Consider the following 270,701-nt stretch of genomic DNA (forward strand, 5'->3'; position numbering starts at 1 on the left):
TAGACTAAAGTTGATTGTAATTAGACATATACAACTATAATAAAAGTCTGAAGAAGTTCCAATGCGAATCCCTGCAGGTAAGGGTAAAGTCCCGTATAATAAGGCACTTGTGTAAATGGAATATGGTTATACCAGTGGTTGAAAGCAACGTGGCCCCGAAGGGTGTCAGAACAACTCAGGACCTGCCACAGAGGAGACTCCTGTCTATGGCCCTGATTCAGAGCCGAACGCTCTGACAGAGCGCTCGCTCTGAATCAGGGCCGTCCTTCTTAATTTTTAGAGCGGCCCCCATGGCCGCTCGTATAGCTGTGGGTGACCACCCACAGCTATAGCGAGCGGCCAGGATGATGGTCAAGACCATCGCGACTGACAAGAAGTCCACCCACTGACATCACTTGTGATGTCAGTGAGGCCGGCCCCCGACGGTAGGCGTTCCCATGGGAACGCCTTCGTCTGGGCAGCCACGCCCCCGGCCCGCCCACCAAAGGGGGCGTGCTGTCACTCAACATCGACAGCATGCCCCCTTTGTAGCGAGACCCGGAGCGACGGCTTGCCCGTCGCTATCATGGTCTCGCGCTTGCGCACGACGGAGCCGCCTCCGTCGTGCGCATGTGCACTGGGCCAACATCGACCCGCTTGCGAGCACTCAGCTCTCGCGAGCCGTTCTGAATCAGGCCCTCTGCTCAAACCAAATGCCGGGGACAATCAAGCCAATTGCTGGAGACAGTCAGGCACTTAGGCTGCATACATCGGCGGCTCCGTAGGAGAATTGGACTTCGTCTGGGATGTGATGGACGAAGTTGCTAAAGGAAGTAAAACGGCAGGTGGCCGGCAGTTCCCGTCTCACTGATAAGCGGGGCAGAAGGACATGTAGCGGCAGGCAGCCGGCGACTCCCGTCTCACCAATTTGCGAATCAGAAAGCACAATTAGGTGATGACTAGTAGCGGGACAGCTGCATGTAATGAATCCACAGTCAACGCCTGCCTCCGTCCCAGTCTTAGCCTCTCCAACGGAATCTCATGCCAGTGTAGCAGTCAATAGATGCTCATACCATGCAGGGAAGGAATCCAGGAAATCCTTTAAGGAAGAGCAGCAGCAGCAACGCGTTAAGGCTACACTGTAGCCTTTTTCAGCCTTATTAAGCCTTCTGCTGTTAGTGAGGTTGACAATCACCTCTTTTCACTGCTGCATTGATAATAGTTTTTTTTAGCTTATTAGCGCTAGGTTTTTTTGTGTGGGTCTATTTTCTAAGCCTTGGATGGAGATAAAGTACCAACCAATCAGCTCCTAACTGCCATGTCACAGGCTATGTTTGAAAAATGACAGTTAGGAGCTGGTTGGCTGGTACTTTATCTCTGTTCACTTTATCTCCATCCAAGACTTAGTATATAGACCCCTGTGTTTGAAAAATTAGTAAGGAGCTGATTGTTGGGTACTTTATCTCTGTCCACTTTATCTATATCCAAGGCTTAGTACATCTACCCCATAGTCTCTAAAGTACCAGCCAAGCAGCTTCTGTCATGTTACAGGTGCGTTGGTACTTTATCTCTCTCCACTTTTCGAAGATATGCCTATTATTCCCAAATCATATTTCCTTGCCACTGTGATCTGTCAGGGCTTTTGCTCACAGCCCAGTATCAGGCTCCTAAAGGCACATATTGTGTATTAAGGGGCGTAGGGAGGGCGGTTCCAGTGGAGCGCAAGCCGCTGTGTACCCGTCAGCTGTCTAAGCTGCTGACAGACTGACGGGCAGAGGCGGACTCTGCCGTGGGGCAGGGTGCCATGTGCCCCCCGGGCCGCAGCGCCATGCGGATCACGGGCAGTCTGTGTCTCTGTGACACAGCTGCACCGCACGTGTAGTGCTGACCGGACAGTGGGCCTGATTCAGATTCAGCTGTGCGCTCGCAACCGGGTCGATGGTAGGCCGGCTCCATCGTGCGCATGCGCGAGACCATGATAGCGATGGGCACTCTGTAGCTCCGGGTCTCGTACCAAAGGGGGCGTGCTGTCGATGTTGAGTGACAGCACGCCCCCTTTGGAGGGCAGGCGGGAGGCGTGGCTGCCCAGACGGAGGCGTTCCCATGGGAACGCCTACCATCTGGGGCCAGCCCCACTGACATCACAAGTGATGTCAGTAGGAGAGCTTTCGGCTCTGCGGCTTGCGGAAACGAGACCCTACCACAAGGGTCTCGTTGCAAGCCCGATGGTCGCGATGGTCTTGACCATCGCGACCATGATCATGGCCGCTCGCCATATCTAACCAGAACCTTAACTAGACTTTTTGGTGTCCTGTGCAAGAGAGCATTGCCCCCCCCCATTTTTTAAATAGGGACATGATAGTGCATCTGAAAAAGGACCATGGCTTCAAGGGGAAGGGCCAGGAAAGAGATAGGGGTACTCTTGGGGTAGCCAGGAGATGCTGGGGATAAAAGAAGAGGAAGCTCAGGGCTGGATTATAGGCGGGGTGCACGGGGAGGTCGTCCAGGGGCCACCACACATTGGGGGCCCCCACATTGCCGCATTCTCTGGCCAGCTCGCAGCAACAAACAGAAGCAGTCACTGTGACAGTGCAGACAGCACATGAACACAGTCACTGATGAATCGTGGCTGCTGGTTGACGATGGAAGTCCCGCTCCCTCACTGACAATCTGGCGCGATTCGCAGGTGTATGGATAGGGGGCGGGGCCTAATGCCGTGAATTGCCTGCCCCCATCAGAAGCCTGCATGAGTGCATGATAAGGATGGACATCCCTACTGCATGATGCTTCAAGACTGAAACAGGTTAGTGTGTGTGTGTGTGTCCTCTCTCTCTCTCTCTGGCCCGGGACCATGATAGCGACGGGCACTCTGTAGCTCCGGGTCTCGTACCAAAGGGGGCGTGCTGTCGATGTTGAGTGACAGCACGCCCCCTTTGGCGGGCAGGCGGGAGGCGTGGCTGCCCAGACGGAGGCGTTCCCATGGGAACGCCTACCATCTGGGGCCGGCCCCACTGACATCACAAGTGATGTCAGTAGGAGAGCTTTCGGCTCTGCGGCTTGCGGAAACGAGACCCTACCACAAGGGTCTCGTTGCAAGCCCGATGGTCGCGATGGTCTTGACCATCGCGACCATGATCATGGCCACTCGCCATATCTAACCAGAACCTTAACTAGACTTTTTGGTGTCCTGTGCAAGAGAGCATTGCCCCCCCCCCATTTTTTAAATAGGGACATGATAGTGCATCTGAAAAAGGACCATGGCTTCAAGGGGAAGGGCCAGGAAAGAGATAGGGGTACTCTTGGGGTAGCCAGGAGATGCTGGGGATAAAAGAAGAGGAAGCTCAGGGCTGGATTATAGGCGGGGTGCACGGGGAGGTCGTCCAGGGGCCACCACACATTGGGGGCCCCCACATTGCCGCATTCTCTGGCCAGCTCGCAGCAACAAACAGAAGCAGTCACTGTGACAGTGCAGACAGCACATGAACACAGTCACTGATGAATCGTGGCTGCTGGTTGACGATGGAAGTCCCGCTCCCTCACTGACAATCTGGCGCGATTCGCAGGTGTATGGATAGGGGGCGGGGCCTAATGCCGTGAATTACCTGCCCCCATCAGAAGCCTGCATGAGTGCATGATAAGGATGGACATCCCTACTGCATGATGCTTCAAGACTGAAACAGGTTAGTGTGTGTGTGTGTGTCCTCTCTCTCTCTCTCTCTCTGGCCCGGGATGTAATAAACGGAAAAAGCGGTAAAAACCCTGTTTTAAGGGCTTTACCATATTTTCCGTATGTACCATCACCTGGCCGCCGGCTCTCCGATGCGGAGGGAAACGCCAGCGAAGCACATGGGCTTCTACCGCATCATGCTGGTATGAGGGATCTGATCGGATCCCTCCCAGCATGCCCCATGGCTGCCGCGTCAGTCTGCGCATGCGCAGATGGACTCCCGGGTCATAAACCCAGAAGTCCGCGGAGAAGAGCGGCTCGCAAAGGACAGCTCTTATCGGAAGAGCTGTTCTTTGCGGTACTGATCGCATATGTTAGTACATATGCGATCAGTAGGGATGCGGTGACTGGCTGTAAGTAGCACCACTGTTAGTACATCCCGCCCTCTCTCTCCCTCTCCCTCTTCCTTCCCATCCTCTCTCCCTCCCTTCTTCTCACTCTCCCTTTCTCTCTTTCCTCCTATCCTTTCTCCCCCTGCCTTTCTCATCCCCTGTCTCTCTCTCTCTCCTTCATGACCTCTCTATCTCCCTTTCTCTGTTCCCTCTTTCTCTCCCCCTCCCTCTCTTGTTTTCTTTCTTTCTCTCCCTCTATTTTGCTGTCCTCCCTTCCTCTGTATGGGGCCCATTTATCATTATATATTTGAGGTTTGTCGAAGCTGGATAATTGGCTGAGATCAGACCTTTAAAAATATCTGAAGACGCCATGTTTGTGTTGTCTGCACGACACCATCTGCCATAGTCAGTATAATATCATTGTGCACAGCGCTATTTTAGCGTTGTGTACATCTGCCGTGTTACTGCACACTGTTAAAGTCTTTACATAATAAATGTACACGAATACACATATATATTTAAAGACTTTATATATTCTGTGCTGACAGACAAGTCTTGTGGACATATCTGGGACTAGTAATTGGAATACACAAAGATACTGTGAGGTGCAGACGAGTGTTTTAACTGAACCATTGTCTTTAAGTCTGACTATCATTGTATGCCTAAACGAACTTGCATTTACATTTCCAAGTAGGCTGGAGAGGCCTTTGATTACATTGTGATTCCATCAAGTGTCTGCTGGCCATCTCTGATAACTTAGGCCCTCATTCAGAGCCGTTCGCTATTTGCGGTCGTTCGTTTAAAAACAAGGGGTGGCTATTCAAATGATCCGTACGCACATTGCAGTCTGTTCACACCTCTAAGTCTGAACGAACGAGCAAAACATACGCTCGTTTATTTGTTAAAAATGCCCCCTGGCCGCTCGCACCATACGTCATGTCCGCTATTTATTAGATTAATCGAGTACATCGAACAGGATAAGAACTGCTCGCTATTCTTGTGGTTGGTGTTTGCTACCACAAATTTGCGAGCAGTTCTGGCTATAAAATAACCCAGTGACGTGGACAATGACGCTGCTGTTTTAAATATACACACCCATAAAACGCCCGTTTTGACCTTTAAGCACGCCTGCGTTCGGATCTCCACTCCCCAATTTCAAGCACCTTCCCCTGTTACCACCCACATACGCCTCATTCTGTCACTCAAAATAGCAGGCACTCGCAATATAGCGTACAAACTATTTTCGGCCGCACTGACTGGTTCGCGCATGCGTACTAAAAACCGTACGCATGCGCAGATGTGCAAACATCGCTCGGAACGAGCGTACTGCCGCTAACGAGCGGCTCTGAATGAGGGCCTTAGTTCAAACAGAAGTAATAATAAAACCAGTTACTGTTTAAAGCTATATATATATATATATATATATATATATATGTATATTAATAAATATATATATATATATATATATATATATATATACTTAAACGATCGCATGTGTATCCACAATGCATGTACACATATACACAGTTGCTATTGTAAATAGAAACACACACACCGCGCATGTTTTGCGCTGTACACAACCCCTGCATACAGCACACCTTTTACGCTGCATGAAGACACACAACGCATACTTACATATAATTATAAATATACACGCACTCATAAAAGGTTCCTGCACATTATGGTTTATATTAAAGTTATTAATTATGATGTAAAATGTATGTATTTGATATCTAAGGTTTAGTACATGATAAGCAGACCATATTTGGTACCATTGTAAACCACTGTCTATTTGCAGATCTCCGGTTCCATCGGCAAGGAGATCGTAAAATGCGTCTGCAAGTTATGGATTATAGAGAATTAGTTGTTAGAATGTACTTTGCATATAGTGTCTATTGATTAGTTAAAACTAGGGGTGTGCACCGGTCACTTTTCGTGTTTTGTGTTTTGGTTTTGGATATGGATCTTTCTTCGTGTTTTGGATCTGGATTGGTTTTGCCAAAACCACCCTTCCGTGTTTTATGTTCTGGGTTTTGTGTTTTGGATCTGTATTTTTTTTTTTCTTTAAAAAGCATAAAAACAGCTAAAATCACAGAATTTGTGGGGTTTTTGGCTCCTATGCTATTATTAACCTCAATAACCTTAATTTCCACACATTTCCAGTCTATTCTGAACACCTCACACCTCACAATAGTGTTTTTATGTCCAAAAGGTTGCACCGAGGTAGCTGGATGACTATGCTAAGCGATACGAGTGGGCGGCACAAACACGTGGCCCATCTAGGAGTGGCACTGCAGTGGTAGATAGGATGGCAGTTTGAAAAACTAGGCCCCAAACTGTACATAATGCAAATGCAAAGATAAAAAAGAGGTGCAAGATGGAATTGTCTTTGGGCCCTCCCTCCCACCCTTATGTTGTATAAACAGGACATGCACACTTTATCAAACCAATCATTTCAGCGCCAGGGTCTGCCACACGACTGTGGCTGAAATGATTGGTTCGTTTGGGCCCCCACTAAACAAGCTGGCAATTAATCTGTCCCTGCACAAACTGGCTCTACGGAGGCAAGATGTCGTCCTCATCCTCCTCATCCACCGATTCCTCACCCTCTTCAGTGTTGTGTACATCCTCATCCTCACAGAGTATTAACTCGTCCCCGCTGGAATCCACCACCACAGGTCTCTCTGTACGTTCTGGAGGCTGGTCTCCCTGGAAGAGTTATTAATTCATTTTTATGAACATCATCTTCTTCACATTTTGTGGAAGCAACCTCCTATGCCTTTCGCTGACAAGGTTCCCGGCTGCACTAAACACTCTTTCGGAGTACACACTGGAGGGGGGGGCAACTCCGGTAAAATAGAGCCAGTTTGTACAGGGGCCTCCAAATTGCCTCTTTTTCCTGCCAGTACAGGTACGGACTGTCTGACATGCCTACTTGGATGCTGTCACCGATGTAATCCTCCACCATTCTGTCAATGGTGACTATCATATGCAGTGACAGTAGACATGTCAGAAATTGATGCCAGGACCTTCAGTCCGGACCAGATGTCCAAATTTGGTCCTGCCTGCCCTGCATCACCGCCAGCGGGTTGCTTAGGATACCTAAGTTTTTTCCTGGCAGCCCCAGTTGCGGGAGAAAATGAAGAAGGAGCTGTTGACGTGTCACGTTCCGCTTCAGCTGACAGTGTTTTCACCAGCAGGTCTTTGCACCTCTGCAGGCTTGTGTCGGCTGGAAAGAGAGACACCACATAGGCTTTAAACCTAGGATCGAGCACGGTGGCCAAAATGTAGTGGTCTGATTTCAACAGATTGACCACCCTGGAATCCTGGCAAAGCGAATGAAGGGCTTCATCCACAAGTCCCACATGCCGAGCGGAATCGCTCCATCTTAGTTCCTCCTTCACTTTCTCCAGCTGCTTCTGCAAAAGCCTGATGAGGGGAATGACCTGACTCAAGCTGGCAGTGTCTGAACTGACTTCACGTGTGGCAAGTTCGAAGGGCTGGAGAACCTTGCACAACACGGAAATCATTCTCCACTGCGCTTGAGTCAGGTGCATACCCCCTCCTTTGCCTATGTCATAGGTGGATGTATAGGCTTGAATGGCCTTTTGCTGCTCCTCCATCCTCTGAAGCATATAGAGGATTGAGTTCCACCGTGTCACAACCTCTTGCTTCAGGTGATGGCGGGGCAGGTTCAAGAGTGTTTGCTGGTGCTCCAGTCTTCGGCACACAGTCGCTGAATGGCGAAAGTGGCCAGAAATTTTTTGGGCCACCCAAAGCGTCTCCTGCACGCCCCTGTCACTTTTCAGAAAATTCTGCACCACCAAGTGTATTGTGTGAGCAAAACATGAGACGTGCTGGAATTTGCCCAGATGTAATGCCCGCACAATATTGGTGGCGTTGTCAGATATCACAAATCCCCAGGAGAGTCTAAGTGGGGTAAGCCACTGGGAGATGATTTCCCTCAGTTTCTCTAAGAGGTTGTCAGCGGTGTGCCTCTTACTGAAACCGGTGATACACAGTGTAGCCTGCCTTGGAACGAGCTGGCGTTTCTGAGATACTGCTACTGGTGACGCTGCTGCTGTTGCTGCGTAAGGTGATACATCTACCCAGTGGGCTGTCACAGTCATATAGTCCTTAGTCTGCCCTGTTCCACTTGTCCACATGTCCGTGGTTAAGTGGACATTGGGTACAACGGCATTTTTCAGGACACTGAGGACACTTTTTTGACGTTTCTGTACAGTCTCGGTATCGCCTGCCTAGTGAAGTGGAATCTAGACGGGATTTGGAACCGGGGACACACTACCTCCATCAATTGTCTAAATCCTACTGCACTAATGGCGGATACCGGACGCACGTCTATCACCAACATAGCAGTCAAGGCCTCAGTTATACGTTTTGCTTCAGGATGACTGCTGTCGTACTTCATCCTTCTCGCTAAGGACTGTTGGAGGGTCAATTGTTTAGTAAAAGTAGTGGTGTTCCTACTTCCTCTCTGGGATGATGAACGACTCCCAGCAGCAGCAACAGCAGCAGCGGCAGCAGGAGGCGTAGCAATGCAGGATCCTCCGGAGGAATCCCGGATAGGAGAGTCAGTCATGCCAGTGACATGGCCTGCAGGACTACTTCTGATCCTGACTAAGGAGGAAATTGACGTGGAGGGAGTTGACGGTGTGGTTTGAAGGTGCTTGGATACAACAGGACAACGGGATTAAGGTGTCCCTGGACTGCTTACGGTCTTAGCCAAAGTTTCTGAACTTGACAGTAACTTTTTATGAACGCGCTGCAGGTGCCGTATAAGGGAGGATGTTCCTAGGTGGTTAACGTCCCTACCCCTACTTATTTCACCTTTACATATGGTACATATGGCAAGACAGTTGTTGTCCGGATTTGGATAGAAATATTGCCAGACCAAAGAGGTGGAATGTTTGGTCTTCTGCCCAGGCATGACCGTGATGGGTTTTTTCATCCCACGGACAACAACTGTCTCCCCCGGAGCCTGATTTAAACAAACCACATCACCATCAGAATCCTCCTCACCAACTTCCTCCTCAGCGCCAGCTACACCAGTATCCTCATCCTGTTGTACTTCAACAGTGACATCTTCAATCAGCAAGTGGACTGTGGGTGCTCCTTTCAGCACTTGCAGGGGGCGTGCAAATGGTGGAAAGAGCCACCTCTTCCCGTCCAGTGCTGGGAAGGTCAGGCATCGCAACCACCACCACACTTGGACTCTCCTTGGGGATTTGTGATATCTTCTTAGAACGCACAGTTCTTCGCTGTGCTTTTGCCAGCTTAACTCGTTTGATTTTTTTAGTGGGAGGAGGGCTTCCATCGTCATGTGAAGCTGAACCACTAGTCATGAACATAGGGAAAGACCTTAGCCATTCCTTGCCACTCCGTGTCGTAAATGGCATATTGGCAAGTTTACGTTTCTCTTCAGATGATTTAAATGTTTCTTTCAAGGTCATTTTCCTGAACTTTGTCATTTGGGATTGTATGTGCCCTCTACTATGACATTGGGCATCGGCCTTGGCAGACGACATTGATGGCATGTTATCATCTATGTCATGACTAGTGGCAGCAGCTTCAGCACTAGGAGGAAGTGGTTCTTGATCTTTCCCTATTTTATTTTTATCGGAGAAAGTTTGGTCCTCCATTTACGTTATATTGATATATACGTGCGGCTAAGGCACACACAAACACAGAAAATATTTTTTTATTTTTGTTGGAGACTAGTGCACTTTGTGGGTTACACCACCCTTTAAGAAATGAGCCAGCCGGCCCTTTATTTATGGGACACAGGCGCACGCTTGGCGCTGCTCCTTTGTTGATGCACGTGCAGCTACAGCCCACACAATTCACAAACACAGAAAAAATTTTTTTATTTTGTTTGGAGTGCCCTTTGGGGGTTACAGCACCCTTTAGCGGTCAATCCAGCCGGCCCTTTATTTATGGGACACAGGTGCACGCTTGGCACTACTTTGTTGATGCACGTGCGGCTACTGCGCACACAATTCACAAACACAAAAAAATATATTTATTTATTTTGTTTGGAGTGCCCTTTGGGGGTTACAGCACCCTTTAGCGGTCAATACAGCCGGCCCTTTATTTATGGGACACAGGCGCATGCTTGGCACTACTTTGTTGATGCACGTGCGGCTACTGCGCACACAATTCACAAACACAAAAAAATATTTTTTTTTATTTTGTTTGGAGTGCCCTTTGGGGGTTACAGCACCCTTTAGCGGTCAATCCAGCCGGCCTTTACTTTAGGGGACACAGGCGCACGCTTGGCGCTGCTCCTTTGTTGATGCACGTGCAGCTACAGCCCACACAATTCACAAACACAAAAAAAAAAAATTATTTTGTTTGGAGTGCCCTTTGGGGGTTACAGCACCCATTAGCGGTCAATCCAGCCGGCCCTTTATTTATGGGACACAGGTGCACGCTTGGCACTACTTTGTTGATGCACGTGCGGCTACTGCGCACACAATTCACAAACACAAAAAAATATATTTATTTATTTTGTTTGGAGTGCCCTTTGGGAGTTACAGCACCCTTTAGCTGTCAATCCAGCCGGCCCTTTATTTATGGGACACAGGTGCACGCTTGGCACTACTATGTTGATGCACGTGCGGCTACTGCGCACACAATTCACAAACACAAAAAAATATTTTTTTAATTTTGTTTGGAGTGCCCTTTGGGGGTTACAGCACCCTTTAACGGACAAGCCAGCCGGCCTTTTACTTATGGGACACAGGCGCACGCTTGGCGCTGCTCCTTTGTTGATGCACGTGCAGCCACAGTGCACACAATTCACAAACACAGAAAAAAATTTGTTATTTTGTTTGGAGTGCCCTTTGGGGGTTACAGCACCCTTTAGCGGTCAATCCAGCCGGCCCTTTATTTATGGGACACAGGTGCACGCTTGGCACTACTTTGTTGATGCACGTGCGGCTACTGCGCACACAATTCACAAACACAAAAAAATATATTTTTTTATTTTGTTTGGAGTGCCCTTTGGGGGTTACAGCACCCTTTAGCGGTCAATCCAGCCGGCCTTTACTTTAGGGGACACAGGCGCACGCTTGGCGCTGCTCCTTTGTTGATGCACGTGCAGCCACAGTGCACACAATTCACAAACACAGAAAAAAAAAATTATTTTGTTTGGAGTGCCCTTTGGGGGTTACAGCACCCATTTGCGGTCAATTCAGCTGGCCCTTTATTTATGGGACACAGGCGCACGCTTGGCACTACTTTGTTGATGCACGTGCAGCTACTGCACACACAATTCACAAACACAAAAAAATATATTTTTTTATTTTGTTTGGAGTGCCCTTTGGGGGTTACAGCACCCTTTAACGGACAAGCCAGCCGGCCTTTTACTTATGGGACACAGGCGCACGCTTGGCGCTGCTCCTTTGTTGATGCACGTGCAGCCACAGTGCACACAATTCACAAACACAGAAAAAAAAAATTATTTTGTTTGGAGTGCCCTTTGGGGGTTACAGCACCCTTTAGCGGTCAATCCAGCCGGCCCTTTATTTATGGGACACAGGCGCACGCTTGGCACTACTTTGTTGATGCACGTGCGGCTACTGCGCACACAATTCACAAACACAAAAAAATATTTTTTATTTTGTTTGGAGTGCCCTTTGGGGGTTACAGCACCCTTTAACAGACAAGCCAGCCGGCCTTTTACTTAAGGGACACAGGCGCACGCTTGGCACTGCTCCTTTGTTGATGCACGTGCAGCCACAGTGCACACAATTCACAAACATAGAAAAAATATTTATTTTTTTTTGCACTTGTGGGGAGCATCCTTGATGGACAGAGCACCCCCTGGACAACACTACAGCACCCCTTTAGGACTGGGACACTGCACAGGACTTTGGAGTGGACACAGCCCCTATGGACAACTGACTGCACAACACAGTCCAGCCAGCCCCTATGGACTTTGAAGTAGTGGACACAGCCCCTATGGACAACAGCAGCACAGCGCAGCACAGCACAGCATAACACTACACTGCACTACACTACACTACACTACACAGCCCAGCCAACCCTAACTCCCACCCTCCCTCTTCACTGTCCACAGCCGAGTGAGAAAATGGCGCCGACGCGGGTACCTTATATAGGATCCAAAACCCGCGAGACCCAGAAGGCGGGATGATGATGTTTTGCCTCAATTTCAGATCCGAGTCATGTGGGAAAAGTCGAGCCTGACTCGGATTGGCCTCGGATCGGGGGGGCTCGGGGGGGTTCGGATTTCAGAAATCCGAATCCGCTCACCCCTAGTTAAAACACACACAAAGTGCTGTTGGAGGGCTGAACTACCACTGTATAAACTGACCTATGAACTGTATCGTAACAGAAGAACCAAGAGCAAGAACCAATGGGATTATGCCAACTCATTTCTATTGTACTGTTCACTCTCTGTTGGGTATATATTCAAGTGCTCTATGGGGGTCATTCAGACCTGCTCGCGAGCGGCAGTACGCTCGCAAGCGGGTTGATGTTCCCCACTGCGCATGCGCACGACGGAGGGAGCTCCGTCATGCGCATGTGCGAGACCCGGGGAGCGACGGGCTTTCCATCGCTCCGGGTCTTGCACCAAAGGGGGCGTGCTGTCGATGTTGATTGACAGCATGCCCCCTTTGGTGGGCGTGCCTGCCAGACGGAGGCGTTCCCATGGGAACGCCTACCGTCTGAAGCCGGCCCCACTGACATCACTAGTGCTTGCGTATGTATCGACTGTACCTTTGAATGTATAATCTTTTGCACTAAATTGTATTTAGATCAAGGAATGTAACTTTTAATGTGAATAATAACTTTTTTGTGCTTTGGAACCACACAAAGTCTGGAAAGCAATTATTTCTTATACAACTTGTATCGCTAAACAGCGACATTTAGGGTATATAGATTATAGGTATTAATAGGTTTAATCCCCGAAAACACTAGTTTTCGGGGGTTATCCACAAATATTAATTTTCCCCCAGATGTATTAAGGAGGGAACACAGCAGGTGTCTCCGATACCTCCTGTGATTCCTCCATTCCCGCAGGCAGCTGCATAGGTCTCTATGGGGGATGCGATGCTGACAAATTTACCAACATTATTGGCCCCTGTCTATAAGCTACACTACGCATAAATAGCCTGCGGAGGGTTCCTTCGGAACCCTCATCAGCAATGGCGGCTGTGCGTGTGCAGTCAGCATGACTGCACATGCGCAGCAGTCCCGTAGCTCTCCGGGCACATCGCAGGGATGCATGTGCTGGATAATACATCCGGGCGCTATGATTGCATATTGTAATGCGATCATGGGCGGTAATGTCATGCCCGGATCACATTGCAATCATTAATAAATGGGGGCCTATATCTCACTACCTCCCTCTCTCTCTTTCTCCCTCCCTTTCTCACCCTCTCTATCTTTCTATCCTCTTCATCTCTCCCTCCCTCCTACTCTCTTTCACACCCCACTCAAAATCCTGCATTTGCCCCTTGCAGTGTACTAGATCATGTCCGCTATGTTGCCGGCAGTCGGTTCCCAGCTGTGTTGCGGACATGAAGTAGTATGCTGCGACCTTGTCAGTCAGTGGAGAGTCCGGAGACAAGGTAAGGGGCATAGTAGTCGAAGCGTGATGCCGTGGTAATATTATTGATGGGGCCCCCACAACTGTGTTGCCCCGGGGCCCCACAAGCCTTAATCCGAGGAAGCTACAAGTGAGAATGATAATAAACAGGAAAATTGACAGGACCAAATAGCCATGGCACTGTTCGCACTACCCTAGTTACGGACCTGTATCTAAATATGTAGCTAATATATGCAAAGCATACGCATTTTATATACAGTATGTATACAGAACAGAGTGGATGTATGCACGGAAATGCTTTAGGTGAGAGTCTATGGAACATTAATTTCCCTACAAAAATATGTTTATTGCAGTGACTGTATCTGCAGATGTTACATCTTCTAGTCTATGGAAAGATTATTTTGATCTATGTTATGTAGTATTGTAGTTTGCAAGCTGAGATCACCTGACCAAACAAGTGCCAGTTGCTTGGGCCTACAGTTCAGGTGTGACTTCTGAGTCTTGTCTTTCCAACACTGAAGTGATGGCAGATGGCAGTGGGATTACATAGGTAATTATTTAATGATGAGCCAAAAACAGCAGCTAAGTCTGGCTCCTAATCTTTTCTCTAACCCTCCCACTGAACAGAGCTGTTGGACACTGGGCAAACCATATGGAGAGGGGAAGACCAGCCATAATCCTGCTACCACTCTGAGCAGAGAAGCTTTTTACTATCCCAACCACAGCTTTCTTCACAACATTACACTCAACAAATAATGTTGCATTATGGGTGAAGTGCAAAAGGTATGTGTACATTTGTCAATTGGCTCTGGGAAGTGATGTATATAAGCAGTATAAGAATAGATACCTGGTTATTGTAATGGTTATATCACATAATCATTCTGTTTGTTTTTTGTATATGGCATATTTATTCACAGAGTATTATGTTATCGTAACTAGACTCATGTCATGTAGGCGACAGAGATAACATTGCTAGGTTGTTAGTGCATATATTATTGTGCCACAATCTTTGTGCATTATTTAGCTAGACCATTGGACATTGCAATATAAAGAGTGTAAATGCATTTATATATATATATATATATATATATATATATATATATATATATATTAGGGGTGTGCACCGGCCACTTTTCGTGTTTTGTGTTTTGGTTTTGGATCTGGATCTTTCTTCGTGTTTTGGATCTGGATTGGTTTTGCCAAAACCACCCTTCCGTGTTTTGGGTTCTGGGTTTTGTGTTTTGGATCTGTATTTATTTTTAAAAAAGCATAAAAACAGCTAAAATCACAGAATTTGTAGGTTTTTCTGCTCCTATGCTATTATTAACCTCAATAACCTTAATTTCCACTCATTTCCAGTCTATTCTGAACACCTCACACCTCACAATAGTGTTTTTATGTCCAAAAGGTTGCACCGAGGTAGCTGGATGACTATGCTAAGCGACACGAGTGGGCGGCACAAACACGTGACCCATCTAGGCGTGAAACTGCAGTGGCAGACAGGATGGCAGTTTGAAAAACTAGGCCCCAAACTGTACATAATGCAAAGAAAAAAAAGAGGTGCAAGATGGAATTGTCCTTGGGCCCTCCCACCCACCCTTATGTTGTATAAACAGGACATGCACACTTTAACAAACCAATCATTTCAGCGCCAGGGTCTGCCACACAACTGTGGCTGAAATGATTGGTTCGTTTGGGCCCCCACAAAACAAGCTGGCAATTAATGTGTCCCTGCACAAACTGGCTCTACGGAGGCAAGATGTCATCCTCATCCTCCTCATCCACCGATTCCTCACCCTCTTCAGTGTGTACATCCTCATCCTCACAAAGTATTAACTCGTCCCCACTTGAATCCACCACCACAGGTCCCTCTGTACCTTCTGGAGGCTGGTCTCCCTGGAAGAGCTGATAATTCATTTTGATGAACATCATCTTCTCCACATTCTGTGGAAGCAACCTCCTATGCCTTTCGCTGACAAGGTTCCCGGCTGCACTAAACACTCTTTCGGAGTACACACTGGAGGGGGGGCAACTCAGGTAAAATAGAGCCAGTTTGTACAGGGGCCTCCAAATTGCCTCTTTTTCCTGCCAGTACAGGTATGGACTGTCTGCCATGCCTACTTGGATGCTGTCACCGATGTAATCCTCCACCATTCTGTCAATGGTGACAGTATCATATGCAGTGACAGTAGACATGTCAGAAATTGTTGCCAGGTCCTTCAGTCCGGACCAGATGTCCAAACTTGGTCCTGCCTGCCCTGCATCACCGCCAGCGGGTTGCTTAGGATACCTAAGTTTTTTCCTGGCAGCCCCAGTTGCAGGAGAAAATGAAGAAGGAGCCGTTGACGTGTCACGTTCCGCTTCAGCTGACAGTGTGTTCACCAGCAGGTCTTTGCACCTCTGCAGGCTTGTGTCGGCCGGAAAGAGAGACACCACATAGGCTTTAAACCTAGGATCGAGCACGGTGGCCAAAACGTAGTGGTCTGATTTCAACAGATTGACCACCCTGGAATCCTGGCAAAGCGAATGAAGGGCTTCATCCACAAGTCCCACATGCCGAGCGGAATCGCTCCGTCTTAGCTCCTCCTTCACTTTCTCCAGCTGCTTCTGCAAAAGCCTGATGAGGGGAATGACCTGACTCAAGCTGGCAGTGTCTGAACTGACTTCACGTGTGGCAAGTTCGAAGGGCTGGAGAACCTTGCACAACACGGAAATCATTCTCCACTGCGCTTGAGTCAGGTGCATACCCCCTCCTTTGCCTATGTCATAGGTGGATGTATAGGCTTGTATGGCCTTTTGCTGCTCCTCCATCCTCTGAAGCATATAGAGGGTTGAATTCCACCGCGTCACAACCTCTTGCTTCAGGTGATGGCGGGGCAGGTTCAAGAGTGTTTGCTGGCGCTCCAGTCTTCGGCACGCAGTCGCTGAATGGCGAAAGTGGCCAGAAATTTTTCGGGCCACCCAAAGCGTCTCCTGCACGCCCCTGTCGCTTTTCAGAAAATTCTGCACCACCAAGTTTATTGTGTGAGCAAAACATGGGACGTGCTGGAATTTGCCCAGATGTAATGCCCGCACAATATTGGTGGCGTTGTCAGATATCACAAATCCCCAGGAGAGTCTAAGTGGGGTAAGCCACTGGGCGATGATTTCCCTCAGTTTCTCTAAGAGGTTGTCGGCGGTGTGCCTCTTACTGAAACCGGTGATACACAGCGTAGCCTGCCTTGTAACGAGCTGGCGTTTCTGAGATGCTGCTACTGGTGACGCTGCTGCTGTTGCTGCGTAAGGTGATACATCTACCCAGTGGGCTGTCACAGTCATATAGTCCTTAGTCTGCCCTGTTCCACTTGTCCACATGTCCGTGGTTAAGTGGACATTGTGTACAACGGCATTTTTCAGGACACTGAGGACACTTTTTCTGACGTTTCTGTACAGTCTCGGTATCGCCTGCCTAGTGAAGTGGAATCTAGACGGGATTTGGAACCGGGGACACACTACCTCCATCAATTGTCTAAATCCCACTGCACTAATGGCGGATACCGGACGCACGTCTAACACCAACATAGCAGTCAAGGCCTCAGTTATACGTTTTGCTTCAGGATGACTGCTGTCGTACTTCATCCTCCTCGCTAAGGACTGTTGGAGGGTCAATTGTTTAGTAAAAGTAGTGGTGTTCCTACTTCCTCTCTGGGATGATGAACGACTCCCAGCAGCAGCAGCAACAGCAGCAGCGGCAGCAGTAGGCGTAGCAATGCAGGATCCTCCGGAGGAATCCCGGATAGGAGAGTCAGTCATGCCAGTGATATGGCCTGCAGGACTACTTCCGATCCTGACTAAGGAGGAAATTGACGAGGAGGGAGTTGACGGTGTGGTTTGCAGGCGCTTGGATACAACAGGACAACGGGATTTAGGTGTCCCTGGACTGCTTACGGTCTGAGCCAAAGTTTCTGAACTTGACAGTAACTTTTTATGAACGCGCTGCAGGTGCCGTATAAGGGAGGATGTTCCTAGGTGGTTGACGTCCCTACCCCTACTTATTTCACCTTTACATATGGTACATATGGCAAGACAGTTGTTGTCCGGATTTGGATAGAAATATTGCCAGACCAAAGAGGTGGAATGTTTGGTCTTCTGCCCAGGCATGACCGTGATGGGCTTTTTCATCCCACGGACAACAACTGTCTCCCCCGGAGCCTGATTTAAACAAACCACATCACCATCAGAATCCTCCTCGCCAACTTCCTCCTCAGCGCCAGCTACACCAGTATCCTCATCCTGTTGTACTTCAACAGTGACATCTTCAATTTGCATATCAGCAAGTGGACTGTGGGTGCTCCTTTCAGCACTTGCAGGGGGCGTGCAAATGGTGGAAAGAGCCACCTCTTCCCGTCCAGTGCTGGGAAGGTCAGGCATCGCAACCACCACCACACTTGGACTCTCTTTGGGGATTTGTGATATCTTCTTAGAAAGCACAGTTCTTCGCTGTGCTTTTGCCAGCTTAACTCTTTTGATTTTTTTAGTGGGAGGAGTGCTTCCATCGTCATGTGAAGCTGAACCACTAGTCATGAACATACTAGGGATCGACCTTAGCCGTTCCTTGCCACTCCGTGTCGTAAATGGCATATTGGCAAGTTTACGTTTCTCTTCAGCTGATTTAAATGTCTTTTTCAAGGTCATTTTCCTGAACTTTGCCATTTGGGATTGTATGTGCCCTCTACTATGACATTGGGCATCGGCCTTGGCAGACGACGTTGATGGCATGTTATCGTCTATGTCATGACTAGTGGCAGCAGCTTCAGCACTAGGAGGAAGTGGTTCTTGATCTTTCTCTATTTTATTTTTATCGGAGAAAGTTTGGTCCTCCATTTATGTTATATCGATTTGATATATACGTGCGGCTAAACACAGAAAATAAATTTTTTTTTGGTTCGGACTGGAGTGTACTTTGTGGGTTACAGCACCCTTTAACGGTCAAGCCAGCCGGCCCTTTACTTATGACACAGGCGCACTCTTGGCACTACTTTGTTGATGCACGTGCGGCTACTGCGCACACAATTCACAAACACAGAAAATAATTTTTTTTTGGTTTGGACTGGAGTGTACTTTGGGGGTTACAGCACCCTTTAACGGTCAAGCCAGCCGGCCCTTTACTTATGACACAGGCGCACGCTTGGCACTACTTTGTTGATGCACGTGCGGCTACTGCGCACACAATTCACAAACACAGAAAATAATTTTTTTTTGGTTTGGACTGGAGTGTACTTTTGGGGGTTACAGCACCCTTTAACGGTCAAGCCAGCCGGCCCTTTACTTATGACACAGGCGCACGCTTGGCACTACTTTGTTGATGCACGTGCGGCTACTGCGCACACAATTCACAAACACAGAAAATAATTTTTTTTTAGGTTTGGACTGGAGTGTACTTTCGGGGGTTACAGCACCCTTAACGGTCAAGCCAGCCGGCCCTTTACTTATGACACAGGCGCACGCTTGGCACTACTTTGTTGATGCACGTGCGGCTACTGCGCACACAATTCACAAACACAGAAAATAATTTTTTTTTTGGTTTGGACTGGAGTGTACTTTCGGGGGTTACAGCACCCTTAACGGTCAAGCCAGCCGGCCCTTTACTTATGACACAGGCGCACGCTTGGCACTACTTTGTTGATGCACGTGCGGCTACTGCGCACACAATTCACAAACACAGAAAATAATTTTTTTTTGGTTTGGACTGGAGTGTACTTTCGGGGGTTACAGCACCCTTTAACGGTCAAGCCAGCCGGCCCTTTACTTATGACACAGGCGCACGCTTGGCACTACTTTGTTGATGCACGTGTGGCTACTGCGCACACAATTCACAAACACAGAAAATAATTTTTTTTTAGGTTTGGACTGGAGTGTACTTTCGGGGGTTACAGCACCCTTAATGGTCAAGCCAGCCGGCCCTTTACTTATGACACAGGCGCACGCTTGGCACTACTTTGTTGATGCACGTGCGGCTACTGCGCACACAATTCACAAACACAGAAAATAATTTTTTTTTTGGTTTGGACTGGAGTGTACTTTCGGGGGTTACAGCACCCTTAACGGTCAAGCCAGCCGGCCCTTTACTTATGACACAGGCGCACGCTTGGCACTACTTTGTTGATGCACGTGCGGCTACTGCGCACACAATTCACAAACACAGAAAATAATTTTTTTTTTGGTTTGGACTGGAGTGTACTTTCGGGAGTTACAGCACCCTTAACGGTCAAGCCAGCCGGCCCTTTACTTATGACACAGGCGCACGCTTGGCACTACTTTGTTGATGCACGTGCGGCTACTGCGCACACAATTCACAAACACAGAAAATAATTTTTTTTTTGGTTTGGACTGGGGTGTACTTTCGGGGGTTACAGCACCCTTAACGGTCAAGCCAGCCGGCCCTTTACTTATGACACAGGCGCACGCTTGGCACTACTTTGTTGATGCACGTGCGGCTACTGCGCACACAATTCACAAACACAGAAAATAATTTTTTTTTGGTTTGGACTGGAGTGTACTTTCGGGGGTTACAGCACCCTTTAACGGTCAAGCCAGCCGGCCCTTTACTTATGACACAGGCGCACGCTTGGCACTACTTTGTTGATGCACGTGCGGCTACTGCGCACACAATTCACAAACACAGAAAATAATTTTTTTTTGGTTTGGACTGGAGTGTACTTTCGGGGGTTACAGCACCCTTTAACGGTCAAGCCAGCCGGCCCTTTACTTATGACACAGGCGCACTCTTGGCACTACTTTGTTGATGCACGTGCGGCTACTGCGCACACAATTCACAAACACAGAAAATAATTTTTTTTTGGTTTGGACTGGAGTGTACTTTCGGGGGTTACAGCACCCTTTAACGGTCAAGCCAGCCGGCCCTTTACTTATGACACAGGCGCACGCTTGGCACTACTTTGTTGATGCACGTGCGGCTACTGCGCACACAATTCACAAACACAGAAAATAATTTTTTTTTAGGTTTGGACTGGAGTGTACTTTCGGGGGTTACAGCACCCTTAACGGTCAAGCCAGCCGGCCCTTTACTTATGACACAGGCGCACGCTTGGCACTACTTTGTTGATGCACGTGCGGCTACTGCGCACACAATTCACAAACACAGAAAATAATTTTTTTTTTGGTTTGGACTGGAGTGTACTTTCGGGGGTTACAGCACCCTTAACGGTCAAGCCAGCCGGCCCTTTACTTATGACACAGGCGCACGCTTGGCACTACTTTGTTGATGCACGTGCGGCTACTGCGCACACAATTCACAAACACAGAAAATAATTTTTTTTTTGGTTTGGACTGGAGTGTACTTTCGGGGGTTACAGCACCCTTAACGGTCAAGCCAGCCGGCCCTTTACTTATGACACAGGCGAACGCTTGACACTACTTTGTTGATGCACGTGCGGCTACTGCGCACACAATTCACAAACACAGAAAATATATTATTTTTTTAGCACTTGGGGGGAGCACCCCTGATGGACAGAGCACCCCCTGGACAACACTACAGCACCCCTTTAGGACTGGGACACTGCACAGGACTTTGGAACTGACTGCACAACACAGTCCAGCCAGCCCCTATGGACTTTGAAGTAGTGGACACAGCCCCTATTAACAACAGCAGCACAGCACAACACAGCCAGCCCCTATGGACTTTGAAGTAGTGGACAACAGCAGCACTACACTACACTACACTACACAGCACTAACTCCCACCCTCCCTCTTCACTGTCCACAGCCGAGTGAGAAAATGGCGCCGACGCGGGTACCTTATATAGGATCCAAAACCCGCGAGACTCAGAAGGCGGGATGATGACGTTTTGCCTCGATGTCAGATCCGAGTCAGGCGGGAAAAGTCGAACCTGACTCGGATCGGACTCGGATCGGGGGGGCTCGGGGGGGTTCGGATTTCAGAAATCCGAACCCGCTCACCCCTAATATATATATATATATATATACAGTAGGGATGTCCAGGCTCGGATAGGTTCGAGTTTGCACGTTGAGTTCGGATTTTTCCCTCCAAAAAAACGGAACTCAGAAAGAGGCTAAACGTCATCTTACATGGACGAACATCATCATTCCTGGACAAAAGTCCAGGAATGATGATGTTCGTCCATGTAAGCTGACGTTTAGCCTCTTTCTGAGTTCCGTTTTTTTGGAGGGAAAAATCCGAACTCAACGTGCAAACTCGAACCTATCCGAGCCTGCACATCCCTAATATACAGCGAATTACAGCTCTCCGAGCATCAAATCAGAGTTATGCTAGGATACTTCCACGTCCCAACTCTATAAATCTGCTCCAATGCATTACACCATGGTTTGCTAGTGTACACTGCTGTACTTTCTTGCTGGATTTATTCCTAACTCAAATTAGTTCTTTGTGTCTTCCTATGAAAAACACTCCAGCCATTAGGGGTCTATTCATTATCAATTAATTTCTACAAAAGCAGGTGAAAATAGACCCCCAATGCACATTTTCACCTGCTTTTGTAGAAATTAAGTTTTGGGACCAGTCATCAAAAAGTTAACACATGAGATATCACAGATATCTAAGGTAAATCAGGAGATATTACAGATATCTAAGGTAAATCGGGTTATTCAGGAGATATCACAGATATCTAAGGTAAATCAGGAGATATCACAGATATCTAAGGTAAATCAGGAGATATCACAGATATCTCCTGCTTACCTTTCTCTCACGATCTGGCCCGCTGTCCTCATACACTAGTATGGGGACCTAAATTCATTAAGCCAGTGGTTCCCAAACTGAGTGCCGTGGTACCCTGGAGTGCCTCGGGCTGGTGTTCCAGTACCAAGTAAAAAAAAATTTATTCAGTGTGATAGGCAAAACCAGTGCTAATGACTGCCAATCAAAACATATGTGGACAAAAAGAAGCGCAGCCACCACATAACTGGTCCAAAGGTTGGATGACATATAATCACAATTTACTTAATTTAATTTTTTCTGAATTTCTCAGTAAGAAACTTTTGACCAAGGGGTGCTTTGGAAAAAATGCTGATACTCTAAGGCGCCATGATTCTAAAAAGTTTGGGAACCACTCCATTAAGCTCTGAAAATACAATATTTTTGGAGCTTTACTTTGGCAGCATTTGCCATCTTCAAATGGCGTTTGCTCCCGCAGCCCCGCTCCTTCCCTATGGAAAGGAGTCCCAGGCAGTGACGTAGCTAGGGTATTTGGAGGCCAGGGCAAATTTGAAAAGGGAGCCGCCCACATGATATGTGTGCGCACCGAAGGCGCGCGCGGGAAAAAAATGGGGCGTGTCAACATGACACACCCCTTTATTTTCACGCTGAACATTTCTATCCATATGTACCTTAACCCCAGTAGTGCCCCTTATACAGTACCCCCAGTATGTAGTTGTGGTCCCTCTTATGCAGGCCTATAGTGGTGCCCCTTATACAGTATCCCCAGTAGTGGTCCCCCTTACACAGCCCCCAATTAGTTCCCCTTATTCAGTGCCCCCAGTAGTGGTCCCCCCAAATGCAGTGCCCCACATAGTGTTCCCCCTTATGCAGTGCCCCCAGTAGCAGTCCCCACAATGCAGTGCGCCCAGTAGTGGCATCCCCTTATGCAGTGCCTTTTATATAGTGCCCCCAGCAGTAGTCCCCCCCATGCAGTTGTCCCAGTAGTGGTCCCCCTTATGCAGGCACCCAGTAGTGATCCCCCCTTATCTAGTGCCCCCTGTAGTGGTCCCCCCAGTGCAGTGCCCCTAGCAGTAAGCCCCTTACATAATGCCCCCAGCAGTAGTCTCCCCGCCCCCCCTGCAGTGCCCCTAGTAGTGGTCCCCCTGATGCAGGCCCCCAGTAGTGATCCCCCCTATCCAGTGCCCCCTGTAATGGTCCTTCCTATTATTGCCCCCAGTAGTGGTCCCCCCAGTGCAGTGCCCCTAGTAGTAGGCCCCTTTTATAATGCCCCAAGTAGTAGTTCCCCCCCAAGTAGTAGTCCCCAGTAGAGGTTCCCCTTCCCCATTAAGTGCCCCCAATAGTAGCCCCCCCAAGTAGAGGTTCTCCCAGTAATGGTGCCCCCAGTAGTAGCCACCCCCAGTAGAGGTCCCCCCAGTAGTAGCCACCCCCCTCCCCCATTGTGCCCCCAGTAGTGCAGACAGGTTTAAAAAAAATATATATATACAAATATACTTACATGAATCCACGCTGCTGCTCCGGACCGCGACACCACTCCCGCCGCCGCCCACCAGTCCTCCTGGGCTGGCGCGTTCAGCATTATGGGAGAGACGTCATGATGTCATGACGTCTGTCCCATTACCCATTGCAGGAGCCAGACGGAAGCCCCCCCAGTACCGTGGCCGGCGGCGCCCCCCCGCGCCACTGGTCCCACGGCGCTTTGGGCACGCACCCTGGGCACGCACCCTGCTCGCCCTGCCCTAGTTACGCCACTGGTCCCAGGTTGAGATGAGGGATCCTTTCGAATCCCTCCGCTCCTGTCCAGCTCCTTTCGCTGGATGCCACGGCTTTGTGCGCCGGCATGAACTTTAGTTCACACAGGCGCACTAGCACTGTCAAGTCAGACTCAACAGTGCTGAGTTTCACTGCTCTGAAAGGGCAGTGAAAGCCTTTGGAGACACAGCTGATTTTCCGTTCAGCTGTCTCCGCGCCACAGCACTGAGGAATTGCTCCGGCCAGTGGCAAACGCAGGATTTCTAGAGGGGGGTTTCCAAATGCGTGATTTTAGAGTGAGTATGGCCTGTCCATGAAGAGGGCATAATTACCACTTATCCAGCTATAATATGCGTCATACAAAGTGTATGGTGTCATAATTCCAGCACAGTATGCAATTAAATGGTCCATCCTGCCTGAGCTGAATGTTCTTATTTTAGATGTGAGCACCATTCCAGGGTATGGGAGCAAGTCCAGGAGTCTGGGGGAGCAGCAGAAGAACCTAGCACTGCCCTGGACATATATGTAAATATTGAGCTCTATAGCAGTGCATCCCTAACAGTGCATGTTTTCCAAATCCCCTAATTGGTGCACAGGTGTATTTATTACTGGCTGATACATGTTAAAAGATCAACATTTTCCATTATATTACTATTTCTATTGTGGTCACGGTGTGGGCTGGGTATGGGGGTTTCCGGGCAGACGGAAACCCCCCTGCGTTTGCCTATGCCGGCGCTTGCTGCGAGTAGGAATGTTAATTATGGGGGTTCGCTGGGGACATGTCGCAGAATTGGGGGCAGGGCGAGGGAGTAACCATGCAATCGCGCCATTGTGGCCCTGCTACACAATGCAGAGATTACTGGCGAATCACCTCATCAAACCCCCCGATGCCGGTTTGTGTGCAGGGGGGCCCAGGGGTATAAGACCAACCGGGAGATTTGCCCACTTTTCTGGGCAGTCGGGAGCCTCCCAGCAGCTCCGAGAGGCAGATATGCATATATGATGCAGTTCTAGTGTTCTTTGACGTTGTTCCATTTATACTTAACTTAAAAAATTCAGAAACTGCTAATTCCGCATTGTTTTGGAGGCTGAATGCAGGATTTTTATGGGGCGGTTTCCATGTATATAATATATAAAATATATCATACTTGCCTACTCTCCCGATTCAGGCGGGAGCCTCCTGAAAATCATGGGACGCTCCCTCCCTCCCGGAAAAGCAGTCAAGCCTCCCGGTCAGCCGCCGACCCCTCCAGACCCCCCACAAATAACACACAAACCCTTGCAGCGAGGGGAGTGGGCAATGACGCGATTCGCGCTGAATCACGTCATTTTAGCCCTGCCCCCTGCTTCACAATGGCAAAAATTGTGTAGCGGGGAGGGGCCAAAATTCCGCAAATCCATGGCCACACCTCCTCCATCCCCATTACCATGTAGTATTCCCGGCAACGCCCCCCTCTATCGCATCATGCCCCCCTTGCTTGTCTGACCTGGCTGTCCCCTCCCGGAGGGGGCTGCCAGAATGTCGGCAAGCATGATATATATGTATGTGTGTGTATACACATACATACGTATATACATACACATGCATATACGGAATACCAATATTTACACAGATCGAGCGATTGTTTGCCATTGCGCATGCATGCAAGCCGCACAGCGATTGTATTGCGACTACGCTCACACAGAGGATTCCATTGCAAAGTGAGTGACAGGTAGCGTTTGGGGGAGGTGACAGTGGTGGCTAGGCAAATGTAGGCATTTCTGACCATTTAGGCATCGTGTCATGGGCATACATAAATTAGCTATTGCGATCTCCTTCACAGCATGAGAGATTTCTGCGTGTAAGGGGGCTTCAGTGTATGAGACAGATCAGACTTGCCGCTTATATTGCATGACTGCCCGATCTGTGTCGATGTTACCGATGTTTACGCTGGTGCGTGATATTGACAGATATGAGAAGGCAGCAGTGGGTGTCCCTATGCTCGGGTAAGCTTTGGAAACTGCATATTTTTGCAACTGTGTACTGTGCGAAATCGCAGCTGCGATTGAATTAGTGTACATCTTGGAATCAGGCCCTAAGTAATCATACTTTTGAAGGGACCCATAGCACATTTATAGGCAGGGTCGGCTCGAGGCACATTCGACCAGTACGGATCAACAGCAACACCACCCCATAGAGGGCGCACCCCTCCCAACCATCCCGATTTCAGCGGGACAGTCCTGTTTTCCGGGCACTGCCCCACTCTTCCACCCGCGGGCCGAAGTGTCCCGCCGGTGGTTGAAAGGTCGGGCACCAGCTACTGAAGGAGTGCTGGGCTTGCCCCCAAACTGACGTTAAATGGTAGACGTGCCATTCGGGGGGTGGCTTATGGTAATTGGGCTATGCCACCTTTTCGGATGCGGAGTCCCTGTCTGCACAGGGCATGGCTCGGTTTATAGGTGCACTCAAAAGTTCTCATACACAACACACTGTGTAATAAAAATAACTAAATAATTAAAAAACAGAGAGTGCTGAAATACTCAGAAAATTCCCAACCTGCCTCGGTATAATACTCCGCTGATCTCCACATACAGGGGGTGAAGCAGAGATGTGTGCAAGTCCATTGTGTGGACAGAGCGTGCGTAGGTAATTATCAGTAACTACAGGTGATGCAGAGTCATACACAACTTAGAGGCATCTTAAATTGCAGCTCAAGGGCAACAATGGGGCCAGGATGAGTAGATAGAATTGCATGCCATGCAGAGTGGCCCATGCACAGCTATCAATCTGATTTTGGATGATTCTCTTGCACCAGGTATAGGGCTAGTACAAGTATGTGCTGATTGTGATGGCAGCTACTTCCACAAGCGAATGGATAGGAGCAGTACTACCACATAACTCTAAATATGGGTGATTTTCCGCATTTAGGGCCCGATACAGACCCGGTCGCAAGCGCTGAGCGTTCGCAACCGGGTCAATGGTGGCCCAGAGCGCATGCGCACGACGGAGCCGGCTCCGTCGTGCGCATGCGCGAGACCCGGCTAGTGACGGGCACTCCATCGCTCCGGGTCTCGCACCAAAGGGGGCGTACTGTCGATATTGAGTGACAGCACACCCCCTTTGGTGGGTGGGCCGGGGAGTGGCTGCGCAGACGGAGGTGTTACCATGAAAACGCCTACCGTCTGGGGGCGGCCCCACTGACAGCACAAGCTTTCTGTTTGAGCCGAAAGCTCTCTGGGGCTTGCGGCCACGAGACCCTACCACAAGGGTCTCGTCGCAAGCCCGATGGTCGCGATGGTCTTGACCATCGCGACCATCATCATGGCCGCTCGCATTAGCTGTGGGTGGCAACCCACAGCAATGCGAGCGGCCAGGAGGCCACTCCATAAAAAAAAAAAAAAAACGCCCTGATTCAGAGCGAGCGCTCTGTCAGAGCGTCCGGCTCTGAATCAGGGCCTTAGTTCAGTGCACTCTGTGCAAGTGCATATACGAATGGCTTGCATGCAGGTCTGAATCACCCCAAAACTCTACATACAGTATGCTGCAAGTATTTTGATGATTGATTCTGCTGGGATACATATAATAGCCATCTACCATAAATAACATTTTCAACTTTGTTCTGTATCTCTAGGGTTTGTTGTCACTTGTAGAAGGGTTAAAAAAGGTAGATCATCTGGATGAAAATGGGATAAGAATTGTGCTATTAGGCTTGGACAATGCTGGAAAGACAACCATCTTGACTAGACTTGCCTTGGAAGAGGTCAGCAATATAACCCCAACACAGGTACGTATATGGAAATACTTGAAAACAATAACATATCCTCAATATTGGCCTGATTGTGACTTGGCAGCAAAGCAAAACAGAGCAAGTAATTGTGCACCTGGACAAACCATGTTGCAATGCAATGCAAATACACAGGATACAATGTTTGCATGCAGCCCACATATGCTGGATTTATTATTACACTGTAATTTAGATGTCAGTTTGGACACGTCCCTCCCAAATCTAAATCTCTATGCACATTTTACATCCTCCCACCTGCATTGCAGCATGGTGTTACCAAGGTGCACAGTTTGCTTTATCCCAACTCAGAATCAGGCCTGTGTGTCTGACTGCGTGTTCTTCCAGTTCATGATTCCTACACTTTGGACATTTATAAATGTTTTAAGTATGATAACAATAAGATGAGACTTCAAAGTGAGCAGAAAGGTTGAGCGAATTAGGTAGACACCAATTAGTTTTTGATGCTAAAAAGGGGTTATGACATTTTCACTTCCCAAAGCTTAGTACATCTGCCTCAGAAAGAGAGAGACCTTGCTCATTAGAGCTTACATCTCTATTGACAGTTAAAATAACATCATTTTCTCTAGCATGTCCTAACTCTACCTCTTTACTGCAGGGTTTCAATATCAAAAGTGTCCAGTCTCAAGGTTTGAAACTGACAGTCTGGGACATCGGTGGTCAAAGGACAATTCGCTCACACTGGAAGAAATATCTTGGAAGCACAGACTTACTGGTAAGATATCTATCTACAAGAGGTCTATATAATGTAAATGTAATGAGTATTACATTTATTACGCATAACTTATTGTAAAGGAATACAGCACAAAAGATAAAGCAATTTTATTTAAAAATCCATACATATGCATCCATGTATCTTGTCAATTATCTTCGGCAGAATGGACAATTTTGGGTATTGATCAGCCATCTATTTCGGGTAGAGGGGAATGTAAAATATTATTATTGGTTATATCAGTAGTGGCCCGTAAATGTATACTATAGATGTGGACTCATGCAAATCCACCCTCGGTTTCTTTATTCCAGGCTAAACAATTTTTTGCCTTCCGAATGGATTGGCTAGAGACTAACTTGCATAAAGAGACTAAAACAGCTTTACCTTGGCCCTAAAACGCCAAATACATTTGTGCTTTCATAGTACTTTTTGGTATGAAACCTGGATTTTATTGGCTGACACAGCCATTTCCTTGTCTTCTACAGGCTGAGGTGGGTTTTACTTATTTTTGGGACCTTTTATCTTTTTGTTTGAGGGGATGTGCCTACCATGTTTAGATTGATTTGAATACGATGTGCCATTTTTTGCTATTGACTTTGATGAAAATGTTTTTCTGGCAATTACACTGTTACTTTATGTACTGTATATGCCTTTTAATATGCCTTAGTTTTCTATGTTATTTATTTTACCTTTTAATACATGATGCGTAATGTATTATTGTTCTGACAAATAAAAGAAATAGAGAAAAAATTCTAAAATAAAATATATTGATTGTTCCTAAGAGAGACATACAGTTTCTGGATTAAAATACCACCTACAACCATTTTGGATTCCCTGACAAATGTCCTCATTTTGTTTCCTAGTTTTATTCCCAAATTCTTGTCCCTTCTTCAAGACTCTTGTCCCTCATCACTCTTCATAGTCTGTAGATCACACCTGTACATTTATGACAAGCCTAGTCCTCCAAAAGTATAAGTCATTTCTTAATGGGCACAATCTTGGATCATGTATAGAGATCTCAATATCTGGGAGATGTACTAAGCCTTGGAGAGTGATAAAGTGGAGCGAGATAAAGTACCAACCAATCGGCTCCTAACTGTCATTTTACAGGCTGTGTTTGAAAAATGGCAGTTAGGAGCTGATTGGTTGTTACTTTATCACTCTCCACTTTATCTATCTCAAAAGCTTAGTACATCTCCCCCATATTTATTAATGATATAATAAATAAATTAAATAACTACATACTTAATATTTTCCAACAATGTCATTGCGTATAAGTTTTACTGGGCTTTTAATGGCTGAGTTGAGTTTATTTATATTAATTTAGAGTGCTGAGAATATAAGCACTTGAATGTATATAACACATTTCTTTTTTTGTATATTTTTTTTTATTAAAGTTTAAAAATAGATACAAACAATAAGAAAAAACAAATTACACTTACAACAAAGTGCAAACATATTCAGAAAACAAATCAATAGCATCTATAACATAAATTAAGCAATCTGATACAGAAATATTGAAGTGAAAAATAAACAACAAAAAAGGAACGAAGACTGGGCACTACAGGTGCAAAAAAAAAAAAAGGAAAGGGGAAAACAAAAGGGTAGAATAGGAGGATAGGGGGAAAGGGGGGGGCGATCATCAGGCTGCATTACATATAGGACTAAAAAAAATCTAGATATACTAGCAAGAACGCATATGGGTTTTTTTTTAAATCCCTGAGGATTTATACTCCAACCAGGGTGACCAGGTACTGTCGAAATCAGATGACTTGTCTACTGAGGAGGTTTAAAATATCTTCCATGGACATAAAAAAGTCAATCTTATGGAACCAATCTTTGCGAGTGGGAGGTTTATTGGAGTTCTATAGAACCGGAATAACAGAGCATGCTGCATTACTAAGATGACGAAGAAGAGATTTCTTGTATTCGGCCAATGGGATGTGAGCGTGATTGAGTAACCAAAATGCAGGACTGGTAGGAACACCCAAAATTTGTTGCGATACAGGGGCAATACCACCAAATATGTCTCAAAGACCCTGGGGCAGAGAGACCTCTCCAACATGTATGGAGTGTATACAATCGCATTAAAATCTTATACTGAGTTTCTTTAATTGTGGTGCAAATAGAGCTCAAGTGAGCCTTTAGAAAAATAGTTTGCCATTCTGAGTCAGATAGGGAAAGCCCTAAGGAAATATTCCAAGTGGAAGATTTGGAGACGTTAATCTTAAAATTAGACAGTCTCCCAAATGAGGCAGTGACGTCACTGGGTGAGAAACAATGGCTAACAAATCGTCAGCAAATAATGCAAGTTTGTAGTCTACAGCTCCAACTTGAATGCCAGAGATATGTGGTTAGTGCTAATGGACCTCGCCGGGGCTTCCATACAAAATACAAAAATTAAAGGAGACAGTGACAATCCTGACGAGTACCATTGCTAATAGAAAAGGACTCCAACAAAGTGCCATTAACCCTCACCTTAGCCGACGGAAATGCATAAAGGGCTAGAATCCTATGTAAAGCAAGAGGACCCAATCCCATGTGTCCAAGCACAGACCGCATAAATGCCCAACTTATCCTGTCAAGCGCATTTTCAGCGTCAGTAGACAAGGGTATAGTGGGTATATTTGCCTGCAACGCTAGATGTATCAGATTAAGGACCTTAGTTGTATAATCGCTGGCTTCTCGGCCCCGGGGAAAGCCTACTTGATCATTGTGGATCAGTTGAGCTAGAAGGGAATGTAGCCTATTAGCTATAATTTTACCATATACAGTGCATCCGTAAAGTATTCACAACGCTTCACCTTTACCACATTTTGTTATGTTACAGCCTTATTCCAAAATGGAATTAATTATTTTTTACCCTCAAAATTCTACACACAATACCCCATAATGACAATGTGTAAAAAATTTTTAGCAATTTTTGCAAATTTAATAAAAAAAAAAAAACTAAGAAATCACATGCACATAAGTATTCACAGCCTTTGCTCAATACTTTGTTGATGCACCTTTGGCAGCATTTACAGCCTCAAGTCTTTCTGAATATGATGCCACAAGCTTGGCACACCTATCTTTGGGCAGTTTCGCTCATTCCTCTTTGCAGCACCTCTCAAGCTCCATCAGGTTGGATGGGAAGCGTCGGTGCACAGCCATTTTCAGATCTCTCCAGAGATGTTCAATATAATCAAGTCTGGGCTCTGGCTGGGCCACTCAAGGACATTCACAGAGTTGTCCTGAAGCCACTCCTTTGATATCTTGGCTGTGTGCTTAGGGTCGTTGTCCTGCTGAAAGATGAACTGTCGCCTCAGTCTGAGGTCAAGAGCGCTCTGGAGCAGGTTTTTAATCCAGGATGTCTCTGTACATTGCTGCATTCATCTTTCCCTCTATCCTGACTAGTCTCCCAGTTCCTGCCACTGAAAAACATCCCCACAGCATGATGCTTCCACCACCTTGCTTCACTGTAGGGATGGTATTGGCCTGGTGATGAGCGGTGCCTGGTTTCTTCCAAACATAACGCCTGGCATTCACACCAAAGACTTCAATCTTTGTCTCATTATGGTCTGATCATGTCTCATCAGGTGTATTTTGGCAAACTCAAGGCGGGCTGCCATGTGCTTTTTACTATGTAGTGGCTTCCGTCTGGCCACTCTACCATACAGGCCTGATTGGTAGATTGCTGCAGAGATGGTTGTCCTTCGGGAAGGTTCTACTCTCTCCACAGAGGAATGCTGTAGCTCTGACAGAGTGACTATCGGGTTCTTGGTCACCTCCCTGACTAGGGCCCTTCTCCTCAGATCACTCAGTTTAGACAGCCGGCCAACTCTAGGAAGAGTCCTGGGGGTTCCGAACGTCTTCCATTTATGGATGATGGAGGCCACTGTGCTCATTGGGACCTTCAAAGCAGCAGATATTTTTCTGTACCCTTCCCGAGATTTGTGCCTCGAGACAATCCTGTCTCGGAGGTCTACAGAGAATTCCTTGGACTTCATGCTTGGTTTGTGCTCTGACATGCACTGTCAAGTGTGGGACCTTATATAGACACGTGTATGCCTTTCAAAATCATGTCCAACCAACTGATTTTACCACAGGTGGACTCCAATTAAGCTGTTGGAACATCTCAAGGATGATCAGTGGAAACAGGATGCACCTGAGCTCAATTTTGAGCTCCATAGCAAAGGCCGTAAATACTTATGTACATGTGATCTCTTAGTGTTTTTTTTTTTTTATTAAATTTGCAAAAATCTCAAAAAAACTTTTTACACGTTGTCATTATGGAGTATTGTGTGTAGAATTTTGAGGACAAAAATGAATTTATTCCATTTTGGAATAAGGCTGTAACATAACAAAATGTGGAAAAAGTGAAGCGTTGTGAATACTTTCCAGATGCACTGTAGTTTAAGATCAACGTTGAGCAGTGAAATGGGTCTGCAGCTCGGACACAGGAATAGGTCCTTACCTAGTTTGGGTATAACCGAAATATGAGCCTCCAAAGACTGCTTAGAAATATGAGTCTGCAGTAATGGCAATAAAGGCCTGAAGTAACATAGGAGCCAGTTTATCTTTAAAGGCTTTATAATAGGCTATAGTAAAGCCATCAGGGCTAGGACGTTTACCTGATGTAGAGGAAGATATAGCCAGTTCCAAAGTGTCTATATCCACTGGGGAAATAGTAGGGAAGGATACAGAGGACAGATAGTCAAGCACATTTTGCGAGGAAGGAGGAGGAATGGACCCAGCTGAAAACAAGAGGCAATTTTGGAAGTTTGTGAATGAACACAACTTGAGCTATCCTTGATTGAGCTTATAAACTCAGATGCTCGCTGAGCTCTCAGGGCTCGGGCTAGAAGTTTCCCTGGTTTGTTGCCCCATTGGTAGAAGCGACTTTTACACTTCCTCAGTGATAGTTTTATATTATCAGAAAGAAGTTTGTTGAGTGTAGCACATGTCTCTGTCAGTTTTAAGTCCTACCAGACATGGACGATTTATGTGACGTCTCAAGAAGTTTAATCTGTTGAAGTAGAGCAGAAATGTGTGCAGACCTTTGCTTTTTAATGTAGGATCCCAATTGAATAAATTTGCCGCAAAGTTCACACTTATGTACTTCCCAGACAGTAATCTGGGACAAACCTGGGGTGTTATTATAGGCCAAATAATCTGTGAAAGCTGCATCAATCTCAGCCTTGCAATAAGCGTCTTGGAGAAGAGACTCATTTAGCCACCAAGTCCACTTTCTGGGAGAAAGGTGTGGGAGGACCAATGTCAGAAAAATAGGAGCATGGTCCGACCAAGTAACTGGTCCTATAGTGGCTTCAGTGAGCATGTGCAGATGCCTATGGCTCAGAAAAAGATAATATAAGCGGGAGTAAGTTTTGTGGGGGAGGGAGTAGAATGTATAATAGCGGGTTGACGGGTGTAAGGTTCTTCAAGAGTCGGCCAACTGGTGTTCAGGAAATGCCTGTAGAACCTGACGATATTTGGCTGCTGAAAAATTAGGAGAGTTAGTGGAAATATCAAGTAGAGGGTCTAAAGTCCAGTTGAGATCTCCTAAAACTGTAATACCCTGTACTAGGGGTTCAATATGATCTAATGCAGATTTAAGGAAAGTGAGTTGGGCGGGTTAGGAGCATACAGTACATATTAATGAACGTAAAGGACTGGTTGAATAGCTGACAGGAAATCAGGAGGAGTCTACCCGGAATCAAGACTTTAATATCAGAGACAGGAAGTACGTGAAAAAAGGATCGCCACCCCTTTGGATTTACCCTCTGGATTATTATAATAAAAAACAGTAGGGAAACACCTATCACGAAGGGATGGAGTTTGTGGACCAGATTTAAAGTTTCTTGGATCATAGCTACGTCCACCCTACTAGCCCACAAGGAGCGTAGCATTATATATGTTTTTTCAGGGACATTTAAGCCATGGCCATTAATAGAGGAGATAATGTTTAGTGAGTGGAGTCATCAGATATAATAGAAAAATAATATTTGACGAACCCTAAAACAATGGAGAAAGGGAAAAAAAGAGGAGAAAAGGAAAAAAAAAAAAGAAAACATCTATTTTTAAAAAACATTATGGAAAGGAAATACAACAATGAAAATCCCGCGACTAAGACCATGGAGCATGAATCATGATCCAACATCTCATTGGATAGAAATGTACAATACAGGTTGGGGGACATGGGAGGTCGGTGTCAGACAAAGCCTAAATAGTGAAAGAAATAACATCTATACGATGACATCCTAGTTCCAAAGTATAAAACTAATGAAATATGTGGAACAATAAACAAAACAGCGAATAAAGCCTTGTATAAGAATATATAAAAAAAACATTTGAACACAGAATAATCATGTAAATAACTCATGTCCTCAGAAACAGAAACGATCATCAAAGTAGAAAAACCAGCAGAGAAAGAGTTTGTGTGGGTGATGGCAGTAGACAAAAACCCAGATTTCAAGTGTCATCCAACTCCAGAAGGTCAGGAGAACTTCTTGGTCGCCGCCTTGAGCGATGGATTGTTTGCCACGAAGTAGGCTTTCCTGAAGCAGCGGGTAGATCTAACTGAGCCTTTCAATCAGGTGTTTCAAAAGAGGGGAGTCCCAAAGAAGAGCAGAAGGAAGAGAGGTCAGTCGGAGAGTGAAAGGAATATGTTTTGCCAGAAAAAGTCACTTGTAGGTGGAACGGGAAGCCACAACGTTATTTCAATTGGCGTTTACGTAACTCCTCTGTCAGTGGTCATAAGGCTCTATGCAATTGCAATGTATGCCAAGACAGATCCTGGTAGATATGGATAGTATCGCCGTTGAAGTCCACACCATCTAATTACCTAACTTTCCGCATTATCTCTTCTTTTTGAGAAAAGTAGTGGAGTCTACAAATGACGTCCCTCAGTCTGTCGGAGGAGGGACCACAATGGCGCAGAGCCCTGTGAGCCCCATCAAAGATTATTACCAAGAATTTTGTTGAAGATCTTCGTCAGAGCATCAATTAGATTAGAATGTTAGATCTCCTCAGGTAGGCCTTGTTACGACCAGGGTTTCTCGGCATGGTGGTCGGCTGGTGTTACCTGTGCGGATGTTATGCCGGGAGGCGTCTGGTGGTGGTGCTGGTTCCTGGTGGGGAGCATTGGCTGTGCGTGGTCCTGTGTGGGCATATTGTCATAAGACAGAGGGCAGATTTTGCAAAGGGGCAAAAACTAGAAAAAGACAGTAGTATGAATAAGGTTAAAATTAGACTTTTATTAATTACCTTAGCTAAAATAAAATTCCAATCCACAAAAAGAAAGAAAAAAGATAAAGATTGGAATTTTATTTTAGCTAAGGTAATTAATAAAAGTCTAATTTTAACCTTATTCATACTACTCTAATCACATGATCTAGAATCGTTTCAAGAGTGCCCCAAAAAGACTTATTTGTCTTTTTCTAGTTTTTGCCCCTTTGTAAAATCTGCCCTCTGTCTTATGTGTATAGCACAAATTTTTTTGGGTGCACCACCAATAATAAGTCATCGATAAAAGGTGTTTTCAAACACATTATAATTTATATACAACAATAAAATTTGCGATAGACTTGAATTTTGGTTTTCTAATTAATTTATAATCAAAACTGATTTACTATAACACACTTGTGCGGACTCTATTCCTTTTCTTTTACTGGGCATATTGTCACTCTGTGCTGGGTAGGCCTGGCGGTGTTTCCATTCTGCTCCGGCATGGGCGCCACCATTTTGCTTTTGGCCATGTGACCTAGTTCCCCAATCCTGGTGTGTCACATGCTCATTCTCTGACCACTCACGACTGGGCACTGGGTATAAAAGGGAGTTCAGAGCTCCCTTGCATTGCCAGTGCAACGTGTTTCTCAGCGCAAGCTGAGAGAGAGTTCCTGAGCTTGTCCGTCTGCCAATTGGATCTCTGCCTAAGCCTGCTTCGCCTAACCTGCTCCTTACCCTGCTGGACTTCCACTGCCTTCTCCCGGTGCCTCCTCCTTTTGCCTTCCCCATTGCCTTAGTATCTGTGTCAGCTGTTACCCTGCACCTTGCCTCCACTTGCACCTTCCTCTGGACATTATTTCTTCAGCCACAAATCATTTCAGCCTCACAAGACCTGGATTACTGGACTGCCTTCTGTTTCTCTACCTGGACTTTTTCCCATTGCCTCACTACAGTTCCCAAGTGCACTTTAGTGCTATACCCGGACTTTCTGTTTTACCACATTCATGTCTGTTAAGCCACTCATTAAAAACTCCACGTTTATTTTTAAATCTGCTTCAGTGTCTGCTCCTGTTACCACCCCGGGCCCACAACAAAACAAGAACCTCACAGGCCTCTGATGCAGACATTTTTCCATCTCCCTTGGTTGTCAAGGTCATCTATTCTGGCTTTCAGAGATTACAATTCGGTAGACTGGAGATATTTAATGTTTGTTAGTTTAGACAAAGTTGCAGTCTGCTACAGTCATAAGGTGTTCTGAGAGTAGGGAGAGAACGTGTTTAACAGTCGCCATCTCTTGTCTAATAGTATTTTGAAGATCTTGTTTGGTTGGAAAAGTTTTGATATAGGTTAGAATTTCTTTAATCTAACTACATAGTTTGGAAGATGATTGTAAGGACAGGTCTTCCATTGAAGAAGGGCTTGGGGGATTGGATGGAGCAGGAGAAGAATCAGATGTGTCGAGGGTGGAGACTTGATTGGAAGGAGTAGGTAGGAGAAAGGCCTCAAATCTGTTTGTGATGTTTCGCTTCTGGGACGAGGATTGTCTTTTTTGTGTGCAGACTTCTCGGATTTGCCCATGTCATAAAGAATCTGATCAATAAGCGTGATATGAGGGTGTCGAAGGAGTATATTGTTATCAAGATGTCATATAGAGGGACTGCAAATGAGCACCGACCCCCGGAGGCCAATTATTAGGCAACCATGGCAGACGCAACGGTCACATATACATCATTGAGATGAGGGTCACCACATCCCTGGAATTACCAGTTACTTTCTTAGTTTTTGTGATGCAGTTTCAGGCAATAGACACAAGATGGTGCTCCAATACAGGACAGAAACAAAGTACAATATTTTCAGTGGATTAAACACGTGAATTTTTTTTGTATTATCTAGATGAAAAGAGATATTGAAGCAGAGCACTCCTGCATAGAAGGGGTCACATCATCAGTTCTGCACAGGAGGGGAGTAAACAGTATTTCTCAGCTATATCTTTAGAAGCATAATTGAAGTCCCAAAGAAGGAACTAATAACTTTCACAAAAGTGTCCAAAAAAAATGGTAGATGGTGCTCTATATAGTTGGAAAATCCTTTTACGCAAAATCACACTTGAGAAGGCTAAGGGATGGATGTTGTAGTACTGCCCTTTGTGAGGCTGCAGAAGATTAAAGATGGCTGCCAGCGCTTACCCAGCACCAGGCCTCCATAGGAAGAGGCTTTCACAGTTCTCCCCAGCAGGTCACAAGCAAGAGGAGCAGCAGAAACGAGGTCCCCGGGAGAAAACACTGCGGCTCCAAGCCGAGAACCAGGTTGCGTGAGCCGTTCGGGAGCGCCGCGATCCAGTGGACAGAACCCTGGTAGCTTCAGGGTCTGTAAGGCTCCCAAGAGAACCGGCAGACAGTAGGACAGGTCCCTAAGACAGGTTCAATAAGGGATGTGATATAAGAGATAGACAAAAATTAGTTAGACAATGTCTAGATCTACCCCAGTTGTTAGACAGTCAATAGATCGACAGGTACAAAAGGTCGACACACTAAAGGTCGACATGTAAGAAGGTCGACAGGTACAAATGGTCGACATGGTCAAAAGGTCGACATGGAAAAGGTCGACACAAAAATGGTTGCCACATTTTTTTTATGTTTTTTTGCGGAAATACCATTCGGCCCCTTGCGGGCACGCTTCGCTCGCCACGCTGCGGGCACGGTGGCTCGCTTCGCTCGCCACATGGATTTACTCCCCCTCCATGCCCACTTGGATGGTAGGGAATGATGTTGGACACTGGCTCATCTTAAGTGCCTAACCCTAAACCTAAAAAAACTATAAAAAATGTTGATCATTTTTGGTCGACCATTTTCATGTCGACCTTTTGACCCTGTCGACCATTTGTACCTGTCGATCTTCTTACATGTCGACATTTAGTGTGTCGACCTTTTGTACCTGTCGATCTATTAACTGTCTAACAACTGGGGTCGATCTAGACATTGTCTAACTAATTACTGTCTATCTACAGTCCGGCACCCTCATTAAGGGCCTGGATGAGGGAGCGCAAAGGGACACGTCTGCTCCCGATTGCCACTAGGCCATGCCCCGAGAAACGTCTTTGTATATAACACATTTTGGTTTATAAGCAAAGTAATGTGCAGCTTGTGAAAGGGTGAGCTCTTTTTTATTTTTCTTACTTTTGCTCCGATCCTAAATTTTTTATGGAAAAGAATGTGAGAAAAGTAGAGGAAATTAAGTAAACAGTAGAGAAAAGGTGATGCAGTGTAACTGTGTATGAGGAAATGCAGGATATAGGGGCTGTGTAGTAAGAGATGGGAACAATTAATAAAGAGACAACTAAAGGAGTGGAGACGAGATAAAGGAAAATGAAGGGACTAAGGGGAAAATGAAATAAGCAGTAATAAGCCACTGGAATGGCTTGTGGCGGTTACGTGGGATATGTCTACAGGCTGTGGAGATGCGAGCAGTAATTAGCAGTTAGAAGCTAATTGACTATCACCCTAAGATTAAAACTAGTAACCATGCAATAACCATTAAATTATAAGGAACAGCTAGCAATATGAACCTACAGTAGTATTGAGGATTAATTTTATTTCACGATATACTAATCAGAAAATGCATGTTCTTCACATTCTGCATGCTGTCGTCAGCGACTTCATCCCACCTGATGTGCAGCACATAGACAGCGACGCACGTGAATGCAGAATTGAGTGTACACACTGAGCGTTATATCCAATATATTGCCTGATTTGTACCCTGCCTAAGTCTTGCCTGCCAAACCTGCTGGAAATCAAAGATCATTGCCATATACAGGTCCGGCGCTAGGTGTCTCGGCACCCTGCGTCGTCCCGTGTTCCCCCCGCCCCTTCCCACACTGCGCCCTCCCCCTGTGCTTACATTTTACACTACTACTGTCAGGGAGGAGGGCGGGGCTATCCTACTGCCGGACACCGGCGCACCTGCGCGACCACACAGCCCCGAACATACCTGGAGCTGGCCCTGGCTATATATTTAAATTGTATTCTGTTTCTAGTAAATTCCTATTTTATGAAGATAAACCTACCCAGACCTCCCGTTTTTTTCCATACCTCTAATCATACCTTGGTCCCTGCTTCGGAAGCAAAAAACAAATCACAGATCCTGACATCATCATTTCATTACTATAAGAACAGTGAGCAATATTGGGATGATTTTGCAGTCGGTTCAACCAGGGTTCGATTAAGGAACACACAGTATTGATCAAGGGCCTATGGTGAAAAGTGGAGGAGCTGTGACCAGTGCTGTGCAGGTGTGGCCAGTGCCATGTGGGAGAGTACAACCCCTTCACTATCAGCCCCAATGATTCCCTAAATACGTAACAATAGAAAAATTGCATCATTTTGTAAGGAAAATAGAAATAAAATTTTAATACTTATTTAAGGCCCACCATGTGGCCAGCTGGGCGGCTGGTCATTATCATGCTGTCGTGATGATCGGAATATTTTTATGTGGAGGCCTGGAGCTGTAGTGCCATCTGCTCCATTGTTAATCTGGCCCTAGGATCAGTTTTTGTAAACTGATGCCTCAACATATGTTTATTTCTTTTGTTGCAGATCTATGTAGTGGACAGCTCAGACCGTAAACGATTTGAAGAAACCGGGCAGGTATGACTGAACTACATTCACAAATGCAAAAACGCTTGTTGGATTCTGTAAAGTAATAAATTGTGTGCAGTCTGACATTAACAATTCTTTCAACAATCATGATCATACCGGTACTTGCAATTTGTCAGCTAATCTATGATTCTCGGAGAAAAAAAATAAAAGCCTATTTTTTCTCCCCAAAACCTGACTGGACAGGTTGGAGCAAACTCAAATCTGCCAAGCTGTCATGTATTTACTATACAGTTTAAATGACCACAGGAGATTCAGTATAGAAATACTGACAACTGACCAAGGGAACATTTGTGTATTTTCTCATGTATCCATAATTTGGGAATCATACAAGATTGTACAAATTCTGCCAAAGAATGCTGTTCTTACTGCAGACTCCAGCACATAAAACTCTGTGATCACTTCTATCTACAGATTATGTGAAGTAATGTTCCAGGGTGCAGTGTTTGGCTAGACTGCAGTTCAATATTTTATGAAATTGGCTTGCGACATCCGAATACATTTTTAATAACCTCAGGTCCATCATTAGAATATTTCTATGATTCATTGTTGCTCTGATAGTTGACTTACTCTTCGTCATATCAGCAATATATTTCAGTAAACAGCATAAAAATACGCCCTTTTAAAGGACAATTACATCAATTTAAATTTTGATCAATGAATAATGAAAGTAAAGTACATTGTTCAGTCTTAGACCTGACTGTCAATGCCCTTTTGTTAAAGTACAATTTAAATTAGTACTTTATTCCCAATCCATCACTAAAAAGTGTAATTGAACTGTTGCAGTTTACAGTAACTATGATGAAAGACAAAAAGCTTAATGCTGCCCATCCACTAGACGATTAAGTTGAACAATATCGATCATTCAATCGTCTGCAAATCGTTTGCAAAAATTTCTAAAACGACCAGCGATGCGCGTGCCCACTGGTCGTTTAGACATCTATCATCGTGCAAACATGCTGGTCAACATGACGATAATGTCAGGTTCAGCATGTTGCCAGATGATTGATGAGCCTGCACTGAAAGACTGCTCGCTCAGTGTAGGCTTATCACAGACATAGAAACGACTGCACGTTTACAATGTCGTAATCGGTACAAAAAAATATCACCACAACAGCCTGCGCTCCTGGACTGCAGCCCTAGTCCACTCTGAGGCGCACTACACCTTGATACATATAAACAACACAAATGAATGGTCCACAGGGCGCTGTCTCTCTCTTTTGGTTCCCGACGTACTATGGAATCTTCCTCTCAATAAAAAGAAGAGAAACAAAAACACAGTCTGTGTATAAATCCCATGTATTATAGGTATGATCGAGATGAGCTAGTGAGTAACTCACCTATCCTAAGTGAGATGCATTCATCAAAAGGTATCTTTCATATTTCCTCCTCAATCTAAATTTAAGGGTATTACGTGTGGGTATCACCCTTTAGGGAATAAACTCAACTGAATTCAGGTTTAGATGTTCCACAAAAGGTATCTTTATATATCCCAGTGGGTCGTCTCAGCGGGTTTATCCCTCTGGGTATTCAATCAGCAATACCATACCAACATATTCCAATAAACATCAAGTTCATATAGCATCACTCCATAAAGTGCAGATGTTCAAAATTCTTGGTTAAAAATATTTTTATTCTCCAAACAAAGCAGCATAAAAATCAACATAAAAAAATGGTCCAATATAAACAGATGGGCCTTCCAAAAAAGTGTGGTTACATAAAAAAATGTAATCCCACTCACCCGGAATGAATGAAACACCAACAATCAAAAATCTTATGGCCCACCGAATGGAGAATCCCTTACCACCAACGCGTTTCGAACCCCTCAGGTCCTTCCTCAAGGTGTATAGGGATCATCCATGTGTGGGATTTTATACCTACCCTAACCATTTTCAATCAATATTAGGCGGAGCCTATCGAAAATTGTTGCAAAACCCGGATCAAACAGTTAGCTCCTATTCATGTATAATCCCCAAATATATATATCAGAGATGTCAATACTGATCTCACAACGATGGAATCCCCACAGTAAACATACTACCACCATTAAAATACAATTTAATAACATAGGATTTTAAAGTCCATAATCGATTCCGGCCCGCATTTCTGCGTTAGCCAGAATGGGATACCATAATGATGTCATCGGCGAGACATGTACTCCCACGTGTCCCACCGGAAATGACCTGTTGTACATGCATAACGTTTCCCCTTTCGCTACAAATGAAAGTTCCCCAACACAGTCGGAAGTTCCTAGTCCTTCAATTACCACGTGCGACAAGTTAGAAGACTCCCGGAAGTGGTCATCATCAGCGTATACGGAGGTTCTTAATGCCCGGATGACCGGATGTAACGAACTTTAGACTTCCGGAAATGGTCACATGTAACTGGAGACCAGGACTTGGATAGTTGTTCCGGTGGCCATTTTGGGTTAGACCAAATCCTGGACTTTCGCAATTTTTCGTAAATAAAGGATTCCGTTCAGCAATCCATTTCTCCATTTAAAATATGTTGTGGTATACATGCAAAAAAATAAAATATATCAATAACATAAATAATACTAGTAATATTTAAAAACATAAAAATAAATATTAATTTCATCATCCAAAATTACACATATAAAACTCCATATATCAAACTACAGAAACCATTTGGTCTCAAAATCTACATTCAAACCTGTAGATGCCAACGATTTGAGGGAATAGATCATTTCCATCTCAGTTTTGGCTAATCTAATCTCTCTGTCATTAACCCTCCAATTGGCTTTAATCGTTTTAATCCCACAAAAAGAGACTAAGTGATTTATATCACATTGATGAATCAGCTTAAAGTGGGCAGAAACATTATGTGTTAGGAGGCCTTTTTTGATATTTCTAGCATGTTCAGCAAGTCGCTCCTTCAACATACGTGTGGTCTTCCCAACATACTGGTAGCCACAGGAACATTCCAACACATAAATACAATATTTACTGCCACACGTAATAAACTGATCAATTTTAAAAGTTCTGCCTGTGTGAGTAGATTTAAAATGAGTAAATTTGGTTTCTTTACTTTTACACAGTTTACATAAACTGCAACTACCGCATCTAAAAAACCCTTTAGACAATACATTACCACCTATTTCTGGGGTATTGATAACACTCCTAACTATATTGTTTTTAAGATTACGTGCTTTGCGATAAACAAATTCAGGGTGAATATCTATATGGTCCTGTAGTAACGGATCATGAGTGAGTACTCCCCAATGCTTTTTAATAACCTTCTCCAATAGTTTGAAGTCACTATGGAACTGCGTAACAAATGGGATTTTCCTTTTTTTTCCCAAATTTGTTACCTCATTCGTTTTAGATAGTGCTTTTAATCTATCCATTTTAGTTCCCTTCTCTTTAGCTTCTTCTACCAACTCCATATTGTATCCTTTTTGTTGAAGTTGGTTTTTCAGGAGTGTAGCTTGTTCCTCGTATACAGTATCTTCAGTACAGTTCCATCTGATCCTTTGGAACTGACTATTGGGGATACTCTTAAGCCAGTTAAAATGGTGGTTACTGTTGTATTCAATAAAAGAATTACAATCAGTTGATTAAATAAAATTCTTTGTCTTGATACAGCATTCCTCTACATAAACGGTTAGATATAAAAAATCCACTGTGTTGAAACTGATTTTAAAAGTCAGAACTATATTGTACACATTGCAATTCAAGTGTTGACAAAAATAGTCCAGAGAAGTTTGGTCTCCACTCCAAATAAAAATAATGTCGTCAATATAACGACGCCAGAGCACCAGACTGGATCCGAATTGATGTCCACTCCAAACAAAAAATTCCTCCCACAATGCCATAAATAAATTGGCATAACTCGGAGCCAGTCTGGTGCCCATAGCTGTACCTGTCATTTGCAAATAAAATGAGTCCTCAAACCAAAAAAAAATATTTTTTAGAATCATCATGATTCCTTCTAGAACAAATTTTTTATAATTCTCGGATACGTCCTTTTTATCTAGAAAAAATTTAATTGCTTCCAATCCTAACTGATGGTTAATAATTGTATATAAAGACGTGACGTCCGCCATCACTAATTGATAGCCTTCCTTCCATTCAACTTCTGCTGATGTTTTGATTATGGAAATAGTGTCTTTAAGGTAGGATGTAGTTTCGTGAACTAGAGGTTGTAGCAATGAATCTAAATAATGGGAGTTTAGATAATACTGAATTAGTGCCCGCTACTATGGGCCGGCCGGGAGGTTTTTCTCTATTTTTATGTATTTTTGGCAATACGTAAATAACTGGGATAGAAGGATGTTCTACTTGTATATAATCTTTAATCACCTCTGTAATAATTGATTTAGAAGTATATAATGCCAAAAAAGTATTCAATTTAGTTGAAATGGCCTCCGTAGGGTTCCCTCTCAATTTCTTATATGTAGTCACATCTGATAGTTGGTGAATAATCTCAGCATTATAATCCTCTATATTTAGAATCACCACACTCCCCCCCTTATCAGCAGGTTTTATAACAATTTGCTTGTTCTCCTTTAAAGTTCTAATAGCCATTCTTTCCTCTTTTGATAGATTATTCTTTATTGGTTTAAGATTTATTCTTTCTAAATCGTCTCTCACCAGCCGTTCAAAAGTGTCAATAAAACAACCCTTTTTGTGAGTAGGATAAAAGGTAGATTTTCTCTTAAAAACTGAGTATGTATCCCCATCACTATCTGGCATCGGATTTTCACTAAAGAACCTTTTCAGAGTCAGTCTTCTAATAAATTTTTGTAAATCCACAAAGACCGTAAAGTCATTCATGCGACTGGAAGGGGCAAATTTAAGACCTCTTTCTAATATGGACTGTTCATATTCATTTAATTCATAACTACTTAAGTTATAAATACTAGTCTTTTGAGTAGTTTCCTTTGCTGTGGTGATTTCCCCTACTGGGACATCTAATGGTTTATCTTGAGAATTTTTTTGTCTTAACCTCTGTCTGTAGTTCGTTTTAGATCTAGTACCCGCCCTTTTACCTCTTGATCTTTTTTTCACACCGGGAAGTGGAGTGGTCGGTCCTGTCCTAAAAAATGCTCCTCCCTTTCCAAAACATTATATCTATTTCCTCCTCTCCAATTATTCCTCTCCCAGTTGTAATCAGTTTTTCTTCCAATAGGTCCCCTACTGTTTAAGGGAGGATTTTTCCTTGAATAATTTGTTGAAATTCCTTCTCTGTGTGTGTCCCTAATTGCTACTCTCGATGTTCTAGGGAGATATGTTTCTCTCTTGGGCATATTTATTCTTGGAGTTGGGGTTCGTCTCCGAAACCCAAAGTCTTCAGATTCTCTATACTCTGGTGCATATCTTGGTTCGGGAGTGACCACCCCATATGCGTTATTACTATTTCTATGTTTCCTATGTTCAATTGCTGATTCTCTTATTTTTTCTGTTACTCGTTTTTCTTTTTTAGTAATCATATGTTCTTTTCCTAATTTGTAATCATTTTTATCCCTTAAATATTTTCGCTTCTTTTTAGCTTTTAACTCTTTCTCATTTCTTTCTATTCTCCGTATGCTAATTTCCTCTAAATCTTTATAATTTTGTGATTTAGTATAGGGATTGACCAGAGTTTTGTATATTTCTATGTCTTCCTCTAGCTTTATTAGTTCTTTCTTTTTATGATTAATGATCAGCTCCATGAGTTTAAGAGAACAAGAATCCAAAATTCTAAACCAGGCAGATATAAATTCTTCTGATTCATTATCAAAGGATGGCACTTTGTCAATCCTTAACCCCCTAGGTATCAATTTCTCCATACAATACTTCTCTAATGTAGTTAATTCCCACCAGATATTGCTTTCTTTTAACAATGCTTTTTCCAATTTATACATAGCACTTTCAAGATCCTCATCTATTACATTATTATGGTTATCATCTTTAAAAACTTCATTATTACAGGACATCCTCTGTCCTCTGTGCGAGAACATTTTGGAGCAGCTGGCAGTAGGTAATTAGTGCAAATTACATAAATGGTACAAAAAAATATCACCACAACAGCCTGCGCTCCTGGACTGCAGCCCTAGTCCACTCTGAGGCGCACTACACCTTGATACATATAAACAACACAAATGAATGGTCCACAGGGCGCTGTCTCTCTCTTTTGGTTCCCGACGTACTATGGAATCTTCCTCTCAATAAAAAGAAGAGAAACAAAAACACAGTCTGTGTATAAATCCCATGTATTATAGGTATGATCGAGATGAGCTAGTGAGTAACTCACCTATCCTAGGTGAGATGCATTCATCAAAAGGTATCTTTCATATTTCCTCCTCAATCTAAATTTAAGGGTATTACGTGTGGGTATCACCCTTTAGGGAATAAACTCACCTGAATTCAGGTTTAGATGTTCCACAAAAGGTATCTTTATATATCCCAGTGGGTCGTCTCAGCGGGTTTATCCTTCTGGGTATTCAATCAGCAATACCATACCAACATATTCCAATAAACATCAAGTTCATATAGCATCACTCCATAAAGTGCAGATGTTCAAAATTCTTGGTTAAAAATATTTTTATTCTCCAAACAAAGCAGCATAAAAATCAACATAAAAAAATGGTCCAATATAAACAGATGGGCCTTCCAAAAAAGGGTGGTTACATAAAAAATTGTAATCCCACTCACCCGGAATGAGTGAAACACTAACAATCAAAAATCTTATGGCCCACCGAATGGAGAATCCCTTACCACCAACGCGTTTCGAACCCCTCAGGTCCTTCCTCAAGGTGTATAGGGATCATCCATGTGTGGGATTTTATACCTACCCTAACCATTTTCAATCAATATTAGGCGTAATCGTGCTGTCGTTTCTATGGTCTGCTAGTGGATGGGCAGCATAACTGTAAATCAAGGCATGTTAGATACCGTATGACTGCTGCAACATCACTGGTAATGCCTTTGTATGAAACCATTATCTTGCTATTGGCAGATGATTTGTGTTAGCTAGGAGAGAGCAAGCTAATACAAATGCTGGTTTTCCCAAACAGAGTGATAGAGTATAGAGAAGCACCACCTAACTGCTGTCATTAAAGGATACAACTGTACAGGGTCAGACTGGGGCATAAAGGGCTTACCAAGGGAATGCAGTGATAGAGGCCCATGCTTATGGGGTGTGGTCAACCACTAGAGGGGGAGTGACCAGCCACAACAGTTGCTTGCCTAATCATTAGGCAAATCTTGGTGTGGTTTAAATAGATGCAAACCAAGTACCGATGTATATCAGTGGTTCTGCTCCAGCAGGTAACTGACCCTCTAATATTGTAACAATGTACAATTCAGTGCACAGTCTAGAACATGACACCTAGAGGAGGGAGTAGGGCCCAACGGGGATTTCCTCTGTGGGCCATTCCAACCCTGGACCTATAATCCACAAGATTTAATATACAATCACATAAAAAAAAAGTACACCACCTTTGAAATCTGTCATTTGCCACACGCAGTAAACTTTGCCAATGTGTGCCAGTCACCATCATTAATGTACATATGAAGTGGTAAGGTCATTAAACTTTTTGTTTTTTCGTGTTAAATGTTGGATCATGATTGGTTGACTATTCCTTAACTTCAAGGAGAAAAAAGTTTTGATATTCAGTAACTGAAACAGTGTAACCTGCTCTATAGAGGACTATTGCAATAAGGCAATGGGTAGTTTATATGTTTAAAGATTTTATTTTAAAATGTAAATTTGACTAAGAGAATAAAATACCTGCAGCACACTTATCACAAGCAGAGAACAGCTGTATTTTTGCAATTTGCTCTGGTTTGCAGTTCACCCTATGTTAATTTTACACTATTTAACATACTTTTGTACTGAAACACTGATGACCTGTGTCTATCAGCACTTCACTATGCAAGACTCAAGGATGATGCACAAAAAGTCTATGTAACTGCTCTATGTCCACATTGCAAAGCAGTAGCCTGATGATTCCCCTGGTCTGCATATAGTGATCACATAACAAGAGAAATAATCACAACTTCATGCTTTCATAATTTTCATCTGGAATAATTTCACCATGCATGGGCCATTACCATTGATTAGTTCTGGGAACATTTTAATAAGAATGTTGGCCTTGATTATGACCAGATCTTGTTTTCAGGAGCTGGCAGAGCTGATAGAAGAGGACGGTCTACTTGGTGTCCCTCTGCTGGTGTTTGCCAATAAGCAAGACTTGCTCACTGCCGCCCCTGCTTCAGACATTGCTACTGGGCTGAACCTGCACACTTACCGAGACCGCACGTGGCAGATACAAGCCTGCTCTGCACTCTCAGGAGAAGGGATCCAGGTAATGCAATATTACTGAGGCCCCAAACTATCAGCTTTTGCACATATATATATATATATATATATATATATATATATATATGCTGTTTTAGCGGGGCGTCGTGCCCGGACCAATTTTAAAGGGGCATGTCCCCTGACTTTTTAGCTGCGTCCCGCTAAAGCAGCCTGCCCTATGCCATCCCCACCCAAGGGCCTCAGTGTCCTGCGGAAGCTTCCGGGTGAATCTGTCTATTCCTAGTGAGGGGAGAGCTTGGGGGAAGCCCAACACCTCCGTAAGGGCTTGGCCCCCAAGAGTGACGAATTGGGGATGTGTCACAAAGCCAAGCCCCATCCCGGTAGGCCACGGCCCCTTTTTGGGATCATACACACCTTCAGCGCACGCAGTAAGTCCCTACCTGCACCTCAGCACCCTGCCCCACCCCAGGTCTGGCGGGATAATTATATAATAATATATATACATACTCAGGTATAACATACAAGGAAAGTGCTGCTACTGGTGAAAGATACAGACCTTTTATTAGGGTTTTCTTGTTTTTCATACCTGAGTGCCGCCAACCTTGGAGTTTGTTATTACCAGGATCAGGTTAATGTATTCAAGTAAATAAATGAAAAAATAGAAAAAACACCTTGTTAGAGACATCTATTCATATACGCAGAGTATTATAAATGAAGTACAGTATATGTTGTAAATGATGTGCTAAACTAAAGGTGAATACACACGTAACGATTTTGTAACCAACGATTATCTGGTAGATTTTCCCTTGAAAAAGTGAACGAATTTTTGAAGTGTAATTAACAATTTTTACAATGATTAACGAAAAATGTTCCTTCCCTTTATGAAAATCGTTATGTTGGACAGTCTGAAATGGACGATGAACTATAAACTACAAACGGGAGCGTGCTTGAACGATTATCGTTCATCGTTATAACTCAGAAACTGAACGATTTTTTGAATGATAACGACAAATCGTTCAAAAAATCGTTACGTGTGTATGCACCTTTAAACATTTGCTGTTTTAAGCTGGTGGAGGTATAAAAGACTATTTATTAGTGGCTTGCTGTGTGAGACTGATACATGGCAATCATCAGCAAACAACTATAGAATGATTTTTAGACAGCTGTTATATTTATTACTATAGAAAAGTATATTTTGGGATCCGGCACAGGAAATTGGTATTGTTAATTATTAAAAGGCAACATATTACAGTCTTTCTTTCTCTGCAGCATATCCAAATATTGCTTTTCTCAGTAAAGCATATAAAATAAAGTGAGCACAGCTATGGCTAACACTATAAGGGGACTACACATTGCTGTCTTTCCTTCATGATAGCTGTCTCTTACTCAGCCAATATTATTACTGTGCGCGTCATTACAAATTCAGTACTAGCAGCAGTAACTGATTAGAAAGCATTGTATTCTAAAACATACCGAATATGAATGTGCACAATGTTCATTTATCAGGGCCTTGGCCTTCACTTGCTGGTATGTTGAAATGCTGCATATTCTGTATGTTACCAGCCAGAAAACTTCAACCCACCCAGTGGTAAACGCAGGATTTCTAGAGGGTTTCCAAATGCTTGATTTTAGAGCGAGTGTGGCCAGTCCATGAAGAGGGCAGAATTAGTACTTATCCAGCTTTAATATGTTACATACAAAGTATATTGTGTTGCATAATTCCAGCATATACAGGACCAGCGATCACAGTGAGCCATTAGATGCGGCAGTAGGTCCATCCTGTCTGAGCTGAATGTTTTTCTTCAGATGTGGGCACCATTCCAGAGCATTGGAGCAAGTCCGGGAGTCTGGGGGTGCAGCAGAAGAACCTAGCACTGCCCTGGACATATATGTACATATTGGACTCCTTATGTACTGGATAGTGTATTATTATACAATATTAATAATTAACCCTATTGATGGTCTATAGCAGTGCACCCCTAAGAGTGCATGTTTTCTACATGTCCTAGTTGGTGCACAGGTATATTTATTACTAGTAGACACATTTTAAAAGATCCACAAATGGTGCTAATCATTTCATTTGTGATGCCGAGAAGAACATGCAGGGCTAGTAACACTCTATTATATTACTATTTCAATTATGGTCATGGTGTGTGCTGGGGAGGAGGGTTTCCAGGCAGACGGAAGCCCCCCCCCCCCCCCTGCGTTTGCTTATGTCACCCAGGCATCACACCTTGGAATTTTCCAGAATGATTGTCATGTTGCTGTTGTGGTTACAGGCAATGCCGTGTGGTGTGGGCTACATCCTTCTGCTCTGCATTTTATGATTCTATGCTGGCCCCAGTTGGTCTAGCGAGTTTTAAATCACAGTATGCAGGGTATCTAGTGTTCTTTTCCTGAGGCCAAATGTGCATACATGGATGAAGAAGAGTCCCTAGTTATTATTAATACAAATCCTTATGGGGTCTTTTAATTCCTTATTACATTATCCTCATCCCTGGATCAGAACACTGCATTGCTAGTCACTGGGTTTTTCTAAGTACCACTATTTACACCGCTGGATTTAAACTCACTGGGGTTCATTAAATTAGGTATGTTTTTCTTTTCTTTCCTATTTGGCATGCGCAGCATCAGCTACTGCACAAGCCCGTGTCACACACAGGGACTGCACGGACACGGCACGTCCTGCACAGAGGATATTCCCGGCTATAACACGGCGACCGTGCTGTGCCATGTGAAAGGACCCACCTGCTTCCCTGTTATCTATTTTTCACACCCAGTAAAAAACCGGGCATCTTTTTGCCGCCCGGTCAAAACCGGTAAGTGTGAAACTGGCCTTAGGGTAGGGGGAGGGTTAGAATACTGACCGACAAGTGTCGGTATTCTAACCGTCTGGATGCTGGCGTTGGGAATCTGATCGCCGGCATCCCGAGCGCCGGCATCCTGTACCAACCCAGCAGAACCATTTGAAGGCTGTTAGTGGCCATAACAAAACTACTGGAGGCTCTTAAATGGTGTCAAATGGCTGGGTTTTTTTTAACTTCCTAATAATGGTTGAAAACTGATAGCCAGCAAGTGTTTTAACTAAGTCAAAGAGGGGAATTCAATATGAAACGTAAACTTCGCTGTCGAAGTTTACGTTTCATATCGGAGCTTTTACCTAGGATAAAGTATCATTCGCGTGCCCGCTTATCCCCGTATTCAATATGAAACTAACGAAGACGGGAGCCTGCGAAGTGGGATTTGCGTAAAGTTACAAAATTTTCCTTAAAAAAATTGTAGGACCCCCCTAAAGTTGTAAAAACATGGGGTTCACTATGGGTACCCCCGTTTTAGCCTTTAAATGAAAGTCGGGGATTTAAATAGCCGCAGCAGGTGTTTTTTCCAGACATTGAAGAAGTGTTGCAGAAGAGCACTTAGGTTATTTTTTTCGTTTTTTTAAGTGGTCCCATCAAACTTGGGGTACATGAAAATGGGTACTACCAAATTATGATGTCCCTAAAGTAAGTTTTTAAAAATTCTGCAATTGTGCACCTGCCGCTATAAATCTATTCTAGAAAACACCTGCCGCATACTTGCAGAATAGCCCTGAACCTATTTCCCTATTGTTAAACAATTTTTTCCCATTTTTTTTTTCACCCCAATTTTTAAATTAATTTTTTGGGTTGTCCCTATTTTTTAAAAAAAACTTTTTTTGACACAGTTCTTTTTTAAAACCCCAATTCTGCACTTTTTTTCGACACCTATTCAATGGTGAAAAGTTATCCCCGTTTTTTATCAAAGACTTTTCGAACCTGCGAAAAGTCTTTGAAATTGAATACGGTGTAAAACTAAAACCTGCGATAATGACGTCATAGGTGGGATATTAATGCAAAAACTGAGTTTTCACTCCCATATTGAATACCCCTGAAAGTCTTTCCAGCATTTTGGGTTACAGGAAAATGCTTGTATTGTGATTTTTCTGTGTTTTTATATGTTTGTAAAAAGTCAGAATAAACACTTTTAGCTGCCATCAGCAAGTTCAAAAACCCTTCTCCCATCATTATACCTCCTCGTACCTGTCCTACATCATTTACACCTCCTCATACCTGTTCCACATCATTTACACCTCCACATACCTGTCCCACATCATTTACACCTCCTCGTACCTGTCCCACATCATTTACACCTCCACATACCTGTCCCACATCATTTACACCTCCACATAACTGTTCCACATCATTTACACCTCCTCATACCTGTTCCACATCATTTACACCTCCTCTTACCTGTTCCACATCATTTACACCTTCTTGTACCTGTTCCACATCATTTACACCTCCTCATACCTGTTCCACATCATTTACACCTCCACATACCTGTCCCACATCATTTACACCTCCTCATACCTGTCCCACATCATTTACACCTCATCGTACCTGTTCCACATCATTTACAGCTCCACATACCTGTCCCACATCATTTACACCTCCTCGTACCTGTTCCACATCATTTACACCTCCTCTTACCTGTTGCACATCATTTACACCGTCTCGTAGCAGTTCCACATCATTTACACCTCCTCATACCTGTTCCACATCATTTACACCTCCACATACCTGTCCCACATCATTTACACCTCCTCATACCTGTTCCACATTATTTACACCTTCTCATACCTGTTTCACATCATTTACACGTCCTCATACCTGTTCCACATCATTCACACCTCCACATACCTGTCCCACATCATTTACACCTCCACATACCTGTTGCACATCATTTACACCTCCTCATTCCTGTTCCACATCATTTACACCTCCTCATACCTGTTCCACATCATTTACACCTCCTCATACCTGTTCCACATCATTTACACCTCCTCATACCTGTTCCACATCATTTACACCTCCACATAACTCTTTTACATCATTTACACCCCCTCGTACCTGTTCCACATCATTTACACCTCCTCGTACCTGTCCCACATCATTTACACCTCCTCGTACCTGTTCCACATCATTTACACCTCATCGTACCTGTTCCACATCATTTACACCTCCTCGTACCTGTCCCACATCATTTACACCTCCTCGTACCTGTCCCACATCATTTACACCTCCTCGTACCTGTTCCACATTAGTTACACCTCCTCGTACCTGTTCCACATCATTTACACCTCCTCGTACCTGTTCCACATCATTTACACCTCCACATACCTGTCCCCCATAATTTACACCTCCTCATACCTGTTGCATATCATTATACCTCCACATACCTGTCCCACATCATTTACACCTCCTACCTTTTTCACATCATTTACACCTTCTCATACCTGTCCACATCATTTACACCTCCTCATACCTGTTCCACATAATTTACACCTCCTCATACCTGTTACATATCATACCTCCACATACCTGTCCCACATCATTTACACCTCCTCATACCTGTTCCACATCATTTACACCTTCTCATACCTGTTCCACATCATTTACACCTCCTCATACCTGTTCCACATCATTTACACCTCCTCATACCTGTCCCACATCATTTACACCTCCTCATACCTGTTCCACATCATTTACACCTCCTCGTACCTGTTCCACATCATTTACACCTACTCGTACCTGTTGCACATCATTTGCACCACCTCTTACCTGTTCCACATCATTTACACCTCCTCGTACCTGTTCCACATCATTTACACCTACTCGTGCCTGTTGCACATCATTTGCACCACCTCTTACCTGTTCCACATCATTTACACCTCCTCGTACCTGTTCCACATCATTTACACCTCCTCGTACCTGTTCCACATCATTTACACCTCCACATACCTGTCCCACATCATTTACACCTCATACCTGTTCCACATCATTTACACCTTCTCATACCTGTTCCACATCATTTACACCTCCTCATACCTGTTCCACATCATTTACACCTCCTCATACCTGTTCCACATCATTTAACCAATTATTGAGCTTTTTGAGAAATTCACCTGAAAACCGACATCTTTCTTGGCCAAATTATGCTATTTCACCCCTCCAAGGTCATAATTCATAATTTTCAACTGCTCAGGGAGCTACCCGCAAAGTATTGCACATTTCCTCTAAAAAGCAATACAGGTTGAGGTCCTGAATCAGAGCCGGACGCTCTGACAGAGCGTTCGCTCTGAATCAGGGCCGTCCCTGCTCCTTTTTGGAGAGGCCTCCTGGTCACTGGCCAGGGCCGGATTAACAATGGGGCTGATGGAGCTACAGCTCCAGGCCCCCCATCAAAATAGGCCCACCAACAGCTGAGCTCCTGCTGTTGACAGGAAAACAATTTTTCCTGCTACAGCAGCCTGCGGCTTTGCCAGTGGCCATCCGAGGTCCCGCCCCCAACAGATGCGACCCGCTCCCCCCTCCTGGCCGTGTCATCAGGCGGATCACTAGCCCTCCCTACGCCGCATATGCAGTGACGCGACTGATCTTTTGCACCACGTGACATCGTGATGTCACAAAGATGCCGCCATGCCACCACCACCGCACAGCGCGCTCTGAAGGAACAGAAGCTGCAGTCTACGGCAGCTCCGTGAAGGCGGCCCTACAGGGTGACTGATCCTGACTCCTGAGGTGAGGCATCGGTGATCGGTCCTGCTGGCTGCCAGCCTGCCTGCTAAGTGATAACATGTTGTGAATAATGCACTGCAGGCTGAGGCACTGATATATATATATATATATATTATATATATATTTTTTTTTCATATTGTGTATGTAATTATATATATATATATTTTCATATTGTATATATATATATATATATATAATCATATTGTGTGTGCATGTATGTATATATATATATATATTCATATTGTGTGTGTATGTATATATATATAATTTTCATATTCTGTGTATATGTATAGATATATATATATATATATATATACATATTGTGTGTATATATATATATCTATACATATACACAGAATCAAGACATGACCATGCGGTAGGGTCTTGCTGCCGCAAGCCCAGGAGTGCTTTTGGCTCTATCAGAGCCAAAAGCACTCCCACTGTCATCACTAGCCATGGGAATGCCTCGGTCTGGGCAGCAATGACCCCGGCACGCCCACCAAAGGGGGCGTGCTGTCAATCAACATCGACAGCACACCCACTTTGGTGCGAGACCCATAGCGACGGCATGGCCGTCGCTATACAGGTCTCGCGCATGCGCACGACGGAGCTCCCTCCGTCGTGCGCATGTGCACTAGGGTACCATCGACCCGCTTGCGAGTGCTCAGCGCTCGAGAGCGGGTCAGAATCAGGCCCTGAGTCTCCCTTATCCAAAATGCTTGGGACCAGGGGTATTTTGGATATCGGAATATTCCGTATTTTGGAATATTTGTATACCATAATGAAATGTCTTGGGATTGGGACCCAAATCTTAACACAGAATGCATTTATGTTCTATATACACCTTATACAGACAGCCTGCAGGTAATCTTATACAATATTTTCAATAATTTTGTGCATCAAAAACAGTTTGTGTACATACATGAAATTCATTTATGTTTCATATACACCCTATACACACAGCCTGAAGGTTATTGTATACTGTATTTTAATAATTTTGTGCTTTAAAGTTTAAACAAAGTTTGTGTACATTGAACCATCAGAAAGCAAAGGTTTCACTTTCTCAGTCATGCTAAAAATATTCTAGTAATTCGGAATATTCCGCATTTCGGAATATTTGGATATGGGAGACTCAACCTGTAGTAATTTGGAATTGGATTGCAACTTAAATTTGTGGTGTGAGTCATACCTCATTTACATTGTAATGCCGGCTCACACCCAGAATTTTGTTCACGTGGCCATCCCGGGTGTGACCTGGCTGAGACCCCTTGCAGACTGGCAGCCCAACTTGGCTTATTGCTGGGTCAATGACGTCACCACCATCACTTGCTGTGCCAGTGCCTGGAGCACTGGCTCTTCCTATGCTTGTGAACGGGACCCGGGTTGCATCGATGCATAGTGCGTCCGACCGGCATCATTTCAGTGACATTTTGAAGAATGATGATCAGTTTTTCAGCAGGCACACGACTGTTCGTATTCTGAGATCGTATGTACATCGTGTGTCCAAAGTGCAGTTGGGACTGCCAGGGAGCTGCCGGGAGTTCAAGGGAAATCGTAAGATGAATCTAATCTTATGCTGGCCGTACTAGTGTATGGCAGCATTACTAACTGCTTTGGGCTCATTTACATTTGGATGTAAGTCAATTTTATGACACGCGCCTCAGATGTAGCAGTACACGTCCACTTTACCACTGCGCTCATAAGTGTTGCTTTCACAATCTCCCTGATATGCTTTCTGAAATGTAGGCAAGTATGGTCTGAGGCACAATGTGGTGTGATACGCTATAACCAGAGATGTGTGAAGTCAATTCTGGATACAGCTTTAAAATAAGAGAACATTTTTTAAATGCAATAACCCTGGCTCTATAAACTAATGGATCACAAAGACATACTCACACGCCCCAAACTACACTGCCCCACATTTAGCTTTACCCTGGCTTAACATACAGATGTGGATGATTTAAGCGCAGCCCCCTCCCTACTCACTTAAACTATCCACAGAGGAACATGATTATCCCCTACTAAATTGCATTCCCTCCCTAAAGGAACTATATTAATGCTGGGCATACACTAATCAATTACCCGTCAGATATCTGTCCAATCTGGCTGGTTGGAATGAAAACCTGGTAATATATGGGAGCAAAGGACAGTCGATTATATGGTTTTAAAGTTAAACACTGAAAAACTGACAAAAACAATTGTTAAAATTGGTTAAATTCGTGTGTTTTAATCTGAATGACCATTTTTGTCTGTTTTCCAGTGTTTGTGAGCAAATTGTTGATTGTCATTTGCTCCCATACATTACCAGGTTTTAATTTCAATCAGCCAGATTGGACAGATATCTGACGGGTAATTGATTAGTGTATGCTCAGCATTAGTCGGAGAAGACAAGACACACTTATGCTGGGTACACACTGAACACATATATCTGCTGATCGAGTGATGTGCAGATATATGTGTAGATGATTGTTGTTCATACACACTGAACGGCCATCATCTTCCAGGCAGCTGTGGGTCCTGCTTGCCGGGGGCGGGGGCGCGACCGCCCCCCTCCCCGCAGCTGCATGTGTAAGGGGGCGGTCAGAAGACCGCCCGTACACACTTGCCGATGGACAGATATGTCTGCAGATATATCTAACCATCGGCTGTGCAGCACAACCAATGCAATATGTCTGTGAACGACGTCGTTGACAGACATTTCACTCGTACACACTGGCTGATGGGCACCAGATATATTGGCCAGTGTGTACCCAGCTTAAGATATAATTATTGCATTACTTGAATTATATTGGAACACAATGGATAGACTGGAGTATAACAATGATTAGTTGAAGCACACCTGATCGGGTTAGGAAAACAGGCCCAACTTAACTTATCGTAATAGTTGCAAAAGATTGGTCAGGCTATGGGAAGGGCGTAGCCTACTAGTAACAGTATTGTTGTCCTGCAGGAAGTACAAAACAGATAATTACACATCTCCCACCATACTGCTTCCGGTACAGTTACTTCTGTATAGTAATAACTCATCCGGTTACATCTCATGCAGGTGCTGCAATTTGTTTTGTATAACCCCTTATTGGGATTCATCCATCCACCGCAATGGATTAATACAGCTCAAATAATATTATTGCAAGTAATACACTAGATTACAGGTTCTAAAACTTAGACGTCATTTCCCCAAACAGTGCATGTTTTCCAGGTCTCCTCACAGAATCACAAGTGTAAATAATTATCTCCACCTGTGGATCTTTTAAAATGTGTCAGTGAGTAATGACTACACCTGTGCACCTTGTGGGTGACCTGGATAACGTAAACTGTGTGGGGCCTTGAGGACAGAGTTTGAGAACTACTGACCTAAACACTGACAGTGAAGTGTTCCGTTGTGTAATCTGCTTTTACACTAAACACAGAGCATTTTTGTATATTTCCCGTGCACTCAGGATGGAATGAACTGGATATGTCAAAACATCACCACAAAGAAAAAGTGAAAAACCTATTTAACAAAAGAAAGAAACATGGAAGAGGAATTGCCTAATGTATTATTCCTGAACTGTGTATTGCATGTAATTGTTACTACGGGATTGGTAAAGATGTGATTAGTGCTATGTTGGAATGCAATAAAAAAACACTTGTACCTTACATAGCATTTTCTGTCAATATGTTACTCCACAAGTGAATGCAGCTTATCCAGGTTCATGTTTCATGAGTCTATTCTTTCTCACATTTCACTATTACTAGAAGAAAGTTTGTATTGAAATCTTAAAGAATGTTTTTGTGCAAGTTAAAAATAAAAATACAAGCCACTAAGTATATCATCATATTAATATTAAGCCCTAACACACAGGCTTTCCAGCCCCTCTAATGAAGCTCCATTCACAATATGATGGACTTTACAGGATGAAGTCTGAATGTATGAAAAATAGTTCAAGTGATGTTTGTGCCTCGCCCAGGGTTTCTTGTGAAGTCACTGAACATGAAGGGCCTGATTCCGTTGTGGTCTGTGCGTGGATCTGAGCCACACTGCACATGTACTGCGATGGTCTTGTGAAGGTGGAGGTAATGTGGATTAGGACGCAGGGTGACAGCGACAGTTTGGGGGAGGTAATGTTGGAGTGGTGACAAAGACCCAGGCATGTAACGACCATTTCGGGGGCGTGTTGCAGCCAGCCTTCAGACGCATTGTCAGCCATAGGGTTGTTGATAGGTCTAATGGTGAGACCGATATTTCAAATGTTTGTTCGATACTGCGTCTTCGGACACAAGCAGCGCACTTGGGAAACCAGCGGTGGGAGTCTCTTTACAAAAGAAAGTTGCTACGACTTTTGCAGAACTTCTCAGATCCGCTGGGTAAGAAGACCCAGCACCGATGGCCTTTGTGCCCACATCTGAATCGGGCACTGAGTTCTCCCTAGTGATTTGTGATTCCTAATAAAAAAGCAGGGTGGATGCAGTACACACATGCATAATAGGCCTTGAACAAAGCTGCGTTACTAATACAATTGTTTCATGTTCAACGTGGTATACAGTATATATATTGGTAAGTTGTTGATGTTATTTTAAAAAATATTTACAAATATGTGAACACAAAATCTCAAATTCATTATGGAAACAATTTTTTGTTTCTAATTTTTAAATAATAACAATAATGCAATGCTGGTATAAATTCTCTAAGAATTTTTTTTTTAAATGTTGTTTGTTTCTAGACTTTGATAGATGCATAACACCTATCCATTACTTACCAGTCTACCCACGCTGGCACTTCCCTGTACAGGATAATGTGCCACTGTCAGAGCACATGGCAATCAGTCATGGCTGACTTCTATTGGGATGCACTTTGTACCTTACACTTGCACTATGGAAGAGAATTCTATAAAATAGCAGAAATCTAATGAAATGGGAGGTTCCATATTTGAAGGAGTTTGGACTTCATGTGATGTTTCTACTTTTGCCTCTTCAGATTTATAGTTCCGATCACAAACCTATGCCCACTTATAATCTGCAGAAGCATTCCCCAAGGTTGGAGGACTGACATGTATCTTGATGTGCACTGAATGGACCTTAGTGCAAAACTAAACATTTTTACAATGTGCAGACACAGGTTATTACACATCAGAATGTAGGGGGCTAATTTAGAGTTGGGTTAATATGCAGGGCATTACAGTACACAGGGAAAAGACATGCAAAAAAAAAAAAAGAGTATTTAATTACATATATTGAACAGAATGCATCTTATGCATTTGCATCAAACATCGGTTATGCATATCAGGTAACGATACTGGATCAGAACCTCTACATACCCCTGCCTGTACCTTCTAAAATCCTTCCTATAAACCTCTAAGGATGATGCTAATTTGCGTACGCAGTCATACAGTAAATAAAGACTTAGACCTGGAATCTGTGGTTCCAAAGCACAAGTGTTATTCAAGTAAAAGTTCAGACAGTTACACGCAATTGATCCAGACACAATTTAGGCGCAAAAGGAATTATACAGACCTAAGTACAGTATACATACGCAGCGCTTCCGGACCCGAAGATAGGCATCAGCAAGAGACCCCTCGTCATTCAGCATAGACTAAGAACCCAGCGTTTGAGCACACATTTTTATACCCCCCCAGAATAAACAGGACAATAGAGAAGTTTGTTGCTGTCATTGGTTCCCAGGGGAGAAGCATCTGTTACAGAGCATTTAACAGGCTGGTTCAAATAGACTCTCCCTGCCTCTAACAGCTGGGGATCTTTCCCTTCCCGCCCCCTGCAACATCCTAACAGTTGTTCATGAATTATACATTTTGTTGCTTGTAGGCTCTGCGATCCATAACTCGAGAATGCATGATGCGATCTCCCCACTGATAACACCGTAATACTGTAAAAAGAGTACGCATCAGTACGAAACCAAAAACGACTTGTTTAGCATGTATAAAACCTTAGTTATCAAATATCTTTATTTCTCAGCATTTAAACTAACTGAACCAACTTAAATCATATACTTTAAAGCTTATTAAACCTTATGTGTGAATATGTAATGTGTGAGTATTCGGGGTTTGATATAAGGACGCTAGTTAACTTGGGGCAGATGCGTGCGCATAAAGCTAATAAAACAGCGGTTTCATACAAAGTCCTATGCATTCGCTAATATGCGACTAGTTAACAGCGCAATTGTGTGTATTAATGTGTGAATGAGAAATGGTGTAAGATGCAATCGCATGGTGCTAATAGTATTATCGCCACATGTACTAAAATGTGAGTTTATTTAAAATGGCGCTTAGGAAGCCATTTGCAAAATGGCGTCTTGCGATCTCATTTTCAAGATGGCATCTTGCTGCCAGTCGCAAGATGGCGTCGTCGTGATTACATTTTAAACTGAACTTGTCTCAGCCAATTATTCAGCTTCGACACAGGTGTGTATGCTTACGCCAACAATAAAGTAGGGATAGCATTGACATTTGGCCTGGCAATGTTATTAGTAAGTGCTAAAGTTGCATTGCCCATATAAAATGTAATTAAATACAAATAAAATTTACTGCAAATAGCATTCCCGCTAGGCTGTTCTAGCGGGGCGCGGCGCCCTGCCCAACTTCTGGAAGGCAAAAAGCGCCCTGCCCTCCAGAAGGAGGGCAAAACGCGCCCTGCCCTAACAGCCTGCGGGAGCCGTCTTCAACCGTGGGTCGCAGTGTCCCGCGGGTGAAGAACTGTGTGGTGACCCGGTCACCGCCGGAGAATAAACGCCGGGCATCTATTCTCCCTGTCTGCAGGGCTTGGGGGCTGCCCAGCGTGTCCGTAAGTGCCAGGCACGCCCCCAAGAGTGACGAAAAGGGGACATATCTTATAGACATGCCCCCTTTTTGATGACCACGCCCCCTTCTCGGTCGCAGGCGCCTTCGGCGCGCGCACGAATGTGCCCTCTCTAGCTCCGGCGCCCTGCCTCACGCCGGAGCTAGAGTGAACACTATGCAAACATCTGTTTTCTACTTCAAAGTCAAATGGATCGAATCAATCTTCTTTCCAATGTACCATATAGAAATGACAAACAGGTAATTTATTTGTTTATTAACATCTATTTACATAGCATTCTACGATCAGGAACAAAACGGTAATATAATGAGACTGTAATAACAGACAGACAGAGAGGTAAGAGGGTCCTGCTCACAGGCTTACAATCTAAAGGGTGATACAAATAGACACCCGAAAACTTGATCTAATATAGCACCCTCACTAATAAATTAGGTAATATCAGCTGGAAGTTATATTTGGAGCAGCTATCCAGCACGCTAATGGGATACTCCCCTATAAAGATTACCCACAGATGCATCCAAGCCAGTGTTGTACATGAGATGCATCCAAGCCAGTGTTGTACATGAGATGCATCCAAGCCAGTGTTGTACATGAAAACACTTTGGGCTGATTCTGAGATTAATGGTAATGCAATCACAACTGCATTCGCTCACGGATCGCTGAAACTTGGTAATAACTTCCAAAGCACAGCCAAGCATAGGGACGCCCACTACAGTCTATTCACATCCATCGGAGGACGACGTAAACATTGGTACAGTCACGCAGCATGTAAGGCAAGTCTGACCAAACATTGCAGCTCGCCTGACACACAGAGAGCTCTTATGCTGCGCAGGAGAACGCAATGGCTAATTTATGCACGCCCATGAAACGTTTAAACAGTCTGAAGCGCCTGCGTTTTTCTAACCACCTCCCGTTACCTCCCCCAAACGCTGACTACCTTTCACTCACTTTAATAGTTGTTCTTCTGTGCGATCATAATTGCGTTGCAATTGCTGTGCGTGCACAGTGCTGCGTTCGAGCATGTGCAATAGCATACAATTGCTCGTTCTGTGAATATATCAGCATTGCATTCATCTCTGAATCAGGCCCTCTGACTGTACTCTGCCTGATTCCACCTCAATAATCTTAAGGAGAGGAAGTCAATGATATGCAAAAACGTATATACTGGCGTATGCATTTTGGTGTGCTTGACAGTACGGAATTACATACCTTACACAAAATAAACAGGACTACATCCAAATCTAAATAATTCTTATAACGTTGTCCCTGAATGCAATTTGCCTGTATTTTATATATATGCCTGGCAATACCGTCTCCCTTGCCTATGTTCCTCAAATCAGATCATGCACCCTGCACCCACAGTATACTTACCTTGCTCCAGCAAGCGGGACCCTTCTCTTCCGTGGCGCCATCTTCAAGTTGGCGCTGCGCAGTGAAAGCAAAGACTCTGGTGCTGTGCCATCTGCCCAAATATCACTGGGAAAATGGTGCAGTGGAGAAGGAGGGTCCTGCTTCACTTGCTGGAGCAAGGTAAGATGTGGAGATGGAGGGGCCCGCTGCTCAGAAGAGGGCGCAGGCTCCACACGGGCTCTCTCGGGTGTTAATACGCCCCTGCCCTCAGAATCAATTGAAGCTACACTCCCTCACCTACAAAGCTCTGAATCGCACCTCTCCTCCCTATATCTCCTGCCTAATTTCCTTATACACTCTCCCTCTTCACTCTACTAATGACAGTTCTCACCTCCTCCCTAATTACCTCTTAACCACTCTCAGGATTTCTCATGGATTGAACCCACGGTCTGTCAGACGTTCACCCTGCATATATACATCTAGAATTCAGAACACAGACATACAGTAATACAGTATACCTGGTCATCTTTACAAATAGAGGCAACTATATTAACCACTTACATTTTATTTGGGAAAAGCTCCTGAATGAGTGCCCACCAGTATAAATGAAAAATACCAACATGTATGTTTAGTGGCAGTTACACATTTTACATTTTCAACTATTTAAACAAAACTGACAGCATTCTAGTTAGTTCTTTGGGGGCCTATTTATCCAGCTTATCTACCTGTTAAATCAGACGAAAGCAGCAGTTTGCACATAATTTAAGTATACCTGAAGTTACCAAAGGTAAATCAAATATATTTTAACAAATTACTATTGATGGAAACATTAAACCACAATACTGTATTGTAATTTAAAAATATATCTTGATCAAAAGATAGTAAATACATCATCATTTAAAAGATAGTAAAATATGAGATATGGTAAGAACTTACCTGTGTTATCTCTATTTCTACGAAGTCCATAGGGTTCCACAGGATACCTTGGGGTATAGGTGATGACGTCAGGCATCAGGCACCATAGAGTTAAGTTTTCAGCCTCCCAGGATGCACTCCTATACCCCGCCCCCGAGCCAAGGCATCTCAGTTACGTACCAAGCCATAGGCCGGAGGAGGAGAAGGAAGAGAGAGAAAAAAGATCTGGACACACACAAGAATCACATTCTCACCAGAGGGAGACGGAAAAAACGGTGACCAGAGTAAAGCACATCTGCAGCACAGGTGCGACAGGGCGGGAGTCCTATGGAACCCTATGGACCGTAGAAATAGAGATAACAAAGGTAAGTTCTTACCATATCTCATATTTTCTACTTCAGGGTCCATAGGGTATCCACAGGATACCTTGGGGATGTCCCAAAGTAGTATCCTTCAAGGGTGGGGACGCTCCTGTGCTGAAAGGAGAATCCGCCACCCGAAGGAAGCATCCTGAGAGGCAAAGGTGTCAAATGCGTAATACCTCACAAAGGTATGGACCGAGGACCACGTGGCAGCCTTGCAGATCTGGACTGCAGAGGCACCACGAAGGACCCACAGACCTAGTGGAATGAGCCCTCACAGATGATGGAACCAGCAGGCCTTCATGAAGATAAGCTTCTGAAATGGCCATACGGATCCAAGCTGCCAAAGTTTGCTTTGAAGCAGGCCAACCCTTTTTACGGAAGCCATAGAGGACAAACGAGGCGTCCGACTTCCTAAACGAAGAAGTGCGGTCAACATAAATCATTAAGGCCCGCACAACGTCCAAAGTGGCCTCACCCACCGACAGGTCAGGTGAGTTAAAAGCCGGCACAACAATTTCCTTGTTGATATGAAAACGGGAAACAACTTTGGGAAGAAACTCAGGACAAGTGCGCAGCACCGCCCTGTTCCCATGAAAAATCAAGAAAGGGGGTCTACAAGAGAGTGCCCCTAGATCAGAAACACGTCTGGCTGAAGCGATGGCCAGAAGGAAAATTGTTTTAGCTGTCAGCCATTTAAGATCCACTGAGCCCAGTGGTTCAAACGGCGATCCCTGGAGAGCCCTCAGGACCACAGCTAAATCCCAAAGCGCCACCGGTGGAACAAATGGCGGCTGAATTCTAAGAACACCTTGCATAAAGGTGCGCACATCAGGGATTGTAGCAATCCTACGATGGAACCAGACAGACAGGGCAGACACCTGCACCTTCAAAGAAGTAAGGCGAAGCCCATGGTCTAGCCCCGCCTGTGGGAAGGCTAGCACTCTAGACAGACGGAACTCCCGAGGTGCATAACCTCTCGGTCGACACCATTGGAAGAATGTATGCCACACACGATGGTATATTCTTGCAGAAGACTGTTTCCGAGCTCTCAGCATAGTGCGTACTACAGAGCTGGAAAACCCCCTGGACCTTAACATGGCAGTCTCAACAGCCACGCCATCAAAGACAGCCGAGTCAGGTCCGGGTGAAGACAAGGACCCTGTGACAGTAGGTCCGGTCGTAGTGGCAACCGCAGAGGGATGTCTACGGACAGACCCTGAAGGTCTGAGAACCAGTGCCGTCTGGGCCACGCGGGAGCTATCAACAGGAGCGTCCCTCCTTCCTGTTTGAATTTCCGGATTACCCGTGGAAGAAGGGAAAAAGGAGGAAAGAGACAGGCAAACCGGAACGTCCACTGGACGGACAGAGCATCCACCAGAGACGCCTTTTCGTCTCTTGTGCGAGACCCGTACACCGGCAACTTGTTGTTGTGCCGTGATGCCATTAGGTCGATCTCTGGAAGACCCCACCTGTCCACCAGAAGTTGAAAGACGTCCTGGTGCAGAAACCATTCCCCTGCGGCTGAACGTCCTGGCGACTGAGAAAGTCGGCCTCCTAGTTGAGGACTCCCGGGATGAAAGCCGCTGATATGGCCGGGAGATTGCACTCCGCCCAGATCAGGATGCGGGACACTGCTACGAGTGCCGCCCGACTTCGGGTTCCTCCTTGCCGATTTATGTAGGACACGGTGGTGGCGTTGTCCGACTGGACCTGCACGGAATGACCGTGGAGAACCCGATGGGCCTGCTGGAGAGCAATGAAAACATCGCGGAGTTCCAAGATGTTTATCGGAAGCTCCTTTTCCGCCTGAGTCCATCTGCCCTGGAACAAGTGTGGACCCGAGACAGCTCCCCAGCCCCGAAGACTGGCGTCCGTCATCAATAGGACCCAGTTCTCCACCCAAAACGGACGACCCTTGTTGAGATGGGTCGTCTGCAACCACCAGGCTAGTGACAGGCGAACCTCCGGAGTGAGCACCATTGTCTGGGACCTTAGACTCTGAGGCAGTCCATTCCATTTAGACAGGATCAATTGCTGCAGAGGTCTGGAGTGAAACTGGACATATTCCACCATGTCGAATACGGACACCATGGAGCCTAGTAACCTCATCGCCGAATGCAGAGACACCCGGCGACTCTGCAGACAACTGGGCACCCTCAACTGTAAGGCAGAGATCTTTTCCCCCGTCACAAAGATCCTTTGCTGTCCGGAGTCCAATAAGGTTCTGAGGTGCAGAATCCTCTGAGACGGGATCAGGGTGGACTTCTGCCAGTTTATTAACCAACCGTGTCGTTGGAGTACCGCAATCGTCAGGTCCAAGTGGCGTAGAAGGAGCTCTGGAGATCCTGCTACCAACAGAAGGTCGTCCAGGTACGGCAAAATGCGGACTCCCTGCAGCCGCAGGGAAGCCGCCATGACCGCCATCACCTTGGTGAACACACGTGGTGCTGTCGCCAGCCCAAAAGGTAACGCCCGGAACTGGAAGTGATCGTTGCGGATTGCAAACCCGAGGAACTGTTGATGGCGTAAAAGAATAGGGACATGCAGGTAAGCGTCCAACAACACCATGTAATTCCCAGGTTCCAGCGCTAGAATGATGGACCGTAGGGTCTCCATCCGAAACCTCGGCACCCCAAAGGACTTGTTGAGTGCTTTGAGGTTGAGGATCGGACGGTACGACCCATTGAGTTTCTGCACCAAAAACAGATTGGAATAGAAACCCTAACCCCTCTGGGAGAATGGCCAGGGCACTATAACTCCAGCCTGGAGCATAGTGTGCAAAACCTTCCGCAGTTCCATGGCTTTGTTCCAGTCTGATGGAAGACCCTTGGTGAAGAATTGGAACGGAGGCCTGTGCCGGAAGGAGAGGGCATACCCGTGAGAAACCACCACGTGAACCCAAGTGTCTGTCGTGGTAACCGACCAACACTGGGCGAACTGCAGCAGGCGGCCTCCCACTCTGGGATCCTCCAAAGGGAGGCCCGGACCGTCAGGCCACAGGTTTGTCATCGGACTTAAGGGCCGGACGTCTGGTACTCCAGGCCTGCTTCCGGGGCTTGGACGATTTTTTGGGGCCAGCCTGACGGGTAAAGGACTGTGCTTTAGGCCTACCCTGGGCCCTGTAAGGCCGACGTACCTGAACTGGAAGGAACTGCAGCAGACGGGAGACATGCCGATTTGGCTGCCGCCATCGTGGCTACAATTTTGTCCAGATCCGGACCAAATAGGACTTCTCCATTAAAAGGCAAAGCTTCCAAACCCTTTTTGGAACCGGCGTCTGCCTTCCAAGATCGCAACCATAAGGTGCGACGAGCCGCCACAGCTGCCAAAGAAACCCGGGAAGTCAGGGTACTGATATCTAAAGCCACTTCGTTAATGTAAGTGGCCGAATCCCGGAGATTGCCTATCAACTCGGTCTGTTCAGCCGAACAGTCGGAATCGAAAGACGCCTCCAAACTATCAGCCCAGCGCTCCATAGCTCTGGCTACCCAACAAATGGCCATAGCCGGCCTGGTTGCCCCCCCCCCCCCCCCGCGAGGGAATAAACAGACTTCAGGCAGATTTCCACCTTACAGTCCGTGGCATCCTTTAAGGAGGGCATGGGCAACGTGGCACTTCGGACCAGGCGTGTCACATGAGAATCCACCTGTGGTGGGGATTCCCACTTAGCAAAATAATTGTCCGCAAACGGATAAGCCACTGCTAAACGTTTTTGAGGCTGATACCTGTAAGTGGTCCACCAATTGACCCGAAAGAGGAAACACTGTGGCGTCACCCTTAACATCTTTGAAAAAGGCATATTTGGATTTTGATACCGGAGGTTCATCATCCTCAATAACTAAAGCTGTGCGGACTGCACGAATAAGGCCAGGTATATAAACCTTAGACTTAGCGTCCGACTCTTTAGTACGAAGAGGTTCTTGGTCCGACAGATCCAGAATCTCCCCATCATCGGTCGTCCCCTCGTCATCCTCATAAGGAGTGGACAGAGGGCATGATTCAGAGCCGGACGCTATTTGCGCTCGCTCAGTCAGAAAAAGGGGCCGGCTATTTAAATTGAGCGCTCGCTCTTTGCGGTCTGTTGACGCCTCTATGTCCGAGCGAGCTAACGAAACATGCGCTCGCTATTTTGTAAAGACGCCCCCTGGCCGCTCGCATCCTACGTCATCTCCGCTATTTATTAGATTAATCAAGTACATCGAAAGGCATCTGAACTGCTCGCAGTGCTTGCGGTTGGATTTTCCTACCGCAATCATGCGAACAGTTCAGGCTAAGAAACAACCAAGTGACGTGGTCGATGACACTGCTTTGTTAATTATGCACACCCTTAAAACGCCCGTTTTGACCGTTTGGCACGCCTGCGTTCGGATCACCACTCCCCGTTTTCAAGCACCTTCCCCCGTTACAACCCACAAACACCTCATCCTGTGACTCAAATTAGCAGGCACTCACTATTTTGCGAGCGCTCGATTTCCGACCGCAATGACTGGTTGGCGCATGCGCATTACAACCCATACGCATGCGCATATGTGCGAACATCGCTCGGAGCGAACGAGCGGCCGCTTACGAGCGGCTCTGAATCAGGCCCAGAGACGCCACCGCCCGCTTGTGAGGCCGCAACACGGACTCCCCTTGTAACACGTCTGACAAATGCTGCACAGAACTTGTCAGAGAATTAACCCACGCAGGCTCCAGAGAGACCTGAGGAGGGGAAATAGGGAGACTGTGGGGTACCATCAGTTGTCTCGGGAACCCCTGCATGGGTGACGACACCACTGACTGCTGGGACAATCCCATTTGAGGGAACGCAGGTTGCGGAGCTAACTGGCCCACTAGGGTTCTAAGTGCTTTAGCGAAACAAGCCCAGGGCGGTTCCTGGACCGGAGCCGTGACAGTAATTGGCCGCGTCAATAAAAAACACGGCCGACATAGCCCCTCCGCGCTACCCTCCACCTCTGCTATAGGTACCTTACATGTCGTACACAGAAGCTGGAGAGGAAAATCACTTTCAGACATGATGGCAAGTATGTGACCCCTCTCACTGATACACGTTAGTATAGTGAGAGAACCGCCCTGCAATCACCGCACCGCAAGGGCTTTAGCAGAAGAAGAGCAGGGACAGTGAAAAAGCTGACAGTAGAAAGTGAAAGTACAGGCAGCAGACGCTAGCAGCAGTCACATACAATGCAAAGAAATCAATCCCTGCACTATCAGCACTGATCCTCAACTACGCAGACACAGGGCCTGGTAGGACTCAGCGCTGCATACACAGACCTATTCCAACGGAGGAGAGGTATCTTGGGGGACCCAGACCACGATGCCACCGATCAGCAGCTTCCAGCAGCGTTCACCATGCTTCCATAAAGATGGCCACCGAGGAGCAGAGAGGAGGCCGGCCTGGGGGAGGAGCGCTGCCACAGGACCAATCGGCAGGTGCAGAGAGGGCTGTGTGCAGCGGGGGAGGCGCCGGCTGTGTACAGGGAAGGCGCGCTCCCCTGGCATGCCTTTAACCCCTGGGACGCCGCAGCGCTACCGCTCAGTTGGGGTTGTGGCAGCGCAGGTCCGAAACCTGGCTCCACGCTGCAGCCAGTCCCCAGGGAGCCCCCTGCCTGGGGACTCCAGACCATGTTCCAGCGGGGACCCACCGCGGGACCCCGCTGCTTACCTGCTGTCCCCCTTAAATCCGGCCATGGTCCCAAACATCTGGGGTCACCGCTAGCTGTGACCCAGATGCCTACCAGCATCCCCGGATCAGTACCGGCATTCTGATACCGGCGGGGGTGTAGGGAAGACAGCATGGACGTCAAGAATGACTTCAGGGGCTATCCTTAGCCCCCCTCTAAACAGGTGCATCCGACTCCGAGCCGGGCACCAACGAAACTGAGATGCCTTGGCTCGGGGGCGGGGTATAGGAGGGGGACCCTAGTGCATCCTGGGAGGCTGAAAACTTAACTCTATGGTGCCCGATGCCTGACGTCATCACCTATACCCCATGGTATCCTGTGGATACCCTATGGACCCTGAAGTAGAAATACAACAACAAAGATGAGTCAAACAATAATATGTTACAATATAGAAACAGTGTTTAATACAATCTTGAAACCGACCTTTTGAAGACTAAAGGTACATACACACACAACGATTTTTTGACGATTATCGTTAATGATATCGTTTAATCGTTGAAAAATCATTCACTTTCTAAGTTAAAACGATGAATGATTATCGTTCATGCGCGTTCACATTTGTAGTTCAGTCAGACTGACCAACTCAACTATTTTCATTAAGGGAATATGGTAAAATCGTGTGTAGATCAAAAAAATCGTTCATTACATTTAGTAAATGAACGATTTTAGTAAACGATTTTCGTTCATTTTTTCAAGGGAAAAATTAACGAAAATCGTTTATTAAAATCGTTCATTTACAAAATCGTTGTGTATGTATGCAGCTTAAAGGTGCATACACACGGTCAGATTTGTCAGATGTGTCAGATGAACGATCTGAACGATTTGATGAACAATTTGACCAACGATTTGAACGACTTGAACTACGAACGATTTTTGACTGCATTAAAATGAATGGAATCGTTCAAATCTGACTGCAAACACATCAGATGTCAGATATCTATATCTGACCATCGGGAACGCGCATCGTTCATCGTTCAGACATGTCAGATTTTCCTTCAGATATGAACGATTTTTTAAATCGTTATCGTTCAGATCTGAAGAAAAATCTGACCGTGTGTATGCACCATAAGCAGTACACTCCTCTGATGGAATCACAGTAGGTTGTAAAGAATCGTGTCAGGATTCTTATTTAGTCTTAGATGGTCAGCTTGCTAAAAATGTTCTGTTTCATCTAATACTGGACACCCCTCTATTCATCTGTCTAAACTTTGGAGGAGTGATGGGTAGATGACTACAGCCGAGGATTCCTCATTACCGAGGACACTGTGATGTGATGGAGCTCAGATTTCCACCTCTAAGGGGCATGTTTGCAAACACTATCTTACCCTGAAAACTTGCAAAAATTAAGTGCTCCAGAATGTAAGAAAGGGGACTGCTGCAAATATCAGATCTCCCTCGTATCTAGTGCGTCCTCAGTTTTTTTGTTCACAAAATCAGCCCCCATGGATTTCTATGGAAGCTGCTGTAATATGAAGTGTACCAGCTCCGGAAAGCTTGGCCTCAATTGCTAAAGCCATTTTTAGATGCTACTAGCCAGATCCAGCATGTGCAGCTGCTGTTAAAGGTCTGAGCCAGGAAAGTGATCACTTTACTTCTCTTACTGATCACCAGGATGGGATCTTATTGGAGGCCATATCCTGGAGACTGTAACTTTATACGTTCCTCTGAAAACCTGGCAATAAGGAATCTTAGTTTTATTGGGTAGACCGCATTTTATAATAAATGTGTCCCTATGGGGTCTATTTACTAAGGTGTGTTAGGAGATAAAATGAAAGGTGATACGGGACCAGCCAATCAGCTCCTAACTGCCTGTGACATGGCAGTTAGGAGCTGATTGGCTGGTACCTTATCACCGTTCACTTTATCTCCTAACACAGCTTAGTAAATAGTCCCCTAAGAGTCTAGCATTTCAGTGATATTATCCAGAAGGAAGTTTTAAAGGTGGAAAACCACCTATACAGATTTGCTGTCCTGTCATGACTGCAATCATAAATTGATATAACAGATGTTCATAGGGCAATATTGGGGATCTTAATCAATAGGCCCATAGTGCACCATCCCAGCTCCGGCATTAGAAGAGCACACCGTGACTACTCTGTTACATGACTGATGATGAACCTGCACCATCTTCAAGGAGAGGGTAGATATTTCTTTTTTTAAATCATGTACATTTTTATTCAGATTTTTTTTTTAATTAGACACATAATAGGAAAGAAAATATACATATAAAAATACAGAAAACATGTAAACGTTGCTGACAGAAAAAAAAAACATTGTAAAATAACAAAGTAAACAGTCGAATAAAAGTATACAGTCAGAGAATAGCATAAATAAGCCAAGCCTGAGATCAGTACTGGAACATACATCCATCCAGCGCATGGAGGTAAAAAAAAATATTTTTTTTTTAAATATATATTTTAGAGGGAATGTTAAAAGGAAGCATAAGAAAGAAAAATATTATTTACAAAGAAACATATTACAGATTACATGGGGGGGGGGTCACCAACAGGCCTATGAAGGTCCAGGAGAGAAAGAGTCCAGCGGTCCTATAATTTACGATATTTACGAAGAGCCATACGGCTAGTGTAAATATATCTTTCACGGTCAATGTATCATTAACCAGCACTCGATATCTGTGTATATCTGGAGGGTCCGGGGCACACCAGGAATGAGCAATAATTACTTTAGCGGAGCGCACGGAGCCAGCACCGCCAGGTCTTATTCTCCTGCCTATGAGCTATTTCACACATGCTGGTTCTTGTCGGCCAGGCAAGAACCGGGCGGTAGCGGGACGGCTTTCGCCGTGCCTTTTTCATAAGCAGCGGCTTTGAGACGCTTTTTATGTCAGGTTTTTATTTTCTTATTGGGCATGCGCAGCAGTAGCTGCTGCTGCACATGCCCGGCCGGCAGAAGCCAGTGTGTGTGAAAGGAAACATTGTTTCCTTCACACTACTGGCGTGCAGGGACGGCACGGCCACGGCACGGCACCGTCCTGCATAGTAGTTTTTTCCGGCTATATCACGGCGACCGTGCCGTGACTGTGCCGTTTGAAAGGAGCCTGTCCTTTCCCTGCAGTACTATATTTCACAGCCGGTTAAATACCGGGCGGCTTTTTGCCGCCCGGTCAAAACCGACATGTGTGAAATAGCTCTATGGCTGCCGTTTCCTCCCCTGTCAACTGTGCTCAGAGCCTGGGATGGGCCGGCACCTGCTGGAGGAGGGCGGGGCAGCGCTCATCTGTCACAGGTACAGCCCGGAGACTGCTGCCCTGTTCCCGCAGTCAGAGCTACGCCGTGTCCCAGAGGCCATGGGGGAAAGCGCTTTTCCAAACTGCTGCAGAATGTGCGCTGACGGTTAGGTGTAGACTATACCAGGCTGATGGAACTGTGACGTCACACCCACGTGACTCGGCCTGAAAGGGGGAGGGGCGGGTATGCTAACGGGGGACCAAAAGTGTGTGCTCGCCACAAATATTTATTCCCCCTCTATGCCCTAGTGGATGGTAACGCAGGAGCGGGTCCAGCCTCCTGCAGCGGTCACGTGGTGGATACGTCACAGAGGTCCTTTAGCCACATAGGAAATAGCAGCAACGGTGCGCTGACTGCCCCACTGGTACCTCCTGCTGAGGGGTGGTGAGCTGAAGGCAGAGGTCAGTGGCTGCTGCTCCTTAAACTGTATACCCAGTGATGACTGAAGGCGGCGCAAACCAATCAGCAGCTGGCACCGCTGACAGAGCCTGTCAGTCATCAAAAAGTGAGGGGGCTGTAGCATGTGGCTGCTGATTGGTTGTCGCTACCATCATTCAGGCCAGCTGAAAGGGAGGGTGGGAGGAGCGGATATTGGCCCACGGAACTGTTAAGCTGGCCACACACTAGACCAACTTACATCCAACCAGCCAACTAGTTGATTGGCTGGAATGAAAATCTGGTAACGTATGGGAGTAAATGATGATCAGCAATTTGCTCCTAAATGCCAGAAAACAGATGAAAATGGTCGTCAGACAAGTTTGTTAAATGTTTGATCTAAACAATTTGTTCAAACAACAGTTTTTGTCCATTTTCCGGCATTTGGGAGCAAATTGCTGATTGCCATTTGCTTTCATACCTTACCAGATTTTCATTCCAGCCAATCAACTAGTTGGCTGGTTGGATGTAAGTTGGTCTAGTGTGTGGCCAGCTTTACTCAAGAGGTTGGACTGGGGCATCCAAGCCGTTGGCAGGTCCAGCAGGAACTATCCAAGTGGCCTACTATGTGAACTACTCCCTGGCCGTGTTTGGAACCGCCGAGCATTGCCTCCCCCCCTCCCTCGACCGATGCCCCATGGCGAGTGCCAATCTGCCCCTGAAAGCACAGTCTATGAAATGACAGTTGGAAGCATACTTGCTGATATTCACATTCTCTTCTCCAGGAGTTGACCGGAGACATGCTGGTGGGTGGCGGTGGGGCCAGATGATCCGCTTCATTAAGCCATGCCACCTCGTGATAAATTGCCGCAAATCTTGCATATCTGATTGGGGTCCGGGCTAATTCTCATTCTCGCATCATTAGGCCGATCTGTGAGAAAATTCTCCCCATTTTGCCTACTTTCCCGGGGGTGTAGGGGGTTGCCCAAAAAATCGGGAGCCTCCCGTAGGTCCCGGGAGGGTAGGCAAGCTGAATAGTTATGGGTGACTGCTCCACTTTATTTCTTTCAAAGGTTAGATATATCTCTGCCTTATCGTGATTGGAACGTATAAGTATCAGCACTTACCAATGAGGAGCTGGCAGCCTGCACCGCTAGCTTACCTGACAAAGCGAATTCTCTCTCCCTTCCCCCCATATACAGTAACAGGAGGCAGATTATACATACATCACTGCTATCGGCTACAGGTAGAACAAACGAACTACACCTCCCAGAATCCCCCTCCAGTCCATGACGTCATTCATATGCGACCAGCGCTCTAACAGATCATCTCATTCGGGGTAGAGAAGAAAAGGCAAAGCCGGAGCCGCGTGTTAGATAGCAGCAGCACTAGGAGTAATAGTAGCAGCACTAGGAGAGGACGCATTAGCGCTAGTAATGGGGAAGGTGAGGAAGAAGAGCAAGAATACGTTCAACTACAACGTCAACAGGAAGAAGCTGAAGCGCCGGGCGCAGAAGAAAGCGGCTCCGCGGATCACCTGGTGAGGACACACACACGGGCCAGCACTGCACTCTACATAGGCGGTAGAGTGCGCTGGGATTAGTAGTGTCCCAAGTCATTCTGTGTGCGACATAGCGGTCATCACTCGGTGTAACGCACAGCTGCCCGGGGCTCCCCATGGCTGTATCACACCCCTGGGTGAGCGTGTAGCCTGACATGCCAGCTCCTAGTGTACGGGGCTGGGGGAAGCAGGATACGAGTGGAGGAGAAAGCGGAGCACCCTCAATAACACAGAGGAAAGGGGGGAGGTATCCGCAAGCTTCCAGAGATGGGAGACTACCAGCCCGGGAGGGCAGTGACGAGCCCCCGATAAGTCCTGTGTCGGCAGAAGCTGGCCGCCTGGGAGTCTCACGAAGAAATCCTGGTCAGTCCAGAGGAAAGCACCCTGGAAGATGAGGCCTCCCGCAATACACAGGAGCAGCACAGTGGTTATAGATGGGGCAGCGACAGCAGCCCCATCAGTACAGTGTGTATAGGGGCAATAAAGATACAAAACTAGAAGGGGCATTTGGGGCAGCTGGACAAGTAGAAGGGTCAGCCAGTGGGATCAGGACAGAGTTTATATACAAGTAGAGGTTTACTTTATCTTCTATATAGGGCAACAGTAGATTCCATACCTTTATTGCCAAGTGAGTGGTGACTGCTGTAGCATTGGAGAAATTACCCTTACCACTGGTGAGGTAGGAGGGCGAGCAATCTCCTGCCAGGGGTAGATCGAATGGGGGGCATGTTACAAGGTGTAGTGTACTGTGTGTGGCTACAAAACAGAACGTACACTGTAAGTATACCAGATATGACCGAAGGTGATGCGTTAACAAAGTCTGTAAGAACCGTTAATACAATAGGATAAAGTTACAGGAATGGTATTGCAGGGAAACTGATGTGTGTGTGTGTGTGTGTGTGTGTGTGTATGTATGTATGTATGTATATATATATATATATATATATATGTGTGTGTTTGTTATGGTAATGCATTTGAGGCTGCTGAGCAATTATAGAGATTGACCACTAGATGGCCATGTCAGCCTGCCACACGTTACAATGAAAGAATAGAAAGGTACTGTTCCAATAAAGCAGCAGTGGTACAATTGAGGTACTGGAAAGTGAAGGGTCTAATATCGTAAACTTGCGCATCCGAGAAATGCAAGCTCCTATTGGAAATGGCAATTCACTGTACTCGCAGGCGAGGTTGTGTGACTTTTCTGCATAAAAGCTACCTGGGAGAAGTGCATGAAAAAGTGGGGAAGCCATCCTGGACCCCAAAGAAATGACAACTGAGAGGCTGTTAGTGGCCATATAAATAGTACTGGAGTGTCTTACAAAGGTGTCAAATTGCTGATTTTTGTACTTTTTATTAATGGTGGAAAACTTATAGCCAGCAAATTAGTCTTTCCAGCATTTTGGCGTACAGAAAAATGTATAGTAATTCTTCAGTGTTTTTATACAAGTTTGTAAATGTTGGAATAAAACTCTTTTCCTTGATCTCCAAGTTTAGCGAGAACAGAAAAGTAGCTGGCACAGGTCAGATAGGATTTTTCAAGGCAATTTTGCTGCAAGGAGTGAAGTGGGTTTGGTACAATAGTGCACCCTGTGGGCCTGCAGTTAAGGCCAGACTCCGAATATGAAGAATGGGGCTCCGTAATCCACTGCTAGACAGACAGCGGGGGTCCTCCGGTCACGTCGACTATCGGCTTCTTGGAGATGGTAGACGCCTGGAGTAGAGGTTGTGTTATACGGAGCCATTGTAAAATGTAGCCATATGTGATGCCCCTGCCCACTGTATGTCTTAAGTGCAAGTTTTAAAGTAGGAGTGTAGTTTGGAGAATGGCAGGATAGTGTTAATGGAGGAAGAAGAAAAATACTAACTTTAAAAAGCCAATGTAATGTGTATATGTGTTAATAGGCATACAATTGGTTTCATTTGATTTAAACTAGTGTGTTATAAGATATGATTTCTTTTTAGAACATGCTTTATCACCTGAAGTTAGTGAATAGCCCTCGGGTGGTCAGTTGGCACGCAGTCATTTCTCCCTAAATGTTTCTTGACTTACATGGTAATTTGTCTCCCTGGTGATCCATTATTATCCTCAAAATGTATAGTATGGCTAAGTTATACCATATGTTATACACTACACTGATGTGTCCCAGACTGTAATAGGCTTCCAAAACCCTTTTTAACTTGATAATTAAACCATGTGTAAATTCCATTATTTATTCAGTATAACTTTCATAGTTCCTAATGGACTCGTTCATACCTACCTTCTTCTATAGTGCTTTTCACACGTAATAAACACATTACCAGTACAAGCTTTCTCCATTGCATTTTACAGCATGCACTTCTCTCTACCATGTTATATAATACCAGGAAATTATATTATAATCACATGACTATGTACATCCGTACATGTGTGCGTGAGAACAAGCCCTTCATATTTATCTAGTTTAATATATATTTGGATTAAGACATTTCTCTGTAGTAAATACAAAGTGTCCAAGCTAGTAAATCCTTTATTTCTGTTGGTAAATACTGATGTTCTCATGTTTTGATTACAGTGATGAGATCAGAAATGCTTGGAATGACTCAAAGTCTGTGGCTGGAAACCTGGCTGATATGGGACTGGCTGCTGACCCCAATAAAGCTCTACCAATCCATTCAAACACGGTAAGTATTGATTTTATCTGATATATGTATTTGACCTGACAAGATTACATCATGCTGAAAATGTATTTTGGTATAACAATGTAGAACTTTTTCAAATAAATAACTTGACCTCTATACGACCAACTTAGTGACCTTTGCATCCACAGTGGCCGGGTGTTACTGCTAGCTGACTTAATTTAATATTATCTGGTTAGCAGCTATAACCCCATAATCACAAACTGCCTGTCAATGAGAGCTTTAGGATTACTTCAATGATATGTAGAATTCAAACAGCTGCTGCTATAGGAAAACGAATAAGTGTAGTCCACTCCAGATATGTCCAAATACACAGATACCTGCAGTGTCATAGTGATGTATTTTGATCCTTTTTCTCAAAGTGTGTACCGTCCATTATAGATACTCCTTCTTTTTACCCAATAAAATTGCATCCAAATATCGCGTGTTCCACTTCGCTTTCTAAAGATGTAACTTCCAATACCTGTTTTGTATGAGGTTCTATAATGGCAGGAACACGCATTGAGAAAGATAAGAGGATTACAAAGAACGCTTTTCTCTTCATGTGCCTGAGACACTTGTAAGGATGTTATGCACCTGCCTTACTGTAATGCACATATTTTGTTTGCATTTCCTGAGGAGGTTTTTATTCTGTGTCATACATTTTTATTTTATTTGTAAGTATGATCCGAAAATAAATTTATACTATCGTAGTAAAACGGTTTCACACTATTGTTTGCTCCTATGATTTTTCCTCGTGTTCCATTTTTAATCTAGGGAGGGAAGCATGAGTTAAATGTTTGGGGGATAGATATACGAGAATCTTTTATGCAAGTATGCTACAATAGGGTTTTTTTAGTTACCTATCTGCTGTAATTTTATCTGGAAGCGTAATGCACTTTTTTGTTTTCCTACACAAGCCGGTGTTTTAAATCTCAGTATCAGACTGATTGTTTTTCTTTTTCTGAATTTACTTCTGGAGCATTTTAAATTTGATGTATACCTGAACAAGAGTGACAACAATTGTGTATATTATAGCTGCACAGGTTTTGTGCGCTATCCCTCTCGTGCCGCCAAAACAGCTTTGACCCATCGAGGCATGGACTCAAGACCTCTGAAGGTGTCCTGTGATATCTGGCACCAAGCCGTTAGCAGCAGATCCTTTAAGTTAAGTTGCGAGGTGGGGCCTCCATGGCTGAGACTTGTTTTGCCAGCACACCCCACAGATTCTCGATCAATTTGAGATCTGGGGAAGGTCAACACCTTGTCATGCTCCTCAAACCATTCCTGAACAATGTTTGCATTCTGGCAGGACACATTGCCCTGATGAAGCAGGCTACTGCTATCAGGGAATACTGTTGCTATGAAGGGGTGAACTTGGTCTGAAACAATTTTTAGGTAGGTGGCACTTGTTAAAATAACATTCACATGAATGCCAAGACCCAAGTTTCCCAGCAGAACATTGCTCAGAGCAACACACAGCCTCTGCCAGCTTGCCTTCTTCCCATAGTGCATCCTGGTGCCATCTCCACTCCAGGTAAATGACACATTTGCACCCGGCCGTGCACATGATGTAAAAGAAACTTGACTCATAAGACAAGGCCACCTTGTTCCACTGCGCCATGGTCCAGTTCTAACGCTCACATGCCCATTGTAGGCACTTTTGACAGTGGTCAGCATGGGCACTCTGACTGGTCTGCAGCTACATAGCCCCATACTTAGAAAGCTGCGATGCACGGTGTGTGCTGACACCTTTCTATTAATAGCCAGCATCAACCTTTTCAGCAATTTATCCTACAGTAGCTCTTCTGTGGGATAGGACAGGGTGAGATAGCATCCCTCCCCACGTGCATCAATGAGCCTTGGGCGCCCTTGAACCTGTCGTCGGTTTACTAGTTGTCCTTCCTTGGACCACTTTTAGTAGGTACTAACCACTGCATACCAGGAACACGCCACAAGATCTGCAGTTTTGGAGATGCTCTGACCCAGTTGTGTAGCCATCACAATTTTGGCTCTTGTCAAAGTCGCTCAGATCCTTATGGGTGCCTTTTCTTTTTTTTTTTTTTTTTCTGTTTCCAACAACAACTTCAAGAACTGAGTGTTCCCCTGCTGTCTAATATATCCTATCCCTTAACATTTGTCATTGTAATGAGACAATCAATGTTATTCACTTCACCAGTCAGTGGCTTTAATGTTATGGCTGATCGGTGTATGTATAAATATTTTTTTTTTTTTGTGTGTTCAGAAAATTTAAAATAAAATATTTTTTTCATAGCATGGTTCATTGTAACTAATGTTTGTGTGTTTGTTTTTTTTTTTTTTTCTTGCAGACGAAAAACAGAAATGCGGGGCAAAGCCAAGTTCGAAAGCCATATGTCATAGAAAGTAAGATGTTGGTCTGTTATAGTAAAGATCCAGTAGTGTGTTTTAAACAGACAGATGTTTTCATTATTGATACAGAGGTGTCCTCATTCACTGGGCGTCTTTACGCCAATACGGCACAAGGCGCCCGATGCAATGAAGACTAATAATGTACCATATTTTTAATAAAATATTGTGTCTTGGTCGCATCACAGATGCAGCAAAAAAGCGTCTCACAGTGTACCAGAGACACAAAGCTACGACTTTAACAGCACAGGAATTGGTTTTACATAAATACAAAGATGCAGATGAAGCACAGCAGGACTTGGCAATAGGAAAAGCTGTTTGCATTGGAGCCATTTATACACAATTTGGCATACAGATGTACAAAGGACGTAAGCCCCAGTGGGCTGGGTGTTTGCTAGCAATGCAGTTTTGTTTCTTCCAGTTTTCTTTATGTGAAAAAGACTATTGGTGCAGCAGAGTCACCTGGGACCTGGAGCAAGGAGAGAAGCTATTTGGCGTGACTGAAGCTATAGTATAGGAACATCTGTACATAGAGGATGAACAGCAATGCCACACACTGTATAAAGTAGTTTATATCTTACTGTGTAGCCGTGTATTTCCTGCACTGTTTTGCTTAATATACACAACTCATTTTCCCAACATTTGGAACTCCATAGTGCTATATTTTCCAGATCCTATGCAAGTGGATCATTTTGTAGTGCAGCATTTGACAACCTGTTGCTCTCCAGGTGTTGTGGTACTGCATGTCCTTACCATCTATCTGGCAATGCATTCTGGGACTCGTAGTGTAACAACACCTAGAAAGCTACAGGTTGTCCGGGTCTGTTTTAGTACTCTTAGTTGCTGCATATATTGTTTTAAAATTTTACTTTTGCTGTTGTTGTCAACATAAATGTAATGAACAGGAATTCCTGTATGCACGTCTAAGGAAAACTTAAGATACACTTAGACGCAGCTGCTGTGTGAAAATATCCTAATGCTGTAATAGATACCTTCTGCGTGCTCATGTCATCCACTGCTGCCAAAGACACTACCAATGGCTGTGGCTTTCACTCTACAAAAGGTAGTAAATCTGCGTAGAAAGATGCGGACACTGGCCTCAGCACTCCCACAAAACGACATTTTGGGAAACCATTTGCTTAATCGCCCCCTCCCTGCCTCCAAAGGTGCTCCGGGTGCACTGTGACTGACGAGGCATGACCTGTTCTGCTCATGAGCAGAACATGCATACACTATACAGAAAACAGATGTTCCTAAACAATCAGTTGGTATTGGGTTTATGAAAGCACTGCTTATTTATATTATTCACACATGCAGATATTTTTTTACTTTTTCCTGACTCTGGAGATCTTTTTTCAATTCTAAAAAAAACATTGCTTTCAGATTTAATAAATGTGACATAGCATAATGTTCCCAAATCCCGACTGGGAATATTGGGGGGAGAAAAAAAAAAAAAAAGTAACTTTGTTTTACAAATTCAAGATTGTTGTCCTTCAAACAGAACTGAGTGACATTTCACACGATCTAAGTACTTGCAACAAATGCTTAAGTGGCTGCAAACGTCCATGTATAGTGAGGTACACTGAAGTGCCAAAAGTCATGGTATAGATGCCTAGTATTGTGTAGCCTGGCGAATTGCAGCAACTTGACATGGCATCGATTCCACAAGTGGACAGAAGACCTCTAGAAAGGTGTTGACCTATGCTTGCAGATATTTGTAGGTGCAGGATCTTAGGTGCGAATGGACCTCTCCACCATGTCCCATAAATGCTCTATTGGATTCATGTCTGGCAAACATGGTGGCCACACCATTCATCGGAACTCTCCACAATGCTCCTCGAGCCAATTCTGGACAACTTGGTACCAATGACGTGTTTAGGCGGACCCAACCCATGCTACGGGAACACACCACACACAATTATGGAACCACCATCAGCCTGCACTGTGCCTTGTTGACAGCTGGAGTCCATGGGCTCTGCACCACACCCGAACTCTGCAATTAGCCCGAAACAACTGGAACCATGACTCATCGGATCACACCACATGTTGCCAGTTCTCCAGGGTCCATTAAGTGATGTCACAAAACCAGATGAGGTGCTGTGTCTGGTGGCGTAGTGTTAATGGGCACCGTAGTGGGTCTTCTGCTTCCATATACCATGGAAATGAAAGAACACTGCACTGGCCTAATGCATATGCCTCTAATACCTCCTGCATTGGATGTGATTTGAGCCAGTGTCACGTGTCTGTTACCACAGACAATTTTGGTCCAATTCTGCTGGCCACGGTCATTGGTGGTTGGCCACTGCGTTGTCCATGGTGGGTGATAATGCCTCCCATGAGGTATTACCCGTACACAAGACACCATAGTTTGAGGAATATGGAATGTCCCATTTGTCGGGTACACACTATCGTGTCCCGGTTGAACTCAGATAGATCATGTATAGGTAGAGAGATTCTACTGTAACCTAGGTACAATCTCCGAGAAATAGATTTTTATTTCTTTGTTGTTTTTTACCTATTCTTCAGCATGTTATATTTTTAAATTTCAGAATTAAAAGCTTTAGCCAGCCTGCCATCCAAGAAGACTATGGGCATCTCTTCTGACATGATCCTTTATGTTCGTCACATGGTGGAAAACTATGGAGAAGATTACAAGGTATGCCTGTTTGTGTATATAGAAGTATTAAGGGTCTGATTCAGAGTTGGGAATAGAGTAAGTAACTGCGCACCTGGACAAACCATGTTACAATACAAAGGGTGCAAATACATACCTTGTTTTTTCATGCAGGGTAAATACTGGCTGCTTTTGCATGTAGCCCACAAATGCTGGACAGCTTTGTTTATAGATTATCTGGCGCTTCTGTTAATTTCCTTTAAGTGCACATTTAAATGAAGTGTAAACAAAAGGGAAAAAGCAGCATACAGAGGTGAACTCTGACCGCTGAGAGTATATTTTTTCAGACCAAGCAAAACATTTCCAATAGTCAAATATCAAACCAAGACATAAAACACTGTTATCCATTTATCTTGTTTTACGTATACTTTTCCTTTAGTTTATGAAGTTTTAGTTAAACACGTGTTGGGATGGCATACTAATAAGTTCGCCCTATTAGAAATGTTACCCACAATTGGAATTATTCTGCAAGTATCTAAGCCAGGCAAAGCATTGTAGCCAGTATCATACCGTACTATAAAGCATTTTATCTTCTTTGCTTAAAGAGGTTTTAAACCATTAAAAAAAAAAAAAAAAAAATGCATTTTCCAAAAACACTCCACCAGTTACCCAAGAGTGTCAATACACACAAACTGTTCACTTTCGCTGGCTACTCCCAGATGTAAAGCAGAACTCTATTGTAAGCCACTTGCTTTTCTGTACAGAGGGTCATGTTTTGAGAAAAAGCTGTCTTAAAGTGGTGCATTCACATGTGCTAATTCTCACCTCTGCAGGCGATGGCACGAGATGATCAAAACTACTATCAGGACACACCTAAGCAGATACAAGGCAAGATCAACCTGTACAAACGACACCACCCTGATGAATACCAAGCTCTGATTGCATCAAGAACAATACAATGACATGTTATGCCTACATCGTGATGGTTGCAGAAATTCAAAGACTGTGCTTGGAGTGAGAGATGATGAGAGAGTACATTACACCTCCATCATTCTATAGGCCGAGCTCTATTTGTACTAAAGCAGTGAATACATGCACTCATTAAAGGGGTGTGCGAGGACAGACTTGTAAAACCAAGTGGGTTTGGACAAGGCATGTTTTGTCTGTGTACTGTTGTTGTAATTAAATACAAGTCATGCCTACAAGTTTTGTATTCGTTTTTGTATCATTAAATAACCACAACTCCAAAGTAACAATTTTATTCTTGCAAAAAAGAATCTGTTGGTCCTTCTATAAAATAAATTATGTTCAAGGAGTGAACAATGTTCCAAAAATCCAAGGTTGAAGGTGGGTCCAGCCCTCCCTTCCTGTGCCCTCTGTGACTGCATCCCTTAATAAAGATTTGGCATCTGTTTGAGTTCTCTGGTGCTGGCTAAGTCCTTCCAGGTCCACCAGGAAGACTGAGAGCCGCCTCAGACAGCATTAGGCACTCTTCTCTCTTTCCAGAGATGTCGGACAGTGGGTGTTTTGCTGATAGACTATTTGTTGTGGTTCTTTTACATTGTGTAACCTCTCCTCAAGCAGGGATCTCACAGTTTGTAAAGTGGTGCTGTGTCCATACCCATCGCAGACAGCGCTAGTCCCCAGCAGGGTCACCTCTCTCAGGCCTTTGATTCTGTGCAGCGATAGCTCAGTGTAAATGTCAGAGATGCCAAGTGAGGATTTACAATCCTGAAAAGATAGGCATACATTAAAGCACTTATATGTGTGTGTGTGTATATTGATCTCTATTAAATCAATACATTGCTTAAAAGTAAGATCATAATAAATAATGTGATTAGATGGACATTGGGAGTAAACAATACAGAAACATTGGATGAAAACATTAATGTAATTTCATTTTTGCTCTTCCAACATCATCTGCATGTGTATTAGCAAAACCTTTCATGCCTTGTCTACAAATACTTCTGAGCGATGTGTACCCAACATATCTGATCCTGGGATCACATCAGAAGGCGGTAATGAAAGATGCCTCATTCCGTCCTTCATCCAGTAACTGGGCCATTTGCGATATCATCCGGTTGGATGTGCAGCATGGCCGACCAGACGACATTGCAAGCAGGAGCTCGCATATTGGCTGAACACACTGAGCGATGCAGCCAGATACATATCGTGCAGACAGTCTCAGTGTGTACCCAGATGAAGGAGCTGATTGGTTGGTGCTTTATCTCTCACAATTTTATCTCTATCCAAGCTTTATTAAGTCTCCCCCTAAGGGTTTACATCTTGTCAAAATCAGGTATGATTTTTGAAGACCCAATCAGTGGGATTTATCTTGAAAAGTTGGAAAACCTGAGTCATCTTTATCACCTCCAACATAGAAATTTGCAAAAAATTAAAACTTTGTTAAATCGCTCAAGAATCAGGCACATTAATGTTGGAAACGACAAGCGATACACGCTCCCGCTGGTCATTTCCGGCATCAATCATCAGCCGAAAATGCTGAACAACCTGACGATAACGTCAGGTTGAGCATGTTAGGGGATGATTGATGTGCCTACACTGAACGACTGAACCTTCAGTGTAGGCACATCACAGACTGACAAACGACTGCACGAATACAATGTCGTAATCGTGCAATCGTTTTGAGGTCTGCTAGTGGATGTGTGCATTTAGTCGCAATATGTTGGGACTAGATGCACCAGCAGACTGCTGATTAATTTGATATGTCACACTTGTAAATCTGTGAGCGACTGAGTCTATACGAAGCGCAACCTCGGATGCAAAGTCAGATTCGGTTGTGATACAAGTGTCGCATATCAAATTAATCAGTGCAGTCTCCTGGTGGGTCCTAGTCACATCATATTGCAACTGATACACGTTTTCGGTCGAAAAAGATGCTCGGCGTCAGCAGAGTCGTCTGGGACCTGGTGCACCAGAGCGGCAGTTTGTCGTGACTGCATCAATAGTGTATAAGGACACGTCTGTATGTCACTGCAAAACCATGCCTTATAAATGTATGCAGAAAATGCATCCGATATTAAAATATATTACAACTGTAAATATACTACTGTATTAATCACTAGGCATTACCCTACAGGAAAGATGTGGAGCAATCCTATATACATGGGGAAACTAAAGTAATGCTTCTTTTAATACCTAGAACTGGACTCCCCATATCTGTAATATCAGTCCCCCATAGACTGAACAGCCTCCTCCTACAGTAATTGTAGTGGTAGGACTGGTACTCAGACCCTGGCTGTAATCCACATACAATGGATTTTGGTAGAATATAATTTAGTTTTAACAATCTAAAGGCTTTTACATGTTTTTTTATTAATAAACATCTTACCCTAGTAAAAATATGTATGACACTAGCAGTCTATGTTCAGATGTCCTTATTAGCACTGTTACTAGTGTTAGGGTAGCAGCCCCATTTCAGAACACACTGCACTCTTACAAAGATAACTTTTCTCCAAGTATACTGTATGTACACTTTCGGTTCACTAAAGCCATATGCAAGTAACCCATACTAACAGAGCAACTTATCGCACCAGTACTAGTGATTTCATAGTCTTATGAGAGGCATGAATACATTTTACCAGCCAGTACCAATATAGACACCACAGCTGCTTATTCTTTGTGGGTTTGAGGCTTGGCTTTAAAAAGGGATGATACTAATAGTACACGCAAAACAAGCCTTTTAGGCGTGTATCACTATTGCCCTTTTAAATTAAGCCAGTGAAGCTGTGTTTTGGCAAATCTATTCCCAAATACTTGAGTATTTGAGTTCCTCTCATAACTCCCTACTTATGCTCAGAATTTACCTGCTTATTTGCCAGGACCATCAGTGGCAGTCGTGGCGCTTCTTCCAACAACCGGTGCAGCTCATGTCTAGCTAGCTGCAAGCGTTTGTCATCTGTAGAATCTACGACAAACACCATAATGTGAGCATTTTTCAGATATTGGTTCCAGTATGTCCGAAGATTCTGGCTGCCTCCAACTAGACGAGAGAAATTGACCATCAATATATAACTGGTGATCTATTTTTAACTGCAGCATCTCTTGAATGCAAAAACTCCCAGTAATGGAAATCCATATATTACGACAAAAATAAGGTACATACAGGGAAGATGATCCAAATGAGCTTTATCTCCATGGTACATTTATAAACATATCTATCGTTTTAGTGCCAAACTGCACAGCACTAAAAGTGCCAGCAGAATAAAACAATGTCACCTGGTACACTTTAAGTGGAATAATCTTAGTATCCCCTTTCAGTCAAGGTTCCACCAGAATTATGTAAAGCAGTGGCTGGGTTATTATTATTAACATAGTGCCGGTGTACTCCGAAGTGTTTTACACATTTCTTGGCATCAAAGCAAGGCTGGTACAATAACTCACCTTCTAACAGTTCAATTCGCAGTCCCTGCCTGAGAATTTGGGCAGTATTAAATCCATGAGTTGGTGCAGAGCTGGATCTAATGGTGTTAGTGCTCAATGCATGAATTATGCTGCTTTTACCGGCTCCATCCAAACCCAGCACTAGAATTTGCCGATCCAAATATTTGACCTGTATAGATATAAAACAGACACGGGTTACAATGAGCAATTAACAGAGTAATGTAGAAATTGCATTGATGTAATTATCAGTTGTTGCAATTGACTAATGTCAGTAGCCCGTTTAAAGTGACCATGAGCTATTCAATTATTTTGGACGTCCGGCCCAGAAGATGCACTTACTGCGGATTTGTGTTCGTACCCCTCTATCTCAAAAAAAGATTTAAAAAATTGCTCAATCAGGAGTTGTCCTGCACTTGAGACAATGTGATGACTTTTGTATCATCCTAACAGCTTTTGCTCAAATATACATGTAATATAAATATAAAACACATAAAAGAGACATCATGTAATCATGGAGTGCAGAGCACATTTTATTAGGGTGTGCACTCCAGGAAACCTATACAGGAATACTCTGCACTGAGTGGCTTGCTAAACACTAGTCTCATGTCATCAATCCCCCAAATCAGTCACCTCACTTACCTATGATCACATTATGGCACACAGTAGTGCCTCCAATTCATATTATGTCAATTAGAACTGGACAGTATATTTTATTTACGGTAGTTCATGTACATCTTATTGTACTGCTCTGTCCTCAGCTCCAATGGGAGCGGGATAATTAGGGCACAAATTGCACTGCTACATCTTGTAAGTCACTTAGTAACGCCATCACTGACATGGCCCATTCATAATAATGTCTGCAGTACCAGTAATCTTAGTGATCAGCATGAGACGTGTCCTACAGTAGTTATTTTTTTCCCTCTTCCCATCATTTATTTATTTATTACCAGCTATTTATATAGCGCACACATATTCTTCAGCGCTTTACATAGAATAGTAGTCCATTAACATCAGTCACTGCCCCAGTGGAGCTTACAATCTATACTCCCTACCACATGCTCACACACATACACACTAAGGTTATTTTTGTGTTGGGAGCCAATTAAGCTACCAATATATTTTTGGAGTGTGGGAGGAAACCGGAGAACCCGGAGGAAACCCACTAAAGCACAGGGAGAATATACAAACTCCACACAGTTAGGGCCGTAGTGGGAATCGAACCCACAACCTAATGCTAACCATTACACTGTCTGTACAGTCACCATATTAAGCAGTACTCAACAGAGACACTTAATCATTCACATCAATGGAGTTTACAGGTCAGTACCAAACAAACATACACTATGGTCAATTTCACCAGAAGCCAATTATCCCACCAGTATATTATTGTACTGTGAGAGAATATCTGAAAATAAACATGCATCGCACAGATAATGCCCTGGTTGGAATGGAATGCATAGCCCCAGCACTGTGAGGTTGTAATATGCTAATCATTGTGCACTGTGACATCCTACCATGCATATTTGCAGCCAATCCCATTTCCCAAATGTAGATTGTGGACATCTAACGAGTGTGCGGAAATGAAAAGTGTCCTTTTTTGTACAGATGAAAAACCTTGCAAAAAAAATATTTTTGCACTTTCAGAACTAAGGGCCTGATTCAGAGCCAGACGCTCTTTCAGAGCACTCACTCTGAATCAGTGCCCTCCCTCTCTTTTTTTTTTAGAGCGGATAGTGAGCGGCCAAAAAGATGGTCAACCATCAGGCTGGATAGGCTCTGATAGAGCCGCAAACCCTGGAGTGCAACACGCCCCCTTTGTAGCGAGACCCATAGCGACGGCTTGCCCATCACTACGTGGGTCTCGCGCATGCGCACGACGGAGCCGGCTCCCTCGTGCGCATGCGCACTTGGCCAACATCGACCCGCTTGCGAGCGGGTCTGAATCAGGCCCTAAATTAGAATGACATCATGTCATGACCAAAGAGAACATTCAATATTTACACTTCGAATTGATAAGCAAATCTGCCTAATGCTAGGTGTACACTTTGTAATAATCGGGTCAATCAGCAAGTGTCAAGACCAGTGCAGTCGAACAGGGGCGCCAACCCATAGAGGGCGCACCCCTCCCAACCATCTGATTTTCTGCGGGTCAGTCCTGTTTTTCATGGTCGGGAGGTTGGGCACCCCATCGCCGCAACTGTGCGGTGGTGCTGGCCCCGGAGTAGAGGGATGGTGTGCGCAGCATACATTCAGTGCAGGGAAAGGGCTGGGGGCAGCCCAACTACTGAAGGAGTGCTGGGCTCGCCCCCAGCCTGACGTTAAATGGGAGGTGTGCCATACGGGCACGCGAAAATTAGTGCCATTTAGGGGTGTGGCCTATGGTAATTAGACCACAAACCTTTTTTGGACGTGCTCTGCTTCATCGTGTGCAGGGTAAAGGGGCACCGGAGTCCCTCTCTGCGCAGGGCGCAGCACCTCCTCAAGCCGGCCCTGAATCAGCCAATTATCGGCAGGTCGACCAGATTAACGCACAGCGTGTAGACTACGATTCATGAACCTGGCAGATCGGCTCCCGACATCAGGAGCACTGCGCGACATGTGTGTTAAGGTGCGTACACACTAAGCGATATTTTGGACGATATATTTGTCCAACGCGGATCATAACGATATATGTCGCCCACATTGCATAGTGTATATCGGTGATTGCGTGCTCCCGTGCCTCGTTTAGCGCATCTTCTGATCTGCAGTGCATGCCCAGCAGATCAGAAGATCCGGCGGCTGACACCATCTTCTGGATGCAGTGGAGGAACAATATTTATCATGCGTTTGTACACCAGATCATGCTGTGTGTACGGACTGCCCGATATATTGTGCCATCGCAGGGTACACACATCGTTTAGCTTGTACCCAACATTAGTCCCGACGAGCAGATGGTGTGCAGCAAATGTAATGTGCCCAGATATCGCCTGACAGGCTGCATGTAACAAACATCAACACAACGATCTTATAGGAACAATATATGTGTAGAGTATATACGGGAAATCGGATGTTCTCTATCGTTTCAGCTGTCAGAAAAGTAAGTGGCTTATTCCTCTGATCTGTCAGATGTGTACCTAGTTTTATTCTTCATTCGCTCAAACATTTGTTCATTCTGCAGAACACGTGGCAAATAGATTGAAACTCTCACCAGTCAGGACAGAGCTTTGAGATTATAATAATGTTTAGCTAGCACTTCTCAGAGTCACACTGTACTGCAAGCAGCTTCTAACAGCTGCAATGATGTAATACGGTCTGATACACCTCTATTGGACAGGGTATATTTGTTCCGCCATCTCATCTTTTCCTAATGAAAACTTTTCACTGCTTAATGTAGCTCACTCCAATATCAGTTGCATACGATATGTAGTGGTAATACATTTATTTTCAATCATGGCAACATATTTCTTGAGAAATAAAACAAGAGCAAACCTGGACACTGAGATGGGCAGAAACACTTTGTACTTTGGTAGATCTACATGAGGCACTATAAGAGGTTTCATAAGCCTACATACAGTGTTCTTCAGATGGATTTTCCTAGGCCCAAAGCTTGATAAACAAAGAAATGTTACTCATTGGCCCGTGATCTGTACACAAACTGATAGCATTGTTCATTAACTACAGGGAGACTTCATATATCCTTGCTACAGTGCAACATCACTTATACATGGCCAAAATAAATACTGAAGCCATTACTACCTTGATAATAGGTGTAATATATATGGCATTTATGGTTTGTGTTGCTACACATTAACCAATATTGGTTTTGCTAGTTGAGCCTTATGCTTAAGCTATGTTGCTAGATATACAGGACATAAGTATTGGAGACTACATCTGTATTCACTTAAATTGTTGCCTAGGAGGGTGGGGAGGTGGAAAGCCTTTACCATCCTATGGGGAGATATAACAGTGCTGCTGCTGCTAGGTCTCTGTGTTGATCAGTGATCACCAGGAGTAGTTACAGCGATACACACATCACACAGCTCTGCTAGTTATATTCATGGCATCCTATGTGCGGTGGAAGTTCCTGCCCACAGTTCTGCTGTGGTGACCCTAAGTAACCTCAGCTCGGAGGATACAGCTCTTAGTTTACACTATACCGGCGAGGTAGCCAGGGACACTGCATATCTCTCACAGACTGACCTGCACGTTATAGAAGTCTATAAACTAATATACATACATATACACATGCACAGCAAGTGCAGACCTGTGCCCCTCCGTGCAGCCGTGCACTAAGCAATGACATAGCACCGACTGTGTGGTTGCGTTTTGTGTACACAGGGCAGGGTCTGTTTGCACATGCATCCGCCTCACCTGATCACCCGGCGGGATGTGCTGCTGCTGATGGCCCGTCCACCTCAGTCTTCTCCTGCCGGGCACGTAGCGGCTCCAGGCGATGAACAGCACAGAGCCCAGCGCCGCCACAGCCGCTCCGATGATCATTGACAGGTTCCTAAGAGCGGCCATCAACCCAGCGCCTCTACCGGGACCCAGCCCAGCACTGACGTCATCGCATCGTCACGCCCACAAATACGATTTAAAGAGCTCTTAAAGGGAGCGCAGTCGTAAAAGTAAGCGGAATTATTAGCACAGAAGCGCGCATGTCTGTCAAGTCGAGTGTTGAAATACCAGTCAGTTCGCTTACAGTACACGTACATCACCACACATAGGGCCTGATTAAGAGCCGCTCGTAAGCGGCCGCTCGTTCGCTCTGAACGATGTTCGCACAACTGCGCATGCGTATGGGTCGTAATGCGCATGCGTAAACCAGTCATTGCGGTCGTAAATCGTGCGCTCGTAAAACAGCGAGGGGCTGCTAATTTGATTGACAGAATGTACCGTTTGTGGGTGGTAACGGGAAGGTGCTTGAAAACGGGGGAGTGGAGATCCGAACGCAGGCGTGCCTAACGGTCAAAAGGGCGTTTAATGGGAGTGCATAATTAGTAAAGGAGCGTCATCGACCACGTCACTTGGTTGTCTTTTAGCCTGAACTGCTCGCAGTGATAGCGAGAAGAAAATCCTACCACAACCACTGCGAGCAGTTTTAATGCCTTTCGATGTTCCCGATTAATCTAATAAATACCGGAGATGACGTGTGATGAGAACGGCAAAGGGGTGTCTTTACAAAATAGCGAGCGCATTTTTCGAACGCTCGCTCAGACATAGAAGCGTCAACACACCGCAAACAGCGAGCGCTCAATTTAAATATCCGGCCTGTTTTGTAGAACGACCGTCCGCAAATAGCGTCCGGCTCTGAATCATGCCCCTAGCTCATTAGCATAGCAGTATGTCATTTTGTTAAATTTTATTGATATAGCACCAGCCTCAGACCTCTCTCTGATTTTGACGCCTGTCATTAGTACCTTGCCAGGATTAGACAGTCGGGAAACCGGCGGTCGGGATTTCGTCCGTCAGCTTCCCGACTGCTTCCCGTTCACATGCCCCTCTGGCCACCCCTCAGAGACCAGACCACATGCTCCCAGTTCTCCCCACAACCACCTAACATGCTCGTCTAGAATACCGAGTGTATTCCCCAGATTTCCTTATATGCTCATTAGACCTCCTAGCATACCCCTTACACCTGTCCACATGGGAATCAGTATGATTTACAGCCGGCCACAAGGTTCTAATCCCGACAGCGGAAGCCCGGCAGAGGTGAAAATCCCGATCGTTCTTTCTGGTAAGTATCGCTAACCTAATTCCCTACCTTAACCCTAAACCTCCTTTAGGGGTGCCTAACCCTAACCTCCCCCCCGAGTGCCTAACCCTAACCCCCCTTTCCTCGCAGCCAGTAGCGGCTCCAGGCACGGGCAAGCCAGTCCGTTGCCCGGAGCACTACTGTTTCCGGAGGGCGCAGGAAACGCCCACCTCCCTCCCAGCGCTATAGGAGATATTTAAGCTCAGGGGGAGGGAGCGGAGGAGGGAAGGGGCGGCAACACAAGACGGCGCTGGGCGCAGCACAGCCTAGAGCCGACCCTGCCCGCAGCCTAACCCTAAGTCTCCCTGGGGGGTGCCTAACCCTAATCCAGGGATGGGGAACCTTTTTTCTACCGAGGGCCATTTTGATATATATAACATTTTTTGAGGACCTGGTGCAGACCACGCCCCCTCCGTGTGACATCACATGGGACGGGGCCTCAAACGCCGGTGATTACAGCAATGTCCGGAGCATCCTGAGGATGCTCCGGGGAGCTGTAAGGGCAGCGGTGCGCCCATCTGAAACATCATAAAGGCGGCACTGCTGCATAGATTCTGGCTGCAGGGTACCAGATGAGGCTAGCAGAAAGAAGCTCAGAGGGCCAGACCAAATGATTCCGGGGGACTGATACGGCCCCCGGGCCTGAGGTTCCCCATCCCTGCCCTAACCCCTCCTTCCCCTAGCCCAGTGGTGTCAAACTTGGGCCCTTCAGCTGCAGTGGAACTACACATCCCAGCATGCACTGTCAGCTGGAGGGCCTGAGTTTGACGCCACTGCCCTAGCCTAACCCTCCCGGGGGGTGCCTAACCCTAAGTCCCCCCCAGGAGGCCCTAACCTAACCCTCCCTTACCTCCGATTGGTATGCTGGGTGTTGGGTTTCCGGTGTAGGTCTAATGACAGGCGTCGGGATTTCGTCCGTCAACTTCCCGTTCACATGCCCCTCTGGCCGCCCCTCAGAGACCAAACCACATGCTCCCAGTTCTCCCCACAAACACCTAACATGCTCATCAGACTGCACAGGGCCGTTTCTAGGGGCGGGGGTTCCCAGCACGAACAGACAAAATGCACCTCCCTCCTCAAACAAGCATAAGATAGTAAGTTTACAGAAGGATGAACATTGTAAGCCGATGGTTAGCAACATAGATGTTTCCGATACGATGTAAGTAGTTTTTCCCACCGAGTACCGGAAATTCCATGGTTGCCAGCCATCATATACAGGTTTCCGATGCCCATCACCTGGCTGGCTGTAGAGAGGGAGCACACACCGCTGCTCTGCATAGCAGCAGGTGTGGAGCAGGAGAATAGATGTTGGGCGAGGCATCTATTGTCTGTATAGGGGGAGCATGGGGACAACCCCACAGTGACGTGGACAGGGGTGTTGCGAGGCTCTGCGATGGTTATAGTATCAAATTGTTGCAATGTGATGGTTATTTGCCATCACATTGCATGATTGGATGTCAGAAGCTTCCGATGTCCATCCCTACTGTGCGCGCCTGTTTAATTTTTACCACTGTCTGCGGAATGGGCAGTTCTAGGAATTACGCCCTCATCGACCAAACTGTTGCATGGCAGTTTACATCAATCATGCCTATTATAGTAATCTCTTGAACATGTTTTCAACATTCTTTAAATTACATACAGTCAGGTGCATAAATATTGGGACATTGACAGAATTTTCATATTTTGGCCTCTATTCACCACCACAATGGCTTTGAAATTAAACAAACAAGATGTGCTTTAACTGCAGACTTTCGGATTTAATTTGAGGGTAATTACATCCAAATCAGGTGAACGGTGTAGGAATTACAACGGTTTCTATATGTGCCTCCCACTTTTTAAGGGGCCAAAAGTAATGGGACAAACTAAACAATCCTATATCTAACTTTCACTTTTTAATATTTTGTTGCAAATCCTTTGCAGGCAATTACAGCCTGAAGTCTGGAACGCATAGACATCACCAGACGCTGGGTTTCATCCCTGGTGATGCTCTGCCAGGCCTCTACTGCAAATGTCTTCAGTTCCTGCTTGTTCTTGGGGCATTTTCCCTTCAGTTTTGTCTTCATCAAGTGAAATACATGCTCAATCGGATTCAGGTCAGGGGATTGACTTGGCCATTGCGTAACATTCCACTTTTTAGCCTTAAAAAGCTCTTTGGTTGCTTTTGCAGTATGCTTCGGGTCATTGTCCATCTGCACTGTGAAGCGCCGTCCAATGAGTTCTGAAGCATTTGACTGAATATGAGCATATAATATTGCCCAAAACACTTCAGAATTCATTCTGCAGCTTTTGTCAGCAGTCACATCATCAATAAATACAAGGGAACCAGTTCCATTGGCAGCCATACATGCCCATGCCATTACACTACCACCACCATGCTTCACTGATGAGGTGGTATGTTTTGGATCATGAGCAGTTCCTTTCCTTCTCCATACTCTTCTTTTCCCATCACTCTGGTACAAGTTGATTTATGTCTCATCTGTCCATAGGATGTTGTTCCAGAACTGTAATGGCTTTTTTAGATGTTGTTTGGCAAACTCTAATCTGGTCTTCCTGTTTTTGAGGCTCACCAATGGTTTACATCTTGTGGTGAACCCTCTATATTCACTCTTGCGATGTCTTCTCTTGATTGTTGACTTTGACACATATGCACCTACCTCCTGGAGAGTGTTCTTGATTTGGCCAACTGTTGTGAAGGGATTTTTCTTCACCAGGGAAATAATTGTTCTGTCATCCACCACAGTTGTTTTCCGTGGTCTTCCGGGTCTTTTTGTGTTGCTGAGCTCTCCGATGCGTTCTTTCTTTTTAAGAATGTTCCAAACAGTTGATTTGGCCACACCTAATGTTTTTGCTATCTCTCTGATGGGTTTGTTTTGATTTTTCAGCCTAATGATGGCTTGTTTCACTGATAGTGACAGCTCTTTGGATCTCATATTGAGAGTCGACAGCAACTGATTCCAAATGCAAATGTCACACCTAGAATCAACTCCAGACCTTTTACCTGCTTAATTGATAATGAAATAACGAGGGAATAGCCCACACCTGTCCATGAAATATCTTTTGAGTTGATAGTCCCATTACTTTTGGCCCCTTAAAAAGTGGGAGGCACATATAATTGTAATTCCTACACCGTTCACCTGATTTGGATGTAATTACCCTCAAATTAAAGCTGAAAGTCTGCAGTTAAAGCACATCTTGTTTGTTTCATTTCAAAGCCATTGTGGTTGTGAATAGAGGCCAAAATATGAAAATTCTGTCAATGTCCCAATATTTATGAACCTGACTGTATATGTTGTTTGGTAATCTATCTGGTTATCATATATATCATACTATGTTTTATTGCTTTGTTTTGTTGAATGATTTATGCTACAATGCCGATGTTTGTTTGTTTTCTCTTTTGTCTTGTTTTTCTTTGCTCCATTTTCATAAAAATTTTTTATTAGCGTAATAAAATAAAACCTGAATTCACAGGGAAACACCTCTATTACTGTATCTATATTTTTTGACAGACCATCCCATGTCATTAGTATGGACTGGGCGTGTATATATGTATATATAAATAGCAATTTTTCTGGAAAACGAACCGTGGGTGGAGTATAGAAAAACATATGGAAAAACAGGCAGCACTCGGAGGGCTTGTACTGTATATGTATAACACAGCACACGCACCTACCTGTGACTGTATGCTGTGTTATACATATACAAGCCCTCTGAGTGCCACCTGTTTTTCCATTGCTGTGTATATATATATATATATATATATATACATATATATATATACATATATTATTTAGAAAAGAAGGCACTACAAAGGGACTTTAAAATAAAACTTATCTTATAGAAAATAAATTTTGGCCCAGGACATTACGTCATAGTTAATGAGAGATTCAGGAACTGAGGGCCTGATTCTGACCCGCTCGCGAGCGCTCGCAAGCGGGTCGATGGTGCCCTAGTGCGCATGCGCACGACGTGCGCATGCGCGAGACCCGCTATGGGTCTCGCACCAAAGGGGGCGTGCTGTTGATGTTGATTGACAGCACGCCCCCTTTGGTGGGCGTGCCGGGGAGTTGCTGCCCAGACGGAGGCGTTCCCATGGGAATGCCTACCGTCTGGGGCCGGCCCCACTGACATCACTAGTGGGAGTGCTTTTGGCTCTGATAGAGCCAAAAGCACTCCTGGGCTTGCGGCAGCGAGACCTTACCGCAGGGTTTCGTCGCAAGCCCGATGGTCACGATGGTCTTGACCATCGCGAACATCATTTTGGCCGCTCGCTATAGCTGTGGGTGGTCACCCACAGTTATGCGAGCAGCCAGGAGGCCGCTCCAAAAAGGAGCAGGGACGGCCCTGATTCAGAGCGAGCGCTCTATCAGAGCGTCCGGTTCTGAATCAGGGCCTCAGTTCCTGCTTGTTCCTGCTGAAGAATAGCGCTGTATATATGTATATATTAACAATATTTTACCCAAACTTATGAAGTTAGATTCAGAGATGCACACAACAAACTAACTGATCTGAACTTCAAACTGTAGCAGGAGATACTCTAATTTAATTTTGACCCCACCACCAGGTACATTTCTTAGCAGTCATAAAGCATACAACCTAAAAGCGGGCATATTAATATTCTCAGACATTGGTGCATATTGGGTTGCAAATTTTCCAAAAATCTCATTCCGCAGGGTTTTTCCCAGAAGGGCGAGATTTTTTGGAATCCAATTGGGTGCGAGATTTTTATATTTTTGGAGGGCGCTCAATTTTTTTTCTATTTTGAGCACCTTCAGAGCAAGTCCAATTTTTCCTAAAATCATTATTTTTAGGAAAAATTGTCGGGACTTGCTTCAGAACACATTAACAATCCCACAATAACTATAACTAATTAAGCAATTGGAAGTTTCCAATTAGCTTAATTAGTCCAAATTACTTACCAGGGCTGTCCTCCTCCTCCGCTTCCCTGAAGATGCTGAAATCACGTCTACCACAGGCTGTGTGAGATCCCTGCCATGTGTGAGTGAGACCCCCTGTTATGTGTGTGTGAGATCCCTGCAATGTGTGAGATCCCTGCCATGTGTGTGAGACCCCCTGCCATGTGTGTGTGAGACCCCCTGCCATGTGTGTGTGAGATCCCTGCCATGTGTGTGTGAGATCCCTGCCATGTGTGTGTGAGATCCCTGCCATGTGTGTGTGAGACCCCCTGCCATGTGTGTGTGAGACCCCTGCCATGTGTGTGTGAGACCCCAGTCATTGCCATGAGTGTGGAGTATGCAGCAGCCGGGCAGAGCAGACAGTGGAGCAACCACAACGCAACGGTGAGTGCTCTGGTTTTCCGGGGCCGCATCTTTTATTCTCCCCCGTGGATTTTGGCCACATAAAAGTTTGTGACCAATTTTTTTTTTATTTGAATACCGCGGATGTCATTAGCGTGCATATCGGCGGTAATTCAAAATTGATTGCGAGGTCCACATACATTTTTTTATGTGCAAAAACCCAATTGAATAAATCACACTTAATTTGTTCTACTTTTATTCTTTGTATATTAAAGCTGCCAGTTTATAATATTTTCTACAAGTCATGATTGATAACTTTTATTTGTTATATTTTATTGTTACCAGTGGCGGCTCTTACCATTTTAAGTCAGAGGGCTGCCTGGGCTGCAGCTCAGGTCAGTGCTTGTCTGGACTTCATAAGCAGCTCCATAACTAAGGATCCGGCGCTTTAACAGGTCATACCCATCTGCATGATGTCATACGGAGGTGGCAGGACCACAATCACCGGGAATTACAGCAATGCCTGGAGCATACTCAGGATGCTCCAGGGAGCTGTAAGGACAGCGGTTTGCATGTCTGAAGCGTCCTAGGGAAGCTCCAGGTGACACTGCTGCAGAGATTCTGGCTGCGGCACCCCGGTCACCAGATGCAGAGGCCATGGGTGAGCAGTGGTGTCACCCACAGGGCTCTGCGCTTTGTGTAGTGGCACCGCTTACACACCCCTAGTTACGCCTCTGTCCATAAATATATTTTATGCATGCGCAGAAAACCAGGGAGGAAAAAAAAGTGTATGCACACACACAAAACCCGGCTTCCAGAGGCTGCGTCGGCTGCAGCTCCTAGAAGCCAGGTGACGCAGCAGAAGTAGCTTCACACTGGTAGCGCTTTCTGTTAATGGCCATCCAGACTGGTAGTCCCAGGGGGAGAAAACGCCTTCCTCTGGGACTGACAGTCCGGCTTGTGATTAGCAGAACTGTTTCTAATGTGAAGCTATTGCCAATGCATGGATTGGCTCCAACGTGCATGAGGTCTTTAAATCACAGTGTATTTACATTTAAATAAATGAAAAAAAATAATTTTAAGTAAATTCTAAATATTCCAAAAAGACAAAACAAAAAAATATTGAAACTTTTATATTCACCTACTACTTTGTGACAACCATGGATAACTTGGGGAAACTTCAAAATATTTGCAGAACATTGAACTTCAACCGAACTCTTGAAAGTAAACTTGCAGGAATAATCCAGGCTGGCCTATGATGGTATGTGAAGTCATGTAAACAAAAATTTGCATATGTTACTTTTACATATCATTGTAAAAGAAAACCAGATAAACACATTCCGACTAATGTGATAAAACACGTATAAGGAAAAATAGCCAATAAGAAGATCCTGATGTCTGATATTGCCCGACTCCAAGGACTCATCCGCCGCAGACAAAATGTTGATAACTAAGTGGCTCAGAAAGCAAAACATCTAAATTTTGGGTCCATGGCCAGGAAACTGCCCAGACCTTAATCTCATTGAGAACTTGTGGTTAATCCTCAAGAGGCAGGTGGACATAGACCCACAAATTCTGACAAACTCCAAGCATTGATTAGGCAAGAATCAGTGCTTATAGAATATAGTTATAGTTTACCTAGACAGTCCCTAGGTAAAATCTACCATTGCTTGTTAGTATAATTTAATATCTGTTTTGTACAGATAATAATAGTGACCCTTATACTGTATAGGGAGAAGCGAAAATGCCCATTTTCACTCAAAAGACAGGGCATTTCATCTTATAAGGCTCTGGAACAAAAAGTAAAAACAGAAATAGCAAAAACAATTGTGTAATGAACTCTCTTTATACAAATATTTTTAGTGTGGTTTCTGAGTCCCAAAATATTGGAGTATATAAGAAGGGGGACACTTTTTGAATGGAGTGAAAATAGGCAAAGTGTTGTTTATTGGAAAATAACAAGAATGTTGATTATGGATTTGGTCAGATGGTCGACAGTTAACATGTCAACACCACAATGAACGACATTAGAATGTCGACATGGTTAAACATGTTCACAATATCGACATCCCAGCATGCCTTGCCACAATTTTAGCTTGCCCTAACAACAAATCTGTGCCAGGGCATGCTGGGATGTGTAGTACCACAGCAGCTGGAAAGCCACACATTATATTGTAGTAATCCCTGTGTACAGCCATAGGCTACACTCCCAGCAACAGCGCGTTCCGCCACTGCCTGTGGTCATCCGCCTAAGAGATATGAGCACACAAGAGTCGGCATTGTTGAAATGAAAAAAAGTTCTGTATACCAGCAATAGAAGACTATTAGACCTGTCCGTCGTGGTTACCCTGGGAAAGTAATACTTAACATAAATTTACTTAACTTTAAATATTGAAAATGACTTTGTCAACGGAAATAAATATATTCTCAAGCCAGGACAAATAAAATAAATCACAAGCAAGTCATTAATTTTTTACTTTAATGAGTATAGTGTATTATGTGCGTGTCTGTCTAGTACTCCATATGTACTGTCTAGTACTCCATATGTACTAATGCAGGGAAGGTTTTCATCCGCAGTCGATCTAGCTCCATTCGGAGCACATTGATTTCTTGAACTTGCGCCTTTGCGAGATCTACTAGCTTCCGGCGCTGTACAATGTCCATGTATCTGTCCCTCGCATTCTTTGCAAAACTTTGCTCTCGTCCTACAGTAAACATCAGAACAAACCATTAAATTCTTTTTGAAGCGAATGGAAACATATTTTATACAATATTTACTTTCTTTTTAACAAACATCTCAAAGCATATATGAGCCTTGTATTAAAACAATATATTGCCCTTTCCTTTTTCATGTGGCTGGCTTAGTGAGATAGCCTACAATACATAAACTTAATTGTAGCAATCTGTTTTGGGTTATGGTGTAATTACGGGAGTTGCAGGGGACAAGTCATTGATCATCTCCCAAACCCCCTCTCTGCTCCCAAAAGAGCTAAGCGCATACAATGGTGCATGCACTCTAAGGAAGGGCCCTGCTCCTGGTCTTTTGCAGCCAAGACACTAAAGCCGCATTGCTGGGTCCCTGCCCAAATGTTGCTATGGGGCCTGTCAATGCCTATCATAGGTACTGGTGTCCCATCAGGATAGAATCAGATTTCTGTAAGTTTTCTACTCAATATTTACCCCAGATCTGTGACTGTTACCAGTTGACTTTTCAAAATGGAAGAGCCAATCCCCAGCACTGCGCATGCGTCATCCGGCAGACTGAACAACGCTTCCACGTTCAAGTAATGCAGTTATTGCACACACGAGTGATAAGGACTCTGGCAGGCCATGTGGGCTTTATAAGTCCAAACTCTATAAGCACCACTTCTACCTGGTTGAACAGGACATAAATGGACACACGTTTCTCCCTCTTCTCCTCTGCCTTCATCCCCAGGGACATTATTACCACTATGGGGACATTACTGCTGCAGGGACATATTACTATGGTAATGTCTAAATCCCCTTCACGGAGAGGAGCCTGATGTCATCAGCCAGTGTCCAGCGTCATTGCCTACCATCCAAGTGGGCATAGAGGAAGACTATAACCTTGTGGTGAGCGTAGCGAGCCACCGAGCCCGAAGCGTGGCGAACGCAACAAGCCCGCGAGGGGACAACTTTCATTTTTAGGTGGGGACAACTTTCTTTAGGTGGCCTGAATGGGCATGGAACTGCACTTCCGCCCTCACTCACGTCACTTCCGGGTCCCTAGCATGAAGGGGAAATAAGCTCTACCATATTACTATGGCACAACATGAAAAGGATACATTGCCAGCAGGAGGTTATTTGCTTTATGGTGGGGTGGCATGTACTGCAAGCTTGCCGACATTTAGCTCCCTTCTTCCGGGAGGGAGCTGTTGGGCTTAAAGGGCTGGGGGCCTGACGCGGCCAAAGGGGGCGGGGCCCGGTACCTGATGTGGTGTTGGGGGCGGAGCATGGGGCGTGACAGCACGATTGCGTCATCGTGGCTCTGCCCCCTCTTCACAATGCCGTGATTAATGGCATTGTGCAGCCGGGGGCTGAGTCACGATGACCCGATTCAGCGCGAATCGCGTCACCGGCCCCCCTGCTGCCGGGGTTTTTACTTAAAAGCGTGGGGGTGTGCGGACACATCGCCAGGGCCGGGAGAATTGCCTGCCTTCCGGGAGGTCGGGAGCGGCACCCAATTTTCGGGAGGCTTTCGACCAAATCGGGAGGGTAGGCAAGTATGATGCATATTGGGAGTCCATGGGTGAGGCTTGTGAACTATAACTATAAAACTATGCATTTGATAATATGTGTAAATAACAAACAAATCCTTTTGAATGCAGCAGGTACAACTCTACTTCTTGTGTATGTATAAAAAATGAGCAATGCAAAAAAACACAGCATAGAATCTACACTATGCCATGTAGAGAGAATAGATAGTGCTGGAGACCCTCATCATCATCAACATGATTTGCATTTGCCCTCAGGCAAATGACAGAGCCCTTACAGGGTGAACACGCATGTACTGTCCTTGGCATATGTTGGCTGGTCCCTTCCCTCTCTCGTGTTATGCAGTACAACAACCCCATATTTTACATGTGAAGACTATAGTTTGTGAGTATTATATTTATATGGAGATTTGTACAGTGTATATGTGGTAATACTGAATTTGGGAGATGCTTAATATAACAGTATACGGTTGCATATGTGGATTAGTATTCCAGTATAAGGTTGCATAAATGGATTAATACTGCATACTAGTATTTGGTTGCGTATGTGGAGTAATATAGGAGTATACTTTGTCATATATGAAGTAATAGATTAGTATGTTGTTATATAATGGAGTAATATAGGAGTATACATTGTCATATATGAAGTAATAGATTAGTATGTTGTTATATAATGGAGTAATATAGGAGTATACATTGTCATATATGAAGTAATAGATTAGTATGTTATATAATGGAGTAATATAGGAGTATACATTGTCATATATGAAGAAATAGATTAGTATGTTGTTATATAATGGAGTAATATAGGAGTATACATTGTCATATATGAAGTAATAGATTAGTATGTTATATAATGGAGTAATATAGGAGTATACATTGTCATATATGAAGTAATAGATTAGTATGTTATATAATGGAGTAATATAGGAGTATACATTGTCATATATGAAGTAATAGATTAGTATGTTGTTATATAATGGAGTAATATAGGAGTATACATTGTCATATATGAAGTAATAGATTAGTATGTTGTTATATAATGGAGTAATATAGGAGTATACATTGTCATATATGAAGTAATAGGTTAGTATGTTGTTATATAATGGAGTAATATAGGAGTATACATTGTCATATATGAAGTAATAGGTTAGTATGTTTTTATATAATGGAGTAATATAGGAGTATACATTGTCATATATGAAGTAATAGATTTGTATGTTCTTATATAATGGAGTAATATAGGAGTATACTTTGTCAGATATGAAGTAATAGATTAGTATGTTGTTATATAATGGAGTAATATAGGAGTATACATTGTCATATATGAAGTAATAGATTAGTATGTTATATAATGGAGTAATATAGGAGTATACATTGTCATATATGAAGTAATAGATTAGTATGTTATATAATGGAGTAATATAGGAGTATACATTGTCATATATGAAGAAATAGATTAGTATGTTGTTATATAATGGAGTAATATAGGAGTATACATTGTCATATATGAAGTAATAGATTAGTATGTTATATAATGGAGTAATATAGGAGTATACATTGTCATATATGAAGTAATAGATTAGTATGTTATATAATGGAGTAATATAGGAGTATACATTGTCATATATGAAGTAATAGATTAGTATGTTGTTATATAATGGAGTAATATAGGAGTGTACATTGTCAGATATGAAGTAATAGATTAGTATGTTGTTATATAATGGAGTAATTTAGGAGTATACTTTGTCAGATATGAAGTAATAGATTAGTATGCTGTTATATAATGGAGTAATATAGGAGTATACTTTGTCAGATATGAAGTAATAGATTAGTATGTTGTTATATAATGGAGTAATATAGGAGTATACTTTGTCATATATGAAGTAATAGATTAGTATGTTGTTATATAATGGAGTAATATAGGAGTATACATTGTCATATATGAAGTAATAGATTAGTATGTTGTTATATAATGGAGTAATATAGGAGTATACTTTGTCAGATATGAAGTAATAGATTAGTATGTTGTTATATAATGGAGTAATATAGGAGTATACATTGTCACATATTAAGTAATAGATTAGTATGTTGTTATATAATGGAGTAATATAGGAGTATACATTGTCACATATTAAGTAATAGATTAGTATGTTGTTATATAATGGAGTAATATAGGAGTATACATTGTCATATATGAAGTAATAGATTAGTATGTTGTTATATAATGGAGTAATATAGGAGTATACATTGTCATATATGAAGTAATAGGTTAGTATGTTTTTATATAATGGAGTAATATAGGAGTATACATTGTCATATATGAAGTAATAGGTTAGTATGTTTTTATATAATGGAGTAATATAGGAGTATACATTGTCATATATGAAGTAATAGATTAGTATGTTCTTATATAATGGAGTAATATAGGAGTATACTTTGTCAGATATGAAGTAATAGATTAGTATGTTGTTATATAATGGAGTAATATAGGCGTATACATTGTCATATATGAAGTAATAGATTAGTATGTTATATAATGGAGTAATATAGGAGTATACATTGTCATATATGAAGTAATAGATTAGTATGTTATATAATGGAGTAATATAGGAGTATACATTGTCATATATGAAGAAATAGATTAGTATGTTGTTATATAATGGAGTAATATAGGAGTATACATTGTCATATATGAAGTAATAGATTAGTATGTTATATAATGGAGTAATATAGGAGTATACATTGTCATATATGAAGTAATAGATTAGTATGTTATATAATGGAGTAATATAGGAGTATACATTGTCATATATGAAGTAATAGATTAGTATGTTGTTATATAATGGAGTAATATAGGAGTGTACATTGTCAGATATGAAGTAATAGATTAGTATGTTGTTATATAATGGAGTAATATAGGAGTATACTTTGTCAGATATGAAGTAATAGATTAGTATGTTGTTATATAATGGAGTAATATAGGAGTATACATTGTCAAATATGAAGTAATAGATTAGTATGTTATATAATGGAGTAATATAGGAGTATACATTGTCATATATGAAGAAATAGATTAGTATATCGTTATATAGTAGAGTGATATAGGAGAATATGGTTGCATATATGGTAATAATGAGAGCTGTAGTTGTATAATGCAGTGATTGTGGTAGTGCTCTGCACATTATAATTACAGGTTGAGTCTCCCATATGCAAAATGCTTGTGACCAGGGATATTTTGGATATTGGAATATTCCGTATTTTGGAATATTTGTAAACCATAATGAGAGATCTTGGGAATGAGACCCAAATCTAAACACAGAATGCATTTATGTGTTATATACACCTTTCAATAATTTTGTGGCTCAAACAAAGTTTATGCATAAAATTATTTTATGTTCATATACACCTTATACACAGAGCCTGAAGGTAATTTATACAATATTTGTAATAATATTGTGCCTTAAGCAAAGTTTGTGCTCATTGAACCATCAAAAAGTAAAGGTTCCACTATCTTAGTCAAGCTTAAAAAAAAAATCTGTATTTCGGAATATTCCATATTTTGGAATATTTCGATATGGGAGACTCAACTTGTAATTTAATTATATACTGACAAAAGTATGGAGCACGGAAAAGGAAAACTGATAATGTATTATAAATCTATGCTAAACTTTTTATATTATGTGTAAGATTGTTATTGTTATGTTACTGAGAATAACATTTTAAATGAAACTCTACATCTGCCTGCAATCTTTATTTCCTCTTTACATATATTTTTGTTCCTCCACCTTGTTTTCCGCATCAAAATGTATGGCTATCCATTTGTCCTGACGGGTTGGGTATACATTGTTGATATATATTATTTTTACATTCTGAATATCGACATGGTCGCAATGTCACAATGAAACATGCAGTATGTTGACATTCATCTTGTCGACACTGATGAAATGTTGACATGCTTAGAATGTCTGTGGAGCGGTGGCTTACCTCGGAATGGTGACCTGACACTGCTGCCTCGAGTCACCCGGGGCGTGGTCTCGCGATACGCACCTGTCTCTCTGCTGCCGACCGAGAAGAGCAGAGTGCCGTGAGGCAGAGCTGCTTGGTCAGGCTTTCAGGCTTGATCCACCCATCAGCCCACCTTGCATATACCAGAAGTGCTGATGGCCAGTCCAGCCCTGGGCCTTAATCACCACTAGAATTAAGCATACCTTGAACATCCTGGTTCACCACCATTTTCCCTTCTGGTGTTTATAGGTTTTTGGCAAATAACTATCCTGTACCAAAACAGATTAGATCTTCCTGGATCCACTGACCAACCAAATCTAGGCAGATTCACATATGCAAAACATGATGCAGGTTTTCCTGCTACAGATGGTTCTCAGACACTCTTGCTGCAGTCACGCCAACCTCAAACATCTAGGGGTAAATTTACTAAGATTCGAGATGGTCCCGATTTTCTAAGTGATTTATCCCGCTGGACCTCGACAAAATTCGGGTGATTTAATCCCTTTTCTTTTACCAAATTTACCAACAGGCAATTTGAGGCTAAACGAGTTTGCCGATGGTGAAGCAGAACGAGATATCTCTCCTGAGTAACTCGTTTTGCAGGAGATTACTCATCCTAGATTGCAGTGTTTTCTCTCTGCAAATCTCTCCCGAGCTCGCAGCCAACACATATCAATGAGATATGTGCTTGCTGTTTGTGTGTTAAAACGTGTAAAAAATAGATAAATGTTTGTTTGTTTTTTTTAAATGACGTGAGGTCCCCCCCCAAAACACTAACCAGCCCCGGACTTGCCAGCCTGTCCAGGTTCTTAACATTACAGGGAAAAAAATGTGTAGGGTTCCACTGTAATGTAAGGACCAGCACAAGGCAGCAGGGACAGAGCTGGTTTTAAATATATGGAGAAAACAAATGACGTGAGTTCCACCGTATATTTAAAACCAGCCCTGGACCGTTTCTAACTGGGGACTGATGCCACTGCCAGGGGTGCCCTTTCACCGGGCCCCCCAGCTGCAACATCAGCCCTGACCGTTAGTCAGCCCAGGCCAGGGATCCCTGGAGAGTTGGGGACCCCCCAATAAAGGGGTCACCCTCTCCAGGGCACCACTGGCCTAGGCTGATAGCCCGGGGCTATCCCCGCCATCCCTGGGTGGTGGGTGGCGGGTTGATAGTGTAAGGTGTAGTGTAAAATTTAGATTTATCATCATTGTCATTACAGTGGAACTACAGGTCCCAGCAAGCCTCCCCCGCATGCTGGTACTTGGAGAACCACAAGTACCAGCATGCAGGGCATTAAGGGCCCACTGGTACCTGTAGTTCACCTGTAAAGAAATGGTTAATAAAACACACAACACACCGTGAAAATAAAGCTTTAATGCATCCATAAACACACTTATACATACTCACCTGTTTCCAGATGTTCATGTCCCCTTGTCAACGTAAAGTATCCATACGATTTACTTGTAAAAAAAAAGATCCAATACTCACCTTTATGTCCCTCGATGTTCTCTGCAGAAATCCAATACGTGGGGCGGATACAGTGTAACAACATGTTCTGCATGGTGTTACACTGCGCTAATGTCTGCTCGTGGGAACGAGCAGACTTCAGTCTCGGGGCGCCGGCCAATAAGCAGCGGCTGACATTAGCGGCTGCTGATTGGCTGGGACCCACGTGGAGGAGCCACTCATTGGCCTGTGCTACTAATGGTCAGGGCTGATGCTGCGGCTGGGGGGCCTGGTGAAAGGGCACCCCTGGCTGTGGCATTAGTCCCCCGTTAGAAAGGGTCCAGGGCTGGTTTTAAATATACGGTGGAACTCACGTCATTTTTTTTCTCTGTATATTTAATACCGGCTCTGTCCCTGCTGCCTTGTGCTGGTTCTTACATTACAGTAGAACCCTACACATTTTTCCCTGTATTGTTAAGGACCTGGACAGGCTGGCAAGCCTGGGGCTGGTTAGTGTTTTGGGGGGGGACCTCACGTCATTTTTAAAAAAAATTATCCCTATTTTATCCATTTACAGAAAGAAACATACACAAATCACAATGATTTGTGTATGTTTCTGACCATCTCGCAGCTCATCAGAGTAAATTTACCCCCTAGTCTCAATACACTATGCGGCGAAAGTGAGCCACAATGTGCCGTGCAACTTTGCTAGTGCCGGGTGTCTTTTTGCCCCAAAATTTGTCATAGTTGCAATGTGATGGGACTATGATGCACCAGGAGACTGTACTGATTAATCTGATATGCAACACTTGTATATCTGTGTGCGACTGAGTTTGAATTTGCATACGAAGTGCTACGATGCAGCGGACGCTACTTTTTCCCACGTCAAGTTTTGTTGTGCTCCGTGTAAAAACTCAGTCCCTCACAGATATAGAAGTGCTGCATATCAAATGTATCATTGCAGTCTCCTGTTGGGTCCTAGTCCCATCACATTGTGACTTAGATGCAGTTTAGGGCAAAAAATACCTTCAGCGCTAGCAGAGTCTCACAAGATGCTTTACCAGCTGATCTATGGGAGGGCATGCTGGCACTTGTAGTTTCAAAACAGCTGGAGAGCCACAGGTTGGCAAGGCCTGGACTAGATGATACAAAGTTTGTGCTACCAACTTTATTATAAGCCCAGCCAGTAAGCGGAAGGGGCAAAGCTATACCATGTTGCTGCAACGTGTGAGGAAGTTAACCCTCTCCTTACATGTAGTAGACTCTCACCTTGCCACACCAAGTATAACTATTATCAGCATGAACAATACAGTTATATCTTTTATTTAGTACCGTACAACTTACCAACTGCATTGTATATATGCTTTCTGTCAGAGAAGGAGACAAGTGTATCCTGCAGTTCATTGTCTAGTTGTGCATTTGCCTCTTTCTTTATATTAATTTGTCTCTCCAAGTCCTTAATCATTTTTGTTAATCGTTTAACAGTTTTCTCATGTTGCTGCAATATAAGAGACAATGAGTGCACCATACAATACACATAACAACTGTTTCAAACCATTTTTTAAAACCCCAGTGAGAAGAGTTGGGGACATTTCACTAATGACATTTACATGACAGCCCTCTGGGGCAATGCTTCATCCAACTAGGGTTCTGAGAGCACAATACATGTTTGTGCATACACAGGCCATCCACCTACAGAGAGTCATAGTGCAGTAAACTGATTCTGCTCTGCCAATAGCTTTTTATCTTCTTTATTCCCCATCACTGATGGCACTTGTCAGGACCTCCCCCTTTCATCACTTGATTTTCATGTTGGCCATAGAAACTTTTCAGAAAGATCAGGCTCACTGATGCCAATCAGGTCCTGTCACCACCAACCTCGAGACCTCGCTGACTTCACTCCTGGTGGTCCTTGAGGAATATGCTAGTGTCTATTACAGGTTAAATACTTTTAAAACTGAAGTATCCCAGTGAAGGTTCCACCAAGGCTATTGGAGGTACTCTGCAGGTCTCTTAATTATACTTGGCATTCCTATGGCGTGCCTAATCTAGGCATTCAAATCGGGATGTAGTCAGGATGCCGATGGTCGAAATGCTGACCGCCGAAATCCCGACAGTGAAAGCCCAGTATGGGAATAAAGATAGGTGTCTAAATACTGATGCCTATCATTAGCCCCACGCCGAAATTCTGAAGCCCGACATACTGAATGTAGGTAAGCCAGGCGTCGGGAGCTCTTAGCCGCGGGGGAAGGAGGGTTAGGTTTAGAGACTCCCGGGGGGGACATAGGGATAGACACTCCCCCCTGGGGGGCTAGGCACCCCCAGGGGGGGAGGTTAGGGTTAGACACCCCCACAGGAGAGTTTGGGATTAGGGCACAGGGGGTTAGATTTAGGCACCCCTGGGGGGATGTTAGGGTTAGGATCCACTAAGGGAGGGTTAGGGGGGGAGAGGGGATGGTTAGGGGACTTACTTACCCTAGTCAGAATCTTCGTCTGCCGGCCTTCCGGCGTCAGGATTTCATCCGCCGGATTTATCTCCGACGGTATTACATACCGTTTTCATTTATCAGTGCTTTGACTAAAGACTTTATGTTTCATGTTTGGGTCGTCTAGTGGCAATTAAGGTGGTGTTGTTGCCGAAGTACTGCAGATTTCCTTCCTTAATAAGCTTTATGTGCTGATGAAGGATTGTATTGGGAAGGGCAAAAAATCTACACTGTCTAGGAAATTATATCTCTAACCAAATTGGAGGGAGGATTGGCCTTTCCTAAATTAGAATTCTATCAAGTTGCATGTTTGTTGAACCAGGCTAGGGTCTGGCTCTCCCTGGAGCTTCCAAAAGCTTGGATGGACATTAAAATTAGCATACATTAATGGCTCTTCCCACTTAAGGACATATTTTGTCTCCTTTCTGTATCCTTGATTTTTCTCAATAAATACTATTTATGAAAAGAAAACTTGCTTTGCACAGCATGTAAATAGCATTACCCAGAAGGCTATACTTCTTATGCAGGGGCTGCTTTGTTTTGACCCATTTGACTGCAATGGCATTGGTCAATATACACATGTGAATCTGGAGTGCTCAGCAGGGGATGTGACGTCTACGTGAAGTCTAGATACATGGAAGTACTGCACACTTACAACAGCAGATGAATTGTAGTAGAAAATCAGAACATGTAAAACAACATTTTTCTAACAAGATTAAATACATTTTCAATAGATATACAGTGTTAAGCGATAGCTTCTATATTGGTAAAGTGAACTATTATACTTAGTAAAAGAACAGTGCTATTCAATATCTACAACTGAAGACTAGTAGAGTGGGTTCTAGGTGTTACAATGCAAATGTATAACATGATTTTTGTTAATCAAAAAACATAACAAAAATATGCTTTTACTACATTAAACAAATGAAAAGATTTGGAGAATAACTTTCAGGGCTCGTTCACACTTATCTCCTGTTCGCTCAGCTGCCGTTAACTAATGCCTGAGAGTGCATCAAACAGCATTTTAGGTTTCTCTTGGGCTTGATAAACTCTGACATTTTAAAAAGTAATGTCACATTTAAAAGTTTTAATATACAAAGTGACCTATTTTGCATGTGTGGATGTACGCCACCAGTACAATAGACTGTACTGATAAAAATGCACCTAAAGCTCACATTAATTTTTTCCCATTTCCCCTGCGCATTTGTGAGAACGAGCCTTGAATCTACAGCAGATCACCCAAATTCAGAGTGTGATGATGATGATGTTCAGGTACTTATAGTCACACTCGCTGCTGTCAGTGCATCATTTCTGTCTGATTATAAGTAATTTAATACTTATGTTTTTAAACATACTTTTTCTTGCACGCTGATGGTGTCTTCCAGGACCTGTATCTGATTAGACACCCGCTTGTCGTAATTTGATTCAGTCAGAAACTGCAAACACAAAGTTAAAATTATCGGTTGACTGAACAAAGACTGTAAAATAAAATTCTGTAACAAATGTTCTGGGTCACTGTACGACATTAATAACAGTTGTACAAAACATTATAGTTCTTGATATCAGTGGCAATAACTAAGCTAGGGCCACTATTATATTAATGGCATTGTAAGCCACTGTACAACACTGTGTTTATGCTAACTTATGCTTTTATGTGTTGTAAGGTGCTGTGCTATATTTTTTAATTGAAGCAATGAATGTTACAGCAGCATAAGACAAATGGAATGTACAGCTGCATATGACCAATAGATGATAGGTGTATCACATTGCCAGAAAAGGTTTAACACAAAAGTAGTTGTACAATATCAACAATTCAAATGACTTTTGTTACAATATGACATTTGGAAACAAAACAGTCCAAAGGTTAAGGATAACCTTAGGGCGAAGAAGATTGAGCTGTGCTGTCTTGTTATTTTATAGCAGTGAAAGTCTGATTGGTGCGAGATGTTTTAAAGGTTGATCCTGTCAATCAAAACTGTTAGGACTCACAGGGCTAAAAACATGAATTCCTTGTCCAAATGTCTAATTCATAAAGTAGCAATTTGTGTGGGTTTTCTATTCATTTAAAATAATTTACAAACATGTTTAAAAGTCTAAAAAAGGCTGCGCAGGGCTATTTTTCTGGAAAAATAGGTTCAGGAACTTTGGGTGGAGCTATAGAAAAACAATTTTATATATATATTTCTAAAAGCAGGCACTCAAAAGGGACTTAAAAATAAAACTTATCTTATGGAAAATACATTTTGGCCCAGGGCATTATGTCATAGTTATTGAGAGGTTAAGGGACTGAGGACCTGATTCAGACCCGCTCGCTTGATGCGTACGCTCGCTTGATGCGTATGCAAATTCGGCTAAGTGACGGCAAGGCATACGCGCGCCCACTATGTCTTGGCGTGCGATTGCTTTGTGTATGTAGACGCCCACCAGCCTGTCTTAAGACGCCCACTTGCGCACAAGTGTATGCAACCATCGAGTACCATCGGATGCATTCGCAGCGCTTGAGGTTGACTATACCCTACCGCAAGCACTGCGAGCACTTCAGTGTCAAATTCAACCAGGTGGCGTGTTCTGCCTTTTAATTAACGGCATTAAGACGCTCAGGCACGCCTGCATTCGCACCTCCACTCCCCCCGTTTCCAGTGGCCTGCCCGTTACCACCCACAAAGAGGGCCTCTCCTGTCACTCACTCTGCTGAGCTGTCTATGCACGGTGAGCGAACGCTTCCTGATTTCTCCCAGTGGTTCGCGCACTGCGATGCGTACAACGCAAAAATCATCCGGCTACGAGCGAACACTTCCTAGCGAGCGGGTCTAAATCGAGCCCTGAGTTCCTGCTGACAATAGCACTGGTGCTACTTGTAGAAACTTCGCTGAAATGAAAGAGCGCATTGCAATGAAGCAGAGGTACCAGAACTATTCCAAATTATCCTGCAATCCTCGTCTGTTCCCATGTGCACATCAATAGAGAAACGGAAATATTTAATTAAGTGGTTATATGTGCTAATACTTTGTGCCTATTCTGCAAACTGAAAGCTCCCACTGCAATTAGAATAATTAATTAATAATAAGATACTATTGAACATAATTAACATTCATTTGCTAGCGTATAACAAATAAGGTCCTTATGTAATAGCCTGCTTGTTGCAGGAACTGGAGTAATTCCGTCAAATTAGCCTGTAGATTTAAAGTAGCAATGATGGTTTTGCCTTTTAAATTATTGTCCTTTCAATTTATGGGATAAATTGTTGGAATTGCGACAGTTGCGGCAACTCGCAGGCTTTACTAAAGAGCCTGAATCTCTATTGATGTGGAAACAAAGGGCCTGATTCAGAGCCGGTCGCTATTTGCGCTTGCTCGGCCAGAAAATAGGGGTGGCTATTCAAATGAACCGTTCGCTGTTTGCGGTCTGTTCACGCCTCTAGGTCTGAACGAGCGAACAAAACTTGCGGTCGTTTTTTGGGAAACTACGCCCCCTGGCCGCTCGCATCCTACGTCATGTCCGCTATTTATTAGATTAATCAAGTACATAGAACAGGGTATGAGCTGCTCGCTATTCTTGTGGTCGGTTTTTGCTACCACAATTTTGCGAGCAGTTCTGGCTATAAAATAACCCAGTGACGTGCTCAATGACGCTGCTGTTTTAATTATGCACACCCATAAAACGCCCGTTTTGACCTTTAAGCACGCCTGCGATCGGATCTCCACTCCCCGTTTTCAAGCACCTTCCCCTGTTACCACCCACATACGCCTCATTCTGTCACTCAAAATAGCAGGCATTCGCTATTTTGCGAGCACATGAATTTCGGCCGCACTGACTGGTTTGCGCATGCGTATAACGATCCGTACGCATGCGCAGATGAGCGAACATCGGTCAGAACGAACGAGCGGCCGCTTACGAGTGGCTCTGAATCAGGCCCAAAGTTAGCACTTGTGCGCTCTGGGAACAAGGCAACAGAAAAAAAATTCTGAATCATTTGGAAAACGTGTGTAAATTACTAAGCCACTGATTTATCGGCGGGTTCAGCAGCTGGATTTAAAGAGACAATAATATTAAATACAAAACCAGACGTGTTTTGTACTTATTATTATTTCCCCATTAAATCCAGCAGAGGAAACTACTGTAAACACAATGGGTTTGTAAAACACAGTTTAGTTAATTTACCACACAGTACCCAAATGTCTTCACAGTTTTTCTTAACTAACCTATGTATTTGACTACTAAAAGAAAACTACACAGGTGGGGCTTTTCACATTCTATTCAACACAATCATTAATTTCATTACCACACCTGTGGAAGCTACATTGCAAAGAATGGGCCAATTAATTTCAATATTTGTACATGAATAATCGTTTATTTTCATATTAATGGTTTCATATCACTGGATTTAAACTAATTTTAAATGTCTTGAACAAGTAAAAATATTTTTGATGACTTTCACTGATCTACCAGATGTACAATTAGAACTAAAGACCCCCATACATCTGTGACGGATTGCCACGATGTAGCGATTCTGCAACCCGGCATTGCAGGGTCGGTGAAATCCACCATGTTGGATTTCACAGATATGCCGGTCACGATCAAAAAATGATCCGTCGCAAGGTTCGGTGAAATTTTACATGTTAAATTTCACCGAACCTTGCGACGGATCGTAGAACATCGATGGCTGCCGGTCGGCATTTCCAACCGGCGGATCGGCGTTTCTGATCCCTTCACGGCGATCCATCGTAGATGTATGGGGACCTTAAGAAATAGAGGTGCAAGGGCAATTTAGCAAAGACACTGGTCACTGAGTAGATTGAATTGGATTATATAGCGAATTAGGAACAAGTGTAGGGAAGGGCAAAGTGGGCAGATTATACTGGAGTGCAGGAGAGGAAAATCTTCCATATTGTTTAGGATGGACTGAAGTTGGAGAGGAAGGTCAGACAGGACTGGTTACAGTATTAAAGCAGGAAATAATAAGAAAGTGCTTAGAGCACAGGCGCTGTTTGGGCCTGTCATATTTCTGTTTATTATCATTCTCACTTGTAGATTCCTCATATTTCATCCCCAGCATCTCCTGGCCTCCCCTTTCTCTTCCCTGGCCCGTCCTCATGAAGCCATGGCCCTTTTTTGGGTGCATTATGTTCCTTTGAAAAATGAGGGGGGCGCCAATGCTCTTTCTGGCACAGGGCACCAAAAGTCTAGTTACGGCTCTGATATAGATACAGAGAGTGATCCAGGTCAGAACAGATCCAGGAACATTAATGGAGTGAAGGGTTTGCAGTAGATGTATATCTCAATCAGGTTACCTGATCCGTGTATGTACACTAACAGTGTTATGCTCTAAATAACAAATATTAGGAAAACATCATACTATCTGCATTTCTTTTGTGACACGAAGCATCATAATATCCTTGGATTTCTTTTTCTGGTCTTCCATCTCCATTTGTATTTTCTTATGTTCCCACTGAAGTTGGAAGATTCCTTTCCGGAAATCTTTGCTTTCCACCATGCTTGCAATTTTCTCTTCTCCCAGCCCCTGGACAACAGGGAACAATGCCATGTTAGCTATATGTGACATAGGCATCCATACCTCTAGCATATTTCTGCAAGCTAGTGGCTACATTTACTATGCTGTTATTACAAAGCCACCGCCTCTTTGGCGGTTTTGCTTGTTGGATTTACAGAGGTAATTATATTCAGTACAAAACAGACGTTGCTTTAACAATTGCCGCATAGTAAATTTAGCCCTGGATTAAAGGAAAGCTATTGTGAAATGTTAACAGTAATATGTTGTGTACATTAGTTAACTGATAATTAATTGGAGAATGTTTTTCTACTGAAAATAACACCTAAGCCCCAATCCAGGTTTGCTGTATACAGGTTAGTTGGCAATAGACTGCAGATTCTCACTCCTCTTGCACAATAGTAAATATAAAGCTTAATAGCCCTACAAAAATCCTCTTCCATGCTGTGCAAATGAATATACACCATGCAGCTAAACAGCCCTGTTAAGGATTTTTATTATCATTCTGCAATGGAATTCCACAGCTGAAATAGAACTAGAATTCCACAATAAAATACCATTGTTACAGGTTTATAAGTTCTTGGTTGTCTTGTACAAGGTTCTCCCTTTCTTTAGTTGTGCTTTCACTACTGTGCAGGCACTGTGGTGCAGTCTTTAAAGCTCACATCAGAAGCTATACTCCATGACCTATTGTATATTGTATATCAGTGGTTCCAGTCAAGTCTAAAGCTGCATACATACTAGACAATTTTTATGAATGATATGAATGATAACGATATCGTTCAACAATATATATCATTCATATCGTTCAGTGTGTATGCAGTGAACGACCAACGATGCGCGCTCCCGCGGGCCGCTAACGATGTCTTTTGTCGTCCGTTCATGCAGGCCAATCTGACGATATCGTCAAGAATTGCCTGTTCAGAGATATGGCAAGATGACTTCACTGAAAGATATCTTTAAAGATACACCCAATATCATTTGTCCTGCACTACATAAAGTTCAGGGGAAATCTTTCACCAATATCATTCATACAGCACATCGTCTAGTGTGTATGAGCCTTAAACCTACTATATACGTGTAAAAAAAATGCATACGCATCTAATGGTAACATAAAAAGGAGGGATAAAGAAGGATGTTCTAAAAACGAACCTAGATATTTTCAATGCTTTACATTTTATTAAGAAGACAATAGAGCAACTTACAAAAGAAACTATGGGCCTGATTCAGCCCCTTTCGCAAGCGATGAGCGCTCGCAACCGGGTCGATGGTGGCCCAGAGCGCATGCACACAACGGAGTCGGCTCCGTCGTGCGCATGCGCGAAACCCGGATAGCGACGGGCAATCCGTCGCTCCGGGTCTCGTACCAAAGGGGGCGTGCTGTCGATGTTGAGTGACAGCACGCCCCCTTTGGTGGGTGGGCCGGGGGAGTGGCTGCCCAAACGGAGGCGTTCCCATGAGAACGCCTCCGTTTGGAGCCGGCCCCACTGACATCATGAGTGATGTCAGTGGGAGAGATTTCGACTATGTTAGAGCCGAAATCTCTCTGGGGCTTGCGGCAACAAGACCCTACCACAAGGGTCTCGTCGCAAGCCCGATGGTCGTGATGGTCTTGACCATCGCGACCATCTTCCTGGCCGCTCGCTATAGCTGTGGGTGGTCATCCACAGCTATGCGAGCGGCCAGGAGGCTGCTCTAAAAAAAAAATAGCCCGGCCCTGATTCAGAGCGAGCGCTCTGTCAGAGCGTCCGGCTCTGAATCAGGACCTATATCATGGCGATGTGTTTAAATAAAAAATAATAAATCATGAGTGTCTTTGGTTTGGTGCTAGTTTATTCTATATTAGGTACCGACCATTGCTCTGCATTGTGTACTGTATTATACTAAACATTGCACTGCCTGTGTTTTTTTTCTGTATGTGAAATTTTAAATAAAGAATTTAAAAAAGAATTGATCTTATTTTGCCTTATTTGTCTGTGTGTAACTTACCCATCAAATAATATTAATAGGGTTTAATTAAATTACTTATTGATATTACTTAAGCACAAAATGGGGCTTAATTAAAATGATACTTACCTACTTTTTGGCTGCCCCTGCGGTGCATCGTGGCCCCACCCCTGCGGTGCATCTTGGCCCCGCCCCCGCTATACAATGGTGTGATTACCAGCATTGTAAAGTGAGAGGCGGGGCTATGATTATAAGATTCAGCATAAATCGTGTCATCAAGCCACTCGCACCGACCACTTCACTTGGAAAGTGGGCGGTCACAAGGGTGCTCCAGGAGACTTGCCTGCTTTTCCGGGTGTCCATGAAAGTCACCCGAGATTCGGGAGTCTCCAGGATGTTGTGGGAGAGTAGGCAAGTATGATTAAAATCAAAAAGTACATTTGAAAGAATCCTTACAAGGGTGCGATTTTCTCATGCCAGCAATAACCACCACAAGCCAAAACTTGCAGCAGTCTGTCATTTACATTTTATACCAAAAACAATGACAGAATATCAAGTGGGTAAGCTAGGACCAAAAAAAAATACATACAAAATTACAAGTAGATTAACAGTCTGCTACATATTGACAATAGAGATTTGATGTAGACTTTTATCTGTCTTACACCTTTTATCCAGTGCTTGTTTTCCTATGTAAAAAGGTATCAGCGCTCAGGAAAAAGATACTGGTACTCACCTACAGTTACAAGCTAATACCAGATAAATAGAAGCTTCCATACTCTGAACATTCTTCAGATAATAATTTTATTAATTTCTGAAAGAATTTCACAGATTTCCTATTTCTGAAACTAATTTTAAGAATTAAAAATGAAATAAATAAAAGGTGCAAAACTGCCCTCCCCCTTTGTGTCATAAAAAGCTGTTACTTAATTAAATGAATTGTTGTTTACCCGTATAGTGTTATTTAAGTCTTCTATCACACTTCTATGGAGAAGTATGGCATCTGCGTAATTAGGAATTAAGTCAATGTTCTCCACTTCCACCTGCCCTTGTTTAAGTATGAACTGGACAGTCAAATCCAGCTGAAACTTCATTTTCTCATTGCGCAATCTAAAACAATAAAAGATTCCAGAGATTATATTTATGAATGAATAGCTATATTACAAACTATAAAAACTATGATGCCCTGGCAAATTACTACTCATTATAGTGGACTGTTCAATGAAAATAGCAAGATACCCAAGTGGAATACCGCATGTAGCAGAGGGATCTCAGAATGCTGGCGACGGAATCCCTACACCAGACAGAATCCCAGCGCCAGCATCCCGACCACCGGCATCTCGATGATAAGTATTTGGGTTAGGGGAAGGGTTAGAGCTAGAGGTTAAGGTTAGGCACTAGAGGGAGGGTTAGAGTTAGGTTGTGGGGGTGGGGAATGTTAGGGTTAGGCTGTGGGTGGGAGGGTTAGGCTGCAGGAAGTGAGGGGTAGGGGTTGGGGTAGAGGAAGGGAATTCTACTTACCTGCTTCTGTCAGGATTGTTACCTAGTCAGGATGCCGGCCTCGGCATTCTGTGTGCCGGGATGGCGAACGCCGGCATCCCGTACCCAACTTGTAGCAGATGCAAATGAGTGGTGCCAAATATGCAAGTGCAGATATATAGTGTTTGAAGAAACTAGTGTAAAAAAATCTGACAAATAAGTTGCATCTAGTTTTACACACTGCTATTAATAAACAAAGTGAAAGTATTAATTACATGTTGAGTTCTTGAATAATATTCTCAATGTCCTGCCGTGTTCTCTCATCTTCTTCTATCCTCTTATTTAGAAATTCCTGCATTTCAGCCAAAACGAGGGCCTTTCGTTTCACCTAAACAGGCAGACATTTTGAATGACACATTATATTAACTAGGCTATATAACATTTATACTTTGCTAATTTACATTAAAAAAAAACCCTATGTACAAAATATATTTTTCACCTCGGTCACCAATATCAACAATTTCCCTTTAAAAAAAAAATCTCAGCTATTTAACTAAATCAAGACCTGGGGGATGATATTTAAAAATTTCTATGTTCACAAAGCCAGTGGGATTTCAGAGAGATTGTCGCTACATGAACCACTGATTTCCGCTTTAAATTTAGTATCAGTCTCGCTGAAATCTCACCAGTTTTGAGCTTATAGATGCTCATATAATTCGAATTGTTAAGAAATTTCTTAACATTTTCTGGTTTAAACGTAAAATTCATTAGTTCGATCTGGTTCAACTGATGCAGTCAACCTGTCATCCAATGGTGAACCATACTCATGCATTAGTTTGTCTCGCATGTTCTCACATGAGGTTTGTGGTTGTTAGATGATAAAATATAAAATATACAATAAAATGTCTTAAATCAGTGGTTCACAAACTTTTTGAATCACAGCTCCCTAGTGTATCAACATTTTCACGGCTCCCCTAAGCCAAAAGTTTGTTATTGAGAAATTCTGAAAATTTTTTAGTAAAGTTAAGTAAATTGTGCTCCCCTGTCATCCTTAAGCTGGTACACACATAAAGATTTTCTGTCCAATCATCCAACTAGTTGATTGGTTGGAATGAAAATCTGGTAATGTATGGGAGTAAATGATGATCAGCAATTTGCTCCTAAACGCCAGAAAACAGATGAAAATGGTTGTCAGACAAGTTTGTTAAATGTTTGATCTGAACAATTTGTTCAAACAACAGTTTTTGTCCATATTCTGGTGTTTGGGAGCAAATTGCTGATTGTCATTTGTTTCATACCTTACCAGATTTTCATTCCAACCAATCAACTAGTTGGATGGTTGGACAGAAAATCTTTACGTGTGTACCCAGTCTTAGGATCAGTTATGTGGTGGTGGACAGGTTTGCTCTTCTTTTTGTCCACAGATTTAAATTACATTGACCATAAAGAATTTGATTGATTTGGTGCTTGACTACCATCCTGAGGCAAACTGCAAGTGTCCTGAGGCACCCCAGGGTGCCACAGCGCACAGTTTGGGAACCACTGTCTTAAATGGTTAAATGTTATCATATTTTTAACAGTATTTAAATTCAAACAGAAAACATTACTTTGTTTAATTTCGAAGTTCACACGGAAGTCTATACAATTGTACAATTATACATTGAGTAAAACTTGAACAGGTTGTAACAAGTTTGAGTTTAAAGTTTTAGTCTATTTAGCCCGAAGTTTGAGAATTTATTGTGAAGTTTTGAATTTTAGACCAAATTTGGAGCACTTCAATTTACAATCTAAAGTAGCTGGCTGGGACACCAGAAAATGACTTCTACAAGGTCACCAAGATTTGCTCTATATAAGATTGCTGTTACTAAATTGCATTTTAGGACTGGTAAATTGTTTATATTTATGCTTATTTTAACAAATACAATTTTATTAAAAACATTTATGAATTAACATTTAATCTAACTGCAGCTTTATTGCGGTGTTTATTTCTTTATATTAGTCTGCAGAGTGGTTTTTCTCCATTGCCCTGGGATATGACAGAAAAGTGGCCTCTGAATGGCACTGTGTCATAGCAACACACTAAAAAGCTCTGTTTAGGATATAAAATACAGAATGAAGCTGCAGGAGGGCAAATAAATTAAAATCATCATAAGGTGAAAAAACAAGAGATATGGTAAGAACTTACCTTTGTTATCTCTGTTTCTACGAAGTCCATAGGGTCCACAGGGTTGACCTTGGGGTATAGCTGGATCTGGATCCACGGGCACCACACAGTTAAAGCTTTGCTGCTCCCAGGATGCACTTGGGTTCGTCCTCCTCTATACCCCGCCCCCGGCCACAGGCACCTCAGTTGGTAAGCGGCTAAGGCCGGAGGAGGAGACTAAACAGAGAGAAGGAAGACTGGAACACACAAGAAACCATACTCACAGAAATGGGAGACGGAAAACCGGTGACCAGCCACACAGCCCATTTGAAGCCAGGTGCGGCAGGGCGGGCGCTCTGTGGACCCTATGGACTTCGTAGAAACAGAGATAACAAAGGTAAGTTCTTACCATATCTCTTGTTTTCTACTTCAGGGTCCATAGGGGGTCCACAGGGTTGACCTTGGGGATGTCCCAAAGCAGTTCAACTAAGGGCGGGGACGCTCCTGTGCTGAAAGGAGTACCCGGCGCCCAAAGGATGCATCCTGAGAGGCGAAGGTGTCAAACGCATAGAACCTCAAAAACGTTTGAATGGAAGACCAACTGGCCGCCTTACACAGCTGAACAGCGGAGGCGCCACGTCTAGCAGCCCAAGAGGGACCCACAGAACGTGTGGAATGAGCCTTAACAGAGGCTGGCACAAGTAAACCCTCCTGTGCATAAGCCTCACAAATAACAGAACGAAGCCAACGGGCTAACGTTTGCTTGTTGGCAGGCCAACCCCTCTTGTGAAAACCGAAGAGGACAAACAATGAATCCGACTTCCTAACCGAAGCAGTCCGGTCCACATAGATTCTAAGTGCCCGGACTACATCTAAGGAAGCCTCACCAGCTGAAAGATCAGGTGACTGAAAAGCTGGCACAACAAGTTCCTGATTAATGTGGAACTTTGAGACCACTTTGGGCAAAAACTCAGGACGAGTGCGGAGCACCGCTCTGTCCTGATGAAAAATCAGAAAAGGGGGGCGACAGGAAAGCGCCCCCAACTCTGACACCCTCCTGGCAGAAGCAATTGCTAGGAGAAAAACGGTCTTGAACGTCAGCCACTTGAGGTCCACCACCTCAAGAGGCTCAAAAGGAGGACCCTGCAAGACCCGTAGCACCATCGCCAAGTCCCAAGGAGCCACAGGAGGCACGAAGGGAGGCTGTATCCTGAGAACACCCTGGAAAAAGGTGTGAACATCCGGTAGTGTAGCAATCCGTCGCTGAAACCACACGGATAAAGCAGATACATGAACCTTCAGAGAGGCCAGGCGTAAGCCGAGGTCCAAACCTGATTGAAGGAACTCCAAGATTCTGTAAACCCGGAACACCTGAGGATCATAGTTTCTGGATTCACACCACTGAAAGTAAGTGCGCCACACCCTGTGCTAAATCCGTGCAAAGACATGCTTGCGTTCCCCTGACATGGTACCAATGACCGAACTGGAGAAACCCCTAGACCTCAAGACGGCTGTCTCAAGAGCCACGCCGTCAAAGACAGCCGACCCAGATCCGGGTAAAGGCAGGGTCCCTGAGACAACAGGTCCCGACGCTGAGGAAGAAGGTACGGAGCGTCGATGGAGAGAAACCGCAGATCGGAGTACCAAGGACGTCTGGGCCACGCCGGAGCTACCAGCACGAGCGTGCCGCCGTCCTGCTTGAATTTCCGCAGAACCCGAGGAAGTAAGGATATCGGAGGAAACAGATACGCCAGGTGAAACGTCCATTTCACCGACAACGCGTCTACCAGACTGGCGCCTGCGTCTCTTGTCCTTGACCGTAAACGGGCAACTTGTGATTGTGACGGGAGGCCAACAAGTCCAGCTCCGGCAGCCCCCACCTGTCCACGAGTAGCTGAAACACCTCTGGGTGAAGCGACCATTCCCCGGGATGCACGTCGTGACGGCTGAGGAAGTCCGCCTCCCAATTGAGGACTCCGGGAATGAAGACTGCCGAGATCGCTGGAATGTGACACTCCGCCCAAGCAAGGATGCGAGACACCTCCGACATCGCTGCCCGACTTCGAGTTCCTCCTTGGTGGTTGATATACGCCACCGTGGTGGCGTTGTCGGACTGCACCTGAACCGCCCTTCCGTGAAGAGCGGGACCGGACGACTGCAGGGCCCGATAAACCGCCCGCAGTTCCAGAATGTTGATGGGAACCAACGACCCTTAAGTGACAACGAGCCGGTCACTGCCCCCCAACCCCGAAGACTGGCATCCGTCGGGAGCAGGACCCAGTCCGGGATCCAAAAGGGGCGCTCCTCGACCAGATGAGCTGTCTGAAGCCATCAAGCCAAAGACTGCCGAACCTCCGGGGACAACACCAGCAACTGAGAGCGGATCCGGTGAGGTAACCCGTTCCATTCCGATAGAATCAGCCCCTGCAGGGGCCGGGAATGGAACTGGGCAAATTCCACCATGTCGAATGTTGACACCATGGAGCCCAAAACCCTCATAGCCGAATGGACCGACAGGCGGCAACTGCTCAGGCAACTGTGTATCCTCAGCTGCAGGGAGGAGACCTTCTCCGGGGTCAGGAAGATCCTTTGCTGACGAGAATCCAGCAGGGCTCCCAAATGAACCATCCGCTGAGATGGAATCAGGGAGGACTTTTTCCAATTTATCAGCCACCCGTGCGCTTGCAGGCAAGCGACCGTCAAGTGGAGATGATGAAGCAGTACCTCCGGGGAACTCGCCAGCAACAGGATACTCGTCCAGATACGGTAGTAGCCGTACATTCTGGTTCCGAAGATGTGCGGCCATGACCGCCATAATCTTCGTGAACACCCTCGGTGCCGTGGAGAGACCAAAGGGTAGCGCCCGGAACTGGTAATGGTGTTGAAGGATAGCGAACCTAAGATACCGCTGGTGCGAAGGTGCTATCGGAACATGGAGGTAGGCGTCCTGGATATCCAGGGACACCATGTAATCCCCCGGTTCCATCGCCAGAATGATGGAACGTAACGTTTCCATCCTGAACTTGGGAACTCTGAGGAATTTGTTCAGAGACTTCAAGTTGAGGATAGGGCGATGAGAACCATTGGGTTTCCGCACCAGAAACAGAGAAGAATAGTACCCCGTCCCTCGTTGTAATTGAGGAACGGGAACAATGACTCCTGCTGTCAGCAAGGACTCTATAGCTTCCTGAATCTGTAAAGACTTGGTCGTATCCTGAGAAGGACTCGTGCAGAAAAACTGGTGGGGCGGTCTGTGCCGAAAAGACAGGGCGTACCCATGGGAGACCACTTCTCGAACCCAGGCATCCGTGGTGGTATTGTGCCAGCACTGGGCAAATAGAAGAAGTCGGCCTCCCACTCTGGGGTCCCCCAGAGGGAGGCCCGTCCCATCAGGCAGAAGGTTTATCTTCCTGCTTGGAAGAAGGGCGCCTGACACTCCAGGGCTGCTTCTTGGGCTTAGAAGCGGCCTTGGTCGTCGACTGCCTCGGGAAGGACTGACCTTTGGCCTTGCCCTGAACCCGAAAGGACCGAAAAGCAGAGCTCCGTACCTTGGTAGGAGCAGAAGCCGAAGGGAGGAAGGCTGATTTAGACTTAGCCAGAGTGTCCACAATTTTGTCCAAGTCTGGACCAAAAAGCAACTCCCCATTAAAAGGTAAGGCCTCCAGTCCCTTTTTGGAGTCAGCGTCAGCTCTCCAAGACCTCAGCCACAAGGACCGACGCGCCGACACAGCTGCAGCCGACACCCGAGAGGTTAGCAGGCTTGCGTCTAACGATGCTTCCCCAATGTAGGAAGCCGCATCCCTCATTTGACCTATCAATGCTCTTTGGATCTCCGGAGCATCTTCCGGAAAGGTATCCTCTAAAGCATTGGCCCAGCTCTCGATGGCCTTAGCCACCCAAGAGATGGCCATGGACGGACGGGCCACCGCCCCCGAGAGAGAGTAGATAGACTTCAAACAAGTCTCCACCTTCCTGTCCGTGGGATCTTTCAGGGAGGAGATCGACGGGAAAGGCAGCGTAGCGCTTTTAATTAAGCGGGTAACGTGGGAATCCACCGCTGGAGGAATTTCCCACTTCCTGCAATGAGCCTCCGGAAACGGATAGTTCGAAGCCAACCGCTTCTGCGGTTGGAACCTCTTGCTGGGCAACTGCCAGGCCCCTGCCATATGATCCGTCAATTGATCGGACAGGGGAAAAACCGTCAAAGCTACCTTGGCCTTTTTAAAATTTGGGTATTTTGACCTGGGGGCGGGCACATCCTCCTCAATGTGAAGGATGGCCCGCACTGCCCTAACCAATGCCGGCACATTAATGGAAGACTTAGCCTCCATCTCCTGGGCCCCGGTATCCGAGTCAGAGTCTTCATGGATCTCCCCGTCATCCGAAGACACGTCCGTATCCGTGAACTGAGCCGCCAGTGAAGCCGGAACGGAACGCTTGGACGCCCGTGGGGGCAAATCACTGTGCAACATATTTTGAAAAGCCGATGACGAGGCCGCCAGACTCTGAACAGAGCTGGAGAGGACGTCCACCCAAGGCGGTGGTACTGTCTGAGGATACCCCTGAAAAGGTACCATCGACTGCTGCGGCACCGTGGGGGATTGCACGTATACCGGCAAACCCGCATAAGGACCCACAGTCTGAGACCCGGGAGGAGACTGCACCAGACGAGTCACACCCGGGGAACGGGGGATGGTAGGCTGGGGCAACGCCCTAGAAGGGGCCGCAGTCGGGACCGCAAGTCGGTCCGCGATTGACGCCAGCACTTGCCTAAACATTGCCCACGGAGGATCCTGCGCCACCGGGGGATTAGAGGGTCCAGGTACCAACTGGCACCGCCCGCACAGACCGTCCTGAGACAAATCTGCCCCGTCAACCCCTGCTGAACAGCGTCGGCAGGAAAACAACACAGGAGCCTCGGAGCGCTCATTCCCCTCATCAGACATGACACAAACTTTTTTGCAATAAAAGTGTCTCACCGAAATGAGGTAAGGCGTATAACAGCCACGCACTCCCAGGTATGCAACACAAACAGCCCACAATCTGGTACTGAGTAGCACACCACTGTATGTGACGGACCTCACAAATACGTAGATTTATATAAGTGAGGTACCCAGAAAGAACACCCCTCCCCCACGCACCTGCGGGCCGTAGGAGAAGGAAAGGGATAGGTAAAAAGCTGACAGTAAGTAGAAAATAAGCACAGACAGCAGCACTAGCAAAAGTCTCATACCATGCAGAGAAGTATTACTCCCTGCACCTTCCGCTACAATCAACCTCCCAGATTCAGTGTCTGGGAGGGCTATAGCGCTGCGAACACCGTCCTGATCAGGGGAGAGGTACGCAGGGGGACTGGTCCACTGTAAGCCTGCCTGGGAGCTCTGCGATGCTGCCTGAGGAAGATGGCCGCCGGAGAGCTCTGAAGAGGAGTGGCCAGAAGATAAAAGCCCAGCGACGCCAGCACACATGAGAGAAGGCGCGCTGGGCTGAGGGGAGGAGCGCTGAAGCAGGGAAGGCTGCCTCCCCTGCTAGTACTAAACCCCCGGGGAAGCCGGTTCCCCGCCGGTACTCACACCCCGGGGCCCAGCGGTCACGCGGGGTATTCCTGAAGAGGGGGAGCCTGCCGTCGCTACTAGCGCCGCCGGTCTGTCCCCAGAGACCGGCGGCATGAAGACTGCATTATCCCCGCGTGCAGCGCTTACAGCGCTGCACGCGGCTTACCTGGCCCCTTCAGTCCGGCAGCAGTCAGTGGGAGCTCCCGGAGCCACGCTAGTAGTGACTCCGGGGTCCCGCTGCGATCCCCGGATCAGTACCGGCGTCGCAGCGCCAGCGGGGCTGTTGGAGCGGCAGCGTAGACGTCCAGATGGACAGTCTGATGCTGCCGCTCTGAAGATAGTAAAAATAAAATAATAAAATCTTCGTTTTTAAAAACAAAAAATAAAGCTTAGGGGCTGCTTATGCAGCCCCACTGCGCAGGGTGACCCGACTCCAGCCGGGCACCAACTAAAAACTGAGGTGCCTGTGGCCGGGGGCGGGGTATAGAGGAGGACGGACCCAAGTGCATCCTGGGAGCAGCAAAGCTTTAACTGCGTGGTGCCCGTGGATCCAGATCCAGCTATACCCCAAGGTCAACCCTGTGGACCCCCTATGGACCCTGAAGTAGAAACCCATTTAATTATCTCTGTCCATTTACACTGTGTGGGAAATGTCTGACAAGGGCCATTTAATTATTATTATTTTTAACAAGACGTGAGTTAGAAATATTGCAGTTTTGGGAGAGCATAGTTTGCAGGACTGTAAGGTATACTGTATGTCTGGATTAAGGTTTTAACATTTCTTTACTATATAAATGTATAGAAAAAATTTCATCAGTAGCAAATAAATAAGGTGTCTACTTTACATGGCACTTCAACAGTGAACAGGATAAAGACGATAACAAGAAAATGCTATGTATTGTAAAACTATCCATAAACTACTTAAATGATCTAGAACCAAATGTTTAAACTTGATTCATGCTTGTGGTTAAGACAGCGAGAGGAGCAATTGTTACATACGTGCTGTTCATACTCCATCTTTGACCGCCTTGCCAGGCAGAAACGCTCCCACACTGGCAGCTCCAGGCCTTCTGGCATATGTTCTGGAGTGTCTAGTTCATCCATAGCTTTCATTAGCTGAACAATTGAGTCATTATATGCTTTTGACGATCCTGGACGATCACCAAATGGGGCCTCATTTTCTGTCTGAGTCCTAAGGCGTTGAACTCTAAACAAGTGGAGCACATCACAGCTGATTAAAACTTGCTACCTTAAAGTATCTAACAAATAGGTGCCAGTACAATCATTACATTGGTGAATCAGTATGTCTATATGATACATTCTGTTCCTAAAGTTTGTGTCTGGGTCCACAGCTGAGAGTTAACTATAGGACAAATATAAAATGTCTCATATCATTGTGTTACCATGACCCGGAATGACATATAAAATACTGTAATACATAAAAGCATTATGATTATTAGATATTTTTACATGATTACTGCCGTAGTATATGTCTAAAGTTTAAAATTGAAACACAATGGCTTCATCCCTTTCCTGTTTCATTGTCATAGTACCCCAGTGTTCAGGTACCGAACATAGGACGGGATGTACTAAGCTCTGGAAAGTGATAAATTAGAGAGTGATAAACTACCGACCAATCAGCTTGTGTAATTTTTCAAACACAGCCTGTAAGATGACAGTTGGGAGCTGATTGGCTGGTAGTTTATCATTCTCCAATTTGTCACTTTCCAGAGCTTAGTACATCTCCCCTTAGTACTGTGGGGCTAAACTTCATGTATTAGGCATTCCTGTATATGTATGCACCCCCAAAAAAATGTCCAAAGACAATACTACCTTGGTCTTCGTTTGTATAGTTTATAAAGCTGGTCCACATAGTGAGCCGAGATGTCAGAGAAATCCTTTTTAAATCCTCGATCTAACAACTACAACCAGAAGAAATTCAGTAATATGAATAGGATGATAAGCATGTAGCTTTTCAGTAGTATAAATGCTTGTGGTCGTTACCTTATCTTCTGCTACTAGGTCATCATAGGACTCCCTGAATGCCTCCACCTCAGCTTTGAAAGTCTTCACTAGTTCAGAAGTTTCATTCTGTAACAAAAATATATTTGCTTCCATAGTATATCTATACTAATATTATAAGAACGTTGTGTCTGTCTGTTTGTTCCAAGTTGGTGCAAAAACTACTGAACCGATTTTCATTAAAACGACATCATTTTGTATTGGAAACGCCTAGAAATAACCTGCACTTTGTTTCCTCTCGATCTGTCAAGTTAAACCTGAGCAATAACAAAAACAAAATCAATTGACATCATCCATGCAAGAGATAGGTGTGGCACCATGGGTACGGATGGTAAGGGGTGGGAGGAGAGGTGCTTTGTTCACTTCAATAGGATAGGCTACATAGCAGTCTGTGCACAGGGCACACATTGGTATGAGTGGTGGGTGAAGGGCTGTCTGTATAGGGCTGCTGGTCACATGGGCCACTCCTGTGACAGGGCCCCTATGTAAAGCTACACAACTAGAGCACCTGAAATAGAAAAAATGTTGGCAGAAGGAATTTCATCGTGGACAAAGCCACGGGCAACAGCTAGTCCAATAATATTTCCAAAAATGTCTGATGTCACTTGTAATAAAATGTATATTTTGTAACAGGAATTAGCTTATAGGTAGCAGCAGCCTTTTGGTCATTGCCTGGTGTTTTGTTACAAAATAAGTGTTTCCATACAGCAAACTCAAACCTTTTGAACATAAAAGTGCTGTAAGGAGGGCGATTCAGTTAGTAACTGGGCTGCAATGCAGCATTGCTCCTTTTTTATTGTATCCCATGAAGGTGCGCAGGAAAATTAATGATGAGCTGCTCTGATAGGCTGAAATGTGCGCAGCCAAACATCACAAGACGGTCGCCAACCACATTGACGCTAGTTAAATGGCCTCATATCAGTAGCTTTGCAGCAAAATAACACTCTCCTCTAGTGACTGATAATATGAATTACACAATGTTTGTATCTCTGAGGTCCTGCTGTCAGCCAGTCACTGTAGTCATTTTCTCTTCAGGGACAGGATCTCCTTCTGTTTTCTCCTGGTCTTTTTTCTTAGACCTCCATTTGTCTTTATGGACACACAATGGCCACACATTAGGCGCTTTACTCAGCTTCTCGCTGAGCCTCTATCTGATTGATTTCATTCTCATTGGACAGAACACTTCTAGCTTGCCTGCCTCTTACAGGATACACATCTCCTCCCTGAGCCCCTTACTGATAGCCGTAATGCTAAATAATATCAGCTGGAGGGATCAATACGCAATCAGTCAATCAGAACAGCTAGACGATGCTGCAGATAGCCATCATCAGTATTGTCTACTGTTGTACAGTCCTCTAGAATCAGCAAAAGATGCCTCTCCTAAAGGCTGTCTGCTTGTGCGTCCACTTCTTATTGTGTCACAATTATGGCACCATGTCCTCACTGTGCTCAGCATACACTACCCTCACCCATTCAGTCTCGCCTGGCATAAAGTGATCAACAATATACAAAAGCTATACTCTGAAGTACATTACAGCAAATTTCAATACACCCACAGATTTGTCGATTTCTCTGTAAAGGATGAACTTGATACGTGTGTTTTGCATAGAAATTAAGCCAACTGCTGCGACTCGCAGATACGGCTTTCTCGCAAAGCCACGTCCCCTAAACACGACACCATGCCCCCCAACCGTGAGTCCAAGCCCTTTAATTTCGGGAGCATGGCTGTGCCGTGCGCAAAGGTCCCTGATTGGGAGGTATGCTAATAGCCGGATGTCTGATCCCTGAAAATAAGCAAATTACGCCCACAAGGTCACAAGGTGCTCGTAGTAATATCAGATATATGCCGATTGCTGTTTTGAAACCGATTTGTGCTGCTCTGATGGAAATGAGGAAGAAAAGCATGTCAATTGTTTCCATCAAACTTGTAGCTGGTGGCTTGAATGTATGTGTTGCAGCCCGAAAACCATTGGTTAGGCTCATAATAATAAAAGCACGCTATTGTGGGCGAAAAAGCACAGGAGCTAGACCACTAGTTAGTGGAAGATGTTTTTTTGGGCGTGATGTTTAGTCAACACAAAGACATGCTGAAGAACATGGTTTGACCACCCCAGAGTCTTGATTGCAATAGAATTGAACTCCTTTGGGATAATCTGGACAGGTGTGTTCGAGTTCGCATTCAAGAGACAAAATCACTTTTGGGAGTTGCTACAAGACAAGTGTGCTGTATTCTGTCAGACAAGTTGCCTGAGAGAATGCCCTGCGTTTGCACTGCTGTGATCACCACTAAGGGTGGATACTTTGATGAGAAAAAAATTTAAGGAAATCGAGACTCAATTTATTTGTAAACAATGTGTATGAGTACAAAACATGCTTATTTGCCAAAATTAATATATATTGATCACAAACTAGCTTCTTTTGTTCATTACTTTCCAAAAAATGGACGATTTGGGTGGTGTATTAAATTCATAAGCTGTAGTGTATGCTTATGCACTATGGAATGAATATTTTACACACAAAAATTTACAAATGTCCAACTTTAAATAAGCCCTTTGCATACAATGCAAAGTTACTACTGTAAAATACACAGATTTTTCATTTATTAAAGAAACCAGTATAATTTATGTGGATATAAAAGGTCAGCATCAAATACCAATATAGATATGTCGCTCACCTTCTGTTTGCGTTTTGTGCCCAGTATATGGTTTAGTTGTGCTGCTCTGGTATTGATCTCATCTTCAATAAGAATAGAGAGTAGAAGATTGCTTATTTTCAGTTCCTCCTGTCCAGTATAAAGTTTACAAGTTCAGTCTTTGTTATCCCATCAATTCAGTTTGTAAACTCACATTTCAGCTGTAACTCAGTTGTTAATGCTGTATTCATTTGCAAACCAGTGAGGACTCTAACTGATTATTCTTTCCCTATGGAACATTGTTGTAACATATCTATTGTTTTTCTTGCTGGTCAACCATCATATATAATTACCATAACAGGGGAATAAGCTCAACTCAACTCAACTCAACACACTGTTCTTTATCTCTCTTTACACTGCTTAGTAAATAGACCCCTAAATGTGAATAGGTTTTTCAATTATGAAATGTTCCATTTTGCGTTTCATTACCCACACTAGCAATTGTCTTGCCATTGGCTACAAGATGGAGGCCAAAAACCTTCCATAATATTTTTAACTCTGTATTTTGATGTGTCCTATATGAAAAATATTGTTACAGCCAAATTTGTAATTTGATTTAAAAAATGGCATTAAAGTATAAAGGTTACCTGGTAAATGACCATTTCAGTTTTCACCTTCTTTTGAAATAATCTTGTTAAAACATCATCAAAAGCTTGTGTGGTTTCCATGATTGAGGTCTGAATCTTTTTCATTTCTGCTTCTAGTATCTAAAGTAATTAAAAAGTTCTAAGTGAACAAGTATATTATGTGTTCAATATTTAAAATTGTAAACAAAACCACAAAAACCCAAAGCTGCCTTGCATTTCAGTCAAGGGTAATCTGGTAAATGAGCAGGGATAAGTACAGGAGCGACCAATCAGTCAAACCAAAACCCCCAAAATATCTATAAATTCCTGCAAAGAGCCATGCCCCCCCAGTCATCTTCACATGCATCAGACTTACCAACATGCCACTTACATGCTTATTAGACCTCCTCACATGCCATCTACTTCACCACATGCCTGTTACATGCCCATCAGACCTCCCCAAATGTCCTTTATATGCATAGAACACCTACTGACATGCAATCAGACCTCCCCACATGCAACTGAATTTCCTCCTAAGACCCCTGATCTCCCCACATGCCATCAGACCTCCCCACATACTCTTTACATGCATTCTATGCCTTCTCACACCTCCACAACTACAGGTAAAGACTGTAGATTATGTGGCGCAGGAGAAGACAGAAGAGCACAATACACTCTCTACTCCTTCTCTGGTATGCTGCGTGATGTCCCTGTGTTGCAGAGGAGCTCATGTGTCCAGGAAGTCATCTGCTATAAGTTCACAGAGCCTCATGTGGCTCAAAGAGACTGATTGGCCGCTACATACTTAGAAAATCAAAATGGAGGCGTCTGCAAAATGTTGCATCTCCAGGTGGGAGAAGCTGGGAGATTCAGATGTTATCCAATGTATGTTTACTAGAGACAATCATTAATATTATACAAAGGCGATAGGGAGAGCACATTCCCTGGGGCTGGTGTAAAACTGCACCTTTTGAATGTACTTTATGTGCATTTAAATACAGAATTTTACCAATGTAATAAAAAGATTTAATTGAAAAGGGACATACAAATGTAATAAAGCCAGTTTGTTTGCTCCTTCACTCTTATGATTTACATAAGGTATTAATGACATTTAACAGTGCAGTTTTATTTAAGAGAAAAATGAAAAAGTAAAAATGAATGAAGAGGACACTTCTTAGGAACTAGTAGGGGGGATTTTCAAACAACCTTTTTGCTATTCTCCAGGTGCATTTCTGACTGTACATACAATATGTGCTTGCCTTTATACATGTGTGCACAAGTATGCATGTTTTGGCCGCACATAAAGGACACATGCATCGGCGTAACTACCATAGGTGTAAGGGGTGCAGCTGCTATGGGGCCCAGAGCTTTGAGGGGCCCATCTTCCTTGTTAAAGTTCCATGTGTTATATACAGCTGGCTTGCCGAGTTAGGTTAGACACTGTCTCCTGGCAGTGGCCCTATAGTAATGGCCCCTTCAGCAGTGCACCTATAGTAATGCCCCTGTAGTAGTGCCCATATAGTAATGCCCCCGTAGTAGTGCCCATATAGTAATGCCCCCATAGTAATGCCCCTGTAGTAGTGCCCATAAAGTAATGACCCCGTAGCAGTGCCCATATAGTAGTCATGACATCTCTCCCATAGAGCCTGTGGGGAGAGCTGGAAGCTGGCGTTCAGGAGAGAACTCCAGCCTCCGGCTACTGCGGCGCTGCAGGAAAGGAGCTGGACGTCCACTGGTAATTAATAAAATCTCAGCGGGCGTCCGGCTTGGAGTCCCCCTGCGGTGCCTGGCTGGAGGACACTGGTGGCGAGTGCAGCGGTGCACCCGGTGCAGGTACACCTCCAGCCCCCCCTAGTTGCGACCCTGCTCTGCCCAATCTCCTGCACTGAAAGGGCCAGGCTAATGAAAAATAAGTAGACCCCTGGTTCTGGAAGCAGTTAACGCTCATTTCAGCTCACACCTACAGAGGTAAATGAGCATTAACTGCAGCATATGGGCTGATTGCAGGTTTATTGAGGGTCCTGTACCCAGGAATACAGACCGCACAGATCAACCCTTGGCTAACTGAATCTTCCTCTATCTGGTCTGATGGAGGCACAATTATAAACTTTTAACTTGGGTAGTATGGTGGCACAGTGCTTAAACTTTCTAGCTTGCAGTACTTGATTCCAACTAGGGCATTATCTGTGTGGAGTTTGTATGTACTCCCATATTTGCACGTTTTTCCTCCAAGTGCTCCAGATTCCTCCTACAGACCAATAACAACACCCTAGTGTCAATGGAATATAGTGGTGTTATAGAAATAAACAACAATACTAATAAAGCTAAAAGTTCTACTCTAGTAAAATAATATTAAACTTAGATAACCAAAAAAAACTAAATTCCGTTAAATATTAATCACAGAACCGATTCTGCTGATATGTTGTGTCATATGTGTCATATTGTGTGTTGACACAATACATACTACGTGCCAGCAGAGAGCATATGAGGACAGGCTTCCTGTTGTGTTATATTACCTTCCTGTACTTGTCTTTCTCCTCATTCAGCTCTTTACATTTCTTATCATAGTCTTTGAACTGCTTTTTTTCATCTTCAGTCCATTCTGCTTCGGCCTTAGACAGAAACCCTGGAAGCGGGACTTCCTGAAATGGGCCAAATAAAATGAATGTAAAATTATGAAACTTTAATATCAATAACAGTAGGATGATGGTGATGATGTATAAGAAGCCAGCATGAAATGGATATAGATAGAAAAGGTTCATATCTATAGGACACGTCGAAGCTTGATGGGTTATTGCAGTCACTGATCTAATTAAGGGAACTAAACTACAAATAAGATTTTTCCGACTGTTCAATGGTGACACTTTCCCACCATATGGCTTCATGGCTGGTAATGGCTATCTGCATGTATTATAGTTACAAGGCGAAGTTCATCAGTCTTACGAGCAGGGCCCTCTACCCTCTTGTGCTTCTCCCTACTTTAGTTTCATCTACTTCTTACTCACCATTAGGGCACCTTACACTTGGTTGCTTATGCTCTGTTGCTTATCTGGGTGTTATGGTCGCTAATGTAGCAATATATATTATCCATGTCCTGGTCCTGTAGTGTATTGTTCTGTAAGTCACTTGTCTATAACTTGTTTATGTACTTTGTAAGGCGCTGCGGAACATTTGTGGCGCCATATAAATAAATTATATTAATCATAATAATAATAAAATTACAATGATATACTGTATCTCTACCAGATATAGGACAGTACTGAATATTATATATTCCATATTCCTATTAACATGTAACAGTAATGTAGGAAATATTAAAAAAAGTTAGTAAACTGTCTTTGCTTATCCCTTATTGATGATAAACACAATTTCCTGATATTGGCAATGTACCATATAGAGGTACCAGAATGTCTCACCGTTCTTAATATATCTTCCTTCTTCACCTCTAGGACACCTCCCATCATGTCATTGAGTGCACGTTGTTTGGCGTTGTCTTCCTACAGGAAATAAGAAATATATGATTCTGAGCCCCATACTTATCTTTCACATCACTACAACTCATTTTCTACCAAAAAAAAATGGAACTGCTCTAATTAAACACATGCGAATGCTTACTGGGAGTGCTTAGTAAGTGTCTTTCAAACTAATGATAGCATAAGATATGTCTATAACACCTCATGCACATGTGTCATAATAAGGTATGAGTCCATGTTTACATTGGACATGTCTTATAATAAGGGGCGAGTCTATCTTTTGGATCTTGAAGCCAGTGAGTATGGTGTGTGGTGGGTGGTAAAGGTCACTGTATCGCTGCATCAAACAAGCACCATAATCCCAGGAAACAGACTAGTGAATACATCACACCTGTGTCATTAACAATGAATATCTCTGCAGAGCTTTTCCAGCTGTATGTACCTGTGCAGCCAGGCGTTTCTCCTCTTCCTGTTTCGCATGCTGCTCTGCCTGCACCTTCTGTTCAGATGTTAAATATTTTTCAACTTTTATCTTTAGTCAAAGAGAAAAAATCCAGTTACAGAAATCAGACATTAATCAATTTCAGCCACACACTGGACCTCATTCAGAGTGGGCCGAAGCGGCCGCACGGTCATACGCCACCGATGTTCGCTATACTGCGCATGCATAAAGTCCGCAATGCGCGTGCGCAAACTAGCCGCTACGATCAGAAATTTCTCTCTCCTTGAACACAGCCAGGTCGGTAGTTTGAGTGACAGATTGAGGCGTTTGTGGGTGGTAACAGGGGAAGGTGCTTGAAAACGGAGGAGTGGAGATCCGAACGCAGGCGTGCCTAATTATGCGAACGGCGTTTTATGGGAGTGCATACGGTTTATGGGAATGCATAATTAACAAAGTAGCGTCATGGCACATGTGACATGGGAGGTTTTTACACTGACACGATCGTAGAGCTTAAGAGAGGGTATGGTCAACCTTAAGCTCTACGACCAGTTCCGATGGTTCTCGATGGTCTCGATTAATCCTTATATGCCCAGAGATGACGTGTAATGCGTACGAGAAGGGGGCGTATTTTTTTGTCTTCCGGCCGCTTCCTCCCCTTGGTCGGCCAGCTACCGATCTGAACTTAGGGACGCAACTTGCGAGGGAATCATTTGCATATCCGGTCCCTTTTCCCGTACAACCGTGCGGCCGCTTGGACTGACTCTGAATTAGGTCCTCTGTCTCATAGAAAGGCCAATCTTACATATATCGGGTCCGATTCAGAGTTGAACGCAAGTCGGCCAAAAGGAAAAGTGGATATTTACCCGAATGCCGAGTTGTACTCATCTATATGACCACACAGCTCCTGTCCAAGCCGTCATCATCATTATCAGCATGCACTAGTACACAAGCCCTATACCAGGTGTAAGAGCTCTGTCTCTGCACGCTCACTACTTAGCATAGACTGCAATGCCGTCTACATCCGATTCCATAGGGGACAGGCTTCAAGACAGTGGGGTATAGAAGGTGTTGAGTGGGAGCTGGCACTTTAAATTTTTAAGAAGTGTGACTAGCTCCTACCCCTCTCCAAGCCCAGTCTTAAAAAAAAAAGTGTGCCCGAAGAGAGCTGAGAAAAAACAAACAGCAGAGGAGGCAAAGCAAGTACACAGAATATATGAAAATTTGAAAAACAGTAACACAGCCAGAAACATCAAACCATTCTCTAACAGTCATAACATAAGATGACCCCACGAGCAGCCGCCCACGAGGAACCCACTGAGTGAGTGGAATGCGATGTAATAGAAGGTGTAGGCTCCCTAGATGAGGCCATATATTCCTGTCTGATGGTCAGATGAATCCAGCGGGCCAGTGACTGTTTGGAAGCTGGCCAACCAGGACGAGCAGCATCATACGAAACAAAAAGAGTCTGTTTTACGTATGTCTGCAGTCCTCTCCACATATGTAAAACAGACACTCTTTTTGTTTTGTATGATCTTGACGAAGGTGAATCCTATGGAAGAACCAGTACCACAATAGGTTGGTTGATGTGGAAAGCCGAAACCATCTTTGGAAGAAAGTCCATTCTAGTATGAAGTTCCGCTCTGTCCTCGTGAAATACCAAGTAAGGAGAACGACAGGATAGAGCTCCCAGTTCCGACACCCTCCTGGCTGAGGCCAGTGCGAGAAGAAGTGTTACCTTCCATGAAAGGTATTTTAACTCCAGCGACTCCAAAGGTTCGAACAGAGAAGACTGTGAGAAGGAAAGTACGAGATTCAAATCCCATGGAGCTGTAGGAGGGACAAAGGGTGGTTGTAACCGAATCACACCTTGTAGAAAAGTCTGTACCTTCGGTATCAAGACTAGCTTTTTCTGGAAGAAAACCGTCAGAGCTGAAATTTTAACTTTCACAGAACCCAACCGCAGACCACTTGAGAAACCTGCTTGCAGAAAAAGCAGAAGTCTGGCTAGGTTGAATTCTGTAGGAGGAGGCCTTCTACATTCACACCACCATGAAACATAAGTCTTCCAAATACGGTGGTAATGTTTAGAAGTAACTTCCTTCCGAGCTCTAAGCATAGTAAGGATTACCCTGGATGGGATCCGTTTACATCTCAAGATGGCCCTTTCAACAGCCATGCCGTCAAACGTAGCGCCATGCCGTCAAACGTAGCCGCTTTAAGTCTGGATAGACTAAAGGACCTTGTAGTAAGAGATCTTCTCTCAGAGGAAGAGGCCACGGATTGTCGTTCAGCAGAAGTTGAAGGTTGGAATACCAAGCTCTGCGAGGCCAATCCGGAGCTACCAATAGAATCTCGGCCTTCTCCCTTTTGATGCATTGTAGAATTCAAGGGAGAAGAGGAAACAGATAGACAAATTGGAACTGCCATGGTGTTGACAGTGTGTACACTACCACTGCCTCCGGGTCTCTCGTCCGAGAGCAGTAGAGGAGCAGTTAATGATTTTGTCTAGGTCGAATCTGTGGAAGACCCCACTGTTGGACCAGTTGTTGAAAAACCTGCGGATGTAGTGCCCATTCCCCTGGATGCACGTCCTGCCGGCTGAGGTAGTCTGCCTCCCAATTTTCTACACCTGGAATGAAGATTGCTGAGATTGCCATTGCGAACCGGTTAGTATCCGGCTTACTTCTTTCATAGCCGCTCGACTTCTGGTGCCGCCATGTCTGTTTATGTATACCACTGTTGTGGCGTTGTCCGACTGGACCCTGACTGCTCGGCCCCGCAACAGATGATCTGCTGTCTGTATCACGTAGAACACTGCCTGCAATTCTAATATGTTTATCGGCAGACTCGCTTCCTGTGCTGTCCAGCCGCCTTGGAAGTGATGTTCCTGAATCACAGCCCCCCATCCTCTCAGAGAAGGAATATCTGAGTTCTGGGACTTAACCTTACTCATTGTCGAAGGAAAATATGAGATCCTGGCCACTGACAGAGGAGGTGTAGCTGAAACGTCCTGGAGTGAAAGCGTCTGTAAGGAATGGCCTCGAATGCCGCAACCTTCCCTAGGAGGCGAATGCTAACATGCACCGATACCAGTTGATGTCGAAGGACCGTCCTCACCATCTCCTGAATGGAAGTTGCTTTTTCCTGAGGGAGGAACACTCGCTGACATAAGGTGTCCATGATCATTCCCAGAAACTGTAGCGTCTGCATCGGTTGCAGATGAGACTTGGGAAAATTCAAGATCCACCCATGACAAATGAGAAAGCTGTGAGTTGCTGTGATGTTCAGCAGTAATTGGTCCCTGGAATGCAGGGGTGGACCCAGACTGTTCTTGTAGGGGGGCCATTAATGATTAATTATGATGATTCCTCTTTCCTGTATTGGCACCTCCCCATTCTGTTCCCATCGCCTCCCCTTTACAGGTTTTTGTGTGGCCACATTTATTATTACAATGTATATATTTACGTATTCACTATGTGTGAATACACAGTTTTAGCACCAGCAGCCATCTCTCTGCTCCCCCCTCCCCAAGCCATCTCCCTGCAACCCCCCTTTCTGTCCTAGATCAGAAGCCATCCTCCCCTTTGTGCAGGGGCAGAAGCAGCCATCTCCCTGCTCCCCACTCCCCCAGCCATCACCCTGCTCCCCCCTTCCCCAGCCATCTCCTTGCTCCCCACTCCCCCAGCCATTTCCCTGCTCCCGCCTTCCCCAGCCATCTCCCTGCACCCCCCTTCCCCAGCCATCACCCTGCTCCCCCCTTCCCCAGCCATCTCCCTGCACCCCCCTTCCCCAGCCATCTCCCTGCTCCCCCCTCCCACAGCCATCTCCCTGCACCCCCCTTCCCCAGCCATCACCCTGCTCCCCACTCCCCCAGCCATCTCCCTGCTCCCCACTCCCCCAGCCATCTCCCTGCTCCCGCCTTCCCCAGCCATCTCCCTGCACCCCCTTCCCCAGCCATCACCCTGCTCCCCCCTTCCCCAGCCATCTCCCTGCACCCCCCTTCCCCAGCCATCTCCCTGCTCCCCCCTCCCACAGCCATCTCCCTGCACCCCCCTTCCCCAGCCATCTCCCTGCACCCCCCTTCCCCATCGTAGTGCCCATATAGTAATGCCCCCATAGTAATGCACCTCTAGTAGTGCCCATATAGTTTTGCCCCTGTAGTAGTGCCCATATGGTAATGCCCCCGTAGTAATACCCCTGTAGTAGTGTCCATATGGTAATGCCCCCATAGAAATGCCCCTGTAGTAGACCTCATATGTTAATGCCCCCATAGTAATGCCCCTGTAGCGCCCATCTGGTAATGCCCCTGTAGCGTCCATATGGTAATGCCCCATTAGTAATGCCCCTGTAGTGCCCTTTTAGTAATGCCCCTGTAGTGCCCCATTAGTAATGCCCCTGTAGTGCCCTTTTAGTAATGCCCCTGTAGTGCTCTTATAGTAATGCCTCTGTAGTGCCCTTATAGTAATGCCCCTGTAGTGCCCCTGGCACACACACACAAAAAAAAACTTACCTTAAACCCCGCTCCTGCGTCCGCCGCCCTCCGGTCCGCCCGGCTGCTCCTCGGAACTATGTCATGACATCTCTCCCATAGTGCCCGTGAGGAGAGCTGGAAGCACAGGCTGACCACAGCCTGCTCAGCTCAGTGCACGATACAGACTGTGCGGTAGCCAGAGGCCGGAGTTCTCCCCTGAACTCCAGCCTCTGGCTACCGCACAGTCCGCATCGTGCACTGAGCTGAGCAGGCTGTGGTCAGCCTGTACTGTGATCAGAGCCTGTTTAATGCGCTCTCCCGATCGAAGGGATGCTGGGCCCCGCGAGCGGACAGCCGCGGGGGTGGAGGGTTAGGTTTAGGGCACCCGGTGGGGGACTTAGGGTACCCCGGGGGGGTTAGGCTAGGGGGAGGGAGGGTTAGGGTTAGGCACCTCCGGGGGGGGGCTTAGGGTTAGGCCCCCCCCCCCGGGGGACTTAGGTTTAGGCAGTGGGGAAAGGGGGGGTTAGGGTTAGGCACTTAGAGGGGGGATTAGGGTTAGGCACAGGGGGAGGTTAGGGTTAGGCACCCCTAAGGAGGGTTAGGGTTAGGGGGATTAGGTTAGATTAGTTGATACTTACCTTACCACGATCGGGATTTCCAGCGCTGTCGGCCTTCCGCTGCCGGGCTCTGCTGTTTTGTCGGGCTGCCGGGATTCGAACTCCCGGCCATGCGGCAGCCGGGATATCATACCGATTCCTCAGTCCCCTATGTCTCTCCAGCTCACGCCCCTGCGTCTCTCCACCTTAGTTCCCTGCGTCTCTCCAGTTCACACTTCATTCCGCATAACAAATTGTTTTTATAGTTTAACAAATAATAAAAAAAAGTTTTATGTATTCATTGACAATCTCTATTCTTTACTGAATGCTCCACAAATTATTACTGATATGATTGTTACTCTACTGTGCTGTTGGTGCTCCTGAGCAGCTATATAACAGCTAGGCAAGTTTTTATTCTATATTTAGCAGTCTTGGGGGTTTATTTAATGTCAGGTTGTACCTTCTGTTAGTCAGAGACGGATTTAGATCTCAGGGGGCCCTAGGCAAGGTATCGGTGGGTACCGCGAGGGTACACTCTGGGCCCCATGTTCTGAATCTTGCTCCTTCCTATTGTTGCAGTCAGAGATCCTGCAGCCCACTTTATTTTAGGCCTAACCATCCCCCACCCACAGCACAAACCCCCTCACACCTCAGTGCCTTTCACAGACAGCAAAGCAGTTTTCTAGAGTCGGATTTTGGGGGGACCCCGTTCATGGACCCCTTGGGACCCGCCGGGCTCTAGGCGGCCGCCTAGGTTTCATAGCGGTAAATCCAGCCCTGCTGCTTTTTATTATCGGGCATAAACAGGAACAGAAGTGTTGGGTTGTAAACTTTGCAAATAAACCCCTTGAAGAGAGATTGAGTGGATACATTGTCCAAAGCTTCTGTCATTTATCTAGCACAATATTTGAATTGACAGTTAAAAGCTGATTGGTTGCTTTGGACAACTTCTCCATTTTGTCTCTCTCCAAGGCTTGATACATCTACCCGACAGTCCCCCTTTCAGCAGCTCACTTGTGGGTCCTGCTACCATACAAAATATATACCGACATAATAAGGCAGTGTGCTTAATCTGAGTCAATTTCAGAGTCAGAAAAAATATTTATTTTATAAGCCTCAATATAAAAAAGGTATAAAACACCCTATTTACTAATGGTGCTCCCAGCTCTGCTACTATTAGACTACCTCCACTTTGATTGATTCATTAAAACCACGCTGTGCCGCTATTGGGACCCTGGCCGCCAGCACCTCGGAGACCTGTGCTGTGACTAAGCGCTTGCTACATTACAGTGCTGCTTGGAAATTAAGGTGCGGCGTGCATTATAGAGACAAGTTGGAATATCAGCGGTGGTGCCTCTGAACTATCTCACTGACACCTAATAGGGAGGACGCTCCCTGGCTGCCGCCAGAGACCCCTATGCTTGGCCGGGACCTTGGCAAGACGGCACCACAATAATTCACCTGGAGGTGGTACAAGTATCCATCCATTTGTTTTAGCTCTATGAGCAATAATTTTTTCTTTTTGTGAGTACTCACTTTTTACATTTTTAAACATTGATACATTTGGATACAATTGATATATGTCTGGAAGTCTTTCACTGATAACTATTGCTGCTACTATTGCACTGGACTTTCTACACATATAGGTCTTGTTCAGTGTAGTTATATTGTTTATATATTGATATTTTTCGCTTCATAATTTATTGAGTCTATAGGGTTATGTTTACAATATACTTAATATTGTTTTGAACTATTATATTATGGTTTTATGTTAATACATGTCTGTTTTTTTACCCTTCATAAAAATAAATACACAGTTGGTAAATAACAAATATACTTGTTTATTTATTTATATACATCAGTGCAGAATACTAGTTTGCTAATTATTATTTATGTATAGCACCTAGGATCTGACTTTTATCTCCTTTGAATCATTGTAATTAGTCAATAGGGGAGATTGTATTATATATTCTGATCATTTAACTTAAATTGACAGAATACATGTGCTAGAGTGAGATTCCACAGGGTGCTCAGCTAATTACTGCAATTACTGCACCAAGCAGCTGACACTGGAGTGGGAACATCTATGGGAAGTTCCCTTCTCAGCTATGCTCTTACTTCGCAAATATACATTGCACCTATAATAATGTGAGTACTACTAATTACATAGGCGTCTTTATAACGGGTGCAAAGTGTGCGGTGCACACAGGCCCATGAGCCCAGAGGGGCCCACACCGCACACCCTGCACCCATAGTTCATAATATACTTACCTCTCTGCAGATACCGATGTGCTGCTCCACAGCGTTGGACCGGCGCTGCTGAGCAGCAAAGACTCACTGGGAAAATGGCGGCGCCCATTTTCCAAGTGAGCTGACCATGCGCAGAAAAGATGTCCCCGGGAAGAAAATATTTTCCAGGAGACCCACGCATGTGCAGTAGATTCTGGCATGAAGCCAGAATTCACAGCGCTCAGTGCAGCACTGACAGAGAGGAGGGGGCCCAAACGGAGGCTGCACCTTTCTTAAAACGCTCCTGACTAATCATGTTCTGTCTACCACCATTATTATTATGTCAGGTCTCCTAATATTTTTTAAAAGACCTTTCAAATAACACTTTGTGGGCATGCATGGAAACACCTCCATTACTTTAAATAGCAAAGCAGTGACTTTTTAAACTCATACCTTATTGAAGTTTAGGATTTTACCTCAGATGGTCACTTTTAAGTCCATTGAAGCACAATGAATGAGGAGAGAAGGAGGGAGGGGAACAAAGAGGAGAGGGGAGAGGAAAGTGCCGATCAGAGAGGGAAGGTGACAGAGGCCAATAAGAAAGGAGAGGAGAGGGGAGGTGACAGAGGCTAATAAGAAAGGAGTGGAGAGGGGAGGTGACAGAGGCTAATAAGAAAGGCGAGGAGAGGGGTGGTGACAGAGGCCAATAAGAAAGGAGAGGAGAGGGTAGGTGACGGAAGCCAATAAGAAAGGAGAGCAGAAGGGAGGTGATAGAGGCCAATAAGAAAGTAGTGGACAGGGCAAAGAGCCGATCATAGGGTAGAGAGGGGAGGGAATTAAAGAGATGAGAAGTTTAAGTAATCAATCTGACCGGAAAGGGGAGGTGACAGAAGATGATCACAGAGGAGGGAGGGCCGGAGGGGAGGTAATCTGGGCAGTTTGAGGGAGCATGAAATGTAGAAATGGATCTCAGATCCATAACTTATTTAGGATATAGAGCAAACAAACCAAGATAAAACTAACAGGCGGCCGTCACACTGTCTAGCGCCTCGTGAATTCCTGAACGCTGGATGGTGCCCTCTGTCCATTTTGGCGCCTGGAGCTCATGCTCCACAGGAACCACCCTCGCTTTACCCCTGGTGACAGGTAGTCAGTGTTTGGGGGAGGTAACAGGGGGTGGCTAGAGAAACACTGGCATGTAGGACCATTCAAACACTGTTTTCTGGGCATCCATAAATTAGTCACTGCATTCCTGCTCACAGCAGTAGAGCCCTCTACGTGTCTGGAGACCCGCTGTGTCTGAGGCAGCTTATACTTACTCAGGAGTCTAATGGCCATCTGATCTGTGCATAAGCAGTGGATGTGAGATGCTAGTGGGCGTCTCTATGCAATGGACGGTGAGTGGCTTATTTGCGCAATTGCGAAGCCGTAAGAGATCACAGCTACATTTGCATTTGCGTCCACATCTGCATCAGACCTATAGTTAGCTTCAATACTCATGTAAGCTGTGGATCTTATACAATGCTTATTTGGTATTAAAGCTATTAACGTGTGCCAAGAAAACATTCCCCACACTATTAAACCACTACCACTTCCATTTGACACAAGGCAGGATGAACTTGGTGTGGTCTTCTGATGCTGTAGCCCATCCATTTCAGAGATGTGCTTTTGCATACATATGTGTCCATATACAACTCTGCTCAACTAGGGCTGTTCGATGCCTCAGCTGCACTAGCGTTCCCGCTAGGCTGTTTTGGCATGGCGCGGCGCCCTGCCCTCCTTTTGGAGGTCAAAAAGCACCCTGCCCTCCAGGAGGAGGGCAAAAAGCGCCCTGCCCTAACAGCCTGCGGGTGCCGTCTTCACCCGCAGGACACTGCGTCCCGCGGGTGGAAAAATGTGCGGTGACCCGGTCACCGCCGGAGAATAGACGCCAGGCGCATGCGCCCGGCATCTATTCTCCCTTTCTGCAGAGCTTGGGGGCTGCCCGGCGTGTCCGTAAGTGCCGGGCACGCCCCCAAGTACAACGAAAAGGGGACGCGTCTTATAGACACGCCCCCTTTTTATGACCATGCCCCCTTTTCGGTCGCGCGCGGGCCTTCGGCGCGCGCACATGGTTGCCCTCTCTAGCTCCGGCGCCCTGCCTGCCGCCGGAGCTAGAGTGAACACTACTGCACTAAGACTTTTTCTTAAAATATGCATCTTACTTGCATCACTAATGTGCCAAAAGTATGTTGCAAGGGTACACGTAATACTGAAGCTTGCATTTTATGCGACTCAGTTGCTAATCCTGGTAAAAAGGCAACAGTGGGCCTGATTCAGAGCCGGACGCTCTGACAGAGCGCTCGCTCTGAATCAGGGCCGGCCTTCTGTTTTTTTAGAGCTGCCTCCTGGCCGCTCGCATAGCTGTGGGCGAGCGGCCAGGAAGATTGTCGCGATGGTCAAGACCATCGCGACCATCGGGCTTGCGACGAGACCCTTGTGGTAGGGTCTCGTTGCCGCAAGCCCTAGAGTGCTTTCGGCTCTAACAGAGCCGAAAGCACTCCCACTGACATCACTTGTGAGGTTCTGAATTTGTTGTGGACCCGGGGTGGTGATAGGAGCAGACACAGAAGCAGACTTAAATTAAAAAGTGGGGTTTTTAATAAGTGACTTAGAAGACATGGGAATGGCAAATGAAAAAGTCCAGGTATAGCACTAAAGTGCACTTGATAAGTGCAGTGAGGGTTAATGGAGAAATGTACAAATAGTGACAGGCAGAAACAGTCCAGTATACAAGTATGGTGAGCTGTAACAGTATACAGGTATGATGAGCTGTAACTGAATGCAGGTATGGTGAGCTGTAACAAATGCAGGCTTGAGGTAATGAAGTCGAGCTGGGAGTGAAATGAGACAAGGTGCAGGGAAACAGCAGGTTCAGGTACTCAGGCAGGTAAAAGGTATATGGAGGGTGTAGGGTAAGTCCGGCAGGTTGGAGCATTCAAGGTTCAGGCTAGGAGCGTATACAAGCAGGCAGGTAAGGCACAGGTACTCTCTCTCAGCCGCAGCTGAGAAACACGTTGCACTGGCAAAGGAAGGAAGGCTCTGGACCTTCCTAAATACTCAGTGCCGCACTGTGACTGGCTGGAATGAGCACATGACCTACCAGGACATGACCGCAGGCAAGATGGCGGCGCCCATGCCAACGGAACGGAAAGACCGCCTGACCTCACCAGGCCTAGTGACAATGTGTCCGCACAGAACCACGCGCAGCCAATGCCCCTCGCCAAACACCAGCACCGCTGCCAGAGACCCCCCGCCATAACGACCTCACAAGAAATACCCGGTGACTACCATGCCGAGAAACCCTGGTCGTGACACACTGTATGTGAATAAGACGCAACAGTCAAGAAAGAGTGAGTCGCTACCCACAGTGGAGTGCCTAAGTCGTGCCAAGCATCTTGCACCATATGGTGTAAAAACGCTAGGAAAATAAGGACACATCTATACCACTTGTGTAAGTCATGGTTATCTGAGTTACTGCCACTACTCCATCAGCCTGAGCATGGAGTGGTTGGGTATGACAGTGGCATCCCAACAGCAAGAATCCCGACACCCATAGGATTTAAGGGTAAGTATCCCCCTAACCCCTACCCTAACCCTCCTTCCCCGGTGCCTAACCTTAAGTATCCCCCTAACCCCTAGTGCCTAACCCTAACCTACCCCTCCCCGCATCCTAAACCTAACACCCCCTCCCCGGTGCCTATACCTAACCACCCCCCTAGTGCCTAAACCTAACCTCTCTCCCCCTAGTGCCTAAACCTAACTTCCCCCTGCCTGCACCCTAATCCTAACCCTTCCTCCCCGGTGCCTAACCCTAACCCTCCTCCTAATGCCTAACCCTAACCTAACGATAACCTCTCCCTAACATCCCGATATTTACCTTCAGGATGCCGGCGGTCGGTATACTGGTGCTTGTATCCTGACCTGTTGGGATTTTGGCACTGGTATTTAGACCGTCAGCATCCTGCACGCCGGGATGCCGACTACATCCCTTTTGGAGGATATGCATCCTGGGCATATAAATTACTCTGCGTACACTGAGCCTCACTAGCCATTCATGCCACTTACGTGAGGGGCAGGTGTATGCAGCGTTCTGTATCACCCTTTGTAGATGGAACCTGTGGTATCAGATGGCTTGTGTCTAATTTGTACATATAGAAAAGACTACAAAGGTGAATTATGCCTTTAAATCAATGTTACTAATACAAAGTCCCTTACCCTCTCATTCTGCTGCAGAACACACCCTATCTCATACTGTACCTCTGCATCTTCCACTGTTAATGCTCTCTCTGGTTTCTCATTATCTGTAAACTTCGGCTGTAGTATTTTTTCTTGTATGTTCAGCTCGGACATGATCTCCAGGATTCTTTGGTTCCTCTCATTCACACGGGTGACTTCTTGCTCTTTGTGCCTGCAGACCACTTCAAATTCTTTGTTGAATGCAGTTTTGACATTATGGATGATATCCTGCATTAAATGGAATGTAAATAGTATAGAAACAAGCTAAATAATAACATTAAAGCTGTGTTTATGAAAGAAATAGCTCACATTGGATTTGTGTGCTATCCAAAAACGTTACAGAACCAATATAACAATGAACCTTGATTAATTAAAGCAGAGTCAATTTATTAAGCCAAGTGAGACGCAATTACACTCACACTGCGTGCACAGAACTGCAAATGGATGTTTGTATGCTAAGTTACACACATGTATGCAACTGCACTGCCCTTATTGATACACTGGGTAAATAGCGGTCATCGTTATCAGTGTGCACTTGCACCAGCCCTATCCTTAGGGCAAGAGATCCATCTGATATCAACCAGAAGTGTATGTACGCACAGCCCCACCTCGTGTCTGTGTGTTATGTGCCGATATGAGCCGGTACACAGCTGAACAACATGTATTTATTGTCCAGAAGTACTGGAAAACTAAGATGATAAAGGTATTGGCACATAACACACAGACAGGATGAATGTGGACGCCTCAGTACACAACACCACTGTCAGGATCAGGAATACCTACTGACCAGCAGTGGTGGCTCCAGGGTGGGGCTGCAGCGCAGTTCAAAATCCATATAGGGGCACCACACCAACTGCCATCCTCACTGGCTCTTCTATTTGATTTAAAGGCTGCGCTGCTGACTAGGGCAGTGAACAGTTGGCCCTCACTTTGCGCATTAACGAACAGCTGGCCTGGATGCTAATGGCGAACACTTTCAACACTTGCTATGACGGCCTCATGTTTCTCATAGACCAAGGTATGTCTGTGTCACATTTCACTTAATTACGTCAATTACTTTAAAAAAAGTAATAAGAAAAACTTTGGGGCCAATAGCGAGTGAAACACCCTGTACTTTTGTCTGTATATTTAGTTTGTAGATGTGAGACATTAATATCTTACTGTTGTATGTCAGCCAGAATCTACAGACACCCCCTGTCAAAGAGTCTGGTAATAGGTGAATGTCAATGTCAATTATTTCCATGTTTAATAAAAAACTAATAATGGAAATATACACATAATTACACATAAATATACACACAATATATGTACTACATTTAATTAGGAAGAATCCAAGGAATTCGCAATCTAATTGATGACCGGGTTTGCCAATACTGTCTAAACCTGTCCAATTCCTTTTACTTCCTGATAAGGTGAGAAAAGTAAAAACAGAGAAAAAGTCGATTGTCCAAATGTTTCTGGGTCACCACCAGACCCTATATGGGACCTCCCAGGAAAACACAGAGTTCCATGGACAAAGCTCTTCCAATTCCTTATATAAAATATAACTTCCTTGTGTCATGCCAAGTCATGGGGCGCAGACACAGAGCTGCTACATACCACCAGATTATACAGGATTGGGAAACATAACCATGGGTAATTCATCTCTGGAATTCTCCAGGTCCTTAATCAGCCACAAAAAAACTTTTTGTAAATGTGTGGTGTTTTAATTTCAGACATTGAAAGAATTGCCTCTAACATGTAATGGTCTTGTTCATAGACAATTTAGTATATACTTCTGGCAGTCGGCATTCCCAACAGTGAAATCCCGGCATGGGATGGCTTCCCGACAGTGAATCCCGGCATGGGACTAATGATAGGCGTCTAAATACCGACGCCCATCATTAGCCCCACGCTGAAATCCTGACGCACGGCATACCGAACGTAGGTAAGCCGGGCGTCGGGAGCGCTTAGCCAGGGGGGGTGAGGGAACGTGGTTTAATGACTACCCGGGGGGACTTAGGGTTAAGTTTAACCCTAACCCCCCGGGAGGGTTAAGTTTAGGCTAGGGGAAGGGGGGGGTTAGGGTCAGGCACCCCCGGGGAGGTTAGGTTTAGGCACCCCCCCTGGAGGGTTATATTTAGAGTGTGGGGAGAGGGGGTTAGGTTTTGGGCACCCCTGGAGGGAGGTTAGGGTTAGGCACTAGGGGGGGAGGTTAGGGTTAGGCACCCTTAAGGGAGGGATAGGGTTAGGGAGGGATAGGGGAGGGTTAGAGGTGTTACTTACATGAGTCGGGATCTTCATCTGCCGGCCTTCCGGCGTCGGTATTTCATCCGCCGGGCTTAGGTCCGGCAGTGATTCATACCGATTCCCTTCTGGCATGTGGTGGTAGAGACATGTAAAGAATCACTTGTAGTGTACGGTGCTTGGGCAACATACAAGTCAATTAAATAGCTTCTTTTGTATATGATTTATAGGAGGAAGATGTCCAACAGGCATAAAGCTATATCCTGCATTACACAGTGATCCCTAGAGGCACATACATCAGCAGAACGTTCTGTATCACACAGGGCACTTATATTACTTACTTGCAGCAAGATAATCTGGTTAATTTTCTCCTCCCTGCTGTGCATTTCCAGCTGGCTGTACAAGTTGGAGGTATCTCCGCCATACTGGTCACTCAGGCTCCCGATCAGAGACGTGGTGTCCTGACTTCTCACAGTCTCCTCCTCCCCTTCTTCCTCCTCTTCTGATCCAATTTTTGCCTGAACCTCAACAATTTCTTTTCTGGCCTAAAGGAAAAAGAATCATCATGTCGGCTCCTAGTAAATGTTATTTTCTTGATGAACGGCAAATTACTGTGCTCCACGTAAGATGTAACTAGTAATAATATGTATACAGAGGCTAGTCATATCCCTGTAGGATGTAGTTATAGTACATAACTGATTAGGAATTCCAGGTAGAGACAATGCTTATATACTTTTGAATTAAGATTTATTAGATTAGTCTATGTTCTATACAGTGTTGAAAAGGTTGTCCTGTAGGATCACCTGTTTTCTCTACAGAGGGACGCGGTGCACTCTGTAATGCCAGCCCACCATAACTGGCTTATAGAGTCACCGTGCAGAGCCACATACACAGACTGTCAGCAACATTCACCATTTATAGCAACAGTTTTACAGTGTGTGAACCCTTCCTGTTGCTGTGAATGGTGATAATATAAGATTCTGTTGTTCATGGTTCTCTTTAATTAGATTTAGGCTGTCCTTTGTCGAAACTTTTGTTTCATCTCCCATGCTCAATTAATGTACAACAAACAAGGTGCTGCACATTGGCCCTTATTCTGCGCAGGCTCCCAACCCGTACTGCACAGTCTGCTGCCATTTGTGGGCGGGAAGGGGCAGCGACGACCTCCGTTTCCCAGGTGTGTCACCGCCATTGGGGGGGGGGGGGGAGGCCAGGATTTCCGCCAGCTGACGGAGATTTCCTGTCCTCTCTCTCACTCATCTGTGGCGGGTGGCTTGCGTGACCCACTTAGCCTGCCGATGTTCCCACAGATTATCCGACAACTTAAAAACATAAATGGGATGGAATTTAAGTGGTCTCCCTCATATTCCTTTCATCTGGGCTCCAAGACCCAGATTCCCCAGGAACAGTGGCACATGCTAGTCATCCCATAACGTGTCACAACCGTCATTTGTACACAGATGTTCACATCATCACTCCTAGGGTTCATGTGCTTGATAGCCTGACCCCCCTCCTTCCTCTCCGACTGGGGTATTTCCTATTTATTATTCTCTTTCTTTCCCTTATTTCTACCCCATCTACTTTTATCTTATTTAATTCCTCCTAATCTTTACTATCTATTTTCCAATGATATTGGTGTTGTGTCGGTGGTTTTCTGTGCGTGGTGGTATCATGTAGTATTTCTATTGCTTATTCTTTTATGTTGCACAATTTACTGCCTTGTTATTTCTTGTTAGGTTTGTAAAATTCTACATAAAGAATACAATAGAAAAATAGATGGAAAAGTATGCTTATTTTTATTTTACTTTGAGATCAACTGATTCGATCTTCTTGACATTTAGGACTCTGGCAAAATCTTCCAATTCCTTTACAGTTCGTTCTTTCAAAGGATAGTTCTTCACTTCATATTCTGCATGAAAAGACTTAAATAACATAGAATTTAATATAATAACTCAAGCTGAGTAATCTTGTGACTCTATAAAGACATGTAATAAACATATTAATGTTTTAGAAGACTCTTATTTGCATTTTGCTATGATGGTCTTGTACATTTACCAAAACTATTTACTTTGTATTTTGTTACTAAAGCTAATATTGTATAACATTCCTACATTATGTCGAATGGTCGAGACATGAAGCATAAACTACATTTACCATGATAGAGCGTCCTTTAACAGCCATAGAATCCCAGCATTCTTTCTTAATGATTTCACGTAGATATTGTTTAGACACATTTTCCAGCTCAATTTCTTTTCGTACCTTCCAGAAAACACAAAGACTTTGGACTATGAGATTTAATTTGTAAGTGCACCAAATATAGCACATTTCCTGAGACTATAGTGTTCTGGGGATGTAGTCAAAAGATCAACAGTGACAATGTCAACATACATAATGTAGACACCACAATGCCGATGGCTTTTATGTCGACGTTGGTAAAATGATGACATTCTCAGAATGTTGACATGTGAAATGTCAACATTAATGATAGGCTGTCGGTGGGAGGGTTAGGAAGAGGCCGCGAGGAGAGGTAAAGGTTAGGCTGCGTAAGAGGGGGAGGTTAAGCACTATAGGGAGGGTTAGGGATAGGGAAGAAATACTCACTGGAACACTGTAGCATCGGAGGTCTGACCTGGAAGTGACAGTCACATGACCGCCAGGACCAGGAAACCACGATGAGAGCCACTGCAGCCGTCAAGAGCAAATAAGTGACCGATGGGTCACCAGGGACGATATGTCAACATTCTAACATGTCGTCATTTCATCAGTGTCTACATGATGAATAGCGGCATGGTTAATGCTGATATTATGACTGTTGACATATCACACACTCAGCATTCTGATCACATTTCTCATTTGCCATCTTAGATGACCACTCACTCTCTCCACGTCCTGCTCACTTTCCGCCCGCAGTCTTTCCTGTTCCTCTGTGTCCAGGTTAAATTCCTGCTGGTCCAACTTTTCAATGTCAGGTAATGATTCATTCTCTCGCATCATAGCTTGTATCTAAAAAGGCATACAGTATGAGCACACAGTATGAGCACACAGTATCAGCACAGTATGTATAAAATAGTTCTGAAATAGTATAATAGTATAAAATACTTTACAAATGTACATTATCATGAATTTTTTTATCACCGTTATTATTGAATTCAGCAGTATCTGATGTAACCATGGGCCTGATTCAGATGTGGACGCAAATGCCATCACTGACGGCTTCGCAATTGCGAAAATATGCTAATGTGCCAATCACCGTCCAGTGATTAGGGACGCCCATGGAAAGCATCTTACATCTGCTGCTCACGCACAAAACCGGAAACATCGGAAACATTGACTGCAGATCAGGCGACCATCAGCTTAAGTCTAAGGTGTTGCAGACATAGCGGGTCTCCAGACAAGTAAAGGGATCTCCTGCTGCGAGCAAGGACACAGTGACTAATTTATGAACACCCAGAAAACAGTGTTTAAAGTTCCGACATGACTGCTTTTCTCTAGCCCCCCGCCATTACCTCACCCAAATGCTAACCACCTGTCATTCACTTTGTGAGTGAATCCTCTGCGAGACCGTAATCACAATTTAATCGCTGCGTGTGCGCAGTGCGACTTACACGCATGTGCAATGGATAAAAATCGCTAAATCTGCGTACATTTTGCCTATGAATCAGGCCCCATGTGTCCTATGTACTACAATCCAATATTAAGAGAATTTCATGTAATTCTCATGCTTCATACCAGGTACAGTTTTCATGTTATATTTAGATTGCACAATAGTTAGCCAAAACCATAGGCATAAATTCACACATCAAGCAAAAGTAACATAGCAGACAATTATTTATTTAAGAAAAATTTTTAGATTACATTTGGTAATAGAACCAGACATAGGGGGAATGTACTGGTCTGCGGTTCTGAAAAACGTGGGGAGTTTGAAATCACCGTATGTAATATACTACCAGAGGCAAACGTTCCAGTAAGCCGCCAGAATCACACGCCACTAGCTACAAGTCACAGTCCTGATTGTAATGTTAAACATACAAGTCGTCAGATGTAATAGCCTGTGACTTGTAAACTTGCCAGAAAATCACCTTCTATTACATCTGGCAACTTTAAGGCAAAAGTCGGCTCAATCTTGCCTGATTTCTGGCGCCTTCAAACTCAACAAAAAAAAACACAACCTATTACATTTGAACAGAAGAACAGTATAAAGCAAAATCATTAATACAAACTTTGTACATGCAAAATGCGGTTCTCAGCAGAACCACAATTGGCTGACCAATCGGCTGTTGCCTTCCTCAGCCTTCAGTAAGCTCCAGCAAGTTACTGAGTTTAGTTTGTGTGCTCCAGAAGAGGTGAGAACAGGTCGCTGCCATAAGCACCTCCCAAGCACCATCTGAAGATGCAGGGACGGATTAATGGCCACATGGGCCAGGGGCTGAAAATGATCAAGGGCCTATTATGAGAACCAGAGGAGGTGTGACCAGTGCTGTGTGGGTGTGGCCAGTGAAATGTGGGCGTGTACACCTCTACCCTATCAGCCCCAACGTCTCACTAAATATGGAAACTATAAATACTGCATCACTTTGTGAGGAAAACAGAAATATATATTTAATACTTATGATTTATGTATGGATAACTGTGTGGCTAACTGGTGACTGGTCATCATCATGGTGTCATAATGATGGACATATTTTCATGTGCAGGCCTGAGCTGTAGCTCCATCCGACCCATTGTTAATCTGGCCCTGTGAAAATGGTGCTAGCCCATGCATGCAAGATACAAAATTATGGGGACGGCTGATGTGAGAGCAGGTGGACAGAAGACATGAAATATATCCGACATCTCCTGCTTTTTATATTGGTACATACCAGTGACATTTAATTAACCCCTCTAACATGCGGATACAGTAGTTTCTATATATTTTAAGGGCAGAATTGACTAATAAATATGCCCCTTAAAGAGCTCTATGGCTGCTGACAATAGGCTGCATATGTAGAGCATATGACAGTGCATTATATCAGAATAAGAACACCATGTTATATGGAATCCATAGCACAGGAATAATAGCTAGCATGAAGATTTTGATATATAACAATCTCCCTTTTGTTAATTACTTCATATAATAAATGATTTCAGATTTCCTTGCCTTTTCCCGGAGCTCTTTTATGCCTTTTCTCAGGCTTTTCTTTTGGTCAGCATATTTCTGTGTTTCTGCTTTTCTTACCTTTTCATGATAAACATTAATTAGATGAAAAGCAAATATCATTACATAAGCTAATAGCCGTACTGCATTTAGATGGCTTCTGTTAAACTTTGATTAATTTTTAATTTGATATATTACCCAAACTTTAGTATTTCAGGTATTTTGGCTACCGCACCTTCTAACGTACTTTATAAAAGAGTGTAATGCAGGAGTGAGGAGATTAGCTTCTTATGCTTTATGACAATATCTTTACAGAAGCTATAAAATATTATTAAGATGAACTGTCAAAAAATTAAAAAATATGTCATGTGATGAAATGTTTGCTGCTTTATAATGCATATCAATAGCTGGCATTAGTATTTCATGCAAAGCCGGACTGTACAACAGTGGTATCCAATATACTGTAAGAACATACTTGCCTACTCTCCCGGGACTGTCGGGAGCCTCCCGAAAATCGTGTGCCGCTCTCGACACCCCGCAAGACTAGGTAAGTCCCCCGGAATAGATGCCGGCTCCCCGCTAACCCCCGCGCCAGCCGCAAAAGTGGGCGGTGCGGGGGGGTGATGACGCGATTCAGCGCGAATCGCGTCATCGTAGCCCCGCTCCCCTGCCTTATAATGCCAGTAATATTAGCATTACAAAGCGGGGGGCGGGGCCACTATGATGCGATCGCGACGGCACGCCCCCGCTCCGCCTCTTTGACCCGCCCCCATCCTCCCTGCTGGACGGACCTGCCAGCTCCCTCCTGGATTCCCCTGCCGAGATGTCGGCAAGTATGTGTAAGAAAGGTTATATATACAGAAAGTTATAAATATGATATCACTTCCTGAAGAATGGATACAGCAGGCCATTACTTAGACCACAGGTTCTCAAATGCGGTCCTCAAGGCTCCTCAACAGTTCAGGCTTTAGAGATATCCGTGGTTGAGCACAGGTGACTTGATTTAACCACCTGTGCTCAACCATGAATATCTCTAAAACCCGGACTTGGGGAACCTTGAGGATCGCGTTTGGGAACCTCTGACTCTGACTTAGACTGAAGTTTGTGATTTGATTTTCTTTAATAGCAACATGGCATGTTTACTGCCAGACAATTGTCTATACAGATCCTTTAGCTACATATATGTAAAAATAATTTGTGGAATGTAATACATACCTCATCCAATGTCTGATCAAGCCAAGTGGGATCTTCATACACAGTTGATGAGCTGTTTGTGCAGCTCCCATCTTGTTCAGTGACTTCCACACTTAGCTGCTTTTCCTGAATAAAGAAAATAACATTAAAATCACAGGAAAATAATGCAGACAGGGATGAAAACGTTTTAAAAGATATCTTACGGGACATAATTCATTAAGCCATTACATTTGGTGAGATAAGGATATAAGGAGACACACTTTCAGACAGTTGATATTATTTTAATGTATCTGATTTTAGCTTTACAATATTTCACTTTTGTACAGGAACCTGGATTATAGGAATTAAACCAAAATATATGTGAGGGAAGCAGAATTTCTGATAATTATATCATATTATTTAGCATTATAAATGTAACATTTATTTACTTGGGAAATAAAAGAACTAGGCTAGGTTATGTAATTCTTCATTAAGGCCATGGATATGTAAAGTTCTGGCAATAAATTGTATACTTATCTGCTTCCATAGACTGCTTGAGAACATCTGGAACATGAGATCCATGTGTGTTTCAGGTTTATTACATTTAATATATTAGCATGAAGACTTTAGGAAGAACCATATAAAGGTTTCATCTAGCTTGATAATGTTTGTTTAACACGAATGGGAGTTTACAACTATCTTAAATGATTTAACCTACAAATAACTAAAGAGTATAAAATCGGCTAATTTGGTAGTGTAATCTGGCATCTGAAAAACACTGACATGATGGCCATGAGTTATCTGTACAATACTCAAGGTAAGATCATAAAAGTGACCTTGTCACACACCAGACCGCAGGTGCCACTTACCAGGTTTGGTGTGAAAGGTGGACACCTCTGGTGACTCAGCTGGCTGCTGACTCTCTCTGCTCGGCACCACAATCCTGTGCATGCAAGCCACTATATTGTTTGAATCCCCAAAGCTGCCTGCAATGCCCACTCCCCTTTGTGACCACTTGTTATGTGACCGGCTCTGGCAATCAGAGAACTCCCTAGTTTTGGGTGGTCTATTTAAACCCTCTGATGCTGGCTATCATTGACAAAACTTCTTCAATCTATTCTGAATTCAGTCTCCAGGCACCTGAATCTCTAGCATTCAGGTATTCCTGAGTCTCCAGCCATCTAGTGTTCTGAATACCTCTAGCTTGGTCCGTTGTCCCCCATTACAGTTCTTCCTCATGGTACCTCATGCCTCTTGCTTTGCTTTTTCATTCAGCATCTTACGGTTTCCGCAGTCCACCTGTGGCCCCAGTCTGCAATGTCTCAGTCCTCAAGGAGTCTTCTAGTAACACCTTACCCCAGCCAGTCTCACCCTTTGCTAACTTGGAAAGATGCAACCTGCGGGCTCCTGGCAGTGAAGTACAACCACCTTGCAGCGGTTCTTGGTGTAAACTGGAAAAACCGTTAGACTTCACGCCTCTAGGTTGGTTATGCCAAATCATGCAGATTGGTTCAAGATCCACCAATTCCTTGTGGAAACATGATAGACATGTACAGTAGATATATAACATTCTTCTTCCTGTTCTTCCCTCTACTAATAAGTCTTCCTATACAACCAAGCATTCTACTAGCTTTCCCCCAATGTTTGCTGACACTTTCTTTGAAAAGCCCATTTCCTCTAATGTTGATTTTACATAACCATTAATTTTATTTTTGGACTCTTGTGCGCCACATTAAGTAGTTTACATTTTGATGTATTATACTTAAGATTCAATAATGAACACATTAAACAAGACAGTACCCAGGATTTCTCTATCTATCAGCCCTTCAATTGAACTACATCATGTCTTCTTTCCTATAGCCAAGCCTTTGGTTGGACATGAGACACACATAAATAGCCATGAATACATATTTAATTAGAGAACATGCAGTTAGGAAATTGACCTCTTTATCTGGAACAGGCGAGGCATCGGCATCAGGTCTCCACAGTGGCATCTTCAACAAAGCCTCATTTTCATTGAATATCGCATCCCGAAGAGAAATGCTGAGAGTCCTACCATACTCATAAGCTGCCTTCAGTATATTATTCCCAGGAGGTCTGTGAACACAACAGAACATCATACAACATTACTACAGCACACTGTATTACGTTAATCCACTAATTCTTCTGATTGACTTCTGTGCTTGTGATAAAAATAAAATAATGAGTCAGATCAATATGTAATTCCCAGTAAGTACTTGAGTAGATATCGATCTCGGTGACTGAGAACATGAATCTCCGTCATATTTCACACAATGTATAGTGTATGCACAATGTGACATGGCTGACAGTTTACACAACATTTCAATGTGTCAAAAATATTTGCTAACTGTTGTCTGTATTTCAAATGAAATATTTTTCTGCTGCACTCACCTCCAACCCAGACATACCAGTGCACCATCTCCCATCCCTGTGGTAACCAGTGTGTGTCCATCTGAAGAAAATGCCATTGAGCAGATGCCCCCAGTGTTGTAGGAATGGCAACATATCTGAGCAAAGATTTCCTGGAATTAGAAGTAAAATATTCCTCAGATAGTTACTTCCCGCTGGCAGACATCCACAAGGTGAGGGTAGACAAATATATCAGCAACCATGAAAGTCACAGACAAGCTGATGCAGCTACACCATTACGCGCCATTTGACACCAAATTCAGATTCCGGCACAGACAGGGCTCTTGGTTCCGATATAGGTTCAGTAAATTCAATAAAAATGGTGAAGGACATTTATGGCTGAGAGAAGCTGATTATCCTAAGATTTCTAGAATGACTAAAGTATCTCTCGTGTCTTCATGTTCTGTTGTCTTCCCTCTCTCCAACCATACCACACCACACCACACCACTATTAGCAGCAGAAACAGGCCAGTCGCCAATGGTGGCTTTATTAATGGTGGCTGATAATGCTTCTACCTTACAGTGGTCGCACAAACTGTGCCCACCAACTGCTGTAATTGTTCTGCTGCCTTATGTGTCAGTTGTTCCTCACAGCTCCTAGATTATAAGCTTGGTAGGGAATCGGTATGACATACCGCCGGACCTAAGCCCAGCAGATGAAATACCGACAACGGAAGTACAGCAGATGAAAATCCCGACGGCGCATGGTAAGTATCCGAACCCTCCCCTAACCCTCCCTTAGGGGTGCCTAGTCCTAAACTCCCCCCCCTAGTGCCTAACCCTAACCTACCCCCAGGGGTGCCTAAACCTAACCCCCCCTCCCCGCTCCCTAAACATAACCCTCCCGGGGGGGATGCCTAACCCTAAGTCCCACCGGGAGTCCCTAAATCTAACCCACCCCACCCAGCGGCTAACAGGTCCCGATACCTACGTTTGGTATGCCACGCGTCGGGATTTCGGCGTGGGGCTGATGATAGGCGTCGGTATTAGATGTCTATCATTATTCCCATACTGTGATATCACAGTCGGGAAGCCGGCAGTCGGCATTTTGACCGCCGGCTTCCTGACTACATACCCTTGGTAGGGCAGGGCCATCATTACCGTTATGTCAACATATGTCATTTATTTGTGTCAAATTACAACATTGTATAATATATCAGCAGTTTATAGATAAAGCATACTAATAAGAGAATAATAGTCCACGGTCTATCATATTCTGCACAGTGAATATAAGTATCTCTATATTTTCCTATTTAGGCCTAATTGTTGAATCCCTTTTGCCAGCTTTAAGGCTTGTTAAATAGAGATCAGTCAGGGGCGTGGCCTGGAAGCCGAGGAGGAAAGCTGCATGGTGTCGGGGCTCCGTTACGACTGAGCCTGCTGATCCAGTCCCTCCGGCCGTGCGCGGTGCTTCTTGGCTCTCCTACCGCCACAAGCCATCTCTGCCCCCAAGGCGGGTGTTCCCATTGCCTAGCGGGATCTTGGTTCCCGGACTCGGGCTGCCGGACCTCGCGGCCTACTGAAGACGCGGTGCGTGGTGCTGGGTTCCGGCCCTCGCCTCCCGGCTCCTGCATCGCGCCTGGTCCACTGCCAAACCCCGCGACGCTGGCTCACAAACAGTCAGCTGGTGGGCGCGAGCAGCGAGGGGAACACACGGGGACGCCGCTGGACGGGTCCCCGCGACCGCATAACACAATTGCAGAAGGCAGACGCTGGCTCCCTTCAAGGTCCTTTTACAGACGGCGCCATTTTGCAGACACTGCATATACAGGAGACAAGGTACTGTGTGTTACCAGTTAAAGCCCTATACTGGAGAACGTGCAGCTGCTTATAAACAGAAGTCTTGCAACTCTATACTTCTTTTGAAACCCCAGCTATAGCTGATGATAAATTTGGCAATATTTATGTACATATCCTTTACTCTGGGGAATAGTTACAGTGCCAGCTTCTACCACCAGATGGTGCTCCAGCCCTATTTTTCAAGTTACTTCACAATTATTTGAAATGTAAAGGATCTCCTGTCTGTGATCACAGCCATTTCTAAGCAACACACTCCTCAGTACTATCATAACCTGGTGAAAATTAGGACCAATCTCTACATGGATAAGTTCATGGCTCCACAGCCCACCCCCAAGGCAAATCGAGCCAGGGGTAGTAGCAAACGTACAGATCAACCTACAGACTCTGTGGAAAACATGCCACATACACATAGTTCCGAACCCGCTACTACCCATAACACAATGGGCCCGGTTCCTGCTCCTCTCTCATATGCAGAGATAGTTAGAGCCATTAAAGAAACAGTGGAACCACTACTGCAAAACCAAGCGGATAAATTCATGGGGGCACTGGCGGATATTAAGACGCAAATGTCTTCTGTCTCACAACAAGTGCGTGAAAATGAAAACAGGATCGGAGTCAACTTTCATGAACTTTCGGAACTAAAACAACAAGTTGCTACCATGTCGACCACTCAACAACAATTACTATCCAAGGTAGACGATCTGGAAAATAGGTCCAGACGCAACAACCTGCGACTTCTGGGTCTTAAGGAAACGATTAAAGGCAACGATCTCACTAAATTTCTTCAAACCGATCTCCCTGAGCTACTCGGCATCTCGGCTGAACTGAATAATTTTGAGATAGAACGAGCACATAGATTAGGTCCTTTTCGCGATTCTAACATCTCACGCCCTAGAGCTGTTATCTTCAAGTGCTTAAATTTTCGTCACAAGGATCTGATATGGTCAACTGCTCGACAGAAGGGCCCTCTTCAGTGGGATGGCCAACGTATCCTCTTGTTCCAGGACTACTCCGCGGAGGTTGCCAGAGCACGCAGAAATATGTCCCCTGTCTGTTCTCAGCTCATCCAATCAGGGACTCGCTTCGCGCTCTTATTCCCAGCTAGACTTCGCATTTTCTCATCTCAAGGCCCTAAAGATTTCACAGAAGTTGCTGACGCCCAAGCTTTCCTTAATGAAGTAAAAGAGTCCTCGGACCCCTCCACGATGGATCATAATGATTGATTACGGGAAGGTGTCCCATACCTATTTTGATGCCTTTACCAGGTTTTACCCTTTTCTTCAAAAATATGTTTATAGTCTGATTTAGGATTATAATTACATATATACTTGTGACGTTGCTTTATAGTTATTATTAATACTATTGTCTTTTTTTTTTTTTTTTCAATAGGCTGAGATCAATGACTATAGTTTTGGTTATATGTTTGCATTTGATTCGCAATCTCTGCATATAAGCGTCTATCTTTATTTTCTTTTTATGTCTATGTCCATTTGTCTATTTGTTTCTTTATACTGTATGAATCACGAAGCTCATGACCTTCATAGCTTATTTATGACTTATACTAGAGCCGACATTCATATTATTATGAACCTACCTAGCACCGACCGGTATTATGGGGAGTATATTAACATTTATACTACACTTTTTTACTATTTGCATTACCTAATTTCCACACCTTGTGATGCCTTCCCACCTTAGGTTTTGCACCTAGAATGTCAGGGGGATTCACTCACCAGTGAAAAGAAAGCGCATATTGACATATCTTAATAAGCTTAAATCCGATATCACTTATTTGCAGGAGACTCATTTAACTCCCACAGAACACGCCAAGCTAAACACACTGCACCACCAGGTATTGGCGTCATCATCATTTGGTTCTAAGTCACGTGGAGTGGTAATCCTAATACGCAAGGGTATTCAATTCGATATTCATTCCTCTGATGTAGACCAAGAAGGCCGATACATTCTTATGGATGTCACACTAGACGGCACTAGATATTGTTTGTGTAATGTCTATGGTCCCGATATATATGATAAATCTTTTTTCCTAGGATTGATTAACAAATTATATTCTTTTGCAGATTCTAAGATTATATTAGGGGGTGATTTCAATCTGGTCGCTTCCCCAACCTTAGATAGGAAAACTTTCTCTCATTCCTCCCCCAAACAACCAAAAATAGGTTTAAATTATATGGCCAAAGAATTGAATTTATTAGATGTGTGGAGAATGAGACACCCCACTGATCTGGAATACACGTACTACTCAGCCACTCATAACGCCTTTTCTAGGCTTGATTATTTTTACTTATCTAACTCAATATCCCCAATGATTATCGATACATCGATTGAAACTATAGCTATTTCGGATCATGCGCCGGTGTGGGTGGATGTACAGGGGGAATTCCTTTTGGGTTCATACTCCCAGTGGCGATTTCCGGCAAAATTAGCCTCATCCCTTAAATTTAAGTCAATGCTAGAGTCTGCTTGGGCCAGTTACGAAATGAACAACCAAATACATAAAGATAACCCAGGTTTATATTGGCAAACTGCTAAGGCGGTGATTAGGGGGGAAATTATCTCCTTTATGACAAAATATAAGGCTGAACAAGACGCCACTTATAGATCTGCACAGACGGCCTTAACATCCGCATTTCAAGCTCTAAGAGCTTCACCCTCACCGGTGACTAGAGCCGCATATGGTGAGTGCAAGTTACACTTTGATCAAATCCTCACTCAAATGGATGATAAATATGTATACTCAGGTAAATTACATTTCTTTCGATACGGCAACAAACCTAGCCGACTCCTATCAAACATGCTGAGAGGTACCAAGCCACATAATAATATTGCAGCTCTCAAAGATGAAAGCTCTGCCATACAATACAATGGCAAAGATATCGCGAATATCTTTTTCCGTTACTACCAAAACCTCTATTCCCAAGACCCAATAGATATCACTAAAAAGGAGGCTTTTTGGGAATCACACACCCTGCCACAGATTTCATCTGCACAGGCTGATATATTGATTGGCAAAATTACACATGAAGAGGTAGATCAAGCTGTTAAATCTCTCAAGACGTTCAAGGCCCCAGGCCCAGATGGTCTGAGTGGGGAGTTTTTCAAAATATTACGTCCCCAAATCACAGAGACTCTAACCAATGTATTTAACTCCATAATGGATAGTAAAATAATCCCTCACTATTTTAATTCGGCCATTATAAAAGTTCTGCCGAAGTCAGGCAGGGACCCCCTTTTGCCTTCATCATACAGACCCATTTCTCTACTTAACGTAGACTATAAATTATTGACAAAAATTTTAGCAGAGCGGTTGAAGTTGATTCTCCCGTCTATCATACACCCGGACCAAACCGGGTTTATTTGTGGCAGAAATTCTGTCACAAACATTAGGAAAGTCCTTACGGTGCTGCAGTCTCTGCATATGGGCGAGACGGGTGATCCCAGGTTCTTGTTGTCTTTAGACGCAGAAAAAGCGTTTGATCTGGTAACCTGGGATCACCTGTTTGAATCTCTGCGTCGGTTTGGTATGCCCACCCTTTTTGTTGAGATCATACGATCCTTATATACTTCTCCCCTTACTCAGATTCTCACTAATAGATATTTGTCACCTGTATTCTGTACACAGAGAGGGACGAGACAGGGTTGCCCGCTTTCTCCACTTTTGTTTGCAATTGCGCTAGAGCCATTGGCGATAGCAATAAGACAGGAAACGGAGGTAAAGGGTATTACTATCAGAAACCAAACATGTAAATTGTCTTTATTTGCAGACGATATGATGCTTTTTATATCTGATCCCCTACGATCCATCCCTACACTTCTGGATCTAATTACCACATTTGGATCATTTGCAGGTTATCGCATCAATGTGAGTAAATCTGAGTTGCTCCCTATTGATGCAGCTACTATTTTAGCTACACATCCCCACATAGCCTCTCTTTTCACAATTGCAACACATAAATTAAAATACTTAGGTATACTTATACCAGCTCAATTATCCTCTCTATATGCTTTTAATTTCTCTCCATTGCTAAATAGATTAAACTCCCAACTCCAGAATTGGAAAGATCTTAAACTCTCTCTACTCGGACGAGTAACTGTAATAAAGAGTGTGGTGTTCCCGAAACTAGCCTATCTTTTACAAACTTTACCCATTACTTTAACAAGAGCGGATGTACTGAAGTTTACGCAGATCTTTTTTAAATTCATTTGGCAGTACAAGAAACCCAGAATGCCGCGTTCCCGAGCTTACCTACTGAAAAAAAATGGAGGGCTGAGCATCCCAAGCATCTCTGCATTTGCAAAAGCTGCCATATTCCGATATATAACTGATTGGTTATTACATACCGATCACTATACTAATCCTGACTTGGAGGAAGCATTATTTCACCCATATGCCCCAGCAGCCTTGTTACACACCCCTAAAATACACATTCCTAAGATATTTTGTTCTAATATTTTATTCTGGGACACTTACACTACGTGGTTGAAGGTTAATACACATTTGGGGAAAAATCCTTTTTCATCCCCGTACATCCCCTTATGGGGTAACCCCTGTTTTCCCCCTTCACTTGACATTCCTCTTTTTAAAATGTGGAATCAAAAGGGAATCATGTCCATCAAAGATGTATTTGATCCGGGTGGCAATTTGCTCTCCTTTGTACAATTACAGGATAAATATGACATCCCTCGTACACAATTTTTTATGTTTCTACAAGTACGTCATTTCATTCAATCCTTAAGATAATCCTTTATGGATCTCAGTTAACACAGATACAATGGGTCGCATTCTACTCTTATGTCGCTCAACCAAATTCAGAATAGCTCATTTATATAAATACCTGATTGAAATTCCTATACATGCTTGGGCACCAGTTGCGGAAGCTTGGCACACAGAGATACCCGAATTATGTGACTTGGAGCCATTTGTTGCGAATCTGGATCGTGTTTTACCCTGCCTTAAGTCAGCGAGACTTCAAGAAATTCATCTTAGAATTTTAAATCATACATATATGTCCCCGGCCCAACTGAGACATTTTGTGCCACTGGAGGAGGGAAATTGTGTGAAATGTGACTGCTCTAATGCCTCTCTCTCGCATAACCTCTGGTACTGCAGAAAGATCCATAGATTTTGGAATAAAATTTTGTGTTATCTAAATAATACAATACATCTTAAATTGTCCAAAAATGCGGCAGCTCTTATTTTCGCAGAATTTTCAATATGGGAGTCTGAGTCCTCCTTGGGCCCATGGAAACCTGCTCTGAGAGTCATGGTTACAGTAGCTAAACAACTTATCCTTAATTACTGGATCTCAAAATCAGCACCTACACTAATGGAATGGAAAACTGCGCTGCTGGAGGTAATTTATGCGGAGAGACGTATGGCTATCTTTAACATCGAAAGAGGGGTACGGATTTTTTCCAAAAAATGGGAACCATACATACAATGTTTACCGGTCCAGATTCGGAATAACATATGGAAAGTCTTTGATCACACGGAATGGTTTATGCTAAGAAATATCACTTAAAATGCCCCTATTGTTGCTATTTATATGTAGCTCTCTGTGAATCCCCCCAGACAAGGTATCTCTCACATTCTGTCAGTGGTTCCCCCTCTATTTCACCTTTCTTTCTTCTGTTTCTTTTATCATTTTATTCTAACTCTCCCCCTTTTTCTAATATAATTCTGCATTGATGTAGATTATATTGACGCAACGATTGACTGATATACCGAAGTTGATGTGATAATTGGTTAACTCAAAATTCAATCGCTGCTTATACTGGCTCTATAAGTTGCATAGTTTGAGTGACATTGATTGTATATTTACTTGCATTTCTATACGGTGTACTATATCGATTTTTTTATACAGTATTTGTAATTTTGTCATTTTCTACATTATATTATATTCAAGTACTTTGTTTCTTTGTACTTTGACATAATTTCAATCTATATTTGTACTATTTTCCAAAAAAGTTTGAAAAGATTAACAGTAGTTTGTATATTGTTTGTTCCAAGAAACAGACTAGTCGTTTATCAGATAATTTTATTTTCTTTAATTCTTGGATTGTGCAATGTATAATTGTTTTATTGCTGTTCAATAAAAAGATATTTAAAAAAAAAAAAAAAAAAATAGAGATCAGTCATATTTTTAATGAAAATATATGTTTTTGCAAGATTTAGAAGTTTTTTCCATTTAGACACCTATGTTGTTGTACAATATGGTTAAGTGAAAACTGATCAACAACTATCAGTTTTATTTATTAAGAATATAAGAATTTATATATAATTTGAAATATTATTATTATTATTATTATTATTATTATTATTATTATATCAGAATTATCAACTTTTAATATATAAACAGAGTAATACATTCCTTTGGGTAAATTAATAATTCACTGCAGAAATTAAGAAAGTTGTGCTACTCTCCAAGAGGAACACAAAGAAGACCAACCAAACAGTAGTGAATTTGGGCAGAGCAACAAAACGAAAATTATGATAATACAAAATTATTGTTATTGCACTAGGAATCCAACAAGTGGTGTTTATGGTTAATCATGTATATTTCTATTGTCTGTGTACTTGTGCAAGTCTCATCACTAGTTTTTTAGTTTTCCTGACTTACTGTAAAAGTCAGGAAAACTGTTTTGACTGTAAAAGTCAGACTGTAAAACTGTTTTGCAATGCAATGAGGTATTTTCATGAGTTACATAAGACTCTAAGGGGTATATTCAATTAGGTGCGAAAAGCCATTTTCGGCTAAAAAGTTTCGCCGGTGACGTCATTTCGCCCAGCGAAAACGTATCCCCGTATTCAATTCCAAAGACTTTTTGCCGGCGCGGAAAGTCAATGCGTTGGAATAGGTGAAAAAGATTAGTCTATGAAAGCTGTCGCAAAAAAGTGCAGAATTGGGGTTTTGTGGTGCACACTTGCGGGAACCACCCTGCACCCTTGGGACAGCCCCCCAAAGGTAAATTGTGTCAAAAAAAAGTTTATAAAAACCTTAAGATCACCCCAATAAAGTACTTTCAATTTGGGGGCAAAAAAAAAAAACAAAGTTGGGGGACAAACTTAAAAACTAGCGTAATAGACTCCAGGGGGGTCCCCAAGTATTCCCCAGGTGTTTTTAAGATTGCAGGTGCTTGCGGCAGGTGGATTTTTTATGTTTTTTAAAACTTCACATTAGCAACTTCAAAACATGCTAGCACCCATTTTCGTGTACCTCAAATTTGCTGGGACTAGTTAATTTGATGAAATAATATTGCTTAATGCCATTCTTCACCACTTATGCAAAGACGCTAATAGCAAGCTTTTGGAGAACCCCCCCAGATTAGCTTTTAGAGGGGTACAGACTGTTTTCCCAATTTTTTACAGGACTTTTTGCTAGTTCCGAATTCGCCGTGTGCAGTTTTTGCCGCTTTCTAATTGAATACGGGGATAAGTGGTGACGCGTGCAATACTTTTTCGCATGGAAAACCGGCGAAGATGGTAAAAAGTCTGGCATGCAAAAAGTACTCGACTTTTCGCGGCTAATTGAATATGCCCCTAAGGCCCTGATTCACGCTAGTGTCCTGCAGATTCCCGATGATCAGGAATCTGCGCAGGCGCCTGACCCGTTCTGTGATGTCCTTTCCTGGCCAGGTAACAGCCCAGATGCAAATTCAATGAGAAGCTTTGGGCAATTGTAAAGAAAAAACTCAAGATGAAGACAATCACCAACAATGGCCTCATACAAGAACTTGAAAACTGTGAAACTCTCATGAGCAGCAGCCAAACCGAATCAAAATGATTATAAACAACAAAGGATGTCATACAAAGTATTAATAGTTGTAAACAGTGTGTCAAAAAAAAAGTATTATAGAAAAAGTGTGACTTTGTTTTAAATTCCTTGTTTGAGCCTCATAATTTGCACACCTCTGTACAGTCACTCCCCATACACATGTTATACATGTACAGTTAGGCACAATGTTCAATATAGTGCAGAAACAGGTACATATGCACAATTTGGATTAACCACTTGCTATAGCTCATGGTCATCAATCAACAACAATTCTCGCAAAGTCAACCAGAACATCCACTCAATATAAATAATGTAGTGTAGATCTTCCTTACAACAACATAATCAGAAAATATTTGTAATGTTGGGGCATATTTCCTTTCCAGCTTTATGTTGGATTAATTAAAGCATGATCCAAAAAGAGTACAGTTTTGTAAATGAAGTCACATACATTTGAAATTGGGTGTTGTTTGTACGGGATGTAGTCAGGAAGCCGATGGTCTAAATGCCGACCGCCGGCTTCCCGGCCGTCTAATCCTGGCAAAGTACTACACCGGGAGCCCGATGCCCAGCATACTGAACGAAGGTAAGCCGGGTGCGGACAGCCGCGGGGGGGGAGGGTTACGTTTTAGGGCTCCCGGGGGGACTTAGGGCAAAGCACCCCCCCGGGAGGGTTAGGTTAGGGTAAGGCAACCCCTCAGGAGGGTTAGGTTTAGGCTAGGGGAAGGCGGGGTTAGGGTTAGACCCCCCACCCCTCGGGAGACTTAGATGTAGGCTGCAAGGAGGTGGGGTTAGGTTTAGGCACTTAGAAGGGAGGTTAGGGTTAGGCACCCCTAAGGGAGGGTTACGGTTAGGGGGAAAATAGGGTTAGTATACTATACTTACCTTATTAGTGATCGGGATCTTCACCTCTGCCGGGCTTCCGCTGTCGGGATTTGAACCGGCGGTATTACCTACTACACCCGTATAGCGCGTACAAGCGCTAAGTAATGCCACCTTACATAGCTGAAACAGGAATATTTATCTAATTCATTAGTGGACATATCTGCATGAAAATATAGTGTATGATAACCACAAAATGCTTTTAAATTAACTTATTCTTTTACATATATATACTAACCAATTTAAATGAATCTCGAAGATACAAAATACCATCTTTTGCAGACACAGCCAACCACTTGTGATGAGGAGACAAGCGCAGAGATCCAGGCCCCAGCTCACTTCCACGCACCTTCTTTTCTGCTTGGAGAACTTTAACAAGATCACTGGAGGCTTCCTATAGAGAAATCAGATACATTTACTTGGAGCCGAATGTCTGTATTAGCAATATTTCTAATCTGAAGGTGAATAAACTGTAACAAAGTGCTAAAACCCATAGTAACCAATCAGATAATCATCTATTGGCAGTTACATTACTGAAAGTAAATATTTCATAGTTTTCTATGGGGCAGATTCAATTAGCCAGCACTTTATGCGGAATCTATAGGTTAACGTGCGCTACCCACAGGTTTACCATGCCAGGAAACTAATTTAATAGTTCCGGGTGTTAACCCCGAAACTTTAAATACCATGGCTAATTGAATATGCCCCTAGAGTATGGATTACATTACAGAAGGGGTGGACAACCTTTTTTCTGCCGAGGGCCATTTTGATATATATTACATTATTTGCAAGCCCGGTGCAGGCCACGCCTCATCCGTCACACTGGGGTGGGGTCACAATCGCTGGTGATTACAGCAATGCCCGGAGCATCATGAGGATGCTCCGGGGAGCTGTAAGGGCAGCGATGTGACCATCTGAAGCATCCCAAGGACGCTCCAGGCGGCACTGCTGCATAGATTCTGGCTGTAGGGTACCATTCTAGGCACCCTACTAGCCAGATGAGGCTAGCAGAAAAAACGTCAGAGGGCCAGACCAAATGGCTCCGCAGGCCTTATACGGCCCCCGGGCCAGAGGTTCCCCATCCCTGCATTACAGATATGGTATTAACATGCAATGCATCCAAAGAGCTGAAAGCAATGAAAAAAAACTGTTTATGTATCATCAAAAATAAATGGTTCCTGAAGCTATTTTTGAAAAACAAATATATATTGTTTTGCCACATTTTGTTATTTGATCTGTCTCATCGAAAAGTATATCTCACATATGTTTGGTCCTTTTATATATATCGCACATACAGTCAGGTGCATAAATATTGGGACATTGACAGAATTTTCATATTTTGGCCTCTATTCACCACCACAATGGCTTTGAAATGAAACAAACAAGATGTGCTTTAACTGCAGACTTTCAGATTTCATTTGAGGGTAATTACATCCAAATCAGGTGAATGGTGTAGGAATTACAACGGTTTCTATATGTGCCTCCCACTTTTTAAGGGGCCAAAAGTAATGGGACAAACTAAACAATCCTAAATCTAACTTTCACTTTTTAATACTTTGTTGCAAATCCTTTGCAGGCAATTACAGCCTGAAGTGTGGAACGCATAGACATCACCAGACGCTGGGTTTCATCCCTGGTGATGCTCTGCCAGGCCTCTACTGCAAATGTCTTCAGTTCCTGCTTGTTCTTGGGGCATTTTCCCTTCAGTTTTGTCTTCATCAAGTGAGATGCATGCTCAATCGGATTCAGGTCAGGGGATTGACTTGGCCATTGCATAACATTCCACTTTTTAGCCTTAAAAAACTCTTTGGTTGCTTTTGCAGTATGCTTCGGGTCATTGTCCATCTGCACTGTGAAGCGCCGTCCAATGAGTTCTGAAGCATTTGACTGAATATGAGCATATAATATTGCCCAAAACACTTCAGAATAAATTCTGCTGCTTTTGTCAGCAGTTACATCATCAATAAATACAAGGGAACCAGTTCCATTGGCAGACAAACATGCCCACACCATGACACTACCACCACCATGCTTCACTGATGAGGTGGTATGTTTTGGATCATAAGCAGTTCCTTTCCTTCTCCATACTCTTCTCTTCCCATCACTCTGGTACAAGTTGATCTTTGTCTCATCTGTCCATAGGATGTTGTTCCAGAACTGTTATGGCTTTTTTAGATGTTGTTTGGCAAACTCTAATCTGGTCTTCCTGTTTTTGAGGCTCACCAATGGTTTACATCTTGTGGTGAACCCTCTATATTCACTCTTGTGAAGTCTTCTCTTAATTGTTGACTTTGGCACATATACACTTACCTCCTGGAGAGTGTTCTTGATGTGGCCAACTGTTGTGAAGGGGTTTTTCTTCACCAGGGAAATAATTCTTCTGTCATCCACCACAGTTGTTTTCCGTGGTCTTTTGGTGTTGCTGAGCTCTCCGGTAAGTTCTTTATTTTTAAGAATGTTCCAAACAGTTGATTTGGCCACACCTAATGTTTTTGCTATCTCTCTGATGGGTTTGTTTTGAGTTTTCAGCCTAATGATGGCTTGTTTCACTGATAGTGACAGCTCTTTGGATCTCATATTAAAAGTCGACAGCAACTGATTCCAAATGCAAATGTCACACCTAGAATCAACTCCAGACCTTTTACCTGCTTAATTGATAATGAAATAACGAGGGAATAGCCCACACCTGTCCATGAAATAGCTTTTGAGTTGATAGTCCCATTACTTTTGGCCCCTTAAAAAGTGGGAGGCACATATAGAAATCGTTGTAATTCCTACACCGTTCACCTGATTTGGATGTAATTACCCTCAAATTAAATCTGAAAGTCTGCAGTTAAAGCACATCTTGTTTGTTTCATTTCAAAGCCATTGTGGTGGTGAATAGAGGCCAAAATATGAAAATTCTGTCAATGTCCCAATATTTATGCACCTGACTGTATGTTTGTCCCTTTTATATGTCCAGTTTTTAAGTTCAAATAAAATATATATCTTTATGCATCTCAATATACTGTTGACAAATACGACTGGTATCACTGTATAGGAAGTGACAGAAAATGACAAACTATCAAAATGTGTTAGAATGTGTATAATTAGGAATAGCCAGCAGAAATTCATTATCAGGAGTATATGTGAGATGAAAGGTTATATTGGCAACAAAGTACCAAAATGTATCCACTTATCATACATTAACAGTTTTGAGAAAGGGTGTAAACATGCAATATTAGAAAATTACATAACACTAATGCTGTGTACACACAAGCACTCATTTTAACTCTAAAGTAAAATTATTATTTTTTTTAAATAATGTTAGCCAATGACCCTGTACATACACACTTTCTGACAAGCGTTTCTCTTGCTTTGAATCAATTTTGATGTTGCCTGAAAAGCATTAGAATCTGCTAAAGAACTATAAAATGCTGTGCTAACATTCATTGCATAGTAGTATGTGCAATAGAGGATCTTTAGTAATAGGTTTACATTTCCTGTTAAAAGTGATCTCCCACCTGTACCTGCTCGTATACAAAAAGACAATTAGCAGTAAGAGATGGCTGCACCCAAGGTAAGCTCTGTGCCCGACCTTCCACACAATCCCCTCCTCACAAATAGAAAACAGGTAAATATGTGGCAGGCAGTGAGAAATAACAAGATGGTACTAAATAGTGTCAACACATCAATGACAGGGTTGTTTCGATGATATACAGGAATACCCTCTCAGCTAAGCAGCTGGACTAGAAAGTTCAACTGTCATTGCTGTCCCCATCTCTGTTCCTGCTTTGGTGATCTCTGTAGCCTCCTTGGTAGCAGCAGCCACAGCTTGCATATATACAAGGACCTGGCTCTTTCTCCAGCAGCGAGAATAAGGCCTAAGAAAATAGTGGGCACACAGCTAATCCAGTCTGGCAGATGATGACAATAGTGCCCAAGGAGCACAAGATCAAAAGCCATTTCCAGAACAAGAAGAGGACGGAGGTACAATTGAGATAAATGGTGGACAGTCATGATTGTCAAGATTTTTGAAATTTTCTATAAAAAACAATACCCTAAAATACATTTACCTTTGGCAGCAAAAACTTGCAAATAATCGGGGAGTCACTGCAGTACCCGTATACAGAACTAGCATTGCTTCCGAGAACAGCTGAAAACAGAGGCTGGTCCACTTTATATTGTTGCTTCTGGACCATGCTGTCATTAAACTTTCCACACTGATCAATGTATTCAATGGGACCTATTAGTGCAATGCAGAGGAAACACATCACTGCAGAACAGGGCAATAGAAAACTTTCTGTGCGAGAAAGCATAAGTGTTTACATATATGAAAATACTGTCCTCCTACCTAATGATACAGATCACATAATCTCCATTCTCAAGCATGATATATAAAAGAAATAAGTAGTATCTAGTGTAATACCGTTGTTTTTTTTTAAAGATTTCATTAAATACACTCACATTCTACAAGATAAAAATGCCACACTACGGTGTCCGCAGTAGGTCACATTATGCACACTGTAGTGCCCCAGTTGGTCACATTATGCCAGACTGCAGTGCCCCCAGTAGGCCACATTATGCCATACTGTAGAGACCCCAGAATCCTCATTATGCCACACTGTAGTGCCCCAGTAGGTCACATTATATTACACTGAAGTGACCACATAAATCACATTATGCCAGACTGCAGTGCCCCCAGTAGGCCATATTATGCTACACTGTATTGCCCCCAGTCATAGATTGCAGGGTACTACGTAACAGCTCTCTGCTGCAATGCTTCTATATCTTACATCATTATGTAATTAAAAACTTAGAGCATTTAAATTCTTTGTCACTAAGTAATGGAAAAATGATCTGTACAGATTTCTAAATGCAAACACTATCATGTCATTAATTGCACATTTGAAGAACAATAACGGACATGGTACGTTATGTTTTAAAGAAAATTCCATATTATATGTGGTGGTGTCACCATTATCTGAGGTACTAGCAGAGAACACAAAAACACAGACTTGGGAACCAGACTTTTTTGTTCACAAATATACTGATTTTCCACACACAACTTCTTTAGCATTTACTTGATAATATTTCCATAGATAGAGAACACAGCACCAGCTGGGTGCCTCCCTCCTCCTTCTCCTGCTCTCCCATGGGACATACAAGTGCCAGAACCTTAACGCATTGTGTGTCCACCGAGCTTAGTGATGACAACGACAGGATTTCTCCACCAACCACTACAAAAGAAAACAAGATTTGTCCATGCAAGAGCTACACAAGATCGTGTATTGGAATAATCAGGTACTGAGGAGTTACTGACTTCAATAGGTGTCTAGTTAAGTGTTTTAACAGTAAAGTGCACACAGTATGAATGCAATTTGCATTTTGTCTATCGTAGCTAGGATATGAGTAACATCTCACCTGTTCCATTTGCACCAGATAATTAGTAAGTTAAATAATAAGTATATGTGATCGCTACCAGTGGCTACTACTCTGAAATGCAACGTATCACACATAAGTGCCCTGCTAAGGCCCTAGTGCCCTTTGCCTTCTTTCCACTGCCAGCCAGTATTGATGCTAAGCTCCCCCTACAAATTTTCATTGGTAAATTGGCCCAAAAATATTTTTTTTATGCTGTGATAAGAGGCAATAGAAATCTCTGTTACTGGGCTAAGTGCTTGCCGACTTTATCTTTCTCGTCTCTGGGAGAAGCCCTGAAGAAGAGATGCAGATGATCATTCTGGGGATGGGCTCTTCACATCAATAGGCCTTGCCACCATCACAGCAAAATGCTGCGAATAGCGGATCCGTGGGGAGGGGTTGGGGTATAATATTAAACGAGTCGTGTCATATTGAACCTGCCCTCTCCCCTATGAACCCGCCATTCCAAATATTATTCTCCCCATCCTGCCCACCTTGCCAGAAAGTGGACGGGATGCGGGATAGTCAACCACTCTTCCAGGAGACCGGGGGACTACCCAAAAAATCGGGAGTCTCCCACACTTTCCGAGAAAGTAGGTAAGTATGTTTTGCTTTGCTAAATAAACTTTCAACAGAGTATGCCTTGTATTCTCTATGTGTAATATGTACTATCTTCAATCTAGCATATAATTAGTAGACCCAGCAGTACAAGCAAAGGCGTACAATAATGAACTGATCAATTATAATTGATTGCAAAATCAATTGACTAAACACAAACACAATAACATAGTCTTGATTCAAACCATAAAGTACAAACCAGAGGCATGTTGCTGAAAAGTTGAGCCAGAAAGTAGTTTGTCTTTTAAAGCTGATTATATTTTCATAAAACAATTCATAGCACGTTATAAACTGATACAAACTCACACAACCTATGTAGTAAAATATAAGAATATATTAAATGCAATATCTCCTCTCATTTACCTTCCACCTTTCCCAGCGTCCCTCAAACTGTCCCACTGGCTGTGGGCCGCCAAGGCAGAACAGAGCTATATGGAATTTGTTTATTTTAGATAATTTTTTAACACTCCACCCATTCCTGTTGCATCTTCTTGTGTGCTGTCCATTCTTTGTGGTCAGCATTATATGGTAACCACAATATTAGAATAAATGTATTTATATATGAATCAAAATAGAAAGAACACATTGATTAGCATAAAAAACATATGCAGATGTACAACATTACATAAAATCAAGCATAAAACTGCTCATTAGTAGATATTAGAAAATGAAAATAGAACTGTAAACAAGCATCTACACTTACAAATGTACTTTCGATAACACTCCACTCCAATCCCAATGATCACAGGCACAACATTAATATTGAATCACACTGTAAATGCAACATGCCCAAGTTAATAGAATTAGAAATAGGGTTATCACCTTTTATTTATAGATAGGTGGTGTGGACAGAGGCGTGGTCAAAACTGCAGTAAGGTTACAACCATTTTATTTGTCAAAGTTTAGCCCATTTTCTTACTAGTGCCCGACTCATGCTCTTGTGAATGCCTGAGAGCCCCACCATGTCCCTTTATATGCCTCAGAGCCTCCACATGCCAATTTATATGCCTCAGTGCCCCATCATGCCCCTTAATATGCCAGTCGACTCCACTCATGCCCTTATCTATGCCTCAGAGCCCCCTTAAATCATACCTCATATATATATATATACAAGCCAGTACCTCTTGTGAATCCTGATTGACAATAGCATTGTCAGAGCAGAGCCCCCAGATCAAAGCCAGCCGCAGCTCCAAACCTCCTTGCCTTGTCTTACCTGCACCAGAGCAGAATAACTACCTGAAGGACCAGGTCCTCCAACCCTGTGACCAGATACATAACTGCCCCCTCTAACCCTATGTGTGCTCTCACATAACCTTCCCAATCCACCCTGTGTAAGCACAGACAGCAACATCTGCCCCCTCTAACCTGTGAGCATAAAGCTAACTGCCCCCTACCATACATCTTCCCATGACCACACCATGGGGGTGATTCAAATGCACCTGTGAAAATGGACGCATCTCTTAATTTTGAGTCGATTGCGCATTCATCTGAATCTCAATACATGGTGTGCACATGTGCTGTACAAAATGTTCACAAGTAGGTATGTGTGAACAGAGACCAACGTGAAGTAGGCATTTCTTGGCGACAAGTATCTAGATGCACAGTGGCTGTTTCTGATAGGAGTGTCATAGAATTGTCGCGGGCATGTTTCTAACCCACTGCACCTAGCATGGGGCTGGTGAAAGTGCAGATACTAATGATGACGGCTACGTATGTGGACACTAAAACAGTGGGGGAATAGGCTTGCATTTCCATACTCATGGATTTGCGCTCTCTTGGTTATAATGCACACTCACTTCTTCATTACAAGGCTCTGTATCTGTCAGTGACTCTGGTGACCGATGTGCAGGCTTCTTAGTAGTGCAAGCCAGGTATTAATGCCCCCTGGTCTACGCCTAGAGACCGGACGGAGATAATAAGTAGTGTTGCCAGCGCCACCACTCCCCCTCCCATGAGATTTCCACAGATAGTGGCGTCAATAGAGGGGTGATGGTCACACTGGATGATACCACCCAGGGAGGTGACACCAAAATAGCAGAGCTGCTCTGCTGTTTTGGTGTGACCCCCTTGGATGGTTGTCATCCACACAGTGCTATGAGAGTTCCAAAATGGTAAAAATCAGTGGGCGTGACCTTGTGGGCATAAGGCCATGTCCCAGTTTGCGAAAGAGAGAGCTGTTGTGACGCCATTGCAGACAGGATTAGCAGGCTTCACCCTGGACAGATCTTTTGATATCAGGACTGTCCAGAGGAATCCTGGATGGGTGGTAATCCTACTTAGAAACCAAGCAAATATGGAAAAGTAATCTGAAGTATGATGCATAATAGTTTCTGTATAAAACGTTTTGGCCTGCAGTCGTAATGCTATTTTTTTAGGGAATGTTGCAGGATTTTTTGCAGGACTGTTTTCTGCCTCCTTCTGCAAATACTACAGCGGATTCATGACTTTAGAAGCTTCAGGACCTCCCCATCCATGCAACTGATGACCTTGCTGTTAGTCACAGCTGTAGGTATTGTTTTTCAGTACTGGCTGCTGCTGCCTGACCAAAATAAGTAATTAGTACCTATAGTATGCTATAGGTGCTCCTCAGAATAACCGGCTCCTCCTGTGAGGTTGTTGCTTCCCGCTCCTTCAGATTCCTCCGCTCAGGCTGCTACGCTCTACTCCTCTTACCCACATGTTCCTCCTTTTCCCACCTACTCTGTTTAACGACAGTGCAGTAGGGGTGCAATTGGAACAGCACCCATAAAGCATTGTGGTAATTGCTGTTAATCTTGACCATTCCCTCATCTCCGTCACGGTAGAGAATGGAGCTCTAAGGCAGTGGGGCCCACCGGGGATTTCTCAGACTCCCTGTTGGACTAGTCAGACACAGCTGTCAGCCCACTGTACATTACAAATTCTCCACACCAGGGTCGTACAACAGCACTGTGTAGTCCAATGTATACCACACACAATATTATCCTGGGGACATTGGAAACACCAATTCCAGTCATAAATACTAGGAGTGTTTTGCTAGTAAAATCATTGCCCTTTTAAATTTCGAGCATAAGAACGATTGGAAGCACCGGCTTTTAGAACCCGACGTTTAGTAAATAAACCCCTTGGAGAGAATCTAAACAAGCCCATGAAAGCAATACCAGCAATCCATTGGTATCACCTCCCTTTAATTTGCCATGGTCATATTAAATGCCAGCAACAAACTATGCAAACTATGTTTAACAGCAAATTTCAACAGTAAAATTCATTCTAGAGTCTAGACAATTACCTGTGTATCCAAGAACCTGGAATGAACTGGATGGCCTGGCATCTAATACATATATGTGTCCATCAGCCGCGCCAGTCATGAGAAAATTGCCTTTTTGATCAAAACTAGGACAATAAATAAATGTGTAAAGACCATGCTATTTGTACCTTCGTATTAGCAAATGTTGGAAAAGATAATAATTTACTTATTTGTGAAAAAAAGTTTTATTGACAATTATTGCTCAAACAGCAAACTAGAACTAACTAGGCCTGTACACATGCACATGGTTGTATTACAATGTCACATAGCAATACTGTGGGTAATTACATTTTGTACTTTTGTTCTTATGAAGGAACAGCGCTCCTTTTGACAGTCTTGACAGTCTTAAGCTGTAAAAATCTGATTATAACTGCAATCACCCACATGCCAAGACAGCTGCCTCTTCTGCCTAACCCCCATCTCTGCTTTGATTTTCCTATTATTGTTCCTATTATGTATTTCATCATAGAATTTTCATACTCATGAAATGTGTTTTAATGTATAATTTATTATTTTAGTTATTATTGAATATAGGCCCTCATTCAGAGCCGTACGCTCTGAGCAGAGCGCACGCTCTGAATGAGGGCCGGGCTCCATGAAAATGGAGCGTCCTCCTGGACGCTCGTATAGCTGTGGGTCACCACCCACAGGCTATACAAGCGTGCATTTTGATGGCCGCGAAGGTCGTGACCATCGCGACCATCGAAATTGCGAGCCGGAGCCTGCGGTTGAGGTTTTCAACCGCAAGCTCCGGAGTGATTTTGGCTCTATCAGAGCCAAAATCACTCCCACTGACATCACTAGTGATGTCAGTGGGCCGGCTTTTGACGGGAGGCGTTCCCGTGGGAACGCCCCCGTCAGGGAGGCACGCCCCCGGAACGCCTACCAAAGGGGGCGTGCTGTCAATCAACATTGACAGCACGCCCCCTTTGATCGGACACAACGAGCGAAGGACTTTCCTTCGCTCGTCGCGTCTGGCGCATGCGCACGACGGAGCTCCCTCCGTCGTGCGCATGCTCAGTCCATAACATCGACCCACTTGCGAGCGGACAGCCGCTCGCGAGTGGGTCTGAATCAGGCCCATAGTTTTCTTAAAGGGATTCCCCACCTTTGGTTATTTCCATCTCATTAATTTCACCCCTAATCTTATGTAGCACGTCTGTGAAATTGTACACATGGGCTATCTGTGTTACAGGAGATGCAGAGGAGCTGTCAGCATTGAAATAGGACTAAGGGCCTGATTCAGAGACATACGTTCATCAGATGATGAACGTACATCTCCGATGTTTAGGGGTTTGCCTCTGCGAAGGACCCATTCTGCACATGTGCAGAACGGGTCCAGCGATCTCGCTCGCAAACCCCCAAGCCGCAGCATGATTGACATACTGCGGCGTTTGGGGGGCAGAGCGGGAGCGTGCTTGGTCACCATTCCCGGAAAAGATTGCATTTTCCTGGACGGACGAGGCCAGGGTCTACGTCAGAGGATGCAGATTCCTGGTCCCTTGAAAAAGGCCGCCTTAGCCGGCCGAAACGCGTTGGAGACACCCAGGCAGTAACTACACATCAACCGCCACCCCAGACTGTGTGGAATCCGGGAGATAAGAAGAACAACACGCCGCACTCCTGCCGCCACCAGCCTTCCGGACTGTGCCCAGAGGGACCCCGGATCCAAGCAGTGTGAGTAGCCTCGCCCCCCGGTAAGAGATCTCCGCCGTGCACAAACCTGACCTGCGGCCGCTCCACCGGTTTGCCGCCGTGGACTTTACCCTCTGCTGCGGCGACTAGGTGGTGTCGCAGGTTAGCAGGACCAGGTCAGCACCAGACACCGGAGGGCGCCGTTGGCCACAGCACAGGTAGCGGGGACTTACATCCCGGCTGCCGTGCTGTCCCTAGACTGTCAGCGTCTGGACCTTAGATCCGGTTTGACGAGGCTCTCCCCGCTGAGTTCTGGGGAACCCTGACCAGAATCTGGTCGGCAGTGAAGCGGGCTGTGTGCGGGTCACGGTTACTGCAGAACCGTGGCCAGTGTTGGCACCATCACACCCCTGTTCAAACTTACCGGCCGCCACTCATTGACTGTATTGAAAGAAGATTTAAGTTTGTACAGATCCTGGGATTACATGCGCATCCAAGACTTTCTGGTACATTTCCAGTGACATTTATCCATCCCCCACTGCACCTACTCCGTGACATTTCTAATATCCCCTATGCCCCATTGGTACTCATTTGCACCTATTGTGTGGTATCTCTTTGCTACCACAAAGTTAATTTTCTGTCTTATGCATTTTTTGTGTATGCTTATTTGTTACTAGTATACCCACTTTATTTATGGGATTAAAACACAATTGATTTATGCTTACCTGCTTGCTTGCTACATGTTATAGTTTGTATACTGTGGCATTCAATTTAGACTATACTCCTGCTTACGAGTTGTTAGCCAGAGGGGTTTGTTTTGTTTTGTTTTTGTTTTTTTGTTTTCTTGTGATTGTTTTCCTTTTTTTTTGCCTACCATATTCACATGCACCTAGCTAGATCATTAGACTTTGCAGGTTTGAGCGCTTACTGCATGAACATCTTTATGTTTGATTTTTTGCTATATATCATTTATAGGTTAAATGGTTACCTAGGCAGTAAGCTGCTCCCATTTGTAACTCTTGGTACAGAATACTAGAGCGCACCTACCGACTTCTATTCTTCGATGCAGATTCCTGGTCTCTTACGTGACCAGCACCCGATCAGGCGGCAGGAAGCTTCAGCTCCCGCAGCCTGACCACAGGAGCAACCGGTTGCGATGGTTGCGGTCGATCGCTGTGCTGGGATTGCATATACAGCAAGGAGGTGTCTGACACCATTTTCTGCATTGGCATCGGAGATGGATAGATTTGCACAACTGCTTGTGTGCGGCTCTGCAAATCCGTCCATCTCTGAATCAGGCCTTAAGCACACAAGTGGAGGTGTGTAGTAAATGCAGCACATCACTGGGCCTGAGCCTCAGCTATCCAATTAGGTTCTGTATTCACTCCACACCTCTGTTTTGTAGATCAGGTTGAGTAAAGGTCGGAGTCCTGGATCTCCCAATGTACTATACTGAGTGGTGAATGTAATAAGGGGGACTATTGTCCAAAAGGGGGCAATCGTTTTAACAAAAGGAAAATACATTTATAATGAATAAAATGTTATTTTTGACCATAATGTAGTCACACTCACAGTGGCTTTTTATGTGTTTTAGCTGTTACTTATTGCTGCAGTGAGTAAAATAAAGGATCTTATCAGTAGGATAATAAGATATTACCAAAGCTTAAATCAAAATAATAAAACTGACTTTCTTATACCATAAATTTTCTCCTGCCTTGATTTCAAATGCTGCAACAAAGAAAGGGAGTGAGGTGAATGATTAAATCTGTGCTATTGCTAGACATGCAGAAAAATAGTCATGTTTTTGTACAATAATGCAAATGTTGGATTAGTTACAATGAGCAAAGCCACATTTTCAATACAATCCAATTCTGTAGAAGAGAAGGGCTTTCACAAAGAGGAGGTGCAGCTACTACAGAGCATGCAAGTGTCCAGTACTGCACAGTGAAGCCTGGTTTTGGCCTTACAATAGATGTACTGACCTCCAGGCCTCCTCAGACTAGAGGGGGATGGGGGAGAGTTTATTTAGCATATGTGCAAGATCGGTGCATGTGCATCAAACTTCCAAACAGGGCATCACTGCTGGTGCGCCAGCCCCGCACATGCTCAGAAGCAGAGGGTGTGTACAGGCATCCTCAGAGCATCCCCAAATTTTGCCATGGAGTGCAACTATGCCATATTTTGCCCTTGGTATCTATTATAGAAAGGATTGGGACATTTCAGCATAAGGCTATAGAAACTCACTGCAGGTGTAGCACAGGGACATGATATAGTCGTTTTCGTCTAACTATTCGAGGTGTTTTGACTTTCACAACATCAATGAAAACGACATGTCCGCTGCTACTTCCAATAGCTGCATAGTTGGATGATGGGCAACACGCCATACAAGTTGCCTGAAGTAAAGAGACAAGAGAAGCAATATTATCCAGAAGAATCAGCCAATTACAGAGCTTAGATGTTTAAAATAAAACAAACAAATACCTGTATATCGATACACAAAGTGCTGATGTTTGCTCCATCTTCCAGTGACCACAGCTGTACTCTTCCCGATCTCCCCACACTCTTTAATTAGAAAATATGCAGTTACATCTAACAGAAAATATGCAGTTACATCTAACAGCTATAAAGTTGAGTTTAGAAGTAAGTGCAGCTTTTCCTAACTATTCAATATTTCTATTCTACAGCTTTCCCTCTCTAGATTTAATATAAACTATCAGCTATGCATTATAAGATTATGCAGCATAACACACCAGAATATTTCCCTATCTAGATACCATATAAACTATCAGCTATGCATTACAAGATTATGCAGCATAACACACCCGAATATTTCCCTATCTAGATACCATATAAACTATCAGCTATGCATTACAAGATTATGCTGCATAACACACCAGAATATTTCCCTATCTAGATACCATATAAACTATCAGCTGCGCATTATAAGATTATGCTGCATAACACACCCGAATATTTCCCTATCTAGATACCATATAAACTATCAGCTATGCATTATAAGATTATGCTGCATAACAAACCCGAATATTTCCCTATCTAGATACCATATAAACTATCAGCTGCGCATTACAAGATTATGCTGCATAACAAACCTGAATATTTCCCTATCTAGATACCATATAAACTATCAGCTGCGCATTACAAGATTATGCTGCATAGCAAACCCGAATATTTCCCTTTCTACATTCCATATAAACTATCCGCTAAGCATTACAAGATTGTGCTGCATAACACACCCGAATATTTCCCTATCTAGATACCATATAAACTATCAGCTGCGCATTACAAGATTATGCTGCATAACAAACCTGAATATTTCCCTATCTAGATACCATATAAACTATCAGCTGCGCATTATAAAATTATGCTGCATAACACACCAGAATATTTCCCTATCTAGATACCATATAAACTATCAGCTATGCATTATAAGATTATGCTGCAAAACTCACCAGAATATTTCCCTATCTAGATACGATATAAACTATCAGCTATGCATTATAAGATTATGCTGCATAACACACCAGAATATTTCCCTATCTAGATACCATATAAACTATCAGCTATGCATTACAAGATTATGCTGCATAACACACCCGAATATTTCCCTATCTAGATACCATATAAACTATCAGCTATGCATTACAAGATTATACTGCATAACACACCAGAATATTTGCCTATCTAGATACCATATAAACTATCAGCTATGCATTACAAGATTATGCTGCATAACAAACGCGAATATTTCCCTATCTAGATACCATATAAACTATCCGCTATGCATTATAAGATTATGCTGCATAACAAACCCGAATATTTCCCTATCTAGATACCATATAAACTATCAGCTGCGCATTACAAGATTATGCTGCATAACAAACCTGAATATTTCCCTATCTAGATACCATATAAACTATCAGCTGCACATTACAAGATTGTGCTGCATAGCAAACCCGAATATTTCCCTATCTAGATACCATATAAACAATCAGCTGCGCATTACAAGATTATGCTGCATAGCAAACCCGAATATTTCCCTTTCTACATTCCATATAAACTATAAGCTATGCATTACAAGATTGTGCTGCATAACACACCCGAATATTTCTCTATCTAGATACCATATAAACTATCAGCAGCGCATTATAAGATTATGCTGCATAACAAACCCGAATATTTCCCTATCTAGATACCATATAAACTATCAGCTATGCATTACAAGATTGTGCTGCATAGCAAACCCGAATATTTCTCTATCTAGATTCCATATAAACTATCCGCTGCGCATTATAAGATTATGCTGCATAACACACCAGAATATTTCCCTATCTAGATACCATATAAACTATCAGCTGCGCATTATAAGATTATGCTGCATAACAAACCCGAATATTTCCCTATCTAGATACCATATAAACTATCAGCTATGCATTACAAGATTATGCTGCATAACACACCCGAATATTTCACTATCTAGATACCATATAAACTATCAGCTATGCATTATAAGATTATGCTGCATAACACACCCGAATATTTCCCTATCTAGATACCATATAAACTATCAGCTGCACATTACAAGATTATGCTGCATAACACACCAGAATATTTCCCTATCTAGATATCATATAAACTATCAGCTATGCATTACAAGATTGTGCTGCATAACAAACCAGAATATTTCCCTATCTAGATACCATATAAACTATCAGCTGCGCATTATAAGATTATGCTGCATAACAAACCCGAATATTTCCCTATCTAGATACCATATAAACTATCAGCTATGCATTACAAGATTATGCTGCATAACACACCCGAATATTTCCCTATCTAGATACCATATAAACTATCAGCTATGCATTATAAGATTATGCTGCATAACACGCCCGAATATTTCCCTATCTAGATTCCATATAAACTATCAGCTGCACATTACAAGATTGTGCTGCATAGCAAACCCGAATATTTCCCTATCTAGATACCATATAAACTATCAGCTGCGCATTATAAGATTATGCTGCATAACAAACCCGAATATTTCCCTATCTAGATACCATATAAACTATCAGCTATGCATTACAAGATTGTGCTGCATAACACACCCGAATATTTCCCTATCTAGATACCATATAAACTATCAGCTATGCATTACAAGATTGTGCTGCATAACAAACCAGAATATTTCCCTGTCTAGATACCATATAAACTATCAGCTGCGCATTACAAGATTATGCTGCATAGCAAACCCGAATATTTCCCTATCTAGATACCATATAAACTATCAGCTATGCATTACAAGATTATGCTGCATAACACACCCGAATATTTCTCTATCTAGATACCATATAAACTATCAGCTATGCATTATAAGATTATGCTGCATAACACACCCGAATATTTCCCTACCTAGATACCATATAAACTATCAGCTGCACGTTACAAGATTATGCTGCATAACACACCAGAATATTTCCCTATCTAGATATCATATAAACTATCAGCTATGCATTACAAGATTGTGCTGCATAACAAACCAGAATATTTCCCTATCTAGATACCATATAAACTATCAGCTGCGCATTATAAGATTATGCTGCATAACAAACCCGAATATTTCCCTATCTAGATACCATATAAACTATCAGCTATGCATTACAAGATTATGCTGCATAACACACCCGAATATTTCCCTATCTAGATACCATATAAACTATCAGCTATGAATTATAAGATTATGCTGCATAACACACCCCCTGAATATTTCCCTATCTAGATACCATATAAACTATCAGCTATGCATTATAAGATTATGCTGCATAACACGCCCGAATATTTCCCTATCTAGATTCCATATAAACTATCAGCTGCACATTACAAGATTGTGCTGCATAGCAAACCCGAATATTTCCCTATCTAGATACCATATAAACTATCAGCTATGCATTACAAGATTGTGCTGCATAACACACCCGAATATTTCCCTATCTAGATACCATATAAACTATCAGCTATGCATTACAAGATTATGCTGCATAACACACCAGAATATTTCCCTATCTAGATATCATATAAACTATCAGCTGCGCATTACAAGATTGTGCTGCATAACAAACCAGAATATTTCCCTATCTAGATACGATATAAACTATCAGCTATGCATTACAAGATTATGCTGCATAACACACCCGAATATTTCACTATCTAGATACCATATAAACTATCAGCTATGCATTATAAGATTATGCTGCATAACACACCCGAATATTTCCCTATCTAGATACCATATAAACTATCAGCTGCACATTACAAGATTATGCTGCATAACACACCAGAATATTTCCCTATCTAGATATCATATAAACTATCAGCTATGCATTACAAGATTGTGCTGCATAACAAACCAGAATATTTCCCTATCTAGATACCATATAAACTATCAGCTGCGCATTATAAGATTATGCTGCATAACAAACCCGAATATTTCCCTATCTAGATACCATATAAACTATCAGCTATGCATTACAAGATTATGCTGCATAACACACCCGAATATTTCCCTCTCTAGATACCATATAAACTATCAGCTATGCATTATAAGATTATGCTGCATAACACGCCCGAATATTTCCCTATCTAGATTCCATATAAACTATCAGCTGCACATTACAAGATTGTGCTGCATAGCAAACCCGAATATTTCCCTATCTAGATACCATATAAACTATCAGCTGCGCATTATAAGATTATGCTGCATAACAAACCCGAATATTTCCCTATCTAGATACCATATAAACTATCAGCTATGCATTACAAGATTGTGCTGCATAACACACCCGAATATTTCCCTATCTAGATACCATATAAACTATCAGCTATGCATTACAAGATTGTGCTGCATAACAAACCAGAATATTTCCCTGTCTAGATACCATATAAACTATCAGCTATGCATTACAAGAATATGCTGCATAACACACCCAAATATTTCCCTATCTAGATACCATATAAACTATCAGCTATGCATTATAAGATTATGCTGCATAACACACCCGAATATTTCCCTATCTAGATATCATATAAACTATCAGCTGCGCATTACAAGATTATGCTGCATAGCAAACCCGAATATTTCCCTATCTAGATACCATACAAACTATCAGCTATGCATTACAAGATTATGCTGCATAACACACCCGAATATTTCCCTATCTAGATACCATATAAACTATCAGCTATGCATTACAAGATTATGCTGCATAACACACCCGAATATTTCCCTATCTAGATACCATATAAACTATCAGCTATGCATTATAAGATTATGCTGCATAACACACCCGAATATTTCCCTACCTAGATACCATATAAACTATCAGCTGCACGTTACAAGATTATGCTGCATAACACACCAGAATATTTCCCTATCTAGATATCATATAAACTATCAGCTATGCATTACAAGATTGTGCTGCATAACAAACCAGAATATTTCCCTATCTAGATACCATATAAACTATCAGCTGCGCATTATAAGATTATGCTGCATAACAAACCCGAATATTTCCCTATCTAGATACCATATAAACTATCAGCTATGCATTACAAGATTATGCTGCATAACACACCCGAATATTTCCCTATCTAGATACCATATAAACTATCAGCTATGCATTATAAGATTATGCTGCATAACACGCCCGAATATTTCCCTATCTAGATTCCATATAAACTATCAGCTATGCATTATAAGATTATGCTGCATAACACGCCCGAATATTTCCCTATCTAGATTCCATATAAACTATCAGCTGCACATTACAAGATTGTGCTGCATAGCAAACCCGAATATTTCCCTATCTAGATACCATATAAACTATCAGCTGCGCATTATAAGATTATGCTGCATAACAAACCCGAATATTTCCCTATCTAGATACCATATAAACTATCAGCTATGCATTACAAGATTATGCTGCATAACACACCCCCTGAATATTTCCCTATCTAGATACCATATAAACTATCAGCTATGCATTATAAGATTATGCTGCATAACACGCCCGAATATTTCCCTATCTAGATTCCATATAAACTATCAGCTGCACATTACAAGATTGTGCTGCATAGCAAACCCGAATATTTCCCTATCTAGATACCATATAAACTATCAGCTATGCATTACAAGATTGTGCTGCATAACACACCCGAATATTTCCCTATCTAGATACCATATAAACTATCAGCTATGCATTACAAGATTATGCTGCATAACACACCAGAATATTTCCCTATCTAGATATCATATAAACTATCAGCTGCGCATTACAAGATTGTGCTGCATAACAAACCAGAATATTTCCCTGTCTAGATACCATATAAACTATCAGCTATGCATTACAAGAATATGCTGCATAACACACCCGAATATTTCCCTATCTAGATACCATATAAACTATCAGCTATGCATTATAAGATTATGCTGCATAACACACCCGAATATTTCCCTACCTAGATATCATATAAACTATCAGCTGCGCATTACAAGATTATGCTGCATAGCAAACCCGAATATTTCCCTATCTAGATACCATATAAACTATCAGCTATGCATTACAAGATTGTGCTGCATAGGAAACCCGAATATTTCCCTATCTAGATACCATATAAACTATCAGCTATGCATTATAAGATTATGCTGCATAACACACCAGAATATTTCCCTATCTAGATACCATATAAACTATCAGCTGTGCATTATAAGATTATGCTGCATAACAAACCCGAATATTTCCCTATCTAGATACCATATAAACTATCAGCTATGCATTACAAGATTATGCTGCATAACACACCAGAATATTTCCCTATCTAGATACCATATAAACTATCAGCTATGCATTATAAGATTATGCTGCATAACACACCCGAATATTTCCCTATCTAGATACCATATAAACTATCAGCTATGCATTACAAGAATATGCTGCATAACACACCCGAATATTTCCCTATCTAGATACCATATAAACTATCAGCTATGCATTATAAGATTATGCTGCATAACACACCCGAATATTTCCCTACCTAGATATCATATAAACTATCAGCTGCGCATTACAAGATTATGCTGCATAGCAAACCCGAATATTTCCCTATCTAGATACCATATAAACTATCAGCTATGCATTACAAGATTGTGCTGCATAGCAAACCCGAATATTTCCCTATCTAGATACCATATAAACTATCAGCTATGCATTATAAGATTATGCTGCATAACACACCAGAATATTTCCCTATCTAGATACCATATAAACTATCAGCTGTGCATTATAAGATTATGCTGCATAACAAACCCGAATATTTCCCTATCTAGATACCATATAAACTATCAGCTATGCATTACAAGATTATGCTGCATAACACACCAGAATATTTCCCTATCTAGATACCATATAAACTATCAGCTATGCATTATAAGATTATGCTGCATAACACACCCGAATATTTCCCTATCTAGATACCATATAAACTATCAGCTGCACATTACAAGATTATGCTGCATAACACACCAGAATATTTCCCTATCTAGATATCATATAAACTATCAGCTATGCATTACAAGATTATGCTGCATAACACACCAGAATATTTCCCTATCTAGATATCATATAAACTATCAGCTATGCATTACAAGATTGTGCTGCATAACACACCCGAATATTTCCCTATCTAGATACCATATAAACTATCAGCTATGCATTATAAGATTATGCTGCATAACAAACCCGAATATTTCCCTATCTAGATACCATATAAACTATCAGCTATGCATTACAAGATTATGCTGCATAACAAACCAGAATATTTCCCTATCTAGATACCATATAAACTATCAGCTATGCATTACAAGATTGTGCTGCATAACAAACCAGAATATTTCCCTATCTAGATACCATATAAACTATCAGCTGCGCATTATAAGATTATGTTGCATAACAAACCCGAATATTTCCCTATCTAGATATCATATAAACTATCAGCTATGCATTATAAGATTATGCTGCATAACACACCAGAATATTTCCCTATCTAGATTCCATATAAACTATCAGCTGTGCATTATAAGATTATGCTGCATAACAAACACGAATATTTCCCTATCTAGATACCATATAAACTATCCGCTATGCATTACAAGATTATGCTGCATAGCAAACCCGAATATTTCCCTATCTAGATACCATATAAACTATCCGCTGTGCATTATAAGATTATGCTGCATAACAAACACGAATATTTCCCTATCTAGATACCATATAAACTATCAGCTGCGCATTATAAGATTATGCTGCATAACAAACCCGAATATTTCCCTATCTAGATACCATATAAACTATCAGCTATGCATTACAAGATTATGCTGCATAACACACCCGAATATTTCCCTATCTAGATACCATATAAACTATCAGCTATGCATTATAAGATTATGCTGCATAACACGCCCGAATATTTCCCTATCTAGATTCCATATAAACTATCAGCTATGCATTACAAGATTGTGCTGCATAACAAACCAGAATATTTCCCTATCTAGATACCATATAAACTATCAGCTGCGCATTATAAGATTATGTTGCATAACAAACCCGAATATTTCCCTATCTAGATACCATATAAACTATCAGCTGCACATTACAAGATTATGCTGCATAACAAACCCGAATATTTCCCTATCTAGATACCATATAAACTATCAGCTGCACATTACAAGATAATGCTGCATAACACACCAGAATATTTCCCTATCTAGATATCATATAAACTATCAGCTATGCATTACAAGATTATGCTGCATAACACATCAGAATATTTCCCTATCTAGATATCATATAAACTATCAGCTATGCATTACAAGATTGTGCTGCATAACACACCAGAATATTTCCCTATCTAGATACCATATAAACTATCAGCTATGCATTATAAGATTATGCTGCATAACAAACCCGAATATTTCCCTATCTAGATACCATATAAACTATCAGCTATGCATTACAAGATTATGCTGCATAACAAACCAGAATATTTCCCTATCTAGATACCATATAAACTATCAGCTATGCATTACAAGATTGTGCTGCATAACAAACCAGAATATTTCCCTATCTAGATACCATATAAACTATCAGCTGCGCATTATAAGATTATGTTGCATAACAAACCCGAATATTTCCCTATCTAGATATCATATAAACTATCAGCTATGCATTATAAGATTATGCTGCATAACACACCAGAATATTTCCCTATCTAGATTCCATATAAACTATCAGCTGTGCATTATAAGATTATGCTGCATAACAAACACGAATATTTCCCTATCTAGATACCATATAAACTATCCGCTATGCATTACAAGATTATGCTGCATAGCAAACCCGAATATTTCCCTATCTAGATACCATATAAACTATCCGCTGTGCATTATAAGATTATGCTGCATAACAAACACAAATATTTCCCTATCTAGATACCATATAAACTATCAGCTGCGCATTATAAGATTATGCTGCATAACAAACCCGAATATTTCCCTATCTCGATACCATATAAACTATCAGCTATGCATTACAAGATTATGCTGCATAACACACCCGAATATTTCCCTATCTAGATACCATATAAACTATCAGCTATGCATTATAAGATTATGCTGCATAACACGCCCGAATATTTCCCTATCTAGATTCCATATAAACTATCAGCTATGCATTACAAGATTGTGCTGCATAACAAACCAGAATATTTCCCTATCTAGATACCATATAAACTATCAGCTGCGCATTATAAGATTATGTTGCATAACAAACCCGAATATTTCCCTATCTAGATACCATATAAACTATCAGCTATGCATTACAAGATTATGCTGCATAACAAACCCGAATATTTCCCTATCTAGATACCATATAAACTATCAGCTATGCATTACAAGATTGTGCTGCATAACACACCCGAATATTTCCCTATCTAGATACCATATAAACTATCAGCTGCGCATTATAAGATTATGTTGCATAACAAACCCGAATATTTCCCTATCTAGATATCATATAAACTATCAGATATGCATTATAAGATTATGCTGCATAACACACCAGAATATTTCCCTATCTAGATTCCATATAAACTATCAGCTATGCATTATAAGATTATGCTGCATAACACACCAGAATATTTCCCTATCTAGATTCCATATAAACTATCAGCTATGCATTATAAGATTATGCTGCATAACACACCAGAATATTTCCCTATCTAGATTCAATATAAACTATCAGCTGTGCATTATAAGATTATGCTGCACAACAAACACGAATATTTCCCTATCTAGATACCATATAAACTATCCGCTATGCATTCCAAGATTATGCTGTATAACAAACCTGAATAATAGCTACTGAGAACATTTACAATGTTACATAAGCAGCTCATGTTAAAAGAAATATATTTACACAAAAGTTATGACAGTGATACATATTGAAAGTACTGGATACATTAAAACATTATACATAATAGTAGTAGACTTCCTACTGATCATGATATGGCTAAACAACCCTTAAATGCAACATGAAATGAGCATGCCTGAGATGCATAAAACTTGTTATTACATGGGCCCTGAAGTATAAATATATATTACATATTAATCCCAGGGGAGTGTGCAAAAGATTTGTATTGCATAGTTGGCGACTGGCAAAGGAAGTTTGGCGCTTACCAAGCAGTGATTGTTTCCATTTGTCACAAGATCTGCAGCAATTATGTCCTCATTATATGTATTTAATAGTTTAAATGGGTCTCCTGACTGTTTGTGGGGATATATATATACAGAACCCTAAAACAGAAATGAAAACAGTTATCATGATAGTAAGAAGCAACATTTGCTGTAGCATTACATTACATATTAATTGAGCATTTATATGCAGTTTGTATTGCAGAGTTATTGAACAGATACAAGACATATATGCATGCAAGATTTTACACTTTATTTTTATTGATATTATATAATACAGTCTCCCATATCCAAATATTCCAAAATATGGAATATTTGGAAATACTGAATTTTTTTAATGCGACTGAAATAGTGACGCCTTTGCTATCTGATGGGTCAATGTACAAAACTTTGAAAACAAATTCATTTTAAATATTATATATAATTACTTCAGGCTGTGTGTATAAAGTGTATATGAACCATACATGCATTCTGTGTTTAGAGTCGGGTCTCATCCCCAAGATATCTCATTATGGTATGCAAATATTCCAAAATACGGAAAAATCCGATATCCAAAATACTTCTGGTCCCAAGCATTTTGGATATGGGAGACTCAACCATATTTACATTTATAGCTTTTTACTATCACTGTGAATTATTAGAACTCACTATTTTGAACTGTAGCAATTAACAGTAGTATCCATTGATACTACTGTTAATCTCTACATGTGGTACTTTTAATCTATTTATACTACTAGTTCAAGAAAGTTTATGTCACACTACTGACATTCCGAGAGCCGCACACTTTTTTCTGGTGGACGGTAAAGGACTATGGGAAGATTGTAATCTAGGTATTGCAGAGTTGTAATATTAACATGTAATAGTTATTTATGATTTATAGCAGGAAGCACTGAATTGTGGCACTGACTGTACTCCTAAGGACATAGTAAATAAAGAAACAAACAAACAAACGAACAAAAAAACCATTAACTGGCATGATCAACAATAATTTGGGACACTTACCAGGACAGAATAGGAACAGTTGAACAGTGGGCACAACTTATTTGAAAACTTGGCTAAAATCTCAATCAGCTTATTGAGAAGCCACAACGCATTATATAGATGCTACATAGTACCATAGCTAAATTAGATACAGAATTCTGTTAATCAGGGTATGTTTTATCTGCTACACAATGGGCTCAATCCTAATGCCGCATACACAATAGACGATAAGATGGACGATATGAACGATAAAAAATATCGTTATCGTTCATCGCGTTCAATATCGACAAGTGTGTATGTAACACATCGTTAATGATGCGCGTTCCAGCAGATCGTTAACTATATATTTCATCGCCCGTACTTGCAGGGCAACCTGATGATATTGTCAGGTTCTACAAGTACGGGAATGAGGGAGGGTGTCGTCACTGTTCAGCGTGTATGCTCAATGTCTTTAACGACATTGAGCCCGGAAGTGCAGGGGAAGAACTTAACGATATCGCTCATGGAGAATATCGTTAAGTATAGGGCTGCGTACAAAAATCTGTGAGTCTGGGGTGAGATTGCGCCGAGTTGTGGTGCCGTTTCCGGCCTTTCTCCCCTTCACTATTAATAGGATTGAGCCCAATGCGTGGATTCTATGCTTTGAGTGAATTAGTCAAACCATTAAACAAAAAACAGTACCTACGGTTTGTCTCTCCTTGCAGGCGGACATATGCAAAATCAGTGTGGTGTGGCCGAAAATCGGTAACAGCTAATAAAATTTTTTCAGAATTGTGTAGCACAGATGTTGAGGCTTTCGATATGACACATTTGTCAGTCCAATAAAAAAAAAATCAGCAGCTCTGCTGCCAATGCCAGTATATCTGCGTTAAAGAGGCAGGCACTGTCCTCGGCACTCCCACAAAACGGAGACAACACGCTTCCATTTTGGGAAATAGTGCCCGATTCCAACCTGGAATGTCTGCAACCTGTCAATCAGACTGCAGCATCCAGGGCCCTGCACGTGATGTTGTAGTACGATATCTGCACAAAGTGGCTCCTGCGCATGTGCAGATCTCAAACCTTCGGAGATATCTGTTTTCCGTACATCTCTGAATTAGGCCCTGAGAACGAACAGAAGGCCTGATTCAAAGTTTGGAATACAGTAAGAAATAGCAAGTAACTGTGTACCTGGACAAACCATGTTGCAATGCAAGGGGTGCAAATACATACATATTTTTTTTGCATGTGGGGTAAATACTGGCTGCTTTTGCATGTAGCCCACAAATACTCCCAAATCTAACTCTCTCCGGAAATTTTAAATCTGTCCCACCTGCAGTGCAACATGGTTTGACCAAGATACAGAGTTTCTTGCTCTGAATCAGGCAGAGTTAGGTTGAAGTTAAATGCTAATTTTAGACATAATTTATTAAGAGGCCAATCAAACACATATACTATATAAAAATCATATCAACCTTATTATTCATAGTACTTATATTATATATTGTTTATTTTGTTAAAGAAAAAATCTCACATGAACATATTTTTTCTGAGATTGTATTGATTGACAACACCTGTAATGAAATTCTGTATTTGGCAACTTTCTAATAGTCCAGGTTCTAAGTGGGATAACAGGATGCTAGCTGGACTGTTGTACAAGCAATTTTTCTACATTAATATATCATAGCCTTCATATTTACCAGGCTAATCCCATCTTTTATTATGGTAGAACTAGTAAAATTTCAACTGGTGACCTACAACGTCACAATGGCGCAGCAGGATGTGTGGATGTGACTTCATGGATTAATAGGAAGCAACAAGCTGTTATTGGTCATTGTGATCACAGCCCTTAGGCTGCTACATGAAGCCCTGGGAAAAATGTCTGCAGTGTGCAATTCCTAGTGCTCTAATAAGGATGAAGTACAGCTAAACTTTAGCCTTACTGTTTTGGTGTAAAGCGATACAGTAGAGGTCCCCACAAGGTGCTATCCCTGGTACCCCTATAAATCTTATTCCAGTCCTTCTCATAAACTAAGAGGCATATTTATCAAAGTTCTTTTTCTGTGATTTTCCTTTCGATTTTCATTCGATTTTGCATTTGGAGAATTACTAAAAGCAAAATCGAATGAAAACTGAACATAAGCTGAATCCCAGTCAAATCCAAATCGAATATCGGCAAAACATCTGTACTTTTACATAGAGCAACATAGATACCCCTAATTTACTAATATTCCATTTGAAATCGAACTCCAAATCAAACATAAAATCCGCAAAACAATAGACTTGCTTCATACTGCCAATTTTAGCAGGAGCAGGTGTGATTTACACAGATTCATGCATAGATCAGTGAGATCTGTGCATGCTTCCGTGTGTAAACATGTGGCAAAGTATTATATTTTATTTTTAAAAAATGACGCGGAGTCCCCCCTAAAAGCACAACCAGCACCTGGCTTTTCTGAGTTGGTCCTGGTTGTGAAAATACGGGGGACAAAGATGCACAACCATCACCGGACTCTTTCTAGCGGGGGTGTAATGCCACAACCCCTTTCACTGGGTCCCCCGGCTAAAGCATTATACCTGACTGCTAGTCAGCCCAGGCCAGGGATCCCTGGGGAGGTGGGGACCCCCCCCAATAAAGGGGTTCTCCTTCTCCAGGGCACCCCAGGCATGGGTGGCACCACTGGCCGGTGGGCGCAGAGTTGATTGTGTATAAAAATAGAATAAATAACAATGTCTTTTGCAGGAGAACTGGGAGACCCTGCAAGCCGCCCCACATGCTGGTACTGGGAGAACCACAAGTACCAGTATGCGAAGCAGTAAGAGCCCCAGGTACCACTAGTTCCCCTGCAAAATAAATATTAAAATAAAGACAAAACTCACACACCGTAACAGTAGAACTTTAATACACTCACACATACTCACCTACAATCCCTGTACACATCCTCTTCTCCATGTAGGCATCCACGTCTCCACAAAATAAAAAAACGCAAAGACCCGAGCCCACGGACATAAGTACTATCCTCTAAGGACGGTACTTCCTGAATGACAGCTCAGCCATGGCATTCCTCCGCTTCTCTCAGCCAATGAACTGTTCTCACCATTGACTTCAATGGTGAGAACCGCTAGGTTACTAAAGGTTCTCACCATTGTTGCTGTGCAAATCTGTCCATCCCTTTGTGGGCAAGTAATGCTGCTGTTTTGGGGCATTGGGGTCAACTAGTTTGTGGAGCTCCTGTCTTGTGGGTTCCCTGGACTAGTGCCCTGTTTGTTCCATCTATAATTCATCCATGTTTATATAGATGATGCTTCAGTTGGTGTAATTGTCTTCTAAATTAGTCAGGTAGACGAAATGTGTTATCCTGTTTAAAAATCAATTAAAAAACTTTCCAGTATCTGTGGAAATGGCCATATCCGTGATACAGGGAGGAGGAAATAATTTACCTTTTTCTCAAGAAAGCTGAAGTGAAAACTATGGACAGTGTATTTTGCCTTTAGGCTTCAGCAATGAAAACATATATTTTTTGTTTTAGTTATAATTTTATCACTAGTGTGCAATTACATGGATTTCAAAATTTGTGAGACCACAATTTATCATTAGTTATAACCTTGTCTCTTATTGATGAAAACACCTCAATTTATGGGCAAATCCTGGGGCTAACCAGGGCCTAATCGTGGTGTCGTGGCCACGCCCCCTTCCCAAAAAAATAGTATGTGCGGTGCCGCCGTGTGCCTGGCTGGGGAGAGAGGCTGCTGCCACTGACAGGTAAAAACGGGGGAGGGGATCTCCAATAATTAGTATGCGCCCTCACCCACCACCCCTCTCGGCGACTCTGGGGCTAACTACAAACTAGTAAGCACTGCTTGCTTTTAAAAAAGGAGGCTGCTATAAATGTAGGGCACTTGTTTTTATTACAATGGAGTAGCATAAATGTGACAATGTGCTGTAGAAGTGAGATTATAAATATACATTTAAGTGAGCAATGACTTGATGTGACAGTAAATCACAGTGTGAAACATTGTAACTAAAGCTAGTACATTAAACAATACACTATGATGCATACCTTTTTTGTTGCAATGGAAAGCATCTTGTAATCTGGAGAAAAACTGATTCTCTCAATAGGTTCCTTTGCATTCCAGCATTCTTCAAGTTTTATATCTGAGCCCTTAATGCAGCATGACCACAAAATTCCATCCTGGATACAGAAAATATAAATTGCAAATTACAGCACTAGATGGAAAAATACAGCTTTCTTTAATGTAGAAATGACTGTAATACAAAGAAGCACAATCAGTGGATCTGCCATATTTACACTGCATTGGTATTTAAAAAAATATATGAAAACAGCACAAAGAATATTTGTAATTACTTTTATATTTCACTGCAGAAAGCAACAATGTAAACTTTCTCCTACAAGTAGAATGAATGCAGAATCTGGGTCTTCCATCTTTGTTACACAGGAATGATCTAACTATGACGTATTAGTCAGAAAGGGCCTATGTGATGTCACTGGACACTAGTAAACTTAAGATGCATTATCCTGCATATTGACTGCACCCAATGGGCTAACTCTGAGTAGGAAGCTTCAGCGGCCTCTTTCCATACAGCCGCGGCATTGAACTTACGTTCATATGGCAAGACGACAATTGGCCGAACTAAGTCGCAAATCCATGCCTATAAAAGTGCAAGCCTATCCCGTCCACTGTTCTAGTGTCAGCAGACACAACCATCATCACCAGGATTGGCACTTGCACCAGCCCCATGCTAGGTGCAAGAGATCTGCTTGAAACAGATGTCCCTTTCCTGTACGCACAACTCCGCATGGAGGTTTAGATACATGCCCATGATATTCCTATGACACTCCTATCAAAAATAGCTGCACCATGCATCCTGATACTTGTCATCTAGAAACGGCTACTTCATGTTAGTCACACAAGATGCTGCACGCACCTATTTGTGACTTTGGATGCATTGTGCGGCGCGCGCGTACATCATGTTTTGCAGTTCAGATACATGCACAGTTGGTTTGAAAACACTGGATTTCAGTATCATCTGTATGCGGTTTATACTCAAATCTACCTATCCTCCTCAGATTTGTCACCATCTGTATTGGTCTCAGTGGAGTCCCTACATTGGGTGACACCCGTTGCAGTGAGTAGAGTAGTGCAAGCCGCACACAAATAAAAAGGAGGTGTGGCCTCATAGTAAGGGGCGTGGCCTCACGGTAAGGGGCATGGTCTCGTGGTCCGAACCCCCGTTTTAGTCTCTCAGGGGGGTCCCGGAGGTGCGGACTGCCCACGGGGACCAGTCTATTTGCAGTGCCAGCTCCATCACTGTATCAGGAGCAGAGTGTTGCATGTAATGCTACAGTGGAGCACCCAGCTCCTGTCACTGAGGGGGAGTCTGCACTTTGGTGTCACCACTTATCTCAAAAAAATCCCCCAACCCGACTTCACTGCCATGCACAAGATCTGCATCTCTCATTCACACGCATGACCTGCTCCCATTCACGGCTGCAGGACTTTTTCGGGCTATACCCACTCTGTGGAATGCCAACCCACGCACAATAAGACTTTCCTTTAGTCTCCAAACCTTCAAGCATTCCCTGAAAACTCACCTCTTCAGGCAAACTTATCAAATTCCAGAACCACAAACATAACCTCCATAAGCTTCCCTATCTAATTACATCCTCTCTATACAGTCAACACATATTTTCTTTTTCTTTACTTTCACATCCTCTATGTGACTGGGTCATGCAGCCCACTAAGAACCTCTGAAATCTGCCTGGACCAATATGCAATAGGTGGCACCTATCCTTGTGCATCAATGCCTATCTCCGTATTGATTGTAAGCTTGCGAGCAGAACTCTCTTACCTTTTATATCAGTCTATTATTACCCACTGATGTTCTATTACTGTTTGTTCCCAATTGTAAAAAGCAACTGAATATGCTGTCGCAATATAAGTAACTGATAATAAATAAAATAATAAATAAAACAGGAGGCGTCGTTTTTCGGCCCAATGTGTGTACCTGAATGATATCATTTAAGCTTCTGATATAACAAGCAAACTTAAATATGTTTTCTGTTGCCTACATATAATAGTCTCAGAAAGTCACTTCTATATATAAAGATGCAATAGTATAGTTGATGTAGTTGAACTTTATGATCCATTGCAAACACAAATAAACTAGCGGATTGACAATTAAATATAACATAATAACTATGAAATAACACATCTAAAATATAAGCTCTTACACTTCCAGCAATGTAGAGTCCATCTCTATAAAGTGCCATAGTGTGTATGCTTCCATCACATAGCACAGGTCTTGGTGACTGTTCTGGAGAAATGAAGTGTTTCTATTAGTGAGCAGGGTGTCAAATAACACATATAAGTTGTGTAAATAATAAAATATAACACTAGTGCATTGATCTTGGAAATTGGTGAAATGTATGGATAAGAATCTAATTAGTATAGTAATACAATAGATTCTTAACTAGTGTTGAACTAAATCCAGAATTTGGCTGAATGAAGAAGGTTTCTTTGGCAAAGGCCTTCTAGCCCCAAAGAACTACATTGATAGAATGCATTCATTGATAGATTTTATCTGCAACCAGCTCTGATTATATCATAATTACTGTATGTAAACATTCCTTTACTGTATACGGTACTTGTCCCCTTCACCCATTCCTGTCCTGCCTCTCTAATAGGGCATACACACGAGACAGCATCTTTGAACGATATGAATGATAACGATATCGTTCAACAATATATTGTTCATATCGTTCAGTGTGTATTCAGTGAACGACCAACGATGCATGCTCCCACTGGATGATAACGATATCTTTGATCGTCCGTACATGCAGGCCAATTTGGACGATATCATCAAGAATTGCCTGTTCAGAGATGTGGCAGGATGACTTCACTGAAAGATATCTTTCAAAGGGAATGGGTATGTAATGCTGTCTGTCGGGATGCCTCCTGTCAGAATACAAACAGTGGCATCCCGATGGTTGGTATCCCGATAGGGGTCGTGTAAGTATACTTATCCTCCCCCTTCCCCCCCTATAACCCTCCCCACCTGGCACCCTAACCCTTCCCGTTAGTGCTTAAACCTAACCCCCCCCCTTCGTGCCTAAACCTAACCCTCCTCCCTTAGTGCATAACCCTAACCCCCCCAGTGGTGCCTAACCTAAACCCTCCTCCCTAGGGGTGCCTTACCCTAACCTCCCCCTCAAAAAAACCTAACCCTAACCCCACTACACTCCCTAAATCTAACACCCCCCCTACAGCTAACACTAAGGGCGCCCCTAACCTACCTCGTTCGGGCTGGCGTCCTTCGGCGTTCCAACGTCGGGATTAAGATAGGCGTCTGTATTTCAACGCCTATCTTAAGTCCCTTGTCAGGATCTCCCTGTCTGTATTGAGACCGGCGGCATCGCGGCTGCCGGTCTCATTACTACATCTCCTTTCAAAGATATCTATCAGTGTGTACACCCAATATTGTTTGTCTTGCACTACAGAAAGTTCAAGGGAAATCTTTCACCAATATCGTTCATACAGCACATCGTCCCGTGTGTATGCACCTTAAGTGGAAGGAGTCTCAAACAATGCACTATTGAATAGATACTGTACTACATTAGATTGTAAACTCTCATGAGCAGGGACCTCTCTCCTTGAGTCATCTTGTCTGTTCCCACCTCATCCACCTATAAATCTTTGTGTCTGATTTAGAGGTGGACCATACTTGCTGACTTTCTGACTGAACCCAGCGGAATGCAGGTGGGCAGTTCAGGGGTGTCACTGTGGCACTTGCCCCTGCTATACACTGCTGAGACTATTGGCATTGTAAAGTGGGGTGCTGGCTACGACAACGCAATGCAGCACAAACCGCATCATCGTCCACCCGAACCATCCTCTTTACTAGGAGTGGGTGACTAGAATACTCTTCCGAGTGGCCAAGAGCAGCACCCGAGATTCGGAACCCCCCCGGCCGTTCCGAGAGAGTAGGCAAATATGAGGTGGACACAGTGCTGATGTTTGTGCTGTTTGCTACTGTGCACGCGAGAAAAGTTCTGGAAACCCCTACAGTGCATGCGTACCATTGAAGGTATTCAGAGACCGCAGCTGTGTATGGCATTGCTCCCAGTTGAGCTGGAGGCAGCAGCTATCGGCATTCTCAGGAGGCAGCTTTTAAGTGATAGAAATAAAAGGCTGTCTCATGGGTGTATTATGAGAATATAACGGACTTGTCAGTGAATGCAGCTGCTTTCTCAAACACAGAGCTGCAGCCACAGAGGCTATGTTTAGAGAAAGTTCAAAAGGAGACATTGCGCCAGTCATAAGGCATTGTAAATATTGCTAGTCATCACGATGGTGTGCCACGGGTGGAGTGTTTGAGTCCCCATGTGGATTTGCACTGTTCACGGACATTGAAAGTGTGCATCTCAGGGCTTGCAATGTTCGGCGCTCGCAGGTACATACGGGGAAGGCGGAAACTAGCGTTTGCATTTTATTGCAGCTGCGTATCCGAAAGAAATCGCAGCAGCGCATGCATTTGCGTCCACCTCTGCATCAGGTCCCTTGTTTCTTCTATCCTGCATGTTTAATACATCTGTTATACCCTCGCAGCACCTGACACAATAAGTACTTGCCAAAGTCCTGCGGTGCCCGACAGGTAGACTCGGCTGTCATCTGTATAGGGATAGTGATGGTGGTCAAAGGATCGTATTCATTTACAGTTAGAAGTGGTACAATGTGAGAAAAGCAGAGGGATGAGAATAGCAATTTGAGTATATAGAGAGCGCGGGTGAAGGTGTGGGGTGGCACAGGTAGAGAAACTGAAGGTGTCAGCATTTGGAAATGCAGGACGCCAAGTAGGAGAGAACAGTTGTGAAAAGGCCAAGAGAGTGACAGGTACATATTAATCAGAAACAAACCAAATATAACATATTTTACCAGTTTTTGGTTGCTGTATAAGCGTAAGATTAGTAACTTTCTGTGTCTCTGGGTTAATGGACAATAGATGTCCTCCTTTACACCCCACATACAAGTCAGATGATGAACTCCAGCAATGAGTATTTGGCTTAACAACAGGTTTTCTTTGTGCTCTTGGCTTAAATACAAAAAAAATAAATCAATACATTAAATTTGGCACATTATACATTTTAAGATACATGTATGGACTAGACTGAGCTATACTTTATTTCAATGAAGTGGAAATTATTCATTGTAAAAATGTACGCTGTGAGGAATGCAGGTTGTGTTGTTCACATTAACGGGAAGTATTGTGACATTAGCTAAAATAGAATCAGCCACTGTATGTTCCCCTTTCCCCCAACGTGTGCACTCTGCATATGCCTTTGATGGAAGTGTTTCAGTGCCGTTTCCATCACAATCCCTAGAACTTTACTAAAGATCTGCAGTAACAGGATCACCTTGGTAACTGCGGAATTGGTAAGGAAAGCAGAGGATGCACAAGATGTAGGCTGTAGAAATACAACCTAGTATTCATAAATAAAGACCGTTCAAACACATTAACTGGCTGACAAACAGCACAAGATATTAATAGTTTTTTCATTCCTTTTAAATAAAACATTTAATTAGTTTATTTATTTACTAACATTTATTGATATAGGGCCTGATTCAGAGTTGTACGCTATACCAATGTATTTCCAAATGGAGTGATTGTTTGCCACTGCGCATGCGTCTAGATACATTACCGTAGTCACATGCTGCAAGTCTTTATTCACAGTGTGATTGACGGCTATAAAAGCAGACATGTCTCGTCCGTTTCGGGGGTCTGTGCGTTTGTGTACACAATTGCCGACAGCTGCAATGGCTCCGATGGGCGTCTCTATTCAAGTCCCGGCCGATGTTGCATTAGTATATATTTGCACATCCACAGCGAAAACCTCAGCTGCGGCAGCAATAGCGTACAACGGTGAATCCAGTGAATCCAGCCCATAGTGCCAACATATTGCATTGCACTTTGCAATTGGGAAAACAGCAATAAGACTTGTGACCGCATGTAATAACCTGCGAGATGCAGGCAGGGGCGCGTTTCCGGTGGTTAGCCTGTATTATTAAAGCAGCAATAATTTAAAAGGCAAAACCAGGTCTGCAAATGTACAATCTATAGGGAAGCAGGAATACATGAAGTTAAATGCAAATTGTATACTGACCCAGCCAGATTGCAAGAGTAAAACTGTGTACACACTGACAGATATATTGGCCGAACAATTGATTTTCCAATATTTCTGCTGCCCATCAGCCAGTGAGTACTCGCAATATGTCTGTGAATGACGCCGTTCACCGACATACTGCATTGGCTGTACTGCACAGCCGTTGGACAGATATGTCTGCAGACCCCCTGTACACACACAGTGGCAGCCGCGGGGAGGGGGATGGGACACGCCCCCAACCTGCCCTCCGGTCGCCCGGACCCGCGGCCAGACACAGACAATGGTTGTTCAGTGTGTAACTATGAATGACCATCATCTGCAGATAAATCTGTATAGTGTGTACCCAGCATAAGAAGTGCTCAGTGGGCTATATCATCCAGTCATACAGCAATGTTGGCAGCAATTTTTTCCTGGGATCAGAGGGTTGTTTGAATATGGAAAGAACCTCATGTACATTTTTTAACTGTATATACAGGGGAGGTAATTAGGTAGAATAGCTGAAATGGGTTAAGTGGATGGTTCTTGAATTTGATAAGATTGTCTGAAGTCCCGAGTCAATGAGGACAACTAGGCAGTGGGCTTAAAGCATAAGTTTGATTATTGTGCTGTCAACAATGGTAGAGATGTCATCAGAGCCGGCCCTAGGCATAGGCATTACAGGCAAATGCCTAGGGCATTTGCAATGCCTTAGGGGCATCCCGCCGCTCGGCAGCAGGGCCCGCAAACAGCAGTACTAATAATGAGTCACACTGACTCATTATTACAGTACTCACTCTGCGCTGCCTGCGGCTGGCCGGGGGCCGTACTGAGGAAGGAGGAGGAGGGGAGGTACCTTCTCACTGTACATGACCAGGCTGTCACACTAGACTGCCTGAGGCCCAACCCCTCCCCTCAAGACCAGCCCCAGCAGGGACCACACATCCTCTTCCAGGAGAGGTAAGTGCCAGTATCATATAGGGGTGGTATCTGTATGCAATGGGAAGGGGGTATATTAATGTAGTGTGTGTGGGGTGGGGTGGTGTAGCGTAGCGTATGTGTGGTGGGTGCTGTATTCTATGTGTGTGTGTGAGGGGTTTGTTCATATTATCTGTGCTATAAGTTATATGAGGGTCAGTGATGTTCTCTGTTATATGGTGCTCACTGCAGGTCTATCTGCATTATATGGCGCTCATTGTGTTATGTAGCGCTCACTGCGACGCTCTCTATATTATATTCCGCTCACTGTGACACTCTCTGCATTTTATGGCGCTCATTGCAACTCTCTGCGTTATATGGCGCTCACTGCGATGCTCTCTATATTATATGCCGCTCACTGTGACACTCTCTGCATTATATGACGCTCATTGCAACTCTCTGCGTTATATGGCGCTCACTGCGACGCTCTCTATATTATATGCCGCTCACTGTGACACACTCTGCATTATATGGCGCTCATTGTGTTATATAGCGCTCACTGCGACGCTCTCTATATTATATGCCGCTCACTGTGACACTCTCTGCATTATATGGTGCTTATTGCAACTCTGTGTTATATAGTGCTCACTGCGATGCTCTCTATATTATATGTTGCTCACTGTGACACTCACTGCATTATATGGCGCTCACTGCAACGCTCTCTATATTATATGCCGCTCACTGCGACGCTCTCTATATTATATTGCGCTCACTGTGACTCTCTGCATTATATGGTGCTCATTGTAGCTCTCTGCGTTATATGGCGCTCACTGCGACACTCTCTATATTATATGCTGCTCACTGTGACATACTCTGTATTATATGGCGCTGATTGTAGCTCTATGCGTTATATGGCGCTCACTGCAACGATCTATATTATATGCCACTCACTGTGATACTCTCTGCATTAAATGGCACCTTTGCATTATATGGCGCTCACTGCGGCATTCTCTGCATTATATGGCGCTCACTGTGACTCTCTGCATTATATGGCGCTCATTGTGTTATATAGCGCTCACTGCGACACTCTCTATATTATATGACGCTCACTGTGACACTCTCTGCATTATATGGTGCTTATTGCAACTCTGTGTTATATAGTGCTCACTGCGATGCTCTCTATATTATATGTTGCTCACTGTGACACTCACTGCATTATATGGCGCTCATTGTGTTATATGGCGCTCACTGCAACGCTCTCTATATTATATGCCGCTCACTGCAACGCTCTCTATATTATATTGCGCTCACTGTGACTCTCTGCATTATATGGTGCTCATTGTAGCTCTCTGCGTTATATGGCGCTCATTGTAGCTCTATGCGTTATATGGCGCTCACTGCAGCGATCTATATTAAATGCCACTCACTGTGATACTCTCTGCATTAAATGGCACCTTTGCATTATATGGCGCTCACTGCGGCATTCTCTGCATTATATGGCGCTCACTGTGACTCTCTGCATTATATGGCGCTCATTGCAACTCTGTGTTATATGGCGCTCACTGTGACACTCTCTGCATTATATGGCACTACTGATACCTTATGTGCTGTGAGGCCACCACTCACTAGTTCCACCACTGGGCTGTGGCAAGTAAAATGGACATGGGAGGGCATTCTGTGCATGCCCAACCGCAGCCACTCACATCTCACGGCTCCGCCTCCATCCATAGCCCAGCACCCACCAAATTCAGCAGGGAGAGGCCAGCTGGAAAAACAAGCAGGGGTGGGCGCGACTGCCTCCCTGGACCTAAAGAGAGTGAGTCTAAAGCTGGGTACACACTTAACGATGTGTACCCAGCACGATATCGCTACTAGCGGGACCCAGCAGGGATCCCAGTATCGGCAAGTGCATACACACTTGCCGGTGCCGAGAGCGATGGCGGGGGCCATGCTGCATTCCGCAGCATAGCCCCCACTGACCAGTGGCAAACGCAGGATTTCCAGAGTGGGGTTTCCAAATGCTTAATTTTAGAGCAGGTGTGGCCAGTCCATGAAGAGAGAAGAATTAGTACTTAACCAGCTTTAATAAGCGTCATACAAAGTATATTGTGTGTAATAATTCCAGCATATACAGGACCAGCGCTCATAGTAAGCCATTAGATGCGCCAGTAGGCCATCCTGCCTGAGCTGAACGTATTTATTTTAGATGTGGGCACCATTCCAGAGCATGGGAGCAAGTCTGGGAGCCTGGAGGAGCAGCAGAAAAACCTAGCACTGCCCCGGACATACTGTATATGTACATATTGGGCTCTATAGCAGTGCATCTCTAACTGCATGTTTTCCAGATCTTCTAGTTGGTGCACAGGTTATTTATTACTGGCAGATACATGTTAAAAGATCCACACGTGGTGTTAATTATTTTATTTGTGATACTGAGAAGAACATACAGCACTAGTAACTATTATATTACTATTTCTATTGTGGTCATAGTGTAGGCTAGGGAGGGGGGTTTCCAGGCAGATGGAAACCCCCCCTGCATTTGCCTATGCTGACTATATCACCCGTCGGACTTGTATGCAGGTTCAACGGATGATGCTGCTGTCAATGCGTTGGCGCGTGCTATATTTAATGACGTAGCGGTTTCACACTGGCCAATGTGGACAAAATGTCGTCCGATCCACCAGATTGGAATACATAACGTCTAGTGTGTAGCCGGCATAAGGGCCCCATTTATTAACAAAGCAAAACACCCGAAGCATTTTTATATTTAGAGTGGCAGTGGCACAAACGAAAATGCCCCTCAGGCGAGTTGCGGCAAAGTCCTCCTCGTCGGCCACGTCCTCCGCTCCGCATTAGGCTGCCAGCGATGGGCTTCTGTTTAATGTGCATGCGCGACGGTCCGTCTGCGCATGTGCATGCCACTTAACCCAGAGGGGACACGGTAGTGCCTGGAAGGCTTCGCTGAAGCCAGAAAGGCAGCGCTGGATCCCCATTGCCGGCAATGGAGACCGCATCGCTCTCGCCATCTAAAGATGGCGAGAACGATGCTGTGACAAACACCAGTAATCTTAGATTACTGTTGTTTGTTAAATACAGAAAGAATGACATAACCCTTTTAGCGAGCCCTATAGGTGTTATACTTCATTGATAATGGGGCCCTAAGTAAGTCAGCTGAGCTCTCAGTTGGTAGAGGGGTGCTGCTGGATGACTGAGAGGTGCTGACTGTGCTGGGAAAGGGGTGTAAAGAGACCAACCTGGCCAGGGATACCGACTGTGCTGGATGACTGATGGGTGCTGTGCTGGGAAAGGGGTGCATAATTAATGAGCTCAGGGGTGCTGTGCTGAATAGGTAGTGTATAGATCCCCTTCAATATTTGTACCTGGAAATGACATGCAGTGAGAGTGGAAGTTCCATGCCCATACAGTCCACAAAAAGAAGAAATTTGTCCACTTGCGGGCTTGTTTCGCTCGCCACGCTTCGGGCACAGTGGCTCACTTTGCTTGCCACAGGTTTATATTCCCCCTTTATGCTTACGTGGATAGTAGTGAATGACTTTGGGCAGTACCAGACAACATCAGGGTACAAATACTGAAAGAGATCTATCCACTACCGTCCTGAATGATGGGTTCTGACTGCTTGATAAGGGGTGTATAATGAGGCATGGGGTGCTGTTCAGGATGTGGGGTGCTGGATGAGGCCAGGGCTACTGTGTTGAGAGGGGTGCTGTTCTGTGAGGCGGGCAGTGAAAGGGTAGTATGTGGTGCTGTGAGGTGGGCAGCAACTGGATCAGTGTGTGTGCTGTATATATGTGTGGGTGTGTGTACATGTAGCTATATATCTATCTATAGAGAGAGAGAGGGAGATGTAATAAATGTGTCAAAATGGGGGCAAATGAATCACAATTTTATGTCCTCTGCCAGACGCCTAAAGAAAGAAGAGAAAAAAAAGAAAAGGAAGAGGTAAGTGAGTATCATGTTTGAAGAGGTGGGGGAGAGTGTCTGTAGAGTGGTGGGATTATCTGCTAGGGGGCACCAGCCAAAATCTTGCCCAGGGCACCAAATTGGTTAGGGCCGGCTCTGGATGTCATGTAGGTAACTCCTGTTGTCTGGTGGGTATATTATTAGCTCTGTTTTTGAAATATTGAGCTTGAGGTGGCAAGTGAAAAACCAAGATGGTATAGCAGAAGGTCAGTCAGTAACACAGGCCTATACTGAGATTAAGAGTTTTGGAGATCTGGAATAGACAAGAAAATGTGGGTATCATATGCATAGAAGTGATATCATAATCCAAATGAGCTTATCAGTTTTCCAAGAGAAGTGGTCTAGATAGAGAAGAGCAGGGTACTCAGGACTGAGCCGTGAGGTACCACTACTTGTAAAGGAAGCAGTGTGGAAGTGGATCTAGAGCAGTGGTCTCCAACCCGTAGCTTGGGTGTAGCCACAGGGAAGCGAATCAAGTGACTGCCATAGCCGCTGACCTGCCGCGCTTCCCCATGGTTCCAGTCATGGCGTCTATGACTGTGCGACTCCTGTCCAGCCCTCCCGGAAAATCACACAGCAGCCCTGCTTATATATTTTGTTCCTCTTCTACACTTCGCTCCTTGGAGCCGATAATTAACAGTGAAATGTGCCTGTTCTTAAACTTTATTTACAAATTGCAACAATATCACTGTATTAACTAAGGCCCTGATTCAGAGCCGGACGCTATAGCGAGTGGCCAGGAAGATGGTCAAGACCATCGCGACCATCGGGCTTGCGACAAGACCCTTGTGGTAGGGTCTCGTTGCCGCAAGCCCTGTAATGCTTTTGGCTCTATCAGAACCAAAGGCACTCCCACTGACATCACTTGTGATGTCAGTGGGGCCGGCCCCAGACGGTAGGCGTTCCCATGGGAACACCTCCGTCTGGGCAGCCACGCCCCTGGCATGCCCACCAAAGGGGACGTGCTGTCACTCATCATCGACAGCATGCCCCCTTTGGTACGAGACCCGGAGCGACGGCTTGCCCGTCGCTATCCAGGTCTCGCGCATTCGCACTACGGAGCCGGCTCCGTTGTGCGCATGCGCACTGGGCCAACATCGACCCGCTTGCGAGCGCTCAGCGCTCGCGAGCGGGTCTGAATCAGGCCCTAAATTCATTGTTGTTAACTATTAAATCTTTTTTTTCGTTTTCATTAAATGACCTTCAATTGTTCAGTTATTAGCCAGATTTTTTTTTTTCTATAATTTTAGTAGCTCTTCAGGAGGTTTAATTCATCTAGAGTAGCTCACAACCCAATTAAGGTTGGCGACCACTGATCTATAGCAGGGGTAGCCAACCCTGGTCCTCGAGCGCTACCTACAGTGCATGTTTTTCAGGTCTCTTCACAGAATTACAAGTGGAATAGTCAGAGGCGTCACTAGTGTTGGTGTCACCCGGTGCTATAACTCATGGTGACACCCCCCCCCACCAAAAAAAAAAAATAAAATTGATGCGCAGCTCCGCAAACTCTCCCCAAATACCAGTCCAGCAGACACATTTACACAATGCCCCCAGTAGTGGTGTCCCGTATGTAGTGCCCACAGTAGTGCTGCCCCTTATGCAGTGCCCAGATGCAATGTCCCCAGTGGTAATGACCCCTAATAGTGCCCCCAGCTGTAGTGGTAATGCCCCTTATAGTAGTGCCCTCTATAGTATTAGTGCCCCCTATAGTAGTAACCCCAGTATTAATGCCCTTAGTAGAAATGCCCCTAGTAGTAATGCCCCCATTAGTAGTGCCCCTAGTAGTAATGCCGTCAGTAGTAATGTCCCCTGTAGTAGTGCCATCAAAAGTAATGCTCCCTGTAGTAGTGCCCCCATTAGTAATGCCCTCTAATAGTGCCCACAATGGCAGTGGTAATGCCCCCTATAATATTACCCCCAGAAGTAATGACCCCTATTGTATTGCATAGAGTGTAACAGTGACTGCCAGATAATGCAGAGAGCGTCATGGTAACCGCCGGATAATGCAGAGAGCATCGTAATAACCGCCAAATAATACAGAGAGCATCGTAGTAACCGCCAGATAATACAGAGAGCATCGTAGTAACCGCCAGATAATACAGAGAGCATCGTAGTAACCGCCAGATAATACAGAGAGCATCGTAGTAACCGCCAGATAATGCAGAGGGCATCGTAGTAACCGCCAGATAATGCAGAGGGCATCGTAGTAACCGCCAAATAATGCAGAGACCATCATTGACCCACATATAACCCATAACATGAATACACCCCTTATACACACAGAAACACAATGAGTATACCCACACACATACATTAATACACCATCCCCAGCATAGACACTCTCTCCTCACTGAATTAGTTACTTCCCATTACACCTACTGTATACATTAGACCATAGTCACTGTGCTGGCTGCTGCTGCTGCTGCACTGCATGCTGTCTCCCAGCTCCTTCTCATCCTCTCTGAGTGGGAGGTCAGAGGATCACGCTGGGAAGAAGCAGGGACAGTGTACAAACTACTTGTCAGTATTGAAGTGTAATCAACAGTATTTGAATACACTTGTAAACTGGCAAATGTTTTGTAGACTGTCCCTGCCTGCTCCCAGCGTGACGATCTGTAAGGCAGGGAGCTGATTCACTGAAGAGAGGAGGAGCAGGAGCTCAGCTGCCATCCACCCCAGCGGCTTCAGTCAGGCTGATCGTCTTTACACTGACAGCAGGTAATCAGCCCCGTGCCTCTAGCCCTCCAACACATGGAGGGGACTGTATGAAGACCACAGCCGCACTTGCCACTTACTGCACAGTAGGCTGCCGCTGGCTGTCTCAGTGTGACAGGCGCAGCGGCATCCGGCAGAAGTAAAAACTGTCTCAGCAGCTGCTGCAGGGAGAGCGCCTCTCCAGCCTGGCGTCTCCCTGCAGTGCAGGCTCTGCTGAGCGGGGGGCGGGGATGAGTCAGAGTTTGGTGTCACCCCTTTGGAGGGTGACACTCGGTGCGGCCCGCACCCACCGCACCCCCCTTGTGACGCCACTGGGAATAGTTAGCTTCACCTGTGGATCTTTTCAAATGTGTTAGTGAGTAATGAATAAACCTGTGCACCAGCTAGGTGGTCTGGAAAACGTGAACTGTTAGTAGCTCTCGAGGACCGAGGTTGGCTACCCCTGATCTAGAGTAACAGTGGGGAATTCAATTAGCCATGATAAAGAAATCACTTGTTGTGCGTTATTCTCGCATCCATGGAGCAATGATTCACGTCTATGTGCACTCCCCTTCTTTGCCCAATCCAATTGCAAAAGTCACGTTGCGGCTTTCACACGCTAATTTTTGCTGGTTTTACCAGCGATAAGTATAGGTGAAAATGGGGAAATCTGCCTGGTATAGGATGACTAGATGGAAGTGTTTTAGTAGCCATAGTAAACGTGTTTGGGGTACTTAAATTGTCTCAAATAACTGTTATATGCATTTTTCTAAAACAGTCAAATAATGATAGAAAGCAAGAGTTTTTTTTACAAAATAAATGTTCCACTTAAATTGGGGAAGCATAAAAATGCCTACAAGTATATATTTGTGTCATTTAAAGACACTTTGAAAAAACCTTCAAAATACACCTTTAACAACCACCTGCTGTCTTAAAAACAGCTGTCCCACTCATATAGCACCCCCATCAATTAACCCATTTTCCTGCACTTTAGCACCTCAAAAATGACATGTAATTATTGGCCAAATTAAGCTAATTAAAAAAATATGTTTGCCTAATTAATTAGTCATTAAGGAGGTTGTCCCAGTGGTTTTGAACCAAGTCCTGACATTTTTACCTTAAAATAGGGATTTTCCCCAACTTATCACCTGCTCAGGAGATGGTGAAAACTAATTTGCAATAAATGCTATGGAATTTCCATCAGCGAAGAACATTGCTAGTAGGATTGCACAATAAGTATTTAGTCGCACTATAAGCCGTTTTTCACGAAAAAAGCGGCTTATCGTGGCTAATTGATTCTTGCCTGTAATAGTGATTTGATAAGTAGGATGAGAACGAGGATAGCACCATGTGCTGAAGACTTAGGAAATTAAATATTTGTATGACAATAGACTTGTCAAAAGTGTAAAATGCAGCAGATATCCAGGATAATTAGAAGTAATCGCAAATTGAAAAAATGGGAGAGGGAAATGGGAGTGACTTCTGCAATTAGAAGTAATCACTGACCACCTTGGCCAGTGGAGTGTTGGGAACGGAAGCCTGACTGAAGAGGATCAAGCAGGTTGTACAAAGAAAGAAATCGTGTGAGCAGAGTGTAGGCAAGACTCTTATGAAGCTTTGATGGGCAATTAAGATGAGAGATTGGAGGTAATTTGATTAGAGAATTTGGGTAAGAATTTAGTTTTTTAAAAATAGGAGTAATCACTGTATGCTTGAATAAGGATGGACATATAGCAGTAGAGAAAGATTACATATTTTAATTAAGGTTGGGATAAATACAGGAGATAGGGATCGTCTGATTTGTGAGAGTATAAGAGACAATGGGGGGGGAAGGGGAAGAACGGAGTATCCCCGCACAGGTCGGAACTTATCTACAAATTCTATTCCAGCCAGTTTTCGCCTACGTGGAAAGTCAATGCAATGTAATAGGCGAAAAAGATCCGCCTAAGAATAGCGGGAGAAAAGAAGTGCAAAAATGTTATTTTGGGGTGCAAAGGTGGGGAAACCACTCAGAACCCTTGGGACAGCCCCCAAAGGATAACTATGTCCAAAAATCTGGGGAAAAAAACATAAGAACACCCCAAAACAGTACTTTCATTTTGTGGGCGAAGAAGTACAAAGTGGGGGGGACAAACATATAAACTAGCGAAATAGACTTCTTAGGGGTCTACAAGGATGGGTCAGGTGTTTTTGGGATTGCAGGTGCATGCCGCAGGTGCGTTTTTCATGTTTTTTAAAACTTTACCTTAGAGACATAAAAAGATGCTAGCACCCATTTTCAAGTACCCCAAATTTGACTTGACTATTTATTTTCACCAAAAATACGGCTTTATGCCATTTTTCACTACATTAACAAGGTCGCTAATAACAAGGATTTTAAACAACTTCAGTACCCCAAATAGTTTTATTAGGGCTATTGGAACACTTCTACATTGATTTCCAATATTAGTGCATCTTTTTGGGGGTTCAGACTGATTTCCCCTATTCTGACAGTACTTTCCGCCTGTTCTGCATTCGCCGCTTGCTGTTTTCGCCTGGTTAGTAATTGAATGCAGCCCAGACGGTGTAATGTTTAGTGTTACTGCCTCACAGCACTGAGGTCGTGGGTTTGATTCCCACCACGGCCCTAACTGTGTGGAGTTTGTATATTCTCCCTGTGCTTGCGTGGGTTTACTCTGGTTTCCTCTCACACTCCAAAAATATACTAGTAGGTTAATTGGCTCCCAACAAAAATTAACCCTAGAGTGTATGTGTGTGAGCATGTGATAGGGAACATAGGGCCTGATTCAGACTCGCTCGCAAGTGTCATGCGCTCGATAGCCAAGCGGGTCGATGAGCTCGATGGCCGGGCAGTGCACACAATGAAAATTCTTATGTATAAAACAGTTTCAAAATATTATTTCTGTAGCAAGAGACTGCACTTTTTTACCTTAGGTACTCAGTTACTGAGCACTGGCACTAAGGAAGTATCTTTGAGATGTCCTTATAGAGGGTGTCCAATTTTGCACACCTGCCTGTTTATTTCTTGTAAGGTGCTGACAAAAACCCTTGTGGTGCCATATAAATAAAGGATAATAATAATAACAGCAGACCCCATAATCTACTTACTTAATACAACCAAGACTGGTACTGTTTAAATAACTTTTCAAATCTGTTGCTTGGACATATGTAGTATAGTGCGACAAGATCTGTGTATGGTGTATAGTGGTTCTAATCCCGACAGTGGCAGCCTGGCAGAGGCAAAAATTCCCCTAACTCTCCCATAGGGGTGCCTAACCCTAACCTCCCACCCAAGTGCGTAACTCTAACCCCCCTCTAAGTGCCTAAACCTAACCCCCCTTCCCCGCAGCCTAACCCCAAGTCTCCCACGGGGGTGCCTAACCCTAACCTCCCCCTGGGGCTGCCTAAATCTAACCCCCCCTTCCCCTTGCCTAACCTTTACCTCACCCCTTCCCCGGGGGGTGCCTAACCCTAAGTCCCCCCGGGGAGTCCCTAACCCTTCCCCCACGGCTGTCCGCACCTGGCACCCGGTTTACCTTATATCGGTATGCCGGGTGTCGGCTCCCGACGTAGGTCTAATGACAGGCGTCGGAATTTCGACGCCTGTCATTAGTACCTTGCTGGGATTAGACAGTCGGGAAGCCGGCGGTCGGGATTTCGTCCGTCGGCTTCCCGTCTGCTTCCCAGCAAGCTACACAGTGGTGAGTTAGTCGAGTGTTTCTACCCTGGGGTACTTGATGTGATGTCCAGGGGTACATTATGGGGCTTGGTCATTACTACTGAACCGCTGCATAGGTGGCACCGTGGCACACATAAAAGTGAGTTTGACCAAAAGAAGGCAAGACACTTATCAGTGACAAGGATCAAAATAAAAAAGATATTTCAATGTTTCTCATTATTTGCCAATATAAAGTCAATACAATATAAGTATATATTCTCTAGAATGCGTACAAATAAAGCCCTTGCTGGCCCAAAAAAATCTTATAAAATGTATTTGTGTAAATTAGGGAATACAAATGTTATGCTGGTTATACTGGAAGATCACTAAAACATAAATACTGGTTTGGTGATAAAGGAGTGAAAAGCTTCTTGGGTTTGTCTGTTAAGCAACTTCCCACCATGGAGAATATGTTACAGATGTGATAAGATGCAGCATGTACAGTTAGTACTGACTTACTTTGAAGTCTTCTGCTTCGTTACCCACTAAGCCAGCAATGGCAGGTACAGGCATTAGAGGTCCAATATAGGAAAGTTGAATGTCTACTTGAGCACTGATACGTCCATCCTCTGCAGCCACAGTACCATCCTCATTGGGAAGTATGATTGGCCTGTAAATTAAAAGTTATGTCACTAGTTTCTAGTGAATTAATAAGATAAAGTCTCCTATATATTAGTTCAGCTCACAACATAGTTGCCTCCACTGTATGTAAGTGAAATATGTGCTTAAAGGGCAATTTAAAATGATATATGAATAACACGCAAATATTTCGTTCTGTCAAATTAATTAAACTGACCGGATGTGGGCTTGTTATACCAATCTAAATCCAAATCAAATTGTATAAAATTTAACAATTGACATGAATAAGAATATATATATATATATATATATATATATATATATGTCAATACACTTGACTTAATGCACAGTACATCAAGCAAAAATATTTTATGTGAGGTAGGTCACACTATAACAGGGAAACCTATAGAGTGAGCTCCCCTAACATAATTTAACCAGCACCAGAGTGGGACTTGAGCTACTATTGGGGAAGCCCATGAGACAATACCAGAAAATAAGCATACAATATTTTTCCCATTAACCCAGCACCCACAGCCCAGGGGTACTGCATAAAATACAACACATATAGGGCGGACTTTGGTCACTTTTCGTCAAGGAACTCGGGGGTAATTAACAGACAGCCACACTACTCCCACAGGAATCAGAATTTTGTCAAATAACCTTTATTTTCTGTTGGATCAGTTCTTTTCATATATCTGTATGCATTTTGTGTGAGATGATTTGCCTATTGTGTTTACTTCAGCACTGGTTTTCTAAAAGAGCAAAATAAAATAGTGGCAAACTCTGATCTAATTGTCTAATAAATACCCAAATTTCTTGTCATGCCAATTTACAATGATGACTGTTTATTGGGATGTGGTCAATATCCCGACCGCGGGGAATCAGGCGCTCAGAATGCCGGCGCCAGCATCCCGACCTCCAGAATCCCGAAGGTAAGTAGCGGTGTTGAGGGGAGGATTAGCATTAGGGGTTACGGTTAGGCACTAGGGGGTTATTGTTAGGGGTTAGGGTTAGGCACTAGGGGAGGGTTAGGCACTAAGGGGGGAGGGTTAGGTTTAGGGTGCGGGGAGGGGGAGGTTAGGTTTAGGTACTAGAGAGGGAGGTTAGGATCAGGTACCGGGGAGGGATGTTTAGGGTAGGGAGAGGGTTAGATTACTGACCGACAAGTGTCGGTATTCTAACCCTGTTGGGATGTCGGCGTCGGGATTCTGACTGCCGTCATCCCGAGTGCCGTCATCCCGAACCCATCTCCTGTTAATTACCCCAGTTGGTGCCTTTTAGATTGCCGTGAAACAGCTGTCTGAAAATTCCCACCAGGAATGTAAGTCATTTACTCCATCTCATGGGGTATTTTCCAGAAATAATTGTATTTTTACTCTTGTATCTACTGTGGGATAATAGTCTGAAAATGTATCAGACTAATGACTAGGCATGTGAGGATTTCATGCAAAAAAAAGATCAAAACATTCTAGAAAGTATCAGAGTTACAGCAAAAGTTACATTTTTGTTGTCTGAAAATTACCCCAGTTAATCCTATAGAATGCCCTGCACAATACAGACAAAACATAAAATGCAATAATACAAAGCAAAGACACTGGATTGCCCTATAAATACAGAGTAAACTGCTTCCTTACGTTGCTTTTAGGTGATACACTGTGTCGCAAACTTCAATATTCCAAACAGTGAGAGACTCTTCACTAGACAGACACAACTGATGCCAATCCATGGGGTTAAAACTCAGGCTGGTAAAACTGGAGCTGGAGTCGGACTTGCTACATAATGCAATGCCTTCCTGCCAGTTCCTGGTCATAAGAAAAACAGTATATAAACACATTGAGTTACTAAATACAATTCTACAAATGGAAAACTGAGAAGAAACCTAAATTATTTATTGACTTAAGGCAAATTAACATTATATTCTCAACATAGAAAGAACAATGTGCTAAACCCACAAAGTGGTCACTTTCCATGAACATAGTATATGTAAAATAAGACATATTAGCAAAATGAGAATAGAATGGTGGATAACATGTAACCTGAGCAATAACAAAAACAAAATGTATTGACATTATCAATGCAAGAGATATGCGCGTGAACGGTAAGGGCTGAGGGAGAGGTCTTTTGGGACTGCGTTCACTTGAATAGGACAGGCTACATAGCAGTCTGTGCACAGGGCACACAGTGACATTGGTGTGAGTGGTGGATGAATAGGATAGGCTACATAGCAGTCTGTGCACAGGGCACACAGTGACATTGGTATGAGTGATGGGTGAATAGGACAGGCTACATAGCAGTCTGTACACAGGGCACACAGTGACATTGGTGTGAGTGGTGGATGAATAGGATAGGCTACATTACCGTCTGTGGACAGGGCACACAGTGACATTGGTGTGAGTGGTGGATGAATAGGATAGGCTACATAGCAGTCTGTGCACAGGGCACACAGTGACATTGGTGTGAGTGGTGGGTGAATAGGATAGGCTACATAGCAGTCTGTGCACAGGGCACACAGTGACATTGGTATGAGTGATGGGTGAATAGGACAGGCTACATAGCAGTCTGTACACAGGGCACACAGTGACATTGGTGTGAGTGGTGGGTGAATAGGATAGGCTACATAGCAGTCTGTGCACAGGGCACACCGTGACATTGGTGTGAGTGGTGGATGAATAGGATAGGCTACATAGCAGTCTGTGCACAGGACACACAGTGACAATGGTGTGAGTGATGGGTGAATAGGAAAGGTTACATAGCAGTCTGTACACAGGACACACAGTGACATTGGTGTGAGTGGTGGGTGAATAGGAAAGGTTACATAGCAGTCTGTACACAGGGCACACAGTGACATTGGTGTGAGTGGTGGGTGAATAGGAAAGGCTACATAGCAGTCTGTACACAGGGCACACAGTGACATTGGTGTGAGTGGTGGGTGAATAGGACAGGCTACATTGCAGTCTGTGGACAGGGCACACAGTGACATTGGTGTGAGTGGTGGGTGAATAGTATAGGCTACATAGCAGTCTGTGCACAGGGCACATAGTGACATTGGTGTGAGTGATGGGTGAATAGGACAGGCTACATAGCAGTCTGTGCACAGGGCACACAGTGACATTGGTGTGAGTGGTGGGTGAATAGGACAGGCTACATTGCAGTCTGTGGACAGGGCACACAGTGACATTGGTGTGAGTGGTGGGTGAATAGGACAGGCTACATTGCAGTCTGAACACAGGGCACACAGTGACATTGGTGTGAGTGGTGGGTGAATAGGACAGGCTACATAGCAGTCTGTGCACAGGACACACAGTGACATTGGTGTGAGTGGTGGGTGAATAGGATAGGCTACATAGCAGTCTGTGCACAGGGCACACAGTGACATTGGTGTGAGTGGTGGGTGAAGGCGCTGCTGCTACCAGTCTGTATAGCGCTGCTGGTCACGTGGGTCACTCCCACGACAGGGTCCCTATGCAAAGCAATATAACTAGAACACCTCAAATTAAAAATATATTGGCAGAAGCGATTTCATCGTGGGTGAAGCCATGAGTAACAGCTAGTATAAAAAAATAATACATGTGTTTCTGTTTTTCTTACCAGATTGTGAGAAGGTGATCAGGAGCAGATGAGTAACTACCTAAGTAGTGTCCTGAATGACTAAATGTTATTAAAGAGTATTCCAGCTGTGCTCCCTCTGTAAAAGTGGAAAAAAACAGATTTGTGAAATATAAATTCACCGGAGGAAATCATGCATTGGGCTATACAACCAATACAGTACAGGTATAACTGTGCTACTTGTATATGTACAGGAACAGAGGTCATCCTGCTCTAGATGCAGCACCTTAGTACAGTTTCACTAGTACAATACCCAGCAATGGCCCTGCAAAAGCACCACTGTTTCCCCCCGAAACGTTACATGTTCTCTTTTTATTTATAGAATACCTTTTAGTTCTGCTCTTTTCACAAATCCTGGGAAGGTATATATGTAAATATTCGGTTGAAACTTCTGGTCAGTGAATGCCACCACTTCAGCGCACATACTAAGAGCGAATGCTCCGATATTCCCTGCAGAACACTGTAGCAGTGACTGCTTCCTTGTCTCTGTGTCAGTAAAAACTACAAAATTTCCACATGGGTAACACACTGTATTATGGTTGATAAAAGTAACATGCTTCTGATTGGTTCCCTGCATCCATCTGAGAAGAAACAATGGACAATTATTGATTATCAACACAATCTAATAAAAAATAATGTATTTCATTATATAGTTTCTGTAATGTGCAAACTGCACACAGTGACATGTGGAATATATATCAGTGTGCAGCTCAGTAGCGCAGGCTCAATTTACCTGACTTCAAGGGAGCAGCTGGAGGAATCCATGGTGTTCACAGAGACCCTGAGTGCTAGTTAGATCCTAAAGCAAGTTTACACTGGTTGCTAGGAAACCCTAAACATCGTGTCCCATTGGCTGGGTCACCTGTTCCGGCCTTTCAGATCATATCTGCGCATGCGGAGCTTTCAATTACCCAAACAAAGATGGCCGGCCCTGCGTCAGTAAGCCGACTGTACGTCGGCTAGTTGGCGGCGCATGCGCACCGTCGTACCCCACGCCCCGCCTCACGCATGCGCAGTGTGTTTCATTATTGGTCGCCATTCCGCAGCAGATAATGGCTTCTTTCTGTGCTAGTGTAGCTGGTAGCCTTTGTTGTCAGTGCATGTCCCGGGAGAGAGGAGTGAGAGGCGGCTGTTAGTGTACGAGCTGCCTGGAGCAGCCGCTCTGCAGGTAAGGGGCATTTGTAACCGTAGAGCTATACAGTAGTAGCACCTGGTCTGGGCAGTGTCCCCCATCCCCCCGGGGGAAAAGCGCTATCTGCCCGCTTGGCTTTGCACGAGGTCACGGCCACCACCTGATAAGATAAATGTTTGGGGACCCTTGCAGTTGTAGTGCCAGCTGTGCCCTGGCTCATCCCTGGCCCGCACGTCACCAGCTAGTCCCCAAATCTTATGCCCTGCTCCATCTTCTGCTACACCGCTTGCTTCTCACATCATTCAAATATTGGTTACACATTGATTCGTCCATGTTGCAGAGTTGCTGTGGATTTGTGAGCCCAGATTGCTGCTCTCCTCCTGAATATGGAGGCATGTATGATGCCACCGCGCGCACACCCCTCCCGAATATGGAGGCATGTATGATGCCACCGCGCGCACACCCCTCCTGAATATGGAGGCATGTATGATGCCACCGCGCGCACACCCCTACCGAATTTGGAGGCATGTATGATGCCACCGCGCGCACACCCCTCCCGAATTTGGAGGCATGTATGATGCCACCGCGCGCACACCCCTCCCGAATTTGGAGGCATGTATGAATTTGGAGGCATGTATGATGCCACCGCGCGCACACCCCTCCCGAATTTGGAGGCATGTATGAATTTGGAGGCATGTATGATGCCACCGCGCGCACACCCCTCCCGAATATGGAGGCATGTATGATGCCACCGCGCACACACCCCTCCCGAATATGGAGGCATGTATGATGCCACCGCGCGCACACCCCTCCCGAATGTGGAGGCATGTATGAATTTGGAGGCATGTATGATGCCACAGCGCACACACCCCTCCCGAATATGGAGGCATGTATGATGCCACCGCGCACACACCCCTCCCGAATGTGGAGGCATGTATGAATTTGGAGGCATGTATGACACTTGAGTTTTGTGTGCAGTGTACAATAAACACAAAAACTGTAAATCCAATAAGTGTTTACATATGTGTACAAAATGCACTATTCTGGCATCATCCTTTAAAAACAGGAATAGTTCTGGGATTCTAGAGCTCTGGAGAGACTTATTTATTAACAGTTTCTTATATAGCTCAGCATATTCCGTTGCGCTTTACAATTGGAAACAAATAGAACAAAACAGGGTAATAACAGACAGATATATAGGTAGGAAGGCCCTGCTCGCAAGCTTACAATCTATAGGGAAATAGACATTGATACACAAGAATAGGTGCTATATATTGCATTTTGCTCCAGCCAGAATGCAGAGGTTATTAGTGGGCTGCATGACCCAGTCACACAGGAATGTCGGCCAAATATCAGGAGGATGTGAAAGAAAGACAATGTGTGAGGTTATGTGTGGAAATAGTAATGTGATATTTCTGACTGCTTGGTATTTAACAACAATGATGTTCCATGTTAAATGTTGCCTTTCTGTATAAGTGACGTTTGCATGCAGTATTGATGTACGTTTCATTGGTTTGAATATAACGTGGGGCAGGTATTAATACCATATGAGTTTCTGATATATGCTGACCATCTCTATTTGGTCTTCAGGTACCCTGCATGGACTACTCTGGCACTCCTTCTGGGTTTTTGCTCTATTTGCACTATGTCCAAATGTGACACCTCTCATTCCACTTAATCTCTGTTACACAGTGGCCTGGTAAGATATTAAATACATCTGTTGCTTTACTTGTTCCAAAACAACACACTGCACATGGATTGTTTTCACAGTTTTGTCTCCTGTAACTGAACCCTCTCCCCTTTCTAAAACCACATCCTGCTGTCTGACCCTGTTAAGTGAGCTGTAGTGTTGGATCATAAATGTGTTTTTTTTTTTTTTTATCTGCCTATTTCTTCAGCAATAAATAGATACTTGTTTTTACCAGGTAACCACAAATATTTTCTGGAAATCCATAGAAAAAAGGCAGCATCTGTAATCAGTCATGGCATCAAGACAACCTGATGTACCTGGTAACATACCTTCTTATTAATCATGGTTTTCCATGAAAGGCAATAATTGTTCTATCGTGTGGGTCTGGTGTACAGCAGACTAGTGTTTAGCATGTGAAGGTCATGTCTGAATGAATTGGAGTATTATTTGGTGTGCATCCAACAGTACCAACCTAATACCTGTATAAGAAATGTAGGTACTTGTGCAATTTGGGTTTCTTTGCTTTTTGGAGCTTTGTGCTTAAATGTTACTGAAACGCACAATTAGTCTTTCTACACACTGCCTCGGGCATTACCTTCCTCTGCCATTTGCAGCTGAGTGACTGTAGGTAGAGGGTGCCCAGTTAGCGTGGTGCATGATTGTTACTGAACACCAGTTACTCGTTATGCCCTCTATGGTTTTTCTGAGCTTATTCAATACTGTGGTTTTGGGTGCAGGACCTGTACTGGGGACTCTTACCACTTAAGAAGTGCTGATTGCGTGCCAGTGTATATCATTGGGTAATTGCCACTTGTTTGAAAATATAAACATGGCATTTTCTCAGATCAGTCCAAGCTTTCCTTTTCGCCCTGTTGCTTCCTTCCATAATGTTGATGGTAACTTCCAATGAGTCTATTTATATAGGAGTTTTTATTTGTTTGTAACTTTTTTAAATTGATTTGTTTATATTTATAATTTTTTTTTTTTCTAAGAACTTAAGGAAAAAGTGCTCGCTTAAGCTGGGTTGCACATTAAACGATGTGTGTACCCAGCGATGCGATATAACATATTTGGCGGTCCGTACACACTGGGTTGATCCGGTGCCCGATATGCCGGCCCCTAACGCATATCGCTGCATGGGATCATCAGCCGCATCGCCTGATTGGACTGCATGTGCAAAAGATGCGACGGACGACCGCTCGGGAGCGTGCACTACACGATGTAGTGTATACACACTGGATGATTTGAACGATATGTCGTTCCGATGTGTTGTTATTGGCCAAATCGTTAAATCGTCTAGTGTGTAGGGGCCTTTAGTATTTTTCAGCTTGGTGGCACATTTCCCAAGATGCAATGATCCAAGCATTACATTTGCAATTTTTGCTGTAAAAGCTAGCCCCGTACACAGGTGTGTGACAGTTGTTTGTCACTGTAACGTGTTTGGGACCCGGGATACTTTTCAAACAAACTTGTTTGGGCTGTGTGTGCACAGTAATTTCTGACTGAACTAAAAGGACACAATGGCACTTAGATCTCTCTCAGCATCAAACGGTCTGGTGTCCTGGGTGGCCAAATTTTGTGCCAACGAGATGGGGGTTTGTATGTGTGCACAGATCTGTATTTAGTAGGATGTGAATATTCTTTGGTGGTGTTTGAATGCAGATCAAAATATTTACTAAGATGATATTTTGCATTTAAGGTCATTGTGTGTTTTTGCTTTCTTTTCACAGCGAATTTTAAGTAATAATAATAAAAAAAAAAGTAATTGTGGAAACAATAGTAAGGCATACTTTATATAGCTCTATCTAGTTGATCTCTGTAGTAAGTAGCTGGCATTTTATCCCCAGCCATTGAGCACAGCTCCAGTGGGCTTCTAGGAAAAATGTCCCTGCCTATCGGGATGCACCGTCGAGCTTTCAGCTATGACGATGCTTTGGAGGATACAGCACCAATGACACCACCCCCATCGGATATGTGCAGTAACATCTTGTGGAGAAACCCTGTAATCCCAGAACGTAAATACCAGAAGCTGTCTAAGGTATGCTGGGGAGATCCTCCTGTTTGGTGGTGGGAGACACAGAAGCTGACAATTGTACAATGAGACCCACATAGTGATTCATTTACACATGAATTTCTTCTGTCACGGAATCCTGTCAAAAACGAGAGTCCCTCTTACTGTGACACTGCTGTGTTTTATTTTATTGTTTTGGGAGGTGACGGAAGTTGGTGTTTTGTGTAATGGCCACCCTTGCAGCAGATAGGAGAATGGATTTCTCCATTTACTAACTAACCTTGTGAGAGATTCCATTTTTATTTAGGTAGCTGGTTGTCTGTATATACATGTACATAGGCTTATAGTGCTCGCAGCCATGTTGCCTCCACATAGGGCTGCAAGGACACTTTCATATTAGGTTGAGATCTGCTTGTCACAGAAAAAAAGGTTTTACCAGTAGACTAGATTACTGGATACACATTTAAGGTATTTAATGGCAATGTATTTTGCAGTGCTTAATAGTCTTAGACAAATTAAGGATACCTTCAAAACTAATGTCTAATAAAATAGGAGAGAGGAATCTGACTGCTGGAGCATACAATATTGCAGTACACGAATGTGAAATTATTGCCACTCTAAAGCTATTGGAATCTTTAAAGATGCAGAGTAAAATGTGACCCTTTTCCGTTATTACTTTAAGACTGTTTTCTTGGTTAGCAAAACATCTAACATGATTGAGCCACAAATATTGCAGTGTAACTAGGAATAGTATTAAAACAAAGTTTACAATGCCCAACAATGTGTGGACTGAAAAAACATCAGCCTGTGGATTCACTAGTAACCTCCATACCTAATGCCTGAGAGGTAACACTAGTTTTTATTAAGTTTATAGGCTCCATTCTTATGATTTGATTCAACGCATAAACTGGTTGCCAGCACTCAACTTTTATTATCTGTATGGGAGTCTATTTAATATTTCTGTTGGGATGCAATATGTCTACCAACAAACAAAACGTGCTCCGGTGAGAAACAGCTGGGGTGTATATTGCAGTCTTCTCCCCAGAAAATGTTTCTAGCCGGGTGGCATCAAGAAGTAGCTGGGTGGGGGGCCTTCGCAATAATAAAATGTTTTAAGTCCTGACCTTTATAATGATTTAAACCTGGGGCACTCTCCATGGCTCCAATACGGCACATACCCATACAACCTACTGCCTGGCACTCCCTCCCGCCCCAATGCACCACATCCCATCGTCCAGAGCCCTCACTAACGTGTCTTTATAGCCGAAGGACACAGATGCCAGACGCACTGAGAGCCAGGGGTGTATCTAAGGGTCCAAGCACCCCTGTCAAAGTAAGGGACTAGCGCCAACGCCTCCCATATTTTAGGAAAAAACAAAAATTAGACCATTGCTCCCTTTCCCATCACATATATAAAAATCAAGATAGACAGAAAGGTAGATAATGAAAAGAGGCTGGTACTCACTCCCTAGTTGAATAACAGCATGATCGGGTGCCTTCTATAGGAGACACGGTATGTAGCAGACATAGAGCAGCAGCACTCGCAAGACTTCCAACACAGGTTATATACACATAAAGCCATATCAACTTTTCAGTTTAATAACCGTCTGCCAAAACTCTTGCTCTGCGCCTGCAATAATGACCCAGGGTCCCTCTCCCTTCAGCAGTAGCACACCACTTTGGAGCACACCACTTTGGATCACATCAGTAACGAAGATCCAATCTCAGATCTCAGACACCGCTGGGCAGGGTGTACTCGTCTCTCTCTCCCCAACCCCCCCCCCCCATCTAAATCCGGCTCTACTTGCCCTCCTTTTTATTATGAGACACTGCTGCGGCCACTGTGTCAAAGTCCAGACTCCAGAGCTCTGTGCGGCTGTCCTGATTGGCTGCAGAGACTCCGCTTGGATATGCTGCAAAGACTCTATCCCATGAATGGGGCTGTCCAACTGGTGATATTGGCGTCACATCCGGCATCCGTGTCCGTAGCGACAAGGACACGTTGGGAGTAGCTGGGCGACATGGGACGCGGCACATTGGGGCGGGAGGGAGTGTCGGGCGGTGGGCTGTTTCTGCTGGGCGATGCGCCCGAACAAAACAGCCTGGGGAGAACACTGTATTGTTACACAGGGCCTCCCTTCATATACAGTCATTAGTATGTTCTGGTTCTACACAGGATAACCTTCTAAGTGATGGGAATAAATAATTCCTTATGTGTGTTACTAGAGGAAGAGGTGCAATAAATACACTGATCACCTGCTGTAAAATGACTTAAAACATATATATCTATTTTACCCCTCTTCTCCTAACATTAATCCATGCCCGTTCTTCTCTTCATACATTTTTCATTGTTTTGAGCAGGTTGAGGATGGGGATCATAGCATGCCCCCACCTACTTTGCCCCATTCCTCTTCCACTGAGAAGGCCACTGTGGTGAAAGCCAAAGCAACCTCTGTCATCATGAACTCTCTCATGACAAGTAAGGATGTCTTTTCTGCTATGTGGATCTAATTATTAGTAGATGCAGATCTGCGAGGTGAAATACTATAGGGTCTAATGACTGGTTCTGTTTGAGGGACTAAAACTGTAAACCTGCATTAATCTCTTGTAGAATTAAATAGTCAATTTAGTTGTATTTTGGAAATTAGCTTTTTCATTCTGATGATCAACTGCTGCAAATGGAGGTTTATAAGGGGAGCACAGAGGCCTGCTAAAATACTGGTTACCAGTGGCTTCCCAAAAGCTTAGTTATTAGGCATGTGATATTTAATGCTGGGGACACACTACTAGATGGGAATGGTACGGGATGCTGGTGCCGGTATCCCGACAGGGTTAGAATACCGACACCTGTCGGTCCCCTTCTCCCTAACCCTCCCCGGTGCCTAAACCTAACCTCCCCATTCCCGCACCCTAACACTCCCCCTAGTGCCTAACCCTAACCCCCCCTAACTATTATTGAATGTATCCCCTACTAGATATCATTGCTTTGAATGATGGATATGTTGTTGGTGGATGTGTACACCCGATATGCCTTTGAACGTAGTTCGCAGACATACCAGTTTGGCCCTGCGGCACAGCCGGTGCATGTATGTACGGGCCACCTGTACACTGGCTGCGGAAACAGCTGACCTCTAAATGCATTCTCAGTTGTGACGTCTGGCCCTACGTTGAGCAGACGATTGGTAAGTGTGGATAGCTTACCTAATTGGCTGATTGGTTGGCGTGACGGCTGGTAGACCGCAATGTCTTTTAGGTGTGTACCCAGCTTAAGTTGTGTTTCCCCAATGCATAGTCCCTCACCCCCTTTTACAGGCATTACACGCCTTTCTATCCACATTATACCCTTCAATTTCTCACCAAAGTCAACTTCATCTCACTCCTGCATTTTCCATGCTCTCAAACCCATTTACCCCACCTCTGCTTGCACTCTTTATTACTATTGATATCCTGTCCCCTATCCTCTCCTATTGGGCATCATTGTTATCTCTCCCAACTTCTATACTATTGTTAGACCCACCCTCTATTGGTAACTCCTTCCCATCCGGCTGCTGGAAGTGGCCATTCTGACAAGTTTCATTGTTTGCTGCTGTGTCAGGGAATGCACCGCCTGCCGTGGCTGCAAACGTTGCGACCTCGCCAGGCAAGTGGATAAAGAAATGCATTTAATACTAATCCTAATGATAAATATGGCAAGATTTCAAGAGTACAAAGGCCTGGAAAACGTTACTTCAAATTTCCTATGTAATCATTTGTAAAGGTGTTTGTAAAATTCAGACTTGTGCTACAAAATACTCTTCTATTATGAAATAACGATAGCAGACAGGAGGACACAGGCAGCAAGCACAGCCATGCAGCATTTAATTGAGCAAGCCAGTTTTCTTTTTTTTTACTAGTATCCTGACAAACTTCAGTATTTTTCCAAGCATCTAAGTGAGATAGGAGTCCTGATTGTAGTCTTTTCATGGAATACAATAGGATGAGCTGCTCTTACACTCTGGCTGAAGGGGAGGGCGTAGCAGCCTGGGTCTTTAGTATCTACATTGTGTTTGGAGTGTGCAGCTTAAACTTCTAGCTCTTGTGCTTTGGGGGTGGTGTGCCGCCAGTGGTATCTGTCACTATGGTGAGTAGTATTTAATTCTATTTTAAATATGTCCTTTTGACAGCTATCAAGCATTCTCTATGGGAACAATAGATATGGCTACAGTACTAGGTAATTGCAGTAATTTATGTGCATAGTTAATTAAAATATTCATAATATTGTATTTTCTAACATCTACCACTATACCCGTACACATTCCAATACCTTCAGAGCTTACAATGTTTGCTGCTTGCTTGATGTGCTGTGCAGCTGTGTGCAAGTCATACTGTAATCAGCCATTGCAGACTGAAACATGCTACTTCTGCTGGTCTTCCTCCGTGTGGGTTTTGCTGTGTTTGTCTAGGTTTTTTCCCCCCTTCCTCTGTCTTATGCAAGCAGATCCTCTCCGTGATGTCAGTTCAGCAGTTTGTGCTTTTCGCCATATGTTCTCTGTTTACTCTGTAACAGGCTGAGGATCTTTCAAAATCTGTATAATCGTTCATTTGGTGGAAACGAACTAAATTTAAATGCAAAATACACTGCAAATCTGCTGATTGTTTGCAGACCTGCAGGAGTTGTGGGGTCTAAGATCGGTCATCTAAGTGGCGGCTCCAGAGGGGGAGCTGCAGCGCAGCCCAAAATTCAAATAGGGAAGCCACACCAAATGCCAGTGAGTCCCGGCTGGCGATGTTTGGCAGTGTTTGGGGTGGCATTTGATGTGGTTGTCCTATTTGAATTTTTGTCCGCGCTGCAGCCCCACCTCTGAAGCCCCCAATGGTCGTCATGCAGGTTATGTAGGGGTGTGGGTTTCTTGTTACGTCTTGTGCATTACTTGTATACCGAATGGTGTCATTACATAATTATCAGCTCTCTAGTAAATGTTTTCTATTAACAAGAAGCTAGGTTACAGGTCCCCCTAACCAATCCATTTGCAGCAGTTGGATCAAATACTTTATTAAGTTGTTTTATATAGTGCGCACACATATCCACACCACAGAGAATATTTAATATTTCACATCAGTCCCTGCCCCAATTGGGCATCTTATAACTTTATTTTACGTGTGCTTGTTCAAACTGACCACCAACATTTTTTTATTTTAACTTTCTTTTGTTACCTTTTCAAATGGAACCAATAAAATGCTATAGAGTGACATTGGGATTGCCTGAAATGCTGATATGGATGTGGTGCTCAGCTCACGCTGGAGTGTGTTCACCTACATTCTTATTTTTGTTAATGAACATGTAATATCAGTGTAGCAATAATCACTAATACTGCAGAATTTATCCTGGTTCTTGTCACCGTGCCTTCCATGTGGAACACAATGGAGATCTTTTATTTTTGTTAATGAACCTTGTTACAGGTTCATGATAAGACACATTGTAACCAAATGCAAAATAAGCTAGACTAATAAAGATAGAGGCTTGTGTAACTTAGTAAGCCTTTTGAGTGCTAATTTGCAATGTGTCCAGTATGTCTCTGCATCTTTATCTGCTCTGAGTAAGGCTCCAGTCGGTCTCTGGCTGTTGCACCTGCTTGAAAGCTGTGTGTGCAAATGTCTCCCATTTCAGAACATACACAAGAGAGCATTCAGCGATTCGAGCAACAGGCCGGCCTCAGGGATGCTGGCTATACTCCACACAAAGGCCTCACTGCCGAAGAGACCAAGTACCATCGTGTGGCGGAGGCCCTGCATGTAAGACTTGTGGCTTGTCCTCTGCCCCTTTACCTCTGTGCTGCAGCCTGGATTGTGCACTTTGTGATGCTGTGAAGAAAACATACTGTGCTTAGCTTGTTGCTTTCTGTCCATCTCCTTAAATGTAGTGCTGTGCTCCTTATTGTACTGTATTTGCATGTCTTGTGGGTTGGTATGGATGCCTATGCATGCTATTCTGTACACGTGGACTTAATATGGTGGTACGTGCGCCTTGTGGCTTTTGATTTTATTTAAATGTTTTGTGATTATGAATTCTTGGAAGCTTTCAGTGCTACATTTCCATATCTACTATTAGTTTTGGGGAACACGTGAAAATTAGTGCATAGGAAAAAGTGTTAATAGTAACTTATAAGTGCATTTCTATTACTACAGTTTAGATAATGTAAACGTGGCTAGCATGGGCGAGACCATCTTTTCCCACATAACAAGTACTGCAAAGTCACATCTTTCCTAACTGCACCTTGGTGGCTATACTACCTGGGAATAATGGGACCTTTTTTTTTTAATGCAGTTGAAAATGAAAGCACAAACATGTCATTGGCAGTATTATCAACGTGTCTGATGATTCCATCCATTTTCAACATTGCAGCCATTTTGGGCCACATTTGGCCAAATGGTGCAGCATGTGTGGCCAGCTGAGTGTAGCAGTAATTGTGTTTATAATGTGAAAATCTAGGTGGTTGTGTAAACAGGCATTAGTTTATCTTCAGCACCACTGCATATGAGTATACAGCTGCATTACCAGTTTTCTCTTAATATAATTGTGTTTGGTTTGGAAAGTTAATGCTATCTGACTTGGTGTATAAACTCCCACACTCGGGGTGATTCCATTGTTATTGACCGCTCCTGCTTGGTGTCTACAAATAGGCGCACGATGGAGTCATTCAATTGTTGCTTCGTTCGGAATCCTAAAGCCGCGAGGGGGCACATTTCTTCTCGCAGCCTCCTGAGGTAAAGCCGCGAGGGGGCACATTTCTTCTTGCAGCCTCCTGAGGTAAAGCTGCGAGGGGGTACATTTCTTCTTGCAGCCTTCTGAGGTAAAGCCGCGAGGGGGCACATTTCTTCTTGCAGCCTCCTGAGGTGCGAGAAGAAATGTGTGCAAAGTCCGTTTTTTTGTTTTTTTTAGTCGTCCTGATTGTGGTTTGGTTGGGCGCCCTAAGCACTTCTTTAGACAGTTTTTAGCCAATTGAGCGCGGCTAAACCCAGTGCTTTTGGCCGCGATGACTACTAATGGGCACCTGAACCGAGAAACAAATTAATTGCTCCGTCGGGTGCCAATTAGTATAGACACCAAGTCGGGGGCTTCTACAACATTTGAATCGCAGCCTCAGAGTCTTTGCTCAAAGGGCCTGAGTCAGAGATGGACGCTAATGCCATCGCAGCTGCGAAAATATGCTAATGGCTCCAAAACTTACCCGAGCATAATGATGCCCACCATTGCCTTCTCATTTGTGTACAACGTCTATTACATGTGTAAATATTAATAACATCGAGCTTCGATCTTGGCCTTGCAGAAGGTCTGACCAGCCGCAAACACTGCAGCTCTCCTGACATGCAGAGGACTCTCATGCTACGTATGTAATAGCAATGGCTAATTTATGCACACCCATGTAACGGCATTTAAACTGTAAGACGCCTCTTTTTTTTTTCTTTTTTCCTGAACCCGTTACCTCCCCCAAACACTGACTACCAGTATGAGTGTGTGAAATCACAATCAATTCCAAATGTGCGCAGTGTGGCTTATACGCATGCGCTGTGGCAAACAATTGCTCTCTGCGTAAATATCGCCATTGCGTCCATCTCTATACACTAGTGTATATACGGGACAGGTAGCTGTAAAATTACAAGAAAACTACCAGAGTCTAAAGCTGGGCGCACACTATACGATATATCATACGATATATCATTCTGACGCAGATCATAACGATATATCGTACTCATCGTATAGTGTGTACGCTCGATGCGATGTTCACTGCATTGTGCCATCTACTCTTCTGCGCGGCAGCTGTGGTGATGCAATGAACCATATGGTGCAGTTACACGCAGCATGTAATGATACTTTACGCCGTCGTATGCCGGATTGTGCAGTGCGTACAGCGTGCATGATATATCATTACATCACATCGCATGGATGGCACCATCACATGGTGTGTACCCAGCTAAGCTCAGTTACTTCTAGAATCCATCCACTACTTTGTTCCTTTCAAGATAATGAGATACATATCGTTTTTATTTGAACACCTGGAAATTAAATTCAATTGTTTAATTAAATTTAGTGATTCCATGCACAAAAATATATATATTTCAATGGATGGTAACATAACTGACCCAGAGAGCTTAACTGCAGATACGTTTTTATTCGGGTGTATAAACACTAGGTTGCTGTATGAAGTTGTGTTGAAGCCCCAAGCAGTATGTGTACCATGATGTAATAGTTCTTGGAAGAGTGCTTGTACAGATGCAGCCTGTGCTCTTTTCAGGAACACTTTAGCAATCGTGTTTTTAAGTTTTTTTGTTTGTTTTTTTGTGTGGGATTTAATCAGCCGATCTAGTACTGTGTATCTTGGTAACTGTATAAAGCAAACATGCTGTAAGAAATGCCCAAGTTTACGTATTTGCTTTCTCTGGTGAAATCGGAAGGTATAGTTTTTCTTTGTTAGCCATGTACTAACTGATGAGATTGGATTATACAGGACACATGGGCTAGTTGCACAGTTATATGTACTTGTCACCTGCACACTGCGGAGGCAGCTTTAAGTGCTGAATCAATATTTCTCATAGTGCAGCCTGTCACGTTACTTATAGATGTAAGTCTAGACTCAATATCACACGCAACACGACCTGCCTGGCGTGAGTGAGCCGCTAAGTCCCTGCAACTTTGCTAGTGTCGGGTGTGTGGTGTTTTTTTTTCTGTCCAATTCGACTAGGACGTACAAGTACTGTGCTTATTAATTTGACACTTAATAAATATATAAAGTTTCTTATATAGCGCACTGTGTGTGCACCTGAGTCTATATGAAGCACAATGAAACTTGTTATGAGAAGCTGCGGCCGCTACATTGTAGCACTTTCGTATACAGATTTAGAGACTCAGTCGCATGCAGATAAACAAGTGTTGCCTATCAATCGGCACAGTCTGCTGGTGCGTCCTAGTCACATAGCGACGTGACTTAAGACGCACTTTTGGCAGAAAAGATGCCCTGCGCTAGAAGTGTCTCATTGGACCTGGTGCACCAAGAGGGGCTTTTTGTCATGACTGCAGCATAGATATGTAAGGACACATTGTCACATCCAGGTATGTCACTGCCAACTGCTACTAAACAGCTGGTTTCTAATGGTCACAAATTTTGGTTCAGTCACAAATGGCAGTTTCAACTTTGCGTGGTTAACCAAAAAAACGAATACATTAACCAAAAAAAGTTGATACGTTGTGTACAAAAGGCTGTTAGGATAAACCAGGTATTTACTACTGAGGTAAACGTGTGATTTTCTGTGGTAAGCGGCCTCATCACGGCCTTCACATGACTGCTGTACTCCAACTAATGGTAACTAGAACCAGGCTTCGGGCTGCCTCTTTGCCGTGACTTTAATATGCATACTGTAGCCCTTCCAAATCACTTGACACACAGGAAATATATGCATTGTAAGTTACTCTCCTATCTGTAGCCTGCTAGAAAAGCTATGTGGCATGATAAGGTCACACTGCATCAGTTTGCTGAGCGAGCACTCCCTGCTTCTTTGCTTGCAGTGTTCAGGGTAGATAGGCCTGCCTGTAGTGGTGGCTCTGTGCTGTCTCTTTAATGACGCACAAGATAGTTTGTCTTCAGTGTCCCTCATAGGATTCCTTTAGACACTTTCCATGCTCATAAACTGGTTACTATGAAAATTATACATTTCTGGCACACTGTATTGTAAAATTGTGTTATGAATACTTAGAGGTCGCGTTTGGAGGAGCAATAAATGGTCGGTCAACCCAGCACTGCAGGCTTGTAGTTGAGCTACATAGCAATGCTGGGTACACATTTATCGATGTGTACCCAGCACAATCTTGCAAGCAACAGGACCAGCGTGGGTCCCGGCATCGGCAAGCGCATATACACTTGCCGATGTTGGGAGCGACATCGCAGGCCATGCTGCACTCAGCACGGCCCCCGCGATCTGTTGCCCGTCAGACCTGCGTGAGCCCGCATCGTCTGTGACGTGGGTTAACACTAGATGATGTGCCCGATATGTTGTCGGATTGGACGAAATATTGTCTAGTGTGTATCGGCCATAAGGGGAAGAAAAAACTGATACTGTATTTTTCACACTCTGGGTCTCATTTATTTAAAATAATCTATAACCAGCAAAGGTTTCTTTCCCTTTGACAGAAGTTAAAGATGCAGACTGGAGAATCTAGTGAAGAGAAGCAAAGTTCTTCTGCTCAATCCACTCCTTGCAGCACTCCAAGCTCCTCCCCCAAGCAGATGCGCAGGTACGTGATTCTTATGTGATCCTGTGTGCTCGTTTTACCCATCTTCTCAGAGTTCAGTAATGTTGGAAGGTGCTTAAAACTGTACTCTGGTAGCTGTATGAGTGCTGCTTAGTTGTTCAAAGTGACAATTGAAAGGCATTATGGATGCATGACTAAGCACGGAGTTTGCAGCTTTACAGACAGGGAAAATTACTGAATGGCTTAGCCCTCCGCCCCCACAGGATAAAGGAATGGTTTAATGGGATAGATAGATATTTAGCTATATCTATTTTTTTTACCCTACCCAGGAATGCAGTCCCAATCTTTAGAACTTAATGCATGTATTGGGTATTACTGGACTTGTGCTGTCACTTTATAGGCTGGTAAGCATTATGCAATGTGGAGCTCTTTGTAGGAATCTGTGTGGGAATGGGTATGAAATACCGGGAGTCGGGATGCCTCCTGTCAAAATGCCAACAGCGGCATCCCGATGGTCTGTATCTAGGAGTCTGTATATCGACGCCTATCTTTAGTCCTGTGTCGGGATTTCGACCAGCAGCATCCCGTCCGCTGGTCTCCTAACTACATCCCATCTGTGTGTTTTTGTAAAATGTTAATAATCATCCACTCGTAGAAGATTGGACACCAAATCTGCTTACTAGAATAGTGATCTCTACAGAAGTTAACTAAGTTTAATAATCTTCTGCAAGCCAGTGCTGAATCTGTGTACCCCATTTCAAAACTGTATCACATGTTCTACCATCCTATACATTAATGGTAGTGATTATACTAAGGTCACTATTTAGGAAGGTGGATCAAATATCCGATCTGTTATAAATCCCACTCCCAAATTAATATGCAAACATTGCTGGTTGATGTTAAACATTTTTTTTATAATGTATTTACTTATTTTTCCCATTATGCAACGTTATTGTGGTTTAAAGAATGCTGCAAAAACCTCATACTACTCAAGTAGTCTTTGTACTACACCTTAAGAGATTACATCAGTGTTTCCCAAACTGGGTGGGTGCCATGGGTTGGTGGTCCTGGACCAAATTTAAATAAAATTTATGGTCTACCTGATGGGCAAAGCCAGTGCTGGTGGCTGCCAATCATAAAATATAAAGACAAACAGAAGCGCAACCCTGTCCACCACCACATTACTGAACCCAAGGATAACAAGTAAACGCAATTTACTTTCTCATTAAGAAACTTTTTTTAGCCTTGGGTGCTGTTTAAAAATTGCTGATACTCTAGGGCGCCGTGACTTAGTTTGGTAACCACTATTTTACTTTCTTGAATTAAATATAAATTACAATACATACACAAACTTCCGCAAATTACATATTTCTTACTGTTTATATGGTTTTTCTGTAACTTTACCAAAGAAAATGTATTTAATACTTAATGTCCTTTTTGTGTTCTGAATATCTGCACAGGTCGTGGTTCAGTCAGGGTTCCACCACTTCCCTTCCAGCTGGTGAAATCCAAAGCTCAGAGGCAGATAAATGGAGCATGTTTGGTCCTCGTACTGTGCAGAAATCCACCACAGATCCAGGTAACTTAGTCTCCTGTAAGAAAGTAGCTAGCTTGGGAATTTATAGTAAAATGCAAGATGAGCAGCTATTGAGGTCTACAGAAAATAATCTGAAAAGCTAAGGTGCCTATGCAAAAATCTGTTTTTAGAGTTGCACATCCCTCCCTACATTACAGCATGGATATCCTTTTATAAGGGGACAAAGTCTGATAATTGGTTAGAAATGTGTATTGCTAATCTAGTACAGTTTATTATCAAGTTATAAAAGGGAATGCTTACTATGCAAGTTGGGCAACGTACAGCAAGGAGGAAAGTGCCACAAGCAATTCTTAACTAAACTATTCCCAGGTATGTCCCAAGATAATAGACACCCATTTAGTATGTTGCACCATCTACAGTTAAAACTCCTCTTATGTAAATGATTTGTAGATATAAAATTCTGCACTAAGCTTTCGGTCTGTCAGCTGTATAATTGAAATGCTGTCCTAATCGATGCCTATTTGTACACACTGTGCAGGTGGCTTCACTGTCCAATCTTACAAAGGTGCTCAGAAGCCAACCCCTATGGAACTGATGAGAGCCCAGGCCAACAGAATAGGAGATGACCCTCTTACATTCAGACCACCAAAGATGGAAATGCCACCATTGGTTGATGGAAATAACAAAGTTCCAAGAGGCCACAACCTCAAGCCACGTGATATGAACATCCTCACTCCCACTGGATTTTAAGATGCACATTCCAAAATCTATTTAAAGGCGGATGAGCAGTCCGTAGTATTAGGGTTTTCTTCTTTTCTTTCCAGGCTCTCTCCATGAAGTGTGACACCTCACACCTGTCCTTTGCCAGTAAACTGCGTAATAGTAGCAATCATTCTCTATTCTGCACAAAGGTGGGAGCTTAATTCTTTCCCTGAAACTTCTTGATACTTAAGGACCAAGAAATGTTGCTAACTTTTTCTTTATAACAATGTTGGTCATAAACTTTGACTTATTGTTGCTAAGATTAGCTATCTGCAAACCTTGCACTGACCTATATAAACGATGACTGGATTAGTTGAAATGAACGGTAGTATAGTATAATTCAAATCTTAATACCCTCATCGCAACAGCCTCTCCCATCCCATCAACCTTGTTACTACAGCTATATCCCGTTACCTACATGCCACAAGCGTCCCTGCTAAGTATTGGAACTGTCTTTACTAGACCTTTGTTTGGTTTTTGACACCATGTTTTGTAAATATCACAAATGACTGAATAATAATAATAATAATAAAAAAAAAAACTATTGGAGAAGTTTATATGGAACTTGAGGTTTGTTATAACAAACTTTTTCCCCCCTCTGTAGGCATTTTATTTGCTAATTAAGTGATAAGTAACTGGCTCAGCAAATGGGGCAATATGGTTTCCTGTGTAGGGTTGGCACGTGCAGACTGCATAGTATTTTTTTTTTTTTTTTTTTAAGATTTTGCACACTGAAAGCCTGATTTAATTTATTTGTATATGTTTTATGTGTGCTGTTGTGCCTACTTTTTTGGTTTAAAATAAACTTTTATTATAGGATGCTGTGCTTTTTGGCTTGCAGGTTTTTCTTGGTTACAATTCATAACTAAAGGTGGATTTATGTGGGAAGAGGGGATACAAAGAATATATATATATCTATGCTTATTCAGATGGAAATTCCTATTGACAAGCCCTAACAAAATAAAGTGTGTGTGTGTGTGTGTGTGTGTGTGTGTGTGTACGTATACGTATATATTGCAGGGGTAATATTGTTAACCATTAATTCGGTGTCTCTTTTCTTTCTAAGCCCGAACCCATTTGGATATTGAGCACTGCATAAACTTCCTTGCTTTTATGCTATCGCTCTCTGTTCCCCCTCCAAACCGAATTAACAAATAAAGGAATGAGGTGCATCTGCTTACATTCTCTAGGAATATAGGAGCTTGGAAATATTGAAAAAGTTTGTCCGTTTCCTCCGGTATTTCAATGTGGTGATGGAAAAGTAAAAGGATAATACAATAGTGTACACTGTATATTCTATGGAACACCACTTGAAAGTGTAAATGCACTTTGGTTAGAGACGAGCACTTTGGACAATATTACACAGATATCTTGTGATGGTTATACAACAAAAGTGAGTGAGATGTAGGACCTGTTGGCTACACTGCTCACATTAATGTACAACTTTTTATAGATCATGATTGCCTGGAGAAAAACAAACACCGTAAGTAATAGTGTGGACTAGAGAGACTGTACTGGCCTCATGCCTCAGGTATGAAAAAGCCAAACTCTTGATATTAATTTCACTGATGTCCTTTGGTGTGTCCAGAAAGTGCTCGTGGCTTTTCTGTATGTTCACTGTGGCTTAGTGAAACATAATTAAATAGAACTAATTTAATATCCAAATTACTGTTTCGTAGACGTGTCCATCTAGATTGTTTTGATGTTATTTCTTAATTTGTTCTATATTTTCTACTTCAGGGTCCATAGGGTATCCACAGGATACCTTGGGGTATAGGCGATGGCGGCAGACATCCAGGCACCACAGAGTTAAATTTTCAGCCTCCCAGGATGCACTGGGGTCCCTCTCCTATACCCCGCCCCCAAGCCTCAGGCCACTCAGTTTTTGTCGGTGCCTGGCCGGACCAGTCGCACCGTACAGAGGGGGGGGTCTTTTTAAGGCCCCTGAATATTTCTTTGCAGCTGTGGCTGCACGACTGGAGTGCTCCAGCATAGGACAGTCAGTATTGACGTCCATGCTGTCACTCCTACACCCCGCCGGTACCCGAACGCCGGTACCGATCCAGGGATGCTGGTAGGTAGCTGGGGTCACAGCTAGCGGTGATCCCGGCTACCTGGACTGTGGCCGGATGCACGGGGAACAAGGTAAGCGGCGGGCACCCGCCGGTAACACAGTCCTGTTTGGTCCCCAGGCAGGGGCTCCCTGGGGACCGGCTGCGCGTGGGGCCAGGTACGGATTCTGCGCCTTCCACTAGACCACCAGGGACAGCGGACCGCAGCATGTGCGGTACAGCGCAGCGTCCCAGGGGTTAATAGCAGGCCAGGGGAGAACGCCTTCCCTGTCTCACAGCCGGCGTCTCCCCCGCTGCACAGTGCCATTCCACAGCGATCTGAGCGGGCTGTGTCAGCGCTCCTCCCCCGGGCCCTGCCTTCTCTCTGCTCCTCGGTGGCCATTTTCTCACTACATGTGCTGGGGATGGCTGCTGGAAGCTGATACAGATGCCATTGCGGTCCGGGTCCCCTGCATACCTCTCCTTCAATTAAGGTCAGTGTATGCAGCACTGTTTCCTACCAGGCTCTGGTCTGTGTAGTTGATCGCAGTGCTTGTAATGCAGGATATTATCTGTGCATTGTATGTGACTTAAATGCTAGCGCTGTTTGCCTGTACTTTAATTTCTGACTGTCAGCCATTTTCCTATCCCTGTTCTTCTGCTACAGCCCTTGCGGTGCGGTGTTGCAGGGTGTTTATTACCTCACAGTAAACGTGGTTTTTCTGTGTGGGAGGTCACATACGCTCCGTTCACACTCCTCATGTCTGAAAGTGAACGAGGATATCCTCTTCCAGCTATAATGTACTGATGATATGTGCAGTCGGCGGAGGGATATGTAGACGCTGAGGGTTTATGGAGGGCATGTTGTATTATATATCACGCCCCATTTCTGTCACTGTGCCTGCACAAAAAAGGGGACCGCCCTCGGCTGGCTAAGATGCTTACAGCCCTTGTGGGCAACGCCCTCTGCATTTCCCCATAGGGGTTATCGCAGCCTGTGGTGGTCTCATCACATGCAGGGGTCCCTGGACAGTTGATGGTACCCCAGTGTATCCTGTATTTCGCCCCCCCCCCCCCCTTCCCCAGGTCTCGCAGGGGCCTGTGTGGGTGAATTTATTGTCCAAATGGTATAGCACCTGATGGACGTTTTACAGGGGGAGTCACCATTTCGGCCTTCTGAACGGCCTTTCGGGTATCAGATGGGTAAAGACATGACGTCTGATGACGGTGACATTATTGACTTTTTCAGACACGAGCCCCTTAGTGCAAAGGAGGCGTAGTCTGGGTCTAAAGTCTATATACCTGGCCTTATACGGGCAGTCCGTGCGGCTTTGGATATTACATATCCCCCGTGGCTAAATCCAAATATGCCTTCTTTAAGGATAAGGGTGTTGCCACTGTAATTCCTCTATCTGGTCAGGTGGATCATTTAGAGGAGGCGTGGAAAATCCGGGTAAGCGGTTCCAGCCTCAAAAACGGTTGACCTTTTGCATACCCCTTTTGCGGATAATTACATTTCCGAATGGGAGTTACCTTTACGGGTAGATTCTCATGTTACACGCCTAGTGAGGAGTGCTACGTTGCCCATGCCCTCCAGGTCCTCTTTGAAGGAGGTTCCAGGTTGCAAGGTGCAAATATATCTAAAATCCAATATTCCCTTGCTGGAGGGGCTTCCAGGCCGGCTATGGCCGTGTGCTGGGGGGCCAGAGCCATGGAACGCTGAGTAGGTAACTGGATCTCTGCACACTGACTCTCCAGCAGAGCAGGTGGATAGTGGCAAATTCTCAGAGACTTTGCCACGTTCATAATGAGACGGTCTTACATATAGCCTACTCCTTTCCAGAATCTCCTCGGCAGCAGTAGCGGCTTGCCGCTCCCTGTGGTTGCGCTCTTGGAAAGCGGACGCAGATTCCATTTGGAATGCTTTGTCTTTTACGGGACAGGTCCGGTTTGGCCCTCGTCTGGACGCAATTGTGGCCCTGCAGGCAGCAGCTACGTCTGCGTGTCTGCCATTGGCTACAGTCCCATCAGTGTCTGGGGCTTTGTCTTTTCGGCCCTGTGAGGCCAGGGTAAGTCTAAAATACAGCTTTCCAAGACAGTCAGTAGCCAGGAAATCTGCTCAGCCATAAGAACAGGCTTGGAGTACAAGACGTTCTATTCCCAAGTTGGACTATAAGCCTTCAGCCTCACGGGACGGGCCTCCTCTCGGGAGCCCCCAGAGTTGGAGGCCGGCTTCACCAGTACGCCCAGTGCTGGTGTCTGACCACCACGGACACTGGGGTAAGAAGTATTTTCTTGAAGGTATGTCCTCTCCTCCCGGTAAAAGCCTCCCGGACGGTTTTTCGTTACAGGTCTTCTGTCAATTCAGGCCAAGGCCCTTTAATTTTTGAGGGTGTTCTACTCTATGCTCCAGGCAGGAGTTATAGTACCTATTCCGTTGCCCCAAAGGGGAACGAGGTATTACTCCATCCTCTTTCTGGTACAGACACCCAATGGGTCTTACCAGGACATTCTCAACCTCGAATCCTTCAACAAATTCTTAAGGGTTCCTCGGTTCGGGAGGGGGACCCTGCAATCCATCATTCAATGGAGCCTGGGAATTTTGTGGTGTCGTTGGATATATTCAGGGTGACTACCTGAATATCCCTCTTTTCTTAGCACACCAGTGTTTTCCTCAGGTTTGCAGTGGTCGATAAGCATTTCCAGTTTCTGGCATTGCCCCTTGGTCTGGCCTCCTCGCCTCACGGTTTACCAGGGTCATGGAAGTTATGGCAGCCCACCTGCGGATGCAGGGGGTCCACTTGTTACCCTGTCCGGGTGACCACCTGTTGTTACCACGGTCTCCAGAGATACTTCAGTGCCATATGCAACGGACAATATCTGTGTTGCTACATTAGGACTGACTGATAAACTGGAAATGGTCCTCTCTGATTCTTCAGAGGATGCTCCATATCACAACATCTGAGGATCTTTGTGATTGAGGAAAAGATCTCTGCATTACAGGCGAAGGTACGCAGTTGCCTGCAGAGTCGCCGAATGTCTATTCACTTGGCAATGTGGTTCCAGGGTGTCGCTGTTCGACATGGTGGAGAGTACCCAGCTTCACTCTAAACCTCTGAAAAACTTGATCCTCTCCAGATGGGATGGGTTGCCCCATAGGATAAAGTCAATAGGCTTTCCCCGGAGGTTTGTCTCTCTCTGGCCTGGTGGCTGCGGAAAGCTCACCTAAACAAGGGGCACCCCCTTTGGGATTGCGGACAGGGTCCTTCTGACGACGGACGCCAGTATCCGTGGCTGGGAAGCAGTGACTGGTCCACACTTGTTCCAGGCAGGTGGACACCAGTAGTTTTTGCGCTTCCCATAAACATCTGAGAACTCTGAGCAGTATTCAAGGTTCTCCAGCATGCAGGACAGGTCCTCCACGGAAATACCGTGCAGGTACAGTCTGACAATGCCATCATGATGGCTTATGTAAACCACCTAGGAGGTTCCCGAAGTCAGGCTACATTAACAGTGGTGTCCTGAATTCTGGCTTGGGTGGAAGGCTATATCCCTGCCGTCATCGGCAGTGTTCATTCAGGAATCCTCAGATGGAAAGTAGGCTTTCTCAGCCGTCAAGACGTGCATTCAGGGAAATGTCCTCTTTATCAGGAGGTGTGCAATCTTCTGGTGAACAAGTGGAGCCTTTCAGAGATGAGACTCTTCTGATAGACGTAGGTAGGTCCAGTGGACCTTCCAAGTTGTGTACCTCGTCCCTCCGTTATCCCTTCTTCCTCCAGTAATAGCAAGAAGGAGGCACGCTCCTGCTGATAGCTCCAGCGTAGGCCAGATTGCACTATTACTCAGATCTTCGGAGCCTCTCAGTTTACACTCCGAAGCTGTTGCCTCTACGCCCGGACATGTTGTCTCAGGATCCTGGCTGATACCCAGACCTGGGTTGTCTGTCCTTGACGGTGTGGCGGTGGAGACTGCCCTCTTAAGGTCTAGGAATTTTTCCAGCTCTATAGTTAACAGGGGCTCTGTCCATGCTAAGAGCTCGGAAGCGCTTATCTGCAAGAATTTACCATTAGGTATGGTATACTTTCTTTCAGTTGTGTCGCCCTAGAGGCTAGGCTCCTCGGGTATTCCGGATATCCAGAGGTTGGCTTTCCTACAGGTGGGCTTAGATAACGGTCTTCGCCTTGCTTACCTCAAGGTGCAGGTTTCTGCCCTGTTAGTATGGTTTCAGTGTAGGATTGCTACTCTTCCTGATGTCCGCACCTTTGTGCAGGGTGTACGTTATATTCAGCTTCCCTTTGTTCCACCTGTGGCTCCTTGGGATTTGGCTGTGGTCCTTAGGGCTCTCTGAGGACCGCCATTTGATCCACTGGGCTCAGTGGATTTCAAATGGCTTACGGCTAGGACTGTATTCCTTCTGGCTCTTAATTTGGCCAGTAGAATCTCAGAATGGGAGGCTCTGTCATGTAGACCTCCCTTTTTCTCATCTTTCCTAGGAACAGGGCAGTGCTTCGCACTTGCCCTGGTTTTTTACCTACGGGGGTGTCTAGTTTCCACATCAATGAGGAAATTATAGTACCGGCCTTTACTTCCCCAGTCCTGTCTGCTGGTGAGGCCTATTTGGCTGTGGTACGGGCGCTAAGAATTTAAGTTGACCGTACCAGTCCATTTAGGAAATTAGACTCTCGGTTTTGTCCTTTCTGGTTTCCATAAAAAAGGGTTGGCCTGCCACTACGCTAACTTTGGCAGGATGGATTCACAGGTCTTCCTGTTCCATCCTCTATTAAAGCTCTTCCACTAGGTCTGTGGGTCCTTCATGGGCAGCTCGACGTGGCGCCTCAGCGGTGATTGGCAGCCACGTGGTCATCTGTCCATATTTTTGTAAGGTATTATGCTTTTGATACCTTTGCCTCTCAGGATGCTTCCTTCGGGCGGCGGATTCTCCTTACAGCACAGGAGCGTCCCTACCCTTAAAGGATACTGCTTTGGGACATCCCCAAGCTATCCTGTGGATACCCTATGGACCCTGAAGTAGAAAATATGAGATATGGTAAGAACTTACCCTTGTTATCTCTATTTCTACGAAGTCCATAGGGTTCCACAGGACTCCCGCCCTGTTGCACCTGTACTGCAGATGGGCTTTGATCTGGTCACCGGTTTCTCCGTCTCCTTCTGGTGAGAATGTGATTCTTGTGTGTTCCATACTGTCTTCTCTCTCTTTTTTGCTCCTGCTCCGGCCTATGGCTTGTTACGAAACTGAGTGGCCTGAAGCTCGGGGGTGGGGTATAGGAGAGGGACCCCAGTGAATCCTAGGAGGCTGAAAATTTAACTCTGTGGTGCCTGGATGTCTGCCGCCATCGCCTATACCCCAAGGTATCCTGTGGAACCCTATGGACTTCGTAGAAATATAGATAACAAGGGTAAGTTCTTACCATATCTCATATTTTTCCCACTCTGGTACCACAAATCCAATATAAATGCTAAATTTTATATAAAACTTAAAAAAAACAAAATTAATTTATATACAACACAGTGATGTAATTAATTGGCATAAAGGTGGAATTATAGACTGAACAAGATGATATTCACCAAGGGAGAAGGTATGGAGAGAGGAGAAGGGTGGCAAGGACAGATCTTTACAAACCTTAAGTAAGGGACATAAAGTTTGAAGAAGTCCGAGAGAGTGTAATTAGAAAGGGTAGTGGTATGACCATACTTGCAGGGAGACGTTGCCCTTAATGTTTTATTCGCATACTGGTAATCTGATGACCCCTGGATTGAAGCTCAAGATAGTAGAACCTTATCACCCCATGGTATTTGTAGACAATATTGGACACTAACTCATCCACTCACTTCTAAGTAATAACTTAAAGTTTGGCTACAGACCAGCGGTTCCCAAAGTGTGTGCTGCGGCTCCCAGGGGAGACATGGTGATTATGCATGGGTGCAGTGGGCGGATGGTTTGATAGCTCTACTAGTAAGCTGGTCGGGCCTTGCGCTGCCTCTCAAAGCAGCCCACGGCCATTTACACATATACCCGGCCTCATGCTGTGCTGCTGGCTCTCTGTCTCACTGACTGTCCTTGCCTCTGCTTAGGTTAGTGATATTCTGTGACAGAGGGTGTCTGAAGTTTTTGAGATAGTGTAGTTGTTGTTTATTAAAGTTTAATATATGTAAATTAATTATTTTACCCCTACTTCTTATCATTGTGTTTAAATGTTATATCTGTATCTTTAGCACTGGTGTGGGATGGGTCTATTGTAGACCATGGTAAATGTATTATTTCATGGTTATAGATGTTTTAAATAGAGATAAAGTGCATAAGACTTTCATACTTTTTTCTTTTGCATTTTATCTTCAGTTAAAATATCTAGAATAATGTAAAACTATACAGTCAGGTGCATAAATATTGGGACATTGACAGAATTTCTCATATTCAGAGTCGACAGCAACGGATTCCAAATGCAAATATCACACCTAGAATCAACTCCAGACCTTTTACCTGCTTAATTGATAATTAAATAACGAGGGAATAGCCCACACCTGTTCATGAAATGGCTTTTGAGTTTATAGTCCCATTACTTTTGGCCCCTTAAAAAGTGGGAGGCACATATAGAATCCGTTGTAATTCCTACACCATTCACCTGATTTGGATGTAATTACCCTCAAATTAAATCTGAAAGGCTGGAGGTAAAGCACATCTTGTTTGTTTCATTTCAAAGCCATTGTGGTGGTGAATAGAGGCCAAAAATATGAGATATGGTAAGAACTTACCCTTGTTATCTCTATTTCTACGAAGTCCATAGGGTTCCACAGGATACCTTGGGGTATAGGTGTGACGTCAGTCGCAGGGCACCAAAGAGTTAAGCTTTCAGCCTCCCAGGATGCACTAGGTCCCCCTCCTATACCCCGGGCCAAGGCACCTCAGTTAGTTACCAAGCCATAGGCCGGAGGAGGAGAAGGAAGAGAGAGAACAAAGATCTGGACACATACAAGAATCACATTCTCACCAGAGGGAGACGGAAAACCGGTGACCAGAGCAAAGCCCATCTGCAGCACAGGTGCGACAGGGCGGGAGTCCTGTGGAACCCTATGGACTTCGTAGAAATAGAGATAACAAGGGTAAGTTCTTACCATATCTCATATTTTCTACTTCAGGGTCCATAGGGTATCCACAGGATACCTTGGGGATGTCCCAAAGCAGTATCCTTTAAGGGTGGGGACGCTCCTGTGCAGAAAGGAGAATCCGCTGCCCGAAGGAAGCATCCTGAGAGGCGAAGGTGTCAAACCTGTAATACCTCACGAAGGTATGGACAGAAGACCACGTAGCAGCCTTGCAGATCTGAACTGCCGAGGCACCACGTCGAGCTGCCCACGAAGGACCCACAGACCTAGTGGAATGAGCCTTCAGAGAAGGAGGGACCGGTAGGCCTTCATGAAGATAAGCTTCAGAAATAGCCATATGGATCCAGGCTGCCAAAGTTTGTTTTGAAGCAGGCCAACCCTTTTTACGGAAGCCATAGAGGACAAACAAAGCGTCCGACTTCCTAAACGAAGAAGTGCGGTCAACATAAGTCCTTAAGGCCCGCACAACATCCAAAGAGGCCTCACCCACGGAAAGACCCGGTGAGTTAAAGGCCGGAACAACTATTTCCTCGTTAACATGAAACTGGGAAACAACTTTGGGAAGAAACTCGGGCCGAGTGCGGAGCACTGCCCTGTTCCCATAAAAAACCAAGAAAGGGGGTCTACAAGAAAGAGCCCCTAACTCAGAAACACGTCTGGCCGAAGCAATGGCCAGAAGGAAAACAGTCTTAGCTGTTAGCCATTTAAGATCCACTGAGCCCAGTGGTTCAAACGGCGGTCCTTGGAGAGCCCTCAGGACCACAGCCAAATCCCAAGGCGCCACAGGTGGAACAAAGGGCGGCTGAATGCGGAGAACACCCTGCATAAAGGTGCGCACATCCGGGATTGTAGCAATCCTACGGTGAAACCAGACAGATAGGGCCGAAACCTGTACCTTCAAAGAAGCAAGGCGAAGCCCATGATCTAGTCCCGCTTGCAGGAAGGCGAGAATCCGAGACAGACGAAACTCCAGCGGTGCATAACCTCTCGGTCAACACCACTGGAAGAACGTATGCCACACGCGATGGTATATCCTCGCGGAAGACGGTTTCCGAGCTCGTAACATGGTACGCACCACAGAGCTGGAAAACCCCCGGGACCTCAGCATGGCCGTCTCAACAGCCACGCCGTCAAAGACAGCCGAGTCAGGTCCGGGTGAAGGCAAGGACCCTGAGACAGAAGGTCCGGTCGTAGCGGCAAGCGCAGAGGACTGTCCACGGACAGACCCTGAAGGTCTGAGAACCAGTGCCGTCTGGGCCACGCGGGAGCTATCAACAGGAGCGTCCCTCCTTCCTGTTTGAATTTCCGGATTACCCGTGGAAGAAGGGAGACCGGAGGGAACAGGCATGCGAACCGGAACGTCCACCGGACGGACAGAGCATCCACCAGAGACGCCCCTTCGTCTCTTGTGCGAGACCCGTACACCGGCAACTTGTTGTTGTGCCGGGACGCCATGAGGTCGATTTCTGGAAGACCCCACCTGTCCACCAGTAGTTGAAAAACGTCCGGGTGCAGGGACCATTCCCCCGGATGAACGTCCTGGCGACTTAGAAAGTCCGCCTCCCAATTTAGCACTCCCGGGATGAAGACCGCTGATATGGCCGGAAGATTGCGCTCCGCCCAAACCAGGATCCAAGAGACCTCTACGAGAGCCGCCCGACTGTGAGTTCCTCCTTGCCTGTTTATGTAGGCCACGGTGGTAGCGTTGTCCGACTGGACCTGCACCGGGCGACCCTGGAGAAACCGCTGTGCCTGCTGGAGAGCATTGAAGACCGCACGGAGTTCCAAGATATTTATTGGAAGCTCCGCTTCTGTCGGCGTCCACCTGCCCTGGAACAAGTGTGGACCCGAAACTGCTCCCCAGCCCCGAAGACTGGCGTCCGTTGTCAACAGGACCCAATTTGGAACCCAGAACGGACGTCCCTTGTTGAGGTGGGTCGTCTGTAACCACCACGCAAGGGACAGGCGAACCTCCTGGGTGAGCACAATCGTCTGGGACTTCAGAGACTGAGTCCGCCCGTTCCACTTGGACAGGATCAGGTGCTGCAGAGGTCTGGAGTGAAACTGGGCGTATTCCACCATGTCGAACACCGACACCATGGAGCCCAGTAACCTCATCGCCGAGTGTAAGGACACCCGGCGGCTGTGCAGGCAACTGCGCACCCTTGACTGTAAAGCAGAGATCTTGTCCTCCGTCACGAAGATCCTTTGCTGTCCCGAGTCCAATAAGGCTCCAAGATGCAGAATCCTCCGAGACGGGATTAGAGTGGACTTCTGCCAGTTGATTAGCCAGCCGTGCCGTTGCAGCAGTGCAATGGTCAGGTCCAAGTGGCGCAACAGGAGCTCTGGAGATCCTGCCACCAATAACAGGTCGTCCAAATACGGCAACATGCGGACTCCCTGCAGCCGCAGAGAAGCCGCCATGACCGCCATCACCTTGGTGAAAACACGTGGTGCTGTTGCCAGGCCAAAAGGTAACGCCCGAAACTGGAAGTGGTCGCTGCGGATTGCAAACCTGAGGAACTGTTGATGACGCAAAAGAATAGGGACATGCAGGTAAGCGTCCTGTATGTCCAATGACACCAAGTAGTCCCCAGGTTCCAGCGCCAGAATGATGGACCGTAGGGTCTCCATCCGAAACTTCGGGACCCGCAAAGACCTGTTGAGTGCTTTGAGGTTGAGATATGACCCATTGGGTTTCTGTACCAAAAATAGATTTGAATAGAAACCCTGGCCCCTCTGGGAGAATGGAACAGCCACTATAACTCCAGCCTGGAGCATAGTGTGCAATACCTTCCGCAGCTCCGTAGCCTTGTTCCAGTCTGATGGGAGACCCGTGGTGAAGAAGCGAGCCGGGGGTCTGTGCCGGAAGGAGAGGGCGTATCCGTGGGAAACCACCTCCAGAACCCAAGTGTCTGTCGTAGTGGTCGACCAACACTGGGCGAACTGTAGCAGGCGGCCTCCCACCCTGGGATCCCCCAAAGGGAGGCCCGGACCGTCAGGCCGCAGGCTTGTCATCTGGCTTGGGGGCCGGACGTCTGGTAACCTTTCTTGGAATCTGCGTCCGCCTTCCAGGATCGCAGCCACAAGGTGCGACGAGCAGCCACCGCTGCTGAAGAAATTCTAGACACCAGAGTACTAATGTCTAGAGCCGCCTCGTTGATGTAGGTGGCCGAATCACGGAGATTGCCAATCAACTCCGCCTGTTCGGCCGGACAGTCGGATTCAAAAGAAGCCTCTAATGAATCCGCCCAGCGCTCCATCGCTCTGGCAACCCAGCAAATGGCCATAGCCGGCCGTGCTGCCCCCCCTGCAAGGGAATAAGCCGACTTCAGGCAGATTTCTACCTTGCGGTCCGTAGCATCCTTAAGGGAGGACATGGATGGCATCGGCAATGTGGCACTACGGACAAGACGGGTCACGTGAGAATCCACCTGTGGAGGGGATTCCCACTTAGCAAAATAGTTATCCGCGAACGGATAAGCCACCGCCAGGCGTCTCTGCGGCTGGTATCTTTTGCCAGGTTGTTTCCACGCCTCCTCTAAATGGTCCACCAACTGACCCGAAAGAGGAAAGACTGTGGCATCGCCCTTCACATCTTTGAAAAAGGCATACTTAGATTTAGCCGCTGGGGGAACTTCGTCCTCAATCACCAAGGCTGTGCGGACCGCCCGAATAAGTCCAGGAATATATACTTTGGACTTAGCATCAGCGTCCTTAGTATGGAGAGGTTCCTGATCGTAAGGATCCAGAATCTCCCCATCATCAGACGTCCCTTCGTCATCCTCATAAGGAGCGGACAGAGACGCCACCGGCCTTTTATGAGGCCGCATCACAGACTCCCCTTGCAACACATCCGACAAGTGCTGTACAGAACTAGTCAGGGAGTTAACCCACGCTGGCTCCTGAGAACCCTGGAGCGGGGAAATAGGGAGACTGTGGGGTACCACCAATTGTCGTGGGAACCCCTGCATGGGTGACGACACCACAGACTGCTGGGACAAACCCATCGGAGTAAACGCGGGCTGCGGAGCTAACTGGCCCACTAAAGCTGTTAACGCCTGAGCGAAACAAGCCCAGGGCGGCTCCTGTACCGGTGCTGTAACCGTAATAGGCCGCGCCATGGACAAACACTGCCGGCAAAGGCCCTCCGCGCTACCCTCCCCCTCCGCTAACGGTACTTTGCACGTGGTACACTGTAGCCGGAGGGGAAAATCACTTTCAGACATGATGGCACCACGTATGTGACCTCTCTCACCAATTAAGTATTAAATAGGCGAGAGACCACCCTGCAGCACCGCACCGCAAGGGCTTTAGCAGAAGAACAGGGACAGTAATAAAGCTGACAGTTTAGAGAAGAAAAGTTACAGGCAGCGCTAGCACAGTCACATACAATGCAGAGAAATAACAATTCCTGCACTAACAGCGCTGATCACTCAACTACACAGACACAGGGCCTGGTAGGACACAGCGCTGCATACACAGACCTGACCACAGCGGAGGAGAGGTATGCGGGGGGACCCAGACCACGATGCTTCCTTCCAGACTTCCAGCAGCGTTCACCATGCGTTCTGGAGAAGATGGCCGCCGAGGAGCAGAGAGGAGGCTGGCCTGGGGGGAGGAGCGCTGCCACAGGACCAGTCGGCAGCATGCAGAGAGGGCTGTGTGCAGCGGGGGAGGCGCCGGCTGTGAGACAGGGAAGGCGCGCTCCCCTGGCATGCATTTAACCCCTGGGACGCCGCAGCGCTACCGCTCTGCTGCGGTCCGCTGTCCCAGGGGGTAGTGGAAGCGCAGGTTGGTCGCCTGGCTCCACGCTGCAGCCAGTCCCCAGGGAGCCCCCTGCCTGGGGACTTAGGACCATGTGATCAGCGGGGACCCACCGTGGGACCCCGCTGCTTACCTCTGTCCCCCTTGAATCCGGCCATGGTCCGGAGCATCTGGGGTCACCGCTAGCTGTGACCCCAGACGCCCACCAGCATCCCCGGATCAGTACCGGCGTTCTGGTACCGGCGGGGTGTAGGGAAGACAGCATGGACGTCAGGACTGACAGTCCATGCTGTTCATCCAGATGTGCAGCCACAGCTGCATGAAGAAAAAGCTTCAGGGGCTCTTCTAGCCCCCACTCCAACAGGTGCACCCGACTCCGGCCGGGCACCAAACTAAACTGAGGTGCCTTGGCCCGGGGGCGGGGTATAGGAGGGGGACCTAGTGCATCCTGGGAGGCTGAAAGCTTAACTCTTTGGTGCCCTGCGACTGACGTCACACCTATACCCCAAGGTATCCTGTGGATACCCTATGGACCCTGAAGTAGAAATCTGAAAACTCTGTCAATGTCCCAATATTTATGCACCGACTGTAATTATCATGGTTCTCCAATACAAAATCCATCCCACACCAGTGCTAAATATAGTCAGTAACAGTGTTATCTGTGAGCATCTAATGATTTTGACATCGCCATACATTGGCCTAGGGGTGCTACAAAAAATCAGTGACACTAAGGGTGCTGTGAAGTGAAAAAGTTTGGGAACCACTGGTATAGACTTATCCTTGTGCCCTTTTCAGATGAATGTTACTTGGGTAACAGAACTGCCAAACAGCAGAATGGTAAATTTAAACCACAATACCGATCAGTAAGTAGGTTGGATGATCAGGTCACATCCCAAATTTGTAGTAGCTGGCAGACCGAAGGATTGCCATAAAACATGCCGAGGTCAGTGAGCCAGAAGGTAACAAGCTCCAAAAGATTCTGGGTCTGCAACTGGAAGCAAACTGCAAGGATTCAGCACAATTGAAACAGACTAGCAATTTTAATATAACTATCCCTGAGTTGCTGGCAAGATGGTATTTTATGATGCAGTCCATCAATGAGAAAAGTACTTGCAGTTACATGCGCTCTCTTGAGTTTCCAGACCAGCCTCCCTTTTTTTAAGCAAAAGAACAGAAAGGGGGAAAAATGTCCCCCAGCACACTAAATTGTACCTGCAACATTACTTGAAAACTATATGGTAATAGAAATTCAGAGATATTTGAATGCATTTGCAAATACATGTTTAGGCACCAGGCCAACTTCATGGCTTCTCTGATTCTGGTGGTCCCTACACTGCATGATAACGATACCCACTCTGGGCCATGTAATGGTCTATTGTAAGGCCTCATGATAAAGGCATATACAGAAATACAAACGTCAGATAAAAGTATTTGCGGTTACATGCGCTCTCCGACGTATTTTCAGACTTTGTAGAAGATGTTAAAGTTTGCCTTCCACTTACAATAAAAAAGTTCTTCCTTATGAATAAGGTGCTTCTTCTAAGTAGACTATTTTACATTAGAACAATCCCGCACCAGTATTTAGAGGACCTGTAATATTATCCAATAACTATTGGTTCTCTATCCTTGAATCATATATCACATATTTTTTTTAGACATTTTGTCATTATAGTGCAGATATTAACATATGGTGCTACCCTGATGCTATGAGTCTTGGCCCAAATGATTTCAAAGAAGAAGAAGAAAAAAAGAAAGCGTGCACTCTGAACCAACAAATATTAAAACTTTATTATTTAAAATATTATATAATTTCTAAATATTGGTGAAATATTAAAATATATAGGTGTAAAGATCAGAAAACAGTATAGCGGCTGCTGTCTTCATTTTATGATCCTGTTCACCTCCTTCCATAGAAATGCTATATTGCTGATTTTGTTCACGAGCCTTGAAAAAAGGTAATGGTGAAACGGCCGTCGGCTTGATAAGTCCTGTTTGTGCTTAGAATATATTGCTCCATTGTGCACCTTATACTATATTTTGTTACCATATATAGAGAGATTATTATAAGTCAGCTGTGCCGCCTCTGCCTCGAGGAGCGTACAGAACATTTGTATTTGTGGTCACCCAGGAAACCTAACACGCTTCCTGCATCCTCAGCCGGATCAATACTCCTCCAGATAAGGCGAGGTTGATACATTTGTGTACTCCTATTACTTGACAGGGTCAGTGATTATAGTGTGGACTTAGAATCTCAGTCCGGCAGCCCTATATATTTACGGAGATATACCACCAGCTTCTTGGAAAAGGATTACTTGCATATATATTTGACTGCCTAGCGACTATTGGGACATACGCAAGCCGTTCTCAATAATTAACCCTAGGAGGAATCTCCGTACGGGTCAATTCAGATCATACAAGCCAATTAGAGTGTTCATATAGTGCAATTTTTTATATGTGTGGTGCTTAATATGCTATTTTAGTCTTCTATGTACTATTAAGGTGTGGTTTTTTTTTTTTTAGAGAGGTGTTAATTGGATTTAATCATATATGAAGGATAATTAGCAATATGGTTATTTTTTATGCAATAGATGCTCAAAAGTGTTTTATGAATAAAACTGTACATTTATACATAAGATCAAGTTGTGTTGAATTTATTCTGCCATTTCAGATGATCATTAGGCAATAAGCGCAGAGTCTATTTTGTCCTGTTTGTAGTTGTATGGGGCAATTCCAGCCCTTATAGTGATGTTGCAGCTGCCAATATTCAATTGAGATTTATCTCTATAAATTATATTTTATAAAAAAAAAATGTTTTTATTAGCGCTGTAGCTATTCTTTTGAAGTTTTACCAAGACCATACACCTTGAGAAAGACTCCAGGCTAACAGAAATGCGTCGGTGGTTACCACATCCAGAGAGAGATTCAGGCCAGTTGTTGGAGGGGTTACCTTGCACAAGAATCCAGTGGTGGTCCAGTATCCTAAAACCTGGGAGGTGATTGATATACCATACATGTTTTATTGGATGTGGGCAAATTGACACCCCCTCAATCTGGTACACTGCTCTGTTATATGATGGATATGTAATGTTTATGTTTTTAACTGAACAAAAAAACTACTTCACTATATATACTCTTTTTTTACATTATTATGAACTCACAAATGGAGGAAAAGTTGTGAAGTGTCATCCTACTTAGAAGAAGCACCTTATTTATAAGGAAGAACTTTTTTTATTGTAAGAAGTGGAATGCAAACTTTAACATCTTCTATAGAGTCTGAAAATACCTCGGAGAGCGCATGTAACCGCAAGTACTTTTATCTGACATTTGTATTTCTGTATGTGCCTTTATCATGAGACCTTACAATAGACCAGTGTTGGCTAACCTTGACACTCCAGCTGTTATGGAACTACATAACCCAGCATGCACTGCTACAGTTTTGCTATTAGGGCATGCTAAAACTGTGGCAGGGCATGCTGGGATATATAGTTCCACAACAGCTGGAGTGTCATGGTTAGCCAACACTGCAATAGACCATTACATGACCCAGAGTGGGTACAGTTATCATGCAGTGTAGGGACCACCAGAATCGGAGAAGCCGTGCAGTTGGCCTGGTGCCTAAACATGTATTTGCAAATGCGTTCAAATATCTCTGAATTTCTATTACCATATAGTTTTCAAGTAGTGTTGCAGGTACAATTTAGTGTGCTGGGGGGACATTATTCCCCTTTCTGTTCTTTTGCTTAAAAAAGGGAGGCTGGTCTGGAAACTCGGAGAGCGCATGTAACTGCAAGTACTTTTCTCTATCATTTGATTATACAGAGGTGAAAGTGACCATCTCAGTGGTACTTGCAGCACTATTGTTTTGGAGCGCAAGTTTTTCTTTTATCAATTCTTGACATACAGAAATACATCCAAATGGTTTCCAGACCAGCCTGACCTTAGTAGTGAGAAGTTCATTAGTGAATGCAGATCCTGTGGAATGAAAGGAGTGAAACCCAGATTGAAGGAGCTCATGGAAGGAAATGGGAGCACAATAAAGTTGTCAGGTGTTGGGAAAACAAGTAATTCAAAGAGTTTTGAGGAAACAATCTGGCCCAATGTCTACTTGCAGAATGTTGGCACAGAAACTGTTGAGAACCATTTTTAAGCCTAACACTCATTCTAAAATTTCTATTGTTCATTTTGGTATTTACAAATAATATTTTATTACCTTATTTCTTAAGTAATAATGTGCCAAATTTAGTGATTTTATAAATAATATGCTTTATTACCTTACTTTTTAAGTAATTATGGGCCTGATTCACTTTAGGACAAAATTCCAAAGCCAGTGAATCTGCATCGGAAGATTCAGACCCTGGCCTTGATACTCTCAAAAAACGGGGACAACATGCCTCCTTTTTTGGGAATGCAGCCCAGCATTGCACTCTACACCTCCAAATGTCCACAGCCTGTCAAACTGCGGCTTAGGGAACAGTCCAGCCTACTATGCAAATTATTTTGTCTCTCCCCTGTGAGGAAATAATAATATGACAGAGCCTGGGAGATTTCATGGAAAAAAAAAATCTGTCGGTGTATTGGTGCATACACACTGTCAGATGAATGATTTTACCAACAATTGAACGATGTCAGACAGTAGTAAATGAATGAAATCGTCAAAATCTGACCGCAAACATAGACAAAGTCAGATATCGTTATCTGACATGCGGGAACGCGCATCGTTGCAGGCTGACATGTCAGATTTTCTTTCAGATATAAACGATTGAAAGATTTTTAAAATCGTTATCGTTCATATCTGACAACAAATCTCACCGTGTGTATGCACCATATGGCCAATATATCGGATGCTTTTAGCAGGTCAGAAAATTGGTCTGACAGATATTTTAATCTGACAGTATATGCCCAGCATTATGTGTGGCTGAGTACTCTCAGTAAATTTGTACTAACAGTTTGTACGAGTAGATTCTTTGCACTTTCCCTTCAATTTACCCCCCAATTATATTAATAAACTTTGAATTCCTTCAGGTTTAAATATGTCCTCATTCTGTGCCTGGTTGGTGGGGGACATACTATATATGAACGACATGACTTGAGGCACTTCAACTTCTCCCCTTTCAGAAATTCAGGCTAAGTTTGGAATCCTGAACAATGATGTTTTCAGTTCCGTCAAATTAGGCACTTTCATAATAATTAAAAAGCGTATAACTCGCAGTATTTAACCACTGTTGAATCTTTGTCTGAGAAAAGCCTTCACAAAGGGATTCATTTCCACTACGTACTCCGAGCCTAAGTCCTTGTAACCATCATGAATGTGCATGGGGGATTGATTTGGCAAGCAGCTTGAGGGTGGTTTGGATGGAAAAATAAAGAAAATGCTTAATTCAGCTCTACTTGTGTAAGAATAAAAGAGAACATGTACAAAGGCTTGCCAAGATACAGCCATGTTCTTTCTTCTGCCGCTCAGACTCTTATAATCAAAATAAATTAATATTGACATATAATATCTGCTACCAGCTAGCCACACTATGGAAACAACAGACCACCTACGATGCAGTCTGAAATGAATTGTGAGTATTACGATTGAATTCTAATAAACAAAGTTTAAAAGAAAAAGTTTTTCCTTTACAAATACAAGTTGAATAATTGTTCTAAATAACTCGGTTATTTTTGAAGGAACATAAAAAATCAAGTCCAGCAACACCATCTGGAATCACCAAAACCTTTGTCAACATGATTCTTATTTAATAAATTCTCGCTAATCCTCCTTATTGATGTGCACAGAAATATTTTTTACATGCTTTACACTATCCCTACCACAATATTTGCTGTATAATATTACTGTATGTCACGGCATATTGAGTATTGACGTGTAAATGGTCTGCAATATAGGAAATCACTTTCAGCTGTGAATTGTTCTGGTGAGTCAGGCTGGATAACTACATCATCATTACATCGTTAAACATTAGAGAAAGAAGATTAACAGTAGCTATTCTCTGTAATTTGCATGCAGACCATATTCCACCATCTTTTCACACATCTGTCAACATGACTCGTGTGTAAACAAATAGGTTTCATAAGTGTAAGCACTTAATACAAGGAAGTTTAAATCAAAAGGTCATCTTTGAAAATTAAACATAATTCATAAATCTGTGCATCCAGAATGCTGGTTTCTCTACTATTATACCCCTTTTACACCAGAGCTAAAACCCAGGTAGCTCCTTGGTGTAAAAGGGGAAAGGGTTGGATTGCCAGGTCGAGTGACCTGGCAATCCAACCCAGGGTACTAGCAGGATTTAACACGGGAATAACCCGTGAAACCCTGTTGTGTAAACGGCACGATCCGGGTCGCAGTGACCTGGACCATGCCGCATGCCTGCCGAATTACCGGCTTCAGTGGCGCTTGGTGATGACGTCATCTCCAAGCGACCACTTCTATGCCAGAAAAGCCGGGTCTTTGCAGACCCGGCTCTGGTGTGAACGGCAGCGGCTCAGGAAAATCCTGGGTCGGCGCCGGCTAAATTCCGGGTCTGATCCGGATTGGAACCCTGTTGCAACCTCCGGGTCAGATCCGGAATTTAGGTGTACAAGCGGTATAAGTGTGCAGGGTTGATCAAGAGCGTTATGCATTTTCCATTTTATTTAAACTTTTCTTTTGCCACTCAGAAATTTCTCTCTCAGATGTAGTAAAATATAGCATAGCCTGTTATGGTAATGGAGAGTATATGATAAAATAAACGGTATACAATCGGGAAACCGACTGCCTTAATACCGATAGCCGGCTTCCCGACTGTCATATCCCAGCGAGGGTGAAATGCCGGGCGTCTATATTTAGATGCCGGTCATTTCCCCGACGCCGGGAGGCAGGCGCCCGGCCTCCCGATCGAAGGGATGCCGGAAGCTGCGAGCGGACAGCCGCACGGGGGGGGGCAGGAGGTTAGGTTTAGGGCACCCGGGGGGAGACTTAGGGTTAGGCACCTCCCCAGGAGGGTTAGGCTAGGGGAGGGAGGGTTAGGCACTTAGAGGGGGGATTATGGTTAGGCACTTGGGGGGGAGGTTAGGGTTAGGCACTCCTAAGGATGGTTAGGGTTAGGTTAGTTTATACTTACCTTAGCGACGATCGGGAATTCCAGCGCTGTCGGGCTTCCGCTGTCGGCCAGGCGCTGTGGGGTATTTCATACTGATTCCTAATAAAGTGGGTATAGTATAATTTAGATAGATGGCTTCGGCTGATATCCAATGGTATAGGACTCGCCCTTTCCCATCTACCTGTAAATTTTCACTATTGGTGCACTACAAATACAGGGCAATGCGATAAAGGTAGATTGGACGCTTCTGGTGTAGTTCTGGGAAGAGGTATTTCAAATGGTAGGCTGAATAATCAGTTTATCCCTTTCTATAATTTGGAACAGAAATAAATGTGCAAACAAGAATATTTTACATAGAACATCTCCGATAAATAATATTAATCCACTGTGTTGCTTTGTGGGGGAGAAATGTGAGGAGCAGTTTCTGTGATGCCACTGTGGGTGACAAATGTAATAAAAAAAATATGATGTCCATTCTTTCTTACTAGTCCTGTTTATCCAGAATGCTGAATTTTTTTTTTTTTGTTTTTTTTTATAAATTCAAGGCTATCAGTGGCAAAGCAAAACTTCCAACATTATATGTTCAGGAGTATGTTATAAAAAAAAAAAATAACGCATAGCAAGCATGATAAAACGAAAAACCAAATATCGGTATACAGAATAAGACAGAAACATACATAAAAGAGAAGAAAAAAAAAAGTCTTGAAATTGGCAAAGTTGTATCAGAAATAACGTTTGTATTCCAAATATAGCAAAGTCATAGATTATTATATGTGCACAATTAACACAGCAATATGTCCAAAGCTTATCTATATAGATTGCAAATGTGCACTATAGAATTAAACTGGGTACACACAGACTATATGACGATTTCCGACGCATCAGAATGACGAATCATTCAAATCGTCCAGTGTGTATGCACTCCCGGGAGTCGATGTGTCTTTTGGTCTGCCCTACATGATGCTCAATCTGAGGATGTTGATAACGATTTTTACCACATCGTGCAGTGTATACCCACCACCGGATGGCCAGACAATATGTTAACATATAGTTAATGGTCTAACCAAACGATGCAAGATATATCGTGCATCGTTTGGAAGATTGCAAAGTGTGCATGCACTATATCATTTGTCCGGGAGTTCAAGGGAAATCGTTGACGATATTGCATTGTTTGCACATTGTCTAATGTGTACCCAGCTTTAGAGTCAAATTGGGAAATTTTGCTCACCCAAACTTGGTGCTTTGGAGGGATTCACTTGTTTCCTGCAAGATTGGAGGATGTTTTGCTGGCAAAAACTAGGGCATACAGTATAAGGGTACTAGATCATCTACGCCAAGACCCGAGTGCCCCTTTCTCCAACGCATTTCTTCTAGAGGCTTCAACAGGGATTGAGGATGAGCCACCTCCACTAACCACTCACCTTAAATAGCACAAAAAATATGGATGGGATCCCTTCCAAACTTCCTGCCGATGCGTCCACATCACTTCAGTCAGTGGTTTCTTGATGCCTCACTTCTGCCTAGGGACTGTTTCTTAATGTACCTGCTTCCCGAAAGTGTTGTTTCCGGGATTCCTCCATGCATCGCCCTGGCCATTCATGTCGCGTGAGCCACTTCCATGGAGCCCTGCATCACTTCCGGGAACTCCCGTGTCACAGCCATCTAGTTTCTGGCTGGAACGTCTACTTCAGGACTTCCGCCATTAGTATCGTGAACCGACTTCCATCCTTATTATGATAGTTTTACTTGCAATTTCTTGACATCAATAAGGCGAAGGGGATTTATTTGATTCATCTATTAACATCAAAGGTGGTTCTGTTCTTAGTGCATATAATTGCCAGTAGTTACAACTTAAACTTGTTTCTGCCCATTCCTTGAAAAAGTTTATAGATCATATTTTAATGCCAAAAACAAATTCCAAAAATGATTTTTCCATGAATGTTAGTGAAAAAATTGCCAAGTGTCAATACAAGAAAAAATACATAAAAAACAAACAAATCAATACCACTAAAAATGAAATATTACAATATTGAATTATTAAAATACTAAGGAGAACTCTATAAAGGAATAATAATCATCATAAAAATTATGTTCTAGGGATCCTATTCAGGAGAGAAAGGGACCCATTTCAAAATCTAAATTTCTCCATAGTTTTTTGACACATTTGAGCCCAATAAATTCTAGGGATGATGGATTACTTGCATGTGTTTCATTAAAATGAGCTGGCATACTAAGATTGTCCTTCATATTTTTAATGTTGATGAGGTGTTAATTAATTCTAGTGCAAAGTTATTTTTTTGTTTTTCCAATGGGTCAATCCATACGAAGTGGTCCAATTATGAATTTTCTGGTTGCTTGACGATTTTTTTTTAAATATTGCATGGTTTTGTCAGTTATCACCCCTATATGCCAATAGTTCAAAACTACTAAGTTTTAAATAACTTGCTTTCTTTTCAAAATGGTGGCCATAACCGACAGCGATTTTTGTGTTTCTAGGTACTTGCGCAAAAAAAACCCCATTGTTCTCAGCAAAGTTTGATGCATAGATTACCTTATTTCACTTTAATGGTAAAAAGAAGGCCAAACGAGAACAAAATATTGTGAAAATCTGAGTTTTTAGGGTGCCGTTATCTCAGGTAGGAAAGAAATATCAGGTTTGTTTTTTTTCTGAGAGGTACATAATTTATGTACTAGTAGTTTGTTACCAAAAATGCTGAAGTCTGAGATTTGTGTCCTACAGTTATTAGATTTCGAAAATTATGTTTTTTTTTCTAAATTTTACAAACTTTAGACCTAAAAATCTCAGGTTGGCAAAATAGGAAAAAATAATAATTTTTGGCTTAAGTCAAGGTCCATATGATTCTAAGCTACTGTGAAAATTTAAAATTTGAGACGGAAGTCAGAATGAAGTTACTGATACAAAAAAATTATAAAAACATTTTCCTCTTCATTTTTCCATGGCAGCCTACACCTTGGGAATAAGACCTGTTCCCCCTCGTATAGACAGGAAGTTTTTTTCAGGGACCATCCACTCACCGTATATATATTCCAGCCCCTTCCTCTGGTCCCTTGTCTCTTTTTTTCCGGTCTCCAGCAGGATAGGGAAGTTTGTTATTTTTTTCTATCGCATAGGACTTACCTATCATTTCTGACCCAGTGCACGGCAGCTGAGGTGGGGTGGTTTCCCAGAGGGACAAAACGAAGGTGGTGTGCAGCAGGACAGGCCTGGAGGAATGGCGACACCCATGTTGTTCACATGTAAGTCTCCAAAGGTCAGAAGGCTAAAACAGACCGGAGAGCCACGAGAGTGAGCAGGGCTTTCTGTGAGTGGGCACGAGTCAGGATAACGTGTCGGGCCAGGAGTCTATGCATGTATGCGCGTGACCCTCGCTAAGGATCATGGGATATAAAATGGCGATGCACACCGGACGCAGGTACACTGTTTTTTGCTTTTGACAAATGGCGAATCAGAGCGTGCCACAGTATGGATGCAGAACCTTCTCCCCAACAACCAAATAGTGCCCAACCAAGGTAAGGCCCTTCAGTGGGCATTTATATGGATTATGCTAGTTGGTATACAGTATATTAGTGATAGGGTATTTGTTTTTTTCCGTTTAATGTTCCTTTGAAGACTGGTGGAGCTAAAAAGAAGGCTAAGACAAAGCATTTAATTGTGCTGCCTGTGATAAACCATTCTCAGGGACTCAGGGGATGGTATTTTGTGAGGATTGTGTTCAGAAAAATCCTGCACCTTTGATTTCACAACAGCCTAATCAGTTTCAGGAATTAATAGACTGAATGAAAAAGTTGTGCGTGTCTAAAGAAGAATTTATGTCTATGCAAATGTCTAAAAATCGAGGTCTGAAGTATCTATTATGACCATGATATTATCTCTTCTGAACATGGGGTTGTAGAAGAGTGTGATGATTTGTCCAGTGAAGAGTCTGGAGAGGTTTGTGAAAGCTTTTAATATTGAATTGGTTGAAAAACATATATAAAACCATGAATTATAAGGAAGCTCCGGAACAGAAAGATGAGCAGGTTTTGTTATTTGGAGAAAGAGCATAAATAATTAAAAAAAGGCAGAATTTCCCTGTACTATGAAAGAGATTGTATCTAAAGAATGGCAGAACCTAGATAAAAGGCACAGTAATTTTAATCATGTAGAAAGTATGTATCATTTTAAAGATCAGGATTTGCCTAATTGGCGCACATTACCTAAGTGGATGCTGCAATTGCAGAATGACTGACAAGAACTACCATTCCATTGGAGGATGGGGCAACATTTAAAGAATGGAAAATTATATTTTTACTGCGGTATCCTTGAAGTCTGGTGTATCTATGGCTTCTGTTGCTAGAGCCTTAAGACTCTGGAGGTCGAATTTGCATATAGATATTGAAGAGAGAATATCAAGACTATATCTTTTGAGAAACTTAGAAAGCGTCATTGTCACTGTAACCTACGCAGCAAGATCTATGGCTACAGGTGTAGTAGAAAGAAGAGCTCTATGGTTAAGAGCTTGGATGGCTGATGCAAATTCATAGAACAAATTGGCTACGCTAGCATATGAAAGTTCTTTTCTGTTTTGTTAGCAAACTAGATTCACTGATACAAAAGATGAGGGGAAGTAAATCCTATAGATTACCTCAGGATAAACGGAATAGATACCCATTTACATCATCAAGGTAGCAGTATAGAGAAACTAATGGTGCGAACACACGGTCAGATATTCTGGTCGATATAAACGATAACGTTTATCGTTCGATCGTTTATATCTACCAAAATATAACCCCTTTCAACGACCAAACAATGGTTGATGCGTGGGCACGAATGGTCAATATAGATATCGACCATCGCCCGTGCATACAGGCCAACATAGTCGATATTGACCATGTTAGTCTGTTTAGTTGGGGGGATTGTTGCATGTGCTGGATGTTCGATCCATTACATGCAGGACGATCGTTATCTGATGGTCTGACCGTGTGTACCCTCCATAAGACGTACAGACCCGTTCGTCAGTACAATAGAAGATATTTTTCTGAAGTCACCAGACAAACCTTTTCGGCAGAATTTCAGAAGACTCACCTCTAAACAGCAATGACTACAAGGTCCCTGTAGAAATAGCAGAAGGAGGAAGATTAATAAAGCACCAATCAATAGATTCAGTGTATTCAAGACAGATGGGTATTGGATGTGGTATCCAACGGATACAGATTAGAGTTCAAAAAGAAACCAAAAACAGACAAATTTGTACTATCAAGAATGCCAATCACAAAAGTGGAAAGGATATCTATGAAAGCCAGTTTAGTAAAACTAATTAATCTTCAAGTAATAAAAGCAGTGCCAGTTATAGAAAGGGAAACCGGGTTCTATTCAACCCTATTTCTGGTAAAGAAACCATCAGGAGAATTCAGAACTATTCTGGATCTAAGAGAACTGAACAAGTGTATTCAAACAAGAAAGTTTCATATGGAAACATTAAAGTCTATTCTAGCAGGTCTCATGCAAAAAGACTTTATAGCATTGATAGATTTAAAAGATGCTTACTTTCACATTCCAGTGAACAAAAGTTATCAGACATTTCTAAGATTCTGTGTAGCAGGAAGACATTTCCAGTTCACATGTCTTCCCTTCGGTCTATCAAATTCACCAAGGGTATTTACCAAGGTGTTAGTGACCATGATGGCGCACCTAAGGGCCCAGGGGATTATGATCTGGCCTTATCTAGACGACATATTGATCTCCAGAAGGACAGAAGATATAGTGCGAAACAATGTGGGACAGGTTCTACAATGTCTGCAGATGTTGGGCTGGGTTATAAATTGGCACAAGAGTTGTCAAAATCCAGTCCAGATTATCACTACCCCTAGAAATTTGATTAATACCCAGAAATACACAGTCAGTCTTTCAGAAGAAAGATGTACAAAGATACAGAACATGGTCAGTCTTATACAGAATCACAGCAAGATTGAACTCCGTACAGGACTAAGACTGCTTGGCATGATCTCGTCAACTATAGATGTGGTTCCTTGGGCAAGGGTGGCACATGAGAAATCTACAGTGGGACATTCTAAAATTCATTCAGAAAAAAAAAAAATGCCTCTATCATCATATATGATTGAGACAAAACACAAAAGAATCACTAGACAGGCGGAAGAGTAAATCTGAAAAACAGATCAACATTATTTCTTCAACCACAATACCTAGTTTTGATGATAGATGTAAGTCAGTTAGGTTGGGGAGCACATGTATCACAACAGGTAACACAAGGTCGCTGAACTCCACAGGAAAAACCATTTTCTTCAAATCAAAGAGAAATGCTGGCCATATGGAAGGAGATACAGTATTTTCAAGAACTGAAAGGAGCTAATGTAAGAGTATTCTCCCAACATGACAGTGGTAACATACATAAATCGTTATGGTGCCACCCTAAGTCAGATCCTCATGAAAGAGGTTTCAAAAATTATGAACTGGGCGGAAAAAGTACTTGCTTTCCCTTTCAGCACTCCATGTGGAAGGCAAGGAAAATGTGATAGACTTCCTGAGCAAGAAGTAAATTCTCCCAGGAGAATGGGAATTGAATATAGATATATTCCAAGAAATAATAATAAGATTTGGATGTCCAGAAGTGTATCTAATGGCAACAAATGCAAACACAAAACTACCTCAGTTTTTTCAAGAAATCAGGTATGAGGGACAACTGGGATAGAGGTCTTCACCTGGCATATGTCTTTCCACCTTTCCCACTGATATATAGGATAGTAAAGAAGATCAAACCGGAACAAGTGGAGGTAATAGCGATCTTACCTTATTGGCCCAGAAGAGCCTGGTTTTCAACAGCATTAAAGATGATAATGAAGGAACCATGGCTACTACCAGTCAGACCAGACATGTTAAAACAGGGTCCATTATTACATCAGATCCCGGCAGTACTCAATTTAGCGGTCTGGAGATTGAGAGGAAGATATTAGAGCAAAAAGGGCTTTCAGAGCAGGTGATACATCCTATTACAGGCAAGAAAGAACAATACTTCAGAGATAGATTATAGGATTTGGAGAATGTTTATCTCATTTATGGGAAATGAAGCTGAGGCCAGATATCACAAATATTGCAATTTTTACATGAAGGATTTATAAAAGGTCTGGCAGTCTCAACAATCAAAGTACAAATATCAGCTCTCAGTGTAATTCTGGATAAGAAATGAGCAGAAAATAAACTAATGAAGAGATTACAATTAAAAGAATTTGTCCACAAATTAAATCTGTCACAGCCCCGTGGGACTTGAATTTAGTCCTGAGAACATTAATGGCAACACCATTTGAACCTCTAGAACAGGGTTGGCCAAACTCGGACCTCGAGATCTACCAACAGTTCACTTTTTCCAGGTCACCCAGCAGGTGCACAGGTGTAGTCATTACTCACTGGACACATTTCGAAAGATCCACAGGTGGAGCTAATTATTTCACTTATGATTCTGTGAGGAGACCTGGAAAACGTGAACTGTTGGTAGCTCTGGAGGACAGAGTTTGGCCACCCCTGCTCTAGAAGTAGTCTCTCAAACATTTAAAGTAATTTTCCTAACTGCAATAACATCAGCAAAAAGAGTGAGTGAATTGCTGGCCTTGTGGACAGAAGAGCCATATTTGAATATTAGGCCAGACAGAGTAATATTGAGAACAAATCCAGAATTTGTGCAAAAAGTGATTTTATCTTTTCACCTCAATCAAGACATTGTATTGTCATCTTTTGGTTGAGGGAAAAAAGCTGTTAAGGAGAAAGAATTGTATACTTTGGATCTGGTTAGAGCTACAGTCAGGTGCATAAATATTGGGACATTGACAGAATTTTCATATTTTGGCCTCTATTCACCACCACAATGACTTTGAAATGAAACAAATAAGATGTGCTTTAACTGCAGACTTTCAGATTTAATTTGAGGTTAATTACATCCAAATCAGGTGAACGGTGTAGGAATTACAACGGTTTCTATATGTGCCTCCCACTTTTTAAGGGGCCAAAAGTAATGGGACTATCAACTCAAAAGCTATTTCATGGACAGGTATGGGCTATTCCCTCTTTATTTCATTATCAATTAAGCAGGTAAACGGTCTGGAGTTGATTCTAGGTGTGACATTTGCATTCGGAATCAGTTGCTGTCGACTCTCAATATGAGATCCAAAGAGCTGTCACTATCAGTGAAGCAAGCCATCATTAGGCTGAAAAATCAAAACAAACCCAACAGAGAGATAGCAAAAACATTAGGTGAGGCCAAATCAACTGTTTGGAACATTCTTAAAAAGAAAGAATGCACCGGAGAGCTCAGCAACATCAAAAGACCCGGAAGAACACGGAAAACAACTGTGGTGGATGACAGAAGAATTATTTCCCTGGTGAAGAAACACCCCCTTCACAACAGTTGGCCAAATCAAGAACACTCTCCAGGAGATAGGTGAATATGTGTCAAAGTCAACAATCAAGAGAAGACTTCACAAGAGTGACTATAAAGGGTTCACCACAAGATGTAAACCATTGGTGAGCCTCAAAAACAGGAAGACCAGATTAGAGTTTGCCAAATAACATCTAAAAAAGCCATTACAGTTCTGGAACAACATCCTATGGACAGATGAGACAAAGATCAACTTGTACCAGAGTGATGGGAAGAGAAGGAGAGGAACTGCTCATGAAACTAAACATACCACCTAGTGTCATGGTGTGGGCATGTATGGCTGCCGATGGAACTGGTTCCCTTGTATTTATTGATGATGTGACTGCTGACAAAAGCAGCAGAATGAATTCTGAAGTGTTTTGGGCAATATTATATGCTCATATTCAGTCAAATGCTTCAGAACTCATTGGACGGCGCTTCACAGTGCAGATGGACAATGACCCGAAGCATACTGCAAAAGCAACCAAAAAGTTTTTTAAGGCTACAAAGTGGAATGTTATGCAATGGCCAAGTCAATCCCCTGACCTGAATCCGATTGAGCATGCATTTCACTTGATGAAGACAAAACTGAAGGGAAAATGCCCCAAGAACAAGCAGGAACTGAAGACATTTGCAGTAGAGGCCTGGCAGAGCATCACCAGGGATGAAACCCAGCGTCTGGTGATGTCTATGCATTCCAGACTTCAGGCTGTATTTGCCTGCAAAGGATTTGCAACAAAGTATTAAAAAGTGAAAGTTAGATTTAGGATTGTTTAGTTTGTCCCATTACTTTTGGCCCCTTAAAAATTGGGAGGCACATATAGAAACCATTGTAATTCCTATACCGTTCACCTGATTTGGATGTAATTACCCTCAAATTAAATCTGAAAGTCTGCAGTTAAAGCACATCTTGTTTGTTTCATTTCAAAGCCATTGTGGTGGTGAATAGAGGCCAAAATATGAAAATTCTGTCAATGTCCCAATATTTATGCACCTGACTGTATTTCAATCTATCCACAGAGTGTAAGCGATTTCAGGAAAACAAAGCATCTATTTGTTTTACCATACGGAATTAGATAAGGCCATAGTCCTACTAAACAGACCACTGCAAGATGGATAAGAGAAGTTATCTTGGCATACAAGAAAGAAGGACTTAAGATGCCGGAGATCCTTAGAGCACACTCGACTAGGGCTGTAGCTACTTTTTGGGAAAAGAAGTCAAAGGCTTCTGTGGAAGAAATTTGTAAAGCAGCGGCATGGTCATCAGTGCATACATTCACCTCTCACTATGCATTTAGATTTGTCAAATTCTTGCTTTGGAGATAAGGTGCTTCAGGAAGCACTTAAATAAAATTATTGATATGCAGAAATCATGAGGATTGGTTATTGCCCCCCCCCCCCCCTCCCCTGTTTTTTAAGCTTTGGCATGACCCAAGGTGTAGGCTGCCATGGAGGAACGAAGAAGAAAACATTGCATTATACTTACCGATAATTCTATTTCTTCGAGAAACTCCATAGGAGCCCATAATTACCCTCCCTTGAGTTTTTTCTAGGAACTGAATACAGGGAGACACTCAAATAGACAGGGAACCAGAGGAAGAGGCTGGAATATAGAGAGCGAGGAGGCGGTCCCCGAAAAAACTTCCTGTCTATACTAGGGGGAACAGGTCCTTTTCCCAAGATGTAGGCTGCCATGGAGTCTCTCGAAGAAACAGAATTATCGGTAAGTATAATCCGATGTTTTTTACAGGCTCAATATAAGTTTATTATACTGGACTTATGTTTAGACATTACATCCAGTATCATAACGTTACATGGAGCCTTTAAAAACTTGCATGTTTTTTTTTTTTTTTAATAATAATAAGGGATTAATATATTTATATTTGGTATTCCAGCAGTAGGAGGGAAATCACAAAGCTTTTATTGAATATTGTGTGTGTGTATATATATATGTCAGAAATCCACTGCACTCGCCACTCCCAGATTTGGGGTGGAAACCTGCACTCACTATTCCCAGGCCCGGGGTGCAAGTGGCTTGTGACCACATTGCTTAAATAAATAAAAACAGAAAACTCAGCACTCACCATTGTTAAATCACTCACAATAATACATAAATAATGGGGTTTTGGTTAATGGACTTATCAATGCATTTAAGCCAGCAGCCCACTGTGGGCTGCAGGCTTAAATGCATTGATCAGTCCGTGAACCAAAACCCCATTATTTATGTATTATTGTGAGCGATTTAACAATGGTGACAAGCCACTTGCACACCAGGCCTGGGAATAGCGAGTGCAGGTTTGCACCCCAAATCTGGGAGTGGCGAGTGCAGTGGATTTCTGACTTTATTTATTTGGTTAATTTTTGATTAACCTTTTTGTGATCACAGCTTTCTCATGCACCCCTGTGCAAGCTCATTTATATTAACCTGTGTCAGCTGCCTTTTTGGTAGTATGATAGAAGCTATGTTTGGTGACTGTCTTGGCTTTAAAAGCCATAAGTTAGTTATCAGGAAAGCTTTAAACCAGTTAACATTTTTTCAGGTTAAACTCTGTGATAGCAGTTACCAGGTTTCCATCAGCACGACAGATAGTGTAGGACCTGCAGAGAAATGGGGTCTACTGATGTGGGCTGCAGGCTTAAATGCATTGATCAATCCATGAACCAAAACCCCATTATTTATGTATTATGGTGAGTGATTTAACAATGGTGAGTGCAGTGTTTTCTATAATTATACATCTCTCAAGTCCCTTAGGGTGGCACTCCCAGGAATTCAAAACAGCGTTGCAGGTGCCTTCCAATAGAAACCATAAACTGGCCTCATACACAAAGTCCTGATAGGCAGCACTCTGAATCAATACCGGCAACACAGGCATTTAGCGATTATTCACTAAATGCCTGTATTGATTCAGAGTGCCGCCTATCAGGACGTAGATAGATAGATAGATATATATCTATCTATCTATCTATCCATAACCTTAAAACCACTGACAGGTGAAGTGTATAACATGGATCATCTTATTACATCAGCAGCAGCACACCCCTGTCAAAGGGTGGGATATATTAGGCAGCACGTCAATAGTCAGTTCTTCAAGTTAATATGTACGAAGAAGCAAATATGGGCCAGTGTAAGGATCTGAGTGACTTTGACAAAAGGCCAAATTGTGATGGGTAGATGACTGCGTCAGAGCATCTCTAAAACGGCAGGTCTTGTGGGGAATTCCCGGTATGCAGTGTTCAGTACCTACCGAAAGTGGTCCAAGGAAAGACAACCGGTGAACCAGCGACAGGGTCATGAGTGCCCAAGTCTGATTGATGCTCATGGGGAGCAAAGGCTAGCCTGTCTGATCCAATCACTACGGTATCACAAATTGCTGAAAAAGTACTTAATGCTGGCTATGATAGAAAGGTGTCACAACACAGTGTATCACAGCTTGCTGCTGCTTTTGGTGTTGTGTAGCCACAAACTGGTTAGAGTGCCCATACTGACATTCGTCCACCACCAAAAGCACCTACAATGGGCATGTGAGCAGGATCATGGAGCAATGGAAGAAGGTGGCCTGGACTGATACATCATGTTTTCTTTTACATCAATGTGGATGGCCGAGTGCGTGTGTGTCATTTACTTGGTGAAGAGATGGCAACAGGATGTACTATAGGAACAAGGCAAGCCGGCATGAAAGCAGTGTGATGCTCTGGGCAAAGTTCTGGGTCCTGCCATTCATGTTCCCGTCACACCTACCTAAGTATTGCAGACCAAGTACATCCCTTCATAGCAATGTTATTACCTGATGGCAGTAGCCTCTTTCAGAAGAATAATGCGTCCTGCCACATTAAACATTGTTCAGGAATCTCTTGAGGAACATGACAAAGAGTTCAAGG

At 43.7% G+C, this 270,701-nt stretch overlaps 5 protein-coding genes across 8 annotated transcripts; 3 read left to right on the top strand and 2 right to left on the bottom strand.

The window, feature by feature from the left end:
• The first annotated feature begins 14,332 nt into the window (after positions 1-14,332).
• Positions 14,333-58,866, top strand: LOC148520014 (ADP-ribosylation factor-like protein 3). Its single transcript, XM_088475785.1, has 6 exons — positions 14,333-14,416; positions 27,688-27,840; positions 28,457-28,573; positions 40,372-40,422; positions 48,557-48,742; positions 58,733-58,866. The coding sequence occupies exons 1-6, from the start codon at positions 14,399-14,401 to the stop codon at positions 58,778-58,780; spliced, it is 573 nt and encodes a 190-aa protein (XP_088331911.1). The 5' UTR covers positions 14,333-14,398; the 3' UTR covers positions 58,781-58,866.
• Positions 58,867-75,238: 16,372 nt separating this feature from the next.
• NOP16 (NOP16 nucleolar protein) lies at positions 75,239-84,499 on the top strand. 3 transcript variants are annotated; one of them, XM_088475758.1, is made up of 5 exons: positions 75,287-75,561; positions 78,135-78,243; positions 80,568-80,622; positions 83,175-83,281; positions 84,073-84,499. In XM_088475758.1, exons 1-5 carry the CDS (start codon positions 75,458-75,460, stop codon positions 84,199-84,201), a joined length of 504 nt encoding a protein of 167 aa, XP_088331884.1. In that variant the 5' UTR covers positions 75,287-75,457; the 3' UTR covers positions 84,202-84,499. The 3 variants fall into 3 exon arrangements, with proteins under 3 accessions (XP_088331882.1, XP_088331884.1, XP_088331885.1); XM_088475756.1 differs by lacking the exons at positions 83,175-83,281; positions 84,073-84,499 and adding an exon at positions 80,814-81,801 and having other exon boundaries at positions 75,239-75,561; XM_088475759.1 differs by lacking the exons at positions 75,287-75,561; positions 83,175-83,281; positions 84,073-84,499 and adding exons at positions 75,573-75,719; positions 80,814-81,801.
• Positions 84,483-92,190, bottom strand: ARL10 (ARF like GTPase 10). Of its 2 annotated transcripts, none has more exons than XM_088475755.1 (4): positions 91,994-92,190; positions 87,644-87,812; positions 87,067-87,167; positions 84,483-84,970 (listed from the first exon to the last, which is right to left on the bottom strand). In XM_088475755.1, the coding sequence occupies exons 1-4, from the start codon at positions 92,144-92,146 to the stop codon at positions 84,722-84,724; spliced, it is 672 nt and encodes a 223-aa protein (XP_088331881.1). In that variant the 5' UTR covers positions 92,147-92,190; the 3' UTR covers positions 84,483-84,721. The 2 variants fall into 2 exon arrangements, with proteins under 2 accessions (XP_088331881.1, XP_088331880.1); XM_088475754.1 differs by having other exon boundaries at positions 87,067-87,242.
• Positions 92,191-101,109: 8,919 nt separating this feature from the next.
• On the bottom strand, positions 101,110-220,831 carry CFAP43 (cilia and flagella associated protein 43). The gene is made up of 38 exons (XM_088475760.1): positions 220,751-220,831; positions 220,345-220,598; positions 220,000-220,096; positions 218,046-218,213; positions 216,292-216,442; positions 203,320-203,476; positions 200,619-200,701; positions 198,426-198,557; positions 193,390-193,506; positions 183,066-183,146; positions 182,829-182,977; positions 178,932-179,035; positions 174,706-174,861; positions 173,698-173,867; positions 169,881-170,036; positions 159,150-159,280; positions 158,681-158,834; positions 156,780-156,884; positions 155,568-155,645; positions 153,308-153,433; positions 152,585-152,689; positions 152,236-152,352; positions 150,772-150,975; positions 148,226-148,432; positions 136,631-136,720; positions 136,132-136,212; positions 135,232-135,357; positions 132,737-132,856; positions 132,132-132,239; positions 129,440-129,526; positions 129,269-129,357; positions 128,435-128,642; positions 120,013-120,125; positions 119,209-119,368; positions 116,162-116,326; positions 112,161-112,241; positions 109,664-109,817; positions 101,110-101,337 (listed from the first exon to the last, which is right to left on the bottom strand). The coding sequence occupies exons 1-38, from the start codon at positions 220,780-220,782 to the stop codon at positions 101,165-101,167; spliced, it is 4,989 nt and encodes a 1,662-aa protein (XP_088331886.1). The 5' UTR covers positions 220,783-220,831; the 3' UTR covers positions 101,110-101,164.
• A 197-nt stretch (positions 220,832-221,028) lies between these two features.
• Positions 221,029-238,201, top strand: KIAA1191 (KIAA1191 ortholog). Its single transcript, XM_088475761.1, has 9 exons — positions 221,029-221,185; positions 222,740-222,848; positions 223,075-223,159; positions 224,687-224,877; positions 227,212-227,329; positions 230,498-230,622; positions 235,014-235,117; positions 236,536-236,654; positions 237,151-238,201. Exons 3-9 carry the CDS (start codon positions 223,132-223,134, stop codon positions 237,360-237,362), a joined length of 897 nt encoding a protein of 298 aa, XP_088331887.1. The 5' UTR covers positions 221,029-221,185; positions 222,740-222,848; positions 223,075-223,131; the 3' UTR covers positions 237,363-238,201.
• The last annotated feature ends 32,500 nt before the right edge of the window (positions 238,202-270,701 follow it).

The sequence above is a fragment of the Taudactylus pleione genome, unplaced genomic scaffold (genome assembly GCF_031769625.1).
Source record: "Taudactylus pleione unplaced genomic scaffold, aTauple2 ptg000178l, whole genome shotgun sequence".
Lineage (NCBI taxonomy): Eukaryota > Metazoa > Chordata > Amphibia > Anura > Myobatrachidae > Taudactylus > Taudactylus pleione.

Excerpts from the sequence above, each read along its gene's own strand:
- LOC148520014 (XM_088475785.1), top strand. Across the intron at positions 28,574-40,371 it reads TTGGAAGCACAGACTTACTG|ATCTATGTAGTGGACAGCTC; the intron begins GTAAGATATCTA and ends CTTTTGTTGCAG. Across the intron at positions 40,423-48,556 it reads GATTTGAAGAAACCGGGCAG|GAGCTGGCAGAGCTGATAGA; the intron begins GTATGACTGAAC and ends TCTTGTTTTCAG.
- NOP16 (XM_088475756.1), top strand. The coding sequence starts at position 75,458 with ATGGGGAAGGTGAGGAAGAAGAGCAAGAATACGTTCAACTACAACGTC. Across the intron at positions 75,562-78,134 it reads GCGGCTCCGCGGATCACCTG|TGATGAGATCAGAAATGCTT; the intron begins GTGAGGACACAC and ends TTTTGATTACAG. Across the intron at positions 80,623-80,813 it reads AAAGCCATATGTCATAGAAA|ATGCAGCAAAAAAGCGTCTC; the intron begins GTAAGATGTTGG and ends GTCGCATCACAG.
- ARL10 (XM_088475754.1), bottom strand. The coding sequence starts at position 92,146 with ATGGCCGCTCTTAGGAACCTGTCAATGATCATCGGAGCGGCTGTGGCG. Across the intron at positions 87,813-91,993 it reads ACATCCCGCCGGGTGATCAG|GTCAAATATTTGGATCGGCA; the intron begins GTGAGGCGGATG and ends ATATCTATACAG. Across the intron at positions 87,243-87,643 it reads GCGAATTGAACTGTTAGAAG|TTGGAGGCAGCCAGAATCTT; the intron begins GTGAGTTATTGT and ends TCTCTCGTCTAG.
- CFAP43 (XM_088475760.1), bottom strand. The coding sequence starts at position 220,782 with ATGGATTCCTCCAGCTGCTCCCTTGAAGTCAG. Across the intron at positions 153,434-155,567 it reads TAAAAGAGCTCCGGGAAAAG|ATACAAGCTATGATGCGAGA; the intron begins GCAAGGAAATCT and ends ATGCCTTTTTAG. Across the intron at positions 116,327-119,208 it reads ACTTAAATAACACTATACGG|GGGCTGGGAGAAGAGAAAAT; the intron begins GTAAACAACAAT and ends CCTGTTGTCCAG.
- KIAA1191 (XM_088475761.1), top strand. The coding sequence starts at position 223,132 with ATGGCATCAAGACAACCTGATGTACCTG. Across the intron at positions 227,330-230,497 it reads CATGAACTCTCTCATGACAA|AACATACACAAGAGAGCATT; the intron begins GTAAGGATGTCT and ends CTCCCATTTCAG. Across the intron at positions 235,118-236,535 it reads TCCCCCAAGCAGATGCGCAG|GTCGTGGTTCAGTCAGGGTT; the intron begins GTACGTGATTCT and ends ATATCTGCACAG.